The following is a 243,793-nucleotide window of genomic DNA, read 5'->3' as shown; positions in this document are numbered from 1 at the left end:
TTGGTAGGCATCTTTCATGGTTGTATAGCAATGGTCGGGGTATTTGGGGCCCCTGGTGGAGCAGGAGATGTGCTGGTAGCACTTTGGTAACACACTCTTGAGGTTGGCCTGGTTGAAGTCACCTGCAATAATGAAGAGGGCCTCAGGGTATCCTGTTTCAAGGCTGCTGACCACAGAGAACAGTTCATTGAGTGCAGGCTTCATGTCTGTCTGGGCTGGGATGTAGACTGCCATCAGAATAGCTGGTGAACTCCCTTGGCAGGTAGTATGGGTGACATGTCACCGTTAGATATTCCAGGCTGGGTGAGCAGGAACTCGCCAGGACCATCACGTCTGAGCACCACGAGTTATTGATTAAGAAGCAGACCCCTCCACCTCTAACTTTGCCCATGGACACTGTATGGTCCATTCGGTGGATTGAGAAGCCCTCAGGTTGAATGTCACAGTCAGATGAAGCAGGTGTAAGCCACGTTTGGGTGAGACATAGCACACAGCAGTCCTTCAGTTCTCTTTGGTAGGTCAGTCTTGCCCTTAGTTCATCAACTTTGGTGTCAATGCTCTGGACGTTAGCTAGTAGTCCTCATCACCATCTGAGATTTTGCCAACAACAGTGGCACCATTGGCGAATTCATAGATGGCATTTGAGCTGTGCATCAGCCTCCACGTTCAACGTATCATCCTTCATGATTTCTACTAGCTCCAACAAGATACAAGATATATATTCCCCTTCCTTCCCCTTTCAACATTTTGTAGGGATCACTCCCTTTGCAAACTCTCATCTACTCTTCCAAGCCTGCCAACCACTCCCCGCCATGTCACTTCTCCAGACAATCACAGGATGTGTCCCAAGATTGGCCCTAAGATATGGTACAGGGTCAATTTGTATTTTGGTAACCCTCCTTGAAAGTCTTTCTCTCTTAAAGGTGCTACATAAAAGGCTGTTTACGTGATGAGACAGATTTTGGACTGTCTTTACCTCTCGCTGTCTTGGTGAAGCAAGCAGCATAATCAAAGACCCCAACCACCCGGGTCATTCTCCCTTCTCCCCTCTCCAATCAGGCAGAAGATACAGGAGCCTGAGGGCACGTACCACCAGGGTCAAGGACAGCTTCTATCCTAGTGTGATAAGACTATTGAATGGTTCCTTTATACGATGAGATGGACTCTGACCTCACAATCTACCTCATTGTGACCTTGCACCTTATTGCACTGCACTTTCTCTATAGCTGTGACACTTTACTCTGTACTGTTATTGTTTTTACCTGTACTACATCAATGCACTCTGTACTAACTCAATGTAACTGCACTGTGTAATGAATTGACCTGTATGATCAGTATGCAAGACAAGTTTTTCACTGTACCTCAGTACAAGTGACAATAATAAACCAATACATTTATACATCATCTGTACCTCTTCACCTGCATTATCCAGGGACCCAAATATTCTTCTCAGGTGAAGCAGCATTTGCACTTCTTCCAGTCTGGTGAATTGCATTCAGTGTTGCTTGGAGCCAGTGGATGGTGGTGGACGATGTAGCGTTCATAAGTAATTTGCTGATACTGTCTTCACAGCAGAGGGATACAATGCTGATTTTGCAGTCGGATAGCATTCTCTGTCTCTCTTAAGGATGTTCCAAAATGTTTTGCCTCTTGAGTATCTCAAAATATTATCCTACCACTATTGGTGACTCTGTCACCAGCAATGGTCCTGAGCTCTGGAAACTGCTCCCAAAACATCTCCACTTCCCACCTTCTTCTAAGATGCTGCTTAAAATGTATCAGAACTCTACATGGCACCTGTACATGACTGTCGATTTTCGTCTTGATAATCATCCTGGAATGTTTTTCTTTTGAAAATGTTATAGAAAAGTTGTTCATGCGAATAGACAGATATTATACTTATTTTCAGTATCACAACATCTGCCTTGGATGCAAATATCAGGTTCACTTTGTGCTTTGCATCAAAGTGAATCTGTTATCCATGTCACATTACTTCAGACTCTCCTGGAAAGATTATGTAGAATTTCATGGACTGCTCATTACAGGAGTATCCACTGGTGACGTGCAAACAGGTAGATTTAATACGCACCTCCTCCTATCACTCTGTACCCATTGTAGAAGGTGAAGGACTGCCAATGGCTTGAAGCTGGTCTCCATAAGTGGATAGTTCTCTGAATTTTTCTCCAGATGAAACTAATAACTGTGATGAAGGGGAACAATTACATGCCTCATACCTCAACCACTTCCTACATCCCTTCTTTCCTTGAGCAGAACAAGAACAGAAATCCTTTGATGCTGGAGGAACTCAGCAGGCCAGGCAGCATCTGTGGAGAAAAGCAGGCAGTCAATGTTTCGGGTCAGGACCCTTCTTCAGGGCTGAAGATAGGAAAAGGGGAAGCCCAATATATAGGAGGGAAAAGCAGAGCAGTGATAGGTAGACAAAAGAGAGGAGGCGGGGTGGGCACAAGGTGGTGATAGGTGGATGGGGGTAAGAGATAGTGATAAATAGGTGAGGGGGAGGAGAGGGATGGGTCAAAGGTAAGGAAGAAAAAAGGGTAGAAAAAAGAGAGGGAGGCTAGGAAAGGAAAGAGGGATGGTTGAGGGAGGGGAGGAATTTAGGGGATTATTCAATGTTCATGCAGTTAGGCTGCAAGGTTCTAAAACGGAAAATGAGATACTGTTCCTCCAGTCTGCACTTGGTCTTCCCCTGGCAGTGGAGGAGGCCGAGAACTGACATATCAGGGATGGTGTGGGAGGGGGAGCTGAAGTGACTGGCAACGGGGAGATGTAGATCGCGGTTATGGACGGAGTGCAGGTGTTCTGCGAAACGGTCACCTAGTCTGCATTTAGTCTCGCCAATGTAGAGGAGGTCACACTTGGAGCTCCAAATGCTGTAGATGATATTAAGGAAGGTACAGGTAAATCTCTGTCTCACCTGAAAGGACTGTTTGGGTCCCTGGATGGAGGTGGTGTAGGGGTAGGTGTTGCACCTATGGCGGGGGCAGTGGAAAGTCCCCAGAGTGGGAGCAGCATGGGTGGGGAGTCAAGGAGCGAGCGATCCCTGCGAAAGGCAGAAAGGGGTAGGGAGGGGAAGATATGATTGGTAATGGGGTCCCATTGGAGATGGCGGAAGTGGCGGAGAATGATGTGCTGGCTCTCTCCTCCTCTCCCGCACCTGCCTGTCACTATCGCTTACCTGCATCTAACTTGTGCCCACCCCACCTCCCCTCTTTTGTCCACCTATCACTGCTCTGCTTTTCCCTCCTAAATATTGGGCTTCCCCTTTTCCTATCTTCAGTCCTGAAGAAGGGTCCTGACCCAAAACATTGACCACCTGCTTTTCTCCATGGATGCTGCCTGACCTGCTGAGTTCCTCCAGTATCATCATGTTTTTTATCTAGATACTACAGCATGTGCAGTCCTTTGTTTCTCTAACAGAAATCCTTTTTCCCGCCAGTGTCAAGATGTCTAATACTGGAGGGCATGCATTTAAGGTAAGGGGGGTAATTTCAAAGATGTGTGGGGCAAATTTTTTTTTACACATATACAGAGTGGTGGGTGTCTGGAATGTCCTGCCAGGGGTGGAGGCAGATACAATACAGGGGTTTTAGAGGCTCCCGGATAGGTATATGTTTGTGCAGAGAATGTAGGGATATGGACATTGTGTAGGTAGAAAAGATTAGTTTGTTTAGGTATTTAGTTACCAGTTTAATTAATTCAGCACAAAATCATGGAGCGAGAAGTTCTTGAGCTGTAACGTTTTATGTCCTATCCCCCTGTGCTTGCCTTCCACCCCACCAGTCTTGCTTTCAATCCTTTAAGAGATTTCTTTATTAGGTCACATGTACATCGAAACACACAGTGAAATGCATCTTTTTGCGTAGAGTGTTCTGGGGGCAGCCCACAAGTGTCGCCGCGCTTCCGGTGCCAACATAGCACGCCCACAACTTCCTAACCCGTACGTCTTTGGAATGTGGGAGGAAACCGGAGCACCCGGAGGAAACCCACGCAGACACGGGGAGAACGTACAAACTCCTTACAGACGGCGGCCGGAATTGAACCCCGGTCACTGGCGCTGTAATAGCGTCACGCTAACCGCTGCACCACCGGGACTGGCCTCGCCAATCTGTCATGTTTTCCACCAGCTGCAACAAGATCCCACCACCAGAAACGTATCGCCCTTCCCTCCACATCACCATTGCTTCAGGCTCTTCAGAAAGGGATGATGCCGAATCCCGTGGGTTAGTCATCGCAGGAGAACCGCCGGCGATGCGCTAGTGGTCAAACTGAACAAGCGCCTCCTCCTGTCCCTCTACACCCGCACTGCCAATGGCTCAACGATCTCTACAAGTGGAGATTAGTCCGAATTCTTCGACCTGGAACATTACCTCTGTCCGTTCTCCACAGGCGCTGCCCGACCCGCAGAGCGTTCCCGCCATTCTCTGACTTTATCTCAGATTTCCTGCCGCTGCAGCGTTTTATTCCCTCCCCAACCGGGCACCTTCCCGCCCTTACTACCTCGTGATCAGCAGCGTCGGACCCTCCCATTGGTCGACGTGTATCACGTGACCGACCCATGCGCTATAAAAGGCAGCGCTTGCAGCAGCCCCGGCCATTTTGATGTGTGAACTGGAGGGGGTGAGTTGTGCGATGGGGGTGAGCTCGGAGGGGAGTGGGTTTAGTACTCAGCCAGGCCGATATCCCGCGCCACTTGCCCACGCTCAGGAGGGGTAGGTGTTGTCCTTTTGGCGAACAGCAGCAATGAGAGCGCCGCATCCCCCGCGTGGAGAGGCAAGGGGAGAGGCGTCCGCCGATTGGGTGCGCCGCACTGCCGACGTGGTGGGGTAAGGGAAAAGCGTCCGCTGATTGGGTGCGCCGCACTACCCACGTGGGGGGGCCCACTAATTGGGTGCGCCGCTGAGGCAAGGGGAAAGGCGTCCGCTGATTGGGTCCGCCGCATCGCCCGCGTGGAGCGGCACCGGCCCCGCTGATTGGGTGCGCCGCTCCTCCCGCGTGGCGGGACAAGGGGCACCGGCCCCGCTGATTGGGTGCGCCGCAGAGCGCGGGAGAGAACATTGTTCCGTTACGGGTTGTTGTTCGGCTGGGAATCGCTGCTCTGATTGGTGCAGAGCAGCCTGGCTACTCCGGAGCTCCCTGGTTTCTGGGCATTGATTGGTGGGGCAGCGGCGCTGCGCTGACAATCGTGTGGGGGCGCACCCCTGTGGGGCGTGTGTGTGTGTCGGGTGGTGGGGGGGGGGCGCACCCCTGTGGGGCGTGTGTGTGTGTCGGGTGGTGGGGGGGGGGCGCACCCCTGTGGGGTGTGTGTCGGGTGGGGGGGGGCGCACCCCTGCGGCGTGTGTGTGTGTCGGGTGGTGGGGGGGGGGGCGCACCCCTGCGGCGTGTGTGTGTCGGGTGGGGGGGCGCACCCCTGCGGCGTGTGTGTGTCGGGTGGGGGGGCGCACCCCTGCGGCGTGTGTGTGTGTGCCGGGTGGTGGGGGGGGCGCACCCCGGCGGCGTGTGTGTGTCGGGGGGGGGGGGGGGGCGCACCCCTGCGGCGTGTGTGTGTCGGGTGGTGGGGGGGGGCGCACCCCTGCGGCGTGTGTGTGTCGGGTGGTGGGGGGGGGCGCACCCCTGCGGCGTGTGTGTGTGTCGGGTGGTGGGGGGGGGCGCACCCCTGCGGCGTGTGTGTGTGTGTCGGGTGGGGGGGCGCACCCCTGCGGCGTGTGTGTGTGTGTCGGGTGGTGGGGGGGGCGCACCCCTGCGGCGTGTGTGTGTGTCGGGTGGGGGGGGGGCGCACCCCTGCGGCGTGTGTGTGTGTCGGGTGGGGGGGGGGCGCACCCCTGCGGCGTGTGTGTGTGTCGGGTGGGGGGGGGGCGCACCCCTGCGGCGTGTGTGTCGGGTGGGGGGGGGGCGCACCCCTGCGGCGTGTGTGTCGGGTGGGGGGGGGGGCGCACCCCTGCGGCGTGTGTCTGGGGGGCACACCCCTGCCCGGTGCAGTGTGTAACTACCAGCAGGGCAGGTCTGAGTGTGACCTGCCTTCTTCCTACACCATCTGCAAGATTAACCAGTGGGGCACATTTGACCTTTTTCTGTTAACCACAGATCCAGGTTGGAGAGCCCCGTACATCCCTGCTGATCTGCAGCTGTCTTCCCCTTCTTGCCTGTTTGGAATGTGACTTTGCAAATTGTCCTTTCAGCAGCCTGTCACATGGAGCTCGCTGATATCCCCGTGCATTGCTGGTGGGATCACTGCAGTGGGATCTTGGATGCCAAGGTGATGACTTGATTTCACCAAAATGGTAGGTATATCCTCATCAACACTATTTGCTAGTGACTGTTCCCTTCAAGGAATGAAATTGCTGGTTTTTTTGGTGCTTCAAACAGTTTTAGTTACCTGTGGCTCTGCACCTGATTGAGCTAACTGGTTCTTTCATCGTGCTGCTTTACCAAACATTTGACTAACTAGACTCAAGATTACTGTATTTTGTAAAGCTTCATCCATATATTAAATGGTGATTTGAAATAAAGGAAGGGAACATTCAACATTTGTTGTACAGTTAATGTTCCAGGTTCAGAACATTGAAAGAAAAAAGGCTAGTTTTATGCTGCAGAATAAGTGTTGGATAGGGCAAAGTAATATACTTTGTAAAGCTTCATCCATATATTAAATGGTGATTTGAAATAAAGGAAGGGAACATTCAACATTTGTTGTACAGTTAATGTTCCAGGTTCAGAACATTGAAAGAAAAAAGGCTAGTTTTATGCTGCAGAATAAGTGTTGGATAGGGCAAAGTAATATACAGGTGAAGCCAGATTGGTCATCACTAGCAGTCATGCAGCATAGGAACAAGACCTTCAAGTGACCTTATCTCCTGATGGTACTTAAACCATCTATACTTGTCCCATTTACTGAGAGTGCATGGGCTTCATGCCTTGATGATTCAGGTGCTTATCTAGATACTGAAATGTCAAGTCTCTGCCTCCACTGCTCACTTAAGTCACCTGGGAAGGTCTGGGTGTGATCTTATTTCCACCACTGGGGGTGGGGGGGACATTCCCTCAGGTTCCCATAAGCCTTTTTCCCACCCCTCCAACTATGCCCTCCAGTTTGAGATCTGTTATGGAGAGTTTCTTGCTGTCTATGCTGCTCAATTTTGTTTCACTCCATCAATGAGATGCTGAAGCTGTTATATCAACCAAGTGGCTTCAACAGCTTATCTGCATGGTAACCCTGGCCTTGCCTTCAAATATTCCCTTGTCCTCCCTCTGCAAATTAAAACTAGTTTAGTTTTCTGCCTGAAACATTACATTTGTTCACATGTTTGACTTGAATGTCTGCACATTAACAGATTTACAGCACCTATTTTTTTGGCTTTCTGAAGGTGGTTTCTGAAATAGTGTATTTCTGCTGCAGTAATTTGTTATCTGATGCACATGTAGCAGTACCTCTATTTTTGCTTCCTGTTGTAATACTTATGTGAGGTGGTGTTGTGGGTCCAAGTCTCTTCTGAATCCAGCCCAATTGATCTCCAGCTTAGACTGGTTATGCACTCTTTCTTGCTGGGCTGAACTTCCAGGCCTCACATTGCCAGCTACAGAACTGAATGCAAGCCTGAAACCTGATTGTTAGACAAAGACCTTGTGCTTGAGCAATGATTTAGTAGTCTTGTTATTTGCCTTGATGCAGTATTTAAATGCCAGCAGGGCAGGTCTCTCTGTGACCATGTCCCTTCCTACAATAACTGCTAGATTAATGGGGTTAGTTTGAGACCTCTTCTTTGTAGAAACAGGTTATAGAAAACCCAAACATTTTCTTTTGCTTCTGTTTGAGGCTTGTTCTTTGGTGAGTTGAATCTTAAACAGCTTTCTGTTGCAGAACTATCTGGGAACTTTGGAATCAAGCTGTTTGGGATACCACAACAGGTGAGTACTTGGCACAGTCTAGTTGAATACAAGGGGGCTGTATGTTGGCTGTAGCTGAATAAATCTCTTGGGCTGGCATAATCCTCAGTGTCCACAGCTCTAGGGTAGAAAATACCAAAGATTTTGTCTTTATGGAAATTCTTCCATCTTAAAGGCACAGTCCATTATTCTGAAACTGTGCCCCTAGTTCTAACTTCCTCTCCAAACTGGAGGAAACAGTTTCTGCATCTACCCAGTTAAACCCCTTGTCAATAAGACACTTGCACTCTAAATGCAGTAAACATGGGGCCAATCTGCTCAGCCTTTCCTAGTGCAACTACTCCATTCTGGAAATCAGGGTTATGATCAGAAATAATAACTGAGGACTAGGGGCAAGAGGACTGTTGATTGGGTGTGCAATGCAGGAAAAATAATTGCACTGTTACAGATGGTCCTTGAGATTGGTGGGGGGGGGGGGGGTGGTGAGTGAGTGTTGTGAATGGGAATTACTGCTCTGGTGCAATGTGGGTATTGTTTGGAGCTTCCCTGTCTTGGGGCAGTGGGTTGCATGTGCAGCTTCCTGTTGACTGTGGGTGGCACCCTGATTGGGTTGGGTATGTGTGGGTGCTCCTGCCCAATGCAGTGTGTAAGTGCCAGCAGGGAAGGTCTGGGTGTGACCTTGCCTCTTCCTACACCACCTGCAAGATTAACCAGTGGGGCATTTGAGACCACCTTCTGTTAACCACAGATATGGGTTAGGAAGCCCTGTACATCCCTGCTGATCTGCAGCTGTCTTCCCCTTTTTTATCTGTTTGGAATGTGACTTTGCAAATTGTCCTTTCAGCAGCCTGACATGGAGCTTGCTGATGTGCCTGTGCATTACTGGTGGGATCACTGCAGTGGGTGTTTGGATGCCAAGGTGATGACTTGACCAAAATGGTAGGTGTATCCCCTTCAAGTGACTCTTCAACATTTTGCTGGTGACTGTTCTCTTCCAGAAATTAAGGTTTTCTTGGTGTTTGGGACAGTTTTGGTTGCTTGTTATGGCTCTGCACCTGGTTCTGGGGTAACAGGTTCTTTCATCTTGCTGTGACTAACTCCGGACTTTAGGAAATCTAAAGTACTGCATGTTGCAAAACTTCATCTGTAGAAATTTGTAGTTTGAAATAAAGGCTGGGGGAAGAGTTAATGTTCCAGGTTCAAAATTTTCAGAACTTGAAGAGCTGCAGAGCAAGTGTTTGATGGGGCAAAATAACATGAGGGTGAAGCCAGACTGTGGTCATCACTCAGTCATGCAGCATAGAAACAAGCCCTTCAACTGACCCTGTCTCCTGCTGACTAAGTACCATCTATATTAATCCCATTTACTGACACTTGGTCCATAAGTCATACAGCCCTTTGGCCCAACTTGTCCATGCTAACTGTTGCCCAGTGAGCTAGTCCCATCTGCCCATGTTTGGCCCATAGCCCTCTAAACCTCTCCTATCCATGTACTTATCTAGATGGCTTTTAAATGTTGCTAATGTGCCCACTCCAACCACTTTCTGGCGGCTCATTCCAAATACACACCATCCTTTGTGTGAAGAAGCTGCCTCTGATGTTTTAACCTATGCCCTCGTGTTCTTAGCACCCCTTCCCTGGGGGGGAAAGACTGCTTTCACCCTGTCTATGCCCCTCAGGATCTTGTATCAAGTCACCCCTCAATCTCCTATGTTCCAGGGAATTCAGTCCTCATCTATGCAACCTCTCCTTGTGACTCAGGCCCCCAAATCCAGACAATATTCTGGTAAATCTTTTCTGCATTTGCTAGTTTAGTAACATCTTTCCTATAATGGGTGACCAAAACTGTGCACAATAGTTCCAAGTGAGGCTTTACTGATGTCTGTCTTAACTGCAACATAACTTCCCAGCTCCTATACTTCCCCAATCAACCACTCAGGTGCAACTTTTCACAAGGAGAATCCTTCAGTCCATGAACTGCATGGTTATTTGTCTGAATCACAAATCTCCATTACCCAGACAACACAAACAGCTGAGCACTAGATCAAATCTACCAGCTCCTATACATGCCAAATACTGGCTTCACCACCCTATTTACCTGTGGTGCCACTTTCAGTGAAGTATGCACTTGTGTGATCTAGGTGCATCTTTGATAGGACTCTCCAGTGTTCTACCACTTACTGTACAAGTGCTACCCTGCCTTGATCTCCAAAAATGGAATACCTCATTTATCTGAAGTGAAAGCCATTTGCCAATCCTCAGCTGGCCTAGCTGATCAAGATCCCTCATTTTTCATAACCCACACTATCTACAACTATTTTAGTATCTGCAAACTTATGCTTCAAACATTCACATCTAAATTGTTTATGTAAATTACAAGGTCCCAGCAGATTCCTGTGGCACACCACTGGACACAGGCCTCCAGTCCAGGAAACAACCCTTGACTATCACCTCTGCTTCCTGCCACTGAGCCAATTATGAATCCAATCTCCCCAGATCCCATGTGATCAAACCTTACAGACTAGCCTGCTGTATAGGCAACATCCATTGCCCTACTCTCATCTACCCTCTTGGTTACCTCTTGCAAGAACTATCTGTCAGACACTACTTCACACAAAGCTGTGCTGACTGAATTGGACCCTCTCCAAACATCGTTAGATAGTATTAGTGAAGAAATTCAATCTAGTGCTCAGCTGTTTGAGTGTTTGGGTAATGGAGATTTGTGATTCAGACAAATAACCATGCAGTTCATAGACTGAAGGAGTCTCCTTGTGAAAAGTTGCACCTAAGTGGTTGATTGGGGAAAGTTGAAGCCATTTTTGTAAAAGGTCTGGGAAAACACTGACCAGCAATATTTTGTAGAGATTGGTGAATTGGGCAAGTGAAGTTCTCCTCAAAGGAGAGTCTTCCCATATTTAGTGGCTGTTTTGAACATGAATGGTAATTGTCCAGAGTCCTGTGGTGCTGATTAATGTTTTTTCTCTTTTATAGGTGTGCCAGTCAGTGGCTCAATGAGAGCTGAAGCACTGGCCCTGGACTGTTCTTCCCAGTCTGGATGAGAGGGGTTGACAACTAGAATGTTTGGAAGCAAATAGTTGAATATGGTAGTGTGAAAAAGGCTTTTGTCTGTGGTGGAGCTGTTCCCACAGGGAACCTGCAGGAAGTGGGCACCTGAGATCAAAGGTGTGTAGTTAACTGTAGGAAAACTTTGTAGATCAGACAGCATGTGTAAAGCTGGACCAATTCCCCCCACTGTCCTGTTGTTCTAACTGGTAAACCACTTGGATCTCCTGGTGTGTACTGTGGGAGTTGAGAAGCTCACAGGTGCAGTGGGCAATGAAATGTTGCTACAAATATACATTGTATCTGCACACAACTACTCATTCCCCTGCTGACTGTCTGCTCTAGTGGCTGCAAGCAAAGACAGAGTCCAGGGGGTTGGGAAACCTGAAATGATGTACAGATGGTGAACATGGTTTGCTTGCAGATGGAACATTAGGCCCATTAGAACAAATTTATGTTTGCCAATTCAACTCAGTTATAGGCAGATCCCATCTGTGCTCTTGAGATGGGGATTCCATGTGGGTTTATCAGCTGGCCCTTGTCAGTGAAATGCAGTTGAGTCAGATTGTGGGACATTGAGTAGCCTTGGTAGACACTTTACACATACTCTGGAAGAACAGCTGTGGTGAATGTGGCAGCCCTCACTGCCTTGTAATTCTTCAGCCCCAGGAGATGAGATGACCTCGCAGTGTTTCTTGCTGATGGGTACAGTTGTTAGCTAATTCAGATTGACAGGAAAGGGCATAACTTGTTCGAGTGGAAGTTGTTCAGACATTGGAAATTGCTAAATTAGCTCAATTCATCCACAAGTGTGAATTATGAAAGTCTTGTATTAAGTAATTACTTTCACTCAATAAAAGTTCACTGCTCTTTTGAAGAAACTGTTTGCTTGTTTTACTGAAAATAAAACAAGATTTCTACAGTCTGCAAAGGATCTTCAAACTGAAATGTTGACTTTTTCTCTGCCTGCATGCAGTCTGACCTGAGCAGTTTCAGCATCTTGTATTTTTACTTGCTTTACTGCCTGTTATAGCTGTCTTGAAGACATTGAAGGGGATGGCCAGTGTTTGCAGCAATGTTCCCACACAGGACTGGCCTTGCAGATTAGGCCTCAGGCCGGAATGGCTAAAACAAAAAATACTTGGAGGAACTCAGTGGGTTGTGTGACTTTGGGGTGGGGGGCTGGGGAGGAATTATTGATGTTTTGAGACCTTACATCAGAACTTCATGATTGATTGCAAGTACCATAGAAAGTACAGCAAAGGCCCTTTGGCCCACCATGTTTGCACTGAACATGATGCTGAATTAAACTAAATCCCATCTGCCTGCACATGATCCATTCCCTGCATATGTCTATTTAAACAGCCTCTTTAAAAATATCTGCTTCTGTCACTGCCCTGGCAGCCTGTTCCAGGCATCTACCTCTCTCTATCACTCAGTTGTTGAGCAAGTTGATAGGGTGGTTAGGGGGTGTGGTGTACTGGCCTTCATCAGTTGGGATTGAGTTCAAGAGCTGTGAGGTAATGGCTAGCCCACACTTGGAGTACTGTTCTGTTCCAGTCACCTCAGGAAGGATGTGGCAGCTTTAGAAAGGGTGCAGAGGAGATTTACCAGGATGCTGCCTGGATTAGCATATCTCATGAGGAAAGGTTAAGCAAGCTAGGGCTTTTCTAAGTAATGCAGGATGAGGGGTGTCTTGATAGAGGTACAAGATTGAGGGACATAGATAGTGGACAGCCAGCACCTTTTCTCCAGGGTGGCAATGGCCAATACCAGAGGACATCTGTTTAAGGTCAGAGGAGGAAAGTTTAGGGGAGATGTCAGGTTTTTACAGTGGTGGGTGCCTGGAATGCACTGCTGGGGGTGGTGGTGGAGACATAACAGGGACACTTAAATGACTTACACACATGGATGTGAGAAAAATGGAGGGTCATGGGCTGTGTAGGAGGGAAGGGTTAGATTAGATTAGATTGATCATGGAGAATGTTTATATATATCAGCACAACATTATGGGATGAAGGGCCTGTACTGTTCTGTTAGGCTTTCTTTTTTCTTCCCCACACACACACACACACACACACACACACACACACACAAAAATGCACATCCTCTAGTATTTGACAATTCTACCCTGAGATAAAGATCCTGACCATCTATGCCTCTTCACAATTTTGTAAACTTGGGTCTCCACTGATCCAGAGAAAACAACCCAAGTTTGTCCAATCCTGCCTTGTAGATCATGCCCTCTAATCCAGGCAGCATCTTGGTGAACCTCTTCTGCACACTTTCCAATGCCTCCACATCCTTCCCGTAATGGGGTGACCAGAACGCTACACAATATGCAAAACAAGTGCAGCCTAACTGAAGTTCTATACGGCTGCAATGTCCCTGACCAATTAGGCAAGCATGTCATCTGCTGTCTTTGCTATCCTATCTATTTGTGTAGCCATTTTCAGTGAGCTATGGACTTGGACCTGAAGATCTCTGCATATCAGTGCTGTTAAGGGTCCTACCATCCACTGTACACTTTCCCCTGACATTTGACTTCCCAAAGTGCAACACACTTGCTCACATTAAACTGTGGTCTGATGGGTGTGTGGCAGGAGAGATTAAATAAGATTGTAATGGTGAGGAGGAGGTGAAACTGCAGAAGGCCCTGAATGGTTGGGCAAGCAGGCATGGTGGACTGTAATGTGGAGAAGTTGGAGGTTACCTGCCTTGTTAGGTAGTAAATGTGATTGATAAATACTGGCATACTTGCCAATTATTAAGGGTTGCTATTTTTTCTTTCTGGTTTTTATGTTAGAATCATACAACAGTGAGATGAAGGGTAGTGCAGTCACCTTGGTGTGTGGCCATCTTGGGCCAACAGCAGCAGTCACTTCTGTGGGCAGCATTTGGCCCAGCCCTTGGCCACTGCACTGCAAAGTCATGTTCTTGGGCCCTTGGGAACCCCTCCTCCCCAATACTTCCTCCAGACTCTTGGATCCCTCAACCCCCTCGTCTCGAGCTGTTTCTGTTTACAGTTCAGATCCTCGGGCACACCCTCCACTACCTCATTTAAACGGGGACTACTCCAGATACACTGCAGTCCAGTGCTGACTTATATATTCCAGCCGTTCAATGGACCTTCTCCCCCACCATCTAGCTCAGACTCTGGGGTACCCCTCCACCATCTCATGCTGTCAGGCTCAAAATCCAGGCCCTCAGGAGCGACCCCAAGCAAAGCACAGCCCATCCTGACACCCAACTCTTGGATCCAATCTACCCCCTTTCCCAACTGTTCGACAGAGCTTTAAAACACAAGAAACTCAGGAGTAGGACACTCGGCCCCTCAAACCTGTCACACCATCCAATATGAAAATGGCTGATCTCTGCTGGCCTCAAATTTCTATTCTGAGTCAGTTCACTATAGCCCTCAGTTCTGTGATCTTTCAAATATTTATCCATCTCCACCTCAAATCCGTGTGATGATCCAGCCTCCACCACCCTCAGGAGCAGAGAATGCCAGAGATTCGCCACCCTTAGAGAAGAAATTTCTACACATCTTAAATGTCCAGCCCTTTGTTTGAGACTCTCCCAACAGTGAGGACAACTCAATCTCTACCCTCTCAGGCCCCATTAGGATCTTATATATTAGGCCCCATTGAGGATCAATCTCCTCATTCTATTCTCTCACTAACCAGCTTAGAGTCTACCCCCCTCATCACCCCATGCTGTTGGACTCGAACTCTGCACTGTCAAGAGCTACCCCTGTTCCCACACACACAGTAGTTAATCCAGACTCTCAAACCACTCCTGTGCTGTCCATCAGTCTGAGAGGCTGCAGGAGCACCCGAAAGTGAGAGGGGAGAAGGTTTGGTGCAGAAAAACCCAGACCTGACGATAACCCACCGATCTGCCTCATTCCTCTGCCCTTGTGGTATCTCATCAAAACTGAAAACTATTCTTATGTGCAAGCTTAACACTGAGTTGCGTGAGAATGGTCCACATAGTCGGTGGACCCTGCTATCTACACAGCACATGCACAGCATTCTAAGCTAACAATATTAAATGTGGGGAAGATTAAGATCAAATAAAACTTTTAATGTTAACTTGAATTGATTGAGTGTAAGCTCCGAATGTTAAACTGGACTGAGGTGCTCAGAGTGATATTTAGGACAATACCACGACATATTACCAAAGAGATAAGAATTCCACTTGTTAAATGTTAAAGCTGTTGCTAACTGTTATTTTACTTATGTTGTCATGTTATCATGTTAATGAGCACTGCACTGCAAAGGAAACTTTTTTTATAGATTTCAATCCAAATACTGGTGGGTTTGCTATTTTTTGTACCATGATTTTGCATTGTTATATTTCAAAATTTGCTTCTCTAGTCACACCTGAAGTTCTTAAGGGTTTGAAAGCCCTTGTGTACATGCGGGCTCAAAAAGGGTTTCCTGGAAATGGGTAAGGCAGATTAAAGCAAGTCCCACAATATGAAGAACACACAAACTGCTGGAGGAACTCAGCAGGTCAGACAGCATCTATGGAGGAAATGGACAGTCGACATTTCAAACACATATTTCCACCAGGGCAGTCTCCAGCCTGGTGGCATGAACATCAAATTCTCAAACTTCCGGTAACTGCTCCCCCTCTGTCCCTTTTCCCTTTTTTCTTCTCTTTCCCTCTCCTCCCGATCCAACTGGCCCCCGTCACCCTATCTCTTTCCCCTCCCCACCTCCTTTCCTTTATTCCATGCTCCACCATCCTCTCCTATCTGATTCCATCTTCAGCCCTTTGTCACCTCCACCTATCACCTCCCAGCTTCTGACATCATCCCTGCCCTCATCTGCCTACCACCCCCCCCTCACCTGGATCCACCTATTGCCTGCCGGCTCTTACTCCACCCGCTCCCTCCACCTCTTTATACTGGCGATCTCCCCTCTTTCCAGTCCCCTCTTTCCAAAACGTCGACTGCTCCTTTCCCTCCACAGATGCTGCCTGACGTGCTGAGTTCCTCCAGCATCTTGTGTTTTGCTCCAGATTCCGGCATCTACAAGTCTCTTGTGTCTCACCATATGAACTAAGGTGCTGTAGGCTGTTCATGTGACCTCAAGAAATGTTCTTTAATTGGCAAGTCTTTGAAAAGTTTACTCCAAGTGGTTTTTGAGTCTATGTTGCCAATATTACATCAGTAGGGTGTCATATTTGTTCATGATGTGGGGCATCCATTGAGCACCTTGATTTCTGCTGACCTTACGGAGTGTACGTAGCTTCGAACCTTTCATCAACTGATCCGCTCCCTTGCACCGTGAACGTTAAGGGTCTCTCTCCTAGTATGCCTTGGATGATGATGCTGGCTTTGTACATTTTGCTGTCTCTGCGTTAAAGTAAGGGAAACAGACATTACTTCCTATGTGTGAGGAGTGGATGTACTTCAGAAAACAGTACTTAGAAGCGGTAATATCCATTGATTCAGAAACCATCTTTTGACCAGGCATTAACCCCACCCCGGAGAAACAAAGAACTACAGAAGCTGGAATCTAGATGAAAAACACGATGATGCTGGAGGAACTCAGCAGGCCAGGCAGCATCCGTGGAGAAAAGCAGGCGGTCAACGTTTCGGGTCAGGACCCTTCTTCAGGGCTGAAGATAGGAAAAGGGAAAGCCCAATATATATAGGAGGGAAAAGCACCCGGGTGCTTTTCCCTCCTATATATTGGGCTTCCCCTATTATGTAGCGGAGAATGGCTTAGGGAGTATTTCTAGAGTAGGTTTCGAACAAAGACTGTTCCACACAGCCAACACAAAATGCAGGTGTTGGCCTTGGGCGCTTAGGTGAGAAAGTGGGAGGAATCAAAGGAGAAGTTGCTCAGGCTAAATACAAGTTCCACCAGGTGGAGGAGGATGTTAGTAGAGGGGAACTGGTTGGATCTATGTTCTGGAAAGAAACAGAGCCCTAAGGTCTTCCTGATGGGGGGTAGAAGTGTGGAGGGACTGGACGTCCATGGTGAAGATGAGGAGGTGGAGGGCCAGGGAATTGAAAGTTGTTAAAATGCTGGAGAACATACAAGGTGACCTGAATGTAGGTGGGAAGGGACTGGTCAAGGGGGGGACAAGATGGAGTCGAGGTAGGAGGAGATAAGTTCAGTGGGGCAAGAGCAGGCAGAAACAACAGGCCTTCCAGTCTCATTTGTGGATCTTGGGTAGGAGATAGTAACGGGCAGTGTGGAACTGGGGAACTATCAGGTTGGAGGCCGTGGAGGGGAGATGTCCTGAAGTGATGGTATGGGAAACAGTACCTTGATGATCATTGGTGGGGATATGGTCAAGGGGTAGGTACGGGAAGATGTCTGAGAGTGCCGCCTAGCCTTGTGCAAGGTGGAGGTCAGTCCGCACCAGGAGTCACACATGGACGTGGGTTAAGACTGTGAGTTGATCCCAAAAAGGATATCGACTAGGTTTTCACAAATCACTGAAGGCCATTCAGCCCGTTGTCCATACTACTGCATGTGAGAGCAATCCAGCTAGGCTCACTCTCCAGCCCTCTTCCCAAGGAGATATACGGTGTGTAAACAGGCCCTTCGGCCTGAATCCTCCATGCCGACCAAGGTACCTACCTAAGCTAGTCTCATTTGCCTGCGTTTAGCCTATATCCCTCTAGACCGTTCCTATCCATGCACCTTTTAAATGGTCTAATTGTGCCCGCTCCACCCACTTCCTCTGGCAGCTCATTCCACTTAGCCACCACCCTCTGCCTTAAACTTCATCTGCACCCATCCACCTTTCCACCAGCCTATTTCTCCATGGTCTTTTACTGTTGTGCTACAGTTCACTGTGCCTTCATTTGTGCACCTGTTCATTTGTAAATTGTGCCCCGTCCAAACTATTAATATAAACTGGGAAAACCAGTGGTGCTAGGAATTCCACTGTACGCTTCCCTTCAGTGTAAAACAAACCAGCCTTCCCTACCACTCAGCCAGTATTACACGCTTGCTGCTCCAGCCCACTGTTACTTCATGGGCTTCACCTGTTACTTTACCAATGCCTTTATATACCATGTAAACTGCATTTCCCTCATCAAACTTTGCTATTATTTCACTAGAAAATTCTAAGTTTGCCTTTAACAAATTTACACTGGTTTCCTCCCATCACTCCATGTGTCCAAGTAACTGCTAATTCTATCCCAGGTTACTCTTAGTGCAGCGGTTAGCGTAACGCTGTTACAGCGCCAGCGACCTGGGTTCAATTCCAGCCACTGTCCGTAAGGAGTTTGTACGTTCTCCCCGTGTCTGCGTGGGTTTCCTCCGGGTGCTCCAGTTTCCTCCCACGTACGGGTTAGGAAGTTGTGGGCGTGCTATGTTGGCGCCGGAAGCGTGGCGACACTTGTGGGCTGCCCCCAGAACACTCTATGCAAAAGATGCATTTCACTGTGTGTTTCGATGTAATTGTGACTAATAAAGATATCTTAATTTTCCCAAGGTCAGACAGACTGCTCTGTGGTTATTGGCCCTTTTTCTGACAACTTCATGGAACAGCTTTTTATATCAACAGATTGAAGTCTTGTTGTTACACTGGCATCCTCTGGATCACCTTGAGTGCAGCACAACAGCCCAGCGCAGTGTAACAGAGCCCCAGCAGCAAACCCCACAGTCACCTGGCGGTAAAGTTGATCTGTAGCACTGCCCGGCTCGTTGATAATTGGGTGGCATGTGCCTCCAGGATCCCACACGTGGGACAAACTTGGAACACACTCTCGTCCTCCTGGCCTTTGCTCGGAGCTGTGGAGAGAAGGCAGGAACTAACACCGGGTGAAAGACAAACCAGCGTCTCCTACCACTCTCTTAGCCGATACTTCACCCACTCTGCTCCAGCCCATTGTTATTTCCCAACACCTTAAACTGCATTCCTCTCATCAAACAACCTGCTGGAGGAACTCAGCAGGTCGAGCAGAGTCTGTAGGGGGAAGGAACTGTTGACCTTTTGGGTTTCAACCTGAAACGTTGATGGTTCCTTTCCTCCCACAGATGCTGCTCAACCTGCTGAGTCCCTCCAGCAGATTATTTGTTCTAGTTTCTAGCATCCTCAGTCTCTAGTGTCTCAACTGCTGATTCTATCCCAGATTACAGATGCTGGAAACACTCAGCAGACAAGGCAGTAATGTTGCCAGAAGACTGACAAAGGGTCTTCAACTTGAAGTGATATCTCTGTCTGTCTCTCTCCCCCCAGTGGTCCCACACCCCTCCAGCCCCCTCCCCTATTTTCATCCCCCTCCCCCTCCCATCCACCTACTACCCACACATTTCACCCACCAGCTCTCTCCCCTCCCCCATCTGGTTCTGATTCCATGGCCATTCACCTCTCCCCCAATGGACCTGAGGGGCAACTTTTTCATGCAGAGGGTGGTGAGTACATGGAACGAGCTGCTGGAGGCAGGTACAATGGTATCACTGAAGAAGCACTTGGATAGGTACATGGAGGGGCAGGGGTTAGAGAGATATAGGCCGAACACAGGAAATTGGGACTAGCTGGGTGGGCACCGTGGTTGGCACGGACTGGTTGGGCTGAAGGGCCTGTATCCGTGCTGTGTTGCTCTATGACTCTATGACACTGATAGTCTTTGTGTTCCTGCTTATCACCCTCCAGCAGCCGTCTCCACCTCATCCTTCCGTTCCCCCCTCCTGGCTCCATCTTCCCCTTTTTTTTCCTCTGCCTCCTTCTATCATGTGTCCCAGCTCCACCCCTCCCCTCCCTGGCTCAATCTGCCCATTGTCCTTCAACAACCACTCCCCCCTCAGTCCACCAATCATCTCGGACTCCTGGCTCACCCACCTCCCGCCTCCCCCCTTTATACCGGCCATCTCCCCTCTCCACTCTCAGTCCCGATGCAGGGTTTCGACCTAAAATGTCGACAATTCCTTCCCCCACAGCACAGATGCTGCACGACCCGCTGAGCTCCCCCTCCAGCACACTGTGTGTTGCGGAATGGTCGTTCTATCGCGCCACTGTCCCAGACCTGACTCCACCAAGGCAGGCATTTCTCACGCCAGTCATTCATGGTGGGATGAAATGCTGGTTCAAACGGAGGTTGAGAGATCAGTAATCACCCTCCAAACCAGTTCCCTCCCAGATCTCTGCTCATCATCACGTCACATCAATGGATGGGACACGGGGAAAGGTTTGGAGCAGAGGTTCTGCATGTGGTCTTCATGTGGTGAGGGGCATGTGGGGAGAGTTGGACTTGGGCCTTGGGAAAGATCATGCTGCTCAGAACTTTACAGCATGGGACAAGGTCACACGTGCCCATTGCCCTCTTAATCAGCTACTTACATTGGTGCTTGGTGACGGTGGCAGAATAGTGCCAGTGTTCCATTGCATTAGGATGCTTTCTCTCACCTGGAAATGGTTGGTGCTGATACTGGGTCAAGTAATTCACTGCCTTACACTGATACCTTGTCAAATATTTCAGAAGCCATGTGGCTTCTGCTTGTCAGACAAGAACTCCATGTCCTAACAAGCCTTCCTTCATACAACAATCGTCTTAAATTTAACCTCAGACTAGTGGCGTTAAGTCTTTCCACGTTTACCTTTTCGAAAGCCCTCGTTATTTGCAACTATCAGATCTCCTTCTCTGCTCCACAATGCTGCAGAGTTCTCTGCCCTCGGGAGCACTTCCTCCCCTGCTGCTGGAAGCCAGGGTTCACCGAGGATCTCCCGCATGTGGCCGTGTGAGATCTCAGATGCCAAATCTCACCAAAACATGGAACAATGAGTGGCACCACATCCGAGCCTGATCCTTTCCTGCACCTTTCAGCAGATGATGGGAGTCCTAGCTGATCTGTCTTTCCTCTGCTGGGAAGATACTGGGGTAATTCATGTCCTCATTTTCCCTTCCAGCCCAGCACACATCAGCCAACTCGATGCAAGGTATTAAGTGCTGGTGTGGCTCTTACCAACCACACCACAAATTCCCTCTCCCTTTCAATTAAGGCACAAGAGATATCCCCTCGAGCTTGACTCTGCCATTCTGGACCTAACTCTTGATGCTATCTACCTCTACATGTCCATGAAAGACACTTGGACAGGTACATGGATAGGCAAGGTTTAGAGGGAAATGGGCCAAATGATGGCAAATGAGACTAGCTCAGATGGGCATCTTGGTCGGCATGGACCAGTTGGGCCGAAGGGCCTGTTCCCATGCTGTGTAACTCCCTGCCTAACAAAAGGCTATCGATTCCAGTCTAAAGTTCTCATTGCCTCCCAACAACCATGGCCTTTAGGGGGAGAGTGTTTCCATCCCCTCTCCTACCTGGTACAACTGGTCCATCACCTTACACCCCTCCTCAGTTCACCAATCACCTCGGGCTCCTGTCCCACCACTCCCCCTCTCCTCTTTATACTGGCCATCTCCCCTCTCATTCCTGAAACATCAATAATTCCTTTCCCCCCACAGATGCTGACTTCCTCCCGCAGTTGTGTGTTGCTCCAGACTCCAGCACCTGCAATCTCTTGTGTCTCCTTCCTGACATCAGCTTGGTTCTTACTTACACCCTGGATTCCTTACAGGAAATCAATCCTCATATTTCCTCACAGCTTTATTTACTTTTAATCACAGAGGGAATTTTGACAGGCAGCCCTTGAAGAGGAGGATCACTAATTTGCTTTTGGTAACTTGAGGGTAGATTCTTACTTGTGAGAGTGGAAAGTCCTGTCTGGGTCAGTGAGAGTCACTAAGTCACTAAGCTAAGACCCTTGGATCTAATCAAAACACCACAAAACTGGCACTTATAGTGAATCCAAAGGTTGAAGTGATGTCTGCTATCAGAAATGAACCCAGGGATGTCAAGGGCAATTCCTTAGTACGCAACACAAAAAGCAAGAAAGAAATATGTCGCACTGTAAAATATACAAGGGACAGCTTCACTGCCTCAGCGAGAAACCTGCTGCCTCACCCAGCATTGCGGTCCAGTAACTCTTTGATCTTGACCTGTTCAGCAGGGCAATATCCTTCGATCTGGTCTGTCCGACCAAACAGGTACCAAAATCGACATCTTCAGTGGAGACCTCGAGGCATGGCAGAAAGAAGAAGGCGTGGAGGGGGATGAGCTACAAGAGGACACAGGGTCTTCAATCACACAAATCACCAACAGAACTTGAAAGTGGCTGCACAGGTAGACAGGGTGGTTAAGAAGGCTTATGGAATGCTTGCTTTCATTAATCGGGGTATTGAGTATAGGAGTCAAGAAGTTATGACGCATCTCTATAGAACTCTGGTTAGGCCACATTTAGAGGATTGCGTGCAATTCTGGTCACCTCACTATAGAAAGGACGTTGAGGCTTTCGGGGGGGGCAGAGGAGGTTTACCAGGATGCTGTACTAAGGGCATGTACAAAGAGGCCGGACAAACTTGGGCTCTTTTCTCTGGAGCGGCAGAGGCTGAGGGGTGATCTGTTGGAAGTGTATAAAATTATGAGTGGCATAGATAGGGTGGACAAGCAATATCTTTTCCCCATTATTGAGTGATCTAATACCAGAGGGCATGCATTTAAGGTGAGAGGGGGTAGGTTCAGAATAGACGTGAAGGGTACGTTTTTTACTGAGAGAGTGGTGGATGCCTGGAATGCGTTGCCTGATAGGGTGATGGAAGCACATTCATTGGGGGCTTTTAAGAGGGGCTTGGATGGGCACATGAATGAGAGGAAAATAGAGGGATATGGGCATTCTGTAGGTAGGAGGGAATAGCTATGTCAGCACAATATTGTGGGCCGAAGGGCCTGTTCTGTGCTGTACTGCTCTATGTTCTATGTTTCAGCAACATAAAACAAGTTTGCATTTTTCCCCAGTGCAGTCAGAGATCAGAGGGTGCAGGTTAGAGTGACCAAGATTTGGTGAGATGGCAAGAAACAGCTTTCCCGAAGGTAAAAACAAGCCCTGACATTTTCTAAACTGAAGGTTGGTGTAATCTGGATGAATTGGTCACTTGGAAAATGATTCAAACAGAAGATGTTAAATGAAGGTTAAATACTCAATTCAGTTACACGTTCCCACTAAGTAAAACAGATCAGTGGAACAAGCCCTCTGTGTATTATAAATGAGGCCTCCCTAATTCTGCTGAACCTTTAAGTCCATTTCTGCAATTAGCACAGGAAAGATGTAATTGAAGAATATAGGCTTGGACAATTATCAAAACCTCCCTTGTCTCTTCTGTGAATTCACTGGCTTCTTGTCCAAACCAAACTTACCAGATAAACTTTGTTACTCATGTTCGACTCTGCCACCTCCCATGGTTTCTCCAGCCCTCACCTCGATCACTAGTCACATCTTCTGTGACCTCTTCCTCCCTGTATGCTCATTTCACCCCTACACCCCTTCAACCCTCACTTCTTTAGTCCCTGCATGGAGGGAGATACCACCCCATGTCTCTTATGACTGTGCAGTTAGGCTTCCAGTTGTCCAGACTTTGAGCCTACATTGTGAAATTCCACTGCTAAAAGTATGTTGGCCTGGATGGAACATCAGAGCAGAGACACCTGCAAAATACTTCATTGGTAAATTGGTTTATTATTGTCACATGTACCGAGGTACAGTGAAAAACTTGTCTTGCATACTGTCCATTCATCTGTCTGGCATTCGTCTGGCACTTACCCCCTTTCCCCTCAACAATCGGTAACAAGGAGGGAATTCAGCTCAGAACGAAGGTCAATTCATTACGTCAGCGCATTGAGGGAAAACAATAACAGAATGCGGAATAAAGTGTTACAGTTACAGAGAAAGTGCAGTGCAGGCACACAATAAGGTGCAAGGTCATAACAAGGTAGATAGTGAGGCCAAGAGTCCATCTTACCTTACTTGGGGGCCGTTCAATATTCTGAGAAATCATTGTCGCGCATTCCCGCTGCCTTGGTGAAGCAGCCAGCATAATCAAAGACCCCACCCACCCGGGTCATTCTCCCTTCTCTCCTGTTCCATTGGGGTAAAAGATACAGGAGCCTGAGGGCACGTACCACCAGACTTAAGGACAGCTTCTACCTCACTGTGATAAGACTATTGAACGGTTCCCTTATACGATGAGATGGACTCTGACCTCACGATCTACCTTGTTGTGACCTTGCACCTTATTGCACTGCACTTTCTCTGTAGCTGTGACTCTTTACTCTGTACTGTTATTGTTTTTACCTGTACTACATCAATGCACTCTGTACTAACTCAATGTAACGGCACTGTGTAATGAATTGACCTGTACGATCGGTATGCAAGACAAGTTTTTCACTGTACCTCGGTACAAGTGATAATAATAAACCAATGCCAATAATTTGATAAGATCTAAGGGATGAAGACATCGGCTTGTCTGAAACACAAATAGCCAAGTCATTTGTTGTCGGATCTGACTGGACTGAGTTGGGAACAGTTAGACCTGGCTCACCTCTTCCAAAACAGTCCACTGCCCCCGGAGCACCCAGGAATCCAAAGGTTACCCCGGCTCCTTTTCTCCAGTGTTCTGTAGCTGATTGTCATCAGACCTCACTGCTCTGAATCCTTCAACCCTCACCATCAGTGCTGAACAGAGGAAGCTCATGGCCATTGAGGAGACAGTCGGCGGCATCTGCCACTCACTCCCTTTCCCCTCAACAATCAGTACCAAGGAGGGAATTCAGCTCAGAACGAAGGTTGCTGATGGGTTTAGCCTGAGACTATGCTGGGGAAAGGGAGTTAGCCCCCAAAGGTGGAAAAGTTAGTGCAGAGGTTTGGATCTGGGAACAGGTAAGTTTCTGAAGCTATCTGCCAGATAACTCAATGGCATGAAGACAGCTCTGTTCAAGCCATCCGCGCAATTACAGATGCAGGGTTTCGACCCGAAACATCGACAATTCCTTTCCCCTCCCAACAGGTGGTGCTCGACCCACTGAGTTCCTCCAGCAGATTGTTTGTTCCTCCCACAGTGCCTACTGAGGAATTTCCAGGGAACCCTCCTAGTGGTGATACTGTGAGAGAAACCCATTGCAGAACTCAACCAGCATCTTGGTGCAATACTGGAGCCTCAACAAGAAGGCAGAAAATAGCATTCAATGGGCTCTGTGCTAGATGGTTCTCTTACCTGTGTGGTCTTGTTGTTGTACTCGATCACGAGGTCCTGTTTAAACACCAGTTTCGGTTCCTCCTTTGTGCACATATTCTCCTGGAAGCTCAGCAACTCCCAGGAAGAGCAGAATGCCACGGTCACCTGCAAACCAGGAACCTTTAACCGAGTGCACCACAGATCACCTGTAACTGTCTTTGAGCACTGCTATGAATGCAGCATTTATAGAGTCATACAGTGCTAAAACAGGCTCTTCGGCCCAACTGGTCCATGCTAACCACGATTCCCATCTCAGCTAGTCCCATTTGACCGCATTTGGCCCATATCCCTCTAAACCTTTCCTAACCATGTACCTGTCCAAGTACCTTTTAAATGTTGTTAATCTACCTGCCTCAACCACTTCCTCTGGCAGCTCATTCCACATAGTGAACACCCTCTAGATAAAAAAGTTGCCCCTCAGGTTCCGATTAACTCTTTTCCATCTCACCCTAAACCTATGCCCTCCAGTTCTTGATTCCCCAACCCTGGGAAAAAGACTGATTGCATTCACCCTGTCTATGCCCCTCATGATTTTATACACCTCTATAAGATCACCTCTCATTCTCCTACACTCCAATGAACACAGTCCCAACCTGCACAAACTCTCTCCATAACTCAGTTCCTCAAGTCCCGGCAACATCCTTGTAAATCTCCTCTGCGCTCTTTCCAGCTTAATGGCATCTTTCCTACAGCAGGGTGACCAAAACTGAACATAATGTTCCAAATGCGGCCTCACCAACATCTTGTTCAACATAACGTCCCAACTTCTCTACTCAATGGCCTGACTGATGAAGGCCAGTGTGCCAAAAGCCTTCTTTTTTTGAACTGCATCCATTGTTAATTGATTGACACATAGGACAGAAGTTAATACAGGACATTTCACTGCCTCAGACCATCCAAATTACTTTGCAGCAATGTTCCTGGGAGGAAGAGTTGAGGTTAGAGTTCCACACCACTATGGCTCTGAGTTTCTAAACAATGTTTTCATTCTCTCACAGTGCACACATTCCATGAGGTAAAGCATTGGGACACTATAAGTTCACAGTAATATGAGCAAGAACAGGCCACTAGGCTTCTCGAGTCTGCTCCATCATCTGTACCGACCACCAACCACCCATTCAAACTAATCCTGCACTAATCTCATTTTTTAAATTCTCCCACATCCCCATCAACTCACTAGGGGCAATTTACAACAGCCAAAAATGTTGCCCCTCAGGTTCCATAGAACAGGGAGAACGTACAGACTCCACACCGACAGCACCCAAGGTCAGGATCGAACCCGGGTCTCTGGAGCTGTGCAGCAGCTCTACCAGCTGCGCCACTGTGCTGCCCTCAGTTGAAGCTCAAAATGTCAGTTTCTAATTAATATAAAATCTGTTCTAATATTATGTTCCATTTACTGCTCAAATTTTGATTTCTCTTCCCTTCAGTCTATCGGCTCCAAGTTATCTGAAGTGAGGGGGCAGAGACAGCCCCCCTAAAAATAGTCCATTTGAAACCAGAAGTGCTTAATTTGTTGGCCAAAGGCCTGTTCCAAAGGCCAGTTTCCAGCAATAAAATGGGAAAGGAAGGTGGAGATCATGGCCACAGAAAACCAAACCACGTCACAGTCCAGAGCCCAGCCTGAAGGGAAGTTTGTACCTCATGCCCACTGCCCATTTCGAAGGGAACACATTGTCTGTATGGCACTTACATGCATGTGCTGTTGTGGGTGTAACACCAGAAACTTTTTATTCTCCTCCCGGTCACTGTTTGAAGATTTTAGGGTATTTTTGGGGTCCACGTTTAAGACACAGAAGGGTCTTTGCAACAAAAAGTGGAAGGACAGAGGGGTCTCCATGGGGTTTGTCAGCTTCAGGCCACGTGTCCTCAGGACTTCTCTCTGTATCTGGGTAGAGAGAAGGGAATTATACATTTACCTTGTCAGAGGAGAGAATGAGTGTGTGCTCCACAGTGACTCCTGCTGGACAATGCAAGCACAGAACTAGGCTTGATGGTGACACCATCTCTACCAAGGTACTGAGATTACACAGGGTCTCTGCTTGAAGCTACCAGAGGTAATTGGTAAAAGAACCAGCAGAAAAACATGGGAACACATCTCCACAAACACACAAAGTTAGCAACTGGAATACACAGACTGACAGTAGCCTTCAATGGGAACTGAAGGAGAGAAAGATTGCAAGGATACAGGGAAAAACCAGGGGAACAGAGGACAGGCAGATTGTTCTTCAAAGTCAAAGTTGAGTTTATTGTCATACAAACAAGTCCATGTGTGCACAGCTGCAATGAAAAACTTGCAGCAGCATCACAGACACACAGCATCATATATGCAGTATTCACAAGAAAAACATAAATTAAACATGAATTATACACAATTTTTACATGAAAGAGTACAATTGGAACAAAAAAGAAACCGTCCATTTTATTGCAAAGTGATCAAAGTGGTCCCAGTGTTGCTGTACTGAGGTAGTGATTAGGGTTGTGAAGGTTGGTTCAAGAACCGAATGGTTGAAGGGAAGTAGCTGTTCTTGAACCTAGTGGTGTGGGACTTCAGGCTTCTGTACCTCCTGCCCGATGGGAGCTGCGAGAAGATGGCACGGCCCGGATGGTGGGGATCTTTGCTGATGGATGTTGCCTTCTAGAGATGGCACCTCCTGTAGATACTCCCGACGGTGGGGAGGGATGTGCCCGTGATGTATTGGGTAGAGTCCACTACTCTCTGCAGCTTCTTATGTTCCAGTGCATTCAAATTGCCGTCCCAGACCATGATGCAACCAGTCAGGATGCTTTCAACAGCACATCTGTAGCAGTTTGTCAGAATGCCTGGTGACAAGCCGAACCTCCTAAGAAAGTAGAGATGCTGGCGTGCTTTCCTTCTGATCGCCTCTATGTGCTGGGCCCAGGACAGGTCATCCAATATGTTAATAACCAGGTATTTAAAGCTGCTGACTCTCTCCACCACCGAACCCCCAGTGTAGACTGGCGCATGTTCACCCTCCTTCCCCTTCCTGAAGTCAACAATCAGCTTTTTAGTTTTACTGACGCTGAGTGAGAAGTTGTTTTTGCGGCACCACTCAACCAGGTGTCCTATCTCGCTCTGGTAAGCTGACTCATTGCCATCTGTGATTCATCCAACAACAGTAGTGTCATCAGCGAATCTGTAGATGGTATTGGAGCTGTGCTTAGCCACACAGCCATGTATGTGTAGAGAGTACAGCAGGGTGCCGAGCATGCAGCCTTAGGTGCACCCATGTTGATGGTCAGTGAGGAGGAGATGTTGTTACCAATCCTCACTGATTGAGGTCTGCCGATGAGGAAGTTGAGGATCCAGTTGCAGAGGGAGGCACAGAGGCCCAGGTCTTGAATCTCGATGATGAGTTTGGATGGGATGATTGTGTTGAATCCCCAGCTGTAGTTGATGAACAGCAGCCTGACGCACAAGCTCCTGTTGTCCAGATGGTCCAGAGCAGAGTGAAAAGCCAGAGGAATCATGTCTGCTGTTGACCTGTTGTGGCGGGAGGCAAATTGGAGCAGATCCAGGTCATCTCTGAGGCAGGAGTTGATTCGTGCCATAACCAACCTCTTGAAGCACTTCATTACGGTTGATATAAGTGCCACCGGACGGTAGTCACTGAGGTAGGACACCTCGCTCTTTTTGGTACCATAGATGCCCTTTTGAAGCAGGTGGGAACCTCAGATCGCAGAAGCAGGAGGTTGAATATGTCCATAGATACTCCAGCCAGATGGTCCGCACAGATCTCTGGTACTCGGTCAGATACGCCGTCTGAACCGGTCGCCTTTCGTGGATTCACCCTCTTGAAGGATGCCCGGATGTCGGCCTCAGAGATTATTACAGGGTCATCCGGAGATGTGTGGCTTGTTTGGGTGTGTCACAGTTCTCCCTATCAAACCGTGCAGGAGTGATGAGTCATTGTCACTTCTGCTACTTGATCTCCCTTGAAGGAAGTTATATTGTGCAAGCCCTGCCACAGCTGTCGAGCATCCATCTGTGATTCCAGTTTAGTCCAAAATTGCCTCTTTGTGCTTGCAATGGCCTTGCAGAGGTCATACCTGGACTTCTTATATGACTCTGGGTCACCAGCCCTAAATGCCCCAGATCTAGCCCTCAGCAGATTCAAAAGAACAAGCATGTACCCAATAGGCTGAATGGCCCCAGTCACACACGATTCTATGATTCCATGAAACCAACGGTAGGTCAACCTCAGATGAGACCATAGTTACTTGGGTGGAGTACAGGAGGAGCTCTTCCACCTGTGAGAGTGTGCACCACAAGAGACCAGTGTCTTCTGGACAAGCAGAAAAAAAACATCAAGGAGGTGTACTTCGCGGCCAAATGGTCTGAGCCGGGGGACAAGTGAGGCGTGGATGGAGGCCAGAAATACAGGCAAAGATTTCAAATCTTAACAAGAATATAGTGATAGATTGGCAGGCTTGGATCAGGAGAAGACCATGGGGAAGGACGCATTAGCGGCAGAGCCTGAATATGAAATGGAAGGAATGCAAGCTACGTGGTGAGTTGGTTAACTACACTGGGGCAGCAGGACCTGCGTTGGTGTCAGGACAAGGTCCAAGGTCTTACTCATAATCACTAGCTTGTGGCTGACTGGAAAGTGCATGAGTGAACATAGTGTAACAGCACAACTGACCTTAGCTGTGATTTGGTTAAAAAGGCTGCTGCTGTCTAGACTGATTAGTATCAAGTCAAGTTGAGTTTATTATCTTATGCACAAGTACGGTGAGGTGAAGGTACAATGGAAAACTTGCTTGCAGCAGCATCACAGGCACGTAGGTACAGACAACACACAGAACATAAATTGTACTAGACAGAGAAGAAAGAAAGACAGTGCAAAGTAAGACATCAGTGGAAAAAAGACCACAATCAGTCCATGGCAGTGCAAGAGGTGGTCCATAGTGTTCCATTGCTGAGGCATGGTTAGTGGTGTGTAGGTCGGTTCAAGAACCTGATGATTGAAGGGAAGTAGCTGTTCCTGAACATGGTGGTGTGGGACTTCAGGCTTCTGAACCTCCTGCCCGATGGTAGCAGTGAAAAGACGGCTCGGCCAGGATGGTGGGGATCCTTGATGACAGAGATAGTGGATGTTCTCTGTCCTACCACTCACCGATGGGACCTCAACAAGGAATCATTACCTCTGAGAGATCGGAGGGGATAATACACAATATCTAAGAGGAAGCTTGACCCAAAATCTTAGTCATTGTTGGACATTTACTCACCTTCTCATTCAGACCGTCTGGAATCAAGTCACTTGCTGCCGCATAAAACATGAGGTCATCGTCGTCGTCCATCTCCACTGCCAACCTGGGCATAAAAAGTGGATGGGCACAAGAATTTCCCTTTTGTTTCCTGCAATTCTTTTAATCACTTCTCAGTACATAGAACATAGAACACAGCACAGGACAGGTCCTTCAGCAGTGAACACGATGCTGAATTAAACTAAATCCCTTCTGACTGCACACGATCCATATCCCTCCATTCTCTGCGTATTCAGCTATCTAGCAGGCTCTTAAATGCCCCTACCATTTCTGCTTCCACCACTTCCCCTGCCGGACCATTCCAGGCACCCACCACCCTCTGTGTATAAAACTTCCCCCTCTCACCTTAAATGCATGTCCTCTAGTACTTGACATTTCCACCCTGGGAAAAAGGTTCTGACAGTCTACCCTATCTACACCTCTCATAATTTTATAAACTTCTATCAGGTTTCCCCAGTAATCTCACACTCTCCGTGTTTCTCGGTATTCCTTAGCTCTTGTGTATCTCTCTGTTCCATATACTATTTCTTGCTCTATCCCAAATGATAGTGTGGCCGAGCGATCTAAGGTGCTGGATTAAGGCTCCAGTCTCCACGGAGGCGCGTGTTCAAATCCAACCACTGCCATAGGGTGAAAACCTATTCCTTTTTTGCCGGCAGGCACGGTAGTGTAGCAGTTAGCGTAAAGCTATTACAGCGCCAGCGACCAGTTTCAATTCTGGCCGCTGTCTGTAAGGAGTTTGTACGTTCTCCCCGTGTCTGTGTGGGTTTCCTCCAGGTGCTCCGGTTTCCTCCCACATTCCAAAGACATACAGTTTAGGAAATTGTGGGCGTGCTATGTTGGCGCTGGAAGCGTGGCGACACTTGCAGGCTGCCCCCAGAACACTCTATGCAAAAGATGTATTTCACTGTGTGTTTCAATGTACACATGACCAATAAGTATATCTTATCTTTTGATAAGGGTACCCTTTTCTCTATGACTTCTATAGAGTTTATTCTCCAACATAAAAGTCTATGACAAACTCCAGCACACTGATGTTACAAATGAGGCTCGCCATTGCAAGGAAGGGAGTTGGTGAATGTCAGGCATGGACTTCATTGGAGAAGTGCCGATACTAAAGTGGGGAGAGACCTGCTCTCCCTAAGGTTAATTGGGTGTAGGCACCAGGTGGACTGAGAAGATTCTTAACCTGGTTTGAATTTGTTGATCTTCACGGGGCATGGAACAAGACAACAGACTTCAATGTTTGTATAAGATTGTGTTGCAGGTTGCAATTGCTTTCAGTGTCCTGGATGGGGGGAGGAAAAGACCAGCAGGGGCGCTGCTCTTGGCCACATTAATCTGTGACCTCAGCTAAAATACGTACTGTATATGTGAACTTCAGCTGAGATGAGGAATGAGCTCTGGTGTGAAGCCCTTGGAACACAGAACAGTACAGCACAGGAACAGGTCCTTGGCCCATGATGTCTGTGTCGACCATGATGCCGACCTATACTAATCCCGTCTGCCTGCACGTGTTCTATATCCCTGCGTTCCCTGCCTGTTGGTGCACTCATCGTGGGCCAGAGGGCCTGATCCTGCACTGCACTGTTCTCTGTTCTGTCTAAATGCATCTTAAATGTTGCTCTTGTATCTTCCTTCACCACTTCCCCTAGCAGCACGTTCCAGGCACCTAATACTCTCTGTGTTAAAAAACCTGCCATGTAAATCTCCTTTAGACTTTCACCTCTCACATTAACATTATGTCCTCTTGTATTTGACATTTCCACCCTGGGAGAAAGACTCTATCTATCCCTTCTATGCCCCTCATAATTTTATATACTTCTATCAGGCTGCCTCTCAGCCCCCAGTGCTCCAGAAAAAACAACCCAAGTCTGTCTAACCTCTCCTTATAGCTATTACTCTCTAATCCTTCTTTCCCAGGGCACCAATGCTCAATATAAGAGGGCATGGCTTTAAAGTAATGGGTGGGAAGTTCAAGGGAGATATCAGAGGAAGGTTTTTTTACCCAGAGAGTGGTTGGGGCACGGAATGCGCTGCCTGGGGTGGTGGTGGAGGCAGGTACATTGGTCAAATTCAAGAGATTACTCGATAAGCATACGGAGGAATTTCAAATAGAGGCATATGTGGGAGGAAGGGGTTGGATAGTCTTAGGTGACGTTTTAAAGGTCGGCACAACGTTGTGGGCCGAAGGGCCTGTATTGTGCTGTACTGTTCTATGTTCTATGTTCAATTAACATTCCCGCATAAAAAATACCACTTCATAAGATCACGTAGGAGGCTCCTACTGATTTACAAATACCTCAGGAGAAGAAAGAGAGATAAATGAAAGGGTGGGGAAGACAGATCATAAGATAAGGCCATAAGATATAGGAGCAGGATTAGGCCATTTGGCCCATTAAGTCTGCTCCGCCATTCAACCATGGCTGATATTTTTTTCAAACCCATTTTTCCCACCTTCTCCTTGTAACCTTTAACACCCCACCCCCCGCCTTACCAATCAAAAACCTATCAGTCTCTGCCTTAAATACACCCAATGACTTGGCCACAGCCCTCTGTGGCAACAAATTCTACAGATTCACCACCCTCTCACCACAGCAGCGTCACGGGTAGACAGGGCAGTGAAAAAGGCCTTCATCAGTCAGGGCATTGAGTGTAGGAGTTGGGACATTATGTTGCAGTTATATAAGTTATTGAAGCTACACTTGGAGTACTGTGGGCAGTTTTGGTCATCCTGTTATAGGAAAGACGTAGTTAAACTGGAGAGGTTTACGAGGATGTTGCCAGGACTAGAGGGCTGAGTTATAGGGAGAGGTTGGCCAGGCTAGGTCTTTATTCCTTGGAGTATAGGAGAATGAGCGATGATCTTATAGAAGTTTATAAAATTGTGAAGGGCATAGATAACGTGGATGGTAACAGTCTTTTCCCCAGGGTAGGGGAGTCCAAAACTAGGGGCGTAGGTTGAGGGTGAGAGGAGAAAGATTTAAAAAGAACTTGAGGGCAATTTTCACACAGAGGGTGGTGAGTATATGGAACGAGCTGCCAGAGGAAGTGGTTGAGGCAGGTACAATAGTATCATTTAAGAAGCACTTGGATAAGTGTATGGAGGGGCGGGGCTTAGAGGGAAGTGGGCTGAGCGCAGGGAATTTGGACTAGATGGGTGGGCACCATGGTCGGCATGGACTGGTTGGGCTGAAGGGCCTGTATCCCTGCTGTATTGCTCTATGACTCCATGACTGTATGACTCTGGTTGAAGAAATTCCTCCTCATCTCAGTTTTAAAGGGACATCCCTTTATTCTGAGGTTGTGCCCTTGAATCCTAGACTCTCCCACTGATGGAAACATCATCTCTATCCAGGCCTTTCAGTATTCAGTGGACAGACCTATCTCTGGGCTGTTCTGATAACACCTCCTGAGAAGCAAAGTCACTTGTCCTCTTAGCTTGCAGATACTGAAGAGTGCACAGAGACCCCCAAAGTAAAAGAAGCTGGGAAATGCCAGAATGTTGTACTCACAAAGCAGTCTTTACAATTGCAGCAAAGTCTATACGTAAAGGCTCTGTCCCGTACCCTTGGTCTCGTCTTACCTTCCCAGGTGCCCTGACTGCCACCTGTAGAAACACCAACAAGTTTTACATAGAGAGCACTTTTCAAACAGCAAAACATCCTGAAGTGCTTCACAGGAGCGTAATCAGATACTATGTAACACTAAAGTTGTGAGGAGATACGAGGACAGGTGATCAAAAAGCTTGGTCAAAGGGGCAGGTTTTAAAGTGCATGTCAGGGGAAAGGCAGAGTGGCTTAGGGAGGGATTTCAAGAGTTTAGGCTTCTGGCAGTGAAGTGCCTGTGAATGCTGTGGCAATGAAAACTGGACATGCACACAAGTCCAGAACTGGAGAGGAAAGGAACTTCAGAGCAGGTTGCAGAGGGAGGAAGGGAACAGCCTTGGAGAGCATTGGAATTGCCGAGGCAAACAGTATAAAAAGCATGGTTTCATCAGCAAATTGACAGCAGTAGGAAACCACCCCATTAAGGCTATATACAACAAACAGTCTGCTGGAGGAACTCAGTGGGTCAGGCAGCATCCATGGAGGGAAATGGACAGTCAACGTTTTTGTTGTCTAGGTGCTCCAAAGCCGAGTGGAGAGCCAGTGAGATTGAATCCACCGTAGACCTGTTGTGACAGTAGGCAAATTGCAGCGGGTCCAGGTCATTGCTCAGGCAGGAGTTAATTCTAGCCATGACCTACCTCTCAAAGCTCTCACAGTCTCAACCTCTCAAAGTCTCGATCTGAAACGTCGATTGCCCATTTCCCTCCATAGATGCTGCTCGACCTGCTGAGTTCTTCTAGCAGGTTGTTTGTTGCCCCAGCATCTGCTGTCTCTTGTGTCTCCATGTACAGAGTGGCATTTGAACCGTGGAGTGGGCTGGGATTGGAGCTAGGGCTTGAATCCAGCGAGGTGCATCTCCAGTGATTGTGGATAGAACCTCTGCTCTCATTGTGTTGATCACAGGAGCCACTAAAACCCACCCTCCACATGGAACCTATCAAATAACCAACCAACCCGCTGTTATAAATGTGGAACAGCCACAGAGGAATCCTGTCAATAAGCCTGCAGATCTTTCTAATTCCTCACATTGATCTGCAAGGGAAGGACATGATTCTCTGACAACAACCTGCTGATCCCTGGATGGAAACCTTAAAATTTGTGTCCTTCAGTCGTCTGGTCGGAGCTGAGGTTTTAATGAAGGCTCCTCCCCGTTGGTTCTGGCAGACCTGTCACACGTTTGTACCATTTGCAATTTTACTTGGAATTGTAAAATTTACAGCACAGGAGACCAATTCTAGCCATTGTCCACGCCAGACAAAAGAGCCGCTTCCCAGTGGTTAGTCCTTTGCCTTACAGGTTGTCACATATCAAATGATCGTCCAGGTACTTCTTTTAAATGCAGTGAGTTTCTGATTCCATCATCCTTCTACTAACCAAACTAAGTCTATGTCCCTGTCCAGTAACCTCTCTGCCAAAGGAAAAAGGCCCTTCCTGAACATCCTGTCTAAGCCTCGCATAATTTTATACTTCTCAGTTAGATCTCCCTTCCATCTCCCCTTCTGGGATGATCTTTCATCAAATTCTCCAGCCCTGGCAGTGACCTCACAAATCTCCTCTGCACCCTCTCTATTTCTGCCATCTACTTTATGTAAAGTGGTGACCAGAAGTGAAAGCATTACTCAAACAGTGGCCTGATTGGTGTCTTATACAGTTCTAGCACTGATCTCCCTGCTCTGGCACACAGTGCCTCAGCTGATAAAGTCGCATGCACTGTATCCCTACTTCCTCGCACGTTATTTGTCTACCTGCACTGCACTTTCTCTGTAACTGCAACACTATATTCTGCATTCTGTTTTCTTTTTACGACCTCAATGTACTTATGTATGGTATGATCTGTCTGGATGGCATGCAAAGTTTTTCACTGTATCTCGGTACACCTGACAATAACAAACCAATCCAATGTCTTGACAACTTCAGACATCCACTAAAGTGCACTCCAAGATTGTTCTGTTCCTCAACACTTCTTTGCATCCTACTATTTATTCTACATTCCCTTCCCTGGTTTGCCCTTCTCAAGCAGGTGATTTCACTCTTGCCTGGATGGAATTCTATCTGCCGCGTTCCCACTGAAAACTCCTTTAATATTTTCTTCCTCACATGGCTTTGGAATTGTATTCCATACTCCCACTGATTCAGCCTTGGAACTATGCAGTCCTGCAAATGCTTAACTTGCTGGTTTATTTGAAGTGGATTACTCGTTGTGGATATAAAGAAATGAACATGTGGATTTAGATATTGGCACAGCCAAAATTCTGGACTCTGTCAATCTCTCTGTGATTCTCAGTCATAGTCATACAGTCATTGAGTTGTACCACACGGAGAAAGACCCTTCAGACCATAAGTGTCCATGCCGACCAAGATGTACATTCAAGCTAATCCCATTTCCCAACACTTGGCCCATATCCCTCTAAACTTTTGTCATCCATGTACCCTGTCCACATACTTCCTAAATGTATCTAATGTACCTGCCTCACCCATGTCCTCTGGCAGCTGGTTCCATACATCTACCACCCACTGGGTAAAATGTTGTCTCTCAGGTCCTTTTTAAACCTTTCACCTCTAACCTTAAAACTATGTCCTCTAGTTTTCAATTCCCCAGCCCTGGAAAATAGACTGCTCACCCTATCTATGCCCCTCATGATTTTATATACATCTGTCCCTCAGTCTCCTAAAGACCCAGCCTGTCTTAATATCTCCCTGTAACTCAGTCCCTCAAGTCCTGGCAACATCCTTGTAAATCTTTTTTGCACTCTTTCCGTTTGATCACATCTTTCCTCTAACGTGGTGACCAAAACTGAACACAATGCTCCAAGTGTGGCCTCACCAATGTCTTGTACAATCGCAACATAACCTCCCAAGTTCTATATTCAACGCCCTGACTGATGAGGGCCAGCGTGCCAAAAGCCTTTTTCACCGTCCTCTTTACCTGTGACTTCACTTCAAGGGAATTATGCACCTGTATTCTAAGGTCCCTCCGTTCTACAACAGTGCCCAGGGTCCTTCCATTCAATGTAAAAGTCCTACCCTGATTTATCCTTCCAAACTGTAACACTTCACACATCTGAATTAAATTCTATTTGCCATCAAGCTCACATCAAGATCTCAGTGCGAAGACATTTTACATTAGGCTCCATGTTTTAATAGAAATGGTACGTCACCTTGTCATCCAGACTAAGATACCCAATGGCAAAGCCCTCGCACTCCACGTTTCTTGCTTCTCCATTCAGAGCAAGTGGGGTGAAAGAGACATTGATGGTGGCACACCCACAAGCAGGGACCACCTGGAGACCAAAACAAAGTATTAAGCTCTGTGGATGTAAGCAGTTATCATGCCACATTCAACCCATCAGCCAACCTTTAGATTGTGGTTCTGCTTTTCCTCTTCTACTAAATGTCTGATTTTTTTTCCAGAAAGGTTTGAGAAATGGTTTACTGACAGTTGCCATCCCAAAGACTAGGCTTAGGACACTAACTACTTTTCCTCAATCAAGCCCACTGGTCACTCTCCAAAGAACTCTTCAGAATTTTACAAATTAATTTCAAATTCTTCTCTGGCTGCCACTCCAAACTTCTAATTGATCAATAATTTATATTTATTTAAAAATCTGTAGCCTCCAATTTTAGCCTAACCTGGTCTGTGAGAGGGTCAGCTAATGCAGCAGATTTGTGTTAGAGATCCATTTCACCCCAGCCCGGACATGCTGTAAACCCCTGCTGCAATTCTGTTGGGCAACTCAGTTTAAAACTGGGACTGCCACAATGATAGTAGAGTAGTTGGATTATAATTGTTTATCTTTCTCTCCAGTCTTGAGTAGAAAAGGTATACTACCTTCCAATCCAAAGGCATAATTGGTATATTAACAAGCATTAAAATTTGTTACGCCCAAGCCCTTGGCTCTCTCCTGTCCGATTTCTTTTGTTGGCTAGACTGAACTCTTTTGGGCTTAGAGTACTGCTGAATAATTTTAGAATGGGTATGAGCTACAAGGAGAGGTTGGACAAACTTGGGTTGTTTTCTCAGGAGCGTCGGAGGCTGAAGGGAGACCTGATAGAAGTTTATAAAATTATGAGAGACGTAGATAGGGTAGACAGTAATTTTCCCAGAGTAGAAATTGTCAAATACTAGAGGACATGCATTTAAGGTGAGATGGGGAAAGATGAAACAACATTTATGTGGCAGGTTCGTTTTACACAGAGTGGTGGGTGCCCGGGACAGGCTGCCAAAGGTAGTGGTGGAAGCAGATAGAACAGAGGCATTTAAGAGGCTGTTGGACACATGAATATGCAGGGAATGGAGGGATGTGGATCATGTGCAGGCAGAAGAGATTTAGTTTAATTTGACATTGTGTTTGGCGCAGACATTGTGGGCCAGAGGGCCTGTTCCTGTTCTATACTCAATGTAACCAATTCCTTTCAACAATTATCTTGACTGATGGTTTCCGTTTCTTCTCCAGAGCACCCTTGTTCTCACTCCCAGTCTAATCTTCCTCTATGATTAAGGCAGGGGTGAAGGAGGGTTGGGAAGTGAGAAGGAGACAATCAAGAACTCAATATTGATAAGGCACTGGTGCAGCAGTGGCACATCCTCGATACATCGCACTGTTATCTTCAACGTGCTCCACTGCTTCTCACTCACAAAGCTGCTGGCACCAATAGCTACTCACCATCTGTCTAGGAGTCACATAATATGGATAATCTGCTGCAATGCCCTCATGAATCCGTAGCACCACGGAAATTAGATCATTCATTCGCATCACACTTTCTTCCTCTGCCAACTCCTCCTCTTCTTCCAGGTCCTGAAGTTAATGCAGAAATTTTTTTAAAAAAATAGGAAATCAATGTTTTTCCCACTGTTAGCATCAGTGATGAGATAAGATAAGATATTTTTATTAGTCACATGTACATCAAAACACACAGTGAAATGCATCTTTTGCATAGAGTGTTCTGGGGCAGCCCGCAAGTGTCGCCACGCTTCCGGCACCAACATAGCATGCCCACAACTTCCTAACCCGTACGTCTCTGGAATGTGAGAGGAAACCGGAGCACCTGGAGGAAACCCATGCAGATACGGGGAGAACGCACAAACTCCTTACAGACAGCAGCCGGAATTGAACCCAGGTCGCTGGTGCTGTAAGTTAGACATAGAGAGATGGGCTACAGTGAAATTTCCTCTAATGCAATAATGCAGCCTTAACTGACCTCCAGTGGAACAGGGACAAATTACTGGGGCAAATCCAAGATTGGCTCAAGCCTGAAATTAAATCATATGAAAGTATGACAGTGACATATGACAAATGCATGACATATGTCATATGACAAAATGACAGTGAAGAAGGTTGTCAAAGGATACCACAGGATATAGATCAGTTACAGAAATGGGCAGAGAAGTGGCAGATGGAGTTTAATCCATGCAAGTGTGAGGTGTTGCACTTTGGGAGGTCAAGTGTAAGGGGAAAGCACACAGTAAATGATAGGACCCTTAACAGGCTATGACACATTCTAGGAGGATGAAGAATTCAGACAGGGGTCCAAAGATGTGCATCAGCATGCGAACATCCAGAAAGGGAGCTGGAAATGAAAGTGAAGGGAACAAACATTCTAAGGGAGGACTTCAGGATTGCTTTGGTTGAGATGTTTTAGTGGGACAGAGACGGCAAAACTTGTGAGTTACAGAATTCTTTGAACTCGAGTGTATGAGTATTATATATCATCTGAACTCAGGAGCATTAGTGTCAGATATTGTCTGAACTCAGGAGCATTAGTGTCAGATATTGTCTGAACTCAGGAGCATTAGTGTCATACATTGTCTGAACAGGAGCATTAGCACCGTCTATCCTCAATTACCACCCTCCACATCTCCCCCAGATAGGTGCTCTGCAGTTGACAAATTCCACCACTCTCCCTCAGCTCCAGCTTCATCCCAGCTCCTCGTGGTTTCCATGCTACCACAGACCTTCCCCTTGTTCTCTTCACCCCCACCCGTTTTCTGCAAATTAAAATAAGCCTGTTTTCTAACTCTGCCTCGCTTTGATGAAAGACTGTCGACCTGAATCATTAACCCTGTTTCTCCACACATAAACAGAAATACTGGAAGTTCTGAGGAAGGGTCGCTGACCTGAAACATTGACTGGTTTCTCTACCCACAGATGCTGCTTGAGTGGCTGAGTTCTTCTAGCATTTCTGGTTTTGTTTCAGACTCCCACACTTGCTGTTTTATTTGATTTCTCTCTCCACACCCGCTGCCTGGGACAGAGCAGCGGCCCATCTGGTAGGGCCGCTGCCTGACAGCTCCGGTGTCTGGGTTTGATCGTGACCTCCAGTGCTGTTTGCGTGGAGTCTACATATTCTCCCCGTGACCAAGTGGGTTTCCTCCAGTTAGAACATAGAACATAGAACAGTACAACACAATACAGGCCCTTCAGCCTACAATGTTGTGCCAACCTTCAAACCACTCCTAAGACTATCTAACCCCTTCCTCCCACATATCCCTCTATTTTAAATTCCTCCATATGCTTATCTAACAATCTCTTGAATTTGACCAATGTACCTGCCTCCACCACCACCCCAAGCAGCGCATTCCATGCCCCAACCACTCTCTGGGTAAAAAACCTTCCTCTGATATCTCCCTTGAACTTCCCACCCATTACTTCAAAGCTAGGCCCTCTTGTATTGAGCATTGGTGCCCTGGGAAAGAGGCACTGGCTGTCCACTCTATCTATTCCTCTTAATATTTTGTACACCTCTATCATGTCTCCTCTCATCCTCCTTCTCTCAGCTGGTTGCTCTAGTCTTCTCCCACCTGCCAAAAATGTGCAGGTTGGTAGGTGAATTGGTGACTACAAATTCTCTATTCCAGAGGGCTGTGGATGCTCATTCATCCAAAAATGAGAGCAATAGATTTCTGCATATTAGAGGAGTTAAGGGATATTGGGAAATGGTGATGAGTTAGAAGAGCAGCCATGATCTTGTTGAACAGCACAGCAGGTTCAAGGAACTGAGTGCCTCCCTCCTGCACCTATTTCTTTAGTTCTTAGGCCAGATGATGGACTAGCTCAGGGACTAGCTCAGTCGAGATGAAGGGTCTCAACCTGAAACATCAACTGTCTGTTTCCCTCCACAGATGCTGCCTGACCTGCTGAGTTCCTCCTGCAGTTTGTTTTTTGCTCCAGATTCCAGCGTCTGCAGTCTCTTGTATCTCTTATGCCTAGCCTGCATTTTCTGTTTTCATTTATGTTTACGCTAAGGTACTGGGCAAACTGAGAGTCAAACATTAAGCCTGTGTGGCACCAATCCCCACTTAACCAGTTGTCCACTCACTGATCCAGTGATTAAACCCAATCCAGGTGAATGGTCCACACTTTGAATCTTACGCATTCCATCTGGAAGCCCAAAGAGCTGCTTTCTGCACTGTTGGGTATCGAGTCCCAGTTCCTGGAATGTTCACTCTCGCTGGGTGGGACACTGGTGCCGATAATCTCATTTCCACTTTCATCCTTCAGTGGGAACTCCTGCCCGTACGATATCAACAGGTCCACCAGCTGCAAGTCCATCGACTCTAGGTTGTATGTCTCCCAGTCTAGTCTGATGTCTAGGATTTTTAATACATTAAAAATGCCTTTTTTTAATTAAAGTGACATTAGGTCAATCAATTTGTTGAAAATTTGCACAAGTTATTTCTGATTGAATAAAGTAGATGTCAAATGGCTTTGTGCAGTCCTAGCTTCGTACGGCAACTGTTCTGCCCGTGACCACAAGAAAGTGCAGAGAGATGTGAACAAAGCCCAGTCCATCACGCAAACCAGCCTCCCCTCCACAGACTTCCCACGGCCACGGGAAAGCAGCCAACATAATCAAGGACCACTCCCACCCCGGACATTCTCTCTTCTCCCCCCTCCCATCAGGCAGAAGATACAACAGCTTGAGAGCACGTACCACCAGGCTCAAGGACAGCTTCTATCCCGCTGTTATCAGGCTCCTGAATGGACCTCTCTTACACTAAAGATGAACTCTCGATTTCCCAAACTACCTCATTGTGGCCCTTGCACTTTATTTGTTTACTTGCACTGCACTTTGTCTGTAGCTGCTACACTATATTCTGCATAGCGTTTTCCTTTTTACTGCCTCAATGTATTTATTATTTATGGCATGATTTGTCTGGATGGCATGTAAAGTTTTTCACTGTATATCGGTACACATGACAATAATCAACACCAATACTAATACGAATGCCTGCGGTACTACAGAGGTGACCAAATGCATCCTTGTGCTCTCAATCACTCACATGTCTGCCTGAGCTTGGGAGGACATACAGGGACATGAGAGGGTATCTCTCTGATCAAGACACCTGGTACGGGATTTTCCCCAGTCACCAGAGGACAAGGGGAAATGTTTGCTCCAACCTTCTTGACTGATTGGCTAAACTCCCTTGATTGATGGATTGGTCTCACCCCCTTGATTGTGACTGAATTCCACAACCATGTCCCACAGTGGTGGGAGGCCCAGTGGCACAGCTAGTAGAGACACTGCCTCACAGCTGCAGAGACCCAGGTTCAATCCTGATCTCTGGTGCTGTCAGTGCGGAGTTTGCATATTCTCCCTGTAATCACATGGCTTTCCTCCGGGTGCTCCAATTTCCTCCCACATCCCAAGACTGTGCAGGTTGGTAGGTTAATTGGCCGCTGTAAATTGCATCTAGTGTACATAGGTGGTAGAATCTGGGGGGAGTTATCGAGAAGGTGATGGGTTAGGGTAGAACTAGTGTAACTGGGTGCTTGATGGTCAGTGCCGAGTCAGTGGACCAACAGGCATATTTCTGTGCTGTATCTCCCTACGGCTCTACTCTGGGGTATCTTCTGTTGATGTGTATGTCAATGACCGGATCTAGGACTGAAGGCTGTGGTGTCCACAGCTGGCAGTGAAACAGAAATAGGGGGTATCATTAATAAATCCTGACCAAAGTAGAAAAGGATATTGGAAGGGGACAAAGGAGTCAAATGGAAATCAAAGTCAATAGATATTTTAAACACAGAAATAATCCTTCCTTGTGGAGTTATAAGGAGAGACTGGATAGGCTGGGACTGTTTTCCCTGGAGCGAAGGAGGCTGAGGGGTGACCTTATAGGGGTTTATAAAATCATGAGGGGCATAGATAAGGTAAATGGTCACAGTATTTTTCCTAGGTAGGGGAATCAAGAACTAGAGGGCATACTGTAGATCTAAGGTGAGAGGGGAAAGGTTTAAAAGGGACTGGAGGGGTAACTTTTTCACACAGAGGCTGCAGGGTATATGGAACGAGCTGCTAGAGGAAGTGGTAGAGGTGGGTACAATGACAATGTTTAAAAGACATTTAGATAGGTACATGGATAGGAAAGGTTTAGTGGGATATGGGCCAAATGAGGGCAACTGGGACTAGCTCAGGTGTACGACTCAGTCAGCATGGACGAGTTGGGCTGAAGGGCCTGTCTCTGTGCTGTATAACTCTGTGCCCCTATGAATGCGGGATTACTTGTAGAAGAGCAGAGGCATTTGAAATCCAGTTTCCAAGCTGTAATATTTATGTTGTTCACTAATTAAGCCATCTGTTCACTGGCTTTATTTAAACTCCCACTGACAACTGTCTTTATTTACAACCCTTTCAGAAGCCCCACAATAATCATCTAAAAAAATTATATAACATGTGATGTGGATGTACACACACATTTGTCCTGTAATGTCAAGGGCCACATGAGTGCCAGCTGATTTAAATTCCTCTGCCTGCCTCTGAACTATCTACACATTGACCATGATGACTGAACAATCTGTGTGCCCAGCTCCTACCCCATCAGTATCACCTCAGCTTTCTCCATACTGCCACATCTATACCTGGCCTGGTTATCTCAGGCACTTCCACAGAAACCCAGCCACATATTAATTGGTCAACGTGGGATTCCCAAATCTACTAACACTTCCAGTGATGTTGAAGGAGAACATATGAATGACCCGGAGGAGAGAAGCAATGAGCCATCATGAGACGTACCACAGGGACCTGTGTTCATAAGCCGCAGGGAACGGGACACTGTGTCACCTCCAGAAATGTGGGTTCCAAATCTGGAAAACAGAATGATACATCGAGGCCTTCTCGTTCCTGGGTTGTATCAGCAATGAGATAAAGTAAAACTCTGATCGTCTGCTATCTGACCATCAAGGAAACCCGATAATTCCGCATCCAGCTCACCAGGTGATGTTTGCACTTTCCCCTCATTGGAGCCCTGGTTCCCACAGCCCCCACCCACTCACCGGGGCCCTGGTTCCCACACCCCCCCCACCCACTCACCGAGGCCCTGGTTCCCACAGCCCTACCCACTCACCGGGGCCCTGGTTCCCACACCCCCCCACCCACCCACCGGGGCCCTGGTTCCCACACCCCCCCCACCCACTCACCGGGGCCCTGGTTCCCACACCCCCCCCCACCCACTCACCGGGGCCCTGGTTCCCACAGCCCCCCCCCCCACCCACTCACCGGGGCCCTGGTTCCCACATTCACTTTGAATTCGCCAACTTCAGGCTTTCGTCACCCTCGCCCATCACCTCCCAGCTGCCGGCGCTATTCCCACTCTCCCCTCTCCTATCTACCTATCACCGCCCTCACCTGGATCCATTTATCGTCCGCCAGCTCTTGCCCCTCCCCTTCTCTCCACCTTTTTATACCAGCTATCTCCCCTCTTTCCTTTAGTCTAGATGGTCTCGAACCCCGAACCGCTGACTGCCCATTTCCCTCCACAGATGCTGCCTGACCTGCTGAGTTCCTGCAGCTTTCAGAGTATTTGAGTAGATGGTCATCAATGCCAACGTGCATGTTGGAGGGAGGTGTCCTTGCATCTATAGCAGGGATCTGCCTCTACCTCTCTGCCAGCCCAGAGTCTGTGTCTCCGTCCCCACCAAGTACCGTTATTTGCTTCTCTGACATTTTCTCTCAAATAACGAGCCAGAAATGCGAAAGGAACCAAACAAAATACATACATTAAAGAAACCTTGTACCTGACTATGGGGGCTTGCTTCTGATTGTCCTTCTGTGGGCCTAAAACCTTGAAGTAGATTGGAACGCCTTTAACGGACAACTGTATGGGAATATACGTAGGCTCAAGCTCTGCAACCTGAGGGAACAGTTTTAATGATAAGGTAAGATATCTTTAAGGTCACATGTACATCAAAACACACAGTGAAATGCACCTTTTGCGTAGAGTGTACTGGGGGCAGCCCGCAAGTGTCGCCATACTTCCGGCGCCAACATGGCATGCCCACAACTTCCTAACCCGTACGTCTTTGGAATGCGGGAGGAAACCCGAGCACCCAGAGGAAACCCACGCAGACACAGGGAGAACGTACAAACTCCCTACAGACAGCGGCCGGAATTGAACCCGGGTCACTGGCACTGTAATAGTGTCACGCTAACTGCTACACTACTGTGCCTGCAACCATAATGGACACAAAAACAGAATATTGAGCAAGTTCATAGAACACTTGCATGGTCTATAAATTCCAACACGGTCTATGGTACATCTACTTACTACATCTGTTTCAGTTGTGGATAAATGTGGATAAAAAATCCACAACTGAAATCACTCATACACTTAACCCAGATCCCTTCCTGATTCCCGATGAAGGGTCTCGGCCCGAAACATCCACTGTTTATTTCCCTCCATAGATGCTGCCTGACCTGCTGAGCTCCTCCAGCACAAGGGCTCATTTTCAGGTCTAGCCATGACTCCCCTCACTGTCAAATAGAATCATGCTGGGACCCTTGCTCTTTGTGATTTTTATAAATGACCTGGATGAGGAAGTGGAGGGGTGGGTTAGTAAGTTTGTGGATGACACGAAGGTTGGGGGTGTTGTGGATAGTTTGGAGGGCTGTCAGAGGTTACAGAGGGACATAGATAGGATGCAAAGTTGGGCTGAGAAGTGGCAGATGCAGTTCAACCCAGATAAGTGTGAAGTGGTTGATTTTGGTAGGTCAAATATGATGGCTGAATATAGTATTAATGGTAGGACTCTTGGCAGTGTGGAGGATCAGAGGGATCTTGGGGTCCGAGTCCATAGAACACTCAAAGCGGCTGCGCAGGTTGACTCTGTGGTTAAGAAGGCATATGGTGTATTGTCCTTCATCAATAGGGGAATTAAATTTAGGAGCCGAGAGGTATTGTTGCAGCATATATAGGTCCCTGGTCAGACCCCACTTGGAGTACTGTGCTCAGTTCTGGTCACCTCACTACAGGAAGGATGTGGAAGCCATAGAAAGGGTGCAGAGGAGATTTACAAGGATGCCGCCTAGAATGCGGAGCATGCCTTATGAAAGCAGGTTGAGGGAACTCGGTCTTTTCTCCTTGGAGAGACGGAGGATGAGGGGGGACCTGATAGAGGTGTATAAGATAATGAGAGGTATTGATCGGGTAGATAGTCAGAGGCTTTTCCCCAGGGCTGAAATGGAGGCCATAAGAGGACAGGTTTAAGGTACAGGGGAGTAGGTATAGAGGAGATGTCAGGGGTAAGTTTTTTACTCAGAGAGTGGTGAGTGCATGGAATGGGCTGCCGGCAATGGTGGTGGAGGCAGATACGATAGGGTCTTTTAAGATACTGTTGGATAGGTCCATGGAGCTGAGAAAAATAGAGGGCTATGGGTAAGCCTAGTAATTTCTAGGGTAGGGACATATTCACCACAGCTTTGTGGGCTGAAGGGCCTGAATTGTGCTGTAGTTTTTCTACGTTCTATGTCTATATTCTAGACAGGAGACACAAGAGACTGCAGATGCGGGAATCTGCAGCAACAATCTGCTGGAGGAACTCAGCGCGTCGAACACCATCTGTGGGAGGAAAGGAAAGGAAGAGAGGGTCAAAACTCTGCTTCAGGACCTGATGCAGGGTTTCAGAATCAGGATCAGAGTCAGGTTTATTATCACTGACATATGAAGTGAAATTTGTTGTTTTGCGGCAGCAGTACAGTGCAAACACGTAAAAGCCTATAAATTACAAAGATAAATAATTGGTGCAGAAAAAGAGGAATAATGAGGTAGTGTTCATGGGTTCATGGACCGTTCAGAAATCTGATGGCGGAGGGAAGAAGCAGTTCTTGAATCATTCAGTGTGGGTCTTCAGGTTCCTGTACCTCCTCCCTGATGGTAGTAATGAAAGGAGGGCACGTCTCATAGGGTGAGGGTCCTTAATGATGGATGCTGCCTTCTCGAGGCACTGCCTCTTGAAGATGTCACTCTGTAATCTTTTTCCTTCCAATCTCTTATCCAGTTTTGAACTTTTCTTGAAACTTTTGAACAACTCTTTTGAATGCCAGGATTGACAGTGCTTCTACTTCTCTCCCCACCTCTCCCCCAAGCCCAACCTTACAGTACATTCTACTCTCTGCCTGCTCAATGCATGAAAAGGTTTTCTTTCGGTCATTTTTGGTCCTTTTGCCAATCATTTGCCTATTCCTTTGGTTCTTAATCCCTCCACCTATGAGAACAACTTCTCTCTGTCTACACCCTTGAGGATTTTAAATACCTCTCACAGGTCGCCTCGGCTTCCTTTGTTCGAAGGAAAATAACCTCAGTTTAGGATCAATCTTTACAGGAGGAGGTTATCCAGCTGACCCTCTGTGGAGAAATCCAGTCAGTTCTGTTCCCCTTCTCTACCCCTGAAGCTCTGCAGGTGTTGTTCCCTCATGTGCCCGTCCAATCTCCTGTTAAATCATCACTGATAGTCTGCACCTCCACCACCTGCATGCACACTACGTTCCACGTCATTACCACCTACTGTGAGAGAAAGTTCTTCCTCGAATCGGTCATCTCTCTTACCAAAAAACTTTATATCTGTCTCCTGATACTGGGGACAGCTTTCCTTTGTCTACCTTACATAAAAATGCACACCTCTGTCAAATCTGCTCTCGCCCTCCTTTGCCGCAATGAGAACGATAACAGTTTCTCCAAACTAACCCTATGGACAACGTCCCTTCTCCCTAGGCCTCTACATCCTTCCTAAAGTGTGGATGCAACATTGTAGTTCTGGCCAACCAGAGCTTTATAAAGGTTCAGCATAATATCACCATTTTTGTATTTAATATCTCTCCTTATGAATTCTCAAGATCCCATACGCTGTGCTCACTACTCCATCAATACAACATGCCACCTTTAGAGACCTATGCACATGAAACCCCAGGTCCCTCTGTTCCTGCACTCTTTAGAACTGTGCCATTAAATCTATATTGCCACTCCCCAACCCTTGTGCCAAAACCTATCACCTCACACTTCTCTGTATGAAATTTCACCTGCCACTTGTTTGCCCATACTGCTCCTCTCCTTTTGTCTCTAGGAGCATATGGAGAGGAGCATGTGGACCTCTTATAGTGGACCATTATGGAAGGATGTGGACCTTTAGAGAAGGTGGACCATTATAATGTGGACCATTATAGGAAGGATGTGGACCTTTAGAGAAGGTGGACCATTATAATGTGGACCATTATAGGAAGGATGTGGACCTTTAGAGAAGGTGCAGAGGAGATTTACCAGGATGCTGCCTGGATTGGAGAGCATGTCTTATGAGGACAGGTTGAGTGAGCGAGGGCTTTTCTCTTTGGGGAGGAGGAGGATGAGAGGTGACTTGATAGAGGTCTACGAGATGATAAGAGGCATAGATCAAGTGGACAGTCAGAGACTTTTTCCCAGGGTGAAAATGGCTAACACGAGGGGATATAATTTTAAGGCGATTGGAGGAAGGTATTAGGGGTACATCAGAGCTAAGTTTTTTACACAGAGAGTAGTGGGTGCATGGAACGCACTGCTGACAGAGGTTGTGGGTGCAGATATATTAGGGAGATTAAGAGACTCTTAGCCACATGAATGATAGAGAAATGGAGGGCTATATGGGAGGGAAGGGCTAGATAGATCTTAGAGTAGGATAAAATGTCGGCACAACATTGTGGGCCGAAGGGCCTGTACTGTGCTGTAATGTTCTATGTTCTATGTCCTGTTGTACTCAGCCTGTATCACTCTCACTCTTTGCTGGATCTCAATTTGTTTAATCTTTGGGAAATTTTGCAATTTGCTCTGTATTTCAATACCCCAATCAGTTACATATATCAAAACTAAACAATGTTGTTGGCCCTGATCTTAGAGGAACATCACTGTCCACCATCCTCCATTACAAAGCAACTATTTAGAAGAATTATAATAAATGTAATGAGTGGATCTGCTGGGATCAGCTCGCAAAGAATCACCGCGCTCCGGTGCTACCTTGAGACTCGGGAAAGCAGCCTACGTAATCAAAGACGCCTCCCACCCCAGTCACTCTCTCTTCTCCCCTCCTACTGCCCACACCATTGGGTAGAAGATACAAAATCTTGACAACATGCACCACCAGGTTCAAGGACAGCTTCTATTCCGCTGACATCAGACTCTTGAACGGACCTCTCATTTGCTAAAGATGAACTTTGGATCTCCCAATCTACCTTGTTGTGGCCCTTGCACTTTCTTGGTCGACCTGCACTGCACTTCTCTGTAACTGTAACACTATATTCGAAATTCTGTTTTCTTTACTATCTTGATGTACTTAAGTATGGAATCATCTGTCAGGATGGTATGCAAACAAAACCTTTTAACTGTATCTCAGTACATGTGATAATAATAAACCACTTTGAACTCCAATTCCAATTCCAAACTATTTACTAGGACTTGCTACTTTCTGTCCTTAAGCCAATTTTTATCCATTCTAACACTAACTCTTCTACTCCACAAGCTTCATTTTGTTCTCAAGCCTTTTACGTGGTTCCCTATCAATTATATTCTTAAATCAATATAAATAACATTCATCACATTCCCTTCATCAACATTCTGTTATTTCATCAAAAGATTAATTAACTCAAAGTTTGCCAAGTGGTTCTTAATTTTTTTCCCAGATTATTGCTTATAAAACCTTACCCACTAATGTTAAACAGAACAGCCTTTGAAACAAAGTTGAGAAGAAATCTGACATAGGTTTTAAAATTACACAATTAGACATAGGGGCCATGAAAATGAGATGCTCCTAACAAATCTAATAGGGAATTCAGTGGATACGTCTTTATCCAGAGAGTGGAACATCAGAACCATTTCAAGTGTTGAGGTGAATGGTACAGACGTGTTTAAGGGGAAGCTTGATAAACATGAGGGAGAAAAGAATGGTAGAAAAGGGCTAGATGGAGGAATAGGGGTGGGCTTGTTTGAAGTATTTATACCAGCATGGGTGGGTTGGGCCGACAGCCTTGTTTCTGTCCTCAAATAGTAGGTAATTATCAGATTCTTGAACGGACCTTTCATACGCCAAAGATGAGTTTTTGATCTCCCAGTTTACATTGTCGTGGCCCTTACACTTTATTTGTCTGCCTGCACTGCACTTTCTCTGTAGCTGTAACACTATATTTTGCATTCTGTCTTTCTTTTTACCACCTCGAAGTAATTGTGCATGCCATGATCTGCCTGGATGGCAGGCAAACAAAAGTTTTTCACTTTATCTCAGTACACATGACGATCAAAATCAGAATCAGGTTTATTGTCATTGACATCTGTCGAGTATTTGTTGTTTAGCAGCAGATGTGTAGTGCAAGACATAAAAATGACTATAAGTTACAAAAATAAATAAATAGCGCAAAAGAGGAATAATGAGGTAGTGCTCATGGACCGTTCAGAAATCTGATGGCGGAGGGGAGAAGCTGTTCCTGAAACGTTGAGTGTGGGTCTTCAGGCTTACAATAATAAATCAATACCAATACAGTAGCAAAGAATAATAAAGAAAGGAAATACTAACTCTACAAATGAGGTGATCGCGGTAGTCTCCCCACATGTTGGCATAGGCCGTGATTTCGATCACCAACTGCTGGTACGGCTCCAGGGTTCCTGTCATGGGTTGCACAACTAATGCTGCACCTTTCTTGTGGGAGAGCAGAGCATCTGCAAATTCTGTCAGGAGGAGAAAGAAATTTTAAACAATCTGGAAGCAGCATGTTGCAAACATTTCCACAGTCACGATTTAGTCCAGGATATAGAACATAAAACAGTAAAGCACAATACAGGCCCTTCAGCCCATGATGTTGTGCCGACCTATATAAACCTACTCCATGATCAATCTAACACTTCCCTCCTACACAGCCCATAACCATCCATTTTTCTTACATGTGCCTATCTAAGAGTCTCTTAAATCAGCCTCTACCACCACCCCTGGCAGTGCACTCTAGGCAAAAACCTACCTCTGACATCTCCCCTAAACTTTCCTCCACTCACCTTAAACAGATGTCCTCTGGTATTGGCCATTGCCACCCTGGGAAAGAGATGCTGGCTGTCTACCCTATCATAACCTTATACGCCTCTATCAAGTCACCTCTCGTCGTCCTGCGCTCCAAAGAGAAAATCCCTAGCTTGCTCAACCTATCCTCATAAGACATGTTCTCTAATCTAGGCAGCATCCTGGTAAATCTCCTCTGCACCCTCTCTAAAGCTTCCACATCCTTCCTATAATGAGGCCACCAGAACTGAACATCGTACTCTAAGTGTGGTTAACCAAAGTTCTATAGAGCTGCAACATTACCTCACAGCTCTTGAACTCAGTCCCCTGACTCATGAAGGCAAGCACACCATACACCTTCTTAACCATCCTATGAACTTACATGGCAACTTTGAGGGATCTATGGACTTGGACCCCAAGATCCTCCTGTTCCTCCACACTATGAAGAATCCTGCCATAACCTCGTACTCTGCCTTCAAGTTCGATCTTCCAAAGTGTATCACTTCACACTTGTCCGGATTGAACTCCATCTGCCACTTCTCCACCCAACTCTGCATCCTGTCTATATCCCGTTGTAACCTACGACAACCTTCTACACTGTCCACAACATCACCAACCTTCATGTCACCTGCAAACTTACTAACCTACCCTTCCACTTCCTCATCCATCATTGAAAATAAACACGAAGAGTAGGGGTCCCTGAACAGACCCCTGCGGAACACCACTGGTCACCAACCTCCAGGCAGAATATGCTCCATCTACTGCCACCCACTGCCTTCTGTGGGCAAGCCAACTTCAAATCCATGCAGCTAAGTTTCCATGGATCCCATGCCTCATGACTTTTTGGATGAGCCTGCCATGGGGAACCTTGTCAAACACCTTACTAACTCAATTAGGTTCGTGAGGCACAACCTGCTCCTCACAAAGCCATGATGAGTATCCCTAATAAGATTATTCTTTTCCAAATGTTCGTAAATCCTGTCCCTAAGAATCCTCTCCAATTGCTTGCCCACCAATGACGTAAGACTCACTGGTCTATAATTCCTAGGATTATCCCTATTACCATTCTTGAACAAGGGAACAACACTTGCCATCCTCCAATCCTCTGGTACCACTCCTGTGGCCAAGGAGGATGCAAATATCATTGTCAATGCTCCAGCAATCTCTTCCCTGCTTTCCGTAGTAACCTGGGGTATATCCCGTCTTGCCCCAGGGACTTATCTATCCAAATGTTTTTCAGAAGCTCCAACGCTGCCTCTTTCTTTAACCTTGACATGCTCCAGCACATTAGACTTTTCTACGCTGATCTCACATTCGCTTAAGTTCCTCTCCCTGGTGAACACTGATATACGTGCGTAATTCCAATGTTAACTGGAGGCTATACATTCATCCCTCTTGGGTGGCAGTAGGAGATTTCTCAGCTCTTGTTTCAATGAAGAGTGCTGCTTCGTCTCATCTGAAAGATGCCACAGCATCTTCCATTCACGTACATAGAACGTAGAACAGTATGGCCCACAATGTTTGTACCGAACAAGATGCCAAATTAAACTAATTCCTTCTGCCTGCACATGATCCATATCCTTCCATTACCTGCATATTCATCTGCCTGTCTAAAAGCCTCTTGAATGCCACTATTGGTATTGGTATCTGCTTCTACCACCACCCCTGGCAGCCCATTCAAGGCATCCACCACTCTCTGTGTGGAAAACTTGCCATGAACATCTCCTTTAAATCTTCCCCCTCTCAACTTAAATCTATGCCCTCTCGTATTTCTACCCTGGGAGAAAGATTCTGACTGTCTACCCTGTTTATGTCTCTCATAATCTTATAAACTCCTATCAGATCTCCCCTCAGCCTCCGACACTCCAGAGGAAACAATCCAAGTTTGTCCAACCTCTCCTTATAGCTAAAGTAATGCTCTTAACATCCTGAGGCGTTTCATTGGAGCATTATAAAACACTAACTGCGTCTCCAACAGTGGAGAACTCTCTCAATCCCGCAGCCGAGGGACAGCTGGGATTTTATGTTCGAGTCACTGAAGTGGGTGAGCCTCTTGATCTTCTGCCTCAGAAGTGACCATGCTGCAATCTGAGCTATGGTTGGAATCAGGACACCAGGTAGGCTTCTGCAGGCCTCGTGGGGGTGTATACTAGCAGCAGAATAAATTACTTCTTTTGTAGAATGTTTGAGCAGAACCTGCAATGTTGTCATCACAGCAGGTGAAGATATTTTGATAATATTTTGCATGACAATGACATGTTGCTTCGAGAGAAATCTAACTTCTCAATTGACATCGGTCCCTCAATACTGTACTGGGAGTTCCAATCTAGATTACCTGCTCAAGGTATTCATTTGTCATTGCATCAGATTGGGTCTGATCTCTTTTCTGGGTTGGAAGGTTGTGGACTTGAGCCCTACCCAAAGGATTTGGGCATATAAATTGGGCTGGCACCAGTCAAGATCTGGCGGATTTGTACAGTTGAAGTGTGTGCTATAACAAGCCACAGCAGTCCTACCTGTCTGTTTAAATGCATCTTAAAGGTTCCATGAATGTGAAGTACCTCAGAGCTTGAGGCACATCTCTTATTCAAAGACACTTGGAAACTACCAATACAACTAAATTGTCATACTTGCAGTGAGGATGCCTTATATAATGCCTTATATTCTTACCACGCTGCAGTTGGTCCTGTGACTTGCTTGGACCTTCTGTAAGACTCACTGTTCTCTTCAGGAGAGGTGTTCTTGAGCTTTAATATTAGCACAGGATACAGAGTTATTCTTCCACAATAAGCAGAATATACAATTGAGAATCATGAGAATATGGGAGTATTTTGCTCACCTCACCTAAAATCTTCTTTGTTCGATAATTGCTTCTGTGAAACACCTCAGGGCACTTATTATGCTTTAAGCTTGTTTTAATTGCAAGTTATTATTTTAATTGAGAATATCATTGATTACCAAAGAATAATATTGAGTATCTAATAGAATAATTGATCAACATAGGAATGTGATCAGGCAGTAAAATATATTTAGATAACATAACAATGCTAATTGATTACAGATATCAGTTTTATTGATTATTGGGAAATATTATTGATTAATAACACTGAAGAATACTGTTGAATAGTAGGGAATATTATTAAGGATTAAGAGATTATTTGATCTCATGATTTATTGATAAATATTGTTTTGTAGCATTTGGTATCGTAAATAGCATTGGGTGTTGGAGATATTTTGCATATTTGAGTGTTTTAGGTTTCTAGAAGATTATGTTTAATTCTCCAGAATATAGTTTGATATCAAACAAGTATTATTGGATATTGTTGAAAAAGAGCCCAATATGCTGGAACTCCCCACCAAAAGGCAAGATTGTAGGCATTAGACTTTAATATCATGGCTCTGTTTACTCTACTGTGTTTGCAAGTGATAATTTGGCAGATCAGAAACAAATTCAAAAAGGACAAGGCCATACATATGGAACAGTGAAGCCACATTAGGCTAGAGGATGAGGTGAGCTGCATGCCCACATGCATGACGTTGGCCATCCAGATATGGTGCCTGTGGAACTGTTTGATAGAAGGAATGCACAGGACTGCAGGAGGAAAAAATCTGAGGCAGCCCTGAATGTGTTAGAGTCTGAGGTAGTAGCAGGTTGCAAGTTTGAACCTGAAGTTCATACAACATGCATTAGTTCTATGTGTTCAATATAGAAAAAAAGCTGTCTTATAATGCTTCACAGGGGCAAGGAACCTAGAAGGGGGACTAAAGTCCTGACCAATTGTAGCTGTTTCATCAGTGGTTAGGCTGAACTGGAGGCAGCAATAGAAGTCAAGGGTCTTTGTGATGGAGGAGATTGCGGATGGAAGCATTTAGGCAGAGGCATTCAGACAGACACGAACAGGCAGGGAATGGAGGGATATGAATCCCGTGCGGGCAGAGGTGCAGTTTGAATTGCTATCATTGTTCGGCACAGACATTGTGGGCTAATGGGCTGCTCCAGTACTGCACCATTCTAAGCACATCAGAGTCAAATGCAGGGTTGCAACTACAAAGTGCAGTTGGTGATGGTGACAGTGAAGGGCAACAGAGCTGAAGGTAGGGATGAGAAAAATGTGCATGTCTGAAGACGGTGGTTTAGGCCTGCCCAACGTTTATCCGGAGCTATTCCCAGCTCCTAGATTATATTTTGAATAAGCAGTGCTTTGGTGGAACTGGATAGAAGCTGACTGGGTCCCAAAAAGTCAGCATGTGGACAAGGAAGAGGAAAGAATGACAAGAACGTATACACGAGCTTTTCAGAAGCGCTGTTGCATGGTCAGGAAATATTCTAGCTGCAATGGTAAGCTAAAACAGGAACCTCTGGGCCAGAGGGAATAGTCTCATTGCCCATGTCTAAACCTGCAGAGAAATCTAGAGTACGAGGAGGAATAGGGATGGATAGCATGTGTAGTCATATTGAGAATATCATTGATGATTGTGTTTAAGATCACTTCTGTGGTACAAGGCAGCTGAGTCTCAGATGGGAGAAATTTAAACAGAGTTATTGAATTTATGGATGCTGATATGGGAAAGTAGAGCGCATAGAACATTCCAGCACAGTACAGGCCCTTCGGCCCACAATGTTGTGCTGACATTTTACCCTGCTCTAAGATCTATCTAACCCTTCCCTCCCACATAGCCCTCCATTTCTCTATCATTCATGTGGCTATCTAAGAGTCTCTTAAACGTCCCTAATGTATCTGCCCTCACAACCTCTGCCGGCAGTGCGTTCCACGCACCTACCAGTCTCTGTGTAAAAAACTTACCGCTGACATCCCCCTTATACCTTCCTCCAATCCCCCTTATGTCCCCTTGTGTTAGCCATTGTCACCCTGGGAAAAAGTCTCTGACTGTCCACTCGATCTATGCCTCTTATCATGTACACCTCATGGTGATGCTTCAGCAGCTTGCAAGGGACTGAGGATAAAAGTTTATTGAGAGTTGTGCCAGGAACAATAAGGAGCTGATGACGAGCGGTAGGGTCTGTCTCCAAAGGCAGGGAACCATTTACAATATGGATTGGAAGTCAAGAAGGAAGGTTTGTCATCAGGAGTTAGTGGGAATGGGGTCAAGTAACAAAGAAAGAACACAATACACTTGGAAAGACTGTGAAAAGTTCCTATTGATCCTGAACAATGATTCTAGAGGCAACTAATGCAAATTCATAAAAAACAAAAACCTGCAGTTGCCTCAAATCTGAAAAAGAGAATATGCTGGAAACACACAGCAGGTTGGGCAACACCTGCAGAGGAAGAAACAGAGGAGTTATCAAGTCAAGTCAATGACCTTTTATCGGAAAATTTTGAAAATAAGCATATTTTAAGTTGCAGAGAAGGGGGAGGTGTGGAAAAGATGAAGAGAATGTCTCCAACAGGGTGGAGAGTGAATGACACAGATGGTGTTAGTGTTCGCCATGAAGGTGGCAAAGGCTGATTAACTGCAGCTGATCCATCTGGAGGAGATGTAAACAGGACGAGGTGAATGAGGACATTTCTCACACTGTGGTGTCCCCTACTGGGAAACTAAGGGTAGATTAGGTGATCACTTCCCTGAAATCCTCTGTTCAGTCTGCAAGGGTGATTTTAAGCTACCGGTTTAAACTCCTGTCACCTTAATTCTCCATCCCACTAACCTCTCCTACGTCATTCCAATAGTGCCCAACATAGACTTAAGCAACAACACCTCATCTTGCATCCATACACATTACAGCACTCAAGATTCAACAATGAATTCAGCAATTTCAGATAATCCTGCTTGTGGCAGCTCTGATATTCAATATAATGTTAACTCTGCCTTTTGTGTCTCCTGTTGGGTGTTTCCAATCGTAGATAGAGTTATACAGCACAGAAGCAGGCCCTTTGGCCCATCTGGTCCATGCAGACCAAGATGCCCCATCCAAGCTAGTCCCATTTGCCAGCATTTGGCCCATAGCCTGTTTCCAATCCATGTACCTGTCCAACTGTCTTTTAAAAGTTGTTATTGTACTTGCCCTAACCACTTCCTCTGGCAGCTCATTCCATATTCATACCACCCTTTGTGTAAAAAAGATGTCCCTCAAGTTCGAATTAAATCTTTCCCCTCTCACCTTAAACCTGTGCCCTCAAGTTCTTGATTTCCCAATCCTGGGAAAATGACTGGGTGTGTTCACCCTATCTATGCCCTTCATGATGTTATACACCTCTATAAGATCATTTCTCAGTCTCCTACGTTCCAAGGAATAAAGTCCTAGCCTGTCCACCTCTCCCTATGATTCAGGCCTTTGAGTCCTGGCAACATCCTTGTAAATCTTCTCTGCGCTCTTTCCAGTTTAATTATGTCTTTCCTATAGCAGGGCAACCAAAACTGAACACAATATTCCAAATGCAGTCTTCTACAACTGCAACATAACATCCACTGCCCTGACTGATGGCCAGAATACCAAACACCTTCTTCACCACCCTGTCTACCTGTGACACTGCTTTCAGCGAACCATGTACTTAAAACAGGCTTATTTTCTAATTATTCTGAGATCAGGTGAAAAGTATTCCCTGACCTTCGGCAAATCTACCTTTCCTCTGAGCTGAAGCAGACAGGAGCTTAGTTTTTGCAGAAACAGGTGGGCTGGAGCTGGGGGCTGTGGTTGCTGCAACAGTCCATCGGTACTATAGCTTAGAGGATGTCAGTGCCAGTAATGTGGAGCTTAAACTTGACGCCAAATCTGAGCCAAGATGATGACACGTTGATAAAATAAAAAAGTTAAGATGAGGGAAATTGCAAGTCAATCAACAAGTGTAACGGGACAAGGTAGGTGTCAAATATCAACCCTTCAATGGGATTTAGATAGGGTAGACTGCAGGAAACTTTTCCTCTTATCAAAGATAAGGATATTTCCCCTCACTATCTGGGACACTCTTGTTATTACCATCAGGGAGGAGGTACAGGAGCCTGAAGACCCACACTCAACGATTCAGGAACAGCTTCTTCCCCTCCGCCATCAGATTTCTGAACGGTCCATGAACCCATGAACACTACCTCATTATTCCTTTTTTTGCACTATTCATTTATTTTGTAATTCATTGTAACTTTATGTCACTGTACTGCCGCAAAACAACACATTTCACAACATACAAGTCAGTGGTAATAAACTTCATTCTGATTCTGAGGTACATAAACCTAGAGAACATAGATTTAGGGTAAGGGAGAAGAGAGTTAGGAAGGATACGAAGGACACCTTTCTCATCCAGAGAGTGGTGAGTACTTGAAATACACTGACAGAAAGCAGTGGAAGCTGAGTAGTTGACAGCATTTAAGAGGTGTCCAAATGAGCACTTGAATCGCCCAGGCATAGAGGGCAATGGGCCAAGTGCTGGAGTAATACAGATGGGTGCCCATTGGTCAGTATGACGCGTTGGGCGGAATGGCCTATTTCCATGCAGTATGACTCTATGACTTCTATTCAAGATTCAAGATTTACTTTATTGTCATTTCTCTGAGTATTTACATACACAAAAAAAACGAAATACTGTTTCTCACCAGCTCATATCAGTGCAACAAAAAGAAGTGATAAATATCTAAAATAGTCTAGAAAAACATCTCTAAAATAAAACTAAAAACATATCAACACCACGTATTTATATCTGTTAAAGTGCATTCATGTATTAATAAGTGCTTATTCAGTTCGAGATGAAGTTCAACGTATCAGGTAACTAACCGTCAAACTGTTTCTGTATTGGTGTGAGTGTGTCCGTGTGTGTGGAGGGAGAGCTTGTCAGTGGAAGTGAAAGGGGACACAGTCGATTTATGATCCTGACTGCTTGTGGGAAAAAGCTGTTCGGCATCCTACTAGATCTAGAGCAGATGCTCCTATACCTCTTCCCCAACAGCAGGAGGGAAAACAGGTCATGAGAAGGGTGATGAAAGTCCTTAATGATGGCTGTAGCTCTGCGAACGCAGCGTTGCTGATAGATCTCCATCAAAAAGGGGAGCGGGGCACCAATGATCCTGCTGGCTGTCTTCACCGTCCTATTGAGCTGCTGTTGTTCGTAGTCCTTGCAGCTACCAAACCAGGAGGTGAGGCAGTATTAACTGTTCCACAGATGTTGTGCACTTCTGGTATTTTATGCTCTTAATGCAAATTAATTGTGCTACACCAGGATGTTGCCTGGAACAGAGGGCCGTAGTTATAAAGAAAGATTGGATGGGCTGGGTTTATTCTCACTGGAGCATAGAAGGCTGCGGGGTAACCTTATAGAGGTTTATAAAATTATGAGAGGCGTAGATAAGGTGAATGGTGACAGTCTTTTTTCCAGGGTAGAGCAGTCTAGAACTAGAGGGCATAGATTTACCATCTGCATTACTTATTGCACTGTACCTGCTGCCACAAAACAACACATTTCACGACATATGTCAGTGGTAATAAATCTGATTCTGATTCTGATTTAAGGAGAGAAGGGAGAAATTTAAAGGATATCTGAGGGGAAAGTTTTTCACACAGAGGGTGGTGGCTATCTGGAATAAGCTGCCAGAGGAGGTGGTGGAGGAAGGTACACTTGCAAAGCTTAAAAGGCATCAGACAGGAAAGGCAAAGAGGAACATTGGTCTAATGCAGGCAAATGGGATTAGTGTAGAAAGGCATCATGGTCAGCATGGACAAGATGGGCTGAAAGGGCTTGTTTCTGTGCTGTGCTATAATTTATGATACAATGGTAGACAATGGAAATTGATTATGTACAATAGAGGCCAGAGCTGGAGGAGCAACAGTCTCTTAGTGTTGTAACTGTAAGAAATTTAGAAGAGACAATATGGGAAACGTTACTCTGTGGAGTGCACTACAGAACTTAGTATTTGTAGCAGCAATCATTTCTTTTCATTCATTTTCATATTTCCTTATAGTGCAGAAAGAGGCCATTTGGCCCATTCAGGCTGTGCCAGCTCTTTCAGTAATCCCTCAATCCCATTCTCCCACTGTAACCTCTTCTCTCACATCTGCCCATTAACACCTCCCCAACTCTCCTATCACCCACCTACACTAGGAGTAATTTAGTGGCCATTAGCCTAACACCCAGCACGTCTCTGGGGTGTGGGAGGAAACCTGAGCATCACACGGTCACAGGAAGAGCGTGCAAACTCCACACAGACAGCTGTGAGTCAGCAGAACCACCTGTAGCACCACTCACCTGCCCAATTCTATGAATGTGAACAACAAGGCCATGACTTAATACCCACAACTGATGCCCTTGAGATGGTGGTGAGGCTCCTTTCTAAACCTCTGAAGTCTGTGTGGTTTGTTAATCACCACCAGACTGGCTGGGCCAAATGGTCTGTTTTGTGTTTTTTCCTGTCCAGTTCTATGTCATTAATTAGATTTTTGGGTGAACAGAATGGGAATAATGAGCTCCTCAGACCCTGGTTCAATGACAGTGCAACTTACTGACTGGGAGGAGGTCCATGAGGAGGCAGCCTGCTGACTGCAGGGGGCAGTGGAGGACAACTGCTGAAGTACTCCACTTCCAGGCTGAACAGGCCAGCAATGGCTGTGTTGTTGGTAATGAGCAGCTTTCTTTTCGCTGTGCCGTGTACCACCATTTCACCGAAGTCCAGAACTGGCAAGTCACTGCATGAAGAAGATCAGATCAGATTAGTTGATTCACCGGGGTGCAATGAAATTCCTTGCTCATGTGAAGCTCACGGAATAAACAATAATAAATACAACGACAAGTGCAAAACAATGGAACGGTGCAAGATTGCAGCACAATCTGAAGTAGCACAAAAAGAAATGCTAAAGTGACAATAATGGAATTAATAATAGAGATAGGGTTAAGAGTTCGAGAATACGGCAGCACCACCGGGAAGGGGATGTGAAAGAGGTGATTGGTTCAGAAGTCTGACAGCAGTGGGGAAGATGCTGTTCTTCAGTCTGGTCACTTGGGTTTTCAAGCTCCTGTAGCTTTTCCCAGAAGGTAGAGGAGAGAAGAGGGTACGGCTGGGGTCGCAGGCATCGTTGACGATACTACTAGCCTTCTGGAAGCAAAACACCACAAAGGTGGAGTCAACAAAGGTGGAGTTCACAGACAATTAGGGAAAGTTTTTTAACTGGGGCAGTGCTAATTGCAATGGTATTAGGCAGGAACTTGGGAGTGTAAATTGGGAACAGATGCTCTTCGGGAAATGCAGATACAGGAGCCTGAGGGTATATACCACCAGACTTCTACCCCACTGTGATAAGACTATTGAACTGTTCCCTTATACAATGAGATGGACTCTGACCTCACGATCTACCTTGTTGTGACCTTGCACCTTATTGCACTGCACTTTCTCTGTAGCTGTGACACTTTGTACTGTTATTGTTTTTACCTGTACTACCTCAATGCACTCTGTACTAACCCAATGTAACTGCACTGTGTAATGAATTGACCTGTACGATCGGTATGCAAGACAAGTTTTTCACTGTACAAGTGACAATAATAAACCAAACCAAACCAAACCACAGCAGAAATATGGAGGCTGTTCAGGGAACACTTGCATGGGGTTCTGGATAGCTTTGTCCCACTGAGACAGGGAGAGGATGGTAGGGAAAAGGAACCATGGTTGACAAGAGAGGTTAAACATTTAGTCAAGAGGAAGAAGGAAGCATACTTAAGGTTTAGGAAGCAAAAATCAGGCAGGGCTCTTGAGAATCATAAGGTAGCCAGGAAGGAGCTGAAGAAGGGACTTAGGAGAGCTAGAAGGGGACAAGAGGAGGCCTTGGCAAGAAGGCCAAGACATTCTACACATACGTAAAGAACAGGAGGATGACTAGAGTGAGGGTAGGACCCTCAGGGATAAAGGGGGAAACATGTGCCTGGAGGCAGAGGAGGTAGGGGAGGTCTTAATGAATACTTTGCTTCAGTGTTCACCAGAGAGAGAATCTTTGACAAATGTGAGGTCAGTGTAGAACAGGCTAATGTGTTGAGTTTAAGTAGGAGGCAGTGTTGGAACTTCTGAAAAACATTTGGTTAGATAAGTCCCCGGGGCCAGACAGGATATACCCCAGGTTACTACGGAAAGCGAGGGAAGAGATTGCTGGAACATTGACAATGATATTTGCATCCTCCTTGGCCACAGGAGTGGTACCAGAGGATTGGAGGATGGCAAGTGTTGTTCTCTTGTTCAAGAATGGTAATAGGGATAATCCTGGGAATTATAGACCAGTGAGTCTTACGTCATTGGTGGGCAAGCAATTGGAGAGGATTCTTAGGGACAGGATTTACGAACATTTGGAAAAGAATAATCTTATTAGGGATAGCATGGCTTTGTGAGGGGCAAGTCATGCCTCATGAGCCTCATTGAGTTTTTTGAGGAGGTGACAAAAATTGATGAAGATAGAGTGGTGGATGTGGCGTATATGGACTTTAGTAAGGTGTTTGACAAGGTTCCCCATGGTAGGCTCATCCAGAAAGTCATGAGGCATGGGATCTATGGAGATGTGGCTGCGTGGATTTGGAATTGGCTTGCCCATAGAAGTCAGAGGGTAGTAGTAGATGGAGAGTAATCTGCCTAGAGGTCGGTAACTAGTGGTGTTCTGCAGGGATCTGTTCTGAGACCCCGACTGTTTGTGATTTTTATAAATGACTTGGATGATGAAGTGGAGGGATTTGTTGGTAAGTTTGCAGATGACCTGAAGGTTGGAGGTTTTGTGGATAGGGTAGAAGGTTGTTGTAGGTTACAATGGGATCTACACAGGATGCAGAGTTGGGTGGAGAAGTGGCAGATGGAGTTCAATCCGGACAAGTGTGAAGTGATACACTTTGGAAGATTGAACTTGAAGGCAGAGTACAAGGTTAATGGAAGGATTCTTAGCAGTGTGGAGGAAAAGAGGGACCTTGGGGTCCAAGACCATAGATCCCTCAAAATTGCTGTGCAAGTCATTAAGGCGTATGGTGTACTGGCCTTCATTAGTTGGGGGACTGAGTTCAAGAGCTGTGAGGTAATGTTGCAGCTCTATAGAACTCTGGTTAGACCACACTTGGAGTATTGTGTTCAATTATGGATACAAGGACACATGTATGAAATGTTTTTATGGGGCTTCTTACAGTGGGGAGCATGAGGTACATTGTCAACTCTCCAAAGTCTCCAGTAATTAAAGTTTAATATCTGGTTAACTGCTGCAAAGACAGTTGGATAAGGTGTTGTCTAAACCTTGCTTCCAAAGCCACATCTCTTTCCTTAGCAAATATGTCCAGCTCCAACTCATCCCATGTGGATTCCCACTGAAATTCTGCCCTTCACAATTTGGACCCACCCAGGATCACAGCAATGTTCAAATTATTCAACACCCGGTTCTGGCAAAGGGTCTTTGTCCTGAAATGTTAACTCTGTTTCTCTTCCCTAGACGCAGGATGACCTGCTGAGCATTTCCAGCATCGTGTGTTTTCATTTCAGAATTCCAGCGTCTGCAGTTCTTTTGATTTTCCTGATCTGTTCTTACCTGATATGAATGGGCAATTTTCACTTATGTTTATTCTGTCATATGTTAAACAAATTAATACATGTAATTTATGGTTGGCATGTTTGTAATGTACTGTGCTGCTGCTGCAAAAAGGCAATTTTCATGGCATTTATGCCCTGGGTGTATGTGCTCATGACAATAAATTTGAAACTTCAAACTTGAAATTTGATTTATAGCAGGCTAATACTGGATGGTATTATAGAGTGATAGGCTTAATAATTCAGGACCAAAAAAACCCCAATGTTTGCTCCTTCAGTAGTCAGCCCCTCTAATAGGGAACACCAAACTCCAAATGAATCGAGTACTGCCTGTCCTGCAGTTGAATCCAGCATCCCACTATGTGGTTGAATCAACGCACTCCAGCCAACTGGGGATTTGCGATAAAAGCAGCCTTTCGCACTACGCTCATTTCGGAAGAACATTAAAATGTCATTTCTTTGAGTGGAGAGACAACAGACACATTCAAAAGGCTGCTTGTGTGTTAACGCAATGAATCACACTACATGGCAGAAAACCAGGCCACTTGGCCCATTGGCCTATCCTAACTTTTTTAGGACCTAAACATCGTTTCCCAATAACTTCATCTCACCCTGTCAGTGGGTTCTTTCTCTCTCATGCATTTCCCTAACTTCGTATTTATGCTATTCCCATAGATAGAAGAGCTACTTAGAGGTTTCAAGAATGGTGAGATTGTGGAAAGATAAATGTTTGAGTTTGTGACAGAAGAGAAAGAAGTAATAATAGAGAATCTTATAGCTTATAGAGAAAGAATAGAATAGTTTGTCTTAATTAAAAGGAATTAGCTTGGGTTCTATGAATGAGCGTTGTCCAGTTCTACAATAATTCTATCAGAACATGGATTGGAAAGGTTTAGAAAGCTATGGGCCAAACACTGGAAAATGGGACTAGCTTGAATGGAGCATCTTGGTCGGCATGGACCAGTTGGGCTGAAGAGCCAGTTTCCGTACCGTATGACTCTATGACTCTATAACAATAATGTTTCAATGAGGCAGTAATACATGCAACATTTACCTTTCCCCACAGTCATCAGTAGGAATGCTGTAAGTCACATCCAAGCCCTTTGGTTTAGCGAATAATTCCAGCAAAAGCGGTTCTTTCATTTCCTCCACTGTGCATGAGACTGTAACTCCGTTTAGCTCGTCCTGAGAGGCAGCATCACAAAAACAAATGGCTGCAGGCTGAAGATGCACCCTACAAAAGCTGCAATAACATTTACAAACCTAATTCTATCCAATTGCGCAAGTGGTATAAAATGCTGCTGACAGATGACCTATCATTGCGGGTGCTTATACTCTGTGATTCTGTGGAAAAAAAGGCTAATCAGGAGCCTCCTGCATTCTCTGTGAATTGAAGATTAATCTACAGGAAACCCTAAGGAAAAAAAATTATAGAAATATGAAACAAATAATCCAAAACCTTTGATAATTAGTTGCAAAAATGTTGGAATTAGCTTAAGATTGTGTGACTAACATTCAGGAATCATTTACCTGGCCAATAAAAGATCAGTTTCACATGTACGGTGGAGAGAATTCTGACTGGTTACATCACAGTCTGGTATGGAGGCTCCAATGCACAGGATCGTAAGAGGCTGCAGAGGGTTGTAGGTTCAGCCAGCTCCATCTCGGGTACAACCCTCCCCACCATCGAGGACATCTTCAAGAGGCGGTGCCTCAAGAAGGCGGCATCCATCACTAAGGACCCTCACCATTCGGGACACACCCACTTCTCATTACTACCATTAGGGAGGAGGTACAGGAGCCTGAAGACCCACACTCAATGATTTAGAAACAGTTTCTTCCCCTCCGCCATCAGATCTCTGAATGGTCCACAAACCCATGAACACTACCTCGTTATTCCTTTTTTATTGCACTATTTATTTATTTTTGTAATTTATAGTAACTTTATATCTTTGCACTGTACTGGATTTTGGCCCAAAACATACTTACCTAGAAATCCTAGTGCATCCAAATGCACCAGCTCTGGAGGTCCAGTTTTGCAAAATAGTAAACAACCAAATAAAGATAACAGTGTGAGTGTTGGTCGAGAGTACTTCACTCTAAGGTCCCTTCCAATTTTTCAAAAAGACCCCCATTCATTGGGGCAAAAATGGCAACGTGCATTTGAATTTCTAGATAAAGTGTCCAAAGGTAAGGATGGTTTGTGACTTCAAGGGAAACTGGAGCCAATGGTGTTTCTATTGCATGTGTCTGTTCCATGTGTCTTTCTAGGTGGTGTAGTTTGTGGGTATGGGTGATGTCAATTAGCCAATAGCACTAACATTTTTGATAACCTTCTCTGGTTAATTATTTCAAGGCAACATTATTCTCTGGAGGACACTTTCATAACCACTTCTTAAGATTGACTAATCCTCTGATACTTGACCACATTCAACATAACTCTTGTTGATTAATTTTGCCAGCTAAGAACATAGAACAGTACAGCAAAGGAACAGGTCCTTCAGCCCACGATGTCTGTGCCGACCATGATGCCAAATTCAACTCATCCCATCTGCCTGCACATGATCCAAATCCCTCCATTCCCTGCCTGCTCACGTGCCTCTAGAACATTGAACAGTACAGCACAGTACGGGCCCTTCGCCCACAATGTTGTGCCAAACTACATGAACATCTCCTCCATGATCAATCTAACCCTTCCCTCCTGCACAGCCCATAACCCTCCATTTTTCTTACTTCCACGTGCCTATCTAAGAGTCTTTTAAATGTCGCTATTGTATCAGCCTCTACCACCACTCCCGGCAGTGCGTTCCAGGCACCCACCACTCTCCGTGTAAAGAACCTACCTCCAACATCTACCCTGAACATTCCTCCTCTGACCTTAAATAGATGTCCTCTGGTATTGGCTATTGCTGCCCTGGGGAAAAGGTGCTGGTTGTCCACTCTATTTATGTCTCTCATAGTCTTATACACCTCTATCAAGTCGCCTCTCATCATCCAACACTCCAAAGAGAAAAGCCCTCGCTCACTCAACCTTTCCTCATAAGACATGCTCTCTAATCCAGGCAGCATCCTGGTAAATCTCCTCTGCACCCTCTCTAAAGCTTCCACATCCTTCTTATAATGAGGTGACCAGAACTGAACACACTACTCTAAGTGTGGTCTAACCAGAGTTTTATAGAACTGCAACATTACCTCGCGGCTCTTGAACTCAATCCCCCGGCTAGTGAAGGCCAGCACACCATACGTCTTCTTAACCACTCTATCAACTTGAGCAGCAACTTTGAGGGATCTGTGGACTTGGACCTCAAGATCCCTCTGTTCCTGCATACTGCTCATAATCCTGCCATTAACCTTGTACTCCGCCTTCATGTTTATTTTTCCAAAGTGTATCACTTCACACTTTTCCGGATTGAACTCCAGCTGCCACTTCCCCACCCAACTCTGCATCCTGTCTATATCCTGTTGTAACCTACGACAACCTTCTACACTGTCCACTCCAACCTTTGTGTAATCCACAAACTTAGTAACCCATCCCTCTACTTCATCATCCAAGTCATTTATAAAAATCGCAAAGAGTAGGGGTCGCAGAACAGATCCCATTGGTCACCGAGCTCCAGGCAGATTACTCTCCATCTACTACCATCCTCTGCCTCTGTGGACAAGCTAATTCTGCATCCACACAGCCACGTCTCCATGGATCCCATGCCTCATGACCTTCTGGATGAGCCTACCATGGGGAACCTTGTCAAACATCTTACTAAAGTCCATATACACCACATCCACTGCTCTACCTTCATCTGTTTGGGATCAAATGCCTCTTAAATGCTACTATCATGTCTGTTTCTACCACATCCCCTGGCAGCGTGTTCCAGGCACTCGCTAACATTTGAATAAAAAACTTGCCTCGCACATCTCCTTTAAACTTTCCTCCCTCTCACCTGAAAGCCATGCCCTGCAGTATTTGACATTTCCACCCTGGGAAAAAGACTTTCCCCTATCTATGCCTCTCATAATTTTATAAGCTTCTATCAGGTCTAAAATTCACTTCAAAAATTTTAAAAGTTGTTGTCTCACAGAGTGTGTGAGACTGGAAGTATTACCGGGGGTAGATGTGGAAGCAGGCAGTTTGGTGGAGTTTAAGAGGCTTTTGGATAGACGCATGAATATGAAGGGAATGGAGGGAGATGGATGATACACAGGAAGGGGACATTTAGTATAAATTGGCATCAAGATCGGCACAACATTGTGGGCTGAATGGCCTGTCCAGTGCTATACTGTTCTATGTTCTATGTTTAGAAGTGATATTTTTATTGTCCATCACTAACAGCCCTGAAATAGTAGGAAGACTGTTGTTTCACTTGAGTTTACCTTGGTTCCAATGGAGGTGGAGCAATATCTTGGAAAAATGCAATCCTTTCTAAGTTAGATCTGTCTCTCTACTAATTGAAGCTACCCCACCCTTATATTTTTAAAGCTACATTGCGGTTAGTTTCATGGATATATTCAGCGCAACTGCTACTTATTTTCCTGAAAGCAAATTTTGCCCTTTTTTAATATGTGCGCAATGTTGTCCCATTGAGATTAATTTGAAATTGAATTGCATCTGCAATCTACTGAACCAATTCATTGAAAGACTAAACTAAACATTGTCAGTAAGCCCTACCAGAGACTACAACTACAAATTTCTGAAAGGTGGAATGGACTAGATCAAGAACATCTTGCAACAATAATGCTGCTGTTACCCGAGACAGGATTAGCTTCCCTTCAGGACTTAACAGGGATTTTAAAATATAAGGGTTTTGATAAATAGTGCACTGGTGTTATGTTTATTTTGTCATTTACTATTTTTCACACATGTGAGTTAAGTATAATTTATGTTAATTTAAGTTTATGTCAACTCATGTTTGCTCTCGTTTTCTCATGTACTGTGCTGCTGCTACTGCAAAAAGCTAATTTTCATGGCATTTATACCCTGTGTATATATGCCTATGACAACAATAAACTTGAACTATGACAGAGAGAAGCTCTTTCTGTTGACAGGATTGGCAACCAGGAAGCACAGATTTAAGGTGGTCACCAAAAGAAAGAGAAGGGAAATTTTCTTTTCACTCAGTGAATTGCTGTGATTTCAGCTACACTGTCCGAAAGGATGGTGGAAATAATGTACCACCTGCAGTGGGTGATCACCCACAACTGCTCGAGCTTCCTCATCAGGCGGAAGAGCAGGTGTACAGCATGGAGCACAACAACTTGAAACCCAATGGACTTATTCAGTCTGGAGAAGTGTGAGGTGGTTCACTTTGGAAGGACAAACTCCAAGGCAGAGTACAAAGTTAATAGCAGGATTCTTGGTAGTGTGGAGGAGCAGAGGGATCTGGGGGTCCATATCCACAGATCCCTGAAGGTTGCCTCACAGGTGGATAGGGTAGTTAAGAAAGCTTATGGGGTGTTAGCTTTCATAAGTCGAGGGATCGAGTTTAGGAGCCATGAGGTAATGATGCAGCTTTATAAAACTCTGGTTAGACCACACAGAGTACTGTGTCCAGTTCTGGTTGCCTCATTATAGGAAGGATGTGGAAGCGTTGGAAAGGGTGCAGAGGAGATTTACCAGGATGCTGCCTGGTTTAGAGAGTAAGCATTATGATGAGAGACTAAGGGAACTAGGGCTTTACTCTTTGGAGAGAAGGAGGATGAGAGGAGACATGATAGAGGTGTACAAAATATTAAGAGGTATAGATAGAGTAGACAGCCAGCACCTGTTTCCCAGGGCACCAATGCTCAATACAAGAGGGCCTGGCTTTAAAGTAATGGGTGGGAAGTTCAAGGGAGATATCAGAGGAAGGTTTTTTACCCAGACAGTGGTTGGGGCATGGAATGTGATGCCTGGGGCGCTGGTGGAGGCAGGTACGTTGGTCAAATTCAAGAGGTTACTAAATAAGCATATGGAGGAATTTAAAATGGAGGGATATGTGGGAGGAAGGGGTTAGGTAGTCTTAGGCAAGGTCTAAAGGTCGGCACAACATTGTGGGCCAAAGGGCCTGTATTGTGCTGTAATCTATTCTTATTTACTGTAAAACTGAAGGTGTACAGCTAGCAGCTAATGGCAAAGAAGTGGTTGTAGTCCCCAAAAAACGAGCAGGTCTATGGAGCCCTGCACCATCCTGTGAAAGGATCACCATCGACAGGAATGGTGGTACAACCTTGAACAGTTTGCACCACGTCGTTCGTGAGAACCACTACGGAAAGGATCTCCACACAGTTGATCCTGAAGAGCCTTAAACCAGGACAAGATGTATAAACTGGTAAAGGATCTTGTAAACAGTTTGTGAAGATAAAGGAAGGTGAGCAGCTAAATAAGAGATTCATAATAACTTTCCAAAGGGAGTTGATAAACATAAATAGGAAAAATTGCATGGCCAGTTAGTTTAGTTTAGTTTATTGTCATATACACCGGGGCGCAATGAAATTCCTTGCTTGCGTGAAGCTCCTGAAGTAAAACAGTGTACATGGGGCTAATAAATATAGCAATAAATACAACAATGAGCACAAAACAGAGGAATGATGCAAAGATTGTAGTGCAAAAATAGTGCAAAAGGAAATGCTAAAATGACAATAACAGAATAACCTAGAGAGATAGGACTAAGAGTATGGGAACACGGCAGCACCACTGGGTAGGAGGTGATTGGTTCAGAAGTTTGATAGCTGTGGGGAGGAAGCTGTTTTTGTCTGGACGCCTGGGCTTTCGAACTTCTTCCCAGAAGGCAGAGGAGAGGAAAGGGAATGGCTCAGGGTGACAGGCATCCTTGACGATACTGTCAGCCTTCCTGAAGCGACGCACTGTGAAGATGGACTGGATGGAAGGAAGTGACGAGCCTATGATGGACTGGGCAGTGTTTACCGCTCTCTATGCTATGGAGGAAGAGTTGGGGGAGTGGGACTAGTTGGAAAGTACTTGGTGATAACTGGATGAGGCTAGTTTGGCTGAATGATTTCCGACTGTGAATGATTATATTCAGTATTATAATTCATGTAATAAAACAAGTCGACAGCATTTGCAGATGTGAACACTCACTGCATTGAGAACTGTTAATTCCACGCACACCTCTGCCTCTTCATTTGGTCCCAAGGTGATGCTTGCTGGGGTGATCTTGACTCTGCATTGATGTGCATGGCTTTTGTGCACCTTATTAACAAAGAGAGACACACATAATCAGATGGGTTGCTTACCACGACAACTTTCACATATAATGATGCACAACCAACCTTTTCCTGTCAAGAACTCTCCTCCAGAGTTCTGAATATTTCATTCCAAGTACATTGCAGCAAGGTACCTTCTAATTCATACAAGGCTATATATCAGGTTTGAGTAGAGGTTGTACATTTTCAATGAAGGAGTGAGTACATTTGCAAGATAGTTATAGACTTGAGAGGCTTCACAACCTATCTTTGTATACCCAACTAGTATTACCATAGCTACAGGAATAATTTGCTTCTATCTAAGTTGGGCTAAAACAATATAACATTAGGTCCTAGTCACAGCTCACTGCAGCACACAAGAAGGGCACCAAGAAGTTAATGGAAAAAAAATCAGATAATGTAAATCGAATTCCAATTCCAAATCTGAAATAAAAACAGAAAATGCTGGAAACACTCAGCAGGTCAGGCAGCATCTCTGGAGAGAGAAACAGAGTTACCATGTCGGTCTGAGACTCTTCGTCAGAACTACAACGGGTAGACCAAAGGGAATTTCTATGATAGGGTGAGGCCAAATGGATTAATGTGACAGGTTAGGACGAGCCAGGAAGTTATGTTACAGCTTTACAAACTCTGGTTAGGCCACATTTAGAGTATTTCGTTCAATTTTGGTGGCCTCATTAAAGAAAGAAAGTGGTGGCTTTGGAGAGGGTTCATAGGAGGTTTACCAGGATGCTGCCTGGTTTGGAGGACGTGTGCTCTGAGGAGAGGTTGGACAAACTTGGACTGTTTTCTCTGGAGTTGCAGAGGCTGAGAGGAGATTTGATAGAAGTTTATAAAATTATGAGAGGTATAGATAGAGTAGACAGCCGGTATATTTTTCTCAGGATTGAAATGTCTAGTACTAGAGGGCATGCATTTAAGGTGAGAGGGGGAAGTACAAAGGAGATGTGTGGAGCAAGTTTTTTTTAAACAGAGAGTGGTGGGTGCCTGGAATGCGCTGCCGGGGGTGGTGGTGGAGGTAGATAGCATAGGAGTGTTTAAGAGGCATGAATATGTAGGGAAGGGAGGGATATGGTCAATGTGCGGGGAAGAGGGATTAGATTAAATAGAAGTCATTTGTTTAATTAGTTCAGCACAACATTGTGGACCAAAGGGCCTGTCCTGTGCTGTACTCCTTGATGTTCCATGTTCTACATTAGTCAGCCTCTAAAAGTAAGTGGGTACAATATGCTGGTTATTTCACATGTTTAAAAAGGTGTTGATGTTAATACAGAGCACACAGAGGTTCTTCAGACTTACCTTTCCCCAGGAGCATTTTGCAGGCAGCAGCGTTTGGTTAAACAGTTTTGCCGTCTCTCGTGCTGGGACACCGATGTAGGTTTCGTTGAAGATGATGGTACAACTCAGCAGGCAGACCCGCACCTCCTGAACCTCAGCCTGCACTGCAATGTGACTAGAAAGAGGAACATGTCACTTCCCGCTGAGTACTGCACTTGTGGACTGTTTTTTTGGATGAGGTGTTAGCCTGAGGTAGGTCCCTGTTTTCTTCAGGATGTTAATTAAAAGAAGAATGGTGGATTCTCTCTAATGTCCCATCCAATACTTATCCCTCAACCAACATCACTGAAAAAAGTGATTGTCTGCACATTAGCACATTATGGAACCTTGGCATGCACAAACTTACCACTGCATTTCACAAGACTTTTTTCATTAGAGTGTAGGAAAATGAGGGGTGATCTTAAAGAGGTGGATAAAACTATGAGGGGCATAGATAAGGTGAATGCACATGGTCTTTTTCCCAGGGTTGGGGATTCAAGAACTAGAGGGCATAGGTTTAAGGTGAGAGGGGAGAGATTTAATAGGAACCTGAGGGGTAACCTTTTCACCTAGAGGGTGAAAAGTTACTTAGACATGGATAGGAAAGGTTTAGAGGGACATGAGCCAAACACGGGCAAATGGGATGAGCTTTGTTGGGACAACACACACAAAATGCTGGAAGAACTCAGAATTTTGTGTGTGTTCTTCCAGATTTCAGCATCTGCAGAGTCTCTTGTGTCTCTGTCCTAGCCTATTTAGGAATCTTGGTCAGCATGGACCAGTTGGGCCAAAGGGCCTGTATCTTTGCTGTAGACCCTACGACCATATGACCATAAGCTATAGGAGCAGAATTAGGCTATTCAGTCCATCACCATTCAATCATGGCTGATTTTATTTCAACCCCATTCTCCCGCCTTCTCCCTGTAACCCTTAACCCTCTTACCAACCAAGAACCTATGAATCTCTGCCTTAAATACACTCAATGCTATTCTATTGACACACCCTATGCTCATGAAAGTTGCTGCTTAAATGGTATTGTTGTAGGGGAAAGCATAGTGAGGGCTAATAACTAATATATAGGGATGTGGGTTGTGCTAATGTGGTAACAGGGAACCACAGACAAAGCCTAAGAGTCGAGATATGGAATGCAGAAGTGACAACACCCAAGTTTCAGGAGCTTCATTAATTATGTTATAGCGTCCACCCATTGTTGTAATAGAAAACTGAATTTACTGAGTTAGACTTGTGGATAATCATTTTATTCTGTAATCAAGACCTAGTTTGTTACCTAATTAAGTCTTTCTGTAGTCACCATTCTGTTATCTAAACCCCATTTTACTATTAATCAATATTTTGTGTAATCTTGTCAGCTGAGAATGTAAAAGCTGTACCAAATTTGCACTCAGGTAGATCAGCTTTGACTGGTCTCCTGGCGCGCACCAGTTTTAATAAATCGCCCATTATTTCGAACACCAACTCCGCGTGGCCTTTCTGTTTGCTCCTACAATTATGAATGTGGATCAGGGAATAATTCATTGCAATTAGAGCCAAATAACCTGGATACTGAACCAGGCATGATTCTGAGGTTGAAATTGTGGCATCCTTTGCATAGTTCTTGTCCAAAATTATTCCTGTAGGACTTGCACTGACTGCAGGCAGTGGGACCTTTCATTTCATCAATGAAAGCTGGATTCTAGAAATTGAAGCAACAAACAATCTGCTGGAGGGAGATTGGAGGGAGAACTCAATGGATGGAGCAGCATCTGTGGGGGGGAAAGGAATTGTCGGCATTTTGGGTCGAAACCCTGCATCAGGACTGCTTGATTTCCTCCAGCAAATTGTCTTTTGCTCCGGATTCCAGCATCTGCAGTCTCTGGTGTCTCCATTCTAGAAATGGAACACTGTTGTTGCTCCTCGAGGGTTATGAACCTCCTCCTATCCTATCTGCAAATCCCTCTATTCCTTTTTCCTTCATGTCCTTAAACTTCCAATTAAAGGAACTTCTGAGTGAATGGATCATTGAGGTGCAGACAGCAGAATTTTGGATGATAGATATATGGCAGACTTTCTCCTGTGAAGAACTCACCTCCAGAGTTCTGAATGTTTAATTCAGGCTATTTATAGCAAGCTATCTTCTAATTCTTGGGTTGACTTGGTATGGCAACTGCTCTGCCTGGGAGCACAAGAAACCAAAGACAGTTGTGGACACAGCTCAGCGCATCACAGAAACCAGCCTCCCCTCCATGGACTCCGTCTACACTTCTTGCTGCTTTGGCAAAGCAGTCAGCATAATCAAAGACGCCGCCCACCCAGGACATTCTCTCTTCTCCCCCCTCACATTAGGTAGAAGATACAAAAGCCTGAAAGCACGTACCACCAAGCTCAAGGGCAACTTCTATCCCACTGTTATAAGACTATTGAATGGTCCCCTAGTACCATAAGATGGACTCCTGACTTCACAATCTACCTCGTTATGACCTTGCACCTTATTGTCTACCTGCACTGCACTTTCTCAGTAGCTGTGACACTTTACTCTGCATTCTATTTTTTTTTACCTTGTACTACCTCAATACACTAAGTAATGAATTGATCTGTATGAACGGTATGCAAGACAAGTTTTTCACTGTACCTCAGTACAAGTGACAACAATAAACCAATTCCAATTCCAATTCAAACAAGGCAATCCAATTTGAGTAGAGTTTGTGAATTTTCAGTGAACATATGTTAATATAGGAGTGAGTAGGTTTGCAAGATTGGTATGGACTAGTGCAGTCTCACAATTTATCTTTCTTCACCTACCTAGTTTGACCATAGGTACATAGATGGAAGTAATCCCACCACTTTATGTGGAGGGATTACTTCCATCTAATAGTCAATTAGATTAAGGTAATACATCCAAGGTGGGGCTTATCTGGTTGAAGAGGTCTCACTGTATACACTGTACCTTTAATGTCCCAAGATGCTTCCTTGTGGTGGGTGACGTGATTTGGAACCTAAACAGCAGTCAAGGCAAGTCAGAAGGTGGGGTCACAAAGTAGACTTTCAGGAGGCTGTTGAAAGTAGGAATGATGCAATGCAATGCAGACTTTGGGGTGTGAGCCACAGAACGCAGGGTGTGTGTCAATTTAAGGCTGATTATGGTGCAGAGCAAGAGATAATGCCTGTTGCCTGGGATGGAGCAGTTCAATTATGAGGTGAGACTGGAGCAGCTGGGTCTGGTCTCCCTGAAGCAGAGCAGGTTAAGAGGGGACATGATTGAGGTATGTAAAATTATGAGGGGTATAGATAGGGTAAACTGCAGGAAGTTTTTCCTCATATCAGAGGCAGATAAAACTAGAGGACATAGATTTAGAATAAAGGGGAAGAGATTTAGAGGGGATCTGAGGGAGACCTTCTTCACCCAGAGAGTGGTGAGTACCCGGAGTACCTGGCACTGTCTCAGAGAGTGGTTGAAGCTAGGTCACTGGCAGTGAAAGAGGAAAGATTTAAAGGGGACCTGACGGGCAACTTTTTCATATAGAGGGCGGTGGGTGTATGGAATGAGCTGCCAGGGGAAGTGATGGGGTGGGTACAATTTCAGTGTTTAAAAGACATTTGAACAGGATCATGAATAGATAAAATAAGATAAGATAAGATGATATCTTTATTAGTCATGTACATCGAAACACACAGTGAAATGCACCTTTTGCGTAGAGTGTTCTGGGGGCAGCCCGCAAGTGTCGCCTCGCTTCCGGCGCCAACACAGCACGCCCACAACTTCCTAACCCGTACATCCTTGGGATGTGGGAGGAAACCAGAGCACCCGGAGGAAACCCACGCAGACACGGGGAGAATGTACAAACTCCTTACAGACAGCAGCCGGAATTGAACCTGGGTCTCTGGTGCTGTAATAACGTTACTCTAACCACAACACTACCGTGCCTGCTTAGGTTTAGAGGGATATGAGCCAAATGCAGGCAAATGGGACTAGCTCAGGAAGGCACCTTAGTTGAGTTGAGCTAAGCTCTGTGACTCTGTTAATCTGTGACGGCAGTTAAGAAGTGTCCAGGTGAGCAGTTGAATCACTTAGGTATGGACCAAGTGCTGAGAGACAGGATTCAAACAGATGGGTGCCCACTAATTAGTGTGAATGAACTGGGCAAAATGGCCTGTTTCTATCTTAGGCAATTCTACAACTCTATGACAATGCACAATTAGCAGGGAGGTTGTGCTAAACCTTCATAGATTCTTATTTAGGTCCCAGCTGGAGCTCTGGGGCCAATTCTGGCCATCACTTTATGTGGGGGATTTGCAGATGGTGCAGAAGATATTTACTAAAAATGTACCAGGGATGAGGGTGAGATATGAGCTGGTATTTTTGGTAAATTAATAGATTGGTTCATTATTGTTGCATGTACTGAGGTACAGTGAAAAACTTTTGTTCTGCATGCCATCCATACAGATCACCTCATTGCAACAGTGCATTGAGGTAGTACAAGGGAAAAGCAATAACAGAAAGCAGAATAAAGTGTTACAGTTACAGAGAAAGTACAGTGCAGGCAGACAATAAGGTTCAAGGCCATGATGAGGTCAAGAATCCATCTTATCGTACAAGAAGTCTGTTCAATAGTCTTCTAACAGTGGGATAGAAGCAGAGAAGTGGAGATTGGAAAGAGGTGTTCAATTTTATGAAAGGCTTTAATAGAGTAATTAGGGGGAACCTTTCTGCTGGTGAGCAAATCAGTAACGAGAGGACATGGAAATAAGTAGTTTCATAAGGGAGAAGAGTAGGTTATCCTAGAGAGTTGTTATGATCTGGAATTTGCATCTGAAGATTTAATTGTCGATCTCTAAAGACAACTGGACAAATATTGGTATTGATATTGGTATTGGTTTATTATTGTCACTTGTACTGAGGTACAGTGAAAAACTTGTCTTGCACATCGATTGTACAGGTCAATTCATTACACAGTGCAGTTACATTGAGTTAGTACAGAGTGCATTGATGTAGCACAGGTAAAAACAATAACAGTACAGAGTAAAGTGTCACAGCTACAGAGAAAGTGCAGTGCAATAAGGTGCAAGGTCACAACAAGGTAGATTGTGAGGTCAGAGTCCATCTCATTGTATAAGGGAACCGTTCAATAGCCTTATCAAATGCTTGAAAAGGAAAAGTTATGGGCTGTGGAGAAAGAAAAGCAAAGTGGGACCAATGGACAGCTCTGTCAAATAGATGCCAGTACTAACCCAATGTAACTGCACTGTGTAATGAATTGACCTGTACGAACGGTATGCAAGACAAGTTTTTCACAAGTGACAATAATAAACCAATACTGATACTAATACCAATACCAGAGGCAGTCTGAGTTGATGGTCTCCTTTTGAGCTGTATGATTCATGTCCATAGCATTGAATATCTGGGGAGGATGTGATGTGGGGAAGAGCTGCTAACATGACAACAGAAGACAAAGCAGGCAGGGAAGAGTCAAGGGCAGAAAGTCAATAGAGCAAACAGGAACAGCAGCCTACAGCAAAGGTTCTTAGTCCAGACCGAAGGCAAGAACTACATGCAACATGACAGCAACTCGGAGAACATTCAGTGCATGAAACCTGGGAGGGACCAGGTTGGTCCTTGCAACTGGAAGAGCTCATTTGATTGTTGAGTTTACCTTGCATTTCCATTTTCCACATTCAGTTCAAGGACTGTCTTCAGGCTTTGGCACTTGGTAGGTGTAAACAGGATATTCACACTGTAGTCGGACAGTGGTGGCAGTTCTCCACTGGATGGTTCAAAGGTAAATTGTGAGGCCTGCAATCAGACAGTGGTGTGGATCACACTTCCTTCACACCTACTTTTTTTGTATAAACAAACATAATGACAGTATCTATTAGCAAGATGCAATAGACATCGTTCATCACTAACAGGTATCCTTGAAAGTGGCGAGACAGGTAGACAGGGTGGTGAAGAAGGCACTTGGCACGCTGGCCTTCATTGCTCAGGATATTGAGTACAGGACTTGGGATGTCATGTTACAGCTGTACAAGACTTTGGTAAGGCCGTATTTGGAGTCCTGTGTACAGTTCTGGTCACCCTGTTGTAGGAGGAAGTCGTTAAGCTGGAAAGGGTACAAAAAAGATTTACGAAGATCTTACCAGGACTGGAGGATTTGAGTTATAAGGAGAGGCAGGACAGGCTGGGACTTTTTTCCCTGGAGCGAAGGAGGCTGAGGCCAAAGTCTTTTCCTCAGGAGAATAGCCAAAGTCTTTTCCTCAGGGTAGGAGAGTCCAAAGCTAGAGGGCATAGGTTTAAAGTGAGAGGGGAAAGATTTAAAAGGGACCTGAGGGGCAACTTTACCACACAGTGGTGGGTATATGGAACAAGCTGCCAGAGGAAGTGGTAGAGGCAGGTACAATTACAACACTTAAAAGGAATTTGGACAGGTACATGGATAGGAAAGGTTTAAAGGGATATGGGCCAAACGCAGGCAAATAGGACTAGCTCAGTTAGGCAAATTGGTCAGCATGGAGGAGTTGGGCCAAAGGGCCTATTTTCCATGCTATATGACACTATGAGTCCATGACATTTCATTTTTGGATACAACACAGTTGTGAATATGGCCCATTCGTTGTTACCACCTCAGGGGCATTCATAACCTAAACATTTCACAGGTAAACAACTTCTTTACGTTTGGTCCCTGTGTAATTTGCTAAAACAGCAACTAATTATGCACCACACAAAAAAAGTGCTGGAGGAACAGCAGGTCAGGCAGCATCTATGGAGGGAAATGGACAGTTGACGTTTCAGGCCGAGACCCTTCATCAGGACTGGGGGAAAACTTCTTCAGGGTAGGTATACCTCGAAGAGACTTCACTTTGGAGTGGCAGAGCCACAAGCAAGACTGCAGATGCTGCAGTCCTGACGAAGGGTCTTGGCCTGAAACGTCAACTGCCCATTTCCCTCCATAGATACTGCCTGACCTGCTGAGTTTCTCCAGCTTCTGTGTGTGTTGCTTCAGATTTCCAATATCTGCAGTCATTCTTGTGTCTCCGTAACTAATTATGCACAGCAAGATCCCAGAAACTGTAATGTTACAATGACCAGATAATTGATCTTTTAGTTATAATAAAAACAGAAAATGCGAGAAATACGCAGCAGGTCAGTCTGCCTCTGCGGGAAGGGAAACAGAGTCTTCCCACAGAAGTGGCCTGACCTACTGGAGTGTGATGACTCATTGCAAGCTGCTCTCTACAGATCTACTCATTACCCTTACTATAATTGTTCTGCACTTTTAAACTTAAATTCTATGTCACTTACTATTATGTTGCCTTTGACACTCACCAACTTTTATCGATGCACCATAGAAAGCATCCTATCTGGATGCATCACAGCTTGGTACGGCAACTGCTCTGCTCGGAACCGCAAGAAACTGCAGAGAGTTGTGGGCACAGCCCAGTGCGTCACGGACACCAGCCTCCCCTCCTTGGATTCTGTCTTTACCTCTCGCTGCCTTGGTGAAGCAGCCAGCATAATCAAAGTCCCCACCCACCCCATTCTCTCTTCTCTCCTCTTCCGTCAGATAGAAGATACAGGAGCCTGAGGGCACGTACCACCAGGCTTAAGGACAGCTTCTACCCCACTGTGATAAGACTATTGAACGGTTTCCTCATATGATGAGATGGACTCTTTGCACCTTATTGTCTACCTGCACTGCACTTTCTCTGTAGCTGTGGCACTTTACTCTGTATTCTGTTATTATTTTCACTCTGTACTGCCTCAATGCACTGTGTAATGAATTGATCTGTACGAACGGTATGCAAGACAAGTTTTTCACTGTACCTCGGTACAAGTGACAATAATAAACCAATACCAATACCAATATTTGAGATTTCCGGCATCTGCAGTTTGCTTTTAGATCTTTTAGTTACGTTAGTTGGTGGGTGAATATTACCTAGGGACATTGGAGTGAACTCAAAAGGCATCTTTCAGATACTCTGAGAGGGGGAACAGGGCCTTGCTTTAATATGTCATAGGAAAGATGGAATCTGCAGCAATACTCGTCCTCCCCAGGTTACGTCAGGGTTCTGTTCCTGAGAACTGTTCGTAACCCAAGCGGTTCACAAGTGGGAAATGAGGCCGTGAACCAAGTTCCTGCACAGGATGAGATGCTTGCAGCCCCACAGCAGCCAGCCAATGCATCACACCATCTCCCAAACACTCATTCATATGTACGGGCTGTACATAAGTCAGGCGTCTGTAAGCTGGGGAGGATCTGTACTCTCTCTGTGCCACGCTGGAGCGTCAGCCTGGACTGTGTGCTCAAGTCTGCAGTGGGGCTTAAAGTCCTGATATTCTGAATCAACAAGTAAACCGTGGTGTACAAAGGCTATAATAAATCTAGTCAAAAGGAAAAGAAAAGCATACAAAAGGTACAGAGAGCTAGGTAATGTTAGAGATCTGGAGGAGTACAAGGCTAAAAGGAAGGAAGTTAAGAAAAAGATTAGGAGAGCCAGAAGGGGGCATGAGAAGGCCTTGGCGGGCAGGATCAAAGAAAACCCCAAGGCGTTCTACAAGTATGTGAAGAGTAAGAGGATGAAATGCGAAAGGATAGGGCCTATCAAGTGCAGCAGTGGGAAAGTGTGTATGGATCCAGAAGAAATAGCGGAGGTACTTAATGAATACTTTACGTCAGTATTCACCACGGTAAAAGATCTGGGGGATTGTAGTGGGGACTTGCAGTGGCCTGAAAAGCTTGAGCATGTAGATATTAGAAAAGAGGTGGTGCTGAAACTTTTGGAAAGCATCAAGTTAGATAAGTCACCGGGACCGGATGAGATGTACCCCAGGTTGCTGTGGGAGGCGAGGGAGGAGATTGCAGAACCTCTGGTGATGATGTTTGTGTCGTCCATGGAGACGGGAGAGGTTCCAGAAGATTGGAGGGTTGCGGATGTTGTTCCCTTATTCAAGAAGGGGAGTAGGGATAGCCCAGGAAATTATAGACCGGTGAGTCTTACCTCAGTGGTTGGTAAGCTGATGGAGAAGATCCTGAGAGGCAGGATTTATGAACATTTGGAGAGGTATAATATGATTAGGAATAGTCAGCATGGCTTTGTTAAGGGCAGCTCCTGCCTTATGAGCCTGATTGAATTTTTTGAGGATGTGACTAAGCACATCGATGAAGGGAGAGCAGTAGATGTAGTGTATATGGATTTCAGCAAGGCGTTTGATAAGGTAGCCCATGCGAGGCTTATGGAGACATGGGATCCAAGGGGACATTGCAGTGTGGATCCAGAACTGGCTGGCCCCTAGAAGGCAAAGAGTGGTTGTTGAAGGGTCATATTCTGAGTGGAGGTCGGTGACCAGTGGTGTACCTCAGGGATCTGTACTGGGACCCTTACTCTTTGTGATTTTTATAAACGACCTGGATGAGGAAGTGGAGGGGTGGGTTAGTAAGTTTGCGGATGACACGAAGGTTGGGGGTGTTGTGGATAGTTTGGAGGGCTGTCAGAGGTTACAAAGGGATATAGATAGGATGCAGAGTTGGGCTGAGAAGTGGCAGATGCAGTTCAACCCAGATAAGTGTGAAGTGGTTCATTTTGGTAGGTCAAATATGTTGGCGGAATATAGTCTTAATGGTAGGACTCTTGGCAGTGTGGAGGATCAGAGGGATCTTGGGGTCCGAGTCCATAGGATGCTCAAAGTGGCGGCGCAGGTTGACTCTGTGATTAAGAAGGCACATGGTGTATTGTCCTTCATCAATCGGGGAATTGAATTTAGGAGCCGGGAGGTATTGTTGCATCTATATAGGTCACTGGTCAGACCCCACTTGGAGTACTGTGCTCAGTTCTGGTCGCTTCACTACAGGAAAGATGTGGAAGCCATAGAGAGGGTGCAGAGGAAATTTACAAGGATGCTGCCTGGGATGCGGAGCATGCCTTACAAAGGCAGGTTGAGGGAACTCGGCCTTTTCTCCTTGGAGAGATGGACGATGAGGAGGGACCTGATAGAGGTGTATAAGATGATGAGAGGTATTGATAGGGTAGATAGTCAGAGGCTTTCCCCAGGGCTGAATTGGTGGCCACAAGAGGACATAGGTTTAAGGTGCTGGGGAGTAGATATAGAGGAGATGTCAGGGGTAAGTTTTTTACTCAGAGAGTGGTGAGTGCGTGGAATGGGCTGCCGGAAACGGTGGTGGAGGCGGATACGACACGGTCTTTCAAGAGACTGTTAGATCGGTATATGGAGCTGAGTAAAATAGAGGGCTATGGGTAAGCCTAGTAATTTCTAGGGTAGGGACATGTTCAGCACAGCTTTGTGGGCCAAAGGGCCTGAATTGTGCTGTAATTGTTCTATGTTCTATGTTCTACCATGCTGTGTGGGCTGTGTGAAAGCCAGTGAGTATCAAGCCTCCACAGATATTACTGACAACCTCATGCTCTTCACAATCCCAATGATCGCTGCCCAGAGGATGAGATGCAACTGTTGTGCTTCCAGCCTGTTTGTATGATTTCTCCTCTGCAAAACCTTGGAATCTCTCCTTATAATTTTCTCTCAATCATCTTATTCAATCTGAACCTTTCACCCATAGCCAGAATCACCAATGTGTAATTCCATCCATTTTTACATTTAAGTATCTCCAGAGGCTGTTTTTCTTTTGCCATGGGCTAGGTTTCACTTATCTCCTCCAAACAGGCTCCTCTAAAGTTCAGAACAACTATTTATTGACTGAGATATGTTTTCTAAATTCATTTTCCCCATAAAACTAGGCATATTAGTTCCTTAATGTTCTCCCCTTGGGTTACTTAATTGCCCTAGTTCAATGAGCATTGCTGCATTTATAGTTGGATAGAAAAGGCACAGAGGGATACAAGCTAATGCAGGCAAATGGGATTTACAACATCTCTCCTTAGTTAACCTTTTGCTTTCAATGTACCTCTAGAATCCTTTAGGATTCTCCTTTGCCTTATCTGCCAAGGATATCTCACGTCTCTCTTTTGCTCTCCTAATTTCCTTCTTAAGTATACTTCTACATTTCTTATACTCCTCAAAGGACTTGCTTCATCTCAGTTGCCTGTACCTGACATATGCCTCCTTTTTGCTGACCAGATCCTCAGTGTCCCTCAACAACCAGGATTCCCTAATACTGCCAGTTTTGGATTCCACTCTAAGAGGAACATGTTGGCCCTGAACTCTCATATATCTCAGTTTTAAAAACCATCTACTTGCCAGATGTCTCTTTACCTGCTAACAGCCTCACCCAACCAAACTTTGCAAGTTCCTGTCTAATGTCAGTTCAAACCACTTACACTGAAGTTTATCCAATTGCAGGAACATATTCTGTCACTCTGTTTAGATCATACCTGATATGTACCTCAACCTCCTTTGCTCCAGTAACTTCAATAGCCTTCCCCAACAAAAATCTGTAGATTATAGTTATTGAAACTTTCAGAAGACACAAGAGACTGCAAATGCTGGAAAATGGAGCAAAAAACAACTTGCTGGAGGAACTCACCTGGTCAGGCAGCATCTGTGAAGGGAAATGGACAGTTGACGTCAAGACCCAAAATGTCAACTGTCCATTTCCCTCCACAGATGCTGCCTGACCCACTGAGTTTGAAACTTTCAACTGTCTTGCAGTATCCACATCATTTTGCACGGGAAAAGTTTCTAAATTTTCAATTTAATCACAAAAACCAGCCTCCCCTCCATGGACTTTGTTTACATTTCTCACTGCCTCAGTAACGTAGCCGGCATAATTAAAGACCCCTCCCACCCCGGACATTCTCTCTTCTCCTCCCTCCCATCACGGAGTAGATACGAAAACCTGAAAGCACGTACCATCCTGCTGTTATAAGACTATTGAACGGACCTCTCATACATTAAGATGGACTCTTGACCTCATAATCTACCTCGTCATGGCCTTGCTCCTTATTGTCTGCCTGCACTGCACTTTCTCTTGTGATGGATATTCACATTCCAGGCCCCAAGGGGCTTATTGTTAACCTCATTTTTTTTTAAACACAGCAGCATAACCTGTCCAAAGGTCAAGAAGTTGTTGTTCACTAGGCTAAATTCCCTTTGGAAGAAACAACAGAAATTGTCCAAGGCTTGAGATGTTTGTTGTTTGCTAAGTGAAACTTCTAACCAATATTCCCTGTGCAGCCTCTTGACATAAACAAGAGAACAATGGGGTCCACATTGGCCTCAAATTTAACCAAGGCAAAACAATGGGGTCCACGTTAACCCAATTAAACACTCCAGTCACCTGGCCTGAAAATGTGGTTGGAAAACATCACATGCCAATGATGTCACCTAAGTGGAAAAACAGTATAAATGTTAGAAGGCGGTCAGGGTAGGTAGGAATGACAGAATGAAATGACAGAGAGAAGGGGTGGCAGAAAGAAGACCTAGAATTCATTCTTCAGCCTTTGGTTTTTGCAACAGACAAGTTGCTAGTGTTACGGACTCAGTGAAAGTCCCTTTAAGATGGAGAGTGTGTGTGTATGTGTGTGTGGGGCGTGCTTACGTCAATAGAAGATAAAGGACGTAATGACGTTGTTGAAGAAGTCAGAAGAAGAAGAAAGAGAGAGAGAGAAGGGAGAGAGACACCAGCCTGCTTGTTTTCTCTATCGATGGATGAGAAACAATAACTGTGTTTGCCACTGAAATCCATGTATGGAAGTTGGAAGTAATCCGGTGGAGTTCACTTTGTTGCTGACCTGTAGAAGGAAACAGGTATTTGTGTGTGGACGACCACGGTTCGGATGCTTTTCGGGGTGAGGAAGTCACTACCGAGTAAACACTGAAGTGTCGTTTGGGTTCCATCGTGGAACATTTGGATTTCGTATGTACTCTCTCTATGTTTTTCTACATCTACATCTTATCTTCAGACAACGGTGGTTGTTGAAGAAGCCCTTGCTCATGTTTCACCTTATGGCTTGCGGAGCTGAACCTTAAGAACCATTCAGGAACTGGGAGTTTTGGACTTTGTCACACACACACACGAAGAGTTTAGTTTTGGGGTTAACGTTCGAGGTTTAACATTCTTGAATTCTAACATACTAACATTGTTGGTATGACTTTTTAGCTTGTAAGAATTGTACTTGTGTTTGGAAATCCTTTGTAAGTTCTTAACAAAGAATTACTTATTGGAAATAAACGTGACTCACTTAAAGTGAAATAAACTGCACTTAGACTGCTTCATTAGCTGGAAGTATCTCCTCCTTGGTTGGGAGGGAGGACACACTGCTCGAGACAGTGATTATTGACAGCGAGACCTTTCCGTAGAGACAAAAGTAGTGAAGTAAATAAGCCCCTGAAGTATAGGTTGATACGGTATAACCTCCCTATAGTGAGGGTACTCATAGATACTTATACCAGACCGGGCTTAAAGTCTTGACTTACTGTAAGTTTAGAGCTCTCAGATGGTGCACTCAATATCATCACATTCTGTAACTGTAACACTATATTCTGCATTCTGTTATTGCTTTTCCCTTGTACTACCTCAATGTACTGATGTGATGTGATCTAATCGCTAGAGTTTAGCAACACGACCACTTTGATCACTTTGCATTAAAATGGACATTGTTTTTTCATTCTAATTGTGTTCTCTCTCATTAAAATTGTGTTTAATTTATATATGTCTTGTAAATGCTGCTTATCTGATGCTATGTGCCTGTGATGTTGCTGCAAGTAAGTTTTTCATTGTACCTGTGCACACATGGACTTGTGCAGATGACAATAAACTCGACTTTGACTTTGACTCTGAAATGATCTGTACGGATGGCATGCAAAACAAAGTTTTTCACTGTACATCGGTACATGTGACAATAATAAACCGAGTTACCACTTTAGATGAATAACGGGTTCCTGCCTTCAGTCCTAAGTGGCCTAAGTCATCACAGAACAGAGGAGGAATTTGGGATCCTCCTGGTTCGTGTGACACACACCAGTTGCACTTAACTACATTGCCAAATCATCAGTTATATCCATAGCTGTTATTCTTTTATTTAGTAATGGAATGTAGGCTTCACTTAATGCCCCTCCTTGTGTCCTTCAGAAGGAGGCAATGAGCCACCTTCTGTGGGCACCCTGGTTGAGTTCCGCACTCGGTGGGCCCCTCAGGGGATCACGTGTGTCGTGGACAGTGAGAATGCGATTCTTCTGTGAAGCGTTGCGTGGTGCATTTAGCGGTTGTTTTTCTCTGCTGTGTTGCGGGTGCATTTTGCAGGTGTTTAGTTCGCATTATTTTGCTGCAGTTATGTAGCTGCTTAGTTTCTTTTCTTTATTAGTTGTAGTGTTTTGACACTGGTTGTCTTTTGCAGAGCCTTTAGTTATTAAACGTTTATATTAAAAAACTGAGCCGCCTTCTTGTCCCACAGCACTGCTTATGCTGAAGGTACTTCAAAGTACTGTCAGTTAAAAAGCCCTAAGATTTTGGCCCAGTGACGATCAAGTAATATTGTGATATTGTCAGAATGATGTGACTTGGAGGGGTATCCATGTTGCTGTTGTCCTTCTTGGTAGTAGAGTTTTGGGAGGTGCTGCAATGCATTTTAAAGATTGGAGATCTGACAATGGAAGGGAGGGGACACGCTGAGCTGCAGCAGAGAGGTTACGTTTGTGTTTGGCTGTACCGTCAGTTGTGAGAGTAATTACACTCCATTTTTGTTATATACAGTATTAGCAAATTCATGAAGTGAGGGAGAAATGTAAATTTCAGATAACAGATCTCTTGGGTTCCAAAATTGCCCCTACCTCTTCACCCCGCTCACTCAGGCATGCAGGACTCTCTTGCAAAGACCATGATGCTGACAGCTGGCACATGTTCTTGATGTGCAGGCTGCGAGTGGCACTGGTTCCAAACCTTACCAGGCAGAAATCCAGAGATGGAAGGTCTATACAAACCTGGGGACCCTGAAAAAAATACAATAAGATCATTTGCAACAGAGGTGTGAGAAAGGTGAGAATGAAAGACGTTCAGGCTGGTGTGTCAATTGGCCATTGTAAATTGCCCCAGGTAGGTAGGTGAGTGGTAGAATCTGGGGGAGCAGTAGAAGTTGACGCGAATGTGAGGAGAATAAAATTGGTTTGTGCAAGATTAATGTAAATGGGTACTTGATGGTCAGCATGGAATTGATGGGCCGAAGGACCTGTTTCCATGCTGTCTGACTATATGACTCAGTGAAAAGTCAGCTGAAGGCTTAGTGATTGTATATTGGTGCCGTTGAGTTATTATTTAAGACTGGTACAGTGGTAGGAGTTCATGTATTTCAACAATGAACTGACAGTGAAAAGAAAGGAAAGTACCTTTTGGAAACTTACGTCCATCAGATACAGCCTTGTTATCACACGACCTTCTCAGAGTAATTAGGGATTGGTAATAAATGAGGTCCTGCCAGTAAGGCTAACAACACAAGCAGGACTGGAGGTGACAAAAATAAGGACAGAGGGAACTGAGGTACCAGGAGCCAATGTGGTGATGACTGAGTTCTCTCCACTACATTGAGTTCCTCTGATGGCTCAGTGCTTAAATCCTAATGTCAGTATCTTGGATTTGATTCTGTATATGCCAGCAGACGTCTGATATTTCACCCAACGCTTCCCTTTTTGAGCAGCGAAGCTGAACATCAACAGGGTATCGGAGAGCTGAACACATCCAATATGGCACTTTCAATATGGCATCAGTAGAAACAAAAAGTCTTACATTCATACTGAATCTTCCACAGCCTCAGGATGTTCCCAAGTCACTTCAGTATATTTTTTAAGAGTGGTCATCATTTTACTTTAGCAAAACCTACAAGCAATTTGCGCACAGACAGGAATGTTGTTCTGGCCAATAGTTATCACAACCAACTTGTTTTTAGCACTGTTGATTGTGAAATAATAGTTGACCAGAACTCAAAAGAAGTCCTCTGCTTTTCCTCAAAATAGTGTGATAGAAAGTCCTTAAAATTCACATGGAAGGACAGATTGGTTTAACTCCAACCCAAAAGATGGCAATTTTGACAGTGCAACACCCCTTTAATACCACACCGATGCAACAGCTCTAAGGTGCATGGTGGCATGGTGGTAAAATTAATAGACTTGTGGCCAGAATTCTGGATCATTGATCCACATTCTAGTAAATATGTTTTATGCATCTTTTGGAAATGGCCTCCCAAGATGCCTGCAAATTTTTCCTGCAGTGAGTCCTGGGAAAATAGGGTCAGCTGTCAACAGGTTTCATGAATGATCCTGAAAGGCATTTGCCCAGCGACATGTTATGGTGAATTCATGCTTGTACATCACAGCCTGATATCATACTAACCACAAAGGTTGCCTCCACATAAAGGTTGACTGGGTCTTCATGGTGTCTGATGTGACACTGCAGATGGTGGGCCATTTTCTCGGGTTTGCTTCCGGTAAGCAATAGTTCCAGGTCACAGTAATTATTGGCCTCTTTAAAGAATGCAGAAAAGTCCAGTCAGAATTAGTTTAAAGGCAAGTGTTAAACTAGTTAGAGACTAATGAACAATTAATGTTAATATAAACAGTGAAATTGCAAAGACAGTTAAGGCACAAGAGATCAGAGGCATGTTGGTGAACTGGATCCAAAATTGGCTGATGATATAAGATCAGATATCTTTATTAGTCACATGTACATTGAAACACACAGTGAAATGCATCTTTTGCGTGGAGTGTTCTGGGGGTAACCTGCAAGTGTTGCCACACTTCCGGTGCCAACATAGCATGCCCTCAGCTCCTAACCCGCATGTCTTTGGAATGTGGGAGGAAACCGGGGCACCCAGAGGAAATCAAAGCAGACGCAGGGAGAATGTACAAGCTCCTTACAGACAGTGGCTGGAATTGAACCCGGGTCGCTGGTGCTGTAATAGCGTTATGCTAACCGCTACACTACCGTGCCTGCCCTACACTACCATGCCTGCCCCTACACTACCGTGCCTGAGAGTATGAGGCAGAGGGTAGTGGTAGATGAGCGTTTCCCTTACTAGAAATCTGTAACAAGTGGCATACTGCACAGATCAGTGGTGGGACCTTTGTTATTTGTAATATATATATAAATGACTTGGATGATAACGTAGGTCATTAGTTACTTTGCAGATGATGCTAAAATTGGTGGAGTCACAGATAATGAAGAAGGTTGTTTAAAGATACAGCTGGACATAGAGCAACTGGAAAGCTATGCAGACTAATGACAGACAAGTGCAAGGTAATGCGATTTGGGAGGTCAGCTTTTGTTTGGATATATAGAGTAAATAACAGAGACCTTAGCACCGTTGATGTACAGAGAGACTTTGGGGTGCAAGTCCATAGCTTCCTGAGAGTGGTGACACAGGTAGATAGGGTAGTGAAAAGGGCATTTGGTATGCTTGTCTTCATAGGCCAAGGCATTGAGCCTAAGAGTTGGGACATCATGCTCAGTTGTACAAAACATTGGGTAGATCACACTTACAGTATTGTGTGCAGTACTGGTCACCACGCTACAGGAAGGATGTACTGGGAAAGATCATGGTGTTTTAATAAAGCAAATTTGTCACAGCAGTAGCACACACACATGATATTGCCCAAACAATTTATTTTAGCAATGTGGGTTCATGGACTTCAGAAAGGTCTTTAACAAAGTTCCTATGTGGGAGCCTGGTCCAAAAGTTAGGAACACATGGGATATAGGACAAATTAGCAAATTGGATCCAAATTTGGCTTGGTGATTGGAGGCAGGGAATGATGATGGGAGGGTTGCTTCTGTAATTGGAACCTGTGACCAGGGGTGCAGCACAGGGATTGGTGCAGGGTCCCTTACTGCTTGTTGCTTACATTAACAATTTGTATGAGATATGGGAAGTATGATTAGCTAGTTTATAGAAGACACACAAACATTGGTGGAGTTGTTGACAGTAAAGTGAGTGGTCATAAGTAACACAATGATATTGATCATTTGGTAAGATGGTCAGAGAAATGGCAAATGGAAATTGAGGAACAGAAGGACCTTAAGTGTAAAGACAAGTGTTGCAAGACAAGTTTTTCACTGTACCTTGGTGCAAGTGACAATAATAAACCCATACCAATACTAATACAAAGATCTCTGAAGGTGGCAGCACAGGTAGGTAAGGTGGTGAAGAAGTCATATGGATACCCGCCTTCAATAACTGGGGCAGAGGATATAACACTAGGGAGGTAATCATACAACGTTGGTGAGGCCACAGCTGGGGTACTCTATGCAGTTCTGGTCACCAGATTATGGGAAGGACATGACTACATTGGAGACGATAAGAGGAGATTTCACAAGGATGTCGCCTGGGATTGAGAGTTTCAGTTATGAGGACAGACTGGATTGGCTGGGTTTGCTTTGGGGTAGAGAAGGCTAAGGAGGCACCTGATTAAGGTGTACAGAACTATGAGGGGCTTAGAAAGGGTAACTAGTGAGAAACTATTTCTCCAGAGCAGAGGTGTCTAAAACCAGAGGGCATGGGTTTTAGTTGAGGAGTAAGAGGTTAGAGGGGATCGGGAATGGAGGGATTTAGTTTTGAGAGATTGGATAGACTCAGTTTGTTTTCCTCGGAGCAGTGAAGGCTGAGTGGGGCCTGATAGGGATATAAAAAATTATGGAGAGCAAAGATAGGGTGGATAACAAGAAACGTTTCCCCATGGCAGAGATGCCTCAGACAAGAAAGCTTAGGTTTAAGGTGAGGGGTAAGAGGTTTAGAGGGGACCTGAGGAAGAACTTTTCAACCCAGAGGGTGGTTAGATTCTAGAACACACTGCCTGAGGCAATGGTGGAGGCAGAGACTCTCACAACATTTAAGTATGTAGACGAGCACTTGAATGGCCAAGGCATAGAATGAAATGGGCCGAATGTTGGTAAATGGAATTAGTAGAGTCAGGTACTTGATGATTGGCATGGACATGAATGGTCAAAGGGACCTTTTCTGTTGTTGTAACTCTATGTTTTATTTTGAGTGTGAGCTTGAACATCATCTCAGCAGTTTGCTGTTTACATACAGTAAGTGTGGGATTAAAGCCCATATCAGTAATGTTGTCAGGAAACCATTGAATTGTCATTAAAAACTCATCTGGTCCATAATGTCTTTCAGGGAAGGAAATCTGACATCTTTACCTCTCCTGGCCTACGTGCAGGTCCAGACCCACCAATGTGGTTGATCCTTAACTGCCTTCTGAAATGGCCCAGCAACTCACTACAGTGGGGAGTTAGGGATGGACAAGAAATGCCAGTAATGTCCACAGTACATAACAAATAAACTTACAAAGAGAGGTGGCATGCACACCGAGCCAAGGTTAATGTCTCAATTAAAACAGAGCATTTCTGACAGAGCAGCACAACCCTCAGTACTGCATGATGTGTCAGTCTGGTTTATTGCTCGAGTTCTGGAGAAGGACTTGATTGAATCACTTCTGACAACAGTGACAACAATAGAATGGAACATACTTTCTTTCATTTCTTCTTTATAGAACTTTAAGAATGTTTAATCATATTCTAAAATGACAACCACATTTCTTCCAATCTTCGGGCAAACCTTTGCACCAGTCCCAATGAAGGTGGCAGGGGATAATATGACATTACCTATTGCGCCACAAGGTGGTATCACCTCCAAGATGTGAGTATCATGCACACTCTCCCACTCGAAGTAGACGGCTGATCTGCCGTTGTTCCACATCTGCGGATAAGACAATACACAGGATAACTGAATGCATTTGTGTGCTTTACTCATTTGACACCAATAGGATTGTTACAAGTCAGGACCTTCACCTACTATGTGGTTAAATTAATGGGTTACTGGCACCAATTCTCCACATGTTGAGACCCAGACTCTTAGAGTCTTAGGGGTGCACACAAACAGGCCCTTTGGCCCACCATGTCCGTGCTGACCTTTTTGCTCAGTTGTACTAATCCCATTTGCCCACATTAGGTCTATATCCTTCTATACCTTGTCTATTTGAGTGTCTGTCTAAATATCTCTTAAACATAGTGATTGTATCTGACTCCACCACCTCCTCTGGCAGCAAGTTCCAGATATCACCCACTCTTTGTGCAAAAAAACTTTCCTCTCAAATCCCCTTTAAAACTCCTTCCTCTCACCGTAAGCCTACGCCCTCTTGTTTTTGATAGCCCCAACATGGGAAAAAAGATTCTGACTATCTACCGTATCTATGCTTTTGATAATTTTATGTACCTCCATCAGGTCACTGCTCAGCCTCCTTCGCTCCAGGGAAAACAAACTCAGCCTATCCAATCTCTCCCCACAACTAAACTGCACCAATCCAGGTAACATCCTGCTAAATCTCCTCTGCACTCTCTCCAACAAAACCATATCCTTCCTATACCAAAACTGCACACAATATTCCAAGTGCAGTCCAACGAGTGTTTTGCAAAGTTGCAATGTAGCATCCCAACTTTTTATATTCTATGCCCCAAACTATGAAGGCAAACGTGCCATATGCCTTCTTCACAACTCTGTCTCCTGTGTTGCTACTTTCTGGGAACAATGGACTTGAACATGAAGGTCTCTCTGTTCACCAACATTCCCTAGTACCCTTCCATTGACTGTATATATCCTCCTCCTACTTGTCCTACTCATCTCATTTATTCATTTAGCATCACAGCTAAAGGGATAGTGGCATTGAGACCAAAGCTCAGCCTTGATCTCATTGACTGACGGAGCAGGCTCAAGGGACCATGTGGTCTGGCCCTGCTGCTATTTCTTATGTTCATGATCTTAAAGAAAGTCCCTCACCTACCTGGAGTAAACATCTTTGTCCTATTCATTCTAACCTGATAATTATAAGTTCTCTGTTCTGCTATCTAGAACACAAGAAAATAGGAGCAAGAGTAAGCCACCAGGTAACACTCCATAGAACCACAGAACAGTACAGCACAATACAGGCTCTTCAGCTCACCATGTTGTGCTGACCTTTAAACCACGCCCAAGTCTATCTAACCCCTTCCTCCCACATATCCCCCTATTTTAAATTCCTTCATATGCTTATCTAACAATCTCTTGAACTTGACCAACGTATCGGCCTCCACCACTACCCCAGGCAGCGCATTCCATGCCCCAACCACTCTCTGGGTAAAAAACCTCCTCTGATATCTCCCTTGAACTTCCCACCCATTACTTTAAAGCCATGCCCTCTTGTATTGAGCATTGGTGCCCTGGGAAAGAGGCGCTGGCTGTCTACTCTGTCTATTCCTCTTAATATTTTGTACACCTCTATCATGTCTCCTCTCATCCTCCTTCTCTCCAAAGAGTAAAGCCCTAGTTCCCTTAGTCTCTCCTCATAATCCATACTCTCCAATCCAGGCAGCAACCTGGTAAATCTCCTCTGCACCCTTTCCAACGCTTCCACATCCTTCCTATAATGAGGCGACCAGAACTGGACACAGTATTCCAAGTGTGGCCTAACCTGAGTTTTGTAGAGCTGCATCATTACCTCGTAGCTCTTAAGCTCGATCCCATGACTAATGAAAGCTAACATCCCATAGGCTTTCTTAACTACCCTATCCATCTGTGAGGCAACTTTCAGGGATCAGTGGATATGGACCCCGAGATCCCGCTGCTCCTCCACACTACCCAGAATTCAATATGATCATGGATGATCTACACTGGTCTCAACTCCCCCTCTGTGCCAACTCCCCATAGCCCTCAATTCCTCAATCTTTCAAACATCTATCTCAACCTCAAATATATCTAATCATCTGGCCTCCACGTCTCTCTGGGGCAGGGAAGTCCAAATATTCACTACAGAGAAGAAATTTCTACACACCTTATTTTTGTTTTAAGTCTTGTAACTTTTTTCCTTTCTCTTTATTCTTTAAAACATAGATACCAGAACAGTGCACAGTTTTCCAAAGTGAAAATAAAACAAAAACTGCAGATGCTGGAAATCTAAAATAAAGACAGAAATTGCTGGAAATACTCAGCAGGTTAGGTCGTATCTGTTGGAAGAGAAACAGAGTTAATGTATCAGGTCGAAACTTCTTCAACCTGAAACATTAACTCTGCTGATCTCCCCACAGATGCGGCCTGATCTGCCGAGTATTTCCAGCATCTTCTCTTTTTATTTTATCACAGATTTGCAAACATGGTTCTGCTAGGGTTGGAAACAAGTTTCGTAAAACTCCTTTACTCTTCAGTTATATCCCATGAAAAATTAGCCCCTATGCTTGGATTGGCTTTATCAACGCATGAACCAAGGAATTGATTGTGGACTTCAGGAAGGGGAAGTCAGGAGAACACACACCAGTCCTCATTGAGGGGTCAGCGGTGGAAAGGGTGAGCAGCTTCAAGTTGCTGGGTGTCAACATCTCAGAGGATCTGTCCTGGGCCAACACATAGATGCAATCATGAAGAAGGCACGCCAGTGCCTCCATTTCATTAGGAGTTTGAGGAGATTTAGTATGTCACCAAAGATTCTTGCAAATTTCTATAGATGTTCAGTGGAGAGCAATCTGACTAGTTGCATCACTGCCTGGTATGGGCGACTCCAATGCACAGGGTCGAAAGAGACTGCAGAGGGTTGTAGACGCAGCCAGTTCCATCACAAGCACAATCCTCCCGGCTCAAGAAGGCAGCATCCATCACTAAGGACCCTCACCATCCGGGACATGCCCTCTTCTCATTACTATCATCAGGGAGGTGGTACAGGAGCCTGAAGACCCACAACTCAATGTTTTGGGAACAGTTTCTTCCCCTCTGCCATCAAATTTCTGAACGGTCCATGAACCCATGAACTCTACCTCGTTATTCCTCCTTTACACTATTTTATTTATTTTATTGGTACTGTACTGTTGCCGCAAAACAACAAATTTCACAATGTATGTCAGTGATAATAAACCTGATTCTGATTCTGATTAAGTTTAATTCCATACCTGAAAATACCTTTTCAAAGTCGTGTTCATGTAGTTCTCACCCGGGATGAGAATGGCATAAGGTTTCAGCAGGACCTGGAATGGGTCAGTGGAACCTTTAACCTCGATCTCCATTGCTATGATATCACTGACAGATGAGGAAACGACTTTTAGGGATCTTTCTAAGCTATTTTTCCTGAAATTTAAAAAGAAAAGTGAGGATTTAGTTTGTATCAAGGGTATTTTCTGTGAGAATTTTATTTTATTTTACATAGAAAACATTGAAAGTAGGAGTAGGTGTTGGCCTTTTTGCCCTTTCAGCCTTCTCCACCATTCAATAACCAGATTCAGTACTCTGTTCCTGCTTTCTCCTCATATCATTTTATCCCTCTAGTCCTGAGATAATATCTAACTCCTTTTTGAAGATATTTAACAATATGGATTCAAATGCTCTGTGACAGAGAACTCCAAGGATTCGTCAGTCTTTGGGAGAAGCAATTTCTTTTCATCTCAGTCTTAAGTGGCTTACCCCTTTTCCATAGGGGTAAGCCAACCCAACATGTGAATCTGTTGTCTGTTTGGGTTTATCCAAGGAAGAACTGGTGGCAGAGAGAAGGGTTCTACAAGGTGTAGTCCTGAGAAAATGCTAGCGGGCTCTCTTGCAAGCAATACAGTCTATAACTGCTTAGTGGGTGAGACTAGAACTAGGGGACATAGCCTCAAGATTCGGGGGAGTAGATTTGGGACAGAGATGAGGAGAAACTGCTTTTCCCAGAGTGTAGTAAATCTGTGGAATTCTCTGCTCAGGGAAGAGAATTCCTCATTTCCTCATAATACCTCATTAGTACCTCATTAAATATATTTAAGGCACAGTTAGATAGATTTTTGCTAGTAGGGGAATTAAAGGTTGTGGGGAAAAGGCAGGTAGGTAGAGTTGAGTCCACGGCCAGATCAGCCATGATCTTATTGAATGGCAGAGAAGGCTCGATGGGCCAGATAGCTGACTCCTGCTCACGTTCTTATGTAGAAGGTATGAGGAATGGAGAGGCAGGGGATGGATTGAGGCATAAACCATTGGGGGCAAAGGGTGCTAAATTCCCCTCAGAGGGTATTTGGTGTTCTGGATTCCCTTCTCAGGGATCCCAACTGAAGGCTTTTTAACAAGATTCTAACAGCTTTCATGGTCATTTTTTAAAAATCTGGCTTTGTTTTGAGGAAAGAGGCTTACAGCCAGCAGGATGAGAGGAGACTGATAGCCCATGACATTGCATAGGAGCCTGATGCTCAAATGGTGGCAATATCAAAGGTTTCTGAACTTTCATGAATCTAGCAGCAGATGTCATAGAGATCATAGAAGTCATAGAGTTACACAGCACGGAAACAGGCCATTCAGCCCAGTTGGTCTATGCCGACCAAGATACCCCATCCAAGCTGGTCCCATTTGCCAGCATTTGGCCCATAACCTTCTAAACCTTTCCTGTCCAGGATCAATGTGGGTGTCCAACCAGGAGGTTGGACAAACTAGGGTTGTTTTCTCTGGAGCGGCGGAGGCTGAGGGAAGACCTGATAGAAGTCATAGATAGGGTAGACAGCTGGTATCTTTTCCCCAGAGTTGAAATGTCTAATACTAGAGGTGAGGGGGGAAAGTTCAAAGGAGATGGGCAGGGCAGGTTTTTTAGACAGATAGTAGTAGGTGTCTGGAATGCACTGCCAGGGGTGGTGGTGGAGTCAAGAACAACAGAGGCATTAAAGAAGCTCTGAGATAGGAACATGAATATGCAGGGATTGGAGGGATATGGACCATGTTCAGGCAGAAGGGATTAGGTGTCATTTGCTTAGATCAGTACAATATCGTGGGCCGGAGGGCTTGTTCCTGTGATGTACTGTTCTATGTTCTATGATGCTGCTGTTGCCAGGCCCCCTGATGTGCCACTAGCCTTCAGTCTCGGCAGGGCTCTGGTCTAACGCTAATAGCCCATCCCTCCTGGCCACTTCTTCCTTGGGGAGCCCATTGTCTGGATACAACACTTATAAACGTCTGGCTGAAATTCGTTCCATTTATGCTCCCATTGCACTACTTCAGCACCTCTCTGGAGGGTGGGTGGCAGGAGTTGCACGTGGAGCATGCCAGCAATAGATGCAGCTCAGCAATGCCAAGATAAGATTAAGATCTTAATCTTAAGGGCTGTCAGGGTGGCCGAGTGGTCTATGGCGCCAAAGGAATGAAATTGCTTCCAGAGGAACAGGAGTGTTCTGGTCTGCAAATGGGGGCTTTGGTGTGAATCCCACTTCTGACATCAGCTGATATTGGGGCAGGCACGGCAGTGTAGCGGTTAGCATAACATTATTACAGCACCAGCAACCCGGGTTCAATTCCGGCCACTGTCTGTAAGGAGTTTGTACGTTCTCCCCGTGTCTGCCTGGGTTTCCTCTGGGTGCTCCGGTTTCCTCCCACATTCCAAAGATGTATGGGTTAGGAAGTTGTGGGCGTGCTATGTTGGCGCCAGAAGCATAGCGACACTTGCGGGCTGCTCTCAGAACACTCTACGCAAAATGATGCATTTCACTGTGTGTTTTGATGTACATGTGACTAATAAAGATAACGAGGGAACAAAAGGCTCTCCTAACCATCCATTGTTATCAACTTTTCTAAAACCTTTAGACAGTGTGGCCCAGGATATTGGAAGTGGACTTCAGTATGGGAAACATCTGTTTGGATAGTCCAACATGTCTGCAGTTCTAGGACATTTTTTTCATTGTGTGGTGAGTTTTTCCAAGTTAGGGCACCTGGATTCTCCTCTCGAGACCATGTCAGCACTTACACGCACATGAGCTACCATGCAACCTTTTCAAACTCAGGGTATCAACATTATTCTTTATTCATTTCTCCCTTATTTGTTTCTTATGAAATGCTGAGCCCCAGAACACCCTCTTGACTTCAGGTCCAAAAGGTTGAAGCTCACCTTGCCAGCCAGTGTGAGTGCTGGGAGGAGTGCTACATCAACGGTGCTTAGGTTGAGAGGGTTGAGAGCTTCAAGTTCCTGGGAGTGAACATCACCAACAGCCTGTCCTGGTCAAATCACGTAGATGCCACGGCCGAGAATGCTCACCAGCATCTCTCCTTCCTCAGGAGGCTAAAGAAATTCGGTTTGTCCCCTTTGACTCTCACTAACTTTTATCAATGCACCATAGAAAGCATTCTATCTGGATGCATCACGGCTTGGTACAGCAAATGCTCTGCCCAGGACTGCAAGAAACTGCAGAGAGTTGTGGACACAGCCCAGCGCATCACGGACACCAGCCTCCCCTCCTTGGACACTGTCTTTACCTCTCGCTGCCTTGGTGAAGCAGCCAGCATAATCAAAGACCCCACCTACCTGGTCATTCTCTCTTCTCTCCTCTTCTGTCAGGTAGAAGATACAGGAGCCTGAGGGCATGTACCACCAGACTTAAGGACAGCTTCTACCCCACTGTGATAAGACTATTGAACGGTTCCCTTATACGATGAGATGGAGTCTAATCTCACGATCTACCTTGTTGTGACATTGCACCTTATTGCACTGCACTTTCTCTGTAGCTGTGACACTTTACTCTGTACTGTTATTGTTTTTACCTGTACTACTTCAATGCACTCTGTACTAACCCAATGTAACTGCACTGTGTAATGGATTGACCTGTACGATCGGTATGCAAGACAAGTTTTTCACTGTACCTCAGTACAAGTGACAATAATAAACCAATACGAATACCTTGGAAATAATTTACCTACTACCGGCGATACATTCATTGGCATTTGAAGGTTCAGGAATGTCACGCAGGAGAAGGTAAAACACACTGTGATACTCCTTCAGCTGTGAAACGAAATAAGACCACTCAAAACAGAGATTGAATAGAAGACATAAGCATCTTTCAGTGCTGTAAACTGAGAGGACAGTTCAACATTACTACTTCAGACTATCTTTCAAAAATATTTCTGAGCCTGTATTATTTATCTTGTCAAATACTAGAGGGTTTAGCTTTAAGGTGAGATGGGGAAAGTTTAAATAAGATTTACAAGGCAAGTTTATTTTACACAGAGAGTGGTAGGTGCTCTAAATGGAGTGATGGTGGAAGCAGATACAATGGTAACATTTAAGAGGCATTTAGACAGGCACATGGACAAGCAGGGAATGGAGGGATATAGACCATATGCAGGTGGAAGTACAGTTAAATTAGCATCATGGTCAGCACAGACATGGTGGGCTGAAGGGCCTGTTCCTTTGCTGTAGTGTTTAATGTTCTAATTCTCAGTTTGACACCTCATGTGAAAGATGGCACTGTCTGGAGTGTCCATCTGGATTATGAACTAACTCTTGAGCTGTGACCTTCTGCCTCGATGGGGAAAGTGCTGATGACATTGGGAAAGCAATACGGTTGGTGGAATGGAAGGATGGTGTAACAAATTGAAAGAGACCTCATCCAAACCAATGGTAAGAGCTGGAAACCAGGGAAGAACAGATAATGGGCAGGACACGTGGACCTTCCTTATTGACATGAGCAGAAATCAATAAATGATCTGCTTAATCATGGGATAGGTTTGTAGCATCTTCCAGCACATAAGCAGGCTGTTCTGCCCATCATGCTTGTGCTAACACTTTGAAAGAACTATCCAATTAGTTCCAGGGTCCTGTTCTTTCCCATGATCCACAACGTATTTTATTTTCAAGTGTATTTCCAGTTCCTGGAGTCATAATGTCATGCAGCACAGAAACAGGCCCTTTGGCCAGCCATGTTCAGGCTGATCATCAAGTAACCATCGATACGAATCCCATTTACCAGCACTTGGACCGTAGCCTACTATGCCGAGGCAATTCATTAAATCCTATTGAATCTGTTCACCCAACCCCTTTGGGCACTGTATTTTAGATCATCACAATGTTAGAGGTTTTGAGTTAAAGGAGTCAGACAGACTCAGATACCTGTTGCTCTCATGTATTACTGTTGCAGAATAAAACACCCTGAAACATGATTGCCATCATTTTCTCAGTGGTGTTTCCAATCTCTCCAGGCTAACTTTGAGGGAAAACCACAGTTACCAGGAAAATGTTGGCAAGGCAAGGCTACTATAGACAACAATTCGCAAATCTTGCATCCACAGGCGAACACTTCTCACCTCTTGCGGGAAATAAGTGATGACGAACTCGTGGTCCTGGTGAGGTTCCATGACCCCATTCTCTGGGCAGATGTGAAAGGCTGATTTTAGATCTCGCTCGTAATCCAGGTTAGTGTGTTCAATAGACTCTCCGGGAATAGCGCACACCAGATTTGGTTTAAGTATTTGCCAACAAAAGGGAAGATCCACGTGCCTGCAAACGAGGGCAGATTACAGGATCTACAAACTCTTTATGTAAGTAAACAGAACTCCTTTTGTTGCTGTTAGATGATTTAGTAAAACCTAATAACCTGATCTGAAACAAATCCCAAGGCAACCACCCCAGAATGCCCACCTATACCTGGCAATGTATGCAAGTTTAAAAGTACTCCTCTCCATTTAAACAATGCCTGGTTTCTGTTTGCCAGTGTGTCAGGTTTTTTATGTGCAAGCTTAGAGTGGATCAGTGGGCAGGTTTTACAGTACAGGAGGCTATTCAGCCCTTTGTGTGACTAGTGATCTGGCATATGTAACCCCACACCCACAACACTGAGGCTGACACGAGCAATCCACTGATGTGCACCAGACACTCTTACTAACACCATGGGAATAACTTCAGAAGGATTGCAGTGGTTTAAGAAAGCAGTTCACCACCTGCTTCTCAAGAACAATTATGCGTGGGTATTAGATAGCGACATTTTATTCTGTTATCCTATTTCCTTAGAAGGATACCATTCAGCCCATCGAGTCTATGCCAGCTCTCAGCAAACCCATCAATCCCGCCCCCCTTTATTTCTCTATAACCTATTCTCTCCTGTATTACCATCAACTCCCGCTGATTCTCCTTCCACCCACTTAGTATACTCGAGTTAATTTACGCTCACTGATTGGCCCACCAACTAGTATGTCATTGGGAAGTCACAGCGAGAACATGGTCACGGCGAGAACATGGTCACACTGAGAACGTGGTCACGGGGAGAACATGGTCACGGGGAGAAAGTGGTCATGGGGAGAACGTGGTCATGGGGAGAACGTGGTCACAGGGAGAAGGTGTAAGCCCCACACAGAGAGCACCGGAGGTCAGGATTGAAGCCGGGTCTCTGGAGCTGTGAGACAGCTGTGCCACTGTACCAGTGATGTCTATGTGTCAACATTGGATAAAAAGGCAGTCGTTCAAAAATGGATAGTGAGTGAGCTTAGTCTAGCTTCCTCGACATAACAATGTGTCCCAGTGCTATTTTCTCATCAGCATAAAGACATGCTCTTCATCTACCTCATCAGTTTTCCACCAGGCGAGTAGCCTGAAACATTAACTGTTTCTATCTCAACAGATGCTGCTCAGTATTCCCTTGTTTACTCCCTTTTGCAAATTTGTTTTTTCCCAGTACCAGTTCAAAGGGTGCAGAGACTCAACAACTGACATCACTCTACAACTCTTTATCAGTGGAGTCAAACCATGATGTGATAAGGACCAAATCTTCTTGTGGCTAAGGGATAGATATTGCCCAGGACACCAGGGATAATTTTCCAGCTGTTTCACAACATAGAAGGATGCAGTCCTAATGTGGGCAAATGGGAGTAGTGTAGAAGGGCAAAAAGGTCAGCATTGACATGATGGGCCAAAGGGCCTGTTTCCATGACGTGTGACTCTATAACTTTATAACATTATAGGACATTTTACATCCACCTGTGAGAGCAGGCACGGACCTCAGTTTAACAGTTGACACCTCTTTGATCAGTACTGCCTTGCGACGTCAGCTAAAATTTTCTGTTCAAGTCTCTGGTGTGGGAGTTGAGCTATAATATTCTTACTTGGAGCTGTAAGTGTAATTAACTGAGCCAAACTGACGCTAGATTTACACCAGTTTCCCAACCAATTTGGCTGATGGGCACATCCAAACCTCCCACCAATTATGTATAGGCACTAGAATACAATAGCCCAAATGCATGTGCAAACATAAAGAAGTGACTTAACAGATTGCTGCCTCCTCCCATGGAATGTATCCACAGAAACTTGCACATAACAATGTCGTGCTAAAATATTAGTATGCACTTAATTGAGATATGCCCACTGAGACCGGCAGGGTTTCATTTGCACAGCTCTGCCACCATTTCTCTGAGTCTCCTGCCTTTGTTGCCCTTTGTACACTCCTTTTAGTATGAACTCATTTCTCATTTTCAGCTCCTCAGGCCTGTTTCACTATTTAACAAGATCATACCCAATCTGACTATAACTTCAACTCTCCATTCCCATCCACCCCATTAATCTTTCACCATCTTGCTTATCATCTCATGATTCATAGAGTTGTACAGCACAGAAATGGGCTCTTCAGCCCAACTCGTCCATGCCGACTAAGGTGCCTATCTATGCTAATCCCATTTGCCTGTGTTTGGCCCATCTCTCACTAAACCTTTTCCTATCCATGTACCTGTCTAAATGCTTTTTAAATGTTGTAATTTACCCGCCTCAACCACTTCCTCTGGCAGCTCATTCTATATACCCACCACCCTCTGTGTGAAAAACTTGCCTATCAGGTCTCCTTTAAATCTTTCCCCTCTCACCTTAAACCTATGATCTCTAGTTTTAGACTCCCCTACCCTGGGAAAAATATTGTAACTTTCTATCCTTTCTATGACCCTCATGATTTTATAGACTCCTATAAGGTCATCCCTCAGCCTCGTTCACTGCAAGGAAAGCAGTCCCAGCCTATCCAATCTCTCCTTATGTCAAGCCTTCCAACCTTCCTATCTACTTTGCCTCAAAGAAATTCAAAAACTGTTTCCACTACACTTTGAGGAAGAGATTTCCAAAAAATCACGACCCTCTGAGAGGAAAAAAAATCACCGAATCACCTAATTTATGTCTTAAATGGGCAACCCCTTGTTTTTAAACAGTGACCCCTATTTCTAAATGCTTCCATTAGAGCAAATATCTTCTCCAATTCTATGATTTTAAACACTGTTTATAAACAAGGGGTTGCCCATTTAAGACAGAAATTTGGTGATTAGGTGATTTTTTTTCCTCTCAGAGGGTCATGACTCATTGGAAATCTCTCCAATTCTACCCTGTCAAAACTAGGATCTTTTCTGTTTCTGTCAAGCCCTCCTCTCACCCATGTAAACTCCAGAAGATATAAACCTAGCCTCAAGCTGGTGTTGCATGGCTGCATTGGTCTGTAAATGAGCGACCTTGATGGGCACATCTCAGGAGTGACCACAAACAATTGAGATCATTTGTTGTGGGTCAATTGACATTTAAATTTCTTTGGAATAATTCAAGGCCAATATACCACCAGCCTCTGCCTCACTCCTCCCTCTCACACCTATATACTGGCTATCTTCCCTCTGTACTCTCAATCCTGATGCAGGGTCTTGACCGAAATGGTGACCATCCCTTTGCCTCCACAGATGCTGCTTGACCCACTGAGTTTTCCAGCAGCTTTTTTTTTGCTCCAGATTCCAGTATCTGCCATCTCTTGTGTCTCCAATTTCTCTCGTTGCTTCAAGCAAGAAGTCTCCAATACCTAACCGTTGCACATTAGGAAAAACTGTTGTACTTACGTAGCATTGCAGAGGGTGAGCACCTTTTGAGAATAAACATATGGGTTTGTTGCTTCAAAGCGAACAAAATGATCCGCTGTTACGTCTCTGCATTCTCCTAGGGCAGCTGTGCCTTCCCCACCACTGATAGAGATGAAATGCAAAGCAACCTGCTGGCCAGTGCCTGTGGTAGCAAAGGAAATTAATCAGATGCGTGCTTGATCCAGCCAACTGCTCATGCTCATTGTGTTTCTCGTGGCAACACTTTCTGTGGCCCTGTGGGTCTAATCGAATTGGAGGTCTCACTGCCTCATCCTCTGAGGTCCAATGGTCACGTTTGGAGACTGCAGTTCAGGTGATTGTTCCTGAGGCCATGCTCCAGAATGTTTTGGCCCCTTGACAACTACTACCTGGAGGTCTTCAAAGAGTTTTTAAATGTCTCTGAAGATCTTCAAATGGATTAATAATAAAAATTAAGAGAAATATAAAAAGACTAAATGCACTCACTTGTTTTCCCAGAGTTGGGAAATCAAGAACTGGAGGACATAGGTTTAAGGTGAGAGATGGGAGATTTAATAGGAAACTGAGGGGCAACCTTTTTCATCCAGAGAGTGGTCGGTATTTGGAATGAGCTGCCAGAGGAAGTGGTTGAGGCAGGTACATTAACAACATTTAAAAGACACTTGGACAGGTACACAGTTTAGAGGAATATGAGCCAAACGCTGGAAAATGGGACTAGCTCAGATGAGAATCTTGGTCGGCATGGACACTTTGGGCTAACGAGCTGGTTTCCATGCTGTATGACTCTATGACTAAAAAACATTTTTGTGTTAGAAATCAATTAAAAATACTAAATAAATAAAATAAAATAAATACCGGCACATACCATCAACTTGGTTACTCCGTGCAAATGAATGGGATTGCACTACCTATGTCAGCCATCTGTAAAGCTGAAGGATTGGATACCACAGGCCTACAGCTCACTCCTGACTTCCTTGTTGCAACGTACAGATGTGGAAGCCAGGTACAAGTTGACCCACATACTCACCATAGAACAGTACAGCACAGGGACAGGCCCTTCGGCCCACAATGTCTGTGCCAACCATGGTGCCAAATGAAAGTAAACCTATCTGCCTGCACATGAACCATATCTTTCTATTCCCTGCATAAATGTCTCTTAAATGCCACTATTGTGTCTGCTTCTACCATCTCCCCTGGCAGCATGTTCCAGGTATGTACCACTCTCTATGTAAAATCTACCCTGCACATCTCCTTTAACTTTCCCCTTCTCACCTTAAAGCTACGTCCTCTAGTAGTTGACATTTCTACCCTGAGAAAAAGATTGTGAATATTTACCCTATCGATCCCTCTCATAATTTTATTAACCTCTATCAGGTCTCCCCTCAGTCTCAGAAGCTCCAGAGAAAACAATCAAAGTTTGACCAACCTCTCCTTACAGTTAACACAACACAACTGAATGATCTTGTTGATCAGTTTTGCCAATTAAGAATAAGGAACAATGCAGCGCAGGAACAGGCCCTTCGGCCCGTGATGTCAGTGTCGACCATGATGCCAACTTAAACTAATCCCATCTGCCTGCATATGGTCGATATCCTTCCGTCCCCTGCCTGTTCATGTGCTGGTCTAAATGCCTCTTAAACATTGCTATTCTACCTGTTTCCACCTCCTGCCCTGACAGTGCAATCTCATTCATTTGAACGAAGTAACTGAGTTGATGGTCTCACTCTCCTCCATGTCCTTCTCCACGGTGAATACCAATGAAAGCACTCGTTTAGTATCTCGCCCACTTTCTCCAGCTTCAGGCATATATTCCCTCAGTCCTTGAATGGTCCTACCTTCTCCCTAGCTACCCTCTTGTTATTGGTGTATGTATAAAATGCCTTGGGATTCTCCTTAATCCTGCTCGCATTTTGTGGCACATTTTAACCCTCCTGATTCCTTGTTTAAGTTCTTTCCGGCTTCCATTATATTCATCATTTCTCAAGGTTAGGTGGCATTCTCTACAGAATTGCCAGCTATGGATCGACATGATCTGAGCCAATACCTGTTGTTGTGTCACAACTGACCAAGGCAAACAATTCACTTCCATCCCTTGCCTGGTCCAACTTTTCAACAGTATGGGACCTCAGGTTGATTGCAAAAGTTGTGGATGAACAAACTGTACAAACCACAGGTTAAGATTTTTCTCCCTCTCCCCTGAGGGTATAAGTGCATACCAGGATATGGTTCCACAGATTCATTCCAGGCATTGATTACTCACTGCACAGAGAAAACTAACCAACATTTCCAATTAAATATCTACAATGTAACCCATTCTTCTGTAAACCACGTCCAATCTAACACAACCTTTAGTGGACCACATGAAGTCCATCCCATTCTTCCACTGACTCTTTACAATCTAATCCATTCATCCATACATCATACAATTTAACCTTCTCCTCCATGGAATGTATATAATCCAGCCCACATAGAAACTTCCTTTTATTCCTTTTCAGGGTACTAGCACTTCAACAGTTTTAACATATATTGCTCATGACTGTGTGGCCAGATTCTACTCTAAGTCTGTCCACAAGTTTGCAGATGAACCAGTAATAAACCAATACCAATACCGCTGTAGTGGGCCATATGTCAAGTAACAATGTCAGAGTACAAGAAGGAGATAGAGAGCTTAGTGACATGGTGTCATGACAACAACCTTTCCGTCAATGTCAGCAAAACAAAAGAGCTGGACACTGACCACAGGAAGGAGGGCGGTGCACACACACCTGTTTATATCAATGGCACTGAGGTCAAGAGGGTTGAGAGATTCAAGTTCCTCAGAGTGAACATCACCAATAGCCTGTCCTGGTCCAACCATGTAGACACCAAGGCCAAGAAAGCTCAACAGCGCCTCTACTTCCTTAGGAGGCTAAAGAAATTTGGTTTGTCCCCTTTGACACTCACCACCTTTTATTGATGCACCATAGAAAGCATCCTATCTGGATGCATCACGACTTGGTATGGCAACTGCTCTGCCCGGGACCACAAGAAACTGCAGAGAGTTGTGGACACAGCTCAGCACATCATGGAAACCAGCCTCCCCTGCATGGACTCTGTCTACACTTCTCACTGCCTTGGTAAAGCAGCCAACATAATCAAAGACCCCACCCACCTTGGACATTATTTCATTTCCCCCCTTCCATCGGGCAGAAAATACAAAAGACTGAAAACACGTACCACCAGACTCAAGGACAGCTTCTACTCCAATGTTATAAGACTATTGAACGGCTCCCTATATGATAAGGATGGACTCTTGACCTCACAATCTACCTTGTTATGGCCTTGCATCTTATTGTCTGCCTGCACTTTCTCTGTAGCTGTTACACTTTATTCTGCATTCTGTTATTGTTTTCCCCTTGTACTACCTCAATGCCCTGATGTGATGAAATGATCTGTTTGGATGGTATGCAAAACAAAGTTTTTCACCGTACCTCAGTACATGTGACAAAAATAAACCAATTTACCATCTATAATTGTCCTTCCATAGACTGCATACATTTTAACTAACTCTCACAACAAACAATACAATCGCAGTCAACCTTTCCGTAGATCTTGCAAAACCGAGGTGATGCTGAATGGCCCTACTTAGATTAAATGGTAATGCTGGCACACCAAAAAATAAAGTACCCTTTATTCTGCAGTAAAATGTTATTGATCACAAACTCTTCATTTGCTTACCTGTTAGTACAAAGTCTTTCACTTGGCAGTTGTCACAAACCATGGTAAGAGTTTGGGAGAAGGTTTCTGCAGCAGATGGAAGGAAAGCAACCTACAAATTTAAAAATGGTCAATAAATCATCATTTTCAAACATCCAGAAATTTAAACATCAGTCCTTCAAACAAGTGTCCAGAAATTTCAAAATGTATTCAAACAAATTTAACACCAAGGCTCATGACGCAACATCAAAACAGGTGATAAAGCTTGGCCAACAAAGTAGCAACTTTATGAGGGAAGTCATTCCAGAGCTTAGTGCTAAAGAACTGAAGACACAGTTGCCAATGCAGTGACGAAAATTAGGGATGGGTAAGACAAGAAAAGTGAAGAAACCAGAGGTTGGAAGTTATAGGGGTAGAATTGGGTGGCACAACACCACAAATGGATTCAAATGTGAGAAGGAGAACTCTAAAATTAAGGAACGGGCAAGTGCCACTAAAATGCCAGGCAATGACCATCTCAAACAAGAGTGTCAAACCATCCATCATTAATGTTCAATAGCACAACCATTGCTGAGACTCCATAATCAGCATCTTGGTGGGGGTGGGGAGGCACCATTGACCAGAAACAGGACAAGTAACGTAAATACTTTGCCTACAAAAGCAAGTCAGCAGCAGGGTATCCTACGGTGAGTGACTCACCCACTGACACTAAAAACCATTCCATCATCTACAAACCAGGAGTGTGATGGAACACTCTCCGTTTGTCTCAATAACACTCCCCGTGACACCCACCCAGGATGAAAACAGTCCACATGATTGATGCCCCATCTCTTCAGGGTCCTAAAGGGTAGTCATTGTGTTGAGCCAGGGGATTTGTGCAGTGTTCTGAATAAATACTTCACGTCAGTATTCATCGGGGAGATGGACGCAGAAGATGGAAAATTAGGGGAGGTGGATACTGATAGTCTAGAACTTGTTTATCAGGAAAGAGGAAGTGTTGTAGATACTGATGCACATTAAGGCAGATAAATCCTCTGGACCTGATGAAATCTTTCCCAGGGTATTATGGGAAGCAAAGGAGAAGGTTGCTGCAGCTCTGACAGAGATTTTTAGCCACTGGTGAGGTACTGGAAGACTGGAAGGTAGCTAATGTTGTTACTATCTTCAAGAAGGATGGTAGGGATACCCCAGGAAACTAGAGGCTGGTGAGCCTTATGTCAGTAATGGGTAAACAATTGGAAAAATATTCTTAGGGATGGGATTTATGATCAGTTGGAAAGGCTGGGACTGATTAGAGAGAGTCAGCATGGTTTTGTGCATGGGGAAATCTGCCTCACAAATCTGATTGAGCTTTTTGAGGAGGTTATGAAGAAAATTGATGAAGGCAAGGTGGTAGACATGGCATAGATGGACTTCAGCATAGCTTGATAAGGTCCCACATTGTAGGCTAATCCAGAAAGTTAAGGCACCTGGGATCCAAGGTGTTTTGGAAAACTGGATCCAACCTTGGCTTGTGATAGGAGGCAGAGGGTAGTGGTGGAGGGTTGTTTCTCTGACTGGAAATCTATAACCGTGGTGTACTGTAGGCATTAGTGCTGGGACCTTTGTTGTTTGTCATATATATAAATGACTTGGATGAGAATGACTGTGATCTAATAAGTAGTTTGCTGACAACGTAAAGATTGGTGGAGTTGCAGACAGTGAGGTCCTGTTACCTAAGGAGTCAGAGGGACATAGATCAGCTTGAAAGTTGAGCGGAGCAGTGGCAAATGGAATTTAATCCAGACGAGTGTGAAGTAATGCATTGTGAGTCATCTAATACTGGCAGGGCATACTGTATATGTAACAGGGACCTTAGAAGTGTTGATGTACAGAGGAACCTTGGGGTGCAAGTTCATAGCTCCCTATAAATGGCCACACAGGCGGATAGGGTAGTGAAGAAGGTGTTTAGAATGCTTGCCTTCAGAGGCAGGGTATTGAGCATAAGAGTTGGGACACGGGACATCATGTTGCAACTATGCATGACATTGGCTAGGACAGACTTGGAATATTGCGCAGGTTTCTGGTCACCACACAATAGAAAGGGTGTGGTAGAACTAGAAAGAGTGTAGAAGAGATTCACCAGGATGTTGCCTGAATGAAGGGCTTTAGTTATGAGGAGAGATTAGATAGGCTGGGATTGTTCTCACTGGAGCACATGAGGCTGAGGGGTGACCGTACAGATGCTTATAAAATTCTGAGGAGCACAGATAGGGTAGATAGTGACAGTCTTTTTCAAAGGGCAGGTGTGTCTAACGCTAGAGGACAGAAGTTTAACGTGAGAGGGGAAGTACTTAAAGGAGATCTGATGGACAAGTTGTTCACACAGATGGTAGCGGGTATATGGAAAAAGCTACCAGAGGAGGTGGTCGAGGCAGATACAATCAAAATGTTTAAAAAGCATTTGTTCAGGTACATGGATAGGAAAGGAATAGCCAAATACAGGAAAATGGGATTTGCATAAATAGGCATCTCAGTCAGCATGGATGAGTCGGGCTGAAGGGCCTGTTACAGTGCCGTATGACTCTATGATCCATCACCCTGAACACTTATTCTCCCACCACTGGCAGACAGTGGCTGCAGTGTGTGTGCCACCTACAAAATGCACTGCTGTTATACACCCAGGCTACTCCAAGAGCACCTCCCAAACTTGCAATCTCTACCACTGAGAAGGTCAGGGGCAAGTTTTCAGCAGATGGGAGCACCAAGTCACAGATCCTTCTGACTTGGAAGTACGTTGCCAGTCCTTCACTGTCACTATCTTTCCAAAGACAGTTAGGGATGGGCAATAAGTACTGGCCCTTCCAGTGACACTCAAATCCCCCTAAAAAATGAATAAATAGAAAATTAAGGTATTGAAGGACCTGAGGGCAATGTACGTTAGTATGCACAAGGCTGAGGGGCGAACAGGATCTGCTGTGCAGTGCTTTGGTCAAGCTTAAGTTAACAGAGGGTGAAAGCTCTGAGACAATGAACAAGAAACCATTGGAAAAATTGACCACTGCTTTATATTATATAACAAATCTGCCTTGGCCCATTGTGACCTTGCTGCTGCTGCTGCCAACATATTGCAGCTACCCCTTCATCGCCATTTCACTGCTCCTTCCCAAACCCAAACCCTTTCAGATTTTAATTAACCACCTCCCAGCTTAAATGGCTGTGGGCATGCTATGTTGGTGCCGGAAGCGTGGCGACACTTGCGGGCTGCCCCCAGAACACTCTACTCAAAAAAGGTGCATTTCACTGTGTGTTTCGATGTACATGTGACTAATAAAAGATATCTTATAACTGCACCATATCGGGGCAGGCAGTTTACCCACTGACCTCCAGTATCAGGGCCTGGCCTGGTTGCAGCTCAAACACTGCTGGCCTGACTGCAAATGGAGTTATGTCCAGAAAACCAGCTACTGCCACGCTCTGTGGAGTGAAAAAAGACATAGACTGGTCAGATCCAGAGCTGTGCTTGGAACAACATCACAAGATCACAAGAAAATAGGAACGGTGTAGAACACCAGACCCCTCAAGCATGTCCCACCATTCAACATGATCATGGCTGTTCTATGCTGGCCTCAACTCCTTTTGCCAGTTCCCCATAGCCCTCATTTCCTCGAGCTTTCTATCTCCACCTAAAATATGTCTAATAGTATCTCCTCCACCATCCTTGGGGGGCAGAGAATTCTAGAGTTTCACTAACCTCTGAGAAAAGAAATTTCTATGCACCTCAGTTTTAAATGGATTAGTCCCTTATTTTGTAGCCATGTTCTCTTGTTCGTGACTCTCCCACTGGTGAAAACATCTTAACATTTACCTTATCAAACACCCCCCCTTAGGATCTTATATGTTTGAATAAGGTCACCCCTCATTCTTCTAAACTTGAAGGAATATGGACCCAAGCTGTCCAGCCTCTCTTGACAGGACAACCCTCTCATCCTGGGAATTAGGCTGGTGCATCTGCTTTGGACTTCCTCCAATGCTACTATATCTTTTTTTTCAGGAAGGGGACCAAAGAAATAATATGTAGACACAAGAGGCTGCAGATGCTGGAATCTGGAGCAACTAACAATGTGCTGGAGGAACTCAGTGGGTCTTGACTCAAAACATTGACAATTCCTTTCCCCTCACAGATGCTGCTTGACCCGCTGAGTTCCTCCAGTGGATTGTTTGCTGTTGCAAAGAAATAATATGTTTAATTTCATCAGTGCGGTTGGTGACCACCAATGTGTTATACTGAATGAGCTAACAGCTAAATATTGCAATGGCATATGGGCCAAAAAACTCTGATTAATTATTGAAGCCAGTGACAGCAGGAAGCAATCCCCAGATGGGGCAATCACAGATGGAAACAGGTACATGATGTCTGAGTAAGACCACTTTTTGGTCGGTTGGGTTGAAGTCTGCCTTGGTCATCGTTAGAGCAAACCACTGGCATGATGAAACAACACCACCTGGGCAGTCTCAAACAGAAACAGAAAATGCTCGTCACGGTCAGCAGGTCAGGCTGCAATAGAGAAATAGAGTCAACATTTCGTCAGAACTGGGAAGGAAACAAAACTGGGTAGAAGTGGACTGCAATCTAGTGTACTGCATTCAGTATTCACAATGTGGTCTCCTCTACAATGGAGAAACCAAACGTAGATTGGAAGATCGCTTGGTGGAGCATCTGCATTCAATCCGCAGGGGTGACCCTGAGCTTCCCGTTGCCCGCCACTTTAAGTCCTCATCCCACTCCCACTCTGGCTTATTGGTCTGCGGCCTCCCGTACTGTCACAGTGAGGCCCAAAGCAAGCTTGAACAACAACATCTCTTTTTTTTCCGTCTGGGCACGCTGCAGCCTTCTGGACTCAACATTGACTTCTACAACTTCAGGTGACTTGATTTCTCAGTCTGTATCAGTTATCCATCTCAGATTTTTGTTCCTTTCCTTTTTTTTCTCTCTGGGACTGAAGACACGCCCAACATGACCTTCTGGTTTTGTCCTTCTACCTTGTTGTGTAGGCAGAAGGAATTAGTTTAGTTCGGCATTTAATTACTAGTTTAATGAGTTCGGCACAACATTGTGGGCCGAAAGGCCTGTTCCTGTTCTGTGTTCAATGACCTCATGTTCTAATACCCCCACCCATGGGTGATCTGCGGTCAGTACCTACCCAACTCTATAGGGTATGTTGCATTCACCAGTTTCAACTGTGTGTGGAGTCACTGAGCTTGTGACATAGTATACAGGCCCTCAGGGCTTGATTCCTGGTATTGAGCAACTCCTCCCATGCCTTCCTCACTAGCATTCTGATAGCCTCCTTGCCCCACATGTAGTTCCACCAACCATTGTGCAGTTCTGGTTGCCACAGGACAGGAAAGATGAGGAGATGCAGAAAAGATCTACAGGAATGTTGTCTGGACTGGAGGGCATCACTGGTCTAGCAACCAGACTAAGGGTCTAAGAGACTAAGGGAGCTGGGGCTTTACTCTTTGGAAAGAAGGAGGATGAGAGGAGACATGATAGAGGTGTACAAAATATTGAGAGGAATAGATAGAGTAGACAGCCAGCACCTCTTTCCCAGGGCACCATTGCTCAATACAAGAGGGCATGGCTTTCAAGTAATGGGTGGGAAGTTCAAGGGAGATATCAGAGGAAGGTTTTTTACCCAGAGAGTGGTTGGGGCATGGAATGCGCTGCCTGTGGAGGTGGTGGAGGCAGGTACATTGGTCAAATTCAAGAGATTACTAGATAAGCATATGGAGAAATTTAAAATGGAGGGATATGTGGGAGGAAGGGGTTGGATAGTCTTAGGCGAGGTTTAAAGGTCGGCACAACATTGTAGGCTGAAGGCCCTGTATCATGCTGTACTGTTCTATGCTCTATGTTCTAACCGGAGCTCAATCCTGACCTCTGATGCTATCTGTGTGGCTTTTGCACACTGTGTGGCTGTGACTGCACAGGCTTCTTCCGGGTGCTCTGGTTTCCTCCCACATCCCAAAGATGAGTGGGTTGGTAGGTTAATTGGCCCTGTCAACTACCCTTAGTGTGTGGGTGAGTGGTAGAATTTGGGGGGAGTTGGTGGCAATGTGGGGAGAATAAAATGGGATTAATGTAGGATTAGTATAATCGGGTGCTTGATGGCTGGCATGGACTCAGTGGATTGAAGGGCCCATTTCCATGCTGTTTGACTCAATAACTGTAACACTATATTCTGTTATTCTGTTATTGTTTTTCCTTTTGTACTACCTGGATGTACTTATGTTTGGAATGATCTATGGATGAAATGCAAAGCAAAGTTTTTACTGTTTCTCGGTGCATGTGACAACAATAAACTAATTATCAATTGCTCTTCATTGCAAGATGACTTGAATATAACAGTAAAGATGTTTTATTGAAACTACATTGAGTCCTGGGGAGACCACACCTGGAGTATAATGTACAGGTCTGGTCTCCTTACTCAAGAAAACACACACACACATGCAATATAGGGAATGTAACAAAGGTCTACCACTTGTGACAGAGGTTCGGCCAAGATTTCCCAACTTCTATGCCCTCATTCTGTGATTTTCCCAGCTCTGTTCACTCAGATAATGGAGAATTCTCACCCTGAAGTTTGTTGTTGGCCACATTCTCTTAGGCATTATACAAAAGCAGCCAGCGTTGTACCCTTCATTTTTGCACAAGAATTCTGTGAACTTCACTCCTCCCACCAAGCAGTATCCGCAGTCTAAAGTACCAGGTACTGGATATGAAAAAGAAGAAACAGAAATTTACTCTTCATAATATAATGGAATCTCAAAAGGCATGATTATGCTTTAATGCTTATAACTTCTGGTGTTTATTTAGTGGGTTTTGATCACACTAAAATCCAAGAGCTATTCTTGACATTACACTAGGTCCCCATTTCCAACAAACTTACTGTCTGTGGGTGCATAATGTCAGGGTGAGAACTGTGGGTAGATCTGCAGCCAGAGCTGAGGTCAGGAATATGGGCTGGGTCAGTGGCTGGAGCCAGAGTTGGGGTCAGGAATGTGGGTAGATCTGAAGCCAGAACCGGGGTCCAGAGTGTGGGCTCGATGTGCAGTCAGAACCAGAGTTATGGACACCAGGGGTGAATAGGTTTACAGCCAGAAGTGGGATCCAGAGTGTTTTGACCAGACGAAACCTACAAGCTGCAGCATACGTAGAAGTTGCTATATCCACAGAGAGGTTGACTGCTGTATGTCATTGCAGTCACAGTGCTGCGTCAGTGGCCTTAGCAGACCCTGTGTTTCTTTGTTATCTGAACTTGTTTTATTTAACTCTGGGCTGCTATCTATTAAATAGCTGGACCTGCGTGTATATCATGTCTCTGAGGTACTTCCTACAGTGCTTCAAACATAGTGAATTATTTGAAAATTTGTGGAAGTTCTGTAAATTAATTAGAATATCTGGAATACTAGAAGAGACATAACGCAAAACTGCTCCATTAAATATCGTCTGTACAGAAAACTTAAAAACAGCATACTGGAAATACATGAAGACACAAGAGACTGTAGATACTGGAATCAGTTTAGAACCCAAAGGCATGAACATTGCATTCTCCAGTTTCAGGTACCTGCTCCCCCTTTCTCCCCTTCTCTCTCCTGATCTGTCTGGGTCGTCTCACACACAAACCCCATTCTCCCCAGACCCACATCACCCAGTTTCTTTCCTCTCCCCCACCTACTCCATCTGCCCATCATCCACACACTCCTCGTACTCCCCTATTCCCTCCCTCCACTGTTCCCATCTGCCCACCTTCCCTGCTTATCCGGTTCCACTCTCCGTTTTCCTTTCTTATCAGATTCCATCACCTGCAGCCTTTTGTTGCCTCCACCTATCACCTCCCAGCCTCTGTCGCTATCTCCGCCATTCCCTCCCCCACCTGACTCCATCTGCCAATCAACCCCTCCTCACATGGATCCACCCATCGCTTGCCAGCTCTTGCCCCACTCATTCTCCTCACCTCTTTTGTACTGACGATCTCCCCTCTATCTTTAAGTCCAGATAAAGGGTCTCGACCCAGAGCATCAATTGTCCATTTGCCTCCACAGATGCTGTCTGACCCTCTGAGTTCCTCCAGCAGTTTGGTTTTTTAACTTGAAATAGACAACAGTATAGGCAGCATTTATGGGAAAAGAAACTGAGTTAATGATTCAGGTCAATACTTTTTTTATCAGAACTAGGACAAATTAGAAATCCAATATGTTTTAAGTTGCAGAGAAGAGGGAGGGGTGGACAGAACAAAGGGAATGACTGTGATAGGGTGGAGATCAAGAGACATTGTGTTGCAAATAATGGTGAAGGCTTGTTAATTGCAACTGGTCTGTCTAGAGAATAGGTAAATAGAAGGAGATGAAATAGGAGAAAAATACCCTGGAACTGTGTGACTCTGACTACAGCATTTGCTGGAAATCCGAAATAAAAGAGAAAGCTGGAAAGTACCAACTCCAGTTTATAAATAAAAACAGAAAACGCTGGAGTCCCAGGACTGATGAAAGATTATCAACCTGAAACTTATTTTTGTTTCTCTCTCCACAGATGCTGCCTAGTTTGCATTTTCTAATTATCCTTCACATTTCCAGCATCCACAGTTTTTTACTTCCCAGCTTTATAAGATCCTATCCTACAACCCTCTAACACGGAGCACTCTGCTCACTGAGGACCAAATGTAACTTTATAAGGTCGCTCTAATTCTCCATCCCACTGCCATTTTGACCACTCTGCCTTTGGGCCTTTTACCTGTTCCAACAAAACCAAACATGTGCTTGAGGAACTGTATTTGATCTTCCAGCTGGACATGTTGCAGTCTTTCAGGACTCAATATTGAATTCAACAATTTCAGATAACCAGCCTTTCCAGTTTGTTTTAAAAATGGCCATTTCTAATGAAAATCAAAAAAAAACCCTGCAGATAGCGCAACGCTATTACAGCGCCAGCGATCGGGGTTCAATTCCCGTCGCTGTCTGTAAGGAGTTTGTACGTTCTCCCGTGTCTGTGTGGGTTTCCTCCGGGCGCTCCGGTTTCCTCCCATATTCCAAAGACGTACGGGTAGGTTAATTTGGGTTTTAAAAAAAATGGGTGGTGTGGACTCGTTGGGCCGGAAGGGCCTGTTACCACACTGTAAATCAAAAAATCAAAAAATCAAAATATTGGAACGATGAAGGGTCTCCACAGATGCTGCCTGACCAGCTGAGTATTTCCAGCAATGTTCCATCTTATTTCAGTTCTAATGAAAAATCATCAACTTGTAGCGTTAGTTCAGTTTTCTCTCCCTATGGATGCTGCCCAACCTTCTGGGTATTTCTGGTCTTTGCTTTTATTTCAGATTTACAGCAGGTGTTGTGTTCTGCATCTCACAGTTCCAGCAGTTTTTCTTACTCTCTGTTCTCATATACCTCATTCTATTTACATCTCTGCCAGACAGGTCAGATGCAACTAACACCCTTCCCTTCCCTACAACTTTCTGTACTCAGTGCTGATGACGGATCATTGACCTGAAACATTAACATTGTTTCTCTCTCCACAGATGCTGCCTGAACTGCTGTCCTATTTTTATTCTAACTTGCTGAAAGACTGAGATGTGAAATGTTCGTCCTCGTGGATACAACAGACAAGGAGGAAGAGACCAAAACAATTGTAAGCAACAGCAAGCTGTACTGCTTGCGAAATAAAGGAGGTGAATTGAGAACATAGAACAGAACCGCACAGGAACAGGCCTTTCAGCCCACAATGTCTGTGCTGGACATGATGCCAAATTAAACTAATTGTATTTGCCTGCACATAATCCATATCCCTCCATTTGCTGCATGTTCATGTGCCTGTCTAAATGCCTCTTAAATGCCACTATCATACATGCTTCCACCACCACCCCTGGCAGCCTGGTCCAGGCACCCACCACTCTCTATGTAAAATACTTAACCCACACATCTTCTTTAAACTTTCCTTCCTCACCTTAAAGTTATGCCCTCTAGTATTTGACATTTCTACCCTGAGAAAAAGACTCTGTCTACCCTATCTATGCCTCTCATAATTTTATAAATTCCCATCAGGTCTCCCACCTATCTGCTTTTATGGTCTGTGTGCTTTCTTTTCATCGACATTACTGAAGGGATTTGCCCCCAGAATTCCTTTGTTGTTGTTGAAATCTCCCATATTCCCCACCCATCCTTTCAGAAAAAGTAACTTGCGCACTTGTTAGTATTGGAGGAGGTCTTCTGGCTTCAATAGGAATCACAAGTGGATATGGCGTCTGTGTCTCTACCAACAGAAAGTCCTCGTATTCAGCCGGGGAGTCAGGAGCAAACCGAACTGTGTATTGGCAGCTCATTCCTGGAGCAACAAGCCCACCTTCTCCTGGGAATCTACCTGTTTGATAGGACAGAGTTAGCAAAGCTGTTAAATTACCAAACTAGTAACCCAGAGGCCTCAACTAACGACTCAGAGACATTAGTTCGTTCCCACTATGGTAGCTGTGGAATTTAAATTTAGTTAATAATTTGAAATTTTGGAAGAAAACTAGTCTTAATAATGATGACTACAAAAAAAAGTTCGTGTTTGCTGTAAAGACCTATCTGGTTCACTAATGTCCTTCAGTGAAGAATTCTGCTTTGCATATCCAGACTGGTGTCTATGTGAATCCATATATATAAAGCTCACCAGCATCTCTACTTCCTCAGGAGGCTAAAGAAATTCAGTATGTCCCCTTTGACAGGGATAGAATCTGTCCTTGAGCCTGGTGGTATGTGCTTCTGCCTGATGGGAGAGGAGAGAAGAGAGAATGACCTGTGTGGGTGGGGTCTTTGATTATGCTGGCTGCTTCACCAAGGCAGTGAGAAAGCATCCTATCTGGATGCATCACAGTTTGGTATGGCAACTGCTCTGCCCAGGACTGCAAGAAACTGCAGAGAATTGTGGACACAGACCAATGCATCACGGAAACCAGCCTCCCCTCCTTGGACTTTGTCTTTACCTCTCGCTGTCTTGGTGAAGCAGCCAGCATAAACAAAGACCCCACCCACCCGGGTCATTCTCTCTTCTCTCCTCTTCCATCAGGTAGAAGATACAGGAGCCTGATAGCAAATACCACCAGGCTTAAGGACAGCTTCTATCCCTATGATAAGACTATTGAACGGTTCCCTGATACGATGAGATGGACTGACCTCACGATCTACCTTGTTGTGACCTTGCACCTTATTGCACTGCACTTCCTCTGTAGCTGTGACACTTTACTCTGTACTGTTATTGTTTTTACCTGTACTACATCAATGGACTCTGTACTAACTCAATGTAACTGCACTGTGTAGTGAATTGACCTGTACGATCGGTATGCAAGACAAGTTTTTCACTGTACCTTGGTACAAGTGACAATAATAAACCAATACCAATACAGAGTCATATTATCACAGAGGACCAAAGGATTTAGTACGTCAAAAACTATCTAGTTGGTCCCATTCCTCATCACTTCCACCATAGCCTGCATTCTTTTTAGTACATCCAATCTGTTTCTGTTTAGAATCTGTTTTTATCTTCCTTTCAGATATCAACTCTTTCACAAGATCACAAGATCACAAGACAAAGGAGCAGAAGTAGGCCATTTGGCCCATCAAGTATGCTCCATGAGCTAAACGAAAACTATTCCTATCTAGCCCCAATTTCCAGCCTTATCCCCATATCCCTTGACACCTTGACTAATTAGATACCTATCTATCTCCTCCTTAAATTCCCCCAATGATCGGGCCTCCACAGCTGTACGTGGCAAAGAATTCCATAAATTCACTACCCTCTGACTAAAGAAATTTCTCCTCATTTCTGTTTTAAACTGGTACCCTCTAATTCTAAGACTGTGCCCTCTCGTCCTGGACTCACCCACCGAGGGAAACAACTTAGCCACATCTACTCTGTCCAGCCCTTTCAACAGTCTAAACGTTTCTATGAGGTCCCCCCTCATTCTTCTGTACTCCAGTGAGTACAGTCCAAGAGCCGACAAATGCTCATCATAAGTAAGCCCTTTCATTCCGGGAATCATCCTTGTAAGTCTCCTCTGAACCCTCTCCAACATCAGCACATCCTTCCTAAGATATGGGGCCCAAAACTGCAATACCAAATGAGGCCTTACCAGTGCCCCACAGATCCTCATCAACAATTCCTTACTTTTATACGTTATACCTCTCGAAATGAATACCAACATAGCATTCGCTTTCTTTACCACCAATCCGACCTGGTGGTTACCCTTTAGGGTATCCTGCATGAGCAATCATAGAGTCATACAACATGGAAACATGCCCTACAGCCCACCGAGTCCACACCACCATTTTTTTTATTCCCCCCATATTTCTATCAACTCGCCCCATATTCTACCACTCAGCTACACACTGGGGGCAGTTAACCTGCCAACCCACGTCTTTGGAATGTGGGAGGAAACTAGAGCTCCCAGAGGAAACCCACGCGATCACAGGGAGAACAGCAGAAATACGAGGTGCTGTTCTTCCAGTTTATGTTTAGCCTTACCCTGGCAGTGAATGCCAAGGACAGATAGGTCGGTGTGGGAAGGGGAAGAGGAGTTGATGAATGATAGATTGACAAGGTGCATGTGAATCTTTGCCTGACCTCGAAGGGCCGTTTAGGTCCCTGGATGGTGGTGAGTGAGGGACAAGTGTTACACCTCCTATGGTTGCTGGGGAAAGTGCTGGGGACAGGGAGCAGTGAGTGGGGAGGGATGAATGAATCAGAAAGTCACAGTGAGATTGGTCCCTGTGGAAAGCAGAAAGAGGTGGGGAGGGGTGAGTGGGGAGAGATGAACGAACCAGGGAGTCAAGGAGGGAACGGTCCCTGTGGAAAGCAGAAAGAGGTGGGGAGGAGACTGGTGGTGGGATCCCATTGCAGCTGGTGGAAAAGATGAAGCACGATGTGCTGGAATGTGGAGGCTGGTGGGGCATTCAGCCCCTCGAGGGCAGGCAAAGATTTATGTGCACCTCCTCCAAATTTGTCTATTGCATTCGGTGCTCGCGATGTGACCTCCTCTACATTGGTGAGACTAAATGTAGTCTAGGAGACTGCTTTGGGGAACACCTGCCCTTTGTGCGTAATGGCCACCCGGACCTCCTAGTTGCATGCCATTCCAACTCCCCTTCCCGTTCCTACAACGACATGTTTACCCTCGGCCTTCTCCACTGCCAGGGTGAGGCCAGATGCAAACTAGAAGAACAGCACCTTGTATTCCACCTGGGTCGTCCACAACCCAGGGGAGTGAACATTGAATTTTCCAATTTCAGGTAACCTGCACCATCTGTGCTTCTTCCTCTCTCTTTCTGCTCTACACAGGTTCTCCCAGCACCACCCCACGCCCCCGCCACCCTGTTTAGTTTCCCTCCCCCACCTGGATCCACCTGCCTATCACTATATCTACTGGCTACCTTCTTGCCGACATGTTCACCCTGCCCATCATCCCTTCCTTATCTGGTTCCACTGTCACCTTCCAGCCTCTGCAGCCTCCGTGTCTCTACTTGTCACCTTCCAGCTTCTGCAGCCTCCGTGTCTCTACTTGTCACCTTCCAGCCTTGATCTCTTCCTTCCCCCTACCTGGCTCCATTTTCCCCCTCTTTTTCTGGCCTTATCTACCTCTACCTATCACCAAGCAGCCGATGCCTCCCAACTCCACCCCTCCCCCTCCCCCACCTGGCTGCTTCTGCCCACCATCCCTCTCCTCACCTGGTTCCACAACCACCCACCAGCCCCTGCCTCACCCCTCCCTCTCACCACTTCATACTGGCAATCTCCCCCTATACTCTCAGTCCTGATGCAGTGTCTCCACCCAAAACATCGACCATCCCTTTGCCTCCACAGATGCTGCCTGACTCAGTGAATTCCTCAAGCGGTTTGTTGATTAATGTACACTACTACGACTAACACCCATAAATTCAAGTAAGCATGATAGACTTTGATAAAATAGAGCTCGTTATAATCTTTACAGCATACGTTTCTGAAAGAGAACATTAAAAACATCTGTTTACATTGAGCTTTCTGTACTTTGGGAACTCCCAAGGCATTTTATGGCCAATTAATGAAGTGCAGTTACATTTGTTATGTGGGAATGCTGAAACTATTATGGACCCTATAAATGGCAAGGTAACTTGTTTTCACTTGATGATGACCAGGTAACCAGTTTTTAGTGATGTTAGTTTGAAAGATATTGTTACAGAGTTATAGAGTCATACAGCCTAGAAACAGGCCCTTCAGCCCACCATATCCATACTGACTATCATTTGCCTTGGTAAAGCAGCCAACATAATCAAAGACCCCATCCACCTAGGACATTCTCTCTTCTCCCCCCTCCCACTGAGCAGAAGATTCAAAAGCCTGAAAGCACGTACCACCAGGCTCAAGGACAGCTTCCATCCTGCTGTTATAAGACTACTGAACAGTTCCCTAGTACGATAAAATGGACTCTTGACCTCACAATCTACCTCGTTATGACCTTGCACCTTATTGTCTGCCTGCACTGCACTTCCTCTGTAACTGTAACACTTCATTCTGCATTCTGTTATTGTTTTCCCTTGTACTACCTCAATGCACTGATTTGATGAAATGATCTGTACGAACAGTATGCAAGACAAGGTTTTCACTGTACCTCGGTACATGTGACAATAATAAACCAATTTACCAGCACTTGGTCCTGTGGCTTTTTTCTGTCTTTGGGAAATCAAGTCCTCTTCTAGATACTGCTTAAATGTTGTCAGGGTCTCTGCTTCCACCTTCCACCTTCTCAGGCAGTGTGTTCTAGTTCGTTAATTTTTTAAAAATTTTATTTACAGCGTGGTAACAGGCCCTCCCGGCCCAACGAGTCCGCACCGCCAATTTTAAACCCATATTAACCTACCCGTACACCTTTGGAATGTGGGAGGAAACCGGAGCACCCGGAGGAAGCCCACGCAGACACGGGAGAATGTACAAACTCCTTACAGACAACGACGGGAATCGAACCCCGATCACTGGCACTGTAATGGCGTTGCGCTAACCGCTATGCTACCATGCCGCCCACGGTTTTGACTCATTTAGTCTCAGTAAGTCAAAGATGCTGACTACAATAAATAAGGTGTTGCATAACCAAATACTGCTGGTGTTACATACTGGATATCCTCCATTTCCCATCGGCAACCCATTGGGTTAGTACAGTCCAGATTTTGCTGTTATATTCTCAGCATTCGTTACAATTACACTAAGAAGACAGTGGAGTCATCTTTACGAAGCTGTAATTACAACCTAATAGAATGTGTGGATTGTCAGACCCTTAGATATTTTGGAATTCCAAGGTTCAGAATCAGTGGATAGCAGTGTACTTACCTAGAAAGGATCTCCCGAGGGCAACTCGCTGGATAGGTGCAGCTACACCATCAGCAATGAGCCCCTGATCTTTTGCAGGGTCTTCAACCCAAAATCTCATTCTGCGAGGGACAGAGTGGGATGGGGTGGGGCCAGATCACAATCCAGCAGCAAAAATGTTGATGGATTGGTGAGGGAAGGGTGGTGGACATTATCTATATGGACTTTAGCGAGGTCCTGCATGGAAGGCTGCTCTGGAAGGTTAGTTCACATGGATCCAGGAAGAGATAGCTAAGCAGATACATAATGGGTTTGATGATAGGAAGCAAAGGGTGGAAAGTTGTTTTTTAGACTGGAGGCCTGTGACTAGTGGTCCGCCACAGAGATTGGTGCTGGGCCATTGTTGTTCATCAATTATATAAACAATTTGGATGAGGATGTGCAAGGCATGGTTAGTAAGTTTGCAGATGACACTAAAACTGGTGGTTTAGTAGACATTGAAGAAGGTTATCAAAAATTACAGGTGAATCTTGATCAGTTGAATAAGTGGGCCAAGGGATGGCAAATGGTGTTCAATCCAGATAATTGCGAGATTTTGCATTTTGGGAAGTCAAACCAGGGTAAGACTTTCACAGTAATTGGTTGGGCCCTGGGGAGTGTTGTGGAACAGAGGGACCTAGGAGTACGAGTACATAGTTCCATGAAAGTGGTATCACAGGTGGACAGGGTGGTGAAGAAGGAACTTGGCACGCTGGCCTTCATCAGTCAGGGCAATGAGTATAGGAGCTGGGACGTTATGTTGCAGTTGTACATGACCGCACATGGAGTATTGTGTACAGTTTTAGTTTACCCTGTTTATAGAAAAGACATCATTAAGCTGGAAGGAGTGCAAAGGAGATTTACAAGAATGTTGCCAGACTCAAGGGCCTGAGTTGTTGGGAAAGGTTGGGCAGGCTGGAAATTTATCCTTGGAGTATAAGAGACTGAGGGGTAACGTTATAGAGCTGTATAAGATCATGAGAGGCATAAATCGGGTGAATTCACAGTCTTTTTCCCAGGGAAAGAGAATCAAAAATTAGAGGGCATAGGTTTAAGGTAAGAGGGAAATACTTAAAAGGGACCTGAGGGGTAACTTCTTCATGCAGAGGGTGGTGATGATATGGGACGAACTGCCAGAGGAAGTGGTTGAGACAGGTACAATAACAACATTTAAAAGATAATTGGACAGGTACATGGAAAGGAAAGGTTTAGAGGGATATGGGCCAAACGTGGTACAGTGGCATTTTGGATGGCATGGATGAGTTGGACTGAAGGGCCTGTTTCCATGCTGTGACTCTATGACTCTATAAAATTTGGAACAGGTGGCTAAAACAGGATTAGCCAATACGTAAAGCTGTACAAAGCATTTAGAAATTTACAAATATTTATTTTTTTAAAAAGGGCTTTAAAATTTAGGAGAAATTTTTAAAACCAAACACTAAATTATATTTTAAAAATCTAAATAAACCAAAGTAATTCAAAAAGAATACAAGTTAGCTAACATCTTAGTCCCTCACAGATTATCTCCTCTGCTCAAGTGAATGGAGGCGCTGTTCATACCCAGTTCTAACCAGGTGTAGGTTGTTTCAGCAGACCTCTCCATGTGTATGGTAAGGAGTTGCCTGAACTTCACGGTCCACCATTAGACCTTGTCAGGACTCCAGCGACAGAGTGTGGTCATAGGTTTCCTGACGAGCGGCTGTCTGGAAATTTGGAACTTCCGCCTTCGTACACACTTGTGGGCTAACCCTAAGCTTGCTGGCACTTGCACACAGAACTGCTGGCATTTTCCACAAGATCTGGGCCAATGGATTGTAAAATAATGCAAAGTTATATTTTAATTAAGTTTGTAAAAATCAGAAAAAACTGCACTTACTGGAAATCTGAAATAAAAACGGAAACAGAAAATGCTGGAAAATTCCAACCAGTAAATTCCATCATTTCTGATTTAATAGCATTTGCGTTTGATATTTCAAAACTGAAACTCATGTGCACATTCTCGTCTTTGGTAGACCGCAAAATATTTAAAATGTCCATTGAAAAGAAATCTTACTTCCTGGCATACAGTTTGCAGGAATTCTTCACTGACTGGCCATTTATTGGCACTGGTGTTGCTGGATATAACCAAGATCCTCCAGAACAAATGTCTGATGGGAAGCAATGTTAAAGCAGGATCACCCTAGATCACAGTCGTCATTGGATCTCAGTGGTCAGCTTGTACTGAAGTTGCCACCTTTGCTTTGCCACTGATTGCAAATTCTGGGCCTATCTATGGATGTAATGATTAACACAGACAGAGAAACAGACTGTATTTCTCCTATACTTTGCCAATAGAGGCTCTGCCCAGATTAATGAAGTTACTCTAATATGCTTTTGGAATTAACAAATATATAACAGTAAAATATTTCAATGTGCTTTGTAGGAATGTTGCCAAACAAAGTTGATAGAGTTACATTGGGAGCCATGAGGACAGGTGAACAATGTCCAAGATGTCCAGGCAAAGAGAGTCAGGGTGCATTAGAGAGAGAGAGAGAGAGAGAGAGAGAGGATTTTGTTGACTTTGTTCAGGACTTTGGCAGCTGAAGGTGTGGCTGCCATTAATGGAATGATAAACTGAGATTCCACAATTCTAATATTTTTAAAGGTCCAACTGTTTATACTTCGACAGTCAGGAAAAATAATAAAATTAAAAAGCCTACTTACCTAGTCCAATAGAAAAGAATGTGGTGCTTGGTGGGATGATTCGGAGGTGACGGCTACTGGATGTCATATTCCGCAGCTCAACGTTTGTCTGGAGAAAGATAACGGACATGATAAAAAGGTTTGAGAATGAAAGAAATTTATCAGTCACAGTATGGGCCCTTGGCCCACAATGTTCTGCCGAACTATATAAACACCTGCTCCCTGATCAATCTAACCCTTCCCTCCTACACAGCGCATAACCCTCTAATTTACTTCCATCCATGTGCCAAGCTAAGAGTCTTTTAAATGTCCCTATTGTATCAGCCTCTACCATCACCTCCGGCAGTGCGTTCCAGGCACCACTCTCTGTGTAAAAAATCTACCTCTGACATCTCCCTAAACTTTCCTCCTCTGACCTTAAACTGATGTCCTCTGGTATTGGCCATTGCTGCCCTAAGGAAAAGGTGCTGGCTGTCCACTCTATCTATGCCCCTCATAATTTTATACACCTCTATCAAGACACCTCTCATCCTGCGTCGCCCCAAAGAGAAAAGCCCCAGTTTGCTCAACCTTTCCTCATAAGACCTCACTCTAGTCATCCTCCTGTTCTTTACATGCATGTAGAATGCCTTGGGGTTTTCCTTAATTCTATTTGCCAAGGCTTTCTCATGTCCCCTTCTACAAGTCCCTTCTTAAGCTCCTTCTTGGCTACCTTATACTCTCAACAGCCCTGCCTGATTTTTGCTTCCTAAACCTTAAATATGCTTCCTTCTTCCTCTTGACTAAATATTTCACCTCTCTTGTCAACCATGTTTCCTTCACCCTGCCATCCTTTCCCTGTCTCAGTGGAACAAACCTATCCAGAACCCCATGCAAGTGTTCCCTAAACAATCTCCACATTTCTTCTGTGCATTTCCCTGAGAACATCTGTTCCCAATTTACGCTCCCAAGATCCTGCCTAATACCGTCATAATTAGCTGTCCCCCAATTAAAAACTTTCCCATATCATCTAGTCCTATCCCTGTTTGTGGCTATGCTCAAGGTCAGGGAGTTGTGGTCACTATCTCCGAAATGCTCGCCCATCATCACCTGACCAGGTTCATTGCCTAGTACTTAATCCAGTATGGCCAATCCTCTAGTCAACCTGTCCACATACTGTGTCAAGAATCCTTCCTGGACACGCCTAAAAAATTCTGCCCCATCTAAACCTTTTGCATTAAGGAGGTGCCAATCAATATTAGGGAAGTTGAAGTCACCCATGACAACAACCCTGTTATTTTTGCACCTTTCCAAGATGTGCCTATTTACCTGCTTCTCAGTGTCCTGGTGGCAATTGGGGGGCCTATAGAATACTTCCAATAGAGTGATTGCCCCCTTCCTGTTTCTGACTTCCACCCACACTGACTCAGTAGACGACCTCTCTACGACATCCTCCCTTTCTGCAGCTGTTATACTATCCCTGATTAGCAATGCCATTCCCCCACCTTTTTTACCTCCCTCCCTATCCCTTTTCAAACATCTGAATCCCGAAACATCAAGCAGCCAATCCTGCCCTTGCGACAGCCAAGTCTCTGTAATGGCCACGACATCGTAATTCCACGTAAATCCTATCCTTCCTCACAGTCTCTCCACATGATGCATCTACCTTTATACCAACTGCTCCATCATCTGACCTAATACTCTTGTTCCCATCCCCCTGCCAACCGAGTTTAAACCCTCCCCAACAGCTCTAGCAAACCTGCCTGCAAGGACACTGGTCCCTCTCGCATTCAGGTGTAACCCGTCCCTTTTGTACAGGTTGTACCTTCCTCAGGAGAGATCCCAATGACCCACAAATCTGAAAACCTGCCCCCTGCACCAACTCCTCAGCTACGCATTCATCTGCCACATCTTCCTATTCTTACCCTCACTGGAGTGTGGCACAGGCAACAATCCAGAGATTACCACCCTTGAGGTCCTGCTTTTTTAGCTTCCTTCCTAACCCCCTATATTCTCTCTTCAGGACCTCATCCGTTTTCCTATCTGTGTCATTGGTACCAATGTACCATAATTGATACTCCTCTTCTCCTCCCCTCCCTTCTGAGCCATAGAGTAAGACTCAGTGCCAGAGACCTGGCTGCCATGGCTTTGCCCTGGTAGGTCGTTTTCCCCCCCCACCCCCGAACAGTATCCAAAATGATATACTTGTTATTGAGGGGAACGGCCACAGGGGTTATCTGAACTGACTGAGGAGAAACTGCTTTTCCCAGAGAGTAGTGAATCTGTGAAATTCTCTGCCCAGGGAAGCAGTGGAGGCTACCTCATTAAATATATTTAAGACACAATTAGATAGATTTTTGCACAGTAGGGGAATTAAGGATTAAGGGGAAAGACAGGCTGGTGGATCTGAGCCCACAGCCAGATCAGCCTGATCTTATTGAATGGAGGGGCCAGATGGCCTCCTCAATGGGCCAGATGGCCTCTTCCTGCTCCTATTTCTTATGTTATGTTCTTATGTTCTTTCCCTCTCCTGACGGTCACCCAGCTACCTGCATCCTCCAACCTAGGTGTAACTGCCTCCCAGTAATTCCTGTCCATCATCTCCTCAGTTTCCTGAATGATCCAGAGTTCATCCAGCTCCAGCTCCTGTTCCCTAACACGGTCTGTAAGGAGCTGTAGCAGGTTGCACTTGAATTTGCTTGAATTCTCCAACTTCCGGTAAACTGCTCCCCCTCTATCCCTTTTCTCTCTCCTCCTCATCTACCTAGTTCACGGTAGCATAGTGGTTAGCATAACGCTTTACAGCGCCAGAGACCAGGGTTCAAATCCGGCCACTGTCTGTAAGGAGTTTGTACGTTCTCCCCGTGTCTGCGTGGGTTTCCTCCGGGTGCTCTGGTTTCCTCCCACATTCCAAACATGTACTGGTTAGGAAGTTATGAGCATGCTATGTTGGCGCCGGAAGCGTGGCAACACTTGCGGGCTGCCCCCCAAAAATCACTATGCAAAAAAGATGTATTTCACTGTGTGTTTCGATGTACGTGTGAATAATAAAGATCTGATCTTATCCTACACCAAACCCAGCCCCCCATCACCCTGTTTCCTACCCCTCTTCCACCGCTCCATCTGCCCATCACCCTCACACCCCTCCCACTGGGTCCCCTCCCACTACTGTTCCCCTCTGCCCTCCCCACCTCCCTTATTTGATTCCATTCTCTGCCATCCTCTCCTATCAGATTCCATCATCTGCGGCTGTCTGTCACCTCCCAGCCTCTGTCCCTATTTCCACTCTCTCCTCCTCCATCTGCTTATTATCCCATCTCACCTGGATCCACCTATCGCTTGCCAGCTCTTGCTTCACCCCTTCCCTTTACCCTTTTAGACTGGCTATCTCCTCTCTATCTTTCAATCCAGATGAAGGGTCTCAACGCAAAACATTGACTGTCCATTTCCCTCCATAAATGATGCCTCACCCACTGAGTTCCTCCAGCATCTTGTGTGTTGCTGTCAATTTTCACTTGTCTGGTCACACTGAACATAGCGAAATGGCAAATCCTACAGGAGGCTCTCAGCATTATGCTCATAATCCCAATGAAGAGTCAATGACTTCAGGGAAGAAGGAACAAAGGGGAGGTTTGGCAAGAAAAGAATACCAAAGAGAAACAATACTAAAGGTCAAAGTGGATCAAATATTCTACCAAAATTCCTTGACTGCTTTGTCGTTTGTGGAATGTGGCTGAGCAGGACTGAATCTTACCACGGAACATTAAACTGACACCCTGACATATTTTACTGCTGTCACCATGGGAAGCCAGGGTAGTAGTTTCACAAAAGCATCTTTAAAACTTTTAGCTGTGGTCTTAATCTCCCTCAGGCATTAAATAACTTACAGCCAGTTGAGATCAGTCATCTTGACAGACCAAGTGGCCTGATTTTGCACTGCATTTTCATTCAATATGTACCAGCACTTTGTTTAAATATTAATACATGAGTGATGGATAAATCTTTGAAATCATAAAAGGCACTGTAATAATGTTTAGTAAGCGAATTTAAAATGCCTCCCCCCTCCCATATGGCAGAAGATACAAAAGCCTGAAAGCATGTACCACCGGGCTCAAGGACAGCTTCTATCCTGCTGTTATGAGACTATTGAATGGTTCCCTAGTACGATAAAATGGACTCTTGATCTCACAATCTAATCTTGTTACGGCCTTGCACCTTATTGTCTGCCTGCACTGTACTTTCTCTGTAACTGTAACATTTCATTCTGCATTCTGTTATTGTTTTCCCTTGTGCTCCCTCAATGCACTGTTATAATGAAATGATCTGTATGGATGGCGTGCAAAAAAAAGTTTTTCACTGTACAATAATAAACCAATATACCAGTTTACCATCCTTGATTTGGGAATGTGTCCCTGTTCCTTTATTGTTATTGGGTTAAGTTATGGAACTCCCAAGGGCAGGCACGGTAGTGTAGGTTTCCTCCAGGTGCTCCGGTTTCCTCCCACATTCCAAAGACGTACGGGTTAGGAAGTTGTGGGCATGCTATGTTGGCGCCGGAAGTGTGGTGACACTTGTGAGCTGCCCCCAGAACACTCTACGCAGAAGATGCATTTCACTGTGTGTTTCGATGTACATATGACTAATAAAGATATCTTATCTTTTCTTAAATGCAGCTCCTAATAAATCCCTTTTAAAATATCCCAGACCAAACATTCCAACACTTACTAAGTTAAAGAAATGTTTGGGAATGGGTTTAAGTGAGTGAGAGTGGTAGACATGTTGACTCAGGTTTATAAGTAGGCATGGTAGTGTAGCAGGTAGCATGACACTATTACAGCGCCAGCGACCTGGGTTCAATTCCCGCTGCTGCCTGTAAGGAGTTTGTATGTTCTTCCCATGTCTGCATGGGTTTCCTCCGGGTGCTCTGGTTTCCTCCCACATTCCAAAGACGTACGGGTTAGGAAGTTGCGGGCATGCTATGTTGGCGCCGGAAGTGTGGCGATACTTGCGGGCTGCCCCCAGAACACACTACGCACAAATGCATTTCACTGTGTGTTTCGATGTACATGTGACTAATAAAGATCTCATCTTATCTAACAGTGCTGACAGAGTCCCTGGCTATACTGTTCTACTTCGATGTTGTGGCACAACATTCTCTTTAATGAAAGCTTGTATTGTAGAACTTCCTTTTACACTTTCCTTTCTTATCACATGGAAATATAGAAAATAGTTTCAGGAATAACCATTGGACCCTTTGAGTCTATTCTGCCACTCAACGCGAACATAGCTGATCACTGAAATTCAGTACCCTGTTTCAATTTTCTTCCCATAGCCTTTTGATCCCTCAAACCTAAGAAAAAGATATACTCCTTCTTGCGTATATTTAGTTATTCGGCTTCAATGGATTTCTGTGGTAGAGAATTCCACAGGTTCAGCACTCTCTGGGAGAAGAAATTTCCCATCCCAATTATAAATGGTTTAGCCCTTAACCCTAAACTGTGACCCTGGTTCTGCACTCTCTTGCCATCGTGAAAATCCTTCCTGAGTCTAATCTGTCCAATCCTGCTCAATTTTTTTTTAGTTTTCTATGAGATCCCCACTCAGTTGTCAAAATTCTAGGGAATATAAGCCTAATAGATCCAATTTGTCTTCACATGACAGTCTTGCCATCCCAGAAATCAGTCTGGTGAACCTTTGCTGAACTCTCCAGGGAGAGAACCTCTTTCCTCAGATAAAGAGATCAAAACTCCATACAGTACTCACCAAAGCCCTGTACAATTGCAGCAAGACATCCCTGATCCTTTACCATTGATAATGAATTTTGTGAAGGCTCTGGTTTTCCTTCCTGCAAGCAGCAGGTTTTTAAAAGCCCAGGGTCTACTACTCTTAGAGTCATAGAGTTGTACAGCAAAGAAACAGGCCCTTTGGCCCAATGCCGAGCTTTTTGCCCATCTACACATCCCATTTGCCCACACTAGGTCCATACCCTTCTATGCCTTGCCTATTTAAATGCTTGTCTGAACTTGACTACTCTGTCTCCCAACTCCACCCCTCCCCCTTCCCCACCTGGCTCCATCTGCCCAACATGCTTCACCCGTCTTTGGTCCACCTGTCATCTACTGGCCCCTGTCTCAACCCTCCCCCTCTCTATACTGGCTATCACGTACTTAAAGGCGGTGATTGTGTCTAACTCCATGACTTCCTCTGGCAGCACGTTCCAGATATCAACAACTCTCTGTGTAAAGAAAAAGCTATGCTCTCAGATCCCCTTTAAAACTCCCTCCTCTCACCTTAAACTAATTCCCTCTTGTTTTTAATACCCCTACTATAGGAAAAGGATTCTAACTGTCTATCCCCATCCATGCCTCTTATAATTTTACGTTCCGTGTTCAGGTCACCCCTTAGCCTCCTTTGCTCCAGAGAGAACAAACCCACCCAATTCAATCTCTCCCTACCATAGCTAAAGCCCTCCAATCCAGGCAACATCCTGGTGATAGAAGAGACTGGAGATGCTGGAATCTGGAGCAAAAAAAAATTGCTGGAGGAACTCAGTGGGTCGAACAGTATCTGTGGGTTGAGACTTTGCATCAGGACTGAGTGGAGAGTTTATAGCCAGTATAAAGAAGAGAGGGGGAGGGTTGAGACAGGGGCCAGTAGATGACAGGTGGACCAAGGAGGGGTGAAGCATGATGGGCAGATGGAGCCAGGTGGGGAAGGGGGAGGGGTGGAGTTGGGAGACAGAGGCAGGAGGGCGAAGGGTGGAAGCAGACGAGGAAGAGAAAAGGGCAGAGGGAGAACATCCTGGTGAATTCTCCAACACAATCTCATCCTTCTTATAGCGTAGTGACCAAAACTGCACACAATGCTCCAATACCGCACACATTTCTAACTTAGTGGTGCTCTGGGCAGGCACGGTGGTGTGTGGGCAGGCACGGTAGTGTAGCGGTTAGCGTAACGCTTTACAGCGCCAGTGACCCGGGTTTAATTCCCGCCGCTGTCTGTAAGGAGTTTGTATGTTCTCCCCGTGTCTGCGTGGGTTTCCTCCATATGCTCGGGTTTCCTCCCACATTCCAAAGACGTACGGGTTAGGAAGCTGTGGGCATGCTATGTTGGCGCCGGAAGCGTGGTGACACTTGCAGGCTGCCCCCAGAATACCCTACACAAAAGATGCATTTCACTGTGTGTTTTGATGTACATGTGACTAATATAGATATCTCATCTCATCTTACATCTTTGGACTTTGAGAAAGGAAATGTTCCCATGTAGTTGTTACACGTCATTAAAAACCATGTGCAAAGTGCCCACTTCCCATTGATAAACTTCACTCCTGTTGTCACAATTTTTCATTCTGCTTTTGTGTGGATGTTTTCAAAGGTAAATAGCTGCATCGATAGTTCCCATTCAGCTTTACATAAACATCATGTAAGAGAAAGAAAAAAACGTTCTCCGATGACATATTGAAGGAAAATATGTTATTAAACAGAAACAGATAATAGGAAAGGGGAGAACCCAGGTCAATTTCAGCCTGAGTATCTGGGAAAAAGAAGTCAGCATTACTTGAATATATTTTATAATATTTAAATAAAGCCATGGTCCTTACTTAAATAATGCCATGGCAACTGTGATATAAGGAGAGGTTGGACAAACTTGGGTTGTTTTCTCTGCTGCGGCAGAGGCTGAGGGGAGACCTGATAGAAGTTTATAAGATTAGGATAGGGTAGACAGCAGTGTCTTTTTCCCATGGTGGAAACGTCTAATGCTAGAGGGCATGCATTTAAAGTGAGAGGGGGTAGGTTCAAAGGAAATGTGCGGGGCAAGTTTCTTTCACCCAGAGAGCGATGGGTGCCTGGAATGTACTGCCAGGGGTGGTGCTGGAGGCAGATATGATAGGGGAGTTTATGAGGCTCTTAGATAGGCACATGAATGGCGGCACGGTGGTGTAGCAGTTAGCGTAACACTATTACAGAGCCAGTGACCCGGGTTCAATTCCGCTGCTGTCTGTAAGGAGTTTCTACGTTCTCCCCGTGTCTGCGTGGGTTTCCTCCGGGTGCTCTGGTTTCCTCCCACATTCCAAAGACGTACAGTTTAGGAGCTGTGGGCATGCTATGTTGGCGCAGGAAGAGTGGTGACACTTGCGGGCTGCTTCCAGCACATTCTCAGTAACGTAAAAAGACGCATTTCACTGTGTGTTGCGATGTACCTGCGACTAATAAATAATGCACCTTATTGCACTGCACTTTCTCTGTAGCTGTGACACTTTACTCTGTACTGTTATTGTTTTTACCTGTACTACATCAATGCACTCTGTACTAACCCAATGCAACTGCACTGTGTAATGAATTGACCTGTACGATCGGTTTGTAAGACAAGCTTTTCACTGTACCTCGGTACAAGTGACAATAATAAACCAATACCAATACCTATCTATCTATCTATGAATGTGCAGAGAATAGACGGATATGGACATTGTGTAGGCAGAAGGAATTAGTTTAGTTAGGCATTCAATTACTAGTTTAATTAGTTTGGCACAACATCATGGACCAAAGGGCCTGTACCTGTTCTGGAAATAATAGCTTGGTATAAAGTGGGACCAATCTGGTTCTCTGGATCTTAGGTTGAATGTCTAATACTTGTCATCATTCCCAGTTTCATTGGGTCCTCTACAGGACATAACATCCATCCTCATAACATTCAAAACCCATAAATCAAAACAGGATAGATCTCAGATTCTGTATCAGGAAAACAAATTAACAAGTTTAATTGAAGTAGATTTGCACATTACTGAGTTTACTGACAACACTTGAACTTACCTCATACACTTGACCCACTTTATAGTCTGTGAACAGAATAATCGGTGGATTTGCCAGAAAAACCGGAATAGGTTCACTGGGGTCACTATACAACAAAAAGGAGCAATATTATACATCAATCATCCTAAACTTCTCAAGATTCTTGTCTCTTATACTTTATTATTTTTCTATTGAGAAATGCAGCGGGTGAGGCAAATACTTCATCAGCTTTAACATCTTTTCCTGTCTCTTTGTGTTCTGCCTCATCCATGTGGAAGCATTGGAAAGGATGCAGAGGAGATTTACCAGGATGCTGCCTGGTTTAGAGAGTATGCATTATGAGGAGAGACTAAGGGAGTTCGGGCTTTACTCATTGGAGAGAAGGAGGATGAGAGGAGACATGATAGAGGTGTAAAAAATATTAAGAGGAATAGATAGAGTGGACAGCCAGCGCCTCCTTCCCGGGGCACCAATGCTCAATACAAGAGGGCATGGCTTTCAAGTAATGGGTGGCAAGTTCAAGGGAGATATCAGAGGAAGGCTTTTTACCCAGAGGGTGGTTGGGGCGTGGAATGCGCTGCCTGGGACGGTGGTGGAGGCAGGTACATTGGTCAAATTCAAGAGATTGCTAGATAAGCATATGGAGGAATTTAAATAGACGGATATGTGGGAGGATGAGGTTTAAAGGTCGGCACAACATTGTGGGCCTAAGGACCTGTATTGTGCTGTACTGTTCTATGATTCTATGATTCTCAAGATCTCATCGTTGTGGAGGACTCTGGCTTTCCCTCTTGTGACCTTCAGGTTTTCTTAAAAGCCCAAGAACTGCTTCTCTTTACTAACATGGTGGTGCTCTGCATCTTTAAACTTGGACTCCGGGAGAGGAAATGTTCCCACGCAGTTATCATTTGATACATGTACACATCATTATTAAAAACCATGTGCAATGTGCCCACTTTCTGTTGATAAACTTTACTCCTGCTGTCACAATTTTTTGTCCTGTTTTAATATGAATGCTTTCAAATGTAAACTGCTACATCAATAGCTTTGCCGGGGCAGTTATCATAATGTAGTAAAATCAGAGAAGACTGCAGACATGTTTATGATATATCACCGCAGATTCGTAGAGTTGTATAGCACAGAAATGGCCCTTCTACCCACCATGTCCATGCCGACCTTTTTGCTCAGCTATACAAATCCCACGTTAGGTCCATATCCTCTATTAAATAGGCCTTGCCTATTTAAATACCTGTCTAAATGTCCCTTAAACATAGTTGTTGTATCTGACTCCACAAACTCCTATGGCAGTGGGTTCCAGACATCAGCCACCCTCTGTGTATAAACTTTCCCCTTAAATCCCCTTTAAAACTCTCCACTCTCCTTAAATCTTTGCTTTCCTGTTTCTGATACCCCTACCATGGGAATTAGATTCTGACTATCTATCCTATCCATGCCACTTAAAAGTTTATTTACCTCTGTCAGGTCACCCCTCAGCCAGGGGTGTTACCAGGATGTTGCCTGGACTTAGGGGCCTGAGTTACAAGGAGAGGTTGCGTAGATTAGGACTTTGATCTTATATACCTCTATCAGGTCACCCCTGAAAGGCACAGTAGTGTAGCAGTTAGCATAACGTTATTACAGCGCCAGCAACCTGGGTTCAATTCCGGCCTCTGTCTGTAAGGAGTTTGTACGTTGTCTGCGTGGGTTTCCTCCGGGTGCTCCGGTTTCCTCCCACATTCCAAAGACATACGGGTTAGGAAGTTGTGGGCATGCTATATTGGTGCCGGAAGTGTGGTGACACTTGCGGGCTGCCCCCAGAACACTCCACGCAAAAGATGCATTTCACTGTGTGTTTCGATGTACATGTGAATAATTAAGATACCTCATCTCATCTCAATCTCCTATTTCTAGGATCTGGTAGGAGATTGTGTGAATCCAGCAGGAGATACAGTGAATCCTATATACTGGAACATAGGAGATTGAGGGGTGACCTGATAGAGGTATATAGGAACATGAGGGGCATAGACAGGGTCTTCTTCCCAGGGAGGAGGATAACGAGAAATCGAAAAGTAGGGCATGCAAAGTAGCAAGGACAAGTGGTAGACCAGACACCTGGCATTTGTTTCAAGAACCAGCAATGAAAGGCTAAAAATCTCACAAGGGAAAAATTGGTCTTGAGTAATAACTTGCATGAGCAGTGGGGCCATCGTTGAAATGTGGGGCTCAGAGCTGCACCCTGGCCAACATGGTGAGCGTGGGCCATATTAAGGTCCTGCAGCACCTGCTCCATGTTTCATAGAACCATAGAACAATACAGCACAATATAGGCCCTTCAGCCCACCATGTTGTGCCGACCTTCAAACCACGCCTAAGACTATCTAACCCCTTGCTCCCACATATCCTCCTATCTTAAATTCCTCCATATGCTTATCTAACAATCTCTTGAACTTGAACAACGTATCAGTCTCCACCACTACCCCAAGCAGCGCATTCCATGCACCAACCACTCTCTGGGTGAAAAACCTCCCTCTGACATCTCCCTTGAACTTCCCACCCATTACCTTAAAGCCATGCTATTGTATTGAGCATTGGTGCCCTGGGAAAGAGTTTCGACAGATCCTCCCAGATCATATGGTGCCCCCCATCACCTCCTCTTGGACTTTTCTCCTTGGAGCGACAAAGGATGAGGGGGGGACCTGATAGAGGTGTATAAGATGATGAGAGGCATTGATCATGTGGATAGTCAGAGGCTTTTCCCCAGGGCTGAAATGGTTGCCACAAGAGGGCACAGGTTTAAGGTGCTGGAGAGTAGGTATAAAGGAGATGTCAGGGGTAAGTTTTTTACTCAGAGAGTGGTGAGTGCATGGAATGGGCTGCCGGCAATGGTGGTGGAGGCGGATACGATAGGGTCCTTTAACAGACTTTTGGATAGGTACATGGAGCTTAGAAAAATATAGGGTTATGGGTAAGCCTAGCAATTTCTAAGGTAGGGACATGTTCAGCACAGCTTTGTGGGCCAAAGGGCCTGAATTGTGCTGTAGGTTTTCTATGTTCTATGTTCTATGATGGGAACTGCAGTCTCCCTCTATGTTTGCCTGGTGGCGCAGGTTTCCCCAGCCCAGAGGTTCCTCTGTGATATCAGCCTCAATGGCCACAGATCACTGCTGAGTGTGCAGGCCTGAGCCCCACATCTCAGCGTTGTGCGGCTTCACCACACACCCCAGCCCTTCCAATATCAGCCTTCACGGGCAGCCTCTCCATACCAAGCCCATTGCTGGGAGAGCCTCTACCTGTGAAGTACAGGTATCCACACCAGGTTCCCAGTGCATGCTGCCCAGTTCACAGCAGAGCAGCATGCAGCCCGAGTGGATGCCTTTTTTAAAGTACAGAAGGATATGTACCTGTGAGCTTTTGGTCTGCAGCACCAATAACACTATGACAAATTAGTTCACTGTGGAATATCATTAAGCAGGATACAAAGTGTAATGTCATTTTGGCCACCAGGTCGCTATGTGGAGCAGCATCCAGTCCCAAACACAACTCCCATTATACACAACTTGTTGGGGAAGAGATTTGCAGATTTCCACTGCTTTTTAGTTATAATCAGAGAGTCATAGCATGGAAACAGGCCATTCAACCCAACTTGTCCATGCAATCCCATCCTTCCAAGGGAGACGCAAGAGACGGCAGATGCTGGAAGCTGGAGCAACAAACGATCTGCTGGAGGAACACAGTGGGTTGAGCAGCATCTGTGGGAAGAAAGGAATTATCGGTGTTTCGGTTCAAAACCCTGCATCGGGACCAGTTCATTACTGGCCTTGTGTGTTGTTTGTGTGGAGTTTGCACATTCTCCCTGTGACCGCATGGGTTTCCCCCGGGTGCTCCAGTTGCCTCCCACATCCCAAAACATAAGGGTTGGCAGATTAATTGACCACTATAAATTGCCCCTAGTGTGTAGGTGAGTGATAGTTTCCAGGGAGAGTTGAAAACAATGTGGGGAGAATAAAAATGGGATTAAATGCAGAATTAGTGTAAAATGAGTGTTTGATGCTTGGTGTGGACTCGATGGGCTTAAGGGCCATGCTGTATCTCTCTAGCGCTCTATAACTCAAACCTTGATATAACATTAAATATCTCTTCTCCAGAGGGAAATGTTCCATCCCATTCATTTCTGGTATCGCCTTAATAAAATCTCTTCTCACCCTTTACAGTGACTTTTGCCTTAAGATGGAGATCTGAACCACACACAAATGTGGTTAACCAAGGTTCCGTATAAGCTTAACGTAACATTCCTGATGTTCCTTGGAAATGAACTCTAATACTAAATTAAGGGCTATGTACCTTTCCTCGACAAATATCTTTCTATCACCAACCATCTTCTCCACTTTCTTCTTAGGAATGATGAGCGATTTGCCTCCCTGATGAGGGGGCAGATAGCGTGGGTTCTTCAGGAAGTTGTGACATCTCTCGAACCTCACCATATCATCCCGTGCCTGGATCCGATCGGCCACAGGCAGCTCATCCCTCCAAATTCTCTTCTTAGACTTCTCCTCCTTTCAAAAGAAGGAACTCACAGTTAGGTGAAGAGATAGAAATTGACATCATTGTTATTTATTCCGTCATTTCACCTTGTGAAAACTGAACGACATTAAGCATATCCCAAATGCATGACCTCTACCACCTAGAAGGACAATAACAGGGGACACAAAATACATCTAAGGGCATTTTCCCCTCCACAGTCAGGGAAAGGAGGCTCAATGTGGCCAAACACCCACCCACCATCAAGCTGCAATACCCCTCATCAGCTCAAAATAGGAACTGAACCACAATGGTGCTCACGCACGGCAATTCTTTGCAAACTGCTCTCAGCAGGTCTATTCATTACATCTATTATAATCGTTCTGCTCTTTTAAATCTCAGTTCTATGACTTTAAGAATTACTAACAGTGTTCTCCTAAATCTGCTTACAGGTCTGCGATCTTCCAACCACCTGGAGCGACTGATCTACTGACTCGACTCCCAGACCTGAACAGACTGGCATTATGGTCCTTGCACCTTATTGCCTCTCTGCACTGCACTCTCTCTGTAACTGTAACACAAGGTTCTGCATTCTCTTATTGTTTTTCCTTTTGTACTTCCTCGATGTAGAGCCATATAGAGTCATAGAGTAATACAGCATGGAAACAGGCCCTTCGACCCAACTGGCCCACAGCATCCTCCCTGCTAGCCTGCATTTGGCCCAAAACCCTCCAAGCCCCTCCCCTATACGTACTTATGTTTGGAATGATCTGTATGGATGGCATGTAAAACAAAGCTTTTCACTGTATCTCAGTAATGTGACAATAACAAACCAATTACCAATTACCTTCCTTTACTCGCTGACTTCACTGACTAAGACGGACTTCATCCTTGAGCCAAATGGGCTTCAGTAATCCTGCTTCCTCTGAAAATAGCAATTGATTCCAAGCAGAGGATTACAGTTCCAACCAACATCCATGCGTTATGCTGAAAGACATACCTGAAGGCTGGATTTTTTCAAACTCGCAGATTCGTCAGGAGGTAAAGTTAAGGATGATCTGTCTGCCTGCCAGGTCCATGGATCCTTAGGTGGGCTCATGCCTGAGTAACCGTCATCCACTGGGCTCCGAGAAATGCGCTGTTTGAAGCTGATTGTTAGTTCTGGATAATGGACTGTGGATTTTCCTGAAGAAGAACAAAACGGTGGAAATTATGAAACGTGATTCATTGAATATTGAGGCTGGTGGGGTGGAAGGTGAGGACAAGGAGATCACCAGCTCTGTTCTAGGTGAGAGGGAGTGGGAGGAAGAAGAGGAGTTCCCCAGAACCCCAACTAGTTCTGATAAAAGGTCAAACTCTAACTGGACTAGGGGGATTAAGGGTCCAAGTGCTGCCTAGATTAGAGAGTATGAGCTTTTAGGAGTGTTTGGACAAACATGGATTGTTCTCTCTGGAGCGTCAGAGGCTGAGGGGAGACCTGATAGAAGTTTATAAAATTATGAGAGGCATCGATAGGGTAGACGGTCAGAATCTTTCTCCCAGTGTCAAAATGGCAAATACTAGAGGGCAAGCATTTAAGGTGAGATGGGGAAAGTTTAAAGGAGATGTGCGGGGCAAGATTTTTTACACAGAGTGGTAGGTGCCTGTCGTTGGCTGCCAGGAGGAATGGTGGAAGCAGATATGACAGAGGCGTTTAAGAGGCTTTTAGATAGACACATAAATATGCAGGGAATGGAGGGATATGGAGGCAGAAGAGATTTTGTAATTTGTGTTGGGCCCAGACGGTGGGCCGAAGGGCCTGCTTCTGTGCTGTACTGTCCTGTGTTCTATGTTCTAGATGAAGGGTCTCGACCTGAAACGTCAACTGTCCATTTCCCTCTATAGATGGCCGCTGACCCCTCCAGCAGCTCATTTTTTGCTCCAGATTCCAGCAAGTGCTGTCTCATGTGTCTCCATTAAAACTCAGTTTCTCTCCCCCCAGATGCTGCCTGACCTGCTGTGCATTTCCAGCACTGTTCTCATTTCATCTTTCCAGTATCGACAATGTGTTTCACAGTTCCAGCACTTTTTCTCCTTACTTTTCCTTTGCTGCCTCTGCTTTCATTTGTCTCCTCCCATTTACACCCCCACCAATCATCTCCAAATAAGAACCCCTCGCCACCCTCTCTGTTGGCACCTCCGTCAATGCAAATCAAAAAACACCACAGATGCTAGATACCCTGAATAAAAACAGAAAATGCTGGAAACACTCAGCAGGTCAGGCAACATATGTGGAGAGAGAAACAAGGGTTCATATTTCAGGCTAAAGACCCTCTATCAAAACAAAAAATAACTATTATCATAACTTATATCTTTTCCTTCTGGTATCTGTGAACCATGCACCAATAGTAACCAAGAATATTGACAGTCTGGTCCAGGTTGCGCTGAGCCAGCCACTTCATAATCTACAGTTCTATTTCACTTCTTATTTTCCTTAGCATTTGCCATAGATAAAACTGGAGAAAGATTTCTTCAAATGAAAGCTCATTGCAGATTTAATGTACTGAGTCTTGTAGACCTTATCTCCTGTCTTAAGCCTAAGCAAGATGCACCATGCACATAATCTACTGAGGGTGTTATTCTGTGGCTAAGCACAGGGTTTGAGGGATTGCCTCAGCTTATTTCAGGCTCTGAATTTTCACATCCTCCCTTGGGGAAATATCTTTCCCAACAGGATAGGCTGAACCAGAAATAAAGTTTGAGAATATTAAGGTAAGATAGATAAGATTTCTTTATTAGTCACATGTACATTGAAACACACAGTGAAATGCATCTTTGTGTAGAATGCTCTGGGGCAGCCCGCAAGTGTCGCCACAATTCTGGCGCCAACATAGCATGCCCGCAACTTCCTAACCAGTACATCTTTGGAATGTGGGAGGAAACTGGAGCACCCGGAGGAAACCCATGCAATCACGGGGAGAAAGTACAAACCCCTTACAGACAGCAGCCAGAATTGAACCCCGATCGCTGGTTCTGTAATAGCGTTATGCTAACTGCTACACTAGCGTGCTTGTCTATAAAGCTTAGTCAACAGGTCTACCACTCTCACTCAGTTAAACCCATTCCCAAACATTTCTTTAACTTGGTAAGTGTTGGAATGTTTGCTTTGTGACATCTTAAAAGAGATTTATTAAGAGCTGCATTTAAGAAGTGATCACAATTCAAAAACAGAACACAGGTTTCAATCAGGTGCCTGTGCAATTCAATGCCACCATCATACAAGGGGTAAGATTCATCAGATGCCTCAGAACTGGAGTGGATATCATCCTTGACCCCAGGGACTACATAAGATAGGAGGGAGATAACTTGAAACTAATCTTTTAAAGAAGATCTGTAAATAGCAGGACAGAGCAGTTGCACTGAGAGTAACTGCACATAATATGCACTCAGTGATTCAGGAGCAGCTTCTTCACCTCTGCCATCAGTTTTCTGAACGGTCCATGAACCCAGGAACACTACCTCGTTATTCCTTCTTTTTGCACTATTTATAGTAATTTTATGTCTTTGCACTGTACCGCTGCCGCAAAGCAACAAATTTCACATCATTTAAGTCAGTGATAATAAATCTATTTCTGATTCTGATTCTGAATTGTTCTAGTAGTATATTCTGCACTCCCCCCCAGGTGCGCCAATTTCCAAACCAACACAACTGCGATTTGTGTATAATAACAACAACTTATATACATAGAATTATAGAGCTGTACGGCCCAGATGTAAGCCCCATCGACCCACTATGTATGTAGAACCTAAAATGTTGTCAGACAGCTCAAGGTGCCTCAGGGAAATGTTATATATCAGAATTTGACACCAAGCTACAAAAGGATTTATGAGGACAGGTGACGAAAAGCTTAATTGAGGAAGCAAGCTTTAAGGAGGGAGGGTAAAGAAGTAAAGAGGCAGAGTAGTTTGGGGAGGGAATTCCAGATCTTAGGGTCGAGGCAACTGAAGGCATGGTTACCAGCTGTGGAGAGAGTGCAATCAGGGATGCTCAAGAGCACAGAACTGGATGAGCACAGATACCTCAGATGTCTATAGGAGATTACTGAGATAGGAAGGGTAAGTTATAGAGTCATAGAGTCATACTGCACAGAAACGGGCCCTTCGGCTCAACTTGCTCATGCCGACCAAGATGTATATCTGAGCTAGTTCCATATGCCTGTGTTTGGCCCATATCCCTCTGAATCTTTCCTATCCATGTACCTGTCTAAATGTCTCTTAAGCTTTGTAATTGTTCCTGCCTCGACAGCTTCCTCTGGCAGCTTGTTCCATACACCCACCAGCCTCTGTGTGAAAACATTTCCCCTCAGGTCACTTTTCAGTCTTTCCCCTAGGGAGTTGTGAGGATGTGAGAGCAAAGCCACAGAGGCATTTGAAGACATAGGGGAGAATTTAGGATATGGGGACATGCTGTAGGTTAGGACATATTTGGCAGCATTCTGGATGATGTCAATTGTTTGGGGAAGAGGATAATGGAGACAAACCTGGACTGCGTTAGAATAGTCAGGTGCAGTGCCCATATACAAGGTTTTAAACAGAAGATGAGCTGAGATAAGAGTGGTACGGGAATTTGTCAACCTTAATGATGGTGTGGATGTGTGGCCTTGAGTTCAAAGAACGTACACAATATCAGAATGTTGCTGTGGAGCTGATTGGTATCAGTGACTTGGGAGCAGAGTTTGTGGTGGGAGACAAGGGTCCTTCATTGGTTAGTGGTTCCTATCAGGGTTCAAGCATTACTTCTAACATACATGATAACGATAAGGAGGATCTCTTTCCAAAGGTAGGAAAGTCAGTAACAAGTGGAAAAATTCAACATAATTAAAAACAAAGAGGTCAGATGAGGAGAATTTTTTATGCTAGATTGAATGTGCTACCTGCAAGGATGATGTTAACAGACCCAATAGAAATTTTTGGAAGGGAATAGGACAAATTCTTGAAAAGGAAGAATTTGGAGGTTTATGGGGGTAATAGGAATAGGTATTTGACCTAACAAACAACAAGCAATCTGCTGAAGGAACTCAGCAGGTCAAGCAGCATCAGTGGGGGGAAGAAATTGCTGACGTTTCAGGTCAAAACCCTACATCAATCCTGGGGTTCAACACGAAATAATGACAATTTCTTTCCCTCCACAGATGCTGCTTGACCCACTGAGCTCCTCCAGCAGATTATTTATTGGTCCAGATTGGTGAGAAGTATGGAGCTCATAACTGGACACAACATTCTAAGCTTGGCCTAACTAATGATTTACAAAGGTTTATCTTAACAGTAGTATAAACACCAAAATTGTTATAATTCTCACCTGTAAATGTGGTACAAGGCACCAAGAGGACTTTTACATTATATTACTTTAATTGTTCAAGTAATTTCAGATGAGCACCTTTTTGTCAATAGAATATAAAAGTTAGATATCATGGAATCTATTTGCTTAATGAGACTTAAGTATTAATTAGAAAATTCTCAAGTTAAAAAATAGCAAGAATAATCACCAAAATGTGGCGAGACATTTGTGGATGTTAACACTCATGAATGGGCCAGATATCACACCGTTTAAAGATAAATATTTTCATAAAGAACAGTTGGCCCTTGTGATCTGCTGGACTCGTTTCGAATGCCTGAGGAGGTTAGGAAGTTCCCAAATTAATTTTACCCTTATGATCCCTGAATTTTTCTGTCCCAGCAGTTTACTCATAGGGAGAGGAATGGAAGAGTAGATAGAAGAGGAAGATTAGCCTTGGTGCATCAGTCAACATGTAATGGAGAGGATTTGACAGCTTTATCTTGCATGTCCAGAACTTGTTTTTGAAGCATCAGGAGCAACATGAAACACACTACTACTAGGTCTCCAGAGTCACTGCTTTTCATACTGAGTGGTGTTGAATGAATACTAGCTTAATGGCTGTATTCTAAATTCTGTTTTGTTTTCCTTTTGTACTACCTCCATGTAGTTATGTATGGAATGATCTGTCTGCACGCAAACATACAAAAGATTTTCACTGTGTCTTGGTACTGACGACAACAAACTTGGCATCTCAGTAAACCACTGAGTGGATTAACAGAATGAACTTCCAAGCACAAGGTTTCTCATAACATGCAGGAAACAATGATGATTCAAGATAGTCTATCCAGAGCAGTGCAGAAGTCCCAGCAAATTATGATGCACTCTCCTGGAATTTTTGCTGCTCTGTGATGTGAATCACATGGGTAAGCCTTTACCACAGCCCAAATATTCAGCAAGGTCAGGACACAAATATTATTCAGGTCTGTCACCAAAATTAAGACAGAGCACACCCAAACATAAGTGATTTGTGTGGTGGGGCAGGGCAGCTGTTGTGGGAAGATGTCAGGAAGCAACTTTGAAAATATTTTGCTACCATTAGGTATGGTCAGTCCCAGAGAAAACCATTGTTCTTTACCTGTAGGTATTGACGCTTTTCTGATCACAGGCTTCTCTGTGATATAATCCTCAGGAACGATTAAATTGTGCTTCTTAAGTAGCTCATTGTCTATGCAACACATAAATATGGACTTCTCTACAAGGAAACAGAAAAGTAAGAAAGATTAGCAGCGTAGATGATACCTGGTCTAAAGCAACCAGCAGCAGTCAGTGCCTTCTAACTCTTTCCTCTTGTATGTTACACTAGAACTCAATCACAATGACTAACTTAATCCAATACAAAGGCTATATTGTAGCTGTACATCTAATTAAATACAAATGTACTCATTGTTATAATGTAGGATACACAATGTCCATATTTCACACACCAAGCTCCCACAAGAGCAACATAACTATTGGTTTTAGTAAAACTAATCTGGAATTAAGTTTTGGCCAGATACAAATTTTAAGGCACAAGGGATCTGAGGTGTATTGGCAAATTGAATCCAAAATTGGCTTGGTTATAGGAAGCAGAGATAAGAGTTTTTTTCTGACCGGAGGTCTGAAATGAGTGGTGTACCACAGGGATCAGTGCTGGGACCTTTGTTGTTTGTCACATATATAAATGACCTGGATGAAAATATAGGTGGTCTGATTAGTAAGTTTGCAGACGACACAAAAAATTGTTGGAGACCTAGATAAAAAGGATACAGAGGGACATTGATCAGCTGGGCGGGGAAGTAGCAGATGGAATTTAATTGAGGCGAGTGTTATAGCCAGGAGGGCTGTGTTGCTTAAATGGAAGGAACTTACTCCGCCTACTCATGTTCAGTGGTTACGGGATGTTATGTCATACTTAAATTTAGAGCAGATCCATTGTTCGATTTCTGAATCTAACTGAGACTTTCAAACATTGTGGGGACCTTTTTTGAACTATTTTCAAAACCTTTGATCTGGTGGCTAAAGTACAGATATTGGCTGATATCATGTGTTAAGGGTTTTTCCCTGTCTTTCTTTTTTTAAACCAAACAGCTTTGGTCCTGGTAGTGGGTTTAGATTTTTTTTTAATAATAAAATTATTCCAATTTATTCGCTATTAATTAATTATCACTTTTGATTACTAATATAGGGTATTGTGATTTCAGTATGATTTAACACAATGTATTTAGTAGTATTTTATCTTCATGTACTCTATATTCATATTCATACTCTAGAGATTCATATACTCTGTATTTTCTTTGTGGAATTAATAAAAATATTGTAAAAAGAAAGAAAAGAGACAAGTGTGAGATAATGCATTTTGGGAAGTTAAAGGATATATAGAGTAAACAGCAGTGACCTTATGCACGTTGATGTACAGAGGGACCTTGGGTACAGTTCTGGTTGCTACAGGAAGGAGAACCACCAGGATGTTGCCTGGAATGGAGGGCTGTAGTTATAAGGAGAGATTGGATAGGCTGGTTTTATTCTCACTGAAATGTAGGAGGCTGAAGGATGACCTTATAGGGGTTTATAAAATTATGAGAGGCATCGATAGGAGAGATTGTCAGAGTCTTTTTCCCCGCACAGGGGAGTCTAGAACTAGAGGGCACAGGTTTAAGGTGAGAGGGGAGAAATTTAAGGGAGATTCAAGGGGTAGATTTTTCACACAGAGGATAGTGGCTATCTGGATCGAGCTGCCAGAGGAGGTGGTAGAGGCAGATACAGTTATAGACATTTCGACATATACTTGGATAGGAAAGGAGAAGAGGAATATGGACCTAATGCAAGCAGATGGGATTAGTGTAGATAGACATTATGGATGAGTTGGACAAAGGAGCCCATTTCTGTGCTTTATGATTTTATTATTCTAGGGGCAAAAGACCCCTGCTTTGAAACAATGCCACACCCAGCACAGCACTGAGGTGTGAATTACGAGAGACTTGCTTTCATCATCTTTATCCTATCATTTGCAAACATGCAGGTCTCTGAGGACTGTTGTATCTTCCAGTGGCACCCAGTAAATTGGTAAATTGGTTTATTATTGTCACGTGTACTGAGATACAGTGAAAACTTTGTTTTGTGTGCCATCCGTACAGATCATTTCATTACAACAGTGCATTTAGGTAGTACGAGGGAAAACAGTAACAGAATGCAGAATAAGGTGTTACAGAGAAAGTGTAGTGCAAGCAGACAACAAAGTGCAAGGGTGTAATGTGGTAGATTGTGAGATCAAGAGTCCATCTTATCATACTAGGGAACCATTCAATAGTCTTAACAGCAGGATGGAAGCTGTCCTTGAGCCTGGTGGTAAGTGCTTTCAGCCCGTATTTTGGAAATGGGTACACTTCAACTAATTCAACTAACTTCCGCTCACCTACGGCAAAAAAAAATTGTCAATTTGAGCCCTTACGGATAAAGTTTTGGAAGGCACCAGAATAGCACAGTATCAACTGCCACAGGAACAGGGGAGGGAAAGGGACAAAATTAAGAAGAGTAATACAAAGGTTGCATCTTGAAACATTTTTAAATGGTTCCTCATCCTCTCAAATGTATCTACTGTGTTCAGTGGTGGTCCTGTGCAGAGCACTATTGCTGTACTTGGTCCATAACTTTCCTATAACTAAAGGAAAAAAAATCTCTTTTCAGAATTGGTTGCATTACCTGTCCCCTTTACTGGCAGTTGGGACTGGCATTTACTGGGGTAGCGTGGTGTGTGGGGTCAGGGAGGAGTTTGTCACTTCTTCTTAAATTGGCCTTTTGGGTTTGCTGCATTGAGACATAGAGTCACATCACCAATAGCCTGTCCTGGTCAAATCATGTAGATACCACGGCCAAGAAAGCTCACCAGCACCTCTACTTCCTCAGGAGGCTAAAGAAATTCCCCTTTGACACTCACCAACTTTTATCGATGCACCATAGAAAGCATCCTATCTGGATGCATCACAGCTTGGTACGGCAACTGCTCTGCCCAGGACCGCAAGAACCTGCAAAGAGTTGTGGACACAGCCCAGTGCATCACGGACACCAGCCTCCCCTCCATGGACTCTGTCTTTACCTCTTGCTGCCTTGGTGAAGCAGCTAGCATGATCAAAGACCCCACCCACCCGGGACATTCTCTCTTCTCTCCTCTTCCATCAGATAGAAGATACAGGAGCCTGAGGGCATGTACCACCAGACTTAGGGACAGCTTCTGCCCCACTGTAATAAGACTATTGAACGGTTCCCTTATACAATGAGATGGACTCTGACCTCACGATCTACCTTGTTGTGACCTTGCACCTTATTGCGCTGCACTTTCTCTGTAGCTGTGACACTTTACTCTGTACTGTTACTGTTTTACCTGTACTACCTCAATGCACTCTGTACTATCTCAATGTAACTGCACTGTGTAATGAATTGACCTGTACGATCGGTATGCAAGACAAGTTTTTCACTGTACCTCAGTACAAGTGACAATAATAAACCAATACCAATACCAATGGAAGCAGGCCACTTGGACCACCATGTCCACACTAACCAGTGGGCACCTATCTGTATTAATCCCATCTTCCAGCACTTGGCCCATAGCCAAGACAATTCAAGTGCTCAAATGGATACCTCTTAAATACTGTCAGTGACTCTGCTTCCACCACTCTCTCCAGCAGTGCATTCCAGGTACTCACTGTGCTCTGGGTGACAAAGGTCCCCCTCAGATCCCTTCTAAATCTCTTACCCCTTACCTTAAATGCGAGTGTGGAATGAGCTGCCAGCAGAAGCAGTAGATGCAGGTTCAATTGTAACATTTAAGAGAGGTTTGGACATGGATGGGAGGGGTTTGGAGGGTCCGGGTGCAGGTAGATAGGACTAGGCAGGTCAGCACGGACGAGACGAGCTAAAGGGCCTGTTTCTGTGCTGTAGTGCTAGATGACTCTATGACTCTAAATCTGTGTCCTCTAGTTTTATGCACCTCTGATAAGGGGGAAAGTTTCCTGCAGTCTACCCTATCTGTAACCCTCATAAACATATATCTCAATTATGTCCCTTCTTAACCTCCTCCACTCCTGAGAAAACAGACCCAGCTTCTCCAGTCTCTCCTCATAACTGAACTGTTCCATCCCAGGCAACATCCTGGTGAATCTCCTCTGCACCATCTCCAGCGCTATCAAATCCTTCCTTTAATGTGGTGACCAGAACTGTACTCAGTACTCTAGCTGAGGTCTGACCAATGTTTTATAAAATTGGAGCATAACCTCCCCGCCTTTGTATTCAATGCCCCACCTAATGAAGTCCAGCATCCCATTTGCTTTTTTAACCACGTATCTACCTGCACTGCCACCTACAAGGATCTTTGGACTTGCACACCAAAGTCCCTCTGTTCTTCAATACTCCCTAGGACCTTACCATTCATGGTCTGTGTCCCAGCCTCATTAGTAATCATCTCATATTTATCCGGATTAAACTCATCTGCCATTTCTCAGCCTATTTCACTTACACATCCATATCACCCTGTAGCCCAAGACCACCCTCCACCGATCTTCATGTCATCTGCGATCTTACTGATCATGCTACCCTGATCCACATCCAAATCATTCATGTTTATCACAAACAACAAGGGTCCCAGCACCGATCCTAGTGGAACACTACTAGTCATCAGTGTAATCACAGATAGAGTAGACTGCAGTCCAGTCACAAAAACGTGTGGACATTTTGTGTGAATGAGTAGGAATGAGGAGATGGCATTCTGTAATGCATATCAATCAGTTGTGGTTTCTCTTCCAACTGAATTCCATAAACAGCTGGACTCCTGCCAACAGCAATTCAGTTCTTGACTTTGATAACATGCCAACGCAACCTCATTTCAATTAGAAAACATCTCAAAATCAAATTATGAAACTGTGTGCTTTGCCCACAGACTATCAGGTTGTATATCAGTTTATTTTTGTTATTTATTTCTGAGAATTAAAAACTTCGATTTTATTTTAAAGTAACTTACTTATCTTCTCCCCCCCCCACCCCCCATTCCGCACCCAACTTATCACAATGCAGTACATGAATTCCACTCGCAAAGAGATTTGTTGTCACACTACTATCACTGGCATCAAGTCACCTGTTAATACCAGGGCCTCAGATAAACTGGCTTTAATCTAGCAAGGAGAAGAAGAATTCGCAGAGAACCCAGCCTCACACCACAATAAATGACTTAGCTGCATAAGGTGTGGGCAGCATCCTCACCTCGAGAAAGACAATTGCTAGTTCAATCCTTTTTGAGAGGTGTGGGCATTTAAGCCGGGGTGACACTCCAGTGTGCTGCAGTGCTGCTTTTGGAAAAGGTGTCAAGGTGAGGCCACACTTGTCCTCTCAGGTGGATGTAAATAATCCCACAGAAATATTTTTAAGGGCGTAGGAATTCTCAGCAATGGACTGGCCAATAATTACCTTTTAATTTGCATCCCATAAAGAAAGCTTATTTGGGCATTATCACATCACTTCTGTGTATAGCATGGTCTCAACCACAGAAGGTGACTGCTGGCGGTACTCCCATCTTGGGAAATAGTCAGTCAGCATTCCTGTCTTTGATCACTATCTAATGATCCTTGCCAAACAAGTGTGTATATCTGAGCATCAAATGCAAGCAGGAGATGGTTTCAGTTGGGAAAGCTTTCCACTGAAATCCTCTCCCACTGTTTTATGCTCAGTTTGTTACACAGAATTACACTGAATAAGCAGCATATGAGCATGTCATTCAACACAACTAATTCGATCTTTCATTCATGGTCCTGTTGAACCATGAGCATGGTTCAAGATGACCATCATCATAACCCTCCATTCCCTTCTCCCTCATTTGCTTATCTAACTTCTCCTTGAACATATCCTGTGGTGGCAAATTCCACCTACTCAGCTCTCTCTGGGCAGGGCTATTCTTCAGAACTTCTGGCCTCTCAAGACTACTCTTGTTGGTGAGACTTTTCACTAGGTGTCTGGCAATGTGTACTCTTCCCGATATTGCAATGACAATGAACAGACAGTTTTGGTTTAGATAGAATCCTATGGATCTTCCTTGCTTCTTACAGCAGCAGCAAGCTTTTAGTTTCAGCTAAATGAAGAAGCAATTAAATAATAGTTAATAAATTGCATGTAGATTTACAAATTAGGCTGGTGTCAACTTCCCAAGAAGGAAAATAATAATTGGTCTACAACCCTAATAGCTATTTATATTTTGTTATATTTTACGTACCTGGCTATTAATAGTTTCTTCATGTGCTTACAACAACCTGCACTTTAGAGCAGATTTCGCAAATCTACTTCACAGGATTATCGACAATCAAATTCACAAGAAATGATTAAATCATGTTGTTGCCAAGCTTCTGATATTACTTTTCTTCAGTCTAACTGGTAACAGCACGAACAATAGCTTAGATGTTTCAAACTGGCAATCATCATTGATTTTATCAGACAATGATGGTACATGTGAAAAATGCTATTATTTTACACCATAATTTACTGGGAGATTTGTTCTGTTCCACATGATGGTACTTCACATGTACCATCATTTCCTAGAATTTATGTGGCATAATAAAGGCCTTTGGATAATCTGACCTGGCGAGTCCCAAGGATAACCAACGGAAAACTTGCACTTATTTCATATATTACTTTTAAGCCTCATATGATCATAGAAATATAGCTTACAAACTCCTTCATCACAACCCCTAGGTCTGCATTGTCCCAACAACAGGGCAGGTCCACCAAAGGTGGTCGTACAGTGTTAGAGAGATGAGAGGGAATCTTCAGTGTTGACTTTAGATTCCATGAAGTCTTATAGCATCAGGTCATCAACCGTGGGCAAGGCAACCACCTACCATGCAATAGCTGCTGACTAGCTTCCGTGATGAATCAGGGCTGCTCTGTATTGAGCAATGCTTGGAAGAGGCACTGATAGTAACAAGGGCAGAGTGTATTCTGGGTGGTGACCCCAATGTCTATCACCAAGAGTGACCCTGAACCATCAACATCATTGACTGAGTTGAGTGAGATCTGAAGGATATAGCTCCAGATTTGGTCTGTGGCAGGCAATAAGTGAAGCAACATGAGGAATAAACCCACAAAACCTCACCTTCACATCTCTTTGCATTGTTCAACACAGAAGCTATATATACCTGTAAATTTTTAAATTTTTAAAAAAATTTTATTTACAGCGTGGTAACAGGCCCTTCTGGCCCAACGAGATCGTGCTGCCCATTTTAAACTCAAATTAACCTACCCGTATGTCTTTGCAATGTGGGAGGAAACCGGAGCACCCGGAGGAATCCCACGCAGACATAGGAGAACGTACAAACTCCTTACAGACAGCGACGGGAATCAAACCCCGATCGTTGGCGCTGTAATAGCGTCGCACTAACCGCCACACCACCATGCTGCCCCTCACATAAATGTGCTCTCAGGACCATGCCTTACAGACAACATGCACTTGTCTACGACAGCATTGATAGAAGTGTTCCCTTGTCTTTCATCTAGTGAGGGTGGGAATAGGAGGAAAGGGCAAATGAATGCATGGCTGAAGAGCTGGTGCAGGCAGGAGGGCTTCAGCTGCTTGGACCATTGGGATCTCTTCTGGGGCAGGGGTGACCTGTACAATAGGGACAGGTTGCATCTGAACTGGAGGGTACCGATATCCTCATGGGAAGGTTCCCCAGTGCTACTCGACAGGGTTCAAATTAGTCTGGTAGGGGGATGGGACACAAAGTAGTAGTGAATCAGATGAGAAAGATTAAGTGAATTTCGAGGTTAAAGCAAGCGAGTTCATAGACAGACCAGGCAGAGGCAGGATAGGGAGTGTGGAAGGTTTTGAAGACTAAACTGCATTTACATTAATGCAATAAACCTAACAGGTAAGGCAGATGAAATCAGAGCATGGCTCAACACATGGGATTGTGATATTATAACTATAACAGAAACATGGTTGAGGGATGGGCAGGACTAGCAGCTCAGTGTTCTGGGGTACTGATGCTTCTGGAGTGACAGGAGGTGGAGGTAAAAGAGGAGGGGGGGGTTGCACTATTGATTAGGAAGAACATCATAGCAGTATTAGAGAGGATGTCCTCGGAGGAATGCCCAGTGAGGCCACATGGGTAGAACTTAAAAATAAGAAAAGGGACAATCACTTTGATGGGATTAAACTATAGGTCTCTTGATATTCAGCAGGAATTAGAAGAATATATGTGTAGGGAAACCGGAAACCGGGGATAGGTGTAGGAATAATAGGGGTGTGATAGTAGGTGATTTATAAATTCTGTAATATTGACAGGGCCTTTCCTAAATTCTAAGGGATTAGATTAGGCAGAATTTGTTAAATGTGTCCAGGAATATGTGGATGACCTGACTGTGAACAGTGGAGAAAGGTCTACACTCAACCTCCACTTAGGAAATGAGGCTGGGCAAGTAGTTGATGTGCCGGTGGGGGAGCACTTTGAGACCAGTCACCATAATTCTATTGGTTTCAAGATAGTCCTCTAAAAATAGGACTGGCTGTTAACTTAAAGTACCAAATTGCAGAAGGCTAATTCAGCAGCATCAGACAAGAACTGTCAAAAGTTGATTGGGAGAGGTTGTTTGCAGGTAAAGGGACATCTGGCAAGTGGGAGGCTTTTAAAAAAAGAGATAAGGAGAATTCAGGGCCGGCATTTTCCCGTCAGAGTGAATGGCAAGATTAGGGGACTATGGTTGATGAGGGATATTGAGGGACTGGTCAGTTTAAAAAGCGAGTAAAAAAAACTTTGGAGATCTTATGGGTTTCACTTCGGCAGGCGTCAGGACTTTGGAACAGATAAGTTTTTCTTTTTTCTTATATAAGGTTTTTATTATAAGGTTTTGTTTTATCAGGTTCTTTTTTGTAAGTTTTTTATATAAGTTCTCATCGGGAATAGTGGGGGCAGCACTGCGCAGGTGCATGACGTCAGCAGGGAAAGCGCGGGCAGTTTAAAAAGCAAACTGCCATATCCAGCGGGCAGCATCGGAATGGGCAGCGGAGTGAGACGAAGCAGAGTGATTTGAGCTTTCGCTCAAGGGGCTTCGGCTTAAAGGGGTGAGGCAGATGAGTAGCTGGTAAGTAAGGGTAAGGTTTACCTGTTATCTGTTATAAATTTTTAAGTAGGAAAAAACTAGGTAGGGGAGAAAAAAGAATTAGTTCAGATGGAAGACATAGTGGTGTACTGCAGCTGCTTAATGTGGGAGCTCGTGGACCTCGTTGTGGTCCACGATGGCCATATCTGCAGTAAGTGCTTGAGGCTGGAGGAACTTCAGCTCAAAATTGATGAGCTGGAGTTGCAGCTTCAAACACTTCGGAGCGTCAAGGAGGGAGAGAGTTACGTAGATAATGTACATTGGGAGACAGTCGCCCCCCTTAGAGCAGGTACTTCTGGGGTCCAGGAAGTAGATAGAAGGGTGACTGTCAGGGGAGAGAAAAGGAAAAAGAAAATGAACAGGCAGAGAGTACAGAGGGCCCCGGAGACTGATCCCCTTAATAACAGGTTTTCCACTTTGGAAGCTGTTGGGGGGGAATGACCTGCAGGGGCCCAGCAGCAGTAGCCAGGTCTCTGGCACTGGGACCGGTCCTGCTGCTCAGAAGGGAAGGGAGGAGAAGAGGAAGGCAGTAGTGATAGGGGACTCAATAGTCAGGGAAACAGATAGGAGGTTCTGTGGCAGTGAGCATGAATCCCGGATGGTATGTTGCCTCCCAGGTGCCAGGGTCCGGGATGTTTCTGATCGGGTCCACAGGATCCTTGAGCGGGATAGAGAACAGCCAGAAGCCGTGGTTCATATTGGTACCAACAACATAGGTAGGAAGAGGGATGAGGTCCTGAAAAGTGAGTTCAGCGAGCTAGGCAGAAGGCTGAAGAACAGGACCTCAAGGGTAGCAATCTCGGGATTGCTGCCAGTGCCACACGATAATGAAGGTAGGAATAGGAGGAGATGGCAAATAAATGCATGGCTGAGAAGTTGGTGCAGGAGGCAAGGTTTTAGATTTTTGGATCATTGGGATCTCTTCAGGGGAAGGTGGGACCTGTACAGAGAGGACGGGTTACACCCGAACCTGAGGGGGGCCAATATCCTTGCAGCCAGGCTTGCTAGGGTGGTTCAGGAGGGTTTAAACTAGTTTGCGAGGGGGATGAGAACCGGAGGAGTAGATCAGAGGAAGAAGGGGATGGGAAAAGTCAGATCTAACAGGTAGAGAGGATTTGAGGAAGGAGAAGCAGAATACAGGCTATAAAAGTAGTAAGGCGGATGGGCTAAAGTGCATTTACTTAAATGCAAGAAGCATCAGGAATAAGATACTTAGACAGGTACATGGGACTACGATATTGTGGCTATCACAGAGACATGGCTGACATCAGGGCAGGAATGAATATTGAATATTCCTGGTTTTCAGTGTTTTAAAAAGGATGGGGGGGGTGAGAAGAGGAGGAGGGGTGGAAATACTGGTCAGGGACACTTACAGTGGCAGAAAGGGTGGATAATGTACTCTGCTGGGAGTATTCTATAGGCCCCCTGGTAGCAGTAGGGATACTGAGGAGCAGATTGAGAGGCAGATTTTGGAAAGATGCAAAAATAGCAGTGTTATTAGACTGGGAGACTTCAACTTCCCAAATATTAATTGGCACCTGCTTAGCGCCAAAGGTTTAGACGGGGCGCAGTTTGTTAAGTGTGTCCAGGACAGATTCCTGTCAAAGTATGTTGACAGGCCGACTAGAGGAAATGCCATATTAGATCTAGTTTTAGGTAATGAACCGGGTCAGGTGACAGATCTCTCAGTGGGTGAGCATTTGGGGGACAGTGACCATTGCTCCATAACTTATAGAATTGTCATGGACAGGGATAGGAGCAAAGTGGACGGGAAGATATTTAATTGGGGAAAGGCAAATTATGAAGTTATAAGGCGAGAACTTGAGAGTGTAAATTGGGATGACATTTTTGAAGGGAAATGTACTATAGAGGTGTGGTCAATGTTCAGGGATCTCTTGCAGGATGTTAGGGATAAATTTGTCCCAGTGAGGCAGAGAAGGAATGGCAGGGTGAAGGAACCATGGGTGACAAGAGAGGTGGAAAAACTAGTTAGGAAGAAGAAGGCAGCATACATAAGGTGTAAGCAGCAAGGATCAGACAGGGCTCGTGAGGAATATGGAGTAGCAAGGAGGGAACTTAAGAAGGGGCTGAGGAGAGTGAGAAGGGGACATGAAAAGGCTTTGGCGAGTAGGGTTAAGGAGAATCCCAAGGCTTTTTACTCGTATGTGGAGAGCAGAAGGATGGCTAGAGTAAAGGTAGGTCCGATTATAGACAAAGGTGGGAAGCTGTGACTGGAAGCTGTGGAAGTGGGTGAGGTTCTCAATGAATACTTCACCAGTATTCACCAAGGAGAGGGGTCTTGATGACGCTGAGGACAGTGTTGGTAAGGGTAATGTTCTAGAGTATGTAGCTATCAAGAGAGAGGATGTGTTGGAGCTGTTATTAGGACAGATAAGACCCCAGGGCCTGATGGAATATTCCAGGCGAGGGAGGAGATTGCTGAACTGTTGGCTAGGATCTTTGAGTCCTCGTTGTCTACGGGGATGGCACCAGAGGATTGGAGGGTGGCGAATGTTGTCCCCTTATTCAAAAAAGGTAGTAGGGATAGTCCAGGGAATTACAGACCAGTGAGCCTTATGTCTGTGGTGGGTAAGCTGCTAGAAAGGATTCTAAGAGATAGGATCTATGAGCATTTAGAGAATCATGGACTGATTAGGGACAGCCAGCATGGCTTCGTGAAGGGAAGATCTTGCCTCACTAGCCTGATAGGGTTCTTTGAGGAGGTGACCAGGAATATGGATGAGGGTAGTGCAGTAGATGTGGTCTACATGGATTTTAGTAAGGCGTTTGACAAGGTTCCACATGGTAGGCTTCTTCAGAAGGTCAGAGGCCAAGGGATCCAGGGAGGCTTGGCCGTGTGGATTCAGAACTGGCTTGCCTGTAGAAAGCAGAGGGTTGTGGTGGAGGGAGTGCATTCGGATTGGAAGGCTGTGACTAGTGGTGTCCCATAGGGCTCGGTTCTGGGACCTCTACTTTTTGTGATATTTATTAATGACTTAGATGAGGGGGTGGAAGGGTGGGTTAGCAAGTTTGCAGATGACACATTGGTGGTTTGTGGATAGTGTGGAGGGCTGTTGAAGCTTACAGAGGGATATTAATAGGATGCAGAGCTGGGCTGACAGGTGGCAAATGGAGTTCAATCCGGAGAAGTGTGAGGTGGTACACTTTGGAAGGACAAACTCCAAGGCGGAGTACAAGGTAAATGGCAGGATTCTGGGCAGTGTAGAGGAGCAGAGCAATCTGGGGGTTCATATCCACAGATCGATGAAAGTTGCCACACAGGTGGATAGGGTAGTTAAGAAAGCTTATGGGATGTTAGCTTTCATAAATCGTGGGATTGAGTTTAAGAGCCGCGAAGTAATGATGCAGCTTTACAAAATTCTGATTAGACCACACTTGGAGTACTGTGTCCAGTTCTGGTCGCCTCATTATAGGAAGGATGTGGAGGCGTTGGAAAGGGTGCAGAGGAGATTTACCAGGATGCTGCCTGGATTAGAGATTATGGATTATGAGGAGAGACTAAAGCAGCTTGGGCTTTACTCATTGGAGAGAAGGAGGATGAGGGGAGACATGATAGAGGTGTACAAAGGAATAGATAGAGTGGACAGCCAGCACCTGTTTCCCAGGGCACCAATGCTCAATACAAGAGGGCATGGCTTTAAGGTAATGGGGGGGAATTTCAAGGGAGAAGTTTTTCACCCAGAGAGTGGTTGGTGCATGGAATGCGCTGCCTGGGGTGGTGGTGGAGGCTGATATGTTGGTCAAGTTCAAGAGATTGTTAGATAAGTGTATGGAGGAATTTAAGATAGAGGGATATGTGGGAGGAAGGGGTTAGATAGTCTTAGGAATGGTTAGAAGGTCGGCACAACATGGTGGGCCGAAGAGCCTGTATTGTGCTGTATTGTTCTATGGGAAGAAGGAGGCATATGTCAGGTACAGTTAGCTGGAATTAAGCAAGTCCCTTCAGGAGTATCAAGGATGTAGGAGTACACTTAAGAAGGAAATTTGGAGGGCAAAAAGAGAGACACAAGTACACAGTTCCTTGAAAATGGAGACACGGATAGACAATGTGGTGAAGAAGGCATTTGGCATGCTTGTCTTCATTGCTCTGGGCATTGAGTACAGTAGTTGGGACATGTTACAGTTGTAAAAGACTTTGGTGAGGCTGCACCTGGAGTTCTGGTTGCCACACGACAGGAAAAATATGATTAAGAAAGGGAGGGTGCAGAAAAAATTCACATGGATGTTGCCTGGAATGTAGGGCTTGAGTCACAAGGAAAGATTGGATAGGCTGGGTCTGTTTTCCCTGGAACAAAGGAGGCTGAGTGGTGACATTATAGAGGTTTATAAAATTATGAAAGGTATCATGGCAGATAGCCAGTGCCTGTTTCCCATGGTAGGGATGTCTAGAGGGCATAGGTTTAAGATGAGAAGGAGGAGTTTTAAAAGAGATCGGAAGGGTACATTTTTCACAGGGGTGGAGCTAGAGCTGGCAAGAAGTAGGTGGCCAGGTGAGAAGGGGTGATAGGCAGATGGAGAAAGGGAGAGAGGCGGGAGGTGATAGGTGGAGGTAACAAAGGGCTGCAGATGATGGAATCTGATGGGAAAGGAAAGCGGAGAGGTGGGTTGGGTTGTACTGTGTACTGTTTCTTTCTATTTACTGCTGATATTATGCAATCAGAAAGGTTTTACCTGAAGGCAATCCCTCCGAGTTAAAACTATTTCTGCTCCCCTCCTTCGTTCTATTCAGAGCCTTCTCCTCTGCTGCTGCTGCCCGTGCTCGGGCCTGGATGATGTGCTTCTCAACAGCGTCAGCCTCTGCGATTCGCCTCTCATACTCTTCATGAATCTAGATAATCACCACCAGAATTAATTCAAATATTTCAACAAGCTAATATGGGTGATATTTAATTTACTTTCACTGGATACAGACATCACTGGCAAGGCCAACATTTATTGGCACAACTAAATGCCTTTGAACTGTGTGGTTTTTCAGGGCAGTTAGGATTCAACTACATTTCTGTGGGTCTGGAAGCACACACAGGCCAGACCAGATAAAGGTTGCAAATTACCTTCCCTGAAGGACAGTAGTGAAACAAATGTTGTATTTTATGATAATCCAGTGGTTTCACAGTCACTGCAACTGACTCTGGTCTTGAATTCTATATCTATTTCATCAACTGAATTTCAATTTCCTAGCTGACTTTATGAAATTTGAAATCTTCAGCTGTTCCTTGATTTAGGCCTTTACTAATCATCCAGTTCTAATGGAATCCTAATGCAATTCCCTAACCTACATTTTTCAGCTGTTGTGCCTTGTGCTCTGATGAAATGTCATTGACCTGAAATACTAACATTGTTTTTCTCTCTCTACTCATGCTGCCTGGCCTGCTGAGTACTTCCAGCAGTCACTCTTTTTATTTCAGATTTCCAGACTCCACAATAATTTCCTTTTACATTTGTATCTCGGTAGTGCGTAATGTTTTACAGCGTCAGCGACCCGGGTTCAATTCCGTCTGTAAGGAGTTTGTATGTTCTCCCCGTGTCTGCGTGAGTTTCCTCCGAGTGTCCCAGTTTCCTCCCACATTCCAAAGACGTACGAGTTAGGAAGTTGTGGGCATGCTATGTTGGCGCCGGAAGCGTGGCGATACTTGCGGGCTGCCCCCAGAACACTACGTAAAAAGATGTATTTCTCTGTATGTTTTGACATACATGTGACTAATAAAGATATCTTATCTTATCTTATGTTGTTGCTATCTTCTGTTCAAATTGTTCACCTGCAACTTTAAAATGAGTATAACCCCTGGTTTCACTCTAACAGTGATGGGTTGTAGACATTGCCATGGGACATTCGCTAGATTCATTGTAAAGGACAGCTTCTATCTCGCTGTTGAATCCCGCTGTTCTATCCCGCTCCCGCTAAGACCTTTGAACGGTCCCCTAGTACGATAAAATGGACTCTTGACCTCACAATCTACCTCGTTATGGCCTTGCACCTTATTGTCTGCCTGCACTGCACTTTCCCTGTAACACTTTATTCTGCATTCTGTTATTGTTTTCCCTTGTACTACCTCGATGTACTGTTGTAATGAAATGATCTGTATGGATTGCGTGCAAAACAAAGTTTTTCACTGTACCTCAGTACATGTGAAAATAATAAACCAATTTACCAACTTTTACCAATTTATATCACTTTACATGCCAGCCTTTTGCCATGAGACAATCTGCTGGATTCATTTCTATTAAGTGGAAGGTATAACGTGGAATTTATGTCCTTACAGTTTCAACAGAAGGGGAGGCCAAGTGAAAAACTGAAATTGAAACGAAATTGAAATTGGCTTATTGGAAGGGAGGCTGGTTTTCATGATGTGCTGAGCTGTGTCCCCAACTCTCTCCAGTTTCTTGCAATCTCAGGCAGAGCAGTTGCCATACCAATCATGATACATCCAGATAGGATGCTTTCAATGGTGCATGTATAAAAATTAGTGAGGGTCGACGGGGACATGCCGAATTTCTTTTGCCTCCTAGGGAACCAGAGGCGCTGGTGAGCTTTCTTGCTCATGGCGTCTACATGGTTGGATCAGGACAGGCTATTGGTGATGTTTACTCCTAGGAATTTGAAGCTTTCAACCCTCTCAACCTCAGCACCAATAACAGGAGCAGGTGCACCCCCTTCCTGAAGTCAATGACCAGCTCTTATAAAAGGGAGGATGTGACACCTAATTTTCAGCTTGCAAAGCCAATCCTTCACTTGAACAAAACGAAGCGGCTACCGGAAACCTGCAGCCATTTAGCAGTCAGATAAGAGAGAAAAAAGTGTCAGTGTTTCAGGCATCATGTTTAGCACAGACATTGTGGGCTGAAGGTCCTGTTCCTGTGCTGTACTGTTCTATGTTCTATGTTTCAGGCCAGTGGGATTTCATTGGTGATGAATAACTTTCATGCAAGTTCAGAGCATAGGAAAAGGGAGCAAGTAGCAGAAGGGAGAATTCCCCAGCATGTGGAGCCAATATTTGTCTCCAATCAAAAACACCAAAACAGGATTTCTGGACATTATCATATTGCTGGAGAATGCTGTGCATATGTTGACTGCTGTGTTATTTACAAGAGTGACTGAACTTCCATAGCATTTCTGGTCTGCAAAGTGCTTAAGGCCATTCTGAGTTGTGACACATGCTGCAGAAATGTAAGCGTTTATTTTCTTTTTGATGATTTTTATTCAGTCACAGATCTGGACATAACTAGCAAACCTGGTACTTGTTGTCCATCTCTAACTGCTCGTTAACAGAATGACATGTTAAACCATTTCAGAGGGCAGTTAATGGTACTGGGTATATGTCACATATAGATCAGACTGGTTAAGGACAGACAACTGGTTAAGATCGTTTTTTAATGACAATCTTGCAGTTTCACTATCACTATTAAGGATGCAAGGTTTCATTCCAGATATTATTTAATAACATAAGAAGATAGGAGCAGGAGTAGACCTTTTGGCCCCTCGGGCCTGCCCCACCATTCAATCTAATCATGGCTGATTTGCCCCAGGCATAATCTTCTCTTGTGTGCCAGTTCCCCATAGCCCTCAACTCACAGATCTTTCAAAATGTTATCTACCTCCTCCTAAATACTTCCAATAATACAATCTCCACAACTCTCTGGGTAAGAGAATTCTAGAGATTCACCCTCCTCTGCAAGAAGTTCCTACATACCTCAGTTTTAATGACTGACACCTAAACTTATAACTACGTCCCCTCATTCAAGACTTTCCTACTAGTAGAAACATCTCAACGTCTACCCTGTCATACTCCCTTAGGATCTTATATTTTTTGATAATATCACCCCTCATTCTTCTAGACTCCAAAGAATATAAACCTAATTTCTTTAACCTGGCCGTGTGCTCAGATCTTGTGCTGATCAGCTGGCAGAAGTATTTGCGGACATATTCAACCTCTACCTGCTTCAATCTCAGGTTCCCACCTGTTTTAAGAAGACCATTATCATCCCAGTACCGAAGAAAAGCAAGGTAACATGCCTTAATGACTACTACCCAGCGGCTCTGTCATCCACCATCATGAAGTGCTTTGAGAGGCTGGTCATGGCACGCATCAACTCCAGCCTGCCAGACAACCTCGACCCATTGCAATTTGCCTATCACCAAAACAGGTCTACAGCGGATGCCATCTCCCTGGCCCTACACTCTGCTCTGGAGTATCTGGATAGTAAAGACACCTACGTTAGACTATTGTTTATTGACTACAGCTCTGCCTTCAATACAATAATTCCAAGCAAGCTTGTCACCAAACTCCGAGACCTAGGACTCAACACCTCCCTCTGTAACTGGATCCTTGACTTTCTAACAAACAGACCGCAATCAGTGAGGATAGGCAGCAATACCTCTGGCACGATTATTCTCAACACTGGTGCCCCACAAGGCTGCGTTCTCAGCATCCTACTCTACTCTCTATACACTCATGACTGTGTGACCAGATTACGGGTACGGGTTAGGAAGTTGTCGGCATGCTATGTTGGCGCCGGAAGCGTGGCGACACTTGCAGGCTGCCCCCAGAACACTATGCAAAAGATGCATTTCACTGTGTGTTTTGATGTACATGTGACTAATAAAGGAATCTTATATCTTTTCTTATAGATTTTGCTCTAACTCCATCTACAAGTTTGCACATGATACAATCGTAGTAGGCCGTATCTCAAACAGCGATGAGTCGGAGTACAGGAAGGAGATAGAGAGTTTAGTGGAATGGTGTCATGACAACAACCTTTCCCTCAATGTCAACAAAACAAAAGAGCTGGTCATTGACTTCAGGAAAGTGGGTGGTGTACATGCACCTGTCTACATCAATGTTGCTGAGGTCGAGAGGGTTGAGAGCTTCAAGTTCCTGGGAGTGAACATCACCAACAGCCTGTCCTGGTCAAATCACATAGATGCCACGGCCAAGAAAGCTCACCAGCACCTCTACTTCCTCAGGAGGCTAAAGACATTCGGTTCGTCCCCTTTGACTCTCACCAACTTTTACCGATGCACCATAGAGAGCATCCTATCTGGATGTATCACGGCTTGGTACGGCAACTGCTCTGCCCAGGACCGCAAGAAACTGCAGAGTTGTGGATACAGCCCAGCGCATCACGGACACTAGCCTCCCCTCCTTGGACTCTGTCTTTACCTCTCATTGTCTCGGTGAAGCAGCCAGCATAATCAAAGACCCCACCCACCCGGGACATTCTCTCTTCTCTCCTCTTCCATCGGGTAGAAGATACAGGAGCCTGAGGGCATGTACCACCAGACTTAAGAACAGCTTCTACCCCACTGTCATAAGACTATTGAACGGTTCCCTTATACAATGAGATGGACTATGATCTCACGATCTACCTTGTTGTGACCTCACATCTTATTGCACTGCACTTTCTCTGTAGCTGTGACACTTTACTCTGTACTGTTATTGTTTTTACCTGTACTATATCAATGCACTCTGTACTAACCCAATGTAACTGCACTGTGTAATGAATTGACCTGTACGATCTGTATGCAAGACAAGTTTTTCACTGTACCTCGGTACAAGTGACAATAATAAACCAATACCAATACCACTCATGTCACTCTCATCCCAGGAATTAACCTATTACCTGAAGCTAAACTTTTCCAGTTGCCAGTGTGGGATATAAACTCATACCTCATATCATTACCGTGCAGAAGGACATGGTAGCTAGCGAGTTAAAGGAATAAAACAGTGATATCCTGAAACATATTGACATTATGAAAGAAGAGGTGTTGGTAGTCTTGAAGTGTATAAAGGTGCTTAAATCCCCAAGGCCTGACCAGGTGCATCCTAGGACTTTGTGGGAAGCAAGGGAAGAAATTGCTGGGGCCCTGGCAGAGATTTCTGTATCTTCGTTACCTGATAAAGTCGAATGGGAATATTTATTTAACACGGTTGAGAAATTTAATTTTAGCCCAAATTTTATATCCGCGATTAAATTGATATATTATACACCTTTGGCTTCAATACTTACTAATAATCAGTGATCCCCCTTTTTCAGGCTTTTTCGAGGTACTAGACACGGCTGCCCTTTAAGTCCTTTATTATTTGATATTGCCTTGGAACCCTTGGCAATTGCCTTTTGGGACTCTTCTAACATATTTGGTATTACTCATGGAAATGGGACACATAAGATATCACTATATGCAGATGACCTGTTACTTTATATCTCTAACCCTGAGAAATCCATTCCTGCAGCATTATCACTGCTTGCTCAGTTTAGTGTTTTTTCTGGTTATAGATTAAGTCTTTGTTACCCACGAGTGAGGAACCAGTAGAGTGGAGGATGGCTAATGTTGTTCCTTTATAAATAAGGGCTGCAAGGACAAGCCAGGAAACTACAGGACGGTGAGCCTTACATCAGTGGTGGGAAAATTACCTGAAGGGACTCTGACAGGCAGGATTAATTTGCATTTGGCAAAGCAAAGACTGATTAAGGATATTCAGCATGGCTTTGTGCTTGAGAATTCATGCCTCAATAATTTGATTTGAGTTCTTTGAAGAGACTACCAAGAGGATTGATGACGTTGTCTATATGGACTTTAGCAAAGCCTTTGAGACTTGTCTGGATGGGACTTGGTAGGCTTGTCTGGATGGTTAAAACACATGGGATCCAGGGTGAGCTACCCAACTGGAATCAAAATTGGCTTGGGGGTGGGAGGCAGAAGATGGTACTGAAGGATTGCTTTTCATATTGGAGGCCTATGACCAGCATTGTTCCACAGGGAGCGGTACGGGATCCCCTGTGGTTGTCAGCTATATTAATGATCTGGATGAGAATGTAGGTAGCATAGAACATAGAAAACCTACAGCACAATTCAGGCCCTTCGGCCCACAAAACTGTGCCGAACATGTCCCTACCCTAGAAATTACTAGCTTACCCATAGCCCTCTATTTTTCTCAGCTCTATGGACCTATCCAAAAGTCTCTTGAAAGACCTTATTGTATCCGCCTCCACCACCATTGCCGGCAGCCCATTCCACGCACTCACCACTCTCTGAGTAAAAAATTTACCCCTCACATCTCCTCTATATCTACTCCCCAGCACCTTAAACCTATGTCCTCTTGTGGCAACCATTTCAGACCTGGGGAAAAGCCTCTGACTACCTACCCGATCAATACTTCTCATCATCTTATACACCTCAATCAGGTCCCCCCTCATCGTCCGTCTCTCCAAGGAGAAAAGGCCGAGTTCCCTCAACCTGCTTTCATAAGGCATGCTCCGCATTCCAGGCAGCATCCTTGTAAATTTCCTCTGCACCCTCTCTATGGCTTCCACATCCTTCTTGTAGTGAGGCGACCAGAACTGAGCACAGTACTCCAAGTGGGGTCTGACCAGGGACCTATATAGCTGCAACAATACCTCTCGGCTCCTAAATTCCATGATTAATAGGTTTGCAGGTGATACCAAAACTGGACAGTAACGAAGGTTGTCTAAAGTTACAACAGGATATTGATCAGCTGGAAAAGTGAGTAAAGGAATGGCAGATGAAATTTAACTCAGACAAGTGCATCTCTTTGCACTTGCTTGAGTTAAATTTCATCTGCCATTAGGAAGTTAAACCAAGAATGGACGTACAAAGTCAAAGTCAAGTTTATTGTCACATGCAAAAAGTATATGTGTGCACAGGTGCAATGAAAAACTTACTTGCAGCAGCATCATAAACATATATCATCAGATAAGCAGCATTCACAAGAAAAACATAACATAAATTTAAATTATACACAATTTTTATAAGAAAGAACACAATTAGAACAAAAAAACGAAGTCCTTTGTCGTGCAAAGTGGTCAAAATGGTCATCGTGTTGCTACACTGAGGTAGTGATTAGGATTGTGCAGGTTGGTTCAAGAACCAAATGGTGGAAGGAAAATAGCTGTCCTTGAATCTAGTGAATGACAGGACTCTTGGGAGTGTTGATGAACAGGGAGACCTAGGGGTAGAAGTAAGTACATAGTTTGCTGAAAGTGGCAACACAGATAGACGGGGTATTGAAGAGAGCATACGGCATGCCGTGGCATTGAGTACAAAAGTAGGGACATCATGTTCCAGTTGTACAAAACATTGGTTAGACTGCACGGTGTATTGTGTGCCATTCTGGTCACCATGCTTCAGGAAGGATATGATTGAGCTGGAGGCGAGAGAGGGTGCAGAGAAGATTGACAAGGATGTTGCCGGGACTGGAGGGCTTGAGTTATAAGGAGAGATTGGACAGGCTGGGACTGTTTTCCCTGGAGTGAAGGAGGCTGAGGGGTGACCTTATAGAGGTTTAAAAAATTAAGAGGGGAATAGATAGGGTTGTCTCCGCCTTGTGATTTCACAAGATTCTTCATTGTATCCTTTCCAATCACCTCTCCAGTATAAATGTCTTTGAAGATACTCGCCAACAAGTAAGATATATCCTAAAAGGTAATAATGAGTTTACTGATGTACATTGTCAGATCCTACAGCCCTGAAATTATTGATTTTTCATGCATATATCTAATTTCATTTTGGGGCATAGATAGGGTGAACGCACAGAGTCTTTTTCCTGGAGTAGGGCAGTCTAAAACTGGAGGACATAGGTTTGAGGTGAGAGGGGAAAGATTTAAACAGGACCTGAGAGGCAAGTTTTTCCACACAGAAGGTAGTTGGTACATGGAACAAGCTGCCAGAGAAGGAGGTAGCGGTGCATACAATTAAAATGTTTAAAAAACATTTGGTCAGGTAGATAGATAGGAAATTTTTAATCAGAATATGGGGCAAATGCTGGAAAATGGGATTAGATAGGCATCTTAGTCGGCATGGACTTGTTGGGTCAAAGGGTCTGTTTCCCTTTTGTACAAATAGAGTTGTAATCCATGAATCAATCGTCCAGTATATGGATGTTGTTCATTAGCTTAACAACTATGCTACTGTATCCCCTACTGAGACTCATAGTTTCATATTCCGGGAATGGACATTTGACAAGTCCCATGACTTAAATTACACAGCTGGGCTCTTGCTGAGGCAAATGTCACCAACAATCCATCCCCACACCAAAGGAAAAGCAGAAGGGAGTGGAAACTGACAGGCAATAATTCAGCTTCATCACAGTCTACATCTTTGAGTATCGTTCACATTACAAATCAGTGACAAGGAAGAATAGAAAAGGGAGGCCATACCTTTTGGAGCTGTTGCACGAATTTCTCATGGTAAGCATTGTCTCCGCCTTGTGATTTCACAAGGTTCTTCATTGTATCCTTTCCAATCACCTCTCCAGTATAAACATCTTTGAAGATACTCGCCAATAAGTAAGATATATCCTAATAGGTAATAATGATGTATGTTGTCAGATCCCACAACCTTAAAATTATTTACTTTTCATGCATATATCTAATTTCTTTTTGGGGCATAGATAGGGTGAATGCACAGTCTTTTTCCCATGTTGGGAAATCAAGAACTAGAGGGCAAAAGTTTAGAGTGAGATGGGAGAGATTTAATAGAAACCTGAGGCGCAACCTGAGGGCAGACACGGTAGTGTAGCGGTTAGCATAATCCTATTACAGCGCCAGCGACCGGGGTTCAATTCCGGCCACTGTCTATAAGGAGTTTGTACGTTCTCCCCATGTCTGCGTGGGTTTCTTCCCACGTTCCAAAGATGGGTTAGGAGTTGTGGGCATGCTATGTTGGCGCCGGAAGCTTGGCGACACTTGTGGGCTGCCCCCAGAACATTCTACGCAAAAAGATGTATTTCACTGTGTGTTTCAATGTACATGCGAATAATAAAGATATCTTATCTTATCTTAACCTTTTCACCCAGAGGGTGGTACAAGCTGCTAGAGGAAGTGGTTGCGCATTAACAACATTTAAAAGAAACTTGGACAGGTGCATGGATAAGAAAGGTTTAGAGGGATATGGGCCAAACGCAGGCAAATGGGACTAGCTTAGGTGGGTGTCTTGGTCAGTGTGGACCAGTTGTGCCGAAGGGCCTGCTTTCGTGCTGTATTACTCTATGATTCTAAATTGAAATTTCCTCATTGAATCCAGTTCACCCAAGCTTTAACGCAAGGTGTACCTGATTAACAATGAAGGAGCATAAAAGAAAGTTGACATTAAAACAGGAAACATGAAAAGAATAAGAACAGGAAAGTTTACCATAAAGAATGGTTGGAGGTTCTCAGTAGAATGAGAGAAATGCTATTAGAAATAATTATTGATCAAAGTTTGTAGGTAACCCAATCAGTAGCTCCAGTGACTAACATCAAAACAAAATTATATAACATTCACTATTTTGATGCCAGAAATGACTGAACTTTAGTGAGCAGCTTGAGCACCAATGGCATTGGGAAAGCAATGATGGCGAGTGCTGATCTGGTTCTTGGGGTGAAACAACTGTTGGAGCAAATATTACCCCAAGTACTTAATCTCTGTGGCATATGGTCCAAGTTAATTTTACACTCTTAACAAATGACAAAGAACCAAGCCTGCCCAGTTGACTGGATTGAGCTGATGTAATTTACCTGTGTTCTTTCTGATGTTGGTCGGTGTCTGTACATAAACGGCTCTGAAGAGGTGATCCAGTCAGTGTCATTTTTGTATAGTTCACAGGCATCCTGACAGAAAATAAAGCAAAAATAACAAGCAGGAAAAGAATACATTTTGATTGCTAAGTAATGTTGTGTTCCAATGTTTTGAAAGTAATCTTTAGGTTGAACTGACAGCTGTGTTCGTGATTATGAAGACGACAACCAAAATGATTCACAATGGTGAAGTGTTTCCAATCAGTGACTAAAAATCACTATGGGAGGTGTTCAGGATATGGAAAATGCTACTGAAACACCAGCTAGTTTCAATTAGTTAACAAGAAGAAGCATTGCCATAGAGACAGTGTAGAAACAGGCTCTTTGGCCCATCAAGTCCATGTGGACCATCAAGCATCTATTTACACTAATCCAACACCAATCTCATTTTATTCTCCCCACACTCTCCCCAACTCTCTCCTCCCCGCCCCCGTATTCTTTCACTCACCTACACACCAGGGGTAATTTACAGTAGCTATTTAACCTACCAAACCACATTTCTTGGGAAACCAGAGCACAGAAGGAAACCCAAGCGGTGACAGAGAGAACATGCAAACTCCACGCAGATAGCACCAGAGGTCTGACAGAACCCGGGTTGCTGAAGCAGCAGCTCTACCAGCTGTGCCACTGTGTCACCCATAGAAAATAAACTTTTATTATGGTATAAGCTCCACAGGTTGCCTGCAAGCATTTTACCTTTGTTATTTCTTCATCTGGATTTTGAAGATTTATGTCCAATGGCAAGGGACTAATATGTTCCAAAGAAGGGGATTTGTTCTCCTCCACAACCTTTTCTTCATTCATTTCACAAGTATTATTTCAGGAACCTAATCAAACATTAGAACTTATCTTCAGAAATAGAAAGCTGAAAATGATGATACAGTAGGACTGAAGTTAAGTTACTAGAATAAGGTCTAAAGGCCTGGTGCAGAACCATTAATTCAAATCCCACCATGACATCTGGAAAATCTATATTCAAATAATTAAATAAATCTAGAGCTTTGTCAATAATGGTAATCATGAAACCACTGGACTGTCATAAAAATGCATATGGTGTCCTTTAGGGAAGAAAATCTGCCATCTTGCCCTATATGTGACTCCAGATCAATCAATATTATTTACTCTTAATTATGTCCCAGTTCGGTGGCAATAGTGGATGGAAAATAAATATTGGAATGAATATATAAAAAATATTGTAATGCAACTGAACCACTCATACAATATTATTAGAAAATTATGATAAATGTGGTCATTAGTATAATGTTATTCCAAATTTTTGTCAAGAGCTACCAGACTATTAGAACAATATTTCTAATCTGCGGCTTTTATCTATCATATTATAATAAGCTTTTAGACCGTGCAGTATTATTAAATTGTAATGAACTATTTGTCCAGTACATTATTTTTAGGATATTATGATATAATTGAGAAAAGTGCAAAGTAATGTATTTTGGGAAGTTAAACCAGGGCACGGCATACACAGTGAATGCCAGGGCTGGGGAGTATTGTTGAAAAGAAAGACCTGGGGGTACATGTACATAGTTCCCTGAAAGTGGCAACACAGGTAGACAGGGTGGTGAAGAAAGCACACTTGCCTTCATTACTCAGGACATTGAGTACGGGAGTTGGGATGTCATGTTTCAACTGTACAAGACTTTGGTGAGACTGCACTTGGAGTACTGTGTGCAGTTCTGGTCACCACAATAAAGGAAGGATGTAAATAAGTTAGAGAAAGTGCAGAACAGATTCACAAGCATGTTATCAGGACTGGAGGGCTTGATTTATAAGGAGAACTGGATACACTGGTACTGTTTACCCTGGAGTGAAGAAGACTGAGGGGTGACCTTATACAGGTTTATAAAATTGAGGGGCATAGATAGGGTAGATAATCACAGTCTTTTTCCCAGTGAAGATGAGTCTAAAACTATAGGGCAGAGATTTAAGAGGGGAAAGATTTAAAGGGGATCTGAGGGGCAAGTTTTTCACATAGAATGTGGTGGGTATATGAAATGAGCTGCGCAAGGAAGTGGAACACAGATACAATTGCAACATTTAAAAGACATTTGGAGATGTTTACAGATAAAGTCACAAAGCAATACAGCAGATACAGGCCCTTCAGCCCAATGGGTCCATGCCAACCGCGGTGCCCACCCAGTGGGATAGCAAAGAGAGAGCCGATGCAGGGTTTCCACCCAAAACTTCAACAATTCCTTTCCCCCCACAGATGCTGCATGACCCGCTGTGTTCCTTCAGCAGACTGTTGTTCCAGGTTCATTACTACCTCAATGCACTCTGTACTAACTCAATGTAACTGCACTGTGTAATGAATTAACCTGTACAAACGGTATGCAAGACAAGTTTTTCACTGTACCTCGGTACAAGTGACAAAAATAAACCAATACCAGATTCCACCATCTGCAGTCTCTTGTGTTTCCAAGATTTGGGGGGTTATGGGCCAAATGTAGGCAGATGGGATTGGCTCGGATAAGCACCGTGATAGGTATGGAGGAGCTGGGCCGAAGGGCCTGTTTCCCTGCTGTATAACTCTAGGACTCCAACGAGGGCGGTGAACAAATGTGGCGGGATGTTAGTGCCCCAGTTGCTGCATGCTCCATGCTCCAGTCTCTCCACAGTCACGGCCACTCCCCCACTCACCTGAGTGAGCGCCAGGTGTCCCCTGAGGCGGAGTGCGGGGTGTGTCCGGCCCGGCGTCTCCCTCTCACTCTCCCCTGTCACCCTTCTCACCCTCGCTCCCTCCGTCGGTCAGCCAGAAGCGGGAGAAGCCCGGCTTCTTACCGCCATCTTGCCTGTTTGACAACGGTCGCCTGGGCAACCGTCACCAAGCAACTGGCGGCCAATCAAAGGGCGCTGATGGGCGCCGGCGAGCCGCCATCTTGAGAAGGTCGTTCCCGCCTTTGCGGGAGGGAAGAGGGCGGCCTGTGGGCCTCGGTGAGTCCGTCGTCCCGCCCTCGGGACTCTGGAGCTGGGTGTCCGCCTCAACCGTGACTTATTACCCCTAGATTCACCGTGAGAGTCTGCACAGTACATATCGTGAAGTTAGTGCTTTGCTGATGTTCTTTCTGACCCGTTTAAAATGAGTGCAGAGTAAGGATACTGAACTCTGACTGGAGGTGTTCAAGGCGGTTGGACAGCCCTGTCTGCAGAACTACGGCCCAAGATCTGGTGTTGGTGTCTCATTCCTTCCTCTGTAGGCAATGGACAACACTAAATCTGGAGCAACAAACATTCTGCTGCAGGAACTCAGCGGGTCGAGCGGCATCTGTGGGGGGCAAAAGAATTGTCGACGTTTAGAGTTGAAACTCTGCACAGGGACAGATATTGGGAGGGGGAGGGGGAGGGAGAGGTGAGGGGGTTGGAGGGGATGGGGGAGAGGGGGGCGAGGAGGAGGGTGGGAGGGGGCGAGGAGGAGGGTGGGGGGGAGGGGGAGGAGGAGGGTGGGGGGGAGGGGGAGGAGGAGGGTGGGGGGAGGGGGAGAGGAGGAGGGTGGGGGAGGGGGAAAGGAGGGTGGGGGAGGAGGGGGAGGAGGAGGGTGGGGGGAGGGGGAAAGGAGGGTGGGGGAGGAGGAGGGTGGGGGGAGGGGGAAAGGAGGGTGGGGGAGGAGGGGGAGGAGGAGGGTGGGGGAGGAGGGGGAGGGGGAAAGGAGGGTGGGGGAGGAGGGGGAGGAGGAGGGTGGGGGAGGAGGGGGAGGAGGAGGGTGGGGGAGGAGGGGGAGGAGGGTGGGGGAGGAGGGGGAGGAGGGGGAGGAGGGTGGGGGAGGAGGGGGAGGAGGAGGGTGGGGGAGGAGGGAGGGGGAGGAGGAGGGAGGGGGAGGAGGGAGGGGGAGGAGGGAGGGGGGGAGGAGGGAGGGGGAGGAGGAGGGTGGGGGAGGAGGGAGGGGAGGAGGAGGGTGGGGGAGGAGGAGGAGGGTGGGGGAGGGTGGGGGAGGAGGGTGGGGGAGGGGGGGAGGAGGGGGGAGGGGGAGGAGGAGGGGGAGGAGGGTGGGGGAGGAGGGGGAGGAGGAGGGTGGGGGAGGAGGGAGGGGGAGGAGGAGGGTGGGGGAGGAGGGAGGGGGGAGGAGGGAGGGGGAGGAGGAGGGTGGGGGAGGAGGGAGGGGGAGGAGGAGGGTGGGGGAGGAGGAGGAGGGGGGAGGAGGGGGGAGGGGGGGGGAGGGGGGAGGAGGGGGGGAGGAGGAGGGTGGGGGAGGGGGAAAGGAGGGTGGGGGAGGAGGAGGGGGAGGAGGAGGAGGGTGGGGGAGGAGGGGGAGGAGGAGGGTGGGGGGGGAGGAGGAGGGTGGGGGGAGGGGGAAAGGAGGGTGGGGGAGGAGGGGGAGGAGGAGGGTGGGGGGAGGGGGAAAGGAGGGTGGGGGAGGAGGGGGAGGAGGAGGGTGGGGGAGGAGGGGGAGGAGGAGGGTGGGGGAGGAGGGTGGGGGAGGAGGAGGGTGGGGGAGGAGGGAGGGGGAGGAGGAGGGTGGGGGAGGAGGGAGGGGGGGAGGAGGGTGGGGGAGGAGGGTGGGGGAGGGGGAGGAGGGTGGTGGAGGAGGGTGGGGGAGGGGGGGGAGGAGGGGGGAGGGGGAGGAGGGGGAGGAGGGTGGGGGAGGAGGGGGAGGAGGAGGGTGGGGGAGGAGGAGGGTGGGGGAGGAGGGAGGGGGGGAGGAGGGTGGGGGAGGGGGAGGAGGGTGGGGGTGGGGGAGGAGGGTGGGGGAGGGGGGGGAGGGGGGGGGGAGGGGGGGGAGGGGGGGGGGAGGAGGGGGGAGGGGGGAGGAGGGGGGGAGGAGGAGGGGGAGGGGGGGAGGAGGGGGGGGGGAGGAGGAGGGGGGAGGAGGAGGAGGAGGGGGGGGAGGAGGGGAGGGGGGAGGAGGAGGGGGGAGGGGGAGGAGGAGGGGGTGGGGGGAGGGGGAGGAGGAGGGGGGAGGAGGAGGGGGGGGAGGAGGGGGGAGGGAGGAGGGGGGAGGAGGGGGGTGGGGGGGAGGAGGAGGGAGGGGGAAGAGGAGGGAGGGGGAGGAGGAGGGGGGGAGGAGGGGGAGGAGGAAGGTGGGGGGAGGGGGGTAGGAGGAGGGTGGGGGAGGGTTGGGGGGCGGGGGAGGAGGAGGGAGGGAGAGGGGGGAGGAAGAGGGGGAGGGTTGGGGGAGGGGGGAGGGGAGGAGGTGGGGGTTGGAGGAGATGGGGAGAGGTGAGGGGGAGGGGAGAGGGGGGCGAGGAGGAGGGTGGGAGGGGGGAGGGGGAGGAGGAGGAGGGAGGGGGAGGAGGAGGAGGGTGGGGGAGGGAGAGGAGGAGGGTGGGAGGGGGAGGAGGGAGGAGGAGGAGGGTGGGAGGGGGAGGGGGAGGAGGAGGGTGGGAGGGGGGAGGAGGAGGGTGGGAGGGGGGAGGAGGAGGGAGGGGAGAGGAGGAGGAGGGTGGGGGAGGGTTGGGGGGAGGGGGGAGGAGGAGGGTGAGAGGGGGAGGGAGGGTGAGAGGGGGAGGGAGGAGGAGGGGGGAGGAGGAGGAGGGGGAGGGGGAGGAGGGGGGGGAGGGGGAGGAGGGGGGAGGGGGAGGAGGGGGGGAGGAGGGGGGGGAGGGGGGAGGAGGGGGGGGAGGGGGAGGAGGGGGGAGGAGGGAGGGGGAGGGGGAGGGGAGGAGGTGAGGGGGTTGGAGGGGATGGGGGAGAGGTGAGGGGGAGGGGAGAGGGGGGTGAGGAGGAGGGTGGGAGGAGGGGAGGAGGAGGGTGGGGGAGGGGGGGAGGAGGAGGGTGGGGGAGGGGGAGGAGGAGGGTGGGCAGGGGGTGGAGGAGGGAGGAGGAGGGTGGGAGGGGGTGGAGGAGGAGGGAGGGGGGAGGGGGGAGGAGGAGGGTGGGAGGGGGAGGAGGACGAGGGAGGGAAGGAGGAGGGTGGGAGGAGGGGGGAGGAGGAGGGTGGGGGAGGGTTGGGGGAGGGGGGAGGAGGAGGGTGGGAGGAGGAGGGTGAGAGGGGGAGGGAGGAGGAGGGGGTGAGGGGGGAGGAGGAAGGGGGGAGGGGGAAGGGGGAGGAGGAGGGGGGAGGGGGAGGGGGAGGAGGAGGAGGTGGGGAGGGGGAGGAGGAGGAGGAGGGGGGAGGGGGAGGAGGAGGGGGGAGGGGGAGGAGGAGGGGGGAGGGGGAGGAGGAGGGGGGAGGGGGAGGGAGAGGGAGAGAGAGGAGGGAGGATGGGAGGGGGAGGGAGGGAGGGAGGACGGAGGGTTGGTGGGTAGGGGGGGAGGGGGACGGAGGAGGGGAGAGGGGAGGGAGGGGGAGGATGGGATGGGATGGTGGGGAGAGAGGAGGGAGAAGAGAGGAAGGGGACATGGCCAGTATATAGAGGGGTAGAGGATTGGTGAGACAGTAGCCCAAAAGGTACGTGCCTCTGGTAGTGAGTCTTGGTAAGAATGTGATTGAAGAGCCAGAGAGCAGTCAAAACCACAGAGGGGGAGCAGTGAGAGAGAGTTTCACCGAACTCCTGTAGGAGAGAGGAGAAAACCTTTTCCACATCTTGTTGACTTCTGTTGTATTAGGACATTGCCAGCATTTATTGCCCATCCCTACTTGCTTTTGAGAAGGTGGTGGTGAGCTTCCTTCTTGGACCACTGCGGTCCCTCTGGTGAAGGTGCTCCATGCTGCTGTTGGGGAGGGAGTTCTAGGATCTAGATGGAAGGGCAATGGATGAACCCTGATATATTTCTAACTGGGTCTGTTGTTCCCAAGGTATTCCATGCAGAGCACTTAGTGAGACACTATTTATCTTACAGAGGTGTACAAAATCATGAGGAGCATAGCTAAGGTGAATGCACTCAGTCTTTTTCCCAGGGTTGGGGAATCAAGAACTAGAGGGCATAGGTTTAAACTGAGGGGGAAGGATTTAATAGGAACTTGAGGGGCAACTTTTTTTCCACAAAGGGTGGTATCTATGTGGAATGAGCTGCCAGAGGAAGTGGTTGAGGCAGGTAGAATAACAACTTTTAAAAGATAGACAGGTACATGGATTGGAATGGTTTACAAGGTTATGGGCCAAATGCTGGCAAATGGGACTAGATTGGATGGGGCATCTTGGTCAGGATAATTCTATGGCTCTACTGCAAATTCTAAAAGGAGATCACAGAAGAAAATAGGAACAGAGTCCACCACTTGACTCCTAAGGCATGCCCTGTTATTCAACATGATCATGGCTGATTGGACCCTTCTGTGCAGTTCCACATCGTCTGCTATTTCCCAATCTTTCAAATTTTCTGGTGCTTCTGACCCTTAAGAATTTGAATCTGAAGCAAGGGGAAGCAAAGTTCTGGACAAAAGCAGCTTTGCTTCACAATGGAGTTCAGTATCCATGTTTTCTCTCACAGGCAACGTTAGCTGGTAAGCCTTGTGTTAAGGTTGAGGGTGAGACAGGTTATGAGTGGGCAGAGGAAGTAAAGGCCACGTGCAAAACATTTCAAAGTCAAAGTCGAGTTTATTGTCATGTGCACAAGTACAAGTGCAATGAAAAATTCACTTGCAGCAGCATCACAGGCATCAGATAAGTAGCATTCACAAGAAAAACATAAATTGTACACAATTTTTACGAGAACACAATTAGAACAAAAAAAGTCCATTTTAGTGCAAAGTGGTCGTAGTGTTGCTATACTGAGGTACTGTTTAGGGTTGTGCCAGTTGGTTCAAGAACTGAATGGTTGAAGGGAAGTAGCCGTTTTTGAACCTGGTGGTGTGGGACTTCACACTTCTGTACCTCCTGCCCGATGTTAGCTGCGAGAAGATGGCATGGCCCGGATGGTGGGGATCTTTGATGATGGATGTTGCCTTCTTGAGGCAGCACCTCCTGTAGGTACTACCGATGGTGGGGAGGGATGTGCCCGTGATGTATTGGGCTGAGTCCAGTACTCTGCAGTTTCTTATGTTCCAATGCATTTGAATTGCTTATACTTTTCCTATATTTTTCCGTATACTTCGGCAACTGCTGTGATTGGAGACCCATCATCCTGATTTAAATATATCTTATGGTTCTAATGAGCCTCGCACATGGTTTCTGCACTCCTGGACCCCTTTATTCCAGTCAACTGTCTAGGCTATGCTGAAATTATTAGATTGTCTATCACCATAGAAAAGGAAGAAATAGATATCGTTAACAAAGCTCTGCTTGAACCTCATTTAGTATTGGTATTGGTTTATTATTGTCACTTGTACCAAGGTACAGTGAAAAACTTATCTTGCATACTGATCGTACAGGTCAATTCATTACACAGTGCAGTTACATTGAGTTAGTAGAGAGTGCATTGTGGTAGTACAGGTAAAAACAATAACAGTAAAGAGTAAAGTGTCACAGCTACAGAGAAAGTCCTTTAAGCTTGTTGGTACGTGCCCTCAGGTTCCTGTATCTTCTACCTGACAGAAGAGGAGAGAAGAGAGAATTACCCAGGTGGTTGGGGTCCTTGATTATGCTGGCTGCTTCGCCAAGGCAGCAGTACCATGTTCAGTTCTGAGCACTGCATCTCAGACAAATTTCTCTTGCAATGGGTGAAGTGCAAACTCACTAGAACAATACCTGGGTTGAAAGAGTTCATCTAGGTCTCTATTCCCTTCGCTATAGAAAATTAAAGGGTTATCAAATCAGGATGAGTAAGATAATTAAAGGATTTGATAGGGTAATTAGAGATTACTTCCTGTGAAGAGTGGGTACAGAACATATTGGAATGCCTCTAAAATTTTTGCAGGATCACCCAAGGAGGATGTTAGGCAGTAATTCTTTGCACAATATTTGGAACTGATTCTCCCAAAAGTTGCTGGGGCCAGAAGTCAATTGAAAACTTCAGAATTGAAATTAATAAATTTTCTTTAGGTTTATTAAGGGATGAAGAATCAAGACAGATAGATGCATATAAAAGATGTAAGGTAGTCATGGTTAATTAAATGGCAGAATAATGTCGAGAAATTGAATGTTTCTGGGTTGCTGGAACCTTATATTTGAAGCAAAATGATTGTAGAGATTGTGGGCAGGAGAGATATGATGACCAACAGGTATAAGAAAGAATGTGAGATTTCATGAGTAAAGATAAACCCACTTACAAAAGAGCTGATTTCAAACTCAAGCTGCATTGTTAGTTGTGGCATGACTCAAGCTTCAGATATGTACATCATATTGGGCTAATTGGCCCTGCCTAATCCAATCAAACATTTAATGCATTACTGGATACTACACACCTTTCCCTTAATTAAATAAAAAGCTGATTATCAGTATTTTCCCATTACTGCTTTGTCAGAGCACAAAAAGCTCAGGATCAATTCATCTTGAGCAAGTATTGGGTTTTTACTCCTAATTACTTATATTGCCTTAGGAGCTGGGTGGTACATTCTGCTGGCCCAATGTCCTTTTATTTCCTGGGTGCACATATATGATCAGCCCATATTAATTACATGAAAATTCCCTATCTGATCATGCATGCCAGCCTTTGGCTTTTTAAAATCAGAGTCTATTTGTCAAACTGCAAGCATTCCACAGGACAAAACACCTTTCTCAATGGGATTAAAACTGATTAGAAGCAGATAATTTTGAAAAGAGAACTGGATAATTACATAACAGCAATATTTGTGGAACTGGAGAGCAAGGAGTGAAACCAACTGCTTACTCTTTTAAAGACGCTGTTATTGACACTATTGTCCAAATAGGCTCCTCCCGTGCCATTGCATTCTGTGATTCAATTAACCAATCAGATCGATTTTAGATCATAATAGAAGAGCTAATGTTTAATCATTTCACTAACATTTATTTGATTTGGGGGAATTTGATGGCAAAGAGTTTTGGGAAGACATGATGGCTCTGGAGCTTTTTGCAATTTATTTAATATTCATCTCAATAGAGTTGTGTGTAACAACTGAGCTATCAAAATGCATTTGTTGGGCTCAGCACAATTAATTTCCTCCTTTTGATAGATAGATATCTTTATTAGTCACATGTACATCGAAACACAAGTGCAATGCATCCTTTTGCGTAGAGTGTTCTGGGGGCAGCCCACAAGTGTCGCCACGTTTCCGGCGCCAACATAGCATGCCCACGACTTCCTAACCCGTACGACTTTGGAATGTGGGAGGAAACTGGAGCACCCAGAGGAAACCCACACAGACACAGGGAGAATGTACAAATTCCTTACAGACAGTGGTGGGAATTGAACCCAGGTCGCTGGCGCTGTAATAGTGTTACGCTAACCGCTACACTAATGTGCTTCATTTACCAAGGTCTTCCATTAGTTTGCAGAGAGTTTTACCTTCATTTATACCCTAAAATCTTTTCCATTCAGCCACAGTTGCTGTTTCTGCCTTCCTTGCACAACATGACAAACTTTCTGAAACGGTAAGAATCCTTGCCTAGGGCAGATATTAATTAACCAGGAGTAGCTAAATACACCAAACGAAGGATATCCAACACTCACCCTGTAAGCACGTGTAAAAGCACTTTCTATGTAACTCAGTCATGTGCGTAGTCATGGTTCTACAAAGTTTCACACCTGCCCATGATCTTCATATCTTTATCATCAAACAACTCAGTTGCACCTGTCAGGGCTTCCCTGAAGACAATGCACTGTTACTCACTGTGCTCTTGCTACACATCAGTGCAAGAAGTTTTCATCTTATGTGACTTAGTGAGATCAAGGAGATGGTATGGAGAGGGAGGAGGATTCACAAAATGCACAAATAAGGTGCAAGAGGTAAGGGAAGACCAGTGAAAGAACTACATGGAGAGCCAACTCATGTTCGGGCTCAAATGACAGGGCCCACCCTTTGAGGGAAAGATTATTTGTGTATTCCAGCAATTGCTAAGTGCATTGGAATGTTGCAGGGTGTTTCCAAAACCAGTGGATGGTATGAAGAAGTCTTTCGCCAATTTTCTCACATAGACGTGCATGGTTTCTGATTTGATGGGACTGTTCCTTACAGGACGGAAATCACCATCTCCAGGCAAGTAATGATGACGTGATATTCAGTCATGCTATGGAAATTCAATTATTGAACAATACTTAAAGAAAGGAAAGACTTGAATATACAAAACATTTTCCTTATGAGGAGAGGCTGGATAGGTTACATTTGTTTTTCTTGGAACAGAAGAGGCTGAGAACAGACCTGATTGAGGTGTACAAAATTATGAGGGGAATAGACATAACAATGATGTCAACCAGAAACGTCAGAATCAGATTTATCATCACTGACATATGATGTGAAAGTTGTTGTTTTGCGGCAGCAGTACAGCGCAAAGACATAAAATATATAAATTACAAAAATAAATAGTCCGAAAAAATGATTAATAAGGTAGTGTTCGTGGGTTCATGGATTGTTCAGAAATCTGATGGCGGAGGGGAAGAAGCTGTCCCTGAATCATGGAGTTTAGGTCTTGAGGCTCCTGTACCTCCTCCTTGATGGTATTAACGAGAAGAGGGCGTGTCCTGGATGGTGAGGGCCCTTAATGATAGATGCCGCCTTCTTAGGCACAGCCTCTTGAAGATGTCCTTGATGGTGGGGAGGGTTGTGCCCATGATGGAACTGGTTGAGTCTACAACCCTCTGCAGCCTCTTGCAATTCTGTGCATTTGAGCCTCCAAACCAGGCTATGATGCAACCAGTCAGGATACTCTCCACTGTACATCCATACAAATTTTTAAGAGCCTTTGGTGACATACCTCAAACTCCTAATGAAGTAGAGCCACTGGCTTGCCTTCTTCATGATTGTGTCAGTGTGTTGGGCCCAGGATAGATCCTCTGAGATGTTGATGGCCAGGAACTTAAAGCTGCTCACCCTTTCCGCCGCTGACCCCTCAATGAGGACTGGTGTGTGTTCTCCCGACTTCCCCTTCCTGAAGTCCACAATCAGTTCCTTGGTCTTGCTGACGTCGAGTGCGAGGTTGTTGTTGCGACACCACTCAACCAGCCGATCTGTCTAAACATGGGTTTAAGATAAGGAGCAAGAGGTTTGGAGGAGATCTGAGAAAGAATATTTTCGTCCAGAGGGAGGTTGGAATCTGGAACGCACTGCCTGAGGGGGTGGTGGAGGCAGAGACTCACAGCATTTAAGAAATATCTAGATGCACACTTAACTTGCCAATGCAGAGAAGACTATGGACCAAGTGCTTGTAAATGCGATTAGTGTAAATAAATAATGGATATGGTTGGGCGAAGGATCTTTTTCTTTGAGTAAAACTCCATAATTCAATAATAATATTCCAAAATGCTTTACAGCTAATTAAGTATTCATTCACTAATGTTCGTAAATGCCCTGCAGGGGAGGATATCTGCTATCCTTACATACCCTGGCCTATGTCTTAGTCCTGACCCATAGCAAGCTCTTCAATGCCCTCTTACATTGCCCAGCAAGCCATTCAGTTGTATCATAACTGGTATTTTTAAAGAAGGATAAAGTTGGTCATGTATTTGGCATCAACTTTGGCAGCAAATTCAGACATGGCAAAGTTGCTCCCAACCTCTCCTTATAGATCACAAGATCACAAGACAAGGGAGCAGAAGCAGGCCATTCGGCCCATCGAGTCTGCTCCAAGGAAAGGGAAATAGAAATGGGGAATGGGGGAAAAAGAAGAAGAAGAAGAAGAAGAAAATAAATAAATAAATAATAAAGATAAATTTTAAAAAACTATTCTAATCCCAATTATCGGCCTTATCCCCATATCCCTTGATATCCTGACTATTTAGATATCTATCTGTCTCCTCCTTGAACGCCCACACTGATCTGGCTTCCACTGCTGTACGTGGCAAGGAGTTCCACAAATTCACCACCCTCTGGCTAAAGAAATTTTTCCTCATCTCTGTTTTGAAACTATACCCTCTAATTCTAAGATTGTGCCCTCTGGTCCTGGACTCACCCACCAAGGGAAACAGCCTAGCCACATTTACTCTGTCCTTTCCTATCAATATTTTAAATGTCGCTATGAGGTCCCCTCTCATTCTTCTGTACTCCAGCGAGTACAGTCCAAGAGCCGACAAACGCTCCTCATTCTTAAGCCCTTTCATTCCTGGAATCATCCTCGTAAATCTCCTCTGAACCCTCTCCAACGTCAACACATCCTTCCTAAGATGTGGGGCCTCATACCCTCTAATCCAGGCAAAATCCTGGTAAACCTCTTCTGTACCCTTTCCAAAGCCTCCACGTCCTTCCTGTAATGGCGCAACTAAATAAACTAGTCCTTGCTTGCATGCAATAAGTCAGGTAACATTCAGGCATGAAATAAAAACAGAAATGTGGTATCTGGGTCCAGTCATCTACCACTAGCACTCAGTAGTATTGCTATCGTCAAGTCACCTACCATCAATATTTGGGTATGTGAGGGTGGGGGGGATCTGTTTACCATTAGTCAAGTCAAGTTTATTGTTGTATGCACAAGTACGCTGAGGTACAGGTACAGTGATAAATTTGCTTGCAGCAGCATCATGGGCACATAGGTTCAAACAAAATACTGAACATGAATATAGATAAATTATACCAGACAGTGAAGAAAAAAAGGCTGTGCAAAACAAGACATTAGTGCAACAAAAAACACAATCAGAGACAAGTCCAGGGTAGTGCAGGAAACTCAACTAGACCAGCCACATAAATACTCTGGCTACAATACTGTGGTAGGGCTCTGAGGTGTGCGGTAGAACAAAGGGACCTGGGAATACAGATCCATAGTTCCTTGAAAGTGGCATCACAGATAGGGTTGTAAAGAGAGCTCTTGGCACATTGGCCTTCATAAATCAGGGCACTGAGTACAGGAGTTGGAATGTTATGCTGAAGTTGTACAAGATGTTGGTGAGGCCGAATTTGGAGTACTGTGTGCAGTTCTGGTCACCTACCTACAGGGAAGATATCAATAAGCTTGAAAGAGTGCAGGGAAAATTTACAAGGATGTTGCTGGGACTTGAGGACCTGAGTTATAAAGGTTGAATAGGTTAGGACTTTATTCCCTGGACCGCAGGAGAATGAGGGAAAATCTTATAGAGGTATACAAAATTGGGAGTGGTGTTGATAGGGTGAATGCATGCAGGCTTTCTCAACCTAAGTTTGGGTGAGACTAGAACATAGGACATAGGTTTAGGGTGAAAGGTGAAATATATAAGGGGAATCTGAGGGGGAACTTCTTCACTCAGAGGGTGGTGCGAGTGTGGAATGAGCTGCCAGCAGAAATGCTAGATATGGGTTCAATTGTAACATTTAAGAGAGGTTTGGATAGGTACATGGATGGGAGGGGTTTGGAGGGATAAGGTCCAGGTGCAGGTAGGTGGGTCTAGGCAGAAGATCAGTTCGGCATGGACTAGATGGGCCGAAGAGCCTGTTTCTGTGCTGTAGTACTCTATGACAAGAGCAAGTCAGGGCTGGATAAACTGTGGCAAGCGACTCAACTCTTGACATCCCAAAGCTTTTCCACTGATGACAAAGGATAAATCAGGATTGTGATGAAATAATTGCCACTTACCTAATGAGAGCAATTCCAACAATATTCAAGAAGCTCAATAACTCTGAGGATAAGATCACCTGCTTGATTGGTACCCCATCCATCCTATTAAACATTCATTCTCTCCACCACTCTTGCACCATGGCTTCAGTAGGTATCTTCTACAAAATGCATTATAGTTATTCAGCTTGGCTACAGATATAACAGTTCCCAAGGGCACAACCTCTACCTCTGAGAAGGACAAGGTTAATAAATATCTCCACCTACAAGTTCTTTTCCAAGTCACACACCATCCTGACTTGGAAGCATATCATTATTCCTTCATCATTGTTGGGTCAAAGCCCTGGAGGTTCTCGATCCAGCACCATTGTGGAAGCAATTTCACCAATGGTCTGCAATGGTTCACAAATATGGTTCACTACCACCTTCTCAGGACAATTAGGAATGGACAATTCATGCCTCACTAGTGACGCCCAGATCTCTATAGATAAATAAATAAAGGAAAGTTAGACCATTCATTTTCATTTGGCATAAAACAAAACAATGTTTGCGGTCGACCTAGAGTTGGTTGCTGACAAGCTCAACACCAGCTTTATCACCTTATAGAAAATGTGCAGCTGAATCTAATCCTGCTATAATTCTGTGGTAGTTGAAAAATTATGCAACTTCCCAACCCAAATAAGAGAAAAAATGGAGGATTTCCAGATTGTTCTTCCATGTAAATGGATTTGGGAAAACAGACACTTTTAAATGTTTAGGTTGTTAAGCAAACTGTATTCACATGTTTATAGAAGGAGTTAAAAAGCCGATGATCTAACTTTGACACAAAGGTTCAGTATGTCACCAAAGACTCCTATCGATGCAATGTGGAGAGCATTCTGACTGGTTGCATCACAGCCTGGTGTGGAGGCTCCAATGCACAGGATCACAAGAGGCTGCAGAGGGTTGTAGACTCAGCCAGCTGCATCGTGGGCACAACCCTCCCCACCATCAAGACATCTTCAAGAGGCAGTGCCTCAAGAAGGTGGCATCCATCACAAAGGACCCTCACCATCCGGGACATGCCCTCTTCTCGTTACTACCATCAGGGAGGAGGTACAGGAGTCTGTAGACTCTCACTCAATGATTCAGGAACAGCTTCTTCACCTCCACCATCAGATTTCTGAACGGTCTATGAACCCATGAACATTACCTCAGTATTCCTTTGTTGCACTATTTATTTATTTTTGTAATTTGTAGCAATCTTATGTCTCTGCACTGTACTGCTGCCGCAAAACAACAAATTTCACATCATCTAAGTCAGTGATAATAAACCTGATTCTGAAAACAGAATGCTGAAAATACCCAGCATCAGTGGAGAGAGGAACAGAGCTAACTTTTCATGTTGATGACCCTTAATTGAATCTAATAACAGGCTGTCAAATTGTAACATTAACTCTGATTCTCACTTCATAAGTACTGCATTTTCTGCTTTCTATTTTTATTTCATATTTCCAGAATGCAGTAATTTGCCTCTGAGTTACCTCTTTGATGTGGTTTTCCCATAGCCTTAAATACTGCAGGCAGTCTCCGGAAAATGCTATTTTCTTTTTAGACTGTATCATAGCTGAAAGTTGATGAACAGGGTGATTTCAAATACATTTAATGTGCTGCCACTTTAATTGCCTTATGGGAAGACCACCAACACCACATGGTATTATCCTTCTCCCTTCTATTGACAGAATATTTTAACTACCTGATTCATCATCAGCATCTTCTAGTACTTTTGCAACAAATGTTGAGAACAAAAGACTTGTGTACTGTTGTATTTCTGTTCTATTTTAGCCATAGGTTAAATGCCACACCCAACACTGTGCACAGAACTATAATGTTACAACTTGGCAAGTGCTTCTGAGGACGACTGCAGTATCCCTCTTGAAACTATGCTGTCAAGATGCCTTGTTGACAAATGAGTCTGCTTTTACAACAATCAGAAAGTAATTTAGGCCCTAAAGTTTTGGTTACGTAGCGAAAACAATTTCTATTTTTGGGCAGTGCATTGGTATTGTTAAGGGATTGTATCATAAAGCAAAGTAAATGCTTTATAGAGTGCCATAGCTTCTCACATTCTAGGGACTAAGGTGCTGGGGAAAGGTGGAAGTTGGGGGAATTTGCCCTGAAGAGGAATTTCCACTTAAGGGCAAATAAGAAATGTGGGGTCAGGCGGAGGGTGGGGAGTACCGTACCTGCTATGTTTCCATACTTGCAGTGAGAAAATTAGCAACTAAGTTTAAATAGGGTAAGTACTTCTGGCAAATAAAAAAATTCATCCTTGTGTTAGCCGAGAACTCCCGCTTTTATTAAAGGAGACATTCCCTGCCCCTAATACAAGTCCATGTGAAATGGATACACTTTTCTCCCCATTTACTAGTCTTCTGCTTCCTGCTGTATTAGATAAATATGTGACGTATATGTATAATGTACTCGCATGTGTGCAGTTCAGTTGGAAAGAATGGACTAAAGGAACAGTCCACACGTCCTGTGGTGAATCGTTATATTTCTGCCACAAGACACTGTTAGATTTAGAACAAAATACATTACCAATTGGTGACAAGGATGTAAATAATGAACTGCATTTGAAAAGGAAAGAAGTACTTTGTGTCAAGCAAGAAGACCTAGGACTTTATGAGGGGTGACCTTATAGAGGTGTATAAAATCATGAGGGGTATCGATAGGGTGAATGAACAAAGTCTTTTTCCTAGGATTGGGGGATCCAGAACTCAAGGGATAGGTTTAAGGTAAGAAGGGGAAAGATTTAATAGGGACCTGAGGGTGGTCAGTATGTGGAATGAGCTGCCAGAGGAAGTGGTTGAGGCAGGTACATTAACGACATTTAAAAGATATTTGGACAGGTACATGGATAGGAAAAGTTTGGAGGGATAAGGGCCAAATGCGGGTGAATGGGATAGCTTTGATGGGCACCTTGGTTGGCATGTACCAGCCCTCCACTTGTAAATTCTGAATGTTGAAATGTTTAAATGTCTGAAATAAGCACACAAATCCTCAGTGTGGAAATCTAAAGCCAAGATGGTTATCCAAAATAACTCCAGTTACGTGATATTTTGTAAATTGGTTTATTATTGTCACATGTACTGAGGTACAGTGCAAAACTTTGTTTTGCATGCCATCCATACAGATCATTTCATCACATCAGTGCATCAGGGTAGTAGAAGGGAAAACAATAACAGAATGCAGAAGAGAGTGTGACAGTTACAGGGAAAGTGTGGTGCAGGTAGACAGTAAGGCACAAGGCCATGACGAGGTAGATGGTGAGGGCAAGAGTCCATCTTATCGTACTATGGGACCATTCATGAGTCTGATAACAGTGGGATAGAAGCTGTCCTTAAGCCTGGTGGTACGTGCTTTCAGGCTTTTGTATCTTCTGCCCGATGGGAGGGGGGAGAAGAGAAAATGTCGGGGTGGGAGGGATCTTTGATTATGTTGGCTGCTTTCCCAAGGGAGTGAGGTGTAGACAGAGTCCATGGAGGGGAAGCTGGTATTTTCACAGGAGCGAAAGTTTTTACAGTAAAAAGTAGCAGGGAGGAAGTCTACAGTGTGCTGAAGCCAGTAAGAACAATGGAGAAATTGGCTTATTTACACCACCTGCAACATTGTGTTGGAAAGCAGAACATCATCAAGATGTTTGGTTGAACAGACAGTGCATGAACACGGCAGCAGGTTGCTCAACCACAGGTAAGGAAATATACCCAAGTTATTTCAGCCAAGTACCACTGATGAAGAGTATAGAGAACTTAATAAAACATATTGAAGACTTTCAGGCAAACAAAATGTTCAGTGGGTCACCACGGAAGGAAAATTAAGTGACTAATTGTAGTTGATTACACTACTTGAACAATACTGTTGGGCAAAGATTGGTTTAGGTGACTGAAGTCAGACTGGAAAGAAATCTTCACCATGAATTTTTCAGAATCATACATAGACATTGCCAAAGCACTGAAGGAACAAGTATTACAAGGGTAACTGAGTTTAACGATGGGAGATCAATCAGCAAACTCTTTGTTAAACTATAGGACAGCACCTCATTCCACAACAGGAATGATGGTCAGCACAGACATTGGGGACTGAAGAACCTGTTCCTGTGCTATATTGTTCTATTTAACAGGTTATATTCCTGCTGATTTAGTCATAGAGTCATACAGCACAGAAACGGGCCCTTTGGCCCAACTTGTCCATGCCGACTGTTGCCCAGTGAGCTAGTTGCATCTGCCCATGTTTGGCCCATAGCCCTCTAAACCCCTCCTATCCATGTACTTATCTAGATGGCTTTTAAACGTTGCTAATGTGCTCACCTCAACTACTACTTCTGGCAGCTCATTCCAAACACGCACCACCCCTTGCGTGAAGAAGCTGCCCCTGGTGTCCCTTTTAAATCTCTCGCCTCCGATCTTAAACCTATGCCCTGTTGTTTTTAGCACCCCCTCCCTGGGAAAAAGAATTTTTCCTGTGCTTTCATCCTGTCTGTGCCCCTCGTGATCGTATACACATCTGTCAGGTCACCCCTCAATCTCCTACGTTCCAGGGAATAAAGTCCTAGTCTATGCAACCTCTCCTTGTAACTCAGGCCCCCACGTCCAGGCAACATCCTGGCTTTGAAACGAGGTGAGTCTCTGTGCGTGTGTGAGTCTATAAGAGGCACATTTGCAAATTGTTAATAGTTGATTGGCTAATTAACAGCAGCAATAAAAAGGTAGGTACAGGTGGAGCGGCCATTGTGTGAGTGGACCAGGGTTAGAGTGGAGCAGGTGAGGCTTTGGCTCAAGAGACCGGTGAGAGGAGGTGGAGACCAAGGTAAGTCTCTGGTAAGTTTCCTTCTTTCTTTCTTTCTTTGATTTTTCTTTTGGTGCCAGGCCAGAGTAGTTAGAATGGCTCCAGGGTTCATCTTGTGAGATGTGGGAGTTCTGGGAGACCTTCAGTCTCCCTGATAGCTACATCTGCACGAGATGCATCCAGCTGCAGCTTCTTACAGACCGTGTTAGGGAACTGGAGATGCAGCTGGATGACCTTCGGCTCCTACGGGAGAACGAGGAGTTCATAGACAAGAGCTGCAGGGAGGCAGTCACTCCTAAACTGCAGAAGGTAGCTGGGTGACTGTCAGGAGAAGGATGGAGAATAGGCAGGTAGTGCAGAGTACCCCTGTGGCTATTGCCCTCAATAACAGGTATACTGCTTTGGACACTGTTGGCGGGGGGAACCTACCAGGGGAAAGCCACAGTGACCAGGTCTCTGGCACTGAGGCTGGTTGTGTTGCACAGAAGGGAAGGGGGGAGAAGAGGAGAGTAGTAGTGATAGGGGATTCAATAGTAAGGGGGGCAGACAGAAGATTCTGTGGACGTGAAAGAGACTCCTGGATGGTATGTTGCCTCCCTGGTGCCAGGGTCAGGTTCATCTCGGATCGGGTCCACAGCATTCTGAAGGGGGAGGGCAAACAGCCAGAAGTCATGGTACGTATTGGTACTAATGACATAGGTAGGAAAAGAGATGAGGTCCTGAAGGGGGAATGTAGGGAGCTAGGTAGGAAGCTGAAAAGCAGGACCTCAAGGGTAGCAATCTCTAGATTGCTGCCTGTGCCACGTGCCAGTGAGGGTAATAATAGGTTGATTTGGCAGATGAATGCATGGCTGAGGAGTTGGTGCAGTGGGCAGGGTTTCAGATTTGTGGATCATTGGGATCTCTTCTGGGGAAGGTATAACCTGTACAAAAGGGATGGGTTACACCTGAACTGGAGGGGGACCAATATTCTTGCAGACAGCTTTGCTACAGCTGTTGGGAAGGGTTTAAACTAGTTTGGCAGGGGGATGGGAACCCGAGTGATAGGTCAGAGGTTGGTGCATTTAGTGTACAAGTAGATGCAGAGTGTAGAAAGACTGTGAGGAAGGATAGGCAGTTGAAAGGGCAAAATTGCAGTCAGTTAGATGGACTGAAGTGTGTCTACTTTAATATGAGAAGTATCAGGAACAAGGGAAATGAACTTAGAGCATGGGTAAGTACATGGAACTATGACGTGGTGGCCATTACAGAGACTTGGCTGTCACAAGGGCAGGAATGGCTGCTGGATATTCCAGGGTTTAGATGTTTCAAAAGGGACAGGGATGGAGGTAAAAGAGGTGGGGGAATGGCTTTGCTGATCAGGGACAGTATCACAGCTGTAGAAAGGGAGGATGTCCTGGAGTGATCGTCTACTGAGTCATTGTGGGTGGAAGTCAGAAACAGGAAGGGAGTGACCATGCTATTAGGAGTGTTCTACAGACACCCCAGTAGCAGCAGAGACACTGAGGAGCAGATCGAGAGGCATATTTTGGAGAAGTTCAAAAATAGCAGGGTTGTTGTCATGGGTGATTTCAACTCCCCTAATATTGATTGGCAACTTCTTCGTGTAAATGGGATAGATAGGGCAGAGTTTGTTAGTTGTGTCCAGGAAGGATTCCTGACACAGTATGTGGACAGGCAGCCTAGACGAGAGGCCATATTGGACCTGGTACTAGGCAATGAGCCTGATCAGGTTTCAGATCTCTCGGTGGGAGAGCATTTTGGAGACAGTGACCATAACTCCTTGACTTTTACCATAGCCTTGGAGAGGGATAGGAGCAGACGATATGGGAAAGTATTTAACTGGGGGAGGGGGATTTATGATGCTATTAGGCAGGAACTTGGGAGTGTAAATTGGGAACAGATGTTTTTGGGGACGTGCACAGCGGAAATGTGGAGGTTGTTTAGCGAGTAATTGCATGGGGTTCTGGATAGGTTTATCTCATTGAGGCAGGGTAAGGATGGTAGAGTGAAGGAACCATGGTTGACGAGACATCGAATATCTTGTCAAGAGGAAGAAAGAAGCTTATTTAAGGTTTAGAAAGCAAGGATCAGACAAGGGTCTTGAGAGTTACAAGGTACCAGGAGGGAGCTTAAGAATGGACTTAGGAGAGCTAGGAGCATCAAAAGGCCTTGGCAAGTATGATTATGGAAAATGCCAAGACGTTCTACATGTATGTGAAGAATAGGAGGATGACTAGAGTAAGGGTAGGACCGATCAGGGATAAAAGAGAAAATGTGCCTGGAGTCAGAAGAGGTAGGGGAGTTTCTTAATGAATACCTTGCTTCAGTATTCACCAGTGAGAGAGACCTTGACGTTTGTGAAGATGGCGTACAACAGGCTGATGCACTGGGGCATATCAATGTGAGGAAAGAGAATGTGCTGGAACTTTTGAAACACATTAGGATAGATAAGTCACCAGGACTGGACAGAATATATCCAAGGTTATCACGGAAAGTGAGGGAAGAGATTGCTGCACCTTTGGCAATGATCTTTGCATCCTCACTCGCCACAGGAGTAGTGCCAGATGATTGGAGGGTGGCAAATGTTGTTCCTTTGTTTAAGAAAGGGAGTAGGGATAACCCTGGGAATTACAGACCAGTGAGTCTTACTTCAGTGGTGGGCAAATCACTGGAGAAGATTCTTAGAGACAGGATTTATGGGCATTTGGAGAAGCATAGGCTGATTAGGTACAGTCAGCATGGCTTTGTGAGGAGCAGGTGTTGTGGATAGTGTAGAAAGTTGCTGTAGGTTACAACAGGACAGTGATAGGATGCAGAGCTGGGCTGAGAAGTGGCAGATGGAGTTCAACCCGGAAATGTGTGAAGTGATACACTTTGGAAAATTGAATTTGAAGTCAGGATACAAGGTTAATGACAGGACTCTTACCAGTGTGAAGGAACAGAAGGATGTTGGGGTCCACATCCATAGATCCCTAAAGGTTGCCGCGCTGGTTGGTATGGTTGTTAAGAAGACATATGGTGTGTTGGCCTTCATTAGTCGGGGTATTGAGTTCAAGAGCCATGAGGTAATGTTGCAGCTCTATAAAACTCTGGTCAGACCACACTTGGAGTATTGTGTTTGGTTCTGGTCGCCTCATTATAGGAAGGATGTGGAAGCTTTAGAGAGGGTTCAAAGGAGATTTACCAGGATGCTGCCTGGATTGGAGAGCATGTCTTATGAGGATAGATTGAGTGAGCGAGGGTTTTTCTCTTTGGAGTGAAGTAGAATGAGGTGTGACTTGATAGAGGTGTACAAGATGATGAGGCATAGATCAAGTGGACAGTCAGAGACATTTTCCCAGGGCGAAAATGGCTAACACGAGGGGACATAATTTTAAGGTGATTGGAGGAAGGTGTAATGGGGATGTCAGAGTTAATTTTTTTTACACGGAGAGTGATGGGTGTGTGGAACGCACTGCCGGCAGAGGTGGTGGGGGCAGATACATTAGGGACGTCTAAGAGACTGTTAGATAGGCACATGAATGATAGAAAAATGGAGGGCTATGTGGGAGGGAAGGGTTAGATAGATCTTAGAGCAGGATAGAATGTCGGCACAACATCATGGGCTGAAGGGCCTGGACTGTGCTGTAATGTTCTATGTTCTAAATCTTTTCTGCACTCTTTCTAGTTTAATAACATCTTTCCTATAACAGGGCGACCAAAACTGTACACAATACTCCAAGTGCAGCCTCACCAACATCTTATATAACTGCAACATAACTTCCCAACTCCTATACTCAGTGCCCTGACTGATGAAGGCCAACGTTGCCGTATGCCTTCTTCACCACCCTATCTACCTGTGATGCTGCTTTCAGCAAACTATGCACTTGCAGTCCAAGGTCCCTCTGTTCCATAACACTCCCCAAAGCCCTAACATTCACTATAGTCCTAACCTGGTTTGATCTCCCAAAATGTAATACCTCACATTTACCATTTGCCAATCCTCAGCCCACATACCTATCTGATCAACATCTCCCTGTAATTTTTCATAACCTTCAACACTATCTACAGCACCTATTTTAGTATTATCTGCAAATTTATTAACCATGCCTTGTGCATACACATCCAAATCGTTTATATAAATTGCAAACAACAAAGTTTCCAGCACCGACCCCTGTGGCACACCACTAGACACAGGCCTTCAGTCTGAAAAACAACTCTCAACCATCACCCTCTGCTTCCTACCACTCTGGCTTTACCCCTCGCTGTCTTGGTGAAGCAACCAGCATAATCAAAGACCCCACCCACCTGGGTCATGCTCTCTTCTCTCCTCTTCCATCAGGTAGAAGATACAGGAGCCTGAGGGCACGTACCACCAGAATTAAGGACAGCTTTTACCCCACTGTGATAACACTATTGAATCCTTATATAATGAGATGGACTCTGAGCTCACAATCTACCTTGTTGTGACCTTGCACCTTATTGCACTGCACTTTCTCTGTAGCTGTGACACTTTACTCTGTGCTGTTATTGTTTTTACCTGTACTACCTCAATGTAACTGCACTGTGTAATGGATTGACCTGTACGATCGGTATGCAAGACAAGTTTTTCACTGTACCTCAGTACAAGTGACAATAATATACCAATACCAATTATGAATCCAATCTGCTATCTCCCCTTGGATCCCATGCATCTTAATCTTCTCGATCAGCCTCCCATGAGGGATCTTGTCAAAGGCCTTGCTGAAGTCCATATAGACAACATCCACTACCCCACCTTCATCTACCCTCCTGGTTACCTCCTCGAAGAACTCCAAGAGATTTGTCAGATATGACTTCCCACGGACAAAGCCATGCTGACTGTCCCAAATCAGACCCTGTCTCTCCAATGAGTTAAACAGGAGGTAAATGCTTTGGTAAATTCATTCATTATTGTCACGTGTACCGAGGTACAGTGAAAAACTTCTCTTGCATACCATTATACAGATCAGTTCATTACATAGTGCATAGTTAATGCATAGAAGACTCAGAACACAATGGAGTTTCCTTCAGTCAAATCTTGAGGGGAGAATGAAAGAGAAGCAGTTCAAAGACAAAAATGAAATTATGACTCAACCCACAGGATTTCCTGTGTTAACACCATCTAGCATTTCTGACATTGAGAAATAGAACATTGGTGTGATTGCCAAAGTATGCGCTGCCAAGAGATATCCTGTGAAAACAGGAAAGAATGAGAAGTATACACATAAATCACTTAATCCCTGCAAAAGATCTACAATAGAACATTGAAGGGTTGTGTGATCATGAGTATATCCTAGAAGTTGATCCAGTGAAAGTAACAACACAGGTGACATTTTCTTTGTCAAGAAGTGGATATAATGCCATTGACATGAATTCCTTTGAGAAGAACAAAGAGACTCAGAAAACCAGTTGGGAGGTTTAATATTTAAGTAATGTAAATGTATGAATCTCTCTTTTCAGGAAGGAGAAATCAGTGCAGTGCAAATACGTGGATTGTGCATGTGCACAGTGCAGTTGGACAGAGTGGAATAGATAAGATGTTTCGATAATTCATTATATTTCTGGCATTGCACACCATTAGAATAAGAACCCACACGTTACACCTGGCAAACTACATCATTTTAATGTTCTCAGTAGCAGCTCAACCTCCACTCTTCTTAACCAATAAATTCCCATTCTGACAAAGAGACTCAGATCTGAAAGTTATACAGCACAGAAACAGGCACGTCAGCCCAATTTATCCATGCCGACCATGTTGTGGCACAACAGTTAAATCCAGGCTCCACTAAACATTAAATCAAGGCTAGCACCAACAGTCCAGAGACCTGGGTTCAAATCCCACTATGGCAGGTGTGGAATATACTGTAAATTCAGTTAATAATCTGGAATTATTTTATGGGCAGGCACGGTAGTGTAGCGGTTAGCGTAACGTTATTACAGCACCAGCGACCCAGGTTCAATTCCAGCCACTGTCTGTGAGGAGTTTGTACGTTCTCCCCGTGTCTACGTGGGTTTCCTCTGGGTGCTCCAGTTTCCTCCCCCATTTCAAAGATGTCCGGGTTAGGAAGTTGTGGGCATGCTATGTTGGCGCCGGAAGCGTGGCAACACTTGCGGGCAGCCCCCAGAACACTCTATGCAAAAAGATGCATTTCACTACTCTCATTTGCCTGTGTTTGGCCCATATCCCTCTAAACCTTTCCTATCCAGGTACCTGTCCAAGTGTCTTTTAAATGTTGTAATTGTCCCTGCCTCAACCACTTCCTCTGGCAGCTCCTTCCATATATCCTTTGTGTGAAAATCTTGCCCCTCGGGTCCTCTTTAAATCTTTCTCCTTTCACCTTAAACCTATAGTCTCTAGTTTTAGATTCTCCTACCCTGGGAAAAGGATTGTGATCATTCACCCTCTCTATGCCCCTGTGATTTTATAAGGTCACCCCTCAGTTTCCTACACTCCAGGGAAAACAGTTCCAGCCTATCTAGTCTCTCCTTATAACTCAAAGTGTTCCTTCACATACAAAAATATTTAAAAATTAACTTGGACCCGTTTGACCCAACATTCCCAAAGTACCAAGAATAGCATCTTCTAATTATGGAAGCAATTATTTTTTGAGTGAGTTTGCTATGTTGTTAATCCATCCAAGCTGTTGATCCCTTCATAATCAAAGAGAGACTCTCTCACATTTGCACCATTAGTGGTCTCCAAGTTTGTGCTTCTAATTTATGCTTCCAAAGTCAAGCTTCACCTTTGCTCCATTGTCATATCTCCATACCATTCAACACTAAAATATTGCATAAGGAACAGGAGTTGTCCTTTCAGCCCCCCAAGCAGCGGTTAGCGTAACACTATTACAGCGCCAGCGACCCGGGTTCAATTCCGGCCACTGTTTGTACGTTCTCCCCGTGTCTGCATGGGTTTCCTCCCACATTCCAAAGACGTATGGGTTAGGAAGTTGTGGGCATGCTATGTTGGCACTGGAAGCATGGTGACACTTGCGGGCTGCCCCCAGAACACTCTACGCAAAAGATGCATTTCATTGTGTGTTTCAATGTACATGTGACTAATAAAGATATCATATCCCTACTCAACAAGATCATGGCTGATTAGTAAACTAAATTGGTTTAATATTGTCACGTACCAAGGTACAGTGAAAAAATTTGTTTTGCATGCCATCCATACAGATCATTTCATCACTTCAGTGCACTGAAGTAGTACGAGGGAAAACAATAATGGAATGCAGAATACAGTGTTACAGTTACAGAGAAAGTGCAGTGCAGGCAGACAATAAGGTGCAAGGTCATAACAAGGTAGATTGTGAGATCAAGAGTCCGTCTTATCATACTAAGAAACTGTTCAATAGTCTCATAACCATAGAATACTACAGCACAGAAAACAGGCCATTCAGCCCTTCTAATCTGTGCCAAAACTTTATTCTGCTAGTCCCATTGACCTGCACCCAGTCCGTAACCCTCCAGACCTCTCCTGGCCATGTATCTATCCAATTTATTCTTAAAACTTAAGAGTAAGCCTGCATTTACCACATCAGGTGGCAGCCCATTCCACACTCCCACCACTCTCTGAGAGAAGAAGTTCCCCCTAATGTTCCTCCTAAACCTTTCCCCTTTCACCCTAAAGCCATGTCCTCTCGTACTTATCTCTCCTAATCTAGGTGGAAAGAGCCTGCTCACATTTACTATGTCTATACCCCAGCAGGAGAGAAGCTGTCCTTGAGCCTGGTGGTACGTGCTTTCAGGCTTTTGTATCCTTTCTTCTTCTCCCCCCCCGCCATCGGGCAGAAGATACAAAAGCCTGAAAGCACGTACCACCAGGCTCAAGGACAGCTTCTAGAAGACTATTGAATGGTCCCCGAGTACAATAAGATGGACTCTTGACCCCACAATCTACCTTGTTGTGACCTTGCATCTTACTGTCTACCTGCACTGCACTTCCTCTGTAACATAACACTATATTCTGGAGGTACAGGAGCCTGAAGACCCACACAATATTTCAGGAACAGCTTCTTCCCCTCCACCATCAGATTTCTCAATAACTACCTTGTTATTCCTCCTTTGCACTATTTACTTATTTTTGTAACTTATAGTAATTTTTATGTCTTTATGTCTTGCACTGTACTGCTGCCGCAAACCAGCAAATTTCACAACATATGTCAGTGATAATAAACCTGATTCTGATTCTACTACCTCAATGCACTGTTGTAATGAATTGATCTGCATGAACAGTAGGCCGGACAAGTTTATCACTGTACCTTGGTACGTGTGGCAATAATAAACCAATTTACCTATTTACCAATCAACTCTCCCCAGACTCTACCACTTACGTACACACTAGGGGCAAAGGGGCAATTTATAGTGGTCAATTAAGCTACCAACCTGCATGTGTTTGGGATGTGGCAGGAAACCAGAGCAGCCGGGGGCAATCGATGCCATCACAGGGAGAACGTGCAAACTCCACGCGGACAGCCATCCAAGATCAGGACTGAACCTGAGTTTCTGATGATGTGAGGCAGCGGCTGTACTAGCTGTGCCCCTGTGCTGCTGTGAGTCTGCTGAGCAGTGTTTTCTACATTGCAACAATAACTAAACTTCGAAGGTAATGCTGTAAAGTACTTTGCAGCATCTGAGAACATGAAAGGTGATATATAAATGCAAGTCAATCCTTTTAGATGCTAAATAATAAGCAATGCATTAACATGCCTCGATAAATATCTCAATAATATTCTGCTGGGAAATCTATTACCATTACGTTTAAAAAGCATTCAGAAAGGTACACAGATAGGAAAGGTTTAGGGGGGTATGGGTGAAATGCAGGCAAGTGCGAGTAGCTCAGGAAGTCAACTTGGTCGGCATGGACAAGTTGGGCCGAAGGGCCTGTTTCTGTACTGTATAACTAAGTTACTCCATGTTCATGTCTGGTTATGAATACACACAGGTAAATTAGGGGTGGAGAAATTGGGCCAACAACAGTAAAGGTGAAAAATTGGCAATGCGAACACACACAACCAAATAAGGAGGCCCAAGGCTGAGAATTCAAGGCTCCGGAGAGGTGGGGGTGTCAACCAATGGCCCTGTACATCTCCCCATTCTCTCGCGTCTGAATTTTAGCAGAGCAGACACTTATTCCTGATCTTCCTCCTGCATGTTGAAGTAAACCAAATTCAGAAAACTTGTCTCTTTGCCTACATTTCGGGAGCAATAAGAACACAGGAAATAAGGAGTAGGCCCTCAGTTCTGATCTGCTATTCAATAAGGTCATGGCTGATTTGATTATTGGCTTCCACTCTGATTCCTGTAATCCTTTATTCAACAATAGTCCAAAAATATGTCTCAATTTTGCATATACTCAATGACTCAGTGTTGCTCTCATGGTATCATTGAGTGTCATAAAGAGATACAGTGTGGAAATACTGGGTCCATGCTGACCATCAAGCACCCATTTCCATTAATCCTGTTTTATTCTCCCTTCATTTTCATCATTTCCCCCTAAATTCTCTCATCTACACCCCAGGAGCAATGGACAGTGGCCAGTTAACCTCCCAGCCTGCATGTCTTTGGGATGTAGGCAGAAACCGGAGCATCCGGGGAAACCCATGCAGTCAAAGGGAGAACATGCAAACTCCACACAGACAGCACCCAAGGTCAGGATCGAACCCGGAAGGCTGGAGCTCTGAGGCAGCAGCTCTACCAGCTGTGCCACTGTGCTGCCCTCTCTAGGAACCAGCAGATTCAGTGTGTTTAAGTTTACAAAAAGCATTCAACAAAGTGAAAATCAAAAAAGTGCAGATACTGGAAGTCTGAAATAAAAACAGCAAATGCTGGAAATACTCAGTAGATCAGGCAGCATCTGTGGAAAGAGAACAACATTTCAGGTATTGGTTTATTATTGTCACATGTACCGAGGTACAATGAAAAGCTTTTGTTTGTGTACTATCCTGACAGATCATTCCATACACAAGTACATCGAGGTAGTACAAAAGGGAGACAGAATGCAGAATATGGTTTTACAGTTACAGAGAAAGTGCAGTGCAGGCAGACAAGTAAAGTGCAAGGGCCACAACGAGGTAGATTGGGAGATCAAGAGTTTATCGCTAAGGTGCCACTTAGAAGATTACTGCAATTATCATCGACCCCTAATTTCCCCTGAACACAACAGATAGAGAAGAACCATCTACATTCGGGGTCTGGAGTCACATATAAGACAGAGCACATAAGGATGGTCGATTTCCCACCCAAAAGGACATCAGTGAACCAGTTAGTAAATTTCATGTTACCAGTACCTATTTTTAAATTCCAGATTTATATAAGTTCTTGAATTTAACATCCCCAGTTGCCTTGATGGGATTCTATCTGGATTAGTGATCCAGGCCTCTGGAAATGAACCCTGTAGGTTAACCACAAGTAGGGGGATATACTTGCCTTGAACGGAGGACCTCTAAATGTGCCCCTCCCTATTTCACTTCTGGCAAAGGGTCCTGTTCCAGAAATGTTAACTGTTTCTCTTTCCACAGATGCTGCCAGACCTGTTACATGTTTCCAGCATTTATTTCAGTGCCTTAATAAGGTTCACTGGATTGATTCCAGATATGAGGAAAGATTGAACGGATTAAGGCTACACTCTCTGGAGGTTAGAATGAGAGGTGATTTAGAAACACATTAAGATTCTGAGGGAATTGATAAGGTAGATGCTGAGGAGATTCCATAATCAGGGGGCATAGTTTCAGAATAAGGGCCTGCCCACTTAAGACAGAGCTGAGAATGAATTCTTTCTCCCGAACGGTTAGAGTAGTAGAGTTATACAGCACAGAAACAGGCCCTTCAGCCCAACTGGTCTGTACCGACCAAGATGCCCATCTAAGCAATATCTTTTTCCCATTATTGAGCGATCCAATACCAGAGGACATGCATTTAAAGTGAGGGGGATAGGATCAGAATAGACGTGAGGAGTACGTTTTTTACTCAGAGAGTGGTGGATGCCTGGAATGTGTTGCCTGATAGGGTGGTGGAGGCAAATTCACGGGGGGATTTTAAGAGGGGCTTGGATGGGCACATGAATGAGAGGAAAATGGAGGGATATGGGCAATCTGTAGGTAGGAGGGAATAGCTATGTCAGCACAACATTGTGGGCCAAAGGGCCTGTTCTATGGTGTACTGTTCTATGTTATGTAAGCCAGTCCCATTTGCCCATATTTGGCCCATATCCCTCCAAACTTTTCCTAACAATGTACCTGTCAAAGTGCCTTTTAAATGTTGTTACTATACCCACCTGCACCACTTCCTCTGGCAGCTCGTTCCATATACGCACCATCATCTGCGTGAAGAAGTTGCCCCTCAGGTCACTTTTAAATCTTTTCCCTCTCACCTTAAACCTATGTCTTCCAGTTCTTTATCCCCCAACCCTGGGGGGAAAAAAAGCTGAGTGCATTCACCCTCTCTATGCCCCTCATGATTTTATACACCTCTATAAGGTCACCCCTCAGTCTCCTATGCTCCAAGGAATAAAGTCCTAGCTGGCCCAACCTCTCCCTATAATTCAGGCCCTCAAGTCCTGGTAACATTCTCATAAGTCTTCTCTTCACTATTTCCAGCTTAATGACATCTTTCCAAAAACAAGGTAACCAAAACTGTACACGATACTCCAGGTTGTGAATCTTTGAAAATCTCTACATTTCAGCACTGTAAAGACAAAGTATACTCAAGGGCCGGGCACACTTTTAGAATTTAAAGGAATGAAGAGTTTTGAGAACTAGGCAAGAGACTGTTGATCAGATGAATGATGATCTTAGTGAATTGTCAAGCCAGCTTGAGGAACTGTATGGCCTATCCCTCGTCCTATTCCTTACAATGAGTGATTTGGGTGATGTAGCAGGTCACATGATTAAACCCAGATCCAGTTCAAGAATGGGAAGGCAAAAAGGGAGGGAAAGAGGATTTCTCCCCCCCAAAGATTTTTAACTGCACCATGAAGTAAATTGCTAAAATAAAACAAAGCAGGATTAACACAGTACCTTATCCAGAGGGCAATTACTACTTAGAGGAAACATGTGGTCCATTTGTTATGAGTGTTAAATCAAATCTCCACCCTCCTGGAAATGTTTATAAACTCTGCATGCTTCCACATGAACTAGACTTTCCACATTCCATTGGCACCCATTTATCATGCATTGCATGATCTACATTCTTTTGTGCTGGTATCCTTGTCAAAACACCAATGATACATAAGAATGAATCAATTGTGCTTTCTACAGTGATGAGATTAGTGATTTGTTCTTACTGTAGCTATGTACCCAAACTACATTGAGCAAAATAGTCTCTGTAGATTTTGTCACTGATATTCCCATCAGCAGTTGAAGATCCCTTTCCCAAGAGAGGTGGCTTTTATTTTGATGTCATTGCCTTTTGCTTGCGGGAGGGGTAAAAAATGTCTCTCAAGCTGTAAGTCAATGGCTAGGTGGGGTTCTGAGACACAGCCAAGCATGGAAACCTATATCCTGTGAACTAAATTAAGTTAAAATTGGTTATCTTTCACAAATCAGAACTTCACATCGATTGAATATTTCATATCCTCAACTATGTGGAATGAGCTGCCAGAGGAAGTGGTTGAGACAGGTGCAACAACAACTTTTAAAAGACAGTTGAACAGGCACATGGATTGGCAAAGTTTATCGAATTTATTGGAATATCCGGATACATCACGGCTTGGTACGGCAACTGCTCTGCCCTTGACTGCAACAAACTGCAGAGAGTTGTGGACACATCACAGAAACCAGCCTCCCCTCCATGGACTCCGTCTACACTTCCCGCTGCCTCAGTAAAGCAGCCAACATAATCAAAGACCCCACCCACCCCGGACATTCTCTCTTCTCCCCTTTCCCATCGGGCAGAAGATACAAAAACCTGAAAGCACGCACCACCAAGCTTCTATCCTGCTGTTATAAGACTATTGAACGGTCTCCTAGTTCGATAAAACGGACTCTTGACCTCACAATCTACCTCATTGTGGCCTTGCAGCTTATTGTCTGCCTGTACTGCACTTTCTCTGTAACTGTAACACTTTATTCTGCATTCTGTTATTGTTTTCCCTTGTACTACCTCGATGCACTGATGTGATAAAATAATCCATTTGGATGGCATGCAAAAGTTTTCCACTGTACACTGTACATGTGACAATAATAAACCAATTTACCAAGTTAGAAGGTTACGAGCCAAACGCTGGCAAATGTGTCTAGCTTGGATGGGGCATCTTGGCCAGCATGGACCAGTTGGGCTGAAGGGCCTGACTCTATGAACTCTATGGAACTACTCACATTTTGGATGCTAAGTTATGAACCTCACTCGTGGAAGGAGAAACATTTAACATTTCAGGTTGGAGACTGAAAACTGTCTCTCCCTCCACAGACATTTCCTGACCAGCTGAGTGTTCCCAGCATTTTTTGTTCTTGTTTCAAATTTCCAGAGTGTGAATTTTTTTTGATTTTCATGAAGGTCTGAGTTATGCTACTGTCCTTGTGCATCTCTAAGTTTATCCTTCCGGGTAATGCTGCCTAAAAAAGTCTTAGGAATCTGAAAGAGAAAAAGCATTTGAAGACATCATCAGAGAATTGTCTTGAGGAGGAAGTTGGTGAGGACAATATTCATTCTGCAATTTCACGAGCTACCTACCTAAACCACATCGGTGGTGATTTGGTACCACTGAAAGGCATGCAATTCAGTTGCATAATTTTAAAAAATTGCATTTGAGAGTCAAGCAATGGTATGAGACTAAAGTTACATATTGTTCAGAGGAAGAAAAGACAGCAGGTTACCTTCTTTAAGAATACTAGAAGGGATTTAGGCTTTTAAAACGATCTTATCATTTTGTGTGTAGTTTTACCAATAATTTCTTTATATTTCCAAACTTAAAAGTGAAGTTATACTTTCAAACTTCTGTAGTGGGACCTGAATACTCTAAATTACTAGCCCAAGCCTCTGATTTACTAATCGGAATTGGAATCGGAGTTGGTTTATTATTGTCACTTGTACCAAGGTACAGTGAAAAACTTGTCTTGCATACTGTTCATACAGATCAATTCATTACACAGTGCATTGAGGTAGTACATGGTAAAACAATACAGAATGCAGAGTAAATTGTCACAGCTACAGAGAAAGTGCAGTGCAGGTAGACAATGTGCAAGGTCATAACAAGGTAGATTGTGAGATCAAGAGTCTATCTTATCGTACTAGGGGACCGTTCAATAGTCTTATAACAGCGGGATAGAAGCTGTCCTTGAGCCTGGTGGTACATGCTTTCAGGTTTTTGTTTCTGCCTGATGGGAAAGGGGAGAAGAGAGAATGTCTGGGGTGGATGGGGTCTTTGATTATGCTGGCTGCTTTACTGAGGCAGCGAGAAGTATAGACAGAGTCCATGGAGGGGAGGCTGGTTTCGGTGATGTCCACAACCCTCTGCAGTTTCTTGCGGTCCTGGGCAGAGCAGTTGCCGTACCAAGCCATGATGCATCTAGATAGGATGCTTTCTATGGTGCATCGATAAAAGTTGGTGAGTATCAAAGGGGACATGCCAAATTTCTTTAGCCTCCTGAGGAAGTAGAGGCACTGGTGAGCTTTCTCGGCCATGGCATCTACGTGGTTGGACCAGTTCAGGCTATTGGTGATGTTCACTCCTGGGAACTTGAAGCTCTCAACCCTCTCGACCTCAGCACCATTGATGTAGACAGATATGTGTGCACTACCCCCCTTCCTGAAGTCAATGACTGGCTCTTTTGTTTTACTGACATTGAGGGAAAGGTGGTTGTCATGACACCATGTCACTAAGATCTCTATCTCCTTCCTGTACTCCAACTCATCGTTATCTGAGATGCGGCCTACTACGGTGTTATCATCTGCAAACTTGTAGATGGAGTTCGAGCAGAATCTAGCTACGCAGTCATGAGTATATAGGGAGTAGAGTAGAGGGCTGAGGACGCAGCCTTGTGGGGCACCAGTGTTGAGAATAATCGTGCTGGAGGTGTTGCTGCCTATCCTCACTGATTGCGGTCTGTTGGTCAGGAAGTCAAGAATCCAGTTACAGAGGGAGGTGTTGAGCCCCAGGTCTCAGTTAGGTAATGAGTTTGCTTGGAATTATAGCATTGTAGTCAATAAACAATAGTCTAACGTAGGTGTCTTTACCGTCTAGATGCTCCAGAGCTGAGTGTAGGGCCAGGGAGATGGTGTCTGCTGCAGACCTGTTTCGACGGTAGGCGAATTGCAGTGTCCACCATATCAACAATTGAGTTTAAAGTTTTTAATTAATGCCTCACAATGTTGAATTGGTATTGGTTTATTGTCACTTATACCGAGGTACAGTGAAAAACTTGTCTTGCATACCAATCGTACAGGTCAATTCATTACACAGTGCAGTTACATTGAGTTAGTACAAAGTGCATTGATGTAGTACAGGTAAGAACAATAACAGTACAGAGTAAAGTGTCACAGCTACAGAGAAAGTGCAGAGAAAGTGCATAGCAAAATTTTGCTATGTCAGATGTTCCTTAAAAATTGAAGTTATTATTTCTATATGTTTCCTCACACATGATATGAAAACAAGCTAGTGATGTATCCTGTCAAACACACAAAAGCACTGGAGGAAGTCAGCAGGTCAGGCAGCATCTATGGAGGGAAATGGACAGTGGATATTTTGGGTCGAGACCCTTCATCTGGACTCATACTTAATGGTCAGCATTTTCACAGAGGGCTGAAGGGCCTGCTTTCTTGCTGTATGACTCTATGAATTATGATGATTTGAACCGAGCCAGTTCCAGTGACTCTGTGATACAGGCTGTCCGCAGGTTATGGACACCCAACTCACAGACACTCATAGATATGAACGAACTCCCATAATATTATTAAATTCAAAGCTCCTACATAACTACATACATCCGTTCCCCTCTCTTTCCACTCTTAGTGATTGTCCTTTCTTATCAGTTTTATGTGTTTTTGATGCCCTTCATTACAATACTAGGACAATACAGAACAGGAACAGGCCCTTCGGCCCACAAAGTTGTGCCAAACTAATTAAACTAGTAAATAAATACCTAACTAACCTAGTCCCTTCTGCCTACACAATGTCCATATCCCTCCATTATTTGTACATCCATGTGCCTATCTAAAAGTCTCTTAAATGCCTCCATTGCATCTGCCTCCACCACCACCCCTGGCAGCACATTCCAGGCACCCACCACTCTCTTTGTAAAAAGCTAACCCTGCACATCTCCTTTGAACTTACCTCCTCTCACTTTAAATACATGCCCTCCAGTATTAGACATACTGGGGTAAAGATACCAGCTGTCTACCCTATCTATGGCGCAAGGTAATGTTGCAGCTCTATAGAATTCTGGTCAGATCACACTTGGAGTATTGTGTTCAGTTCTGGTCGCCTCATTATAGGAAGGATGTGGAAGCTTTAGAGAGGGTGCAGAGGAGATTTACCAGGATGCTGCCTGGATTGGAGAGCATGTCTTATGAGGATAGGTTGAGTGAGCTAGGGCTTTTCTCTTTGGAGAGAAGGAGGATGAGAGGTGGCTTGATAGAGGTGTACAAGATGATAAGAGACATAGATCGAGTGAACAGTCAGAGACTTTTTCCCAGGGTGAAAGTGGCTAACATGAGGGGGCATAATTATAAGGTGGTTGGAGGAAGGTATAAGGGGGATGTCAGGGGTAAGTTTTTTACACAGAGAGTGGTGGGTGTGTGGAACGCACTGCCGGCAGAGGTTGTGGGGGCAGATACATTAGGGACATTTAAAAGACTCTTAGATAGCCATATGAATGATAGAAAAATGGAGGGCTATGTGGGAGGGAAGGGTTAGATAGATCTTAGAGCAGGATAAAATGTCAGCATAACATTATGGGCTGAAGGGCCTGTACTGTGCTGTAATGTTCTATGTTCTATGCCTCGCATAATCTATCAGGTCTCCCCTCAGCCTCCAACGCTCAGAGAAGACAACCCAAGTTTGTCCAGCCTCTCCTTATAGCACATACCCTCTAATCCAGGCAGCATCCTGGTAAACCTCTTCTGCACCCTCTCCATAACCTTCTTGGATGGCATGTAAAGCAAAGCTTTTCACTGTACCTCAGTACGTGTAACAATAATAAACCAACTTATAATGGGGCAACAAGAATTGAATGCAATACTCCAGATGTGGCCTAACTAGAATTTTATAAAGCTGTAACATAACTTCCCGGCTCGAACTCAATGCCTCGACTAATAAAGAACAAAATAAAGGACTTATGGACAAAATTGACTTTAGGACACGTTTAAAAGCAGAATCCCTTCATTACCCAGGGATAGCCTATGTATCCTTTTGAGCAAGAGCAAGATATTAACTTCATCATCCACCGCCTCCAGGGGCTGGCTGACTGGCTGAGTGTTTCCATCTTGTTTCTTCCATTTGGTTCTCCTGCACTTTGCCCTCTGCTGTCAGGTCTCAGTTCTTCTGGTTCCTTTGAGTGAGGGGAAGAACAAATGTTTGCCAGCTTCCAATCCACCATTCCAAGTTGATAAAAAGCCGGATCCCAAAAACTCAGAAGTAATTATCTATGATCCATTCCACCTCTTCAATCATCTGCGTTCTAGTCACGACTAAGGAGGGCCAAAAGAGGACTGACTCCAGGGGACCTGCTGCCTCCTATAGCATGGAATCACGGCACAAAGCTGACCCCTGCTTGGGCACAAGCCAAACGGCCGCAGGGACAATGCAGACAAACAGGCCTGCTGCCAAAACGAAACAAAAGAAGCTCATCTGTAAATGAATGGTGCTTTTATCATTGGGATTCACTGCTCCCAAGCCCCACCCCTCTGCTTTCTACGAGTGATGGTAGGAGTCATTCCCATACTACACAGGGAGGGATTGATCACCAAAGGTAAAGATCTTTCTCTTTAATTCATGGGATGTGGGTACAGCTGGCAACGTCATCACTTGTCGCTCGTCTCTACTTGCCCAGAGAAGCTCTGGAATTCTCTCTGTTTCTCTCCTCTCTATGTCATTTTTTTGCAACAATGAAGATGCCGTTTCTCTATTTCTCTAACTTCCGATAACCCCACCCCTTCATTATCTTCCTCCCCCCCATTCCTTTGTCTCCCTCACCTTGATGACCTGCCCATCTCCTCTTCTCCCCCCTCCTTCCTTTATTCCACAGTCCACTGCCCTCTCCTACCAGATTCCTTCTTCTTCAGCCCTTCTACCTATCACCTCTCAGCTCATTACATCTTCTCCCTCTCCCCCACGCACCTACCTTCCCCTTCTCACCTGGACTCGCCTATCACCTGAGCTCACCTATCACCTGAATTCACCTACCACCTGCCAACCTGTGCTTCACCCCCTCCCCCCACCTTCTCATTCTAGCTTCTGCCCTCTTCCTTTCCGGTCCTGATGAAGGGTCTCAGCCCGAAACATCGACTGTTTATTTCCCTCCATAGATGCTGCCTGACCTGCTGAGTTCCTCCAGCACTTTTTGTGTATATGCCATATAAATGGATGCAGTGGGTGAAGGTAGGTCTCACTCGGAAAGACAGTTCCAGAGAGGAGGTAAGAGTAGGGTAAAGAGAGAAAGTCGGGTGAACAAGGAGTCTTAAGTCACAGAGCTGAATTGTTAGGATTAGTGTGATGGGCAGAGCCATGGAGTGACACAGCACGGAAACAGCCCAACATTCCGACCACCTTAGCTAGTCCCATTTGCCTGCGTTTGGCGCATATCCCTCCAAAACCTTTCCTATCCATGTACCTGTCCAAGTATCTTTTAAATGATTATTGTACCTGCCTCAACTGTTTCCTTCGGCAGCTCGTTCCATATACGGTCAACCATCTGGGTGAAAAAGTTGCCCCTCAGGTCTCCTTTAAATCTCTCCCCCCTCACCTTAAACCTATGCCCTCTAGTTTTTAATTCCCTTTCCCTGGGAAAAAGACTGTGTGCTTTCACCCTATCTATGCCCCTCATGATTTTAAACACCTCCATAAGGTCACCCCTCAGTCCCTCAAGTCCTGGCAACATTCTCATAAATCTTCTTTGCTCTCTTTCCAGTTTATAGGCGGGAATAGACACAGAGGGAAGAGTCATGGAGTCATAGAGCAGTACAGCGTGGATACAGGCCCTTCAGCCCAACCAGTCCATGCCGACCACGGTGTCCACCCAACTAGTTCCAATTTCCTGCGTTCGGCCCATAATCCCTCTAACCCCCACCCCTCCATCCAAGTGCTTCTTAAACGATACTATTGTACCTGCCTCAACCACTTCCTCTGGCAGCTCATTCCATATACTCACCACCCTCTGCGTGAAAAACTTGCCCCTCAGGTCACTTTTAAATCTTTGCCCTCTCACCCTAAATCTATGCCTGATAGTCTTGGACTCCCCTACCCTGGGGAAAAGACTGTTACCATCCACGTTATCTATGCCCTTCACAATTTTATAAACTTCTATAAGATCATCCCTCATTCTCCTATACTCCAAGGAATAAAGACCTAGCCTGGCCAACCTCTCCCTATAACTCAGCCCTCTAGTCCTGGCAACATCCTCGTAACTCTCTCCAGTTTAACCATGTCATTTCTATGTCTTTTCTATGTCTTTTTGGTCTTTTGGGCGACCAAAACTGTACACATTACTCCAAATGTGGTCTGACCAACATCTTGTACAACTGAAACATAATGTCCCAACTCCTATACTCAATTCCCTGACTGATGAAGGCCAGTGTGCCAGACACCTTTTTCACCACCCTGTCTATCTGTGACGCACTTTCAACGAACAATGCACTTGTACTCCTAGGTCCCTCTGTTCCATTATACTCCCTAGTGCCCTACTGTTCATAGTATATATCCTACACTGGTTTGACTTTCCAAAATGTATCACCTCACACTTATCTGTATTGAAATCCATTTGCCACTCCTCGGCCCACTTCCCTAACTGATCAAGAGATTCCACTGACGTGGTGAAGTGAGGGTTTTGATGGAACAAGGACTAGGACAAGGATTTACTATTAAAGTTATGTATGAAGAGAGCCATTGTGCTGTGGTGCTGTTGCCAATAGAGAGTAGAAGGTGTTCAGAGACAATGGGTTTTCTCAAAATCCAGCTTTAGGAAATGAATAGGGGAAGCGATTGAGCTGGGGTGAGGCTGGGTTATGTGTTGGGTGGGATGATTTAACATGGGAGTAAAAGATACAGTTTAGGAGACATTTCTTTGCACAGTTACAAACAATCTACTGAAGGAACTCAGTGGGTCAAGCTGCATCTCTGGGGGAGGAAAGGAATTGTCGACGTATCGGGTCAAAACCCTGCATCAGGACTTCTCAACCCGAAACGTCGATAATTCCTCCCCCCCATCAACCCTCCCACAGATGCTGCTCGACCTGCTGAGCTCCTCCAGCAAATTTGTTGTTGCTCCAGATTCCAGCATCTGCCATCTCTTGTGCCTCCTGTCCAAGGCAGTGATACAAGTAGAAACCACCGTATCTGTGAAGGTGAAATAAAGATAAGTATTTAAAACAGGGTACAGTGTTAGAATAGAAATTGGTAAATTGGTTCATTATTGTCACATGTGGCAAGGTGCAGTGAAAAACTTTGTTTTGCATGCTATCCATACAGATCATTTCATTACACAGTGCATTGAGGCAGTACAAGGTGAAGCAATAACAGAATGCAGAGTTAAGTGTTACAGTTACAGAGAAAGTGCAGTGCAGGCAGACAATAAGTTGCAAGGTCATAACGAGGTAGATTGTGAGGTCAGGAGTCCATCTTATCGTAGAAGGAGATCATTCAATAGTCTTATAACAGTGGGATAGAAGCTGTCCTTGAGCCTGGTGGTATGTGCTTTCAGACTTTTGTATCTAAGAGCAGGGAGGTTATGGTAGAACTTTATAAAATATCAGTTCAGCCACAGTGGGCACAGTTCTGGTCACCACACCATAGGGAAGGCGTGATTGCACTGGAGAGAGTATAGGATGTTGCCTGGGATGGAGCATTACAGTTATGAGGAGAGACTGGAGAGTCTGAGTTTGTTTTCCTTAGAGTGAAGGAGGCTGAGGGGGGACCTGATAGATGTATACAAAATTATGAGTGACATTGATAGAAGGAAACCTTTCCCCATGGCAGAGGTGTCTAAAATTAGAGGTCATAGGTTTAAGGTGAGTGGTAAGAGGTTTAGAGGGTATTGGTATTGGTTTATTATTGTCACTTTTACTGAGGTACAGTGAAAAACTTGCATACCGATCGTACAGGTCAATTCATTACACAATGCAGTTACATTGAGTTAGTACAGAGTGCATTGAGGTAGTACAGGTAAAAACAATAACAGTACAGAGTAAAGTGTCACAGCTACAGAGAAAGTGCAGTGCAATAAGATGCAAGGTCACAACAAGGTAGATCGTGAGGTCAGAGTCCATCTCGTCGTTCAATAGTCTTATCACAGTGGGGTAGGAGCTGTCCTTAAGCCTGGTGGTACGTGCCCTCAGGCTCCTGTATCTTCTACCCGATGGAAGAGGAGAGAAGAGAGAATGACCCGGGTGGGTTGGGTCTTTGATTATGCTGGCTGCTTCATCAAGGCAGCAAGAGGTAAAGACAAGAGTCCAAGGAAGAGAGGCTGGTTTCCGTGATGCACTGGGCTGTGTCCACAACTCTGCAGTTTCTTGCGGTCCCAGGCAGAGAAGTTGCCATGGATCTGAGAAGGATTTATTTTCCACACGGAGGGTGGCAGGAATCTGGAATGAACTGCCTGAGCTGATGGTGGAGGCAGGTATTCTGATAACATATAAGAAGTATCTTGACAAGCACTTCAGGCATCAAGCTATGGACCAGATGGGATTAGTATAGGTAGTCAGCAAGGCATGGTGGGCTGCAGAGCCTTTTTTCAGTGCTATATGACTCTATGACTGATAGTGGGTGGTAAGCAGTAGGGTTGGGAGACGGGAGGGATTGGTTCAGCCAGCACAGCAGCAATAGAGCAAATGGGTTTACCACCTTGAAAAAGATTATTAAATGAAAATATGCTCTGGTAAAAAAAAATGAAGCAATTAGCAAATGCAAAATCTTTCATCTTTCTATTGTGTGCAGTTCTGGTCACCCCATTACAGAAAGGATGTGGAGGATTTTGGAGAGCGTGCAGAAGAGGTTCACCAGGATGCTGCCTGGATTAAAGAGTGTGAGCTATAAAGAGAGGTTGGACAAACTTGGATTGTTTTCTCTGGAGCGTTGGAGGCTGAGGGGAGACCTGATAGGAGTTTATAAGATTGTGAGAGGCATAGACAGGGTAGGTAGAATTGTTTTCCCAGGGTAGAAATGTAAAATACTAGAGGACGTGCATTTAAGGTGAGAGGGGGAAAGTTTAAAGGAGATGTACGGGGCAAGTTTTTTTATGCAGAGAGTGGCGGGTGCCTGGAATGGGCTGCCAGGGGTGGGGGTGGAAGCAGATGCGACAGTGGGGTTTAAGAGCTTGTTAGACACATAAATATAAGATAAGATAAGATATCTTTATTAGTCACATGTACATTGAAACACACAGTGAAATGTATCTTTTGCGTAGAGTGTTCTGGGGGCAGCCCGCAAGTGTCGCCACGCTTCTGGCGCCAACACAGCATGCCCACAACTTCCTAACCTATATGTCTTTGGAATGTGGGAGGAAACCGGAGCACCCGGGGGAAACCCACGCAGACACGGGGAGAACGTACAAACTCCTTACAGACAGCGGCCAGAATTGAACCCAGGTTTCTGGCGCTGTAATAGTGTTACACTAACTGCTACACTACCGTGCCTGCCCAATATGTAGGGAATGGAGGGATATGGATCATGTACAGGCAGAAGAGATTTGGTTTAATTTGGCATTGTGTTTGGCACAGACATCGTAGGCAGAAGGGCCTTGTTCCTGTGCTGTACTGTTGTATGTTCTGTGTTCCTTCTATTTGGTAAATCTGCTGCCCAGTATCTGTTATTTCTTAGACATGAATTAGAGGTTTGTTTTACTTGAGACAGTCTCCCACACCTTGTTACATATGAGTCATGAATTTCACAATCCACGAGTCATTTGTAGAGCTCACTGCAGTCACACCCAATTTTATATCGAAGCCACCAGTTTAGGGAAATGAATAGCATCTCTCGCATTACTAACCCATCTAGAAAGAACTATGAAGCAACTATGATGAACTACACTGCTCCAGGAGTATGGTAGCATGGTGGTTAGATTACAGGACCAGCACCCAGTGTTCTGCACCATTGATCCAGAGATAGAACATAGAACATAGAAAAACTACAGCACAATTCAGGCCCTTCGGCCCACAAAGCTGTGCCGAATATGTCCCTACCCTAGAAATTACTAGGCTTACCCATAGCCCTTTATTTTACTCAGCTCCATGTACCTATCTAACAGTCTCTTGAAAGACCCTATCATATCCGCCTACACCAACGTTTCCGGCAGCCCATTCCACGCACTCACCACTCTCTGAGTAAAAAACTTACCCCTGACATCTCCTCTATATCTGCTCCCCAGCACCTTAAACCCATGTCCTCTTGTGGCCACCAATTCAGCCCTGGGGAAAAGCCTCTGACTGTCTACCCTATCAATACCTCTCATGATCTTATACACCTCTATCAGATCCCCCCTCATCCTCCGTCTCTCCAAGGAGAAAAGGCCGAGTTCCCTCAACCTGCTTTCATAAGGCATGCTCCACATTCCAGGCAGCATCCTTGTAAATCTCCTCTGCACCCTCTCTATGGCTTCCACATCTTTCCTGTAGTGAGGCGATCAGAACTGAGCACAATACTCCAAGTGGGGTCTGACCAGGGACCTATATAGCTGCAACAATACCTCACGGCTCCTAAATTCAATTCCCCGATTGATGAAGGACAATACACCGTATGCCTTCTTAACCACAGAGTCAACCTACACAGCCGCTTTGAACGTCCTATGGACTCAGACTCCAAGATCCCTCTGATCTTCCACAGTGCCAAGAGTCCTACCATTAATATTATATTCCGCCAACATATTTGACCTACCAAAATGAACCACTTCACACTTATCTGGGTTGAACTGCATCTGCCACTTCTCAGCCCAACTCTGCATCCTATCTATATCCCTCTGTAACCTCTGACAGCCCTCCAAACTATCCACAACACCCCCAACCTTCGTGTCATCTGCAAACTTACTAACCCACCCCTCCACTTCCTCATCCAGGTCGTTTATAAAAATCACAAAGAGTAAGGGTCCCAGTACAGATCCCTGAGGTACACCACTGGTCACCGACCTCCACTCAGAATACGACCCTTCAACAATCATTCTTTGCCTTCTATGGGCCAGCCAGTTGTGGATCCACACTGCAATGTCCCCTTGGATCCCGTGTCTCCTCACCTTCTCCATAAGCCTTGCATGGGGTACCTTATCAAGCGCCTTGCTGAAATCCATATACACTACATCTACTGCTCTCCCTCGATGTGCTTAGTCACATCCTCAAAAAATTCAATCAGGCTCGTAAGACAGGACCTGCCCTTGACAAAGCCATGCTGACTATTCCTAATCATATTATACCTCTCCAAATGTTCATAAATCCTGCCTCTCAGGATCTTCTCCATCAGCTTACCAACCACTGAGGTAAGACTCCCTGGGCTATCCCTACTCCCCTTCTTGAATAAGGGAACAACATCCGCAACCCTCCAATCTTCTGGAACCTCTCCCATCTCCATGAACAACGCAAAGATCATCTTCAGAGGCTCCGCAATCTCCTCCCTCACCTCCCACAGCAACATGGGGTACATCTCATCCGGTCCTGGCGACTTATCTAACTTGATGCTTTCCAAAAGTTTCAGCACCACCTCTTTTCTAATATCTACATGCTCAAGCTTTTCAGGCCGCTGCAAGTCCCCACTACAATCCCCCAGATCTTTTACCATGGTGAATACTGACATAAAGTATTCATTAAGTACCTCCGCTATTTCTTCCGGATCCATACACACTTTCCCACTGCTGCACTTGATAGGCCCTATCCTTTCGCATCTCATCCTCTTACTCTTCACATACTTGTAGAATGCCTTGGGGTTTTCCTTAATCCTGCCCGCCAAGGCCTTCTCATGTCCCCTTCTGGCTCTCCTAATCTCTTTCTTAAGTTCCTTCCTTTTAGCCTTGTACTCCTCCAGATCTCTAACATTACCTAGCTCTCTGTACCTTTTGTATGCTTTTTTCCTTTTGACTAGATTTATTACAGCCTTCGTACACCACGGTTCCTGTATCCTATCATGGCTCCCCTGTCTCATCGGAACATGTCTATGCAGACCTCCACACAAATACCCCCTGAATATTTGCCGAATATCTTCCCTACTTTTCCCAGAGAACATCTGTTCCCAATTTAATCTTCCAATTTCCTGCCTGAGAGCCTCATAATTCCCTTTACTCCAAGTAAACACCTTTCTAGCCTGCCTCTTCCTATCTCTCTCCAGTGTTAACATAAAGGAGATAGAATTATGATCACTATCACCAAAATGTTCACCCACTGAGAGATCTGACACCTGACCAGGTTCATTTTCCAATATCAAATCAAGCACAGCCTCTCCTCTTGTAGGTCTATCTACATACTGTGTCAAGAACCCTTCCTGAACACACCTAACAAACTCCACCCCATCTAAACCCCTCACTGTCTGGAGATGCCAATCGATGTTTGGGAAATTAAAATCCCCCATCACAACAACTCTGTTATTTTCACACCTTTCTAGGATATGCTTCCTTATCTGCTCCTCAATAACCCTGTCACTATTGGGTGGCCTATAAAAAACACCCAGCACAGTTATCGACCCCTTCCTGTTCCTAACCTCCACCCACAGAGATTCTGTAGACAATCCCTCCACAACATCCACCTTTTCCGCAGCCGTGACACTATCTCTGATCAACAATGCCAGTTCCCCACCTCTCTTGCCTCCCTCCCTGTCCTGTCTGAAACATCTAAAACTGGGCACTTGAATCAACCATTCCAGCACCGGATCCATCCAAGTATCCATAATGGCCACCACATCATAGCTCCAAGTATCAATCCAAGCTCTAAGCTCATCCGCCTTGTTCACAACAATCCTTACATTAAAATAGACACATCTCAAGCCTGTCTGAACACATCCCTTCTCTATCACCTAGCCTCCTCTATTTAAGAGCCAAACACCTCTTCCCCAGTCTCTCCAGTATGGATCCCACCCCCCAACAATTCTAGTTTAAACTCTCCCCAGTAGCCTTAGCAAACCTCCCCACCATATGTTGGTCCCCCTGGGATTCAAGTGCAACCCGTCCTCTTTGAACAGGTCATACTTGCCCCAAAAGAGGACCCAATGATCCAGAAAACTGAATCCCTGCTCCTTACTCCAATCCCTCAACCACGCATTTAACCTCCTCCTCATTCTGTTCCTATACCCACTGTCGCTTAGCACAGGCAGTAATCCCGAAATTACTACCTTTGAGGTCCTGCTTCTTAACTTCCTTCCTAATTGTCTATAGTCTCTTTTCAGAACCTCATTCCTTTCCCTACCTATGTCGTTGGTACCAATATGTACCATGACCTCTCTCCCCCTTCAGGATATCTTGGACGTGATCTGAAACATCCCAGACCCTGGCACCTGGGAGGCAAACTACCTTCCGAGTTTCTTTCCTGCATCCACAGAATCACTTTGTCTGCCCACCTAACTATAGAGTCCCCTATCACTAGTGCCCTCCTCACTCCTTCCCTACCCATCTGAGCCACAGGGCCAGGCTCTGTGCCAGAGACACTGCCACTGTTGCTTCCCCCAGGTAGGCTGTCTCCCCCAACAGTACTCAAACAGGAGTACCTATTGTCAAGGGGTACAGCCACAGGGGTACTCCCTAGTACCTGACTCTTCCCCTTCCCCCTCCTGACTGTGACCCAAATGCCTGATTCCGATGGTCCCGGCGTGACCACCTGCCTATAACTCCTCTCCATCACCTCCTCACTCTCCCTGACCAGACGAAGGTCATCAAGCTGCATCTCCAGTTCCCTAACACAGTCCCTCAGGAGCTGCAGCTCGACACACCGGGTGCAAGTGTAGCCCTCCCGGAGGCAGGGAGACTCCGGGAACTCCCACATCTGACACCAAGTACAGGAAACCGCACTCATACCCCTTCCTTAACTCAAGTCACCTACCTTTCCTCGCCCCTTTATGCCTAAGCCCCTTGAGCCAAAGCCCAGAACACTCTGCTACCGCTGTCCGCTCTGACGCTGCCCACTGGATGTGGCAGTTGGCTTTTTAAACTGCCGACGCTGCACCTGTACAGTCCAGCCCCCACTCTACCACGAAACTTTTACACCCTTATAAAAGTACCTTATAAAAACACTAACCCTAATAAATTACAGCCCTATTAAAAACTAAGCCTTATACTTAAAACTCTAATAAAAAAGATAAAAAAAGAAAAACTTATCTGCTCCGAAGTCCTCCGAAGCGAAGCCCACAAAGCCTCCGAAGTTTTTTTTCTTTTTTTCTGTCCCCGCTTTTTAAACTGCCTGCGCCGCGCCACTGAGTTCAAATCTCACCGTGGCATCCGGGGAATTTAAATTCAAGTAATTAAATCATTCAAGTAATTAAACTTAAAAATAAAAGCTATTCTCGGTAACTAAAACTATGAAACTACCAGAATGATGTCAAAATCCATTTTATTCACTGATGTGGGTAGGAAATGTGCCATCCAAATGAACAGTATGGTTGAGGTGTGACTGCGGATCCACTGTAGTGGTTGACTCCGACCCACCTTTTCAATTCAGGGACATCCAGGGAGAGTAATAAATACTAGCCTTTACAACAATGTCTGCACCCTGTGAGTGAATAAGTAAATAAGTAAATACTACAGAGTTGTGTCCAATAGTGATAATACACTTTATTATCATTTGCTGAGGGAGTGAGCCTAGTGTCTGTTTAGTCTGGCCCCTTGTCAGATCATTCTTGCATGAGTGAACTCAGGGCAAAGCCCCATCAACATACACTCCGAGGTACAGAAGCCTGAAGTCCCACACCACCAAGTTCAGGAACAGCTACTTCCCTTCAACCATTTGGTTCTTGAACCAATCAGCACAACCCTCCGCCATCACATGTCTGAACGGTCCATGAACACTACCTCATTATTCTTTTTTCTGCACTATTTATTTGTTTTTGTAATTTATAGTAATTTTATGTCTTTGTACTGTACTGTTGCCGCAAAACAACAAATTTCACGTCATACAAGTCAGTGATAATAAATCTAATTCTGACAGTATCGCAATACCATGGCCACTGACCACTCTGCACTGCAATTTTTTGTTCTAATTGTGTTCTTTCTTGTACAATTTTGTGTAATTTATGTTTATGTTTTTCTTGTGAAAAAAGTCAAAAAGTCAAGTTTATAGTCGTCTGCACAAGTACATGTGTGCACAGGTGCAATGAAAAACTTACTTGCAGCAGCATCACAGGCACAGAGCATTAGAGACACAACACTCACAAGGAAAACATAAATTAAACATAAATTAAACACAATGTTTACAAGAGAGAACGCAATTAAGAACAAAAAAAAGTCCATTTTAGTGCAAAGTGATGCAAGTGTTCATAGTATTGCAAAACTGTAGTGATTAGGGTTTTGCCAATTGATTCAAGACGTAATGTTGTGTCTCTAATGCTATGTGCCTGTGATACTGCTGCAAGTAAGTTTATCATTGTACCTGTGCACACATATACTTGTGCATATGACAATAAGCTTGACTTTGACTAGAGCATGGAGTCTGTCCTGCCAGAGACCAGTGACTGGGTGTCACACAACATGTCCAATTCCCTCATGTTTCTTTCATGTAGCCTGGTTAAAATGTGGGTTAACACCTGCCCTTCAAAACCTGACAATTTATCCAATTCTGCCTATTCATTCATTAATAATATTGTGATTCCAACTCATGTGGCAGCTCTTTCTTCGATCATGCCTCTTCAGAAGGGTAGGCAACATATCATGTGTTATCATCGGCAGGAAAGAGTGCAGAGGAAATTTACAAGGATGTTGCTGGGACTCGAGGGACTGGGCTATGGAGAGAGGTTGAGCAAATTAGGACTGTTTTCATTGGAGCATACGAGAATGAGGGGTGATCTTATAGAGGTGTATAAGATTATGAGAGGCATAGACAGGGTGAATGCACTCAGTCTTTTTCCCAGGGTTGGGGAATCAAGAGCTATAGGACCTAGGTTTAAAGTGAGAGGGGAGAGATTTAATAAAAACCTGAGGGGCAACTTTTCACTTAGAGAGTGGTCAGTATATGGAACGAGTTGCCAGAGGAAGTGGTTGAGGCAGGTACATTAACAACATGTAAAAGGTACCTGGACAGGTACATGGATAGGAAAGGTTTTGGAGGGATATGGGCCAAAGGCAGGCAAATGAGACTATCTTAGATGGGAATCCTGGTCGGCATGGACCAGTTGGCTCATATCCCTCTAAACCTTTCCAATCTATGTACCTGTCCAAGTACTTTTTCAATGTTGTTAATGTACCTGCCTCAACCAGGCACTTCATTTCTGACTCATTCTAAGGGAGTCTGATTGAACACTGAATAATGTGAAGCCTGCAATGATAATCACTAATCACAGGGCAACAGAAAACTTACTAAAACCTAGAACCTCAATGAATGTAATCCAGCAACGTAGGTATAAATTATTCCGGAGATATTTTGGGTTCAGGGAGGGGAGTTACACGAGGCAACATGTGGATGGGACAATTGCCAGGTCTGTGGAATCGGGAAGATCTCCTTCCCATCCAGGCTCCACAGATTATACATCAAACCACCTGTTGTTGGGAGTTGAAGATTCCAGAACGAGTCAGGCCCAATGCACACTTTGTTCATTAATTTAAGCTAATTTATGTATCACTGGGACTCTTTGCTCTCTTTTGGTGACTGAAAATTTGAGTAAAGTATAATCACCAGATCAAATTGTTCCTGCTATGTTGGTATTCCTTGGGAACATTTCACCCAAGGAAAAAGCACATAATTCTGAACTGATTTTGTGACTAATTTGTTAAACTTGCCAAAGTTAACAGTTGCTGAGGGAGAGGGTTTAACTAAGTCACAGAGCACGAAAACACCCACCAATTCCGCACCAACCATCAAACCACCTTCTGCAGTAGCACCACACTGTTCCCATTTTATTCATTCCCCCACATCCTCATCAAGTTCCCCCAGAATTTCGCACTCACCTACACACTAGGGGCAATTTACAGTGACCAATTAACCTACCAACACACACGTCTTTGGGAAGTGGAGGAAATCAGAGTACCGTGCGGTCACAGAGAGAACGTGCAAATTCCACACAGACAGCACTGCTACGCCACTGAGTCTATTACACAACAAATTAAATACGTTACAAACACTTAAGGAAGCATGAAGGTAGGGAAACACCGTTTAGCCCTCTATATCTATCCACTCTTTCCATAGAGTCATAGAATTGTACAGCACAGAAACGGGTCCTTCTGCCCATCATGTCCATGCTGACCTTTTTTGCCCATTTACACTAATCCCATTTGCTTGCATTAGGTCTGTATGCCTTGCATTATGCCTTGCCTAGTTGGTAAATTCCCACCCGGGACATTCTCTCTTCTCTCCTCTTCCATCGGGTAGAAGATACAGGAGCCTGAGGGCATGTACCACCAGACTTAAGGACAGCTTCTACCCCACTGTGATAAGACTATTGAACGGTTCCCTTATACAATGAGATGGACTCTGACCTCATGATCTACCTTGTTGTGACCTTGCACCTTATTGCACTGCACTTTCTCTGTAGCTGTGACACTTTACTCTGTACTGTTATTGTTTTTGCCTGTACTATCTCAATGCACTCTGTACTAACTCAATGTAATGGCACTGTGTAATGAATTGACCTGTACGATTGATATGCAAGACAAGTTTTTCACTGTACCTCGGTACAAGTGACAATAATAAACCAATACCAATACCAATAAATTGGTTTATTATTGTCACATGTACCGAGGTACGGTGAAAAACTTTGTTTTGCATGCCATCCATTAAGATCATTTCATCACATCAGTACATCGAGGTAGTACAAGGGAAAAGCTATAACAGAATACAGAATAAAGTGTTACAGTTACAGAGAAAGTGCAGTGCAGGCAGACAATAAGGTGCAAGGTAGTTTGTGAGGTCAAGAGTCCATTTTATCGTACTAAGGGACTGTTCAACAGTCTTAATACAGCGGATAGAAGCTGTCCTTGAGCCTGGTGGTACGTGCTTTCAGGCTTTTGTATCTTCTGCCTGATGGGAGAGGGAAGAAGAGTCAAATGCCTTCTAAATGTCTGTTAAACATAGTAATTGTATCTGATTCCACTACCTCCTCTGGCAGTGAGTTCCAGATATCAAACACTCCCTATATAAAAAAACTTTCTCTTCATATCCCCTTTTAAAACTCCTTCCTCTCACCTTAAACCCATGCCCTCTTTTTTTGATATCCCTTCCATGGGAAAAAGATCCTGACTATCTACCCTATCTATGCCCCTTGTAATTTTATACACCTCTATCAGGACACCCCTCAGCCTCCTCCACTCCAGGGAAAACAAACGCAGCCTATCCAATCTCCTCCCGTACCAAAGACCTCCTATCCAGGCAACATCCTGGTGAACCTCCATATACAATTAATCCTAACATGAAAATCACTCAACCCATTGAAATGAATTAACTTTGATATTAACAGCCTTAGTGAAGGAGTCGGTCAAATATTCCGCACCTTCCACTTCCCTCACCTCCTTCACAGCTAACTCTTGTTCACACCCACTCCCTCAGCTCCCTCCACTTCCCTCACCCTCTCCCCCTCAGCTGCCTCTCATCCTTCACCCGACTCAGTACCCTCCCATTCACTCAATACCGTCTCTGGAAGGGGAGAAAGGAGCCATGGATTTATAGGCTCATACAGCTTGGAAACAGGCCCTTCAGCCCAACTGGTCCATGCCAACCAAGATTCCCATCTAAGATTCATCTTAGAGAGTCATCCTCAACCATGAAATTCTGTCGAAATACAAGAGACTAATGTTCAGAATTCTACATGATTTGAGCTCTTGCCCATCATCTCAACAACATTGTCAAAATAGAGCTGAGAATTATCCGTACGTCTTGTCTCTAAATCAGTGTAATGGGATATCCTCATAGAAAACTACACAAGCACCCCTGAACATTGCTGATTGTAATCTTCATATCCACACGCTTCTGGAACATGAATCAAACTTTCTACTAAGGTGACTATCAGGGTTAGAAGGTGAAAACTCCTCTCTACAGACTCCGGTTACAGTCAGGGTTAGAACGAGCACAGAACATTACAGCACAGGAACAGGCCCTTCAGTCCAGCATGTCTGCACTGAACATGATGTCAAACTAAATTTCTTCTCCCTGTACATGAACCATATCCCCCAATTCCCTGCATATTCGTGTGTCTATCAAAAAAGCTTCTTAAATGCCGCAATTATATCTGCCTCCACCACCACCCCTGGCAGCCCGTTTCAGGCACCCACCACTCTCTGTGTAAAAAACCTGCCCCGCACATCTCCTTTAAACCTTCTTCCTCTCACCTTAAATACATGTCCTCTAGTGCTTGACATTTCTACCCTAGCAAAAAGGCTTTGACTGTTTACCCCATTTATGCCTCTCTTAATATCATAAACTTCTATCAAATCTTTCCTCAGCCTCCGATGCTCCAGAGAACACAATCCAAGTTTGTCCAACATCTCCTTATAGCTCATACCCTCTAATCCAGGCAGTATCCTGGTAAACTTCTTCTGTACCCTTTCCAAAGCCTCCACATCCTTCCTGTAATGGGGCGACCAGAATTGCACACAATACTCTAAGTGTAGCCTAACCAAAGTTTTATACAGCTGCAACATGTCTTCCTTACTCTTATACTCAATGCCACGACCGATGAAGGCAAGCATGCCTTACGCCTTCTTTACCACCCTATCTACTTATGTGGCCAGTTTCAATGAGCTATGGACTTGGACCCCAAGATCCATCCAGACACTCCTCTCCACAGACACCGGTTATAGTCCGGGTTACAATGTGAATCTCCCTCCACAGACACCGGTTATAGTCCGGGCTACAATGTGAATCTCTCTCCGCAGACACCGGTTATAGTCCGAGTTACAGTGTGAACCTCCCTCCGCAGACACCGGTTATAGTCCGGGTTACAATGTGAACCTCCCTCCGCAGACACCGGTTATAGTCCGGGTTACAATGTGAACCTCCCTCCGCAGACACCGGTTATAGTCCGGTTTAGAATCTCTGCCGGACAATGACTGAGGGGATTTGATTATTTTTTAAACACGTTCCACTGCCGTTGGAAGTGTGGCTTTCGTGGGAAGGGCGTTCTCGCCGGTGAGTCAAACCCTGCAGCGGCGGTAACGTTGTGAAATGGTTCTGGTTTCCAATGCGACCATTTGACCGAGATGTCAGTGGCAGAAAGTGGTTTTTGATCTCACCTTCCAAAAAAAACCACACAATTGTCCTGGCGTGATTGACAACGGTGACTGGTGCCTTCAGTGATCACAAAGTTACTGCCCCAATATCACTGGATGGCGCCCAGTATCATGTGTGCACCAGATCAAAGCCTAACCAGGAAGCCTGCTTAAGGAGCACTGTGCTGGTCAATTCGCCAGGGTTAGAGTTAGATGCTGCTGGTTTTGGGTTGAGTTTGTCAGGAGTTAATGATTAGAGTTAACCATTGATGGTTAAGGAGAGCAGCTAGGATCAGGTTGCTGGGGTTTGTTTAACACCTCTCCCCTTATGGTTCCCATTATCACCTTCCTAGCACTGTAGTGTAGCGGTTAGTGTAACGCTTTACAGCGCCAGCGACCCGGGTTCAAATCCGGCCGCTGTCTGTAAGGAGTTTGTACGTTCTCCCCGTGTCTGCGTGGGTTTCCTCCGGGTGCTCCAGTTTCCTCCCACATTCCAAAGTCGTACGGGTTAGGAAGTTGTGGGCATGCTATGTTGGCGCCGGAAACGTGGCGACACTTGTGGGCTGCCCCCAGAACACTCTACACAAAAGATGCATTTCACTGTGTGTTTCGATGTACATGTGACTAATAAAGAAATCTCATCTCTCTCAGATTCCAGTTCTGGCACCCTTTGTGTTCCTGCTTATCACCCTCCAGCAGCTGCCTCCACCTTCACCCCCTCCTCCCCTCACCCCCCCCCCCTCCATCCATCTCCCTCCACCTGCCTCTGTCTCCTAACTCCACCCCTCCCCTTCCTGGCTCCAACTACCCGTCATCCTTCACCACCCTTGGTCCACCAATCACCTCTGGCCCCTGCCTCACCCCTCCTCCTCTTCTCCTTATAGTGGCCTTCTCCCCCTCCACCCTCAGCCCTGGTGCAGTTGTTCCTGTTTTTTTATCTTCTCTGGTGGTGTTGCTCTCTACATTACATTTTTGGTATTTACAGTCATAAAAGTTAAACATAGAACATAGAACAGTACAGCACAGTACAGGCCAGAGAAACAGAGGACAGCAGAGGCCTGTGCAAGCCATTCGGCCCACAATGTTGTGCTAATCTTCATGCCAATGTCCTCCAGTGTATCATCCATCTCCCTCCATTCCCTTCATATTCATGCGTCTATCTAAAAGCCTCGTAAACTCCACCAAACTGCCTGCTTCCACTACTACCCCTGGTAACCCATTCCAAACACCTACCGCCCTCTGCATAAAAAAAACTTGCCCCTCACATCCCCTTTAAGCTTCACCCCCTCGAACCTTAAAAGTATGTCCTCTGGTGTTTGACGTTTCTACCCTGGGGTAAAGATTCTGACTGTCTACCCTATCTATTCCACCATCAGGTCTCCCCTCAGCCTCCGACGCACTAGAGAGAACAACCCAACCTTTCCTTATAGCTCATACCCTCTAATCCAGTAAGCATCTTCTGCACCCTCTCCAAAGCCTCCGCATCCTTCCTGTAATGAGGCGACCAGAACTGCACACAGGAGTTGTGCAGCATTTGTTCCTCTGTTCATCAACATTCCTTTGCACCCTACCATTTACTGTATATATCCTAGCCATATTTCACATCACAAAATTACTTCACCTTGTACTTTTCATGATTAAATTCCATCTTCCAATGCAGAAATGTCAAATACTACAGTACAAGCAATAGAAATGTCAAATACTAGAAAACATGCATTTAAGGTGAGAGGAGGAAAGTTTAAAGGAGATGTGCAAGGGAAAGCTTTTTACACAGAGAGTGGTGGGTGCCTGGAATGGGCTGCATGGGGTGGTGTTGGAAGCTGATACGATAGAGGTGTTTAAGAGGCATTTAGATAGACACATGAATATGCAGGGAATGGAGGGATATGGATCATGTGCAGGCAGAAGAGATTTAGTTTAACTTGGCGTCATGTTCGGCACACACATTGTGGGCTGAAGGGCCTGTTCCTATGCTGTTCTGTGTTAACCAGAACTGCACACAAACTCCAAGTGCAGTTTAACCAGTGTTCTGTAAAGTTGCAACATCGTGACCCAACCTTTTATATTCTCTGCCTTAACCTATGAAGGCAAATGTGCCATATGCCTTCTTGGCACCCTCGTCAACCTCTGTTGCTACTTTCAGGGAACTATGGACTTGAACCTCAAGGTCCCTCTATCCATCAACGTTCCTCAGTGCCCTACCATTTACTGTATGTCCTACCCATCTCAAAGTGTATCACCTCGTACTTTCCGTGATTAAATTCCATTTGCCAATGCTCTGCCTAACTTTCCACCTGATCCATATCCTGCAGTGGCCTTAGACAACCTTCCTCGCTATCTTCAATACCACCAACTTTCATATCATCTTTCGTGTAATCATACCTCTTACACCAAGAGCCAAGTCATGAACATATATCGCAGACAAGGGTCCCAGCACCGATCCCTGCGCTACACCACTGCTTGCAGACTTCCCATCAGAAAACATCCTTCCCCTGCTGCCCTCTGCCTCCTATCACCAAGCCAATTTTGGATCCAATTAGCCATCTCAGTTTGGATCCCATGGGCCTTAACCTCAGGACCAGCCAACCAGGTAGGACCTAGTCAAACTCCATACCGACAACGTCTATCGCCCTGCCTTCATCAATCTTCTTGATTACCTCCTCCAAAACCTCAGTCAGATTAGTGAAGCAGGATATCCCCCACACAAAGCTATGCTGACTTTCCCTGATAAATCTGTCTTTCCAGCTGTACTTAAATCCTATCCCTTGGGATTTTCTCTGTTAGTTTCCCTACTGCTGACATAAAGCTCACTGGCCTGTAGTTACCTGGCTTATCCCTGCTGCCCTTCTTAAATAAACAACATTGGCTGTCCACCAACCTTCTGGCACCTTGGGGCATTGAGTTGGGATGTCCTGTTAAGCTGAACAAGACATTGGTGAGACCGCACTTGATGTATTGTGTGCAGTTCTGGTCGCCATACTACAGGAAGGATGTGATTAAGGTAGAGAGGGTTTCAGGAAAGATCCACAAGGATGTTGTTGGAAGTGGAGCACTTGAGTTATAAGGAGATGCTGGATAGGCTGGGACTGTCTTCCCTGGAGTGAAGGAGGCTGACGGGTGACATGATAGAGATTTATAAACTCATGAAGTAGATAAGGTGGATGGTCATAGTCTTTTTCCCAGAATAAAGGACTCTAAAACCAGAGGGAGCATAGGTTTAAGGTGAGAGGGAAAAGATGTAAAAGGGACCTGAAGGGCAACTTTTTCACACAAAGTGTGGTGTGTATATGGAATGAAGTGCCAGAGGAAGTGGTAAAGATGGGTATAATTACAATCTTTCAGAGACATTTGGATAGGTACATGGATAGGAATGTTTTAGAGGGATATGGGCCAAATGCAAGTAAATGGAACTAGCACAGGAAGGCACTTTGGTTGGCATGGATGAGTTGGGACCAAGGGTGTGTCTCTGTAATGTGTCACTCTGTGACTCGATGAATCTAAATCCCCAAGCACGAGATGCACTAAAAGCATAAACACCCCAACAAGTAAAAGGCATAAGAATGGCTGCTAGAGCCATTAGAGGTACATAAAAAGGGAAAAGACAAAAGAAAGCATATACGGGCACCCTGCAGACAGAAGAACTTATTACAGGGTTAAGGAAATGGTGGAGGAATTAAACTACTATTTTGTGTCTGTTCTCCACAGAAGAAGACAAAAAAACCTCCCAGATATATTACAGAGTCAAGGGTCTAATGAGAATGAGGAACCAAACTAGGTATTAGTGAAGAAATAGTGCTGGGGTACTGGTGATCTTCAAAGCTGAGATCTCCTGAGGACCTAATGATCTGTTTCCCAGCATTTTAAAGGTAGTGGCTTTCGAGATTAGAATGCCTTGATTCTAATCTTCCAAAATTCTTTTGATTTTGGAATTATTCCCATGGATGGATAGCAAATGTGACCCACTATTTGAGAAAGGAGGGGAAGGAGTAAATATCTGACCTGCTAGCCCTACGGTTGGGTGAGACTAGAACTAGAGGACATAGGTTTTGGGTGAAAGGTGAAGTATACAAAGGGAATCTGAAGGGAAACTTCTTCAGTCAGAGGGAGGTGCGAGTGTGGAACGAGCTGCCAGCGGAAGTGATGGATGCGGGTTCAATTGTAACATTTAAGAGGAGTTTGGACAGGTACATGGATGGGAGGGGTTTGGAGGGATATGGTCTGGGTGCAGGTAGATGGGACCAGGCAGAAAATCAGGACAGCATGGACTGGATGGGCTGAAGGGCCTGTTTCCATGCTGTAGTGCTCTATGACTCTAGCCTCATCCCAGTGCTAGGGAAAATGTTGCAATCTGTTATGAAGGGTGCAATAACAGAAGACCTTGAAAAGAATAGTAGGACTGAGCAGAATCGTATGAATTTATGAAAGGTTGACTAAACTGCTGGCTGAGGAGTCCAGGACTGGAAGCACACATAAGGGATTGACCATTTAGGATAAGGAGAAACTTCTTCACTCAGGAGGTGGTGAACCTTTGGAATTCCCTGCCTCGGAGGACAATGGAGGCTCTCTTGCTGTGTTCATTCAAATCAAAGATCCATAGATTTCTGAGGGCATGGATAGATAGCGCAAGGAAACAGAGTGCTGAGGTGGGAGATCAGTGATGACCTTGATGAGTAGAGAAGCAGGCTCAGAGCACCAGCTGGCCTAGTCCAGCTTCTGTTCTTCTATTCATGGTCTATATAGTGGGTAATCTCCCGTTTCACACTGGGGATTAAGATATTAGGATTAATGGCCAGTTTTAGGATAACAAAATTGTATAGTTATGGGGTGTCCTTTCAAAAGAAATTCTTATTCTGGAAATATTTATTAATTGGCAAATTGGTTTAAAGGGCATGGCTTTAAAGTAATGGGTGGGAAGTTCAAGGGAGATATCAGAGGAAGTTTTTTTACCCAGAGAGTGGTTGGGGCATGGAATGCGCTGCCTGGGGTGGTGGTGGAGGTAGGTACATTGGTCAAATTCAAGAGATTACTAGATAAGCATATGGAGGAATTTAAAATAGAGTGACATGCGGGAGGAAGGGGTTAGATAGTCTTAGGCGAGGTTTAAAGGTCGGCACAACATTGTGGGCCGAAGGGCCTGTATTGTGCTGTACTGTTCTATGTTCTATGTTTATTATTGTCACATGTACCAGGTACAGTGAAAAACCTTGTTTTGCATGCCTTCCATACAGATTATTTTATCACGTCAGAACATTGAGGTAGAACAAGGGTAAGCAATAACAGAATGCAGAATAAAGTGTTACAGTTACAGAGAAAGTGCATAAAAGAAAACATTTAACTGTTAATAAGTAAAGTTCTGTTATACCATCTCCCTCCCTGCTATGCACAAGTAGAAACTATAACTATGTTATTCTTTAAAACAAAACATTATGTTAGGAATGGTTTCGTGGTAGGGGTGTCGAAAACAAGAGGGCATAGGTTAAAGGGAAGGGGAAGGAGTTTTGAAAGGAATCTGAGGGGTAGGTCTTTCACACAGAGAGTGGTTGATATCTGGAAAGGGCTGCAAAAGGAGGTGGTGGAGTCAGATACAATCACCGTGTTTAAGAGACACTGAGACAGACATTTAACTAGGCAAGGTGAAGAAGGATATGGTCCTAATGAAGACAAATGGAATTAGTGTAAGTGGGCAAAAAGATCAGCATTGATCTGTGCTTTGTGACTCTATGACTCGATGGATGCTCAGCAGGCCAGACAGCATCTGGGGAGAGAGGATAAGAAATATCACTGACCTGAAACTTCAACTGCCTGACATGATAAGCGTTTCCAGCATTTGCTGAGCTTCAGTTTCCCAGTATCTGTGGTATTTAGCTTTAGTGTTACGTCTCATGTCGAAGGTTGAAGCCGTTCAGTATCTGCAGCAGTTAGGTTGGTAGTACTCTTGCTTTTCATTCTGATGGTTGCGGATTCAAGTCCTAACCTGGAGTGGTGAGAGCAAAACTCTAGGCTTACCCACCAGCACAGTTCTAAGGGTGTGTTGTGCCCTCAGAGGTGCTGCTTGCTGCTTGAGATATTAATTCAAGCCCACAAGGATCATGCTGGGACCTTTGCTGTTTGTGATTTTTAACGACTTGGATTTTAAATGCAGGAGGCATGGTTAGTGAGTTTGCAGATGACATGAAAATTGGTGGTGCTGTGAAACATTGTCGGGGCTACAGCAATATATAGTCCTAGTGCAGGATTCCCCAAAGGTTAACTTGCAGGTTGAGTCGGTAGTAAGGAAAGCAAATGCAATGTTCGCATTCATTTTGAGAGGACTAGAATATAAAAGCAAGGATGTAATGCTGAGGCTTTATAAGGCATTGGTCAGACCACACGTGAGCAGTTTTGGACCCCATATCTAAAGAAGGATGTACTGGCATTGGAGAGGGTGCAGAAGAGGTTTACAGGAATGATCCTGGAGATGAAAGGGTTAATGTATGAGGAGCGTTTGATGTCTCTAGGCCTTTACTGGCTGGAGTTTAGAAGGATGAGGGGGGAATCTCATTGAAACCTACCGAATATTGAAAGGCCTGGATAGAGTGGATGTGGAGAGGATGTTTCCAGCAGTTGAACAGTTAGCACCAGAGGGCACAGCCTCAGAATAAAGGGACGTCCCTTTAGAGCAGAGATGAGGAGGAATTTCTTCAGCCAGAGAGTGGTGAATCTGTTGAATTCATTGCCGCAGATGGCTGTGGAGACCAAGTCATTGGGTATATTTAAAATGGAGGTTGATAGGTTCTTGATTAGCGAGGGCGTCAAATGTCACGGGGAGAAGGCAGGAGAATGGGGTTGAGAGGGAAAAATAAATCAGCCATGATCGAATGGCGGAGCAGACTTGATGGGCCGAATGGCCTAATTCTGCTCCTGTGTCTTATGGTCTTATGGACCCAGTGCGGGCAAATGGGCTTAGTGTGGATGAGCAAAAGAAGGTCAGCATGATCGTGGTGGGCCGAGGGGACTGTTTCTGTGCTGTATGACTCTCGGACCATGAAATCTTCAGCCAGGTTCACCCCTTTATGACCCTTTGACTGAGGGCACATGCCACTAGGCTCAAGGACAGCTTCTACCCCACTGTGATAAGACTATTGAACAGTTCCCTTATTCAATGAGATGGACTCTGACCTCACGATCTACCTTGTTGTGACCTTGCACCTTATTGTCTACCTGCACTGCACTTTCTCTGTAGCTGTGACACTTTACTCTGTATTCTGTTATAGTCTTTACCTTGTACTACCTCAATGCACTCTGTACTAACTCAATGTAACTGCACTTGTAATGAATTGACCTGTACGATCGGTATGCAAGACAAGTTTTTCATTGTACCTTGGTACAAGTGACAATAATAAACCAATACCAATACTTCAAGGTGATGTGTCCTATAGATCTATATAATCCATTTACACAGATTATCTTGCCATTGTCAGAATCAGGTTTATTATCACTGATTTATATGACGTGAAATCTGTTGTTTTGCAGCAGCAGTACAGTGCAAAGACATAAAATTACTATAAATTACAAAGTAAATTAGTAGTGCAAAAAAAAAGGAATAACAAGGTAGTGTTCATGGGTTCATGGACCATTTTGAAATCTGATGGCGAAGGGGAAGAAGCTGTTCCTGAATCGTTGAGTGTGGGTCTTCAGGCTCCTGTACCTCCTCCCCGATGGTGGTAACGAGAAGAGGGCATGTCCCAGGTGCTGAGGGTCCTTAGTAATAGATGCCGCCTTCTTGAGGCACCGCCTCTTGAAGATGTCCTCGATGGTGGGGAGGGTTGTGCCCATGATGGAGCTGGCTGAGTCTACAACCCTCTGCAGCCTCTTTCAATCCTGCACATTGGAGCCTCCATACCAGGCAGTGATGCAACCCTGTTGCTGTTTGTGGGAATTTTATTGGGCAAATCGGGTGCCACCTTTCCAAATTCCTACAGTGTTCTGGGACCCAGGATAGCTCCAGGTTTTCCAGAATTCCCTCCAGGAGATACAAACAGAGATAAATATCAATCCAAAGCTAAAATACCACAGATGCTGAATATCTGAAATAAAAATAGCGAATGTTGGGGATGGTCAACTGGTCGGGCAGTTTTGGGGGAGAAACAGAGACAAGGTTTGAGGACATCAGCATGAAAAAAGCCAGGGACCTTTACAGCCTTAACTGCCAGCCAGCGACGTGAACTGTTTCTCTCCAAAGGCGCTGCCCGACCTGCTGAGTGTATTGTCAGTCTGGCCAGTGCTAACTGTCCCATTTCCTCTGTCCCACTCCGTTCATCACTAATTCCAGCTCAAGACAGGACGCCCGGCGAGGAGGGGAAGGGACTGATGCTGGTCGACTGACGATGAGATCTTTCTTCGCAGCTCGCCGCGTCCGCCTCTGGGCGAAAGGACAGACCTTCGGCTGGCCCAGTAAATATCAATACATAATCTTTCAACAGGGGTGCGATGTGACCGGGAAGGGGAATCCGCGCGCGTCAGAAAATGCATGTCGAGCGATTGACTCAACCGCACTGGGGCTTGGACTTTGGAAGAGGGAGGAGCTTTTTTGGAAAAGGTTTTTTTGCTGGTGAGACGGGGCAGGAGGAGTCTGAGGAGGGAAGAGGTGAAATGAGCTGCGGTCTCCACCAGTAGCACCCGTGGCCAGCGCACAGTGCTGTGTGGAAGCGGACGCCCACCTCCCCCGCCCTCTCCCCTTGCCTTCAGAGAAGGCCGCCTTGGGAGGACTCTGGTCCCCCTGCCCGGCGGGACGCGTTGGGTAACAGTCCCATTAGCAAAAAGAACCTCAGTACACACGGCGCCGGGAGGATGCAGTGTAACGGAGTGGACAACGGTAGGTCGAACGAGGGGGGTGGTGGGGGGGCATCACCGCTCTGGCTGGAATTCTGTGCCGCTGGGAGCAGGAGGAGTGCGGTGGGAAGCGAAACGCACAGATGCCACTTAAATAGCTCTGCTGGTGCCCTGCCGGCGCGGGGAGGGTCAAAACACAAAGTCTCTTCAGCGCTCTGGTCTCGGTCTGTCCTCCCGGGAAAGTTGACATTGTCCGATCGCGTTGTTCTGGGGGGGGGGGGGGGTTGTTGCAGCGAGGGGTGGAGAGCTGGTTTAAAACTCGCCCGCGTTACAGCCTTGTCTCCAACTGCCCCGGGCTCATGACTTGTCAACCGGCACAGCTCACATCCCACTGGCCCACGGTGAAACCCGTCCCAGATCCCGTGTCACCGCACACCGTCCTGCCAACCAATGTCTCTGCATTTCAAAGGGTTTTTAATGTTGTTTGGAAAGGGAGACGCAGGTGTGTTCTGTCACTTATCCCTGGATCAGGGAATTATAACAGGCCACTCGTCCCGTCACTGGGCTAGGGGGCTCCGTCCAATTCTAGCCCCCCCCCCCCCCAACGCCCCATGCGCTCTCCTCCTCAATACCTGCACCCCGCTTAGACACCACTGTTGAATCTGCTCCCACCGCCCTTCGCTGCGGTCCGACCCGCGGCGCTACTCCCTGCCTCTCCCTCGCAGCGAGGCGCTTCCAAACGCCTTGCACGCTTTCGTTAAACCTAAGTCTTCAGGAGTCGCCCTTCCCAGTCCCTCTCCCGGATTTGTTTAGCTTGACCCTCACCCCATCCCGCCTCTATCTCCCTCTCACGCACCTACACTGGAGGACGAAGGTAATTACTGTCAAATACAGACGTGCGTCCAAGTGGAGCGGTCTTAGCAGGTGCAGCGAGTGAGGGCAAGTGGTGTGCTGGTATTGGGATTGGTTTATTGTTGTCACTTGTACCGAGGTACAGTGAGAAACTCGTCTTGCATACCGTTCGTACAGATCAGTTCATTACACAGTGCATTGAGGTAGTACAGGGTAAAACAATAACAGAATGCAGAGTAAAGTGTCACAGCTACAGAGAAAGTGCATTGCAGGTAGACAATAAGGTGCAAGGTCACAACAAGGTAGATTGTGAGGTCAGGAGTCCATCTCATCGCACTAGGGGACCGTTCAATAGTCTTATCACAGTGGGATAGAAGCTGTCTTTGAGCCTGCTGGTACATGTCCTCAGGCTCCTGTATCTTCTGCCTGATGGGAGAGGGGAGAAGAGAGAATGACCTGGGTGGGTGGGGATTATGCTGGCTGCTTCACCAAGGCAGCGAGAGGTATAGACAGAGTCCATGGAGGGGAGGCTGGTGTCCGTGATGTGCAGTTGCCATACCAAGCCGTGATGCATCCAGATAGGATGATTTCTGTGGTGCATTGGTAAAAGTTGGTGAGAGTCAAAGGGAACATGCCAAATTTCTTTAGCCTCCTGAGGAAGTAGAGGCACTGGTGAGCTCTCTCGGTCGTGGTGTCTACATGGTTGGACCAGGACAGGTTATTGGTGATGTTCACTCCTGGGAACTTGAAGCTCTCAACCCTCTCGACCTCAGCACCATTGATGTAGACAGGTGCATGTACACTGCCCCCTTTCCTGAAGCTCTTTTGTTTTACTGACATTGAGGGAAAGGTTGTTCTCATGACACCATGTCACTAAGCTCTCTATCTTCTTCCTGTACTCCGACTCATTGTTATTTGAGATACAGCCTACTATGATGGTATCATCTGCAAATGTGTAGATGGATTTAGAGCAGAATCTGGCCACGCAGTCATGAGTGTATAGGGAGTAGAGTAGAGGGCCAAGGACGCAGCCTTGTGGGGCACCAGTGTTGCTGCCTAACCTCACTCATTGCGGTCTGTTGGTCAGAAAGTCAAGGATCCAGTTACAGGGGGAGGTGTTGAGTCCAGGCCTCGTTCCAGATGATTGGAAACCAGGAGGAAACTAGTCTTGCTGCAATTATACAGGGCCTGTAACTGGAGGACTGTGCACAGTCCTGGTATCCTTACCTTAAGTAAAAAGGATAGAGCTGACAACAGAGGAAGTGCAACAAAGATTCACCAAATTGGTTCCAGAGATGGTGGGTTTGCTGTGGGAGGAGATGCTGAGACCAAGCCTGTACTCTCTAGATCCTGGGGTGCAATTCTATCACTTCCTAAAAGCAGCCACACAAGTAGATAGGGTGCTAAAGAAGGCGTACGACATGCTTGCCTTCATTGGTCGGGGCACTGAGTGTAAGAGTCAGGAAGTCCTGTTGCAGCTGTATAAAACTTTGGTTTGGCTGCACTTGGAGTACTGTGTGCAATTCTGGTCGCCCCGTTACAGGAAGGATGTGGAGGCTTTGGAGTGGGTGCAGAAGAGGTTCACCAGGATGCTGCCTGGATTAGAGAGCATGAGCCATAAGGAGACGTTGGACAAACTTGGGTTGTTTTCTCTGGAGAGTCGGAGGCTGAGGGGAGACCTGATAGAGATTTATAGAATTATGAGGCATAGACGGGGGAGACAAAATCTTTTTCCTAGGGTAAAAATGTCAAACACTAGAGGCTGCTCCTACATCTTATGGCCTTATGGTCTAATGGACTTGCAGTTAAGATGAGAGGGTGAAAGTTTAAAGGAGATATGTGGAGCAAGTTTTTTTTTACACAGAGAGAGGTGGGTGCCTGGAACGGGCTGCCAGGGGTGGTGGTGAAGGCAGATTCAGTAGAGGTGTTTAAGAGGCTGTTAGATAGACACATGAACATGCAGGGAATGGAGGGATATGGGTCATGTGCAGGCAGAAGGGATTTAGTTTAATTTGGCATCATGTTTGGCACAGACATTGTGGGCCAAAGGGCCTGTTCCTGTGCTGCACTGTTCTACATTCTAGATTTAGAAGAATGAGCCAAGATCTCATTGTAACTTGGAAAATTCTTACAAGGCCCAACAGCTGGATGCAGGGAGGTTGTTTCCCCTGACAGGAGTGATTAGAACCAGGGGTGACAGCCTCAGAGTGTGGAGACAGATTTCTGGATATTCAAGGGGTGGGAGAGCACTGAGGTGGGTCGGCCATGATGTTGACCTGTCGAGTGGGCTCAAAAGGACCAAATGGCCAACTCCTGCTCTTTAAGATAAGAGATATCTTTATTAGTCACATGTACATCTAAACACAGAGTGAAATGAATCTTTTGCGTAGAGTGTTCTGGGGGCAGCCTGCAAGTGTCAACATGCTTCCAGCGCCAACATAGCATGCCCACACTTCCTAACCCATACGTCTTTGGAATGGCTCTTAAGCTGTCTTTCCCCACAAAACACTGAGGCAGAAAGTTTAGCCAACAATCAGTCCTCTAGGGTGGGTGAACCCACTTTCACGTGTGTCGGAAGGAACCCCTTTAAATCTTCCAGTGACTGCCTGTGTGTTCGATCATCAAGGCGGATTTTCTGTTCTTAATCATGACACAGAGAGATGCAGCTTTGCAATAAAGTGCCACGCCTCCCTCCACTTAAGCTGGCATCACCAGAATGCAGTCCGCAGTCCTTGATACAAAGCTTATTAAGCATTTGTTTTGTTCAAACAATGAACTGTTACAGTCTTAACCAGCCTGGGTTTGTGGACAAGTCATGAAACGTTGAGAGGTATGACTGGTTTGGCTCGTTGCTTGGGTGTGTCCACTGCAGCAGTCAGTCATTACCTCATTACCTTGTCAGAATGGGGATGGAGGATCCAGGAAGGCACTGAGCACTATGTGTCTCTATGATGTGGGAGCAGGCAAAAGCCATGTGAAAGTAACACACAACATCCCAAGCCAACGAGCACTTACGTAGAACATAGAACAGTAGTTCAGAAACTTTGACCACAATGTCTGTCCCAACCATGACGCCAAATTAAACTAAACCCTTTTGCCTGCACATTGATCCATCCCTCCATTCCCTGCCTGTTGATACTGATATTGGTTTATTGTTGTCACCGAGGTACAGTGAAAAACTTGTCTTGCATACCGTTCATACAGATCAATTCATTACACAGTGCATTGAGGTAGTACAGGGTAAAAACAATAACAGAATACAGAGTAAAGTGTCACAGCTACAGGGAAGTGTATTGCAGGTAGACAATAAGGTGCAAGGTCACAACAAGGCAGATTGTGAGGTCAAGAGTCCATCTCATCATATAAGGGAACCGTTCAATAGTCTTATAACAGTGGGATAGAAGCTGTCCTTGAGCCTAGTGGTATGTGCCCTCAGGCTCCTGTATCTTCTGCCTGATGGGAGAGGGGAGAAGAGAGAATGACCCGGGTGGGGGTGTCTTTGATTATGCTGGCTGCTTCACCAAGGCAGCAAGAGGTATAGACAGAGTCCATGGAGGGGAGGCTGGTTTCTGTGATGCGCTGGGCTGTATCCACAACTCTCTGCAGTTTCTTGCGGTCCCGGGCAGAGCAGTTGCTGTACCAAGCTGTGATGCATCCAGATAGGATGCTTTCTATGGAGCATCAATAAAAGTTGGTGAGTGTCAAAGTGTTTATGTACCTGTCTAAATGCCTCTGAAATGCCACTATCATGTCTGCCTCCACCGGCACCCCTGGCAGCCCGTTCCAAGCACCCACCACTCTCTGTGTAAAAGAACTTACCCTACACATCTCCTTTAAAGGGATCTTGGGGTCCAAGTCCATAGTGGCTGCACAGGTCGATAGGGTGGTAAAGAAGGCGTACGACATGCTTACCTTTATTAGTCGAGACATTGAGTTCAAGAGTCAGGAAGTTATGTTGCAGCTTTATAAAACTCTAGTTAGGCTGCATCTGGAGTATTGCGTTCACTTCTGGTCACCCCATTATGGGAGAGATGTGGAGGCTTTGGAGAGGGTGCAGAAGAGGTTCACCAGGATGCTGCCTGGATTAGGGGACATGTGCTGTAAGGAGAGGTTGTTTTCACTGGAGTGGCAGAGGCTGAGGAAAGACCTGATAGAAGTTCATAAGATTATGAGTGACATAGATAGACAGCTGGTATTTTTTCCCAAAAATGTCTGTTACTAGAGGACATGCATTTAAGGTGGGGGGGGGGGGGGGAAGTTCAAAGGAGATGTGCGGGGAAAGTTTTTACCAGAGAGTGGTGGGTGCCTGGAATGGACTACCAGGGGTGGTGGTGGATTATGGTAGTGTAGCGGTTAGCATAACGCTATTACAGCGACAGTGACCTGGGTTCAATTCCGGCCACTGTCTGTAAGGAGTTTGTACGTTCTCCCCATGTCTGCATGGGTTTCCTCTGGGGGCTCCAGTTTCCTCCCACATTCCAAAGACGTAGGGGTTAGGAAGTTGTGGGCGTGCTATGTTGGCACCGGGAAGCGTGGCGACACTTGCGGACTGCCCCCAGAACACTCTACGCAAAAGATGCATTCCACTGTGTGTGATGTAAATGTGACTAATAAAGAAATCTTGTCTTAAATGATAGAGGTGTTTAAGAGGCTCTTAAGATAGGCACGTGAATACGCAGGAAATGGAGAGATATGGACCGTGTGAAGGAAGAAAGGATTAGTTTAATTAGGCGTCAATAGTGTAATTAGTTTTCAGCACAGCCTCCTGTGCTGAAGGGCCTGTTCCTGTGCTGTATTGTTCTGCGTTCTATGTTCTAAACTTTTGCCCTCTCACCTTAAAGCTCCGCCCTCTAGTATTCCATATTTCCATTGTGGGAAAAAGACTCTTGACGATCTACTCTATCTATGCCCTGTGACAGAGCATGTAGGTCCAGATCAGTTCATTGTCATATTCACCAGGGTGCAATGAAATTCCCTAATCGCATGAAGCTCACAGAGTAAACAGCACACACGACAATAAATACAGTGACAGGCACAAAATAACGGAATGGTGCAAAGTATAGTGAGTGGTGCGAACTGAAGTCGAGTGAAAATAAATGCTAAAGCAGCAGTAACTGAAGAGGTAAAATTAAGGGTCTGAGAACGAGGCAGCACCACCGGGAAGGGGATGTGGAAGAGGTGATTGGTTCAGAAGTCTGATGGCAGTGGAGCAGAAGCTGTTGTGAGTCTGGTCACCTGGGCTTTCGAGCTCCTGTATCTTCTCCCAGAAGGTAGAAGAGAGAAGAGGAAATGGCCCAGGGTGGCAGGCATCCTTGACGATACTGTCAGCCTTCCTGATGTCCCACGCTTGACCTCATCAGTCAAGCCGGAGTGGGAGCAAGTCATCTCCAACTTCCAGGGACTGCCAAAGAAAGAAGTGCTCTATCATCAGCACTGCACCTACTAGAATGTAGAACTATCAAAAGAGAGTCTGCAAACCCACGACTGGACTGTAGGTGGCAGCAATGGGTAAAGTTGAAGCGCTCCATGGTCACCTGAGCCTCAGAATTAGAATCAGGGTTATTATCACCGACTTTTCTGATGTGAAAGAAGTTGCTCCTGAATGGTTGGCACTAGGGAGTGCAATGGAACAGAGGGACCCAGGAGTACAAGTACATAGTTTGTTGACAGCGGCGACACAGGGTGGTGAAATAGGCGTTTAGCACGCTGGCCTTCAGTCAGGGCATGGAGTACAGGAGTTGGGACATTATGTTGCAGTTGTACAAGTCGTTGGTGAGGCCGCACTTGGAGCATTGCGTACAGGTTTGGTCACCCTGTTATAGGAAAAACGTGGTTAAACTGAAAAGAGTGCAGGACTCGAGGGCCTGAGTTATAGGGAGAAGTTGGCCAGGCTAGGTCTTTATTCCTTAGAACGTAGGAGAATGAAGGATGACCTTATAGAAGTGTTTAAAATGATGAGAGGCACAGAAAAGGTGGACAGTAACAGTCTTTTCCCCAGGGTAGAGGAGTCCAAAACTAGGGGGCATAGGCTTAGGGTGAGAGGAGAAAAATTTAAAAGGGACCTGAGGGGCAACTTTTTTCATGCAGAGGGTGGTGAGTATATGGAACAAGCTGCCAGAGGAAGTGGTTGAGGCAGGTACGATAGTATCATTTAAGAAGCACTTTGATAGGTACATGGAGGGGTGGGGGTTAGAGGGATATGGGCCGAACACAGGAAATTGGGACTAGCTGGGTGGGCACCATGGTCGGCATGGACTGGTTGGGCCGAAGGGCCTGTATTGCTCTATGACTCAGTGAGAGCAATCCTTTTGAAGCTAGAGTTGGCAAAATTGAAATGAGGAAAAGAATTGTGGTCCGGGTACGGAATACACAGCTGGGACTCGTAGTGAAGGCAGACTCTATTGCAGCACTCTCTCCTCACAATCCTGCCATTGCATTTCCTCCTTCTGTTTATCCAATGCAAGACCACAAGAAAATAGGAGCAGGAGTATATCGGATATCGGAAAGATGTTGTTAATCTGGAAAGAGTGCGGAAAAGATTTACAAGAGTGTTGCCAGGACTTGGGGGCCTGAGTTATAGGGAGAGGTTGGGCAGGTGAGGACTTTATCCCTTGGAGCGTACGAGACTGACGGGTGACCTTACAGAGGTGTAAAAAACTATGAGGGGCATAGATAGGGTGAATGCACACAGTCTTTTTCCCAGGGAAAGGGAACCAAAAACTAGAGGGCACAGGTTTAAGGTGAGAGGGGAAGGATTTAAAAGAGATTTGGACGGGTACATGGATAGGAAAGGTTTAGAGGGAAATGGGCCAAACGCTGGCAAATGGGACCAGTTTAGGTGGGCATCTTGCTTGGCATGGATGAGTTGGGCCGAAGGGCCTGTCTCTGTGCTGTGTGACTCTATGACTCTTTGTCTGTCCGCCAGGACCCTACAAAATGGTGGAGTAGGCTCAAGGGGCCTTGTGTTGGCTCCTGCTCCCAATTCATGTTTGTGTGAAAGAAGGTGAGGAAAAAATTTTAGGAGCGTGATCACAGGTGGTAATACTTCCCCGGATATGTGCTAGAATAAGCCAGAGGGTGGTTTGAGGAATGTTGCCAGGAAGAGCGGCATTCCTCATATTGGTCATTGGCACCAAATCGGGACAGCTGGGAGCTTCTAAACAATGGCTGCACGTGACCAAGGAGGATATTTAGATACAAAATACATCCTATTTCTATTCGTACCAGTGTGGCGAAAGTGTGTAAGATCATCCTTAAGCAAAAGCAAACAAAAATAAAATTGATATTAGGGCAGAAAATTAAAAGCTTGGTTATTTTTTTCAGAAGCATTGAGTCATTCAGCACGGAAACAGGCTCTTCGGCCCAACTGGTCTATTCCAAGGGGTGGTGGGTCGGTCGGGGGATCTCCTGGTTGGTCTGCCCCAGGGCCTGGCCAAGGTGGCCATTCGCTCAGATGTCAAGGGCGGGCGTTCGAGGGTTCTGCCTGAGCTGATTGCCTGCCCCTCTTCTGGGTTTACGTTCGTGTCCGTGTGTCCCCGGAGAAGGAGCACGCGGTACCCACGGGTACACCGGAGGCTTTCCAGGACCCATGGGCTCCACAGGGGTTCGAGTGCATTCTGGACAGGGGTGACTGTGTTATAATTTGAAACTATTGACTGTAAATAGTGTGAATTGTGGAATACTGTAATATTGTAATGATGTGATACTGTAGTCACTGAATAAACATCCTTCGGAAAAGAAAGGGAAAAAAAACATGTCCATGCCGACCAAGATGCCCATCTAAACCAGTCCCATTTGCCGGTGTTTGGACCATATCCCTCTAAACCTTTCCTATCCTTCTTAGAGGGTAGAGAGTGGAGGGCCTTGGCATCTGAGTGACAGCTCCCAATGGCCAAGTGATTAAACTCAGGATGGTGGAGATGACCAGAATTAGAGGAATGCAGGGATTTCAGGGAGATACTCGGCTGGAGGAGATAATATAGAGAAAAAGCGAGGCAAAAAACGCAGCATTGAAAACAAAGATTGAAAACATTTAAACCTGACACACTAATTAAGAAGACTGTACAGATATTTTAAACTAGGAAAGTTGAAGCACTGTGTGAAACATGATCAACTAAGATTGGCCAGTTGAGGAATGTATGAGGGTGACGTAATCTCATTTTACACAAGCCCATGGAGGAGGGAAGTAAAATTATGTTTGTTATAAATGGGAAAAGATTGAGTTATGGGTGTGAACATACAAATTGGAAGCAGGAATAGTTGACTTATCTCCTCAATCCTGTTCTGCCATTTAATAATATCAGAATCAGGTTTATTATCACTGACTTATATGTCGTGAAATTTGTTGTTTTGCGGCAGCAGTACAGTGCAAAGATATAAAAATTACTATAAATTACAAAATAAATAAATAATGCAAAATAAAGGAATAATGAGGCAGTGTTCATGGGTTCATGGACCGTTCAGAAATCTGATAGCGGAGGGGAAGAAGCTGTTCCTGAATCATTGAGTGTGGGTCTTCAGGCTCCTGTACCTCCTCCCCGATGGTAGTAACGAGAAGAGGGCATGTCCCGGGTGGTGAGGTCCTTAGTGACAGATGCCACCTTCTTGAGGCGCCGCCTCTTGAAGATGCCCTCGATGGTGGGGAGGGTTGTGCCCGTGATGGAGCTGGCTGAGTCTACAACCCTCTGCAGCCTCTTGCGATCTTCTTGTTACAGGGATGGATAGTCAATGTGGTAAGAGCTCAAAGATGAAAAGCTGGCAAAATAAAACTCTGCAGCATCTGTGGAGAGAGAAACAGAATTAACATTTCAGGTCAATGAAATGAAATTGTCTTGTTGTACGAGTAGGGATGAATTTCCTGTCTCTACTCTGGGAAAGATGAAGTCTGCTGTCAGAATAGTAGGGAGGAACAGAAAGAGCAATATTATTATTCTGGGAGATCTATGATCTACTTGTTGATTGCAACATGGAAAAACTGGAAAGGGTTTGCTGAAGTCTAACCAGCAAGCCATTAGAAGGACATGGGTCAAACACAAGCCAGTGGAACTGACTCAGGTAGACAATTTGACAACATGGACGAGTTGGGCCTGTTTCCGTGCTCTATGCCTCAAAGGTAATTGCTTTATTATTGTCACGTGTACCGAGGTACAGTGAAAAACTTTGTTTTGCATGCCATGCATACAGATCACTTCAAAACATAAGTACATCGAGGTGGTACAAAGGGAAACCGGTTACAGAGAAAGTGCAGTGCAGGTAGACAATAAGGTGAAAGGGCCACGACTAAGCAGATTGTGAGGTTAAGAGTTCATCTTCATCATACAAGAGGTCCGTTCAAGAGTCTCATAACAGCAGGATAGAAGCTGTCTTTGAGCCTGGTGGTACATGTTTTCTGCCTGATGGAAAGGGGGAGAAGGGAGAATGTCCGGGGTGGGTGGGGTCTTTGATTATGTTGGCTGCTTTACTGAGGCAGCAGGAAGTGTAGACAGAGTCAATGGAGGGGAGGCTGGTTTAAGTGATAGACTGAGCTGTGTCCACAACTCTCTGTGATCTCTTGCTGTCTTGGGCAGAGCAGTTGCCACACCAAGCTGTGATGCATCCAGATCGGGTGCTTTCTGTGGGGACAGTGTGTTGCCATAGGACATTGAGATAGGTCAGATATTTGAAATAAGTTCAGGTGATCACATTGAGAGCAGTAACCACAATGTGACCAGGCCTAAGATTGAAGTAGAAAGGGGAAAAGTTGATGCGGAAAACCAGGTTATATTGGGGCAGATTTTAAAAGGGAAAGGGCTGAGCTGACTGACATAACATGGGATGGAGACTCGATCACACAGCCCTGCAAAGTTACAGAATGGTGTTCATCACAGGAATTAATCAATGGCACAGAATTTAGAAAAAAATCTGTTCATGGTTTTAAGAGTGAACAGAACGTCATTAAAACTAAAGAGTGATTAGAAGAGAAACAATGAACAACTAAAAGGATGTGAGAAAATTATGAAAAAATAGGTTAAGTGAAATGAAAAAAGTCAAAAGAAATCTGCGTGAGTGGGAAAATATCTTTCAAGTATTTTATATCAGTAAATCGAGAATTGTTAAAAAATAAGCAAAGGGTATGGTCAAAAATACCTCTCACAGTTCTAAACTTCAAAGAGTATCAGCCTTAAAGTACAAGCAGATAATTCTGGCATTACTTAGCAGGTCAGTCAGCGTCTGTGGAGAAAAAAACAGAGTAAACACTTCAAGTTAATGACCTTTCATCAGATTACATAGGAGATGGCCTGAAGAAGTGGCAGATGAAAGTCAATCTCGGCAAGTGTGAGGTGGCTATGTTTTGAATATAAACACAAAAACAGCAGTAATACTGTCAACAGCAGTAGGCTCAGTTCTGTGGAGGAATTTGTTGATCAGGATCAGGAGACTTTAGAGGGACCAACAAAAATGAATTTTTTTGCATCTGTATTTACTCAAGAGACAGACACTGAGGCAAAAGAGTAGTGAGGTCATGGACCGTATCCGGATTACGGAAAAGGAGGTGCTTGCTGTCTTGAGGTGAATTAGGGTGGATAAATCCCCAGGGCCTGACGAGGTGTCCCCTCGGACTTTGTGGGAGGCTAGTGCAGAAATTGCAGGGGCCCTAGAAGAGATATTTAGAACGTCCTTAGCCTCGAGTGAGGTGCCGGAGGACTGGAGGATAGCTAATGTTGTTCCGTTGTTTAAGAAAGGCTCTAAGAATAAGCCGGGAAATTATAGGCCGGTGAGCCTGACATCAGTTGTGGGTAAATTATTGGAAGGTATTCTGAGGAACAGGATATATAAGTATTTGGAAAGACAGGGTCTGATTAGGGATAGTCCACATGGCTTTATGCGTGGCAGGTCATGTCTAACCAATCTTATAGAGTTTTGCAAGGAGGTTACCAGGAAGGTTGATCAAGGGAAGGTGGTGGACGTTGTCTACACAGACATTAGCAAGGCCTTTGACAAAGTCCCGCATGGGAGGCTGCTCCATAAGGTTAAGTCACTTGGCATTCAGGATGAAGTAGTCAATTGGTTGCCTCACTACAGGAAGGATGTGGAAGCCATAGAAAGGGTGCAGAAGAGATGTACAAGGATGCTGCCTGGAGTGTGGAGCATGCCTTATGAAAGCAGGTTGAGGGAACTCGGCCTTTTCTCCTTGGAGCGACGGAGGATGAGGGGGGATCTGATAGAGGTATATAAGATGATGAGAGGCATTGATCGGGTAGATATAGGCTTTTCCCCAGGGCTGAAATGGTTGCCACAAGAGGACATAGGTTTAAGGTGCTGGGGAGCAGGTATAGAGGAGATGTCAGGGGTAAGTTTTTTACTCAGAGAGTGGTGAGTGCGTGGAATGGGGAGGCGGATACGATAGGGTCTTTTAAGAGACTTTTGGATAGGTACATGGAGCTGAGAAAAATAAAGGGCTATGGGTAAGCCTAGTAATTTCCAAGGTAGGGACATGTTCGGCACAGCTTTGTGGGCTGAAGGGCCTGAATTGTGCTGTAGGTTTTCTATGTTTCTCATTGAATTCAACATTGGCTTAGTGGGAGAAGCCAGAGAGTGGTAGTAGATGGTTGTCTCTCTGACTGGACGCCTGTGACTAGTGGTGTGCCGCAGGGATCGGTGCTGGGTCCGTTGATGTTTATCATCTATATTAGTGATTTAGATGATAATGTGGTAAACTGGATCAGCAAATTTGCGGATGACACCAAGATTGGGGGTGTAGTGGAGAAGTGAGGGAGGCTACCAAAGCTTGCAAAGTGATCTGGACCAGCTGGGAAAATGGGCTGAAAAATGGCAGATGGAATTTAATGCAGACACGTGTGAGGTGATGCACTTTGGGAGGACAAACTGGGGTAAGACTTACACAGTGAATGGTAGGGCTCTGAGGTGTGCGGTAGAACAAAGGGACCTGGGAATACAGATCCATAGTTCCTTGAAAGTGGCATCACAGGTAGATAGGATCGTAAAGGAAGCTTTTGGCACATTGGCCTTCATAAATCAGGGCAATGAGTACAGGAGTTGGGATGTTATGTTGAAGTTGTACAAGATATTGGTGAGGTCAAACTTAGAGTATTGTGCGCAGTTCTAGTCACCTACCTACAGGAAAGATATCAATAAACTTGAAAGAGTGCAGAGAAAATATACACAGATGTTGCTGGGACTTGAGGACCCGAGCTGTAGGGAAAGGTTGAATAGGTTAGGACTTTAGTCCCTGGAGCACAGGAGAATGAGGGGAGATCTTATTGAGGTATAAAAAATCATGAGGAGTATAGATAGAGTGAATGCATGCAGGCTTTTTCCCCTCGGGTTGGGTGAGACTAGAACTAGAGGTCATAGATTTACGGTGAAAGGTGAATCTGAGGGGGAACATCTTCACTCAGAGGGAGGTGCGAGTGTAGAACAAGCTGCCAGCAGAAGTGGTGGATGCGGGTTCAGTTGTAATATTTAAGAGAGGTCTGGATCAGTACATGAATGAGAGAGGTATGGAGGGCTATGGTC

General features: G+C 45.2%; 1 protein-coding gene and 1 long non-coding RNA gene across 3 annotated transcripts; one reads left to right on the top strand and one right to left on the bottom strand.

Annotated features, from left to right (window-relative positions):
• Positions 1-4,610: 4,610 nt before the first annotated feature.
• LOC127570156 (uncharacterized) lies at positions 4,611-11,840 on the top strand. Of its 2 annotated transcripts, none has more exons than XR_007956307.1 (5): positions 4,611-4,844; positions 6,201-6,299; positions 7,877-7,923; positions 8,747-8,841; positions 10,894-11,840. It is a non-coding gene; the product is annotated as an uncharacterized LOC127570156 (long non-coding RNA). The 2 variants fall into 2 exon arrangements; XR_007956306.1 differs by having other exon boundaries at positions 4,638-4,844; positions 6,198-6,299.
• A 6,859-nt stretch (positions 11,841-18,699) lies between these two features.
• On the bottom strand, positions 18,700-171,969 carry dlec1 (DLEC1 cilia and flagella associated protein; the record flags this gene model as incomplete). Its single annotated transcript, XM_052016127.1, has 38 exons — positions 171,718-171,969; positions 171,577-171,675; positions 168,862-168,954; positions 167,524-167,664; positions 159,022-159,178; positions 145,292-145,408; positions 139,840-140,024; positions 138,663-138,874; positions 134,343-134,427; positions 125,575-125,662; positions 117,706-117,879; positions 114,096-114,232; positions 110,841-110,933; positions 107,499-107,589; positions 103,782-103,944; positions 100,242-100,434; positions 98,859-98,940; positions 95,111-95,256; positions 91,805-91,898; positions 88,532-88,662; positions 86,980-87,138; positions 77,894-78,033; positions 72,228-72,381; positions 70,804-70,914; positions 64,786-64,916; positions 60,701-60,879; positions 50,775-50,926; positions 44,985-45,100; positions 43,984-44,054; positions 41,340-41,557; positions 38,634-38,765; positions 37,128-37,250; positions 33,874-33,968; positions 30,320-30,404; positions 26,760-26,954; positions 25,046-25,171; positions 21,903-22,056; positions 18,700-18,731 (listed from the first exon to the last, which is right to left on the bottom strand). Coding segments are annotated over exons 1-38 (5,106 nt in total), but the record flags the coding sequence as incomplete, so codon positions are not given.
• Positions 171,970-243,793: the final 71,824 nt, after the last annotated feature.

This window comes from Pristis pectinata, chromosome 5, assembly GCF_009764475.1.
Source record: "Pristis pectinata isolate sPriPec2 chromosome 5, sPriPec2.1.pri, whole genome shotgun sequence".
NCBI classification, from domain to species: Eukaryota; Metazoa; Chordata; class Chondrichthyes; order Rhinopristiformes; family Pristidae; genus Pristis; species Pristis pectinata.
The sequence above is the reverse complement of the archived record's forward strand: the minus strand, read 5'-3'. Positions and strand labels throughout refer to the sequence as shown.